The 281,041-nt window shown below is 50.4% G+C and overlaps 7 protein-coding genes and 1 non-coding gene across 15 annotated transcripts; 5 read left to right on the top strand and 3 right to left on the bottom strand.

The window, feature by feature from the left end:
• The first annotated feature begins 17,343 nt into the window (after positions 1-17,343).
• Positions 17,344-23,295, top strand: KLHDC8A (kelch domain containing 8A). The gene is made up of 5 exons (XM_030302846.1): positions 17,344-17,719; positions 20,475-20,639; positions 20,891-21,106; positions 21,709-21,810; positions 22,253-23,295. Exons 1-5 carry the CDS (start codon positions 17,344-17,346, stop codon positions 22,444-22,446), a joined length of 1,053 nt encoding a protein of 350 aa, XP_030158706.1. The 3' UTR covers positions 22,447-23,295.
• Positions 23,296-39,304: 16,009 nt separating this feature from the next.
• On the top strand, positions 39,305-57,740 carry NUAK2 (NUAK family kinase 2). The gene is made up of 7 exons (XM_030302620.1): positions 39,305-39,667; positions 48,744-48,864; positions 51,373-51,524; positions 51,857-51,922; positions 53,817-53,936; positions 54,511-54,643; positions 55,579-57,740. The coding sequence occupies exons 1-7, from the start codon at positions 39,422-39,424 to the stop codon at positions 56,640-56,642; spliced, it is 1,902 nt and encodes a 633-aa protein (XP_030158480.1). The 5' UTR covers positions 39,305-39,421; the 3' UTR covers positions 56,643-57,740.
• Positions 57,741-79,903: 22,163 nt separating this feature from the next.
• Positions 79,904-121,003, bottom strand: TMCC2 (transmembrane and coiled-coil domain family 2). 5 transcript variants are annotated; one of them, XM_030302226.1, is made up of 6 exons: positions 120,365-120,454; positions 109,353-109,589; positions 107,882-108,412; positions 83,412-84,352; positions 82,048-82,183; positions 79,904-81,487 (listed from the first exon to the last, which is right to left on the bottom strand). In XM_030302226.1, exons 3-6 carry the CDS (start codon positions 108,383-108,385, stop codon positions 81,176-81,178), a joined length of 1,893 nt encoding a protein of 630 aa, XP_030158086.1. In that variant the 5' UTR covers positions 108,386-108,412; positions 109,353-109,589; positions 120,365-120,454; the 3' UTR covers positions 79,904-81,175. The 5 variants fall into 5 exon arrangements, with proteins under 5 accessions (XP_030158086.1, XP_030158085.1, XP_030158087.1 ...); XM_030302225.1 differs by lacking the exon at positions 109,353-109,589 and having other exon boundaries at positions 120,365-121,003; XM_030302227.1 differs by lacking the exons at positions 107,882-108,412; positions 109,353-109,589; positions 120,365-120,454 and adding an exon at positions 106,672-106,887.
• A 6,093-nt stretch (positions 121,004-127,096) lies between these two features.
• Positions 127,097-127,203, bottom strand: LOC115505789. Its single transcript, XR_003966145.1, has one exon. It is a non-coding gene; the product is annotated as a U6 spliceosomal RNA (small nuclear RNA).
• A 10,401-nt stretch (positions 127,204-137,604) lies between these two features.
• Positions 137,605-187,466, top strand: DSTYK (dual serine/threonine and tyrosine protein kinase). 3 transcript variants are annotated; one of them, XM_030301935.1, is made up of 13 exons: positions 137,607-138,230; positions 156,076-156,461; positions 167,496-168,165; positions 172,031-172,263; positions 172,667-172,750; positions 173,387-173,563; positions 174,178-174,307; positions 175,495-175,651; positions 176,103-176,235; positions 178,242-178,355; positions 179,773-179,887; positions 182,539-182,673; positions 183,089-187,466. In XM_030301935.1, exons 1-13 carry the CDS (start codon positions 137,963-137,965, stop codon positions 183,274-183,276), a joined length of 2,790 nt encoding a protein of 929 aa, XP_030157795.1. In that variant the 5' UTR covers positions 137,607-137,962; the 3' UTR covers positions 183,277-187,466. The 3 variants fall into 3 exon arrangements, with proteins under 3 accessions (XP_030157799.1, XP_030157798.1, XP_030157795.1); XM_030301938.1 differs by lacking the exon at positions 179,773-179,887 and having other exon boundaries at positions 137,606-138,230; positions 183,089-183,241; XM_030301939.1 differs by lacking the exons at positions 179,773-179,887; positions 182,539-182,673; positions 183,089-187,466 and adding an exon at positions 178,446-178,619 and having other exon boundaries at positions 137,605-138,230.
• Positions 187,467-202,879: 15,413 nt separating this feature from the next.
• Positions 202,880-239,382, top strand: RBBP5 (RB binding protein 5, histone lysine methyltransferase complex subunit). 2 transcript variants are annotated; one of them, XM_030301997.2, is made up of 14 exons: positions 202,880-203,083; positions 213,710-213,735; positions 214,644-214,816; positions 223,073-223,213; positions 224,014-224,176; positions 225,928-226,037; positions 227,070-227,189; positions 227,278-227,431; positions 227,528-227,599; positions 228,217-228,334; positions 228,967-229,036; positions 229,411-229,640; positions 230,722-230,913; positions 237,332-239,382. In XM_030301997.2, exons 1-14 carry the CDS (start codon positions 203,065-203,067, stop codon positions 237,358-237,360), a joined length of 1,617 nt encoding a protein of 538 aa, XP_030157857.1. In that variant the 5' UTR covers positions 202,880-203,064; the 3' UTR covers positions 237,361-239,382. The 2 variants fall into 2 exon arrangements, with proteins under 2 accessions (XP_030157857.1, XP_030157858.1); XM_030301998.2 differs by having other exon boundaries at positions 202,911-203,083; positions 230,722-230,799.
• Positions 239,383-240,447: 1,065 nt separating this feature from the next.
• TMEM81 (transmembrane protein 81) lies at positions 240,448-243,197 on the top strand. The gene has a single exon (XM_030303364.1). It carries the CDS (start codon positions 241,187-241,189, stop codon positions 242,030-242,032), a length of 846 nt encoding a protein of 281 aa, XP_030159224.1. The 5' UTR covers positions 240,448-241,186; the 3' UTR covers positions 242,033-243,197.
• A 3,647-nt stretch (positions 243,198-246,844) lies between these two features.
• On the bottom strand, positions 246,845-279,305 carry CNTN2 (contactin 2). The gene is made up of 23 exons (XM_030302990.1): positions 279,235-279,305; positions 269,920-270,081; positions 265,393-265,537; positions 265,087-265,262; positions 264,833-264,928; positions 264,237-264,446; positions 263,854-263,953; positions 262,220-262,395; positions 261,682-261,818; positions 261,071-261,200; positions 259,109-259,259; positions 258,856-258,983; positions 258,326-258,501; positions 257,662-257,782; positions 257,005-257,163; positions 256,444-256,593; positions 254,119-254,189; positions 253,594-253,828; positions 253,158-253,270; positions 251,942-252,128; positions 251,498-251,610; positions 250,886-251,054; positions 246,845-250,476 (listed from the first exon to the last, which is right to left on the bottom strand). Exons 2-23 carry the CDS (start codon positions 270,002-270,004, stop codon positions 250,367-250,369), a joined length of 3,138 nt encoding a protein of 1,045 aa, XP_030158850.1. The 5' UTR covers positions 270,005-270,081; positions 279,235-279,305; the 3' UTR covers positions 246,845-250,366.
• Between the last annotated feature and the right edge of the window lie 1,736 nt (positions 279,306-281,041).

Below are 281,041 nucleotides of genomic sequence, written 5' to 3'. Positions count from 1 at the left end.
GAGAGGGAGACACAGAATCGGAAACAGGCTCCAGGCTCCGAGCCATCAGCCCAGAGCCTGACGCGGGGCTCGAACTCACGGACCGCGAGATCGTGACCTGGCTGAAGTCGGACGCTTAACCGACTGCGCCACCCAGGCGCCCCAGGTTTGTTGTTTTTTAAAATGTTTGTTTATTTACTTTTGAGAGACAGAGAGAGCAGCAGAGAGAGAGGGAGACAGAGAATCTGAAGCAGGCTCCGCACTGTCAGCACGGAGCCCAACACGGGGCTCAAACTCATGAACCATGAGATCGTGACCTGAGTCCACATCAGACGCCTGACTGACTGAGCCACCCAGGTGCCCCTAAGTCCTGTGTTTTATACCCTCGGGAGCCTAGAAGCTTCCTAAGCACACAGACCATACCGGACCTCTGGTAGACCATTCTTGCTTTGTGCTTGTGAGGTGCCCGTTAGCTATTTGTTAAATGAGAAATATGCGACTCGATTATCCTAAATCAGAGCTACTTTCTCTTTTCATTTTCAGAGTGGGTTTCCCCCCACTTCAATCCTGGAAATCAGTGGCACATGGGCATATGTGGCTTTTAAGAGACTTAATCTGAAATCTTCCAATTTAGGAGAAAAAGGAGAAATGTTCATCTTTTCCTCCCCTGGACAAAGGAACAGAGCTTACGCAAAAGAAAAAAAAAAAAGACTTAACTTTGGCAAACACGTTACAAAAGAATTATTACAGCATTAAACGAAAACGCCTCCATGCGAACAAAGTTCCCGTTTCTCGCGTGTGCAGCAGACAGCTGTATTTCTGAATCTCTTTGAGTAGGTTTGGATTGAAAAGTGGAAAAATGAAATCTCCCGGGCACTATTTGCCAAGGGATTTGCTCCCTTCCTTTGTCTGTTGTGCGAACCCTGGAGTGGCTGAAAGCTACCCATTTTGTCTCTGGGCTCAGGCGGAAGGGAGAAATCTTTTCCAAAAGAGGCCGTGAGATGGCGGGGCTCCCTGAGACAGGATTTGGGGGAGGACAAAGGAATCGTGTGGGCATCTTATGAAGGGTGTCTGGATGGGGGCTCTGTCGTTTGGGAGGCATCTGCTCCCGCCATTTGCACATCTTACGCTAATTCTCCACCGACTGCTGCCTTGCCTCGTGCTCCCTCCTGCCCACTTCGCCCGGCCCTCCCCGCCGTGCCCTCTGATGTCAGGCCCCCTCTTTTACTGCTCTAATTCAATGCCTTCTAATTGGATGCTCTGCCTGGCTAATGGCTTCTACCCAACTACAGGGCTGACATTTACTTACTTGATTTCCACCCCTCCCTGTGCTCTCTGGCCTTCTTTGTGAGCAGAGCTTAAATTAGGCAGGATTTCAGATCCGCACCTTTTTTATATTTCAGCTTGGGCCTCTTTCTTTTGGGAGGGGAGGTGGCTGAGCAGAGAAGAGCCTTGGAAATAGACCCTGGGCTGATCAATCCTGACACCTGCGGATAAAGCCAGCTTTGTGACTTATCTGTATCCCAGCACCCCAGCTGACTCCGGGCTGCCTTCCTTTCTTTGCTTTTTAACCTGGACCCCAGCCTGCTAATTTCAACCGGAACACGCTTTCTTAATTTCATCACCTAATATCAGACCACTGCCAAAAGAGTCGTTTTCATCATCGGAAAGGTTCTGGGCTGAGCACCAGGCCTCCTCGTCCCCAGGATTTCACACGGGGAACTGTCATTTAGGGCTACCGTCCTCTTAATGGCCACCTGTGCTCCACGGTCCCGCCTCTTCCCCTTCTCTTCCCTGCCCCCGGAGGTGAACATCATGCCAGAGCCTCCAAATATTTGCTTAGAACGGATCATCACAAATTGAGTCTCACATTATTCTCAGATTATGGATTGTGGAAGTCATTTATTGATAGGCATCGCCCCACAGGACAAACAGGGATCGGCAAGCTTCCCTTTGGTTTGGGGCCGTTCGGCAGCATGGCACCAATCTCCAGCCTCACCCAAGCAGCTCTCCTTTAGGCAAGCGGTTTGCCTGTGGTCTGTAATCTGTCTCCAGGGATCAGTTTCACTTGATTCTTAATTACATTCTACTTTCCACCCCCTTCAGTCACCTTACACACACACACACACACACACACACACGCACGCACGCACGCACATGCACACCCCTTCTCTTTAATTGGGCCGTAGCGATCTCTCAGGCGTTTCTAATGTGGCACACAGTTCTGATGGACAGCTGTCACCCCGGGCCAACGCTTCATTAGGTGTGACAGCCTGCAGCCAATGGTCACCATGCCACTCTGTTCAGGGGCCAAAGAGCAGCTCAGAGGGGAGTCCGGGAGACAAAGGGGTAGTTATTGCAGAGGGGCCGTGGTGATGACGTGGCTCCTGGGACAGATGTTTAAAGCAAACCAGAGTGCCATTCGCTCTCTCATACGAGGTTATGAAATGAGGAGCCGCGTCACTAACGGCAACTCAGCTACCCAGATGTTGCCTCGGCAGCTGAGAAATTGATGTTCAAGCCACAGGAAACATCCAGAATATTTTGAGTCTCCACAGGCGGCCGGCCCGTCACCTACATCATCAATATGGCCTGTGCATAAGCACCCCCTCCCTAGGCAACCCTTCTCTTCAACTTCTATCATTCACTCTCCTTCCTCTCTTTATGGGGAGAGGGCCACTGCCTAAGAAGAGAGTGAGTATGGGGGTGCCTGGGCGGCTCAGTCGGTCAAGCGTCTGCGTCTTGATCTCAGCTCAGGTCCTGATCTTACAGTTCGTGAGTTCCAGCCCCGTGCCTGGCTCTGCACTGACTGAGTGGTGTCTGCTTGGGATTCTCTCTCTCCCTCTCTCTTTGCCCCTCCCCTGCTCTCTCTCTCTCTCTCTCAAAATACATAAATAAACTTAAAAATAAAAATAAAATGAGGGAGTGAGTATTGCCTGCATTGAAATGTTCATGACTGACAAACCTAGTTACCTAAACTCACGTGAAAATCCGGGTGTCATTTATATACAGTCAAATCCACAGTTGGATGGTTTTTGACAAATGTTTATACCCTTAGAGCCACCCCATCAAGTATGATCTCATAATTAATCCTCACATTTAACTCCCATGAGACAGACTGGTGTTACTATCTCAGTGTTATTGCTGAGGAAACAGGACCAGGAAGACTGAAAACAGCAATAACAATGGCCGTCACTATATGCCGGGCGCTGTTCTAAGGGCATCAGACACATACCCCCTTTAACCCTCTCCGAAACCTCACTGGTCCCATGTTACAGACAAAGAAACTTGCCCCTGGTTTCACAGCTAAAGAGTCGGGGGAGTGGATATCTGGTGTTCGGTTTACATTCTTACCCCAACAGTACCTGCTCAGAGAATACAAAAATGTTCCCCTCGTTAGATCCTCTTTTCCTCCAGAGAGACGATCGCCCTCCCATCCCCCCAGCCTCCCCATCTCCCCAGCCCCCCCCCCCCCACAACTCAAAGTCCTAGAAAGGAGAAGCACATGTAGTGTCAGTCCTGCTCGCCTGCTTTCTCTCTAGTCTAGACGATCTGCTTAACTTCATGGACAGGGGAAGCCAGGCTTAAAAGGCAGCCTTGTTTTTTTTAATCCCTTGAAATACTGGACTTTTCATCTAAGAAACTTCTGTGAGCCATCCCTCCAAGCAAAGTGATCCAAACTGCCCTGAAGGGTTCAGCCTGACCTGGTAGAACGCCTCTGGCCTTGCCAACGATGCTGAGTGTTTCTGAGGGAGGTGCTTACCCTCTCTGAACGCTGATGCCCCATCCAAGCATGGAAAGGCAAAGGTATGCATGGGTGGCTATTTGGGGCACAAAAAGGTCACCCCACCACCGGTGCCTTTTGCCCACAGCCCCCCACCCCCACCCCAGTGGGAGGAAACCTGCCATCAATGGATTAGGGCCAAGGTGGGCCTTTGCCCGGTGCAGAAACGCCCTCCCCACTCTCTCTTGCTTCCATTCTCTCCCATCTGGCAGAGGAGTCCGGCTCCCTAAATCTTCTTTTTGTTGGTTAGTTTCCATGGCAGTTATTGTCTGTGTGTGAGAGCGTGTCCGCCCCCTCACCCTCTCCCCTTCCAGAGCGGGCCCTGGCGGCTCAGGCGCGGCCGCTGGGGAGGCAGGCAAATACGCCAGGGCTCTGGCCAGTGTGCTGGGGTCCTCTCGGCGGGGGGTCAGGCCTCCTGGAGCTCAGGGGTCCCCGAGCCTCCCTCCGTGCGTTTGGGGTGGGGCCCTCTGCCGCCGGGCCCGGCTGTATCCCAGCTCCTTGGCCAGAGACAGCAGCCGTGGACTTGTGAATTGTGGAAGAAGCCCTCAGGACCCTGGGGATCCTAGGAGGAGCCTCGGAGCCAACCCCTGAGGGACCCTCTGCAGCCCCTTCCCCTCCTTTGTCTTTGGCAGATGATCACCTGATATCCTTTTTCCCCCCGGGTCAGGTAAGTTTCATTTCTATCTGTCTGTGCCGAGTGGTGCCTGCCGCTGGGGAGACAGGCAGTGGGCTAACAGGGTGGGGGGGGGGGGACGGCTCGGCCCAGACAGGCTGGCAGGAGATGGGGAGAGTGGGGAGAGGAGAGGGTCTCAAAGCGCCTTTCTTCCTCAGCTGTGCCTCTCCGGCTTTGAAGTTCAGGGCTCCTTTCCAGCCGGTTTTAACCCAGATAGTAAAATGCAAAGATCAGTGTCTAGGGCACAGAATGACTGACATACAGCCAATATCCAGGACTTCTGGCTTCTGGTCTGAATTCAGTTCCGGGTATTCAATATTGACTACATACAAGTCGTCGTGCTTGGCTCTGGAAGAGCAACACGAATGACCCGTGACACGGTTTCTGCTTTTAAATGCTTTCCATCTGGTGGGAATGATAGGACGTCTACACAGATGGGTATGAAGACTCCCAGGTCAGGCACGCTGGGTTCGGTACCCTACTCTGGATGCATGACCTTGGCCAGGTCACTTAGCCCCTCCAGTCTCCGTTTCCTCACCTGTAAAATGTGGATGATAATAGTGCCTGCCTTCCAGGCTAAATTCCACTTGCACACACTCATAAAATTTAGGTCAGTTCATGACAGTAACAACCGCCATACGCTTGTTAACTATTATTACTGTTATAGAAATTATAGGGGCGCCTGGGTGGCTCAGTCGGTTGAGTGTCCGACTCTTGGTTTCAGCTCAGGTCATGATCTCCGGGCGTCACAGTTTCCAGCCCCGTCTCAGGCTCCTCGCTGGCTGTAGGGAGCCTGCTTGGGACTCTCCCTCTCTCTCTCTGCCCCTCCCTCCCTTGATCGCACTTGCTCTGTCTCTCTCAAAATAAATAAATAAACTTAAAAAAAATGTTTTCAATCCTATAAAATGTGTAAAGAATATCGGGGATGGTTATTACCGTGCAAGGCAGTCATTGAGTACTAACACAGTGGCGCTTACAGGAAGTTCTATGGGAACAAGGGAGAGCTTACTGTCACCTGCGGGGATAGGGTGAGGCTCCTGGAGAAGGTGGCATTGAGGCCGAGCCCTGAAGAATGAGTAGGATTTCGACACGCAGGAAGGAAGGTATGCAGCAGAGAAGCACTAAGCCAAGGTGCGGAGGCAGGAAAAGAGAGGCCTCCTGGCCACCAGCTCAGTGAGCACCTTGCCTGGGGCCCAAGCACGGAGCCTGGTCAGAAGCTGGGCGGCACTTTGGACTCCCCAGCAACTTGAGGCCAAGGGCAAGTTAGAGACCCAGGCTGGGAGCCTGAGACCAGGGTCTGGGTCCTGGCTGAGCTCCCACCTGGGCGCTCTGAGGCTCTTCACCTGCTCTGGGTTTTTTTCCTCACCTATGAAAGGGGAATATTGAAACTTGACTTCCCTCCCGATCTTACTTACTATCGTGACTGACCATCGCGTGGGAATATGACATTTTAAATCAGTAGGTAAAATGCAAAGTCCTGTTCTTCAAGGTGAAAGAGAATTCGTGGACCATCTACACGGCTCTGGGGGAAATGCAAAGGACTAAATCTTTTAACGAGGAGGCTTGTGAAAATCATCTAGTACAATGCCTGACTCATAATAGTAGCTGAATGATCTCTTTCATAATTGATTGGTTGGTGGACTCACTCATTCAGTCATTCATTCAGGGTTCTTGGAGTACCCACCGCAGGCTCGGTGATGGGAAAGAGGTGTGCCCAAGACAGGCATGGGTCCTGCCCTGAAATGCTTACAAGCAATTCACGAAACTGGCAACCTGAGGGTGTCCCTGTGCCCCACACTAGCAGCTTCCGTCCCGCTGGCCGTCTTCTGGCTTCTTTCAAGGATTATTGCTGTGAGACAATTGCTGTGGATTATTGCTGTTTTTTTTTTAGGTTGATTTTAGGCTCCCAAGACACTATCCCCATGGGTCTGCAGAACACCTCCTCTCTGCCCTCTGCTGGCGGGGAGTTGTAAGTGCTTCGCAGTAAACAGCTCAACGTCCGTTGCCCCTCCACACCAAGCGTTCTGTCTGCCTTCCATCACCCCTGAGATGAACTGAAGTGCCTTAATATTTAAAAAGGAATGAATCTGTAATTAGCACCTTAACATTATATCAGGGCCATCCCGGAGGCTTTCTATTTAAATGCAAATTGAACCTTCCTGAAGAAAAGCTAATAAGTGATGAAAATAGATAGCAAGAGAGGAGGAAGCAGGCAGGAGGAGGGAGGAGGGGCAGATGTGGAGTCGCCACTGGGGCCACTTTGTTGCTGCCTGTGGACCACACTCCCCTCACCCAGAGACCAGGCGCGGGGCACCTGAGGAGAAGTCCGGGCACCTAAAGCCTGAGTCTCAATTCCCCTCTTTGTTCAGGGGGCAGATCTCCAAACCAGCAGCCACTTGGGTGGGCCCTTCCGGGGCTGCTGGAGGTCATCTCAGAGTCATGGTGGCCTGGAGAGGATACGGGCTTCGGCTACAGCCAGACTGGGGTTTGAATCCAGGATCCTCTTCTGAGTAGCTATAAGATCTTGGCCAATTTCCTAATCCCTCGGAGCCTCCGCGCCTTCACAATGTAAGCGGCTGTTAGTGCTCGTTCCTCTCAAGATTGCTGTAAAGATTATGCGATAAACAGAAAAACGTGCCTGGTATACAGTAGGTGCCTAACAAATGTTAGTTCCCTACCCTTGTCTCGAGATCTTGCTGGACCAATTTAACCGGTCAAGGTGACAAGCAGGTTCTCAAGAAAAAGGTGGCATCCATGCTTTCCCTTCAAATAACCTAGGCGAGGGGTCGGGGAACACCAACACTTTCTGTAAAGGGCCAGATAGTAAATATTTCATGCCTGGTGGGCCATATGCTCTCTGTTGCAACCACTCCACTGCACCGTTGTAGCGGGAAAGCAGCCACAGACACCACACAAGTGAATGAGTGTGGCTGTGTTCCAATATAACTTTATTTATAGACACTGAAATGTGAATTTCATACAACTTTCATGCATCACAAAATATTTTTCTTTGGATTTTTGTCCCCCCTAAACATCTAAAAATGTAAAAACCATTCTTAGATCACTAGCTGTACAAAGACAGGCGGCGAGCTGGGTTTGGTCTGTAAGTAATCGCTCCCCAAAGGTTTGACAAGAGACCTTCACCTGTGATTTTGTGGAGTCTGCACCAGGGGACCTCTCAGAACATAACTCCTAAGGCTGGGGACTAATGGAGAGGGACGGCATCCAAGGAAGCAACGAGCCCTTTCTGGGCCAGGACCACCAAGGACAAAAGGACACATAGGGTCCCTGGTGGTGGTCTCTGTTGGGGTGCCAGCCATTAGGTATCAGGGCACGAGTACAGGTGTCATTCTACTTTTTCCCAGTGATGTCCAGGAAGGAACCAGTAGCTCCTTGGGCACCGAGCCGGCCGACACATTCTCCTGGTGACAGGCCCGAGCCCAGCCCTCGGAGGAGGGGGAATGTGACACCTGAAAGAGATCCAGCCTGGGAGCCTGAGACCAGGGTTCTAGAAGGGGGTTCAAGGGCTCAGACCCTGCTGCTCTCTCCCCAACCAGGAGAGCGGTGAGGTTCCCCGGGCATCTCAGCCCACCCCAGGAGTGCCTGCTGGTAAGGACGGGCAGGCCCTCTGATTCACCCGAGACTTGGCCCGTCTCCCCCCTTTCCTGGGCTCTCTGACATCTGTCCTTAGAGACACACACAGAGCGCTCTTGCAACTAGTCCGCCATGCCTCCCCACCTCCTCTCTGTCTTTAGCACAGAGAACACGGGTCACCACACCAGATGGCAACCTCACCGTTGTGGCAGATTGCCGGGCTCCCGGGAGAGGTGGGGGTTAAAGCAGAGCACTGGAGGCTGTCTGTTCCACAGTCCCCACCCCTCTTCTTTAACATGCCTCCGCCCGGCCCCTTCTCCAGAACCTCTGGGGAGGAGGGCCTGTGTGCGTGCACGTGCTTGTGCACATGCATGTACCTGTGTGCGCGCGCGTGCGTTTGTGATGTGAAGCAACAGGGAAGAAGGGGAAGGGGTGAGGAGAGACTGCGCCAGAGTGAAAGCCACTCTGTACCTCTGTAGAGGCCCCGCCCCTCTTCCCAGCTGGAGGGCAAACTGGACCCTGCCTCTCTGGCACCCATCAAGGGGCCCTTGGAGGTGAGCAGAGGCGTGGTGTGGAGAATGAGGCCTCTCTGTTTTCTTTCTTTATTTTTATTAAAAAAAATTTTTTTTTAACATTTATTTACTTTTGAGAGACAGAGCATGAGCGGCGGAGGGGCTGAGAGAGAGGGAGACATAGAATCCGAAGCAGGCTCCCGGCTCCGAGCTGTCAGCACAGAGCCTGACGCGGGCCTCGAACCCACAAACCGCGAGATCATGACCTGAGCTGAAGTCGGACGCTTAACCGACTGAGCCACCCAGGTGCCCCTGCTCTGTTTTAGAAGCTGCCCTTGGGCCTGGCTAGAAGGGAGAGGCCGAAGAGGGGCAGGGCCTCTGAGGGTGACTGTTCTCACCTCCTGGCTCTCTAGTGTCATCTCACAGCAATCCAGCCTGTGGGCCCCCCACCGCCCCTTCCCAGCCCCATGAAGGAGCCAGAGCCTTGGATCCCATCAGGCTCAGGCAAAATGGTGCTAAGAGGCAGAGAAAGAAGGCGAGGCGGGCCCTGAGAAACCCTCCTCCCAAAGTAAGTGGTAATAACCAAATAGAAGCCAGTCATGTTCCTTAGCAGGTGAGCAGCCTCCATCTGGAAATAAGGGGAGCCTCTAAGGAGTGGCCCTTTTCTCTCCTGGGTGGAAATGGGACAACCACCTCACAGCCCAAGCTTTTGTCCTCCAGATAAGATAGTTTTGCCCCTGGGAGGCCTGGGGGGACTCAGTCGGTTAAGCTTCTGACTCTTGATTCAGGCTCTGGTCATGATCCCCAGGGTGCTTCGCGAGAGACCGAGCCTCCCCTCAGGCTCTGTGCTGATAGTTTGGAGCCTGCTTGGGATTCTCTCTCTCTCTCTCTCTGCTCCTCCCCTGCCCGCTCCCCTGCTCGCTCTCAAAATAAATAAATGAAGGTTTTTTTTAAAAAAAGATAGTTTGGCCAGGATGAGGGACCCCAGCAGGAAGTAAGCAGGAGAGCTTACTTCTGGTTACTTCTGCACCTTACTTCTGCCCCTCTGTTGGCAGAAGGCTGCGATCTATGGGACTGGGGGGAGTGGCTGGCCTGTCAGCAGGACAGCCAGCCCCCCTTACCGCGCCCCTCCCGCGCGCACACGCGCGCCCTTCATGACAGGCAGGCTGGCCCATCTGCTAATCAATTTTCCTTGCTGATTTCCTAGCCGAAGCAGCGGGGCCGGTGTGTAAATCATTCAGAGCCCTCTCTCAGCTCTGCCAGGACATGGAGCTCTTTTTAATTAAGAAGAATGGAGGATGTTGCTGGCTCTGGAAATGGCGATATTAACTTACTAATGGGCATTTAAGGAGCCGTGTTTGAGTGGCTGCTGCCTTCCCAGCCTGCACCCTCCGCCCCTCTGCAGAGCCGCCCAGGCCCCCACAAAGGCTGTGCTGTCCTCTGCATTAGAAGGGTCAGGGTACAAGCACCGTCCTCCCGCCACCTACATTGGCCCCAGGGATCAGCCAGGCTCCCGCCTGGTGACCTGGGACAAAAAGGCACATTTTCGCATTTATTTAAAAAACATTTTTTTATGTTCATTTATTTATTTTTGAGAGAGAGACAGCATGAGCAGGGGAGGGACAGAGAGAGGGAGACACGGAATCTGAAGCAGGCTCTGGGCTCCGATTCAGAGCCCGACGCGGGGCTCGAACCCATGAACCAGGAGATCATGACCTGAGCCGAAGTCAGACGTTTAACCGACTGAGCCACCCAGGTGCCCCCATCTATCTATCTATCTATCTATCTATCTATCTATCTATTTTTAAGATATCTTTTTTTTTAATTTTTTTTTTAACGTTTATTTTTGAGACAGAGAGAGACAGAGCATGAACGGGGGAGGGTCAGAGAGAGGGAGACACAGAATCTGAAACAGGCGCCAGGCTCTGAGCTGTCAGCACAGGGCCCGACGCGGGGCTCGAACTCACGGACCGCGAGATCATGACCTGAGCCGAAGTGGGCCGCTTAACCGACTGAGCCACCCAGGTGCCCCATCTATCTATCTATTTTTAAAGTTCATTTATTTTGAGAGAGAGAAAGAGAGAGAGTGTGTGAGTGCGCATGAGTGGGGGAGGGGCAGAGAGCGAGGGACAGAGAGAATCCCAAGCAGGCCCCCTACTACCAGCCCCAACGTGGGGCTTGAACTCATGAACCATGAGATCATGACCTGAGCCAAAAGCAGGAGCGGAAGGCTTAACCGACTGAGCCACCCAGGCACCCCTCATTTTTGCATTTAGAGGAAAGGCCAGAAGCAGGACAACTTGAACCCTTGAGTCCTCTGCCTCTTGTCCTGGCAGCCTGTGGGAAGGCCACAGGCTCCCCAGAACTGTCAGGACCCAGCAGGAAACATGGGTAGGCCTCCAGTGGGTGCCCAGTGCCCACAAGGAGCCAGCCCGTCAGCAAAAGCTGCAGCTGTTGCAAATGAGCAGCCGAGCCAAGCAAGGGCCCTCACTAAGTCCTGTCTGATGACTGAACCTGGGGTAGCTGGCGGTGCCCGTGAGCGCCGATGGAGCCAGACCCCTGCGTGTGTGCCACTCAGAAGAATGTGAGGATGTCCATTCTGGGGCCTGCTGCTTTGTCACCATGGCTAAGTGACTCTTCCTGTGGGACTTCACACCCCGGATCCCCCTCAGAGTAAAGAACACCCAGCTGGGAGACACCTCAAGCCCGCTGTGCTCTTCCTCTCTCTCCCTTCTAATTTTACAGACTGGTCCAGAGGTGCACGGCCCAGTTGGGGCAAAATGTGGCTGGAACAGAAGTCTCCTGGCTCTTGGTCCCGTGTCTTACCTATTTCCAGTATCTCCCGGGGCAGGTGACGCCACGGCCTCTCCTCCCACCTCATGCTGCTCTTTTCATTTTCTGAGGCTCTTGGGCCTCTGAAGTTCTTCCCTCTTTATAACCCAGATCCTCAGGCTTTATTCCAAGTCCCATTTCCTCTCACGACCTCCTCAGTCAGCACAGGGCAGGGGCCGAGGTCTTTCAGAGAAGGTCTCGCTTGCTCCTGTCCTTCTCATCTCTATGCATGAAACAGCAGAGGAGGGGGCAGCTTCCTGACTCTTCTAAATCATGCAGCTCCTGAGTCTGAAAACCAAGATGATCCCTTCCCCCCATCCCACCATCACATACCTGAGCCGCACTTTCCATCAGATGCACCCCTTAACTGATACCCACTGAGTCCCTCTGGGCCCCACGCCCCGCCCCCCACTCTGCCCTGGGGGAGGAGGGAACAGGGCTGGTGGCTGAAGGAAGGTGGCCGATTCCGCCGCCCATCTAGTCAAGGCTGCAGGGTCAGGAGGAGGCCATTCCTCGGGACCCCAGACTGCCAACCCCACGGGTGGCAGTGCCACGTGAACAGAGGCCGATTATGGTTCTGACTGCCGGCACCTGTGTCACATCATCTCCAGCCGAGTCCTCTGGAGCCCTAAATCCTTCTTCTGGGCTGCTGTTGGGACGGGGCGGGAGGACGCCCCAGGGAGGCTTTTCGGTGTGGGGGAGGAATTTACCCCTCCCTCGGTCTACAGGCAGCCTCAGTTCTGATTGGATGAGCCATCGTCACTTCCACCCCCTAAACACAGCCAGGCTTCTGGTGAGGGATGAGAAGGTGATTCTCTGCAGGAAGGGCGACAGCTGTTCTCCAGATCAGAATGCAATTTAGTTAGTGGGAGAGATTTCGGTGCGCTCAGAGGGTAGAAATCCTGTCCGAGACGTAGGCCCCGACATGGTGGGGCACAGGAGCGTGCGCCCCGGTGAGATGCCTGCTGTGTGAAATGGGCACCTGCTGTCTGGGCTCACCGGTCTGGATACGCAGAAAGTCAGGGTGCAGGAACTTGTCGTCACACAGGGGGGAAAGAAGTCTACTCGTTATAGACTACCTCCTACATGCCCAGCATCTACACCAGGCATCTCTTTCCGCCCGTAACTCTAGAAAGTAGATTTTCTTATTCCCCTTTTCCCAGATGAGGAACTGAGAGTCAGGGGTATAAGTGACTTCTTCACGGTCACACAGCTAGAGGGGTCCGAGCGAGGATTCAGACCCAGTCTGCCTAATGCCAGAATCCACACACTTTCCCCTACCCCATGCCCTGTGAGGCACTGCAGACAAAGAACTAAGGAGAGAAGGTGATCCCGGCCTCCAGGAACTCAAGATGCATCTTTCCAGCCCTCACGGTACCCTGCAGAGGGCGTCCAGGTGCCCCCCCCCCCCCACCGACAGGAAGGTAAACTGTATTTCTGAGGAGGGAGAAGGAGCTGTTCTAGCTTCTAATAACTAAACAGCTCCCCTCTCCTGTCTCCCCAAAATATACCCTGCACCTGGGATTCCCCCAGTCCCTTGTGGCCCTACCTACCTCCTCCATCCATGGTCTGCCACGCCGGGACTCTGCTAGTTAACGGGGACGAAATTGTCCCTACCCACCCTCAGCTTCCCCACGAGCTACCCCAAGGTGGTGACGGCGGGCCCCTGCTGAATACCTAATAAACCCAGTCACTACCGAGTCAAACTGTGCATTGTATTCTGTATAAAAGAGACTGTACTAGATCCTAGGTGCAACTTTAGAAAAAAAAAATACTGAGTGACTCTGGAGCTGAGCACCCCTTCAACAAGTCTGACACAGCAATATCACATAAGAAAGAAAGACTCCACAGTACCAAAGGCTTTATCATTAGAGGCTTTCATCAACTTTCCTTCCCCCGCTTCTCTCCCCTCCCCGTGCCACCTTGTGACCAAGGCAAAGAGTCAAAGCCTTTTTAAGAGAGAAGAGAAACCCAGGACTGATGCGATTGCAAGGTCTCAGAGCAAGAGGGATTTGGGTTTGACGTGAGGAAGAACTCCCCGACAGGGAAATGGCCACCCTGTGGAACGGGGTGGTGAGGAATCAAAGGGGTCACTGGACTCCCCGCCTCTGCTCGGTGCCCCTTCAGGCCCCAGCTGGGTGCACTCTGCCCAGGCATGGAAACCTCCCGTGACTCAGGGAATCTTAAGTGGCGGTTGCTAGGTTACAAGTTTCCTCAATGTGCACTCAATGTAAGGATTAAAGGATGTCACCTGGCTGAGAGGAAGAGCCATGGGGGAAGGAATTGGGGAGATGGAGAGAAGCCAGGACTTCCAGAACAAGCAATCAGGCCACGACCTGAAAGGCATCCTATTCTCAGTACTTTTCCAAGGGTCTGAGTCCCTAGATCCCGTGGTCCTCATGGAGGGCGGTGCTTGCAGAACATGAGCGTTAGGCTGGAAGGGGGCCTATTCTGGGATTGGATTCCAGTCCTTCCCCAGTTATGCTGCCCAGCACACAATATGGCAATGCGCAGAGCCGTTGCCGGAACCCTTTGGGGGCCTGGGCTCCTTCCTTCAGTGTAATTGGACAAGAAGCCGGAAGCCAGGTGACGGTTGAAAAGCTTGGTGTCCTTAGGAATACGCAATTCTTTCATTTGTGATTTAACTGTGTTAAAGTGGAAGAGAGTTAGATTCGGAATTCACAAGCTAGACCCTGGTGTCGGCCCTCGGACGGTCGTAAGTCCGTTACTTCACCTCACTAAGTCTCAGCTGCCTCACCTGTAAAAAGTGGAAACCGATACCTGCCCCCGCCGTCTTTCCCAGGGTTGTTTTAAGATTACGAGAAAAAGGGGCGCCTGGGTGGCGCAGTCGGTTAAGCGTCCGACTTCAGCCAGGTCACGATCTCGCGGTCCGTGAGTTCGAGCCCCGCGTCGGGCTCTGGGCTGATGGCTCAGAGCCTGGAGCCTGTTTCCGATTCTGTGTCTCCCTCTCTCTCTGCCCCTCCCCCGTTCATGCTCTGTCTCTCTCTGTCCCAAAAATAAATAAACGTTGAAAAAAAAAAAAAAAAGATTACGAGAAAATGTGTGAGGACTTAGGTTAGTTCGAGGAGTTCTGCAAACACAACATCATATGGAACTGTGTATAACTGCTTAGTAAGCTGCCCCAGCTGGGGTGGGTGGGGACTCCAGGAGCCTTGCCCCATTGCTTTGGTAAAAGTCTCAGTAGACAAAAGAAGCTGAAGACGGGTCCTCCACGAGACCTTTTGAGGAAGACCTATGGCTTTCAGTCTTCCTACTCACCCTGTGCTGGTCTTCTGAACACAGTTCAAGTTGGGGGTCGAGGATCTATTCCCTATTCCTCTGGGCAGATTGGGATCCTTGGGAAGGAAGAGAAACGGTTGGCGTTTCCTGTAAAACTTCATTAATTCAGACCACATTCTTTTGGAATTTATGAGTTCTTAACTGAATAGAGAAAACAGAACACAACCTTCCTCTGAAGGTTCTAGAGGTGCTTACTTTGTAAGCACAGAGAATTCAAACAAAAAAAGCAGTTCAATTTCTAAGCCAAGAACACAAGATATTAAGATGAGTTGTGACTTCTGTTTCTCACAGGAAGTCATTTCTAAACAAGGGGCAAAAGTTTGTATTTGTTCCGTTTCCCTTTTTCTGCATTTTGTTGATAATAGTTGCTGGCCATGGTCTTAATAACGATTTACCAAGCCCTTGCTATGTGTCAGAAACTGAACTGTTTTACAAACAGTATCTCATTTAATCCTCACAAAAATCTACCAGGAGCCATCCATAGCATGAAACACTACTCAGAAATTAAAAGGAATGACCTACTGGCACATGCAACAACCTGGATGAAACTCCACAGAATTATGTTGGGGGCGGAGGTGGGGTTCCTAGTCAATCCCAAAAGGTTACATACTTTATGATTCTATTTATCTAACTAATCGATTCTTGAAAAGACAAAATGAGGGAAACGGAGAACAGAGTAGTAGTTGCCAGGGGTTGGAGAACAAAAGGTGGGAGGGAAGCAGGTGTGGGTATAAAAAGGCAACACAAAGAATCCTTGTCTTGTGGTGAAAATGTTCTGTACCTTCACTGATCAATTTCCATATCCTGGTTGTGATATTACTGTACTATAAGTTTTGCAAAATGTTACCTTCGAGGGAAACTGGGTAAATGGTTCTATTTCTTCCCCCTGCATGTAAATCTACAATTTATCTCCAAATAAAAAGAGATAAATTCAAATAATATAAGGAAATTGGGGCTCAGGGTGGTAAAACAATTTCAGGGCCAGAATTCAAACTCAGGTGTCAGACTGCCAAACCTGAGCGTTTGGAGACTTGACTCTATTCAAGGGAACCAAGAAGAAGGAGGACCCCATCGGCCTAGAAGTCCATTAGACCAGGGGACCCACGGGTGTCATGGGCTGATGTGTTACCGGGGGTCTACTGTCCTGAAAAGGCTGAGAATGTGGCTTGGAGAAACTATTTGGTAAGCCCTGTGGGTTGGTGCTGAGTGCCAACATTGAACAACCGGGTTTCCCCTTCCCAAGGTGTGTGAAAAAGGGATGAGAGAGTGTGTGGGGGGGGGGGGTCCCCCTATGTGTTTGTCTATGTGGGTGTCTCCAGTTAGGTATCCACATGTCTGTACCTTTGTCAGTTACTCCGTGAATATGTCAGTTTCCGGGTGAGAGAGGGTAGGGTGATGTGCAAGTTCTGCCTACGTGTGTCCAGGTCGGTGTATACGTTATGTTTGGGTGCACCTGGGGCAGGTCTCCCCGGGTCACACCCACATAACTTGTTTCTATGAGGTTAAACCATTTGATAATACCTCCCCCAAAGCAAAGCTGACTATTGAGCCAGCCTGTCACGAACTGGGTCTGTGTACTGTAGATAAACTGGGTAATTGGACTCTCCGCCTCTTCATCCAAAACAAACACTCACAGACCGCCCACCCCCACGCTGGAAGGAGTCTGGTTCCTGTCATCTGGGTACTTGGCTCCAGTGCCCCGCCCCTCTGACCCTGTAGACAAGGTGAGCGTCTCCCCGAGGGGCCCTTCCCCTCCCCCGCGGGCGGACGCTGCCAGCGCTTATGTAAAGAGGTCACGGCCTGCTCCGCCGCCGCCGCCGGGCGCACGCGGCTTCCTGCACAGGTGTGGCGGCTGCGGGCGGGGATGTGCGTGGAGCAGCCTGGCGGGCCTCCTTCTCCCGGGCGGCTCCGCTTCTCCTTCGCGCTGCTCGTTCCTTCTCCTCGTCTGCATGTGTGACAGCGGTGTGCGGGCTGGGGAAGGACAGCGCGCCCTGTCCCCAGCTCCCCGCAGCCCTGGGGGGGCTCCCCGCTCCCGGGTGATGCGCTGTCTGCGCCTCGCCGCCGCGCTCCTCGGGCCTGGCTGTGTAAGTGGCGCGGGGGCGTGGGCGGGAGGGCGCGGGCAGGGGAGCGGGGGCGGGGGGAGAGAGGCGGCGGCGCCCGGAGGTGTTAACTCCTTGTTCCGCCGGGAGGCTGCCGGGCGCCGCGAGCCCCGGAAAGCCCCCGCCCGCCGTGCGCCCCGCGGGTGTCCGAGCCGCCGACCGGGAGGGGCGGGGCACACCGCGCTGCGGGGCGCGATGCCGCCGCGGGGTGGCGCCCTCGGCCGCCTTCCCTTTGAAGTTGGCCAGGACCTGGGAGCCGGGAGCCAGCCCGCCCCGCCGGCGGTGCGAGGAGGCGAGGGCGCGGGGCCCCGACCGCCCTTGATTCGCCCCATCCCTCCCGCAGGGCCAGGCGCGGACGCCGCCGGACCGCGCAGTCTGGAGGGACTGTGAAGCGCTGGCCGGCGTCGGGGCCCTTGCCCCGGGGTCGGGCGGGAGCCGGCGGACGGGAGCCAGATGGAGGCGGCGAGAGGGGGCGCGGAGTAGCGGGCGGCCCCCCGGGCTCGCATCTCCCGCGGCGCCGTGGCGCTCCGCGGGCACTGGGGCGCGGCGGGCGGGGCCCCCGGGGCTGCCATGGAGGTGCCTAACGTCAAGGACTTCCAGTGGAAGCGCCTGGCGCCGCTGCCCAGCCGCCGGGTCTACTGCTCCCTGCTGGAGACCGGGGGGCAGGTCTATGCCATCGGGGGATGTGACGACAACGGCATCCCCATGGACTGCTTTGAGGTCTACTCCCCCGAGGCCGACCAGTGGACCGCCCTGCCCCCCCTGCCCACCGCCCGGGCCGGGGTGGCCGTCACCGCCCTGGGGAAGCGGATCATGGTGATCGGGGGTGTGGGCACCAATCAGCTGCCCCTGAAGGTCGTGGAGATGTACAACATCGATGAGGGCAAGTGGAAGAAGAGGAGCGTGCTGCGTGAGGCCGCCATGGGCATTTCTGTCACGGCCAAAGGCGAGTGGGGCCAGGGCTGAGGGAGGGAAGAGAGAAGGGCGTGGGGGACCACGGGGAGAGGGATGGGAACTAACACTGAAGTTGGGGGCCCACTGGCACAATCCCGATCCCATTTGATCCCTACAATAGACACGGAAACTAGAGACCCACAGGCCTTATTTTACAGATGGGAAAACAGACTCAGTAGGTGAAGTGTCTAGTAATTTCATGTGATGCCAGAACTCCACTCCACCAGCCTCCTGCCAACAAGCTGGGCAGGCCTGGCCAGAGAGGAGAGCTGGAGACTTAGTGCAGGGTCTCCACAGACCTCTTCATTCAGCAGAATGAGGAGCCTCCCACCCATAGCACCTCATCCCCTGAAATCTGCCTTCGAGGGACACCACCTCCAGACACATATTTGGGGTCCTGGGGGTGTTCACTGCATCCCTGTACCATCACTAGGCCCCTCTGGTGGGGCTTTGAGGCCTGATTGCGGGGCCTTTCCCACTACCCTCAACCTCCCCTTCTGCCTCCGAGTCTCAGAGATACTAGTGAATGGAGACTAGAATGTTCCTGAGGGTTGTGCTCCTACAGCACCTCGCCCGGGTTCACAGTTCTCAAGGGGTGTATGCAGGGACCACGAGGTTACTGGATCTTCATTTCACTTTCTCAAAACCCCTCATTCTTTCTCCTTGGGCCTGGTACAGCCCAGAGCGTAGAGCGGGCTCCAAAAGTTCTTTGGCTGAAACACAAAGGGTTTTATGGGAAATGGTCCAACAGGAATTAGAAGACCCCAAGTGCAGCTCAGACAGACAGCCTTGGTGGGATGCAACCTTCCCTCCCTCTCTTGCAAAACCATCCCATTTGCCTGTGGGGTCTACTGTAGATCAGGAGCCAGGATTTCTGGAGGGTCTGCTGTGTCCCTGGCACATTTCCAGGTCCCAGGGAGGAAGGAAAGAGGCAGAAGGTCTGGCCCCTACTTTCAGAAGTCGGAGTCTGATCAATGAAGGTGACCAGTGAGAAACTCTAAGCCTGAATCCCTCAGGGTAGTGGCCAGTGAGGCCTCCACAGGCCATCAGTAAGGATAAGAGCCGGAGGGCCCGTGGGGAAAAAGAGGGAAAGGGTATTCCTTTGTTCCCAGGCTTCAGTAAATGGTGCTGAAAGACAGAACTAACGTTTATTGAATCCTTACCACGGGTGCTTTATATATTTTAGCCCCTTTGATCTTCAAAAACCTATCTGATGAGATAAGTGCTATTATTATCCTCATTTTAAAGAGAAGCAACGTGGGGCCCAAAGAGGTTAAATAATTTGCCCAAGGTCACACAGCTGGTGAGTAATGATGGAGTCTGGGCTCTTAACTGTGGCATTGAATGGGTTCAGGAGTTAGTTTAATAAGCTTTCACATGCCTGTGTGGCAGACACGGAAGCAGAGGCTGGGGTCACAGATGACCAAATTCTCTATTTGGAAGAAACCGACAAGGATTATTTCCATAACGCATGGTGAACAGGGTGAGCAGGTACCTTGGGCGGTACTGAGCCGGTGCTCTCAGCCCCGCTTTGCAGTTCAGGGACACCCAGGCGAACCCGAAGGGATGATTAAGAGCTGACACAGGAGCGGTGGTGTGGCGGGAATGAGGGCTGTCGGCTGGACGTGTGTTTCAGGTGACACAGGGATGGGAGAGGCGGAGCTTGTGTAAGGGAAGTCCTTCTAATATTAGCAGGCCAGTCTCCTGGCCGCAGGCTAAGGTTAGGATTTTTTTTTTTTTTTCCTTTGTTCAGTAAGATTGGAAATAGTACTCAGTAGAAGGAAATAGTAGTCTCCCTGCAATTCCCTTACAGAATAAAGGTCTCCTAGAGCTGGAAGCAGTGAGGACCAGCTACTGGGAGATAGAATCCCAGGCATGGGTGGGTCCCCGGGAAGAAGAGTGGCTTGTGGGCTGGGGGAGGAGGGGAAGCTGTGTCTCTGATAGGCTGCAGGAGGCACTGGGGTGAGGCCCAGGGAAACGCGGGTGCCTCGCTCATCCTCTCTGATGCCCTGTGTCAGGGGTGTGCCTTGAAAGGCTACCTGCAACCACGAGCAATAGAAAAAGGGAGAGAACTCACTTCTCCTCTCAGAGTGCCCGGCTTACTGCCTGGGTTCCTTAAAGGGGCCGCTTTTCTCTCCTCCAAAGCCTCACCCTCATTCACCCCTAACCCTATCCCATCTAGCTCAGGATGTCTTCTGGAGCCCACAAGCCTCCTCATGTGTGAAGGAGGATGGCATTCCCCCATGGGGATGGCAGACAGAGAAAGAATCAGCAGCAGTCCAGGGTCCCACAGGGCCGGCGACAGCAGGGCTGACCTCATTTCCAAAGGCTCCTGCTGGGTCTGGAGAGTTCCAAGCAGGGAGTGCCTAAGGAACAGGCCACTATTGGAGGACATCAGAGGATTACCCCTCCTCTTCGGCATCCCCTCTGGCTGCCCAGGAGGGAGGAGTGTAGAGGGGACAAAACCTGCAAAGGGTTGTCCAGGCCTTGACTCCACCGCAGTCTCTCCGCCACGGGCTGGGCATCGAGGCGTTCAGGCCTGACATGGCTTCAGGCTCAACCATGGCAGAGACTCTCCATGGTTCCGTCAACCTCACCCCGGCACAGCAGCGGTTGGGAACCTGGCCTGGCCTCCGTGCTGGTGTGCGAGGGGTTGATGGGGCCTGGCCTGGTAGGTCATTACTGATGGGCCTGTCTCATAGTGTGTGTGAGCTGAGCCAGGGGTTGTGTGTGGCCTTTCTCCTTAGATTACCGAGTGTATGCGGCAGGCGGGATGGGCCTGGACCTCCGTCCGCACAACCACCTCCAACACTATGACATGCTCAAGGACATGTGGGTGTCACTAGCACCCATGCCCACCCCGAGATATGCTGCCACCTCCTTCCTCCGAGGCTCCAAGATCTATGTGCTAGGTAAGGACAGGTTATCTGTCCCACATCTATCCCTCCTTCTCTCCCTTGGGTCAGTTTCCACAGAAAGTGGTCAGTGTCTGTGTGCTGAGCATCTCCTTGGGGGCAATCACCGATGCCTTACCCCGCAGGGAGCTCCCTGTGTGGTTGGGTAAACGTGGAAAGGGGAAACCCAGCCCCCCGCCCTCAGGGACTTACTCTGGCCCAACCCCCCTGCCCTCCCCCCACCCTCCCAACCCTGGTCTGGCCTCCAGGGGGACGGCAGTCCAAGTATGCAGTCAACGCCTTTGAGGTTTTTGACATCGAGACTCGCTCCTGGACCAAGTTCCCCAACATTCCCTGTAAGCGGGCCTTCTCCAGCTTTGTGACCCTGGATGACCGCTTGTACAGCCTGGGAGGCCTGAGGCAGGGTCGGCTCTACCGGCAGCCCAAGTTCCTCCGGACGATGGACGTGTTCGACATGGAACAAGGTGAGCAGGGCACCAGCCTCTAGCCGCCCACCCCCCTCTGGCTGAGTCCCCATCCCATGTGCCCGCCCAGGCGGCTGATCCAGGGGGGCGAGCCTTTCAGGGGTCCGAACAGCCCTCTCCACTCAGGCCTCCTCTTGGGATCGCATTCTCTCCTCTGGACAGGGCTCCTCTGGGTTGGCTGGTTATTTTTATCAAGGCCTTTCCCATTTTCTCTTCTTACGACATTCAGGCAGGGCCCGGTGAGGGAGGGCTTTTCCAGCTTTTTACCGATGCAGACACAGAAGGATCCCGACTCCCACGCTCACTGCCTCTAGTTAACCTCCTCTCCAGCTCAGAGACCTTGAGAACAGAGGTTAGAACAAGGTGATTGGTTGTAGGGGATTATGGTTCCTTGGACTGTAGCAAGCCTGGGAGAGGGTGTAGAGGCCCCGGAGTGCATCATTTCAAACAGCAGGAGGCGTAGTTTATGCCCTGAGCACAAAGCCTAGATGGGGTGGACGCCCACCCAGGATGTGAGCTCTGGGGACTCAGTGTGTACTTGGCGGGGGAGGTCAGCGTCTCACTCTCTCTAAATTTATCCTGCCGTGATCCACGGCCCGCAGGGGGATGGCTGAAGATGGAACGCTCGTTCTTCCTCAGGAAGCGGCGGGCAGACTTTGTGGCCGGCGCTCTGAGTGGACGGGTCATAGTGGCCGGAGGACTTGGTAAGGATGAGGCTTCCAGGCTGTTACCTGACACCGTGCCCGAGCAGGAGAAGGCACCGGCTGCCTGCGCACTGCCTGCCTACCGCATTCTCCCAAATCGTTCAAAAACCCCTCTTCCCAGCTGGGCTTCACAAACCCATGGGGGCGGATTTTTAGTAAAAGGCAAAAGAGAGGCAGCAGTGACTAGAAACTTCTGGTAAAAGCAGAGGGTGGGGAAAGAAAGCCTTCCTCTCGAGGAGACGGAAGGACGGAGAGAAGGCAGGAGGGGCAAAGTGGCTGTCGGACAAGAGCGAGGGCTCAGGGTAGGGAAGGAGCGTTTCTGCAGCCCAGGAACTAAAGTCCCTTGGCTTCTGCTTGTGGATTCCGGGGGGGGGGTGGGGGGTGGGGGCATGGATTGGGGGCTGGACTTCTTCGTAAGGTCCGGTTCCCTTGGCGCTTTCAGGGAACCAGCCCACTGTCCTGGAGACAGCAGAGGCGCTCCACCCCGGGAGGAACAAGTGGGAGGCCCTCCCCACCATGCCCACGCCCCGCTGCGCCTGCTCCAGCATTGTCGTCAAGAACTGCCTCCTGGCTGTGGGGGGCGTCAACCAGGGTCTGAGCGACGCAGTGGAAGCCCTGTGTGTCTCTGACTCCTAGCTCTCAGCACGGCGCCTGTGCCCCGGACCGGATCAGCCCACTCTCCACAAGAGGAATGGTCTCGTCAAAGCAGTGTGGGCGACTTCCCAGGATGCCAGCTCCTGTCAGCAGCTAGTGGGGTCAGGCCCCGGGGTTCTGAGGGACCTCCCTCCGCCTCCAAACCCTACCCATCCCAGGAAACCATGTGAAGTCCCAGGGACTCAGCCAGCCTCCAGCTGGAGGCCAGCTGAACTCTGAGGAGAGTGCCCCCTTCCTGCTCAGGCCGAGAAAGACACAGGAGTACTGGCTACCTGCCCTTCCTGTGAGTTCCACCTCCCCCCGTGTCCAGGGTAGGGGGTGGGCAGGGCCGAAGACCGCTGCTATCACTGTCCTCTCCCCAGCTCTGAACTAGTTTGAGGGTCCCTCGGGATGGAAAACGGAGAAGGTTCGCAAGGAGTCCCAAACCCCTCGCTTCTCCCTTGGTCTACATCCCTTCCCCATTTGGTGGTCAGCCGTGGGCCTGCCCTAGCCCTCGTCCCCTCAGCAAGAATTGGCCTTGGAGTCAGGTTCACGGGGACTGGTCCAGGTCAGTAGCCTCGGCCAGGAAGGACCCGTGCCTCTCGGGTCCTCGACGGGAACGTGACGATGGGGAAGCAGCAGACGCCCAGCCCAGGCTCTGCTTCCCGCTCCTCCCCTCGCTCACTTTCTCCTTCCGCCACCCTCCCCTCGCCCTTTTGTCACCCGCGGCCCCAGCGCATTTCTGGGCAAAACCTTCTCATGTACACTGTGGCATCCAAATCCACGAAGGATGGATTAACTGCACTCTGGTTAACAGCAGCAGCACAACAATTAAAATCTATATTCCTATTCTCTCGGGTACCTGGTGCATGGGTGGGGTGGGTGGGTGTCTTGATGGGTAGAGGGGACCCCATGAAATAGTCCCTCTGACTGTCTCAGACTAAATAGGGCCCCAGGCGACCAGCTGTTGTGGGTTCCGCCTCCAAAGCACCTCCTGCCCGGTCACCTCACTCCCAGTACAGGGCAGCCCTCCTCAGTGCCTAGTCTCCTCTGTGTTAGGAAGGGCTGACCTCTTCGTGCCTGGCCTCAATTCACTCAGCCGAAGTTCACTTCTGTCTTGCCTGAAGTTGGACGGGGATCGCTCACTGACTTGCCGTGAAGGACGTGCCCCCTCCTGGCTCGTAGAGCGCCTCTTTCTGATTTCCGGTTATTTTGAAAAGCTGTGCCAGCACGGGGACTACAAAGGAAAACCTGCCCCCCCCCCCCACCAAGGGCTGTGGGGGAGTCAGCACTTCCTGTGTGATGGTGTCATTCATTCTAATGAGGCAGGAACAGAGGGAGCCTCCTGGAGGAAGTGACTCTGCCCCTGGGTCTTCGAGGGACAGGGGTGTTTGTCCCTTCCTCAGGCCCCAAGGGTGCTGCCCCCTGCTGGCCCAGCCTTGCCTTCCCACCCTGGCTAGAGGCATCCTGTGGCGGGGGAGGGGGGGGGGTTCCTGGTGAGCGGACTGGGAGGAAGGGTGCCTTCTTATTGCTTCTGGAACCCCGTACTTCGGTTCTGTTAGCTGCTGAAGTAACTGTTAGAAGATCCTGGAGGAACCACAGATCCTGTGAGGGATGGAACAGTATGTTAGGGAAGCCACTCCAAAATCCAGCCCTGGTCTGGTCTTCCCCTTCCACGTTACTTCTGTGCCATCCCCTTCCATTCTCCCTGAGAAGAGGGGTCCCTCCCCACTTTCCAAGAGGAAACCAAAGCCCCGTGTGTGTGTGTGTGTGTGTGTGTGTGTGTGTTGGGGGAGGGGACTTTCCAAGCACACAAAATGGTACCCGATCTGTGCATGGGACTGAAGTATTTTTAAATGGTCGGAACCTCAGGGGTACAGCCAGTCTGAAAAAGGTTCTTCCCGTTATGGGAATGGGGGACTAGCCACTAGAATCTATGAGGGCCGCTAAGAGCTGGAGCTGGTACCTGCTGAGGACTTACGTCTTGGAGGTCCATTTTGGGGTGCTTCACCGAGCTGGGGAAATAGGGAATGTCAGCGGTAAACCCCTTGGTCTGCACCTCATGGTGCCATGGAGGCAGCTCAGGATCTGGGGTGAGATGGCCTGACTCCAGGCCTCCCTCCCCCTCTCCCCCCATAGGCTTTCCTATCACCATCCCTCCCTGGAAAGATCCCTCCCCTCCTCTCATCTTTATTTCCCAATCTGTATAACAAGAGCGATGATGATGCCATCTCACAAGTACTCCAATCCTTAGATCAACTTTACGAGGTAAGCAGTTTCCCATTTTGCAGATGAGAAAACTAAGGCTCGAAGAGGTTATGTAACTTGTCAAAGGTCACAAGCTAGGAAGTGACTGAGCCATGTCTGATTTCAAAACTTGTGACCACAGCACCGCTTTGCCTCAAATGAACTAGCATACAGGGAAGGCGAGGAAATCAGCCGCGCCGCACCATGTAAGGGGTTCCACATGCCAAACCTGGAAAGATGGAGACTCTTTTCCCAAGGAAGGAGTCTGAGGATTAACAAGGAAAGAGTAGAAAGGGCTCCCTAATAAGAAATAAACACAGGGGTGCCTGAGTGGCTCAGTGGGTTAAGCAGTGGACTCTTAAAAAATTTTTTTTAATGTTTATTTTTGAGAGAGAGAGAACACATATGTGTGCACATGGAGGAGGGGCAGAGAGAGAGGGAGACCCAGAATCTGAAGCAGGTTCCAGGCTCTGAGCTGTCAGCACAGAACCTGACGCGGGGCCCGAACTCACAAACTGCCAGATCACGACCCGAGCCAGGGTCGACCGCCTAACCCGCTGAGCCACCCAGGCGCCCCTAAGTGGTGGACTCTTGATTTTGGCTCGCTGTGCAGAGCTTGCTTCGGATCCTCTGTCGCCCTGTTTCTGGCCCTCTCCTGTGCTCGCTGTCTCAGAAATAAACGTTAAAAATCGAAAAAAAAAAAAAAAAAAGAAGAAATGAGCATATTTCTGCATTTATATCCCAGGAAAGCTCCCTTCCAGCTTTTTCGTTCCATTGGCAGTTCCAAAGCATTGTTTGACATTCAACACCCATTACCTAGACGTGAGTTCCCGCCCTCTGGGCAGTTGCAATCTTAGAAGGGAGACAAAGGGACTAAATCTGCATTTCCATTTGATGAGATAAGTGTCGGGCCTTTGCTAGCGCAATCCAGAGGTACCCTACCAGTGGTGACTAGGCAGCAGAGAAGGACTGGGGGTGTCAGGACAGGTTTCCAGAAAATCCCAAACTGCACTTTGAAAGAGGAGAGAGACCAGCCAGGCAGAGGAGGATGACCCCAGGCTTTGAAGCAAGAGAGATGGGCTCAAATCATGACTGTCGTGTGCTGATTGACTATGGATATGTTGTTAACCTCTCCGAGTCTGTTTCCTTATTCGTAAAATGGGCAAAATAATTCCTCGCTAGGAGAAAAAGAGCCCCCCCGCCCCGTAAGTAAAATGATTCGTGTATATTAGGTGAGTAGCTGACTTGTTGTTGTTGTTGTTGAAGGAGAGGTAGGGGCATTCTCAAGCCAGCTGGGAGAAAGGGTCTGGCTTATTTGGGGTACAGCTTGCACATCGTGGAGATTCTAGGGGCCGGAAGTGCAGGCAGGGCAGATCAAGAAAGGCCTCGCGTACCTTGCTAAGGAATTTATCCATATGAGAAACTGGGAGCAGATTAAGGATTTTAAGCAGATGAGCACCACGATCAGATTCGTGGGATATCCCAAGGTCCTCTTCTGAGGAAAATGAAGGAAGTGAAATCACCAAGACACCATCTAAAACGAGAATCCCAGTTGGGGTTGGAGTCCTTGGAAAACATGGGAGCCAAGCTCCCCAGGCCTTCTCTGGAGGAAGGTCCATTTGTTGGGCAACAAGCTCCGGGGGAGGGGGGGTGGTCGGGACCACAAGGAGTAAAGAAGTCTCTCCCCTCCATTGCTTCATTTTCTCCAGATTTTTTTTTTCTAATAATCTCTTACACTTGCGTTGGGCTTTCTGGCTGGCCGAGATCTTACACGGGAGGTGGGGTAGGGTTAGCCATTTCCAACCCCCATATTAAAGAAGAAACGGAGACCCAGAGAACCCCTGTGGCTGACCCATGTGGCACAACTTGTAAGTGAGGGGAGGGAAATTCTAACCCAGCTCAGAGGTGTGCAAGACGCCTCCGAGCTCTACAGTAAGGGGAGTGGCTACAAAGGTCAGTCATCTATCCATGTCCCCAGGTGGCTACAGACTGGACCAAAGCCCTGAGCCAAAGGCCTCCAGCTCCAGAGAACTGGGGTTATCCAACGGATGAGATCAAAGAGGCGGGCACATAAAAGGACCCAGGCAGGTTGGGCAAAATAAAAGCTGCCATTCACATTGGCTTCCTAAGCCTGCCCAAACAAAATGCCATAAACTGGTGGCTGAAAGCAACAGAAATGGATTCTCACAGTTCTAGAAATCTGAAGTCAAGGAAGGGGGCTTCCTCGCCTCTTCCTAGCTCCTCGTGGCTCCAGAAATCCTTGGTGTTCCTTGGCTCGTGGTCACACGACTCCAAGCTCTGCCTCTGTCTCCACGGCCTTCTCTCCTGGGTGTCTGTGTCCACGTTTCTCTCATCTTGTAAGGACACCAGTCACTGGATTAGGGCTGTCCTAATCCAGTATGACCTCGCCTTAACTTGATTACATCTGCAAAGACCCTCTTTCCTAAAAAAGTCACATTCACAGATATCAGGGGTTAGGGGGTCAACATACCGTTTGGGGGGTCCCAGCTCAACTCAGTGGATGTTGTGGATGGACAAGTGAGGCAACAAGAGTCCCCTGAAGACTGAGCTAATCTAGGAAGGCTTCCTGGAGGATCCTGTTGTTATAACTGGCTCTCAAGGGGAGGGAGACTTGCGGTGCCAAGTGCACCCACGAGTGGGGAGTGGTGTGAAAAGAGGTCAGGATGGGGCGCCTGGGTGGCTCGGTCGGTTGAGCATCAGACTTCGGCTCAGGTCATGATCTCACGGTCCGTGAGTTCGAGCCCCGCGTCGGGCTCTGTGCTGACAGCTCAGAGCCTGGAGCCTGTTTCGGATTCTGTGTCTCCCTCTCTCTCTGCCCTCCCCTGTTCATGCTCTGTCTCTCTCTGTCTCAAAGATAAATAAATGTTAAAAAAATTTAAAAAAAAAGAAAAAGAAAAAAGGTCAGGAGGCAACGAGGTGTCTGTGCAGACCTCGAATAGCAGACTGATGCCTCAAGAAGGGTTTGGGGAAGGTCAGCTTAAAGAGTGTGATGTCTCGCTCTACCCACAGTGCAAGGAGTGACAGGGCAGAAGAGATGGCCTCTGGAGAGAGGATGACAGGCCAGCTGGCTGCACGGGCAAAACATCTCCAGTGTCCTGTGTTAACTCATGCCCGGTTGGCATTCTCCATCGTGATATGGCCCTTTGTTTTAATGCTTTACATGATGGGCTGTTTTTCCAAATATCCCAGTTCGGTTGAGCTCCCAGAGAGCTGTGGGCCTGGCTCAAAGGACCCCCAGCACCCATGTTCCCGATGGTGGAAAGCAGAGCACCAAGAAGCCATTGTCTGCAGCCCAGAGGCCCAAGTGCGCCTCTTCCCAAGAGCGAGCTCTTTGTAGGTCACGTGCAGTTGGCATTTCGTATCAGAGGAGTTTCTTGAGACTTCACCCAGCATGCTCTGGGGCAGCCAGCCCCCCAACACACACGCACTTCGTGCTCACAGACCCCTCCCAAATGCCCACTCATGTTTATCTCACACACTCACATACCCCTCACTCTTGCACAGACACCTTTTCCATGCACATTTGTGTATTCACACTCACATGATCATCACCCGTGCTCACACAACTCACACAGCTCACTTTTATGCCTCGTGCTGGCCGCATCTCTTACAGCGTACCTCTCATTTCCACGCGTGGAACACACGTAGACACACTTACCCAGTCACCTCTCACACCTATACGTATATCTGTTCACACACATGTACGTGCTCTCATGCCTCGCACACACTCGCACACTTGGCCCCGGTGCCCAGGCTCAGAATCCTTTTATTTCTTTATTTTTAATTTGTATTTTTTTAATGTTTATTTATTTATTTTGAGAGAGAGAGAGTGCACGAGCTGGGGAGGGGCAGAGAGAGAAGGAGACAGAGGATCCGAAGCAGATTCTGTGCTGTCCGCGCAGGGCCCGATGCGGGGCTCGAACTCACAAACTGGGAGATCGTGACCTGAGCTGCAGTCGGACGCCCAACCCAGGCAGGCGTCCCCTCTCCGAAGCCTTGGATGGTGGAAGGTGAGTTGCTGAAATGTCAGGCCGTCTTCTCCAGGGCCAGGTCCCCTGGGGCTACGGACTGTTCAGGACCTTCCTGAACCTGCGCGGGTTTGGCATAAAGGCTGGAGGGCCTCTTGCGCCCTCATATCCCTGTGAGTTTGGGAAAGACTGGGGTCAGTCTGTTCTACAGATGAGGAAACCGTGACTTCCACAAGTTGTCATGAGCTCCGGAAATGGGGGAACCCGGTCTTTCTCACCTGCCCTCACGGACTCGGCCCCTAGTTCATGGCCAGCACAGAGCCAGCGCTGGATAACCATGCCTTGAGTGAGTTTAGGGGATGGTTCCTTTAGGGGAAGAACTGGGAAGACTTTCCTAGAGGCCCAGTCCCAGTTTCTCATTTAGCCCGACTGGACAGTCCTGACTCCCGAGACATTTTGTTTTGTTTTGTTTTCCTGTGCAAAACCTCCTCCAAAGAGGAAATATTTGGCAGATGATTCAGAGGGTCAGTGGGGTGAGGGGCTGGAGGCGGGAAAGCGTCTGAAGACTTCATGCCTCAGGTGACACCTAGAGTTGATAAGTTTTCTAGGAGGTTCAGAGAGAAGTCTGTCTCCCCCAGCCTCCCTCCACCCTCCACACTGCTGCTGTGGAGACAGGGTGGGTGAGGACGCCCAGGCTTGCAGCTGGTGGCCTACTTGGGCTCTGGCTGAGCCATCCTGGCTCCTCCTCGGGAAGGTGTGGCTGTGCCCTCACGGCTAGGGACTCCTAAGGCCCCACTCACTGTCTCCCAAGGTGGCCTGCCCTGCCCTCCTTTTCTGGAGAAGAGAAGGAGGACTTTGGGGCACCCTCCCTCCCATTCAACAGAAAATGTGCAACTCACATTCTTAAGGGAATTTGTCAAGGAACAGTAATTTACACATCCCTTTCCCAGGCTCCCCTATCCAGATCCAGTGTCCCCATCTATGGGAGAAGGCGACTGGACTGGAGCTGCCCTTCCAACTTGGTCTCTGTTCACCTCAGACCTCTGCTTCCAACACCTGCAGGAAGCGGGCTCAGCCCTGGTGACAAGTGACCACCCCGCCTTCACTCTCCTCATCCACACACCCCACAGGCTGGCCTCTCCCCCATGCCCATGGCCACCATGGGTTCACACGCTCATCCTCCTGCATGAAGACCACATCACAGCCTCCCCCTGTGGCTGTGCTGCCCATCACTCTCCTCCAGCCCACCTGCCACATCGGTGCTAGAGCCCCTGCACTTTCAGAAATCTTTCTTATTGGGGCGCCTGGGTGGCTCAATCAGTTGAATATCTGTCTCCTGATTTCAGTTCCGGTCATAATCTCTTGGTTCGTGGGAATCGAACCCCATGATGGGCTCTGCGCTGACAGCTCCCTCTCTCTCTGCCCCTTCCCTGGTTACACAAGCACACACACTCTCTCTCTCTCAAAATAAATAAATAAAACGTAAAAAAAAATTTTTTTTTAATGTGTATTTATTTTTGAGACAGAGACAGAGCATGAATGGGGGAGGATCAGAGAGAGAGGGAGACACAGAATTGGAAGCAGGCTCCAGGCTCTGAGCTGTCAGCACAGAGCCCGACGCGGGGCTTGAACTCATGGACTGGGAGATCATGACCTGAGCCGAAGTCAAAAGCTCAACCGACTGAGCCACCCAGGCGCCCCTAAAATTTTTTTTAAAAAGAAATCTTTCTCATCCCCAAATCCAGGTGTCCTTACAGAGTTTAACATCCCCTCTCAGCTTCCCCAGCCCTTCGGGTGATTTCCAGCCTCAGTCTGGGCCTCTGAGCCCCTTGACAACAGTCCCACCTTCCTGCCACCCTTGCCTCTGAGCAGGGTTCCTGTCCCTTGTGTACCTTGTGTACCCTTGTGTACCTGAGCAGGGTTCCTGTCCCTTGTGTACCTGGTCAAGGCAGCCACCGTCTCCACACAGCACCCCCATACACAAAACTTTCTAGATTCTTCTCAGGACCATGAAAATGCCATCCACCCTTGGAGGCCCAGAGCATCACAGGGTGCTGGGTACACAGTGTCTAAATGTATAGCAAACAACTGAATAGAATACATGTGTAGCAGACAACTGAGTTGAATGAAGCCAGAAAATCAAAGAGCCCAGAGACAGCACTCTGAGAGTAACCTTTACAATGCTCCCTCTTCCTCTGAGCCCAGCTACAGCCTGTGGCTGGCACAAAGAATCCAGTCCAGGAAATCAGCAGTATTTCAAATCCCCTTGCTTAGGGACTGGGTCCCCTTTCCCTTTGCAGCAGGCTCTGACAGGAGGAGTAGGTCAGGATTAGGCCCTTCGTAAGCTGTGGGTGACAGCCAGCCTAGTAATCCAGGCTTGTGATAACAGCCCCCAGCACCAGACTGTGCTAATGTCGTTCAGGGCCAAGAGAAATGCGGGCTCCTGCCTTCCTTACCAAGGGTCAGGAGCTAATGACCCAGCTCAAGAATGTGCTTTGTTCGGGGTTTGCATTCCAGGATCAGCCCGGGAGGGCCAAGGCTCAGGGTGCCAGTGGGAGCCAGGCACGGGCAGCGAGGTGGCACCGGGCAGACCTTCCCCTTTCCTCCCTCCTGGGCGTACCTCCCATGCCCTAACCTGCCTGGTTCTCTGTGGACCTCCATGAGTGTAGGATGGCAGCTGTGGAGGCAGGACAAGGAGGAAGAACACACTCAGCCCCTTCAAGGGAGCAGCATTTAAATGGAGTATGTAGGAAGAACAAATATCGTTAAAATGTCGATACTACCCAAAGCAATCTACATATTCAATGCAATCCCTATCAAAATAACACCGGCATTCTTCACACAGCAAGAACAAATAATCCTAAAATTTGTATGGAACCAGAAAAGACCCCGAATGGCCAAAGCGATCTTGAAAAAGAAAACCAAAGCAGGAGGCATCACAATCCCAGACTTCAAGCTCCACTACAAAGCTGTAATCATCAAGATAGTACGGTACTGGCACAAGAACAGACACTCAGATCAGTGGAACAGAATAGAGAAACCAGAAATGGACCCACAAACTTATGGCCAACTAATCTTTGACAAAGCGGGAAAGAATATCCAATGGAATAAAGACAGTCTCTTCAGCAAGTGGTGCTGGGAAAACTGGACAGACACATGCAGAAGAATGAACGTGGACCACTTTCTTACACCAGACACAAGAAGAAACTCAAAATGGATGAAAGACCTAAACGTAAGACAGGAAGCCATCAAAATCCTTGAGGAGAAAGCAGGCAAAAACCTCTTCGATCTTGGCCGCAGCAACTTCTTACTCAACACGTCTCTGGAGGCAAGGGAAACAAAAGCCAAAATGAACTACTGGGACCTCATCAAAATACAAAGCTTCTCCACTCACCTGAGGACTTTAAGAGACAAAAACAGATGAACATAAGGGAAGGGAAACAAAAATGATATAAAAACAGGGAGGGGGACAAAAACTTAAGAGACTCTTAAATACGGAGAACAAACAGAGGGTTCCTGGAGGTGTTGTGGGAGGGGGGATTGGCTAAATGGGCAAGGGGCACTAAGGAATCTACTCCTGAAATCATTGTTGCACTAGATGCTTACTAATTTGGATGTAAATTTTAAAAAATAAAAAATAAAATTAATAATAAATAAATAAATAAATGGAGTATGATGTACTCAGCTCGGAGTCACGGGACCTACCACCATAAATGCCCAGCCACCAGGGAGCCTTTAACAGTGTTCAAAGAGCCTCCATGTTCCAGGTCTCCTTCTATCAATTAGAAAATGAGGTGTAATGGGGCGCTCGGGCGGCTCTGTCGGTTAAGCGTCCAACTTTGGCTCAGGTCATGATCTCATGGTTTGTGAGTTCGAGCCCCATGTCGGGCTCTGTGCTGACAGCTCGGAGCCTAGAGCCTGCTTTGGATTTTCTGTCTCCCTCTCTCTCTGCCCCTCCCCTGCTCACGCTCTGTCTCTCTGTGTCTCTCTCTCAAAATAAATAAACATTAAAAAAAAAAAGAAAGAAAGAAAATGAGGTGTAGGGAAACAAAGCACCTGCCCCAGGTCATGTGGCCAGCTAAGGGTAGGGCTAGGTGTAAAATCCCTTTCTCTGACTGCCTTTTTGGGGCTCATGTACCCCTGGCCTCATGTACTTTGACGGCCTCTATACCGCAGGATCCTGTAGCAAAGTTCCTGTCTTCACAGGATCCGTGAAGGATCAATGGTGGATATGAAAAGCGTTGACCCTGTAAAGATGAGGACTTCTTTCTTATGTGCGATAAAAACTTTTACCCCAGTCATAAGCATAGGTGCCTCCCGCCCCACCTGCAACCTCACAGCTATGGGAGATACACAGCTTCAGACACTGAGAACAGCACATAGGAATGAGGGGCAGGAAAAGAGAAGGATCAGTTTGGTTTGCCATTAACAATAGGGTAAGAAGCCGCCCACTCCATCTCCCAACTCTTAGAATATCCCTGTTCTGGTTACAACACCAGCACTGAGAGTGGTTCTCAGGCCCTTCCTCTTCTCCCCCAAGTCAGGATCCCTCCTCTCCTTTCCCCAGCACAGAGCTCCTGCCTTGGGCAGTTTCAATGACCACTTCCTAGCTCTTAGCTTATCTTAACAGTCCTGTGTCCCAGATGAGATCAGCTGTAGCTCAGGGAGTCTGATAAGCCCCTTACTGTCATAGCGCGCGCGCACACACACACACACACGAATCTCTGCCAGAACTGGGGGGGAGGGGACTTGAGAGGACCAGGGCTCAGCAAACCCCCAAGCAGACATAGGAAATCATCAATCTGACAGCTTCACCTCTTGTTTCACCCCCACAGAAAGCCCAGAAGACAAGTATGAGGCACATTTCAGGTCGGGTAAAGTATGACATAGAGAATCAGAGTTTACTGGAGACTCTGGGCAAATCAAGTATTCTCTCTAAGCTGAAGTATGATGGCTAAGACTGCTGTTTCTGCAGTATGGAGGTTCCTCAAAAATTAAAAACAGAACTACCCCACAACCCAGCAATTGCGCTACTAGGGATTTATCCAAGGGATACAGGTGTGCTGTTTTGAAGGGACACATACACCCCCATGTTGATAGCAGCACTATTGACAATAGCCAAAGTATGGAAAGAGCCCAAATGTCCATCGATGGATGAATGGATAAAGAAGATGTGATATATATATATAAATATATATATATATATATATATACACACACACACACACATATATATATATATATATATATATATATACACAATGGAGTATTACTCAGTAATCAAAAAGAATGAAATCTTGCCATTTGCAATTACATGGATGGAACTAGAGGGTATTATGCTAAGCCAAATTAGTCAAATAAAGACAAATATCATATGATTTCACTCATATGAGGAACTTAAGATACAAAACAGATGAATAGAAGGGGAGAGAAGCAAAAATGACAAAAACAAGGAGGGGGACAAAGCATAAGAGACTGTTAAATACAGAGAACAAACTGAGGGTTGCTGGAGGGGTCGTGGGCGGGGGGACGGGCTAAATGGGCAAGGGGCATTAAGGAAGACGCTTGCTGGATGAGCACTGGGTGCTATATGTAGGCGCTAAATCACTAGAACCTACTCTTAAAATCATTTTGCGCTATAGGCTAACTAACTTGGACATAAAAAAAAATAAGTAAATAAATAAATAAATAATTTTTTTTTTTTTTTTTAAAAGGTAAGGGGTGCTGTTTCTGAAGCCAGATCGCCTGGGCTCCAATCTGACTCCATGACTCGCCAGCTTTATGACACCGCAGTTCTTGAATTTCTCTGTCTCAGTTTCCTCATCCGTGTCATGGGGGTAATCACACGTCAGCACCTACTTCACAGAGTTGTGGTGAGGATAGACCCCATTTATGCAGTGGTCAGCGCACAGAGTGTTAGCTATATATAAAAGACAACAGTTCTTGCCCACGGAGTTGCCACGAGATGAGAGATAGTCACAGCCAGTGAGTGGCAGAATCTGGATTGCCAGATTCCTGAGCCAAAACGTCATTCCAGCCCTGGGGGTGGGAAAGGGGGTGGGGCTCCTGAGTGTCTCGTAGTGATGGAATGACCTCCCGGGTGGGCAAAGAAGGGGAATGACGAAGATTTCAAGTGTGTCCTTTCTTAGACATGACAGAGGAGTCACAGCAGAGTCGAAATGGAACTCAGAGCTGGTTTATTCAAATCCCTTTTGAAAGATGAGAAACTTCCTCGAGAGAGAAAGTCCTTGGCCATGACCGCAGTGGATGGGTTGGCGGTTAAAAGAGGAGCTGGAACCCAGGACCCCTGACTCTTCATCTGCATGAGCTCTCCCCGCCACTCCAGGCAGGAGACAGGCAAGCTTTCTGGTGTGGGGACAAGAGCTAGGGTCAAGCCTCTCCCAGGCCTAACCCGTGAATGACATTCCATTTCCCATAAGAATCCAGCAATCCGGGGACGGCTTTCAGTGTTTGCTGCGCACAATCCCCCCAGGCTCCTGGTAAGGCTTACAGAATTTAGACTGTGAGCAGCTCACCATTCCATCGTGTATTTCCAGAGCCCATTTGGGCACCACAAAGCAATGCCACCCTTAGGAACTCTAGCTACGATGCTGGACTGATAGGGTTGGCCTCTCAGCTCTGTTACTCCCGGCTATAGCCTGGTGGTCTTGGACATAACACTGTATCTAAGCCATTCAGAACCAGGGCTGGCTCAATAAATGTTAGATATTCTCATACCTATTATTGTCGTCGCTCAGTACATATTTGTGGAATGAATGAATGAGGGAATGAATGAACGAACAAGTGATTGGCTCATTGCAGGAACAATTACCTAAGCAGAACAAAGCTTGTGGTCACAGCTTTGGGCATCCCATAAAGCTTGCTAGGCTTAGGCTGGTCAGAAGAGAGCAGCATTGAGTCAGGGATCCTAACTTGTCAGCCACTTCCAGAATTTACAACCCTCTCTTTGGACTCTCGCCTCCTGATCTTGGAGGGCCACTTCTAACACACAGTTCCTATCCAGACAGTTCCACCAGCCCCTGAGAGGGGAAGGTCGGCACCTTCAAAGCCAGATTGTCCACTACCTGGGGGTGACTGAGCGCTGTAACCTGTCCTCAGAGCTCCGGGGGAAGAAAATATAATGGTTGGGGTCTCAGGCTGGAAGGGCATGATGAGCTGGGCCCTCCAGCCTGCAGTAGCTCTTTTCCCAAAGAAAAGGAAAGATGGGCTCAGACATCAAAACTGAGATAAAGCCCAAGGGAGGAGATGCTCTAGGGCCTGGGAGTCCCCCTAAAGCTCATCAGATCCAGAGAGTGCTTGGCTGGTCCTTTTCTACTCTCCTTCCCTGCCCTCCCCGCTCCCGCACCCCCTCTCCCCGCCAACACACTCAGTATCTCCTCCAATCATCTACCCTGACCCCATCCCTGAAGGCTGTTCCTCATACTTCTTCCTTCCAGGCCCACCTGACCCCCTGTGAGGCCCTCCCTCAAACCCCTGAGCCAGAGTAAGACCCACGCTTTCAGCCTCACGTGGCACCTTGCACCTTCCCACCATCTGCCTCGGGTTATCCAAGAAATTGTGCATTTATCTTATTTCTTTTACTAAACTGTATACTTCCTGGGAGCAGAGAGCTAATTCTTAGTCACCTCCCCCCCCCCCAAGGCTCATCTTAGATGTGTTTCTTTTTCAAAAGAAATGCTTCACCCCTCATCCCCAAAACATGGCCTTGGTGTCCCTCACCTGCTCTCCCACCAGCACCCTGCCCTCCACACCCCACAGAAGTCCTCACTCTGAGCCACATTAACATCTGCTTTTACTAGTCTAGACTCACACAGACACGCACGCACACAGGTTGTAAAGTGTGTCTGGACTGGCACAGACACTTGTTTCTAATTGCTTGCCCACTGTGGCATCTAGTAGGCCCAAAGAACGGTTTTCCCCAGAGCCCTTCAGACAGTGATCAGTGACAGGATGTGGGGGTAGGTGGATAGGCTTCCCCTTCCCAGGATGGGATGGTGGGGAAGCAGGACTGACATGGCCTAGCTCAGCCCAGCTTTCCAGCCACGTCCGAGCACATGACCCAGGAATGTCCTAAAAATCTGCAGCAGCCGAGGCCCCTGACATAATCAGATTCCCTGTCAGGGAATTCTCACTCTGCTGCGACAGACCAGGTCTCCCTTTAAGGAATCTGAGAGCTGAGTTTCAGCGGTGAAGCTCATTTCCGAGTCGCAAACTGTTCCGGTTCTGTCTGAGTCTGTGTCTGCCTGCTTGGCCTGTCTCTGTGGACAGAGAGCAGCCAGGTCCGCTCATCACTGCTGTCCTGTAGTCCCCCAGGGGCCATCAGGCTGCACCTGGCTGGAACAGGGCAGATCTCTTTTCTCTGGGGTCTTTGATCATGCCTGGCTTGCCCCCTAAAGAGGGATTCACATTCTGGTCAAAGGAAGCTGAAGTGGGGTGGGGAGGGCCCAGGAGGCGCAGGAGATCGACTCCCCACGGCCATGGCCAGTTCAGCGGTGATGGAGGAAGATCAATCATCTATAGATGCTTTCACTTTAGTCTTTGAATCACATTGCATATATGTTCTTTGGTTCATAAGCATCCATTGAGTGCCTTTTGGGGGGCCTAGCCGTGCACTAGCAGTCTTGGGCATACCTGGAAGAATTCATAGGAATCTAGATTAAGCCTGCAAGGGACACTTAGGCTCATCTGTATGATTCTTTCACCTTATTTATGAGGAGATGTTGATTCATCTGGCCGTCTCCCACTCTTCAGGTCTCAGCTTAAAAGGCCCTGTCTCTGAAAGCTGCCTTTGACTGACCTCCTCCTGTCCAGGCTAGGGGCTCCCTCCTGTTATACACCCCAAGGGCATTCCGTTCTTCTCCCGTCTTGAACACATCTTCCTCTGGCTAGGATTTGCTTGTTTATTTCTCACTAGACTGAGAATTCTCTGAGGGCAGAAACCATGTACGCCTTGTCACCATCATGTATATCCATAGGCCCAGCACCTAGTGGGCCCCCTTATTTGTAGAATGACTGATTACTGTGATTAGTAAAAGGTCACAGAACTGGTTGACGTCAGCAGGACTAGAACTCAGGTCTTCCAGTACTCGGCCCTGTTCACCCTCTACTACTACCTGTGCTTCCTCTTAAGAACTCTAAGAGGCCCCAGCTAGCTGGGCCCCCAGGATGGATGGAGATCTCAGGGGACACAGGTCAAGGGAACTGTTACCTGGGCCTTGTTCTCATTTCTCAGATGATTCAGAGCAAGAAGGGAGGCTGGCAGAGGGAAGAATACCAAATTGGCTACCACCTCCCATGGCCCTCCAGATTTGGGGGAAGGGAGGTTGGTTTCCTGCCTAAGTGGATCCTCTCTAGCTACAAAGGATGTATTCTCCATCCCTAACACATACTAGAGAGGATCAAAGGATCAGTGGAAATAGGAAAGTGAGCAGACACTAAATGCAAAATTCAGTCACTGGGGATGTAGTCCTTCTTGATCTTGATCTTGATCTTGATCTTGATGTCCTGAATACACAGCTGGAGACACAATCCTCCTGGGGGTCTGAATCCCAGCTCTATCACACTCTCACCGGCTGGATGGCCTTTGGCAAAATAAGACCCACTTCAAAACTGGGCCCACAAAAAACTGGAGTTAGCGTGAAGACACAAGGGGAAATGTCTCTTTCTCCCTATTACTCTTCGCATCTAGAGGAAGGAGGACAGACTATGGATAGTTTCGTTTCTTTGTAAAGGACAGTGCTCCAGGCCTTAAATACCAAGCCAAATCTCATGACCTACCAACCGTCCTCCTGGCTCTGAAATCACAGAGAGGAAAACTTTGAGGGGACAGCTATACACAGATTTAGGGGACACAAGTGAAATAATAGGATTGTAATGCATTTTTTAATGGATGGGTGTTTCCCTTTGTCTGCTCCAACTCCTTCCAAAACTTCAAAAATTCCTCTACATCTTGAGGGAGCCACTCAACCCTAGAAGCGTTCTTTGATGAAGAGATAGGAACTTTCCAGAACCACGTTTCTGGGATCCAATCAAGGTAGATCTAACTGAAGACAGGTGAAGTGAGAACCCCGGAACAGCTCTCCACTAGCCCTCCCACTTGGCTGGATTCAGTCTCCATCCCTCTCCATTCCCTCTCCCCCCCTTATAGTCTTAAAGAAGTGATCCAGTGACTTCATAGACTTTTGGCTTGAGAGATGCAAAGTACTCAGATGGAGAAATACTTTGGTGACATCTAGAACTGTCAGATTGCCCCTTCGTCACAGAGAACACAGTACAGTGGAAGGACAACAGGTGGCTGTAACTAGGACAGGGTGCCACTCGGAAGCAGGAGCAGTTCCAGGGCCCTTCAAAAGTTCCAGATCCCAGTAGTACCCACTGATGTCCCCTATCCCCGGTGCGTGTCCCTCCGGGGCCCAGGTGGGCGGGGCTCCCTTGACACCTTTCCCGGCCTCGACTGGGGGAGGAGCCGGGGCCGGAGGCCCGGGAGAGCCAATGCGGGACGTCCTGGTCACGCACAGCCGGCGAGCAGGCCAATGGACGCGCGGGGGGGCGTGGCCAGGGCCTCCGGCTCGAAGCGTTTATAACAACTTGGAACGCGGCGACTTGCCGCGCGTTCTGCTGCTGCTGTGAGTTCCCAGCCCTGGTGCGGGACGTGTGCCCCGGGCTCTACCTCTCCCCTCGCAGCACGTTCCCCCTCCGCCCTCGCTCACCATCCGGCCGCCATGGAGCCGTTGGCTTTGCCCCGGCGGCCCGGCCCGGCTCCTTCGGCCGCCACCGCCCCGGCCACCGAGCTTGCCCGGCCCCTGCCCGACAGGCTCATCAAGTCGCCCAAGCCCCAGATGAAGAAGCAGGCAGTGAAGCGGCACCACCACAAGCACAACCTGCGCCACCGCTACGAGTTCCTCGAGACCCTTGGCAAGGGAACTTACGGGAAGGTGAAGAAGGCGCGGGAGAGCTCGGGGCGCTTGGTAAGTGCGGCTCCCTCTCGCGGCGCGGCCGGGCGGGCGGGCTTGGGACTTGTCCGCGGGCGGTGAGGGATGGAGGCTGGGCCAGGGGCTAGTGCCTTCCTCGGGGCGGGGGGATGGCCAGCATTTAGTCTTGGCCATGCTGAGGTTGCGCGCGCGCGCGCGCGTGTGTAGTGGGGGCGGGGGCCTGGGGTATCCATTGCAGATATGTCTGCCCGTGATTGTAGGGACAATGGTCGTAGACCTGGGGATCCCAACACTAGCCAGCATACGATGATTGCCCAGTAAGTGAGGAGGACGGTTGAGGCAGGGTGCCTAGGGATAGTGCCCTGTCTTGAGATGAGAAAACTCCCCAAAGAAGATGAGACTTACGTTGAATTTTACTTGGAGCAGACTGTCCAAAAGAGTGGAATGGGAAGAGGAAGTAGAAGGTGCCAGATCATAGGATGGGTTTAGTAAATGAGTGTGTGGTTGAATGAATGTATGAGGTCCAGTTTCTCAACTCAGTTCTTATAATCTGGCAGCCCAGCATACCGTGGGGTTCTGCACTGGGATGGGTGGGAAGTAAGCTTGACACTTCGGTCCTTTCCAGCTCTAAAATTGACTCAGAGTTTCATTAGGATGCGTTTTTTATTCTGGGAAATGTGAAACAAGGCTCTGGTGCAAAGTCTACTGTGCCCCAAGATACCTTTGGGTGAGAGGCCTTTTCAGAAACCTGTCTAGTTAATTTACGAGAGGGGCGGGTATAGGCAATAGAAATAGTAGTAATCTGTGAGACCTTGAGCAACTTATCTCTATACTCAGTTTCCCCTTCTGCGAAAACAAACAAAACCCCACAGCCTCCCTCACAAGTTGCTATTAGAATTGAATGAGATACAGACGTGAATTTAAATCGATCCTGATACATAGAAACTGCAGTCAGAACTGATACTTATATCCGGAAAGGCAAGCCCTGAAAGGGTAGCAAATTTGCCAAAAGTGAGTTAACAAACTTGCACTTAACATGCATAGGAATCACCTGGAGTGCTTCTTTTAAAATACTTATTCTTTGGTTCCACTTGCAGAGGATTTTATTCCAGAGGTCTAGGACGGGGCCAGATAACTTGCATTTCTAGCAAGGTTTTTAGGGCAGGTGATCTAGGGACTGACTGTTTTGCCACCTTCAAATGGGTACTGGTTATGAGACATGCATGTGTGTGTGTTTGTCTGTGTGTCCGTGGTTTACCCTATTGGCTGTGGGAGCAGTCACCTCCCCAGATTGTTTGCTTTTGCAGCCAGAAACTGGTTTGAAATTCAAGAAGTCATTTCATTGGTGAAGGAGAGTGGATGCTGGAGAAAGGGAGTGGATTATGGCCTCATCAATAGGACCGAGTATGTTTTTCCTGCTAGGGCCTGGCACTGTCCCCAGTTGCCTGCTGCCAGGTTACAGCTATTGGGCAATCATGTACTTCCTGGCTTTCCTTTTCTCTTTCTCTTTCTATAAAGTGTGAGGGCCCGGTGAGGCTCCAGGCTTGAGACCACTGGGCTCAGGCTTTGTCAGGCGCTCAGCTGGAAAATAGCTGCTCGTAGCATGTGCCTCTTGTTGAAAGACAGGCTGGGCTGGGGGACTGGGGTGGCCCAGAAACTGGGAAACTGAGATTGAAGTTGAGATCCCATCAGACTCTTGACCTGGGTCACTGTATGTGCACCTGTGTGTGTGTGTGTGTGTGAGAGAGAGAGAGAGAGAGAGAGAGAGAAAGAGAGAGAGAGAGAGAGATTGATGTCATTGATTCTGGAATGAGATAAACCAGCTTTCAGTTTTCAAACCTCATTGGCTGAAGCAGGGATTCCAGCCCTTATGACATCAGAACAGAGAGAATTCAGAAGGTACTCCCTGGCCTCCCGCAGGGGCCCAAGGTCAGTAGGAACGGGGTCTGCCCTGAACTTCCCTAATCGACAGACCACTTTGTACTTCTACTGGGAATGTGCTCAGGGTCTCCCTCTTCCTTGGAGGAGAGCTGCCTGCTGTGCTAGTGATTTCTGAGTTCTGGAGAGGAGCTGTCTTCCCCACTCCACCCCCATCCCTGCCTCTTCACTGTCCTCCCTTAAGAGAGACTGACCTTGGGGCGCCTGGGTGGCTCAGTCGATTGAGCATCCGACTTTGGCTCAGGTCATGATCTCACAGTTTGTGAGTTCGAGCCCCGCGTGGGGCTCTGTGCTGACAGCTCGGACCCTGGAGCCTGCTTCGGATTCTGGGTCTCCCTCTCTCTCTACCCCTCCCCCACTCATGCTCTCTCTCTCTCTCTCTCTCTCTCTCTCTCAAAAGTAAATAAACATTAAAAAAGAGAGAGAGAGAGACTGACCTGGTGCCTCAGGATCTTCTGTGAGGGAGAAGGACACCGGAATGGCTCAGTTCATTGAACTGAGGCAATTCAACAGAGGCTGTTGGTGGGGACTGGATTCAGAGAAAAGCCTGCTGGGTGACTCCCATCCCAATATTCTCTCTACCTTTCTAGCGTACTTCCCCTTCCCAGCCTACTTAGATGAGATTATCAGGGGCCAGATGGGACCTCCAGAGGAAGGGGTGGGTGGGCAGGACTAATGGCTACTCCAGGAGGGCATCAAAGGAAAAACAAATATTTGCCCTGGATCTTCTAGTCTCTGACCACATTCCTGGTATCCAAATGACATTTCCTCCTGTGACTCTTCCAGTTCCCCTTACCACCCCTCCCCTCAAAAGAAAAACACCTGCTGTGGGTCCCTGGAATGGTAGAGCCTTTGGGGTGATCTGCATGGCAGTCTTCTCTCCAAGGGGTGCCACGAGGAGCATTAGGGGAGTCCAAGTGGATAGCGATCTGGGACAGAGATGCTTCTGTGTCTTCTATATATTGGACTGCTGCAGGGCGTTTCAAAATGTTTGCAAATGACTGGGCTGGTCTGATTCCTTCATTGACAGTTGGGGAAACTGAGGCCCAGAGAGACGATGGGGTTTGTCCTGTGGCTGGTTAATGGCATGCCGGCGACGCGGGCTCCTGACTTGACCACCCCAGGCCATGGATGGCCAACAAGGAGTCTTGGACTTGGAGTTGCCTTGAGCTGAGCCCGGGCTTCCCTCCTTGTGCTTTGTCATTCCAACAGCTAGCCCGGGCCACCTTTCCCAGAGCTCCAGGCGGTGCTGAGGGTGGGAACAGTCACTGGGAGCTAACTCCCACCCCCACACATGCTAACTATGTCGAGGGATCCCGAATGGGTGGACCACTCTACATTCCTGGTTTTTACCTCGTCGGGAAGGCTGGGCAGCTCAGACTCAGACCGTAAGGGCTCCAATTCGGACTCTCTCGCTTACCAGCTATGTGACCTCTCTGCATCTCCGTTTCCTCATCTGCCAATGAAGGAATCAGACCCTGTAGCGGGGATTATAATAATTCCTGCCTCGTGGAGTTCTCAGAAGATTACATGAGATAATGTATGTAAAATGCTCAGCACGGCAGCTGACACACACACAGTGTCATTATCCCAGCCAGGCTGGCTTTGCTTGGCCCTCCCCTCTCCTGGGATACCCCATCCTGGGTCTGTCCTGCCCTGAGCGAGAGAAGGGGTTGTGCTGAGCTTTCCTAAGCCAAACTACTTTGGTCTTTGCTTTGTTCAGAGCCCTCTCCTTTGGCCCCAGCTCCCAGAGGAAGGCTCTGCCTGGCCGGCTGCCAAAGGCCTCTTCTGCGTGACGCTGCCCTCCCAGCTTCTCCTGCACCTCCCTGCTCAGCAGCAGGGAGGGAGGCTCCGGCTGCAGGCGACTCTTGTCCTTGGGCTTTGGCCAAACCACACAAGAGGGCTGAGCAGGGAAGCGCCTTGCCTGGCAACCTGGCAGAGTGGGCAGGAGGGTGGCGAGGAGGGGGCGGGCGCGGCGTGGGGTTCAGGGGAGGCGGCTCAGGCTCCCTTCGTTCCTAGAGCCCTTTCCTGCTCCCTGCCTGGTTCTCTGGCAGGCTTGGTGAGATGGTGAGCCACCCCCAGACCCATCCCCGCTCTGCTCAGGCCGGCCCAGCCCGGCCTAACCTCCCCTCCGTTATCTAAATAGGTCATCCTCCAGCTCCTTGCCCCACCTCCCAGATGGCAGCTGCTCCGTGCAAGGCCAGAGAGGAGTCGAGGATCTTGGCTCCAACTCCTGGTGATAGCCATGACCGGAGATGCCCAGCTTGCATCCTTTCTCCCAGGACCGGGGATCAGCACCTGCACATCTTCTTTTTCTAAGGCCTTTCAGCCATCCTCTCCTACATCCAGATTATTCCTGATCTGGGTTCCTGCAGGGGAGGCGGTGCTTAACCACCGGAGCCCCAACTCGCATGTCCCCAACTCGCATGTCCCCGGCAGGTCTGTGTGTCTCTAAGTGGGACGGGGCTGCTGGTGGCGCTGCACGGGCCCAAGGCAGGGTGCGAGGCATTCCCTTCTCCAGGGGTGGGAAGCAGGGAGCTAGAGGCAGGGCAGGGCACCTGCAGGGAAATTTTGTCTTCTGAGAACTCCGCTTCTGCAGGCAACACTTCCATCTTGCACTGTAATCCCGCCTCGGTGCGTCAGGGAACCTTGGAAGAGTAGTGTGCCTTTTTGGACTTCAGTGTTTGCCATTTGCAAAATGGGGTGGGGGGTGGGGAATAAGTCCTGCTCCCTTCGCAATGTGGGCCAGCATCTGTAGGACTTTTTGCCCAGGCAGATTCACACAGATCTAGCCTAGGGCATCGAAATAAACCCGTTACAACAATCTTTGGCCAGAACCTTCCTGGCATAGTAGCTGGTGACCCATTTCTGAAGAACCTTAGCGGAAAATGCTACAATTTGGAAGGGAGCTTAGAGGTCCTGATGTACCAATTCATGAATGGTTCCTTTCATTCTGGCCTTCGCACAAATCTTTCTCTCTGCCTATAATGCTCTGTTGCCCCTCCCTACCTTACCACCCCCTGCTCCCCCTGGCTTGGCAAACCCCACTCATCCTTTAAGAGCGAAAACAAAGTTTTCTCCCAGAGATGGTTTTCCCTGTTCCCCCAGGCAAAGAAAACTCTTGTCTGCACTCCTGGAGCCCCTGGGCAGGCAGGGACCTCAACTGTCCTGTTCGTCACACTAGACTGGCATGGATTTAATTACCAGTCCTCCCCTTGGGCTGAGGGCCTTGGTTGCAGGGACTATCCATATTTTGTCTAAATCTCTAACACCTAGCATAGCACCAGGCACATAGTAATTTTTAGCAGATGTTTGAGGAATAAATAAATGCCCTTTCAGTTTTCAGATGAGGACATTAAAACTAGCCACACTGTTAACCAGCTCATTTAAGTGACTTGTCTTGAGTTGCGTGGTGCCGTAGGGACAAATAAGGATCAGATACCTGATCTGGCACTCACATTTACATTATCACATAATTGTTGCGCCTGGGTTTCCTGCCCCCTCTGAGTAGGGTGGCGACATAACATGTCATCTAAACTCAGGTACTTTGGGAGTAAAAGGGGCTCTATTAATAATTATACCAGGATGAACCAGGATTATCTCCAGGCATGTGGCCTGCCTACCTCTGGGTGATCCATTCAGCAATTGTTACCCTCCTCCTTGGCTCTAGTTTGTTTTAATTCTAGAGAATGGTTGCTCAACCAACTTGCAGATCAGAACAAAGGTCCCTCAAATTAGTCCTTGTAACTGAGACTGACTCTCCACCCATGGAAGAAGGGCAGAAAATCCTATCTGGGCACTGGTCACATCAGTCAGGGATCAGCCCGATGACTTAGCCAATAACTATTTATTTGTGATTTATGTTCACCAGTAAACAGTTGTTGAATGCTTTCTGGATGCCGAGCTCCTTCTAGGCCTGAGCTGTTGCTGCATCTTCTTTACTATGACAAGCTAGACAGCACATGGCTAGGGGCCTGTCCTGTGGGGCAGGGATAGGTTGGGGAAGAGTGGCCCAGCCCTACCAGGGCAGTGACACATCGCTCTGCTTGGAGGCCTGATGACTTACCTTGTTTCCTTCATAGGAAGTGCTAACCAAGCTGTAGTCTCCTAGGACCTAATGGGGATAACTTGAGGTGGAGGGAGGTGGTGGTGTCACGGGGGTCTTTGACCTGGCCCTCAAGGCCCGAGTGGGCTTGCGGAAGAATGGAACTGTTCACTGAGGATGAACAACTCTGAGTTGGAATCCTAGACTTCCAGAGTTGAAAGAAATGGATCTTGGGGCTCAACTTCTGTGTTCTCTCTCAGAATCACTCAGGGATTCCTACCGCTGCTCAGACCCCTTTTTTTGGGGGGGGACCTCATTTCTTTTAAAAAAGGTTTTTTAATGTTTATTTATTTTTGAGACAATGCAAGAGACGGAGTGAGAGCAGCGGAGGGGCAGACACAGGGAGACACAGAATTGAAATAGGCTCCAGGCTCTGAGCTGTCAGTCCAGAGCCCGACGCGGGGCTCGAACTCACGAACCTTGAGATCATGACCCGAGCCCAAGTCGGACGCTCAACCGACTGAGCCACCCAGGCGCGCCAGGAACCTCATTTCTTTTAGGCTTTATCTTTGTTAGGTCTCTCCCCCCCTAAGCCTGTAATGATTTATCTCCTTGTATAGGTTTGTGTGTACAGTTGTAATATGCCTAGTTCTTACATATATGTGCATCTTAAGCTCTCAACTATTTGTTTCATTACTAGTTGTGTGATTTTTATGTGATTTTTCTTTTACTGTCTATTAACACAATACTTAAGGCCCTTTATCTGAAGAGCTCATACGACTTTTATCTACTGTCTGATTTTTAAAACAAGGAAGTTTAGAAAAGAACTAGTCCGTAAAATCTCCCCTTCAGGGAGAGAAAGGTATGGAGAGAAGGGTGTGCAAGAATGATTCTGCAAGTTGACTCCTCATAGTTGGAGGAGGATTCAGGCCCTCACCTCCCCATCCCCACCCCTCTGTTCAATTCTCAGCCAGAGATTTTTCTGCTTGGCTCATCAGGGTGGTTTGGAGCAGAAGCGGGGGCGGGTCGCAAAGAAAGGCGCTGAGGTGCAGCCCTGTCCCCGGCAGCTGCAGCGGGGGCCTCTCCCGTATCTTGGGGACGAGGCTCCCTGGCGACAGGTCCCTCCTGCTGCCATTGTCCTCCCTGCTCTGCTCCGGGAGGGCACAAGAGCTGGGCCTCCCCTCTTTCAAGGATGCAGCTCCAGGGGAGGAGAGGGGCGGAGGGCACGCCATCCCTGGCCCGTTGCCGGGGTGACCGGGCCTGGCCATTGTGCGCAGCTCCCCTTATGGGATTAAGGCTGTTCCGCATTCTTGTCCGATGGGGAGCGCAGGCCCGCTCGGCCACTGTGCCTGCGAGCCGGAAGCCATTGTCTGCCTCCAGAGCCCTGTGAAAGGGTGGATTAGAGGCCCCTCCCCTGGAGCTTGGTTTCCTTTTTCTCCCTGTCTCCTTTTGAACCTTGAGGGGAGGCGAACCCTCCCGGGAAATTGAATGGGGAGCAGTTTACCTCGGTCTGTGCCTTCAGATTTTTTCACAACGTGTCCACCTCCCCCCCGCCCCCCCGAAAAGGAAGTCCTGAATTTACCATTGGTGTCCTGGGACAGGACTTGTCAGGAGCTGACCAGCCCCGTGACAGCCCTCCCGGGCCCCTGCCCAGCGCCCGAGCCACCACCACTTCCCCCCCACCCTCCCCAACCACGTTTGGACAGCTCATCTCACAGCTTGAGAGCAGGAACGCACCTCACACTTGTTAGTTCAGCCTGTGTGTCACAGAAAAGAAAACCCAGGCCCGGAGCGGGGCGGGACTTGCTCCCTTGGGGACAGCGACAAGAGACAAGAGCCCGGAGGAGGTCTCCCCACCCCCCCACTCCCCTGGCGCTCCCCAGGCCCGAGCCATCTGCACACACGGAAGGGCCCTTGTCCCTCTCCTCTTTCTGTCTCTGCGGCTGCTGAGTGGAACAGAGCAGGGAAAGGACAGAGACTCCTCAGCGGCTAAGAGTCCTGCTTACCAGCGATGGCATCTGGCACTTCTTTCTCCATTTCCTGTTGCCTCCGCCCTTCCTGAACCCACCGCACTTACCAGCCCGAGGGCTGACTCCTTATATGGTGTTTTCACCTTTGCAGCGGAGATAGCCAGGACCAGAGGACGCTGTCTTGTTTGTTTGTTGCTAGGAGAGGGACATTCCTGCCCTCGACTGAAGGGATGGGTGTTTTTTTGATAATTTTGTGTGTGTGTGTGGAAAAATATACAGAACATATAATTTGCAGCTCAGTGACCTGTTAGGCACAATGACAGTGTTGTGCAACCATCAGCATTATCCGTTTCCAAAATCTTTTCATCACCCCAGACAGAAGCTTCGGACACATTAAACAATAAGCTCCCGGCCGCCCCCGCCTCTACCCCGACCTCTGCCATCCCCCACCCTGGTAATCTCTAGTCTACTTGCTGTCCTGTGCGCGTGCCTATTCTGGTTACCTCGTATAAGGAGAATTGAACATTTGCACTTGTGCGTCTGGCTTCTTTCACTTAGCATTATGGTTTCAAAGTTCATTCGTGCTTATGCCCGTTAGTAACTAATATGACTTTGAACAGGTCATTTCACCTCTCTGGGTACCGGTTTTCTCCACCTATATATGAGGACGATGAAACTCTGTGCCTGCCTCTCAGGACTGTTGGGAGGGCCAGTGTACTTACTAATGCAACACACACTTATTCGGTGCCTACTGTGTGCCAGGCACGACGCGTGGCCTCAGGGATCCAGTGCTGAGCAAAACCAGCCCCATCGTAATCATGGCGCCGTATGGTAAATTTGCTTCGTAAATCACAAAGCATGGGCCTTACAGATGCAGGCTGTACTTTCCTTGTTCATCTGTGGACTCTGGGTGAGGTCATTGGCCCCTACGCCTCCCTGCTGTGTAGACTGCACCCGACCCAGGTTTAAACCTTCTCTAGGGAAGGTGCTCTCCAGCCTCTCTGTCACCTGCCCTGGTGAGGGATGGAATGGCTTCCCTGGGTGCACGCTGTGGACTTCTAGCAGCGGCAGGTGGCCAGGGGCAGCACTCCCAGAATATCCACGGATGCCTTTATCTGCCAAAACCTTCTCCTCAGTCTCCTGCATTCTCTGTTCCCAGGTGGCCATCAAGTCAATCCGGAAAGACAGAATCAAAGATGAGCAAGACTTGATGCACATTCGGCGAGAGATTGAGATCATGTCATCACTCAACCACCCCCACATCATTGCCATCCACGAAGGTACAGAAGCAGGGCATTTGAAGCAGTGTGTGTGTGTGTGTGTGTGTGTGTGTGTGTGTAGGAGCAGTCAGAACAGGACACAAAGAAGTGGAAAAGACCCAGATTTTAGAGTTGGACAAAAGGTGGATTTGAAACCCAGCTCTATGACTTTGGGCAACTAATTTAATTAGGCTCTGGGTGGACCTCAGTTCCTCATGTGTAGACCGGGACAGTCCCACCTACATCACAGGGTAGTTGCAAAGATCAAATTAAATGTCACTGTGTACTTAGCTCACGGGAGGAACTCCGTGGACTGTAGGCTTTCTTGTTGTTATTCTTGGGTTTTCCATAATTGAACACTACCTCCCCAACCCGATGAGATCCTTAGCGTCCTGGGGGAGGCTGGAACGAACGGAGAGACCTGCACCTGTCTCGGGTGCGTGGTTGTTATCCTTCACACGTCCCAAGAGCCGGCCTCCTAGAATCTGACCTGGGCTCTGAACCATTCCTGCCATGGGGCCGGCTCCTACCTTTTCTCATCTTTCTTAGCCTCCTCTTGCTCTGACATCAGTGCCGGCTTTCTACTCCATCTGCCCTGCTCCCTGTGACCCAGACAACAAAGTGAGCAAGAGAGAGTGATGAGTAAAAGAGGGGGAGCGCCCTCCCACGCACACCTGTCTGCTTCCAGCCTTTACATAATATCGGTTAGATGAGAAACCAGCCATAACAGTAGCAGCGGGAGGGAGGGAGGGAGGGAGGGAGGGAGGGAAGCCTGCGGCTTTGCCCTCTGTCTGAATATTCCTGGTGGGAAGTAAGACAGAAGTCTCCTCTCTTGGGTTCTGTTCGTGGAAAGACTAAGAGCAGAGCCACCGACACGGCCCCGTGGCCTGAGCCTGTCCCACAGGGATCCCGGGCAAATGGCTGAGGAGGCTAATTGTATCTCTGTGTATTTCCCCCAGGGAAGAGTGGGTAGATGACAGAGTATTGGTTAAGCCAGGTGGAGCTTGGTGATTGGGCAGAGAGAGTGTGTGTGTGTGAATTCTCCCCCACCCCCATACCTCCAGCTACGTCTGGGAACTGAGTCTTGAAGCTTAGGCTGTGGACTTGCCTGCACCTCAGATTCCGCGATCGTAGGGGTGTCACAGTTACTGTGTGACAGGCAGGCCCCTCCACCCCATTCGTCCCCTGCCAGTCTCCGGGAGATGTGAACCAGGGGAAGGCTCCAGTCTTTGGAATCTAGCTGCTCTCCAGGATGTACTCTGGCTGGCTCTTGACCTCCAGTTTCACGACACGAAGATTGTACGCACCCTTACAGACATATGGAGAACCACAGCAGTAGGATCTCATCTAGGTACCGCCCCCCGGCCCCGGGAGATTGGGCCACCATGCGTCAGGTCCACGCACTCATGTGCGAGTGGAAGAAAAGCACAATCCTGCTGGCTCCTGGCCATGTATCCAATAGCCTGGCACCTGGGATCCCTCTTGGGAGAAGCCTGCTCTCTCAGCTCCTTGTCACAGGCTAGACAACAGTGCCTCTGGGGCTGGCTGGGCATGCCAAACTCCTAGGACTCGTTCGACACAAAGATGCAATGTCACGGACATACATGCTCTGACACGTACCCAGCCAAAGGGCCAGTTTGGTGAACCAGTCCTTCCCTACCTTTCCAGGCGGCTAGAGCCAGGGCGAAGCCTGAGTGGCACGTGAGCTTGGGGGAGGCTGATTGCCAGGAAGTCAAAGATGCTGAGGGTAATAGATATCTTATCTCCGCTTTCCATGGTACTGTGTCGTTCACAAGCCACCTTCCTATCCCTTTTTATCCCTCTTCTGATCCTCAAGGCAAACATTATTATGGGAATTATTTTTCAAGTTTATGCGCGAGGATACTGATCGTAACTATGACAGTAGGTACGATTTATCGAGTGCTTGTTTCTATATCAGACCCTACGCCCACCTGCTCAGCCAGCCCCAGAGCTATCACTGACTTTCATCTATTTCTTACCCAGTCCTGTGAGGTTGCCATTATATCCTACTCTTCAGATGAGGAAATTGAGGCACCCTGGTTGAAAAACTGGCCAAAGTCACCCCGCTAATAAGTGATGGGGCCAGGATTCAAACCCCAAACCTGTACTCTTACTGATGTATCTAGAAGAGATTTGCCCGTGGTCATAAGGCCAAACAGTACCAGATTTTGAGGCAGAGAACCTGACTTTTCATTCTCATCCATTGATTCCTGCCTTCCTGGGAAATTTGCAGGGTAGTTTTAAGATTCCTCCAAAGCCTGAACTTCCCAAGAGAAGGAGGCTAAGCCAGTTCCCTTGGCCTTACCTCGTGGTTCCTGGAAGATGGTGGGAGCTTTAGAGGCCCCTTTTCCTGCTCTTACCTGCCACTGTCCCGTCCCGTTGGCAGACATCCCTGGACAAAGGTCCTGTCTGGTTTGGGGCCAGGGAGGCGTGTGTGACCCCCCACTCCTCCAGTGGTGAACAGTGTACTCTGGAGGGACCTCACGTTCCTGCCTTGCTCTGCCCCAGTGTTTGAGAACAGCAGCAAGATTGTGATCGTCATGGAGTACGCCAGCCGGGGCGACCTGTACGACTACATCAGTGAGCGGCAGCGGCTCAGCGAGCAGGACGCCCGCCATTTCTTCCGGCAGATCGTCTCGGCCGTGCACTATTGCCACCAGGTGAGCGACCTCCTGCCGGTTCTCCAGGGCTGGTTTGAGCCAGAGAGATTCCGTGACCCCTCCAGGATCCCGCAGGGAGACAGAAACAGAGGCAAAATTCCATCTGGACTCTGGGCCTCGGGGCTGTTGGCGTCTCTGGCTGACTCCCTCGGGAGTGGAGGGGCCTGGGTCTGTTGCGCCGTGTTCCAGTGAGATGGGTATCCCTCGCCTGCCTGTGCTCCCCCAACTTGGCCCCCTTTGTGTTTACCTCACTTTCCAGGCGAGGCCTTCGTGTCGTCCTGTCCCTCCGTGGCGACCTCTCCCTGACCATCCTTCTGCCCTTTCTCTTTCAGAATGGGGTTGTCCACCGTGATCTCAAGCTGGAGAATATCCTCTTAGATGCCAATGGAAATATTAAGGTGAGCCCCGCTACTTGTTTCCAGCAGCTTCCCTACCCCACCACAGCCTTTCTGCCAAGTGTTTATCTCTAAGTGCTTAGGGGACTCCAGAAGGAGTTGAGCAAAGCTGAGACTTAGATGTTGGTAGCAGTAGAGAACTCAGCCGTCATCCTTTCCAGTACCTCTTTTTATGGATGAAAAACTGAGGCCTCAAGATAAGCGGTGACTTACTCAAGATCCCATGGCAAGGGAGTGGCTGAGCCTGGGCTAGAACCAAAGTCTTCTGACTCCTCAGCCAGTGCTCTTGACGTCCATAAGGCTAACTGGAGTCGAGATCCAGGATCAGCCTTTGCACATAACCTTGGGACTGGCAGGGAGAGAGGGTCACAGCCCGAGTTCTCCCCACCTGCCTGCACGCACACACATGTGCACATGCACACGCACATTAATCTGTCGCAGTTGGGTAGCCCTTTGGTACTTTTCTCCATAGACCACGCATCCCGGCACCAGCTTTCTGCCCCCTGCAGCTTCTGAATTCCCATGCCTGAGTGGTTAAGCTTAGGTCTGAGAGGTTCATGCTGATGAGATAAGCTCAGCTCTCGGGGCTAGAAGGGGGAAATGGCAAGCGCTGACCCCTGCAGGTACCTGGGAGGGCTTTGATCCTGCACTCGGACACTCCTCAGAATCTTCCTGAACCCAGGACACAGTCCCTTCCCTTCCGTGACCCTTGAACTCATGCCCTGAAGCACCCTGGCACTGAGTTCATTCCCCTTACCCAGCCAATTCCTGGAGCCGGGTGGGGCTTTCTTTGATGCTAAGCAGGGGGAGGGGAGCCAGAGCCAGTAAACTCACGTAACCAGACAGGCACGAACCTTCCCATCTGTACCAATCATCTGCGTCTTTATGGGCTTCAAATGGTAACTGCTCGATAAGAGGCCAATAAAACTATAAATGAAGAAGCCAGAGCTTCATAAACAGCCCCTCCCCACCCTGGGCACACATGACCCTCTGCTGGGGGTGAAGAGGCCAGGAGAAGCAGGGCATTGGCCTCTGCTTGTATCTGAGGACAGTTAGGGGAAAGGGTCTCCCTGGGAAGTAAGAAGACGGGCTTGGGGCCTCTCAAGCCCGCAGTATCAGATGGCTCAGGGAGTCCTGGGAGAAGATTCCTTTTCCTGAGCTCTGACCACAGCTCTGATCTTTGTTCTGACTTCGCTCTTGCTTCTTAGCTCTACTGGGCTGACCCCAGGCTCCTGCCACTATGTTCCCACCCGGATCTGGGCAGAGATGAGCCCTCTGTTAGGAAGGGCAGGCCAGGCCTCACGTGGTAGTCACTGATGGGGCTGGCTTGCTTCTGAGGGCCATGGCGTTGGCATGAGAAGTTGATTCTCTCCGTACATCTGGTAGACCCTTCCTTCAGTTAGTAGTTGTCTGTTGAGTCCCATCCATGGGTCACACCTGTGCGAAGAGCTGCAAGAGGGGGAGGGGCAGAAGGAGGTGAGCACGGGGGACATACTGACAGGACAGTATGAGGAGGAAGACTGATGAGCAGGGACTACAGCCAGCCATTGGGCTTTGTGCGAAAAGGAGGTGTCAGGGGAGGTGGGCTTGCCAGGTCAGAAGGACGTTTATAGGCAGGAGAGTGCATCCCTGGAGTGGGGTACAGCATGAGCAAAGGGGCCTGGGGAACATTGAGGACCCTGGAGGCCCCACACACCTAGGCATTCCTCATGGACATGACCTCCGCAAGGCTGTCTCTTGCAGGGCCTGAGCTGTGCTCAGGGGGCAGGGGGCATGGGCACGCTTTCCTCCTGCGAGGGCCGGGGTTTCCCTGGGATCGGGAGAGGGGCAGGCTAAGAGCTGCAGAACAATCCAGGCCTTGGTATGACCCCCACCTGTGTTTGACCCGACCCTACAGATTGCAGACTTTGGGCTCTCCAACCTCTACCGCCAGGGCGAGTTCCTGCAGACGTTCTGTGGGAGCCCCCTGTACGCCTCACCTGAGATCGTCAACGGGAAACCCTACACGGGCCCAGAGGTGAGTCTCTACTCTCCACCCACGGCCTGCCTCGGCACCCCCTGTGGCTCTAGATCCTCTCAGAGGGGTGGGCTAGCTTTCCAGCTTCTTCCCTCCTTCCAGAGCCCAAAGCTCAGCCCCCTACCCTTCAGTGACTTGCCAGGTCCTCACAAGAGCAGTAAAACTGGGACAAGAACTTATGTCTCCTGACCCCTGGTCTGGTTCTGTGCCCCCTCACCCTCCGGGTTCCCGTTCTCTTTCCTGGCACCCACCCAGACGCCCTGGAGAGGCGGGCGCTCTCACAACCACCCCATCCTAGCCCAGAAGGGTGACCTCACCACTGCTCTGGTCTGTGGCTGCCCCTCCCAAGGGCAGGCAATTGACCACACCTTTCCTCACGAACCTCAGTCCCTTCTACAGTGTCACCAGCTTTGCTCCTGGGTACTACTAGAAGGAGGTGGTCCTCAGGTGCCCCAGCCCCTGAGTTCTCCAGCGTGTACCCCTTTCTTCTCTGGTGTCGCCACAAGCCCACCAGCCTGGGGCATGCGGGCATCCTTGCTGACACTCTCCCTGTCTCTCGCCCGCCCTCCCTCAGGTGGACAGCTGGTCCTTGGGTGTCCTTCTGTACATCCTGGTCCATGGCACCATGCCCTTTGATGGGCAGGACCATAAGACGCTGGTGAAACAGATCAGCAACGGGTCCTACAGGGAGCCGCTTAAACCCTCTGGTGAGTGAGAGGCGTGGGTGTTCTCATCCAGGCCCCGTGTGTCCTTCCCTAGCTCCTGAGGCAGGAACCAAGTGGGGGCAGGGAAGGAAAGAAGATGACCCACTGTCGATGGGGGTAGCTCCTCACCACCCCCTCCTGCTGTCGTCTCTCTGCCTCCAGGGTCTGTGACCTCTGAGAAGGAAGGGGTATCTCTTCTCTCCTTTGTGAGATGCTATATCCTATTTGGGAAGGGCTTCTGGTGGTTGAACTTGGACCGTCTTTGCTGCAGTTTCCTCATTTCCACCTGCTTGAGTCCTCATCCTTGGAAGTCTCTTTGTCCTTTCACACCCAGTGGAGAAGGCAGGAAGCAGGGTGTGAGAACCTTGGTTTCCTCTTGAGCACAGTCTCTACCCTCAGGGTCGCATTCAGCCAAGAGAAGGAGAATACACTAACGTACAACAAGGCTAAAGAAGGGGCCAGGGGGCGCCTGGGTGGCTCAGTCGGTTAAGTGTCCGACTTCGGCTCAGGTCATGATCTCACGGTCTGTGAGTTCGAGCCCCGCGTCGGGCTCTGTGCTGACAGCTCAGAGCCTGGAGCCTGCTTTGGATTCTGAGTCTCCCTCTCTCTCTGTCCCTCCCCTGCTCACACACACACACACACACACACACACACACTGTCTCTCTCAAAAATAAACATTAAAAAAAATTTTTTTTAAGAAGGGGCCGGGGTCCTGGGGGGTCGAGGGATGGAAGAAGAAATGGGCAGAGTCAATCCCTGAAAGCTGGAGACTGTGGGGAGTCACGTGGGCTGTGGCGTGTACGGAGCGCAGGTGGGAGTGGACATATCTGACACAGGACTGAGAAGCCTTAGCCCAAATGGGGGTAACCAGTGAGAGGGGCCGCGGGGTGCCCGTTCTCGTGGCTGCCAGCCTGAAGCCCCTGTCTCTTGCCTTCCAGATGCCTGTGGCCTGATCCGGTGGTTGTTGATGGTGAACCCCACCCGCCGAGCCACCCTGGAGGATGTGGCCAGTCACTGGTGGGTCAACTGGGGCTACGCCACCCGCGTGGGGGAGCAGGAGGCTCTGCACGAGGGCGGGCACCCTGGCAGCGACTCTGGCCGGGCCTCCATGGCTGACTGGCTGCGGCGGTCCTCTCGCCCGCTCCTGGAGAATGGGGCCAAGGTCTGCAGCTTCTTCAAGCAGCACGCGCCTGGAGGCGGGAGCATCGCCCCAGGCCTGGAGCGCCAGCATTCGCTCAAGAAGTCCCGCAAAGAGAATGACATGGCCCAGTCTCGCCAGGGGGACCTGGCTGACGATCCCTCTCTCCGCCCCGGCAGGGGCAACCTCAAGCTGCCGAAGGGCATTCTCAAGAAGAAGGCACCAACCTTGTCAGAAGGGGCAAGGGCAGACCCCGAGCCCAGCCTGGGCCCTGCGAGCCCAGGGCAGGCTGCCCCCCTGCTCCCCAAGAAGGGCATCCTCAAGAAGTCTCGGCAGCGGGAATCTGGCTACTACTCCTCTCCGGAACCCAGTGAATCTGGGGAGCTCCTGGACGCCGGCGATGTGTTTGTGAGTGGGGACTCTGAGGAGCAGAAGCCCCCCCAGGCCTCAGGGCTGCCCCTCCATCGCAAAGGCATCCTCAAACACAATGGCAAGTTCTCCCGCACAGCCCTGGAGCTCCCAACCCCCTCCACCTTCGGCTCCTTGGATGAACTGGCCTCCCCTCACCCTCTGGCCCGGGCCAGCCGCCCCTCCGGGGCTATGAGTGAGGACAGCATCCTGTCCTCTGAGTCATTTGACCAGCTGGACTTGCCTGAACGGCTCCCCGAGCCCCTGCTGCGGGGCTGTGTGTCTGTGGACAACCTCATGGGGCTTGAGGAGCCCCCCGCAGAGGGCCCTGGAAGCAGAGGCCTGAGGCGCTGGTGGCAGGACCCCCTGGGGGATAGCTGCTTTTCCCTGACCGACTGCCAGGAGGTGACAGAGGCCTACCGACAGGCACTGGGGGTCTGCTCAAAGCTCAGCTGAGGGTGGGGGGGGGGTGCCGCCCCATCCTGGGTAGGCTCTAAAATGCAGCTGCACCCTGAGGGGAGACCACCACCGCCCCTGCCTCCTAAGACTAGTATCCCGGCCAGGAAGGCTGAGGTGGTTTGCACTTGAGCCCTAGAGAGGGCTGGACGGGAAGTGGGCAAGTCAAGTGCATTGAGGGTTCCAAGTCTTTGGCCCTGTGGAGCAGAGAAGAGAGTAGAGGGGAAGCTAGTAGAGGGAGGAGGGGAAGGCCTGCGGCCGAGAGTCCGGGTTGCCCGCTTCTGGTTCACACAGTAGGGCCACAGACACCAGGAAAGAACACTCTCTCAGTGCCAGTCTCCTTTCTTGCAGTAAGTTTTGTGCGTGGTGACTTCCTGCTAAGGTGGGGATGGAAACTCCTCAGATACAGGTCCCATCCCCATCAACCACTAAAACTGGAATGTGGCGCCCCCGCAATGTGCCTGGGGCGTCCTGGGAATGGTCTCCTGCCGTGTACCCTTCCTTATTTATCTCGACAGTAAGAGAACCCAACCTTTATCTCCTCGAAGGTTTTCTCCTCTTTCCCGTCCTCCAAACCCGGCCCAAGCCTCCTGGAGTCGCTGCTAGGGATCTAAAAGACTCAAAAAGGCTCAGGCTGCTGCTATCGGACTTCATCTCAAGGGGCCCAGATTCCCCTGGACCCCACCGTGGACCTCGAAGACTCTGAACCTCTCTGGCCTCCAAGCTGCTCCTGCTACTGAGAATGGAGTGTCTATTGCTCTGGGCTTTCCAGACCCTGGGATGCCCTTATTTATTTTTATGTGTTCAGCCCTGTGTTTTTAAAAAAGTGAATCTAGCTCTTTTCAATAATGTGAATACTATGTTCTGGGGAAGTCCACTGTGATGCGTAAGTTTTGTGAACAGGGAGATACTTTTGCAGTGATTCCCTACTGATCATGGGGGGAGGGGATCAATCACATGTCCCACTGCACTGTCCGGGAGGGGGTCTCTGGCTCCCTCCCACCATGCCCTGATTTTGTCTACCTGATGGTCCCTCTTCCCTTCCACTGTGGCTAGAAAGAACCCCTGCATTAAAACCAGAACCGTGGTTGGAAGATAGCCTCTGTTGTTCTGTTTGGGCAGGTGGGGTGCAGGCCTTCGAGCCTTCTCTTAACCCACATTTCCCCTGGGCTGTCATAGGCGGGAACTGGGGCACCTGCTTAAAAAAAAGCAAAACACAGGGGCGCCTGGGTGGCTCAGTCGGTTGAGCATCCGACTTCTAACCGACTTCGGCTCAGATCATGATCTCACGGTTCGTGGGATCGAGCCCCGAGTCGGACTCTGTGCTGACAGCTTGGAGCCTGGAGCCTGCTTCGTATTCTGCGTCTCCCTCTCTCTCTTTTCTTCCCCTGCTCTCACTGTCTCTCTCTCAAAAATAAATAATTTTTTTTTAATTAAAAAAAGAAAAAAAAAAACCAAAACGCAACAACAAAGCCCAGCTCTTAGTTCCAAAAGGCTCCCGTGCTGCGGCCGTCCGGGGTTCTAGCCTGTGGAGCACACAGGTGGGAGAGCCCTGGACAGAGGTTCCCACTTTGCTCTTCCTCTTTGACTTCAGCCCTAAGGGAAGGGCTGAATCTGCTGCATCATACAGCCCTGCTCCCACCCCTCCCCCAGCCACCTCTGTCCCCCGCCCCAAGCTTAAAGACCACCCCTCTGCCTTTATTCTCTCCCTCCAGAGAAACCCCCTTTCCTCCAGTGCTGCGCGGCTGCTACCCCTCTGGCCCCCACCGCCAGACTCCGCCGGGATATAAAGAATGCTTGGAATGCCCCCCTCGTAGGCCAGCCCTCTCGGCCCCCTGCGGAGCATTCCCCAAACGCCAGCTCCATTGAGAAACTCCCGGGCTCAGCGGGCCGGGATGAAAGGGAGGATAAGGACAAAGTGCAGGCCGGCAGCCGGCTGGCTCCGGCTCAGGCGGGCTCCCTCCCCCCTGCCCAAGCTGCAGCTGGCATTCGCTGCTCCCGACACCCCCCCTCCCCCGAACATCCCCAGTCCTGGCCGGCTGCATGGCACACCTGTCCTGTTGGGGTAGAGCATCTGGACCTTAGTGTCTCCTCTTTGCATCCGAGGGGGGGCAGGCACAGTCACTGGGTCTGGGCCAGAAGCGGGAGGAGGCAAGGCTACGACCGGGTCAAGATGCGATGCGAGAGCAAACAAGAAGGTGCATAGGCTTACAACGGGGGTGTTTCGGTCTGGCACCCCGGAGGTCCTACCGAGGGCTGGGGCTCTGGGCGAGACCCTGGGTGACACTGGCAAAATAGAAGGGAGCGTCTTTCCCCCTCAAGAAGCATGGAGTTCAGCTATGGAGTTGGCTGTGCTCACTTATTCATTCAATTCTGGAATCCAGCCCTATTGTGTGCTAAGCTCTGTGGAGGACAGAACTGCTGTGCCCCTGGTGCCACACTTAAGATCCCAGCCTCAAGGAGGTTGCAGACTGGCCAGCAAGCTGGCATGCATAAAAATACATAAAATTCAGCAGAAAAATTGTTGTCAGTTCAGCTAAGGTCGACAGGGAGTTTGGATGACGGAAGAGAATTGCAATTAGAGATAATAATTGCGCTACCGTTTATTAAGGACATATATATCAAGCACTTTATGTCTGTTACTTGATGCTCGCGATGGCCTCGTTAACTCAGTGCAAGTTTTATCATTCTCATGTACAGAAGAAATCGAGACTTGAAAACACGAAGTGACTCGCCTAGCTAGCAAGTGGGAACACCAGAACCCAAATCCAGATCTGCGGGATGCCAAATCTTAGCGGGGTTGGGGGCTCATCGAACCTGGATCGGGCTGGGAGGGAGACGGGCAGTGAATGGAACTACAGATACCTATTGAGCATCTATTATATGCCAGGCTCTTTTCCAGGCACAAGGAATCTGGCACTTCCCTCTCCCGAAGTGCCTTCCCCTCACCTCCACAAGCCCCAAAAGGGAACTGAGAAAAAAGGGGGTGAGTGGGAGTGGGGAGAAGCTGAAGTTGGGGGACAGGATGGGAAGGGAGAGGGGAGGCCACAGAGGACGGAAGGCAGGAATGTGGGGGAGGGAGAGGCCACAGTGCCTGCAGCCATGTCCTATCAGCATATCTGGGAAGGGGGGTGGGGTGCCTAGAATTTCTGGGAAGGAGAGGGAACCCAGAGGTGGTTGGTCCTGAGGTCTTTGTCCTCCTTGGGGTCCGTTTGCTCAACCTCTTCTAAGTAGGCACGGTAGGCAGGAGAGGGAGTGGATATGGGGGAAGCCCGCTGGGGAAGAATCTAGGTGGGAGAGAAGGTCTGTTACCACAGCCCCAGAGAGATCAGACTCTGGGCTGCAGATCCCATGCTGCAGGGCCCTTCTCCTCACCTACCAGGGAGCTTCGTATCAAAAACATTCCAGAAAGCAGGCTCGGAGAGATGACGCTGGGCCCCTGGGGCAGAAGGCTGGAGCCCTAGGAATATTTAGTGCCACATCAGCGCTTCCGGAATGTGAATAACTCAGACAACGGACTGGGGAGGGGGGGGGGGCGGGCGTGACGGAGGGGGACGGGGGAGGGGGAGACTCGAAGAGACAGGAGGGGCCTTCTGAAACCGAGACAGAAAAGTCTCCGTCAGAATCCTGTCCCATTCTTAGCCCTTCCTTGAGGCAAGTCCATCCCGGCTGTCCCTGAGTGGAAATCCCCTTTGCTGGGGAGAACCGAGGCTCCTCTGTGTGGAGGGAGGGACACCCCCCTGGCCTGTTAGCCTGTCCCCACCATCAGGACGGCCCCCTCTTCGCTTCTCCTTCAGCTCATGCAGTGGGGCTGCCTTGGGCCCTCCTGGTGGACTCACATGAAGGGGAAATGGCAATTCAGATGGGTGGGGGGCAGTGGTCCCGCTAGAGCCCTCCTTCAGCAATGCCTGTCAGAATCTGAAGACTGACAGCCAGATCACGCCTTGAGGACTGAGGTGGACCCAAGACAAAGGATTAGCTGAAGAGTCTGGACATTTTTAGGCAAGAGAGGGCATTTGGGGGCATCGATTATGGGGAACCACATAATAGAAGACAGGGGTGGTCTTCTGAAAATGTGGACACACTCACAAGCCCGTGGCCCAAAAAGCAGGACCAAGACCAGTGAGGAGGGGCTACCGAGGCACAAAATTCAGTTAGATAAGGCAGTCAGCTGCACAGTGTGTTCGCTCATTCCTTCCAGAAGTATTTACTTGCCCACAACATGCACTGTTTCAGGCTCTGGGGATATGTTCGTGAAGCACATTGACAAAAATCTCTGCTCTCACGGGGCCTTCCATTCTCGTGGAAGAAGAGAGACAAAGCAATAGGTATAATAAATAAGTTGGGGCGCCTGGGTGGCTCAGGTGATTAAGGGTCCAACTTCGGCTCAGGTTACGATCTCACTGTTCATGAGTTCGAGTCCCACGTCAGGTTCTGTGAGGACAGCTCGGAGCCTGGAGCCTGCTTCGGATTCTGCTTCTCCCTCTCTCTCTGTTGCTCCCCCACTCATACTCTGTCTGTCTATCTCTCTCAAGAATAAATAAAGATTAAAAAAAAATTTTAATATGTAAATTATACAGTATGTTCACAAGTCATAAGTATTAGGAGAAGAGGGGTGGAGTACAGGGATGGAGGGAACAGGGAATCAAATTTTAAATGATGAGAGAAAGCCTCCCTGACAAGGTGGCATTTCAACAAATACCTGAAAGGTGGGGAGGGAGCTGACCATGTGAATATTTGGGGGAACAGTGTTTCAGGGGTAGGGAACAGCCAGCACAAAGACCTTCAAGTGGGAGCGGGTCAGGCAAATTCTAGAAGGGCCCGTGAAGCTGGAGCAGAATGAGTGAAGAAGGACAGAGTGGGAGAGATGGGGTCAAGAGAGGTGAGGGAGAGTGAGGGCTCAGATCACATAGGGCCCTGCGAGCCATCATACAAGCTATGGCTTTTTGTTTTTCAGTTTATGTATTTATTTTGAGAGAGAGGCGGGGGCGGGGGGGAGAGGAGGAGGGAAGTGTCAGAGAGAAAAGGAGAGAGAGAATCCCAAGCAGGCTCCACACCGCGCACAAGTTTGTTTGTTTGTTTAAAGAGTAAGCGGGGGAGGGGCAGAGAGGGAGAAAGAATCCCAAACAGAGAGCTGTTAGCAAGGAGCCCACCAAGGGGATGGATCCCTTGAACAGTGAGATCATGACCGGAGCCTAAATCAAGAGTTAGACCACCGACTGAGCCACCCAGGTGCCCCCAAGCTATGATTTTTATTCTGAGTGAAATGGGGGGGCCTATGGGAGGTTCTGAGCAAGGGGAGGGAGTGGCATCATCTGACTTTTTTTTTTTTTTTAAGATCTTCTAGCTGCTGGTTGAGAATAGCTTGGGGTGGGGGGGTGGGCGGGTAGGAGTCAACACCATAATTTTTGGCCTGGAGGGATGAAGGGATGACGTATGCACTAGCTGAGCCGGTAAGAGCCTGCAAGTGGAGGGCTGTAGGGAAGCAAGGGAGCACGAGGACTTCAGTGGAGATAAGAGATAGAAGGAGTCTGAGATTTGGGAGAAAGTTGTGAGTTGGGCGAGAGATAGAGACTTAGGAGTTATTGCTACAAGAAATCTCTGCTTGGGGCACCTGGGTGGCTCAGTCGGTGAAACATCCGAGTTGGACTCTCAGGTCACGATCTCATGGTTTGTGAGTTCGAGCCCTGCGTCAGACTCTCTGCTGTCAGCGTAGAGCCTGCTTTGGATCCTCTGTTTCCCTCTCTCTGCCCCTGCCCCGCTTGTTCACACACACACACACACACACACACTCCACTCTCTCTCTCTCTCAAAAATAAATAAACATTAAAAAAAAAAAAAGAAATCTCTGCTTTGAGTGTAGACTAGACAATCTGTGGAGTCCTGAGTTGTAAAGATTCTAGGATTGTATTGAATCGGAGGGCAGGTCTTTCCACAGCTGATGAGTTGCCGGTGAGCTTGAAAGAGGGTGGTGGGGGTGGGGGGGTGACATGTGTGGTGCTAAGCTGGGGAGGCAGTTTTGCTGGTTAGGGTCAGCTTTCTCCTCCTGAGGAGGACCAAGGGCTTTCTCTTTGGGCTGGGGGAGAAGGTTGGAGGGAAAATGTCCTTCACAGAGCTGAGCCTTCCTGAGACTCAGTTTCCCCATCTGCACAATGAGAGGGCTGTACTCGGAACCGCACATCTTCAAAGGCTTTCACGGGTTTCAGAAGACCCTTGGAAATGTCGCCCTTGGGCCAGGGCCCTGCCTCTGACATTGGCAAAGGGGGTGCAAGTCGCCCTGTACAACCAAGGCCGGAAGAAAGAGCCAGCTCCCTGACTGCCAGCCCCCTTCCTGTGTTTCAGAACTTCCTGCTTCAAATCACAGGGGAGTTTGAGCACAGCCCGCTGAGAGCCAGGGAATCTGTATTTTAACAAGACTTGCAAGTGGCCCGAATCTCACTGGAGTTTGAGAACGTACTCCAGGTGAAGGCCCTTAAACTACCTCGAGGGGGCTGCTGCCTTTAGAGGAATTTCACACCGCTGGGCAGGCAGCTTCTCCCTGGAATACAAACCTTTCTCCCTCATTCGGCCTCCTTCTGGCTCTAAAATTCTCCCCTCACTGGAAGTCCCCATCCTTTTCAATCATCTCTTCCCCTGTCTCTCCTGCCTCCAGTCCTCTCCCAGGGCTAATGCCGCCTCCTCAACGTTACCCTTTCAGTCCCAGCTGAGGTGTTTGGGTCAAACTGGAGGAATGAGTCATCTTAGGGTGGGGGCAGGGGGCTTCAAGTCCATAAATGGGCAAAAGCTCTGATTTCAGCTTTCCGTCCCCAGGAAAGGGCTAGTCTCTCCCTTCTGTCGCCCTCCCCCAGAGGAATTCCCCAGAGAAAAGGAAGGCGTGGGAGTGGGAGGCTGGCTTTGACCAATGGAATTCTAGAAATTGCAGAAGCTTTTTAGGAGATAGGTTCCAGTCTGACTCAGCTTCCCCGATAAACAGACACTGCCGGCCAGGATTTTCCCAGCCCGAGAGGCCAAAACCTCATTTCCGGATGGAAGTGTCCAGCTCTGCCTCAGCACCACCTCCTTCCTAACACATCACTGCTCTCTCCTCACGACGAGAGTGCGAGCTCCCGGCTGCACTGACCTGAGCTTTGCACTGCGGGGCCTCTAGATGCAGCTACCGCCGCAGGACTGGCCACACGCCCCACCTGGAAGCTGGGGGAAAGGGTGCGATGACCTTTCACAGCTCCCTGGCTGGACTCTGAACCACCCTCCTGGCTTGGCCTGCAGTGTCTCTCAGCCTTCCTGATCCCCGGCTGTGATCACTGCTCTGTCCACCAAGCCGGTGGGTCCTCGGTGGGTAGCAACTTCGTACCCGAAGCAGGCCAACCACTAGCACGGATCTTCCCTCTGTTAAGGGACACCACTGTCTCTGCCTGCCGGCCCAGTGCCCAGTCCTCTGGGAATGGAAAGGCCACTGGAGAGGCCAGGTGGGGCCTGAGGAGAGCTGGGTGGCCCGTCAACAGAGCCTCACGTGGCGGCCGAGTCTCTTTTGAGACCTTTTCGCCATTCAGGGGCCGGCTTACGCTTTGCTGCAGAAACCTTGCTTCCAACAGGCGCTGGACAGTCTGGGGCAGACTCACAAGGCTCCGGGAGATGAACAGATACCATCCAAGTGCCAACCCGTTGATTTATAATGAAAAATAATGACTGCTGTCAAACCAACCAGACCCCTGGGTTTGCGGCTGGACACCTTTACTGTGGGCAGCTTCACACAAGGGAGGCCACAGTTCGGCGGGAACGTAACTCAGAGAGCGTGGAAGCTGGGCCAGGAATGCGGAATGGTTTTCACAGCATGCCAGGCTCTCCTCTGCCAGGATACTCTGGCTAATCATGAGCAGGACACCCTTCCCCCCCGCACGGCTCTGGAGAGAACCCCCCCCCCACACACACACACACCTCTAGTGCCACGGAGACAACATCCCCAGCTTAGTGCATCCTTTCTTGAGGCACAGGAGAGCACACTGTCGTTATTTAGAGAGTCACTCATAGTTTACTCCCGCCTATCATGCTGCTGCGGGGATTAAATGAGACAATGCGTCAACACACTCTGTAAGGGATGCCTCATCAAAGAAAACCCAAGGAGTGAGAGTAGGTACTCAATAAATGTTTAATGAAGGGCCTCCGCCTGCTTTCCCAGCCCCAGCCCCTTATAAAGGGGAATCTGATCATTAAATCAGTGAAAACCCATCCCCTAATAAACCCATCAACATGTATTGAGACCTTACTGTTGTTCTAGGTGCCACGGAAAATACAGAAGCAATAAAGGGACGGTCCCCTCCCTCAAGGAATTTCTATATAATAAAGTTGAAGCTATAAACTAGCACCTACAGGATGATCGTGAACAGCACGAGATAAGTGTGCCAAGGGTGTGTGTCTGGCACAGAAAAATCTTAAGATACTCAAGTCCCACTGGGTTTGGTTGTAAGGGAACCACTAGTATGGACGAGGGATAGACCACCAGCTGTTTGGGGTCCGCACTCTTTGGTCACTAGGTTCGTCAGTAAAGGGATAAGTCCTGCTGACTGGGGGCTCCAGGCGCCTCCGTCCTGGGGGCAGGCTCTCACTTGAGGTCACCCAGCTGAGAGGTGAGGGGTCAGATAGCTAGACTCACTCTCAGCTACCTCTCACGGGAAACAACCGGCAGGGTCCCAATGAGCAGATGTACACCCAGGAGGGACAGGGGATAGAGCTGGTCACCTCCCTCCCTTGCCAGCCCTGGTTGGGGGAGGGTGGGGCAGCAAGAGGAGCCTCATCAACCCTGTTCCCAAGGAGCCAGAGTCACCATCAGCCTCATTCATTCTTTTCTCCCTGCCTGGAGGGGTTTCCCTCCTTGGGATGCCTCTCAGAGCCCCAAGCCCTGGCAGAGTTACAGCTCTCTCCCAGCTGAATCAGCTTGCTCCGCTTGTGTCCCATGCCCGCGTGCCTGGAGTCAGCATCTCACTACGTCCAATTTTTCATCCCTAGTGAGGTGAGGGACCCAGCCTCAGCTTCCTCCCACCCGCTTAGCTCAGAAAGAACCAGCTTGGAATCCCATCAGATGATGGGTTCGATGTCACCCCCTCCCCACCCCAAATTAATTTAAGGGGCAAAAGAGTTGGTACTGATCATCACTAAGATCTCTGGTGTTGTTCTAGAGCCCCAGTTCTCACAGTGTGGTCCTGGGAGACCCCTGGGGGTGTTCCCCAAATCCCTTCCAGAGGATACATAAGGTTAAGCGGTTTTACTGATAATATGACAACCCTGTTTACCTTTTCATTCTCATTCTCTAGTAAGTATACAGTGGAATTTTCCGGGGGCTTCAGGGTATATGATATCACAACAGACTGAAAGCTGAAAGAGAAAAATCTGATTTTTTTTTTAATTTTTTTTTTAACGTTTATTTATTTTTGAGACAGAGAGAGGCAGAGCATGAACGGGGGAGGGTCAGAGAGAGAGGGAGACACAGAATCGGAAGCAGGCTCCAGGCTCTGGGCCATCATCAGCCCAGAGCCCGACGCGGGGCTCGAACTCACGGACCGTGAGATCGTGACCTGAGCTGAAGTCGGACGCTTAAACGACTGAGCCACCCAGGCGCCCCGAGAAAAATCTGATTTTATACAACAATGTGAATGTACTTAACACTGTGAACTGCACACTTAAAAATGGTTAAAATGGAAAAGTTTTGGTTATGTATTTTTTACCGCAACTTAATTTTTTTTTTTAATTTTTAAGAAAAGAACCTAGCTCACTTTCATTAAGCCAACATTAAAAAAACATTTGCAAAGGGGCACCTGGGTGTCTCAGTCAAGCATCCGACTCTTGATTTTGGCTCAGGTCATAATCTCACGGTTTGTGGGTTCAAGCCCCGCATCAGAGGCTCTGCACTGACAGCTCAGAACCTGCTTGGGATTCTCTCTCTGCTTTTCTCTCTGCCCCTCCCTGGCTCACCTGTAGGCTCTTTGTCAAAATAAATAAATAAACATTTAATTTCAAAAACAAAAAACAAAAAAAACACTTGTTGGGAGCCTGGTGGCTCAGTCAGTTGAGCATCCGAGTTCGGCTCAGGTCAAGATCTCCGGTTCGTGGGTTCGGGCCCGCGTTGGGGCTCTGTGCTGACAGCTTGGAGCCTGGAGCCTGATTCAGATTCTGTATCTCATTCTCCCTCTGCCCCTCCCCCATTCATACTGTGTGTGTGTGTGTGTGTGTGTGTGTGTGTGAAAAATAAACATTAAAAAAAATTTTTAAAGATCGTTTTCTTAGAAAAAAACACCAAAAATGTAGAACAATGCCTCTCTTCTCACTTTTTTCTGTTTGTTTTGAAAACTAGAGTTTATTTTTATAAACATGTTTCATTTATATAAACACATAATGAGTTTTTACTGTTACTTTTTAACCGTTACCTGAAAAATAAACTAACAACTGTTTTTAGAATTTCTGTTTTAATTTCTAATCTGGTAAACATCAACTCACCCACGTAAAGGCTCTTCGAGTGTCCTCAATAATTTTTATAAATATGAAGTGATCCTGAGGCCAGAACACTTGAAAACTGCTGCTTTCAGAAGAAGGCAGACAGCGGCTAGGGCTGCCACAGAAACTACAGGACGCCCGGTTGCACTTGAATTTCAGATAAACAACAAATAATTTCTTCGTGAGATACTGCCTGGAACATGCTGAACTAAAAAGTTATTTGTTTACCTGAAATTCAAGTTTAAATGAGCCCTCTGCATTTTTATCTGCTAGATCTAGCAACCCTGATGGTAGGGAAAATTTAGGTTAGGTTGAGAAGAATTTGGGCCAGATACTGGGATTCTGACCCAGGAAAGCTGGGAGAATTACCTATTCTGGACAGCTTTAAGAAAAGTGAATGTGTCCCTGGCTTGTGGATGCGCGGGGCCAAGGGTTACAGCCTGAGGGAACAAAGGATCTGCCTGAAGCGGGGCCCCAAGACTCACCCACCCTCCCGGATACCCACCCTCCCGGATACTGAAGCGCAAAATCAGTAGAAAGTGAAAGGTCTCTTAGGTTGTTGTTATTTGAAGAGGGAAGTGACATGCGGGGGGAGTGGGGGGGGGAGGGTGACGGGTGGGTGGGGGCAGGAGAGGATGTCAAAAACAAGAGGCAGTGAGGTCATTCACCTCTCCTCTCCCCGGGAGCTCTGCTAAAAATAGTTGAGCATGAGGTAGAGTCAAGGGCGGTCAGGTGGCTGGGGGGAGGTGAACTGGGTGGGGCTGTGCGGAGGTGAGGCTGGAGAGGCTGGGGCTTCAGGCCAGGTGGCTGGAAGACCTAAGAAGTATATTTGGGGCTGGAAATAAACAGAGACAAAGAGCTGGCCTCAGGAGCAGCCCAGAGAAGGCCCCTTCCCTCGAACTCTAAGAGAACGGAGGGAGGATGGGCCAGTGACAAGTCCCTCCGCCCGTCAGCCTGGGGGAGCTCTAAGAAGCCCTTTCCCTTAAGGGAGGCAGGTGTGCCCCAGAGAGAAGACTGGCGGGGAGGTTCCGGGTCTTTTAAGTTTTCTTTAACACGTAGTAGGCATCTACTGCGTGTCCTTGACATTCTGCCCAGCCCTGAGGATCCTGGATTGAAGAAGACGTGGTTCCTGCCCTCCGGAGCGAGCCTGGAAGTCCAGTGGAGGGGACAAAAGCAGAAAACCAATACGAATTCATGAATTCACTGTGATGAGTTCGTAACTGAAGGTCCAAGCAAACCTGAGCCCCTCCCTCAGCAGCTCCCCAGCCCTGGCTCAGTCCATAGACCTAGGGAGGACAGAGCTGGCTGCCTTCAGGACAATACTGCAGGCTCCAGACCCCTTCTCGGCCCCGGCAGCTTTGCCAATTGTTTGTTTGGAGCAAAGAGAAATAACTCGGTTTGGGAAAGAACATAAAAATGACATTCTCCCTGGAGCCTTCTCTCTCACCCATCACAGCCTAGGAAAAGCAGTTAGATGCTTTTTCAGAGGGTTTGAAAAGACTATCATTGGCTTTTCATTAAGAGCGAAGTGCGTGGGGGAGTGGGGTGGGCCTTTGACCTTGGGGGTTTGGGACCCAGCTTGAAATCTCAGAATGGAGGCAGAAGATACTTCTTCGTTTCTGGTGTCTAGAGCTTATTGAACCACCATGGACTGAGCCCGTACTGCCGGGGGGCCAAGGTGAGATACTGAGTCCAGTGCTCCCACCTGCTAGGAGCACGGTCCTTACGGGCATCAGATAGTGACCAGGCAGTGCCTGAGTGGTTCTAAACACAGGGCCGGGTGGAGGGAGCAAGGCCCTCTGCCAAGGGCCACTGGGGGAAGCTTCTTGAAGGGTGTGAGCTGGGCCTTGCAGGCTGAGGAGTTGTCTGGGTCATGTAAGGGGGTTTTAGGAGGCAAGAATTTCTTGGCAATTTAACACTGACGTCAAATAGTCAAGTCTGGTATCTGTATGTAAACCTCATGCACTCAGATGCACTCTAGCTTGAGCCCCACTTAGCGCCCCCCCCCCGGCACATTTTATTCTCTGGGGTGTGTGCTCCCTGCCAAGTGGGGTGTCTGCACTCACCTGGAGGGAGAGGAGGGGGCCAGGGCCTCTTTCTCTGCCCCCTGGGTTCCTAAGGTTTAGGTTCCAGGCCTGGTTTCTGCCCTTGTCCCTCCCCTCCTACAAGTCACAGCCTGGCGGCCTGAGCCTTCTCTGCCTTTGCCAGGTGGGAGGCCTTCTGGAACCACAGCTCATCACAGAGGCTGGGACGAGGTGTGCCTCTGCAGAGCAGTAGCAGGGGCCCGCTGGTCACGTTCAGGACCCGTCTCCCCAGTAGCCAAGTGTGGCTGTTTCTCTGTTGTGTCTTCCCCACTGGTGGGCAGCCTGCGCTGGGTTTCTCTGAGACGACATGTTGGTAGGAAAGTCCAGTACGGCTCTGCCCAGACTGGCTGTGTGACCTTGAGCAAGTCACTGGATCTCTGTGGGCCTCGACCTCCTATTTGTTCGGTCATAATCCTTACCCTGGGTTTGTCTCAGGCAAAGGATGGGAACCTGCTCTGTGAGCTGTCAGGCACAGCTCTTGGAATGTGCCCTAGGCCCCACAGTCTGTACAGGGAAACTCAGAGTTTGTTTTTCAGACATCAGCTTCCAGACGGAGATCCCTGACCTGGAGTCCGGCGATGGTCTGTAGAAAGACCTGGTGCCGATTTGCAGAATTTAGGAGTAGGTACATTTTTCCGGGTAGAGAAAGCAGTTTTCCATCAGGCCCTCAAGGGGGTCCATGAGTAAAAACCTGTTAAGAGCCACTGCCTGAGGCTTGGGGGTTATCTGCCAGGGAACCCCCTCACAACCAGGCAGACGGAGAGGCTGTCACACCCTTGGAGGCAGCAGTCATGCAGGTCGGGGTGACCTATGCGTACTCATCCAACACGAACGTGGCTAAACAGCCATATGTTTCCAAAAAGTGCCAACGAGGACTCCAAGTTCAATGCAGGCCAGCCAGACAACAGAGCTCCTGAGATTTCCATCGTGCCAGTCTGTGCGGTGACGTTTCAGTACCTCTCTATGCCGACCTGGCCTTGGCCGGAGCCCCATGCCCCATTCTAGACACCGTGTTCCAAGAAGAACTCAAATAAATGGAAATGTTTCCAGAGGATACAGGCCAAACCGTCAAAAGGTTTTAAAACGAATCTTAGGAGGAATAACTGAAAACTGAGGGTATTTGGCTCCGAACAAAGAATTAGAGAATAGATGGGGATTGGAAGTGAACATTAAATTCCTGAAGTGCTGCCTAGTGGATGCTACAGGGGGGCAGATTGCAATTCAGCAAAAGGAAATGCTTTCTAATAGTGAGCTGTCTTTCACGAAGCGGATGGACTGGGATTCCTCACCGCCCCACATATTTGGCCTGCTGGAAGGGAACAAATTGCAGGTAGAGCGTAAGCTCTACCCCAGAAGGAGATGGAAAAATAACAATGACCACTCAGACACTCAGGGACAGTGGGTGATGCCCTGGGGAGGCAGGGGGCGGGAGAGCAGAAGAGAGCAGGTCCTGTGGCCTCTGCTGGCTTTCACAAAGGACTCTGCTGTGGTCAAACCCTTCCATCCGAGGACCCTGATGTAGGGCGCTGCGCGGAGCAGGCTGGGTAAGGAGAGAGGAAGCTGGCAACTGAGGAAGGCTGGTCTCCAGCCCCCTTGGAGGACAACCTGGGCTGTCAAGGGCTGGGCCAAGGGGTGGGGCTGGGAAGATGGCTCATGGGTGAGTCACCCATGGCCATTGTCTGCTCCTGTTCCCTCTGGGGGAGGGTGGCTGGGGGAGACAAAGCCTCTGGCCAGCTAGGCCTGTAAGGACAGGCTCCCTACTCCTGTCTTCACAGCTCTGGGGGCAATCAGAGCTTGGCTCCCTGGCCCTCCTCCCCCAGGAAGGCAGGGCTGCTGAGCTGGCATCGGATGCATGTTGGGAGGAGGATGTCCAGCTCCTTGCTAAGGGCTCGGGGTGGTCACGCAGCGGAGCCAGAGGCACGGCCTGTGGAAGAGGCCACCCTGCCCTGCTTGGCACAGCAGAAGAAGCTGGCAGGTTTGTCCCTGTCTGGTGATCGCACCTGAGCCGGAGAGGCGCTCCCTCCCTGCCGCACCCTTCCTAAACTCCTTCCAAACCTGCTCTCACCTAGCAGGCCTGTCGAGCACCCCACCTCAGGGCCCCAGGGGAGCCTGGGAGAGCGAGGCTAACTCGGGGTCGGTGTCCGCAGCGGCCACCCCTGCCCCTCTCCAGTGCCCGGTCTGGTCCGAGGAGCAGGGCTGGCCTCCCAGCCCAAGTCTGGGCCCCCGATGTCTCCTGGCTTTGGAGGTCACAGAAGCACAGATGACAGACAGGGTTGTTATACATATAGGGAAACTGAGGTCCACGGAGGCAGACACATGTGGCAGTGGGGAGGTGGCGTGTCTCCTGGCTTCCCCGTGGGCCCCGGACCCAAGTCAAAGTGCTCTGGAGCGTAGGGGCAGGGCTAAGAAAGGAGTTCCCCGCGGGGGCAGCAGCAAGGACTTTGGAGCCAGACAGACATGGGTCAGAACCCCGGTTCCTGCCCCCTCCCACCAGCAGGACCCTGAGAGATGCCTGGATCTCACTGAGCCTCAGTTTTCTGGGCGGTGAGACGACAGGAAATATCTGTCTCGCAACGCAAAACGTTCCACATCTTTCATTAACTCTCAGAGCAGCACTGTGAGGGAGGCGCTGTTCTCTCCCGCAGATGAGCAACATGAGAACCAAGGGGGTGCCTCGCCACACCCGGCAGGGGCCCGGGGATCCTGGCAGGCAGTAGACCCGCAACTGCTCCCAGGGCCACGTTCTCGACCACTCTGCCGCACTCTGCTGTCTCCAGGGATGGCTGGGAGAAATGTCGTGGGGGAGTGGACCCTGCCGGGAGCAGGGAGCAGAGTCCCATTCCTGGGAGGGGGAAGATAGAGGACGAGGGGCTTCTCTGGCTGAGGCGCCAGGAGGGTCCAAAACAGAGGCAGCTGAGGGGGGCTGCTCTGAGGCCAGGGACCCACCCTGAGGACCCTCACCTCTGCCTGTGGCCTTGGGTGAGTGGAAGGGGAAGAACTAGAAGTCTCGAAGCACATGAGGGCAAGAGACAGTGAGCTGGGGATTGTGTGCTCACGGTGGCCTCTTGGTGTCCACGAGATGGTGGGGCTGAGGACAAATGCATGCCAAGCTGCTGACCATGCTTTTGCCAGACAGAGGGTCTTGAGGGATGTTTTTACTCTGTACGCCCCTCTATTGTTTGCAGTGTTTACAATGACCGTGCATGATTTGAAGTGTCTTATAAAGGAAGCATAAGACTGGGAGACCAGGGGCGCCTGGGTGGCTCAGTCGGTTGAGCGTCCGACTTCAGGTCAGGTCATGATCTCGCAGTCTGTGAGTTCGAGCCCCGCGTCGGGCTCTGTGCTGACAGCTCAGAGCCTGGAGCCTGTTTCAGATTCTGTGTCTCCCTCTCTCTCTGACCCTCCCCCGTTCATGCTCTGTCTCAATAAATAAGCCTTAAAAAAAAAAATTAAAAAAAAAAAAAGACTGGGAGACCATATGCCAAATGCTAATAGTGGAAGGGACCACCTGTGGTTGGAGTTTCCTTGTTAAATTTTCTACAACAAACATGTATTAATGTTTTTATTTATTTTTTAGAGAGAAAAAGAGAGAGAGAGAGAGAGAATGAGACGGCGAGCAGGGGAGGGGCAGAGAGGGAGACACAGAATCCGAAGCAGGCTCCAGGCTCCGAGCTGGGGCTCGAACCCACAGACCGCGAGATCATGACCTGAGCCGAGGTCGGACGCTCATCCGACTGAGCCACCCAGGTGCTCCTCCAACAAACATGTATTAATGATACTCAGAAAAAAAAATTTTTTTTTAGGTTTATTTATTTATTTTGAGAGGGAGAGTGGGAGAGGGCGAGGGGCAGAGAGAGAGGGAGAGAGAGAGAATCCCAAGCACTGTCAGGGCAGAGCTCGACGCGGGGCTCAAAGCCATGAACCGTGAGATCGTGCCCTGAGCCAAAGTCGGACACTTAGCCGACTGAGCCACCCAGGCGCCTCTAAGAAAAAAAGTTTGACGTGAAATGACATCTGTAACATGTCTCAAGTCGCAAGTTGCACGGTCCAAATACAAACTCCTGCCACGATGGAAATGTTCCCTATCTGGGCCGTGCAACACGGCAGACACCGGCCACACGTGACCGCTCAGCATTTGAAATGGGCCGCCGAGGAAATGAATTTCTGATTTTGTTGAATGTTGACGAATTTAAATTGAGTTCTAAGCAGCCCTGGCTTGTGAGGGTCCAATGAGACCGAATGGCGATGCTGGGTCTGAGGAGTAAGCTCTGTCATCACCCAAGTACGCCTGGGGCGGGCGGGGAGATTTCTCCCCAACCCTCTCTCTCCTGCCTGGCTTCAGAGCTTCCTCTACTCAGGCGGTAGTAGGGGCCCCCTCTGCGACTTTCCGTCTTTGACCGCGTACAGAGCAGTCGGATGTGTGTGTCATGGTGGGTGGGCACCTGCAGGTGAGAGCCTAGGCTCAGCACCGCCTCCCTGTGGCGACCTTGAGCCGTCACCTGCTGTTTCTGGGCCTCAGTCCCCTTATCTGTATAATGGAAGTATTGGCCGGACATTCCACAAAGGCCCACGGCCCTTCACCTAGCTGCCGAGGTCACGGGCTAGGATCACGGGCAGGGCCGGGTGCACTGGCAAGAGGGACTCAAGTAAGTCAGCCAGAAGGACTTGCTGGCCGGAAGGCTTATGAGGTTCTGGGTTGGGTGAAAAATATGTGACAAAGCATGTGTCATCGAGTGAAGAGAGCTTTGCCAATCCACCTCCTCTCCGGGTTACCTGCTCTTCCTTAGCCCCTAATTCCATTTCAGCAGTCACCAAGCTGTATTGTCACTTGTCTGTTTTTGTCGTTCTTTCGGGATAGATTTCGAGATGCTCCAAGAGAAAAAGTCTGCGCGGCTCTCCCCGGCATTCTCCATCTGTCGCACGAAGCAGATATTCATACGGGTTTGATGAACAGGGGAATGAATGGGAATGGTTCCTTTGGACCCCCCCTAGCCTGTCCCCTCTGAGACTGAACATTCCATCACATTCTGGGGCTTAAATAACCCGGCTTTGGGAAAGCATAGAAAAACGTAGAAAGGCAATGAAATTTGTTTAAGTTTTGTCTTCCATTTCTAGCTCTTTGAAAGTGTTTTTTTTCCCCCTCAACTCCCCCCACCCCGCCCCCACCCCTAAATTTATCTTTTTCTGGCAGAGTAAAGAAAGCGTCCAAGGGGATAACCTAATTCATACTAAGATGTGAATGGCTCAAGGCTTTGTTCTTCCTCAGGTTACCTGCCTACTTTTGCACACGAAGAAGCAATGCTTCACCCAACGGTGGGTGTCAGGCTTCGGCAAGCCCAGGTCTGTCCTGGGTCTGCCATTCACCAGCTGTGTCCATGAGTAAGTTCCCCTCATCCTGAGGCTCAGTGTGCTCATCTCTAGGGTTTGCCACACTCTAGGGTTGAGGTGAAGAGAAAATGAATCAGCGCACACAAAAAGCATTTGCTAGCTGTCAAGGTCCTAGACAGAAAAAGGCAATTTCAGTCAAATGGCCATGACTTTGGGCCAGGGTGGGGCTTTCTCCCACCCTCAAATCATACCCGAATAGACCATGGCTGTGCACGGAAGCCACGTCCTTTTTAATCGTACAGCTGCCAAGCAGAGAAGAGAACCCTGGTATCTCTTTCGTCTGTTGCCCCACCCCTGCAGGAGGAAGGATGCCCCATGGAGCCAGCTTGGCTCCTCTCACTGCCCTCCAGACACCTGGGATCCCCCCCCACCCCCGCACCCCTGGACCCCTGTGGTGGTTAGAGCCTGGGCCTGGCTGGCTCGATCGGTAGACACACACCACTTTTGATCTCACGGTCATGAGTTCAAGCCCCAGGCTGGGTGTGGAGCCTACTTTAAAAAAAAAAAAAAAGAAAGAAAAAGAAAAAGAAAAAGAAAGAAAAGAACATGGGTCCCGGACCTCTCGTTGCTCCCTCCGACCCTCTGTCAGCACATGTTCCCACTCACAGACCTCACCCGAGCCAAGCAGGGAGCCTGCCCTTGATTTAGGCTCACGCAGAGACACCTTTCTGGATCTTCCCAGAAACTCAGGAGCCACATGGACCTCTCCATCCTCAGTTCTCCGTTCGTGTGGCTGTGGGGTCACTGAGGCCCCAGAGAGGTTACATGACCTGCATGGTGTCACAGAGCACAGCTGAGTGTTAGTCCCCATGTGTCGCATCAGAAGTTCAGGGGTGAGGGGTCCCTTTCCTCTCTGAAAGATGCCCTCATCCCTGCTCCTTCCCAGTGAAGTGAGTGGACTCAGAAGCCCCTTCCCCAGTATCCCGCCCTCCGAGGTGTGGTCTGGGCAGGACTGATGCCTGAGCCACATATCCCTTTACACCATGGAACGATGTCTTCTGTCCCACCTGCAAGTGAGAGGTGCCCAAAGCACCGTGCTGGAGGAGACTCACCTTTCTTGCCTCTGACCCACACCGCAGTGCTCTGAGAACCCTCCCGAAGCTCTCCATCAGACTGACGCTCTCCCTCCCTGGACCTCCCAACCCCGTCCCCCACTGCAGTGTTTATCTCTGCCTGCTGTGTTTCAGACGTGTGTGTGTGTGTGAGTGCGAGTGTACACGTGTGTAAGGGTGTGCGCACGACGGTGTGTGAGTGTATCCACATATGTGAGCGTGTGTGCGTGCACATCCGTGCGTGAGTGTGCGCGCACGTGCGTCCCCAGTAGTCTGAGCTCCATCAGGGCATGGACCATGTCTTTCTTACTGCTCTAAACCGTGCTTCTTGAATTTAGCAGAGCCAAAGTGGGTTGGTTTGGAGGCCACACACCTGCGCCTGGGGCCGCTAAACTATGACGAGAGCTCTGAGACCCAAAGAAGGAGAGGGATGGGACCTGTCCTCAGGCCCTTTCTCCTAAGCAGCCATGTTGCGCCTGTCAGCTCTACCCATCCTCGGCCTGACCTGCCCCCCCGCCCCCCAGCTGAGAAGATGAGGACGAAGGTCCAGTTGGAGACACATAACAGGTCTGTGTTGGTGACTTATCTCTTTCGTGAGTTCACGCAATGCCCAGTTTCGTGGGAAACCCTCTCCTCCTCACCTCCACCCCGACTCTGGGTGCTTGGGGCTGACCTCAGCCAGAAAATGGGCAAGAAGACCCAATTCCAGGTAAAGTGGGTGCTTTCTCACATGGAGCTAGGGACCCAAGAGGGTGGTACCGAGCAAACTCAGCCTTCCTGCGGGAGACCAAAGAACAGAGCCCCCAGACCAGCCAGAGAGACCCAGATCCGTCCAAAGCATTAACTTCAGGCTCGTCTCCAGTGATCTGGAATGGCCGTAGGAACAACCAAACTAAGGCAACCGGAGCCTTTAGCTGGGAGGTGGATGAACAGCAAAGCCTAGGCACCAGTTTGTGGAATCCCTTCCAGGGACCTTTGGAAACAGCTAACTTGGCAGATGGCTGCCCGGAGGCAGGGGCATGGTGGAGGTGGCCCCTCCATTACCCCCGGGCCCCAGGAGACCTCATCTGGACAGTTGGCCTGCGGAGGGGGGAGTCAAAGGCAGGGATGGGCTGCCGGGGGAGGGACAGCGTTCCCCGGAGGAGCCGCGTGTGGGAGGCCGCGCTGCGTCACCTACCTGGGCTGCCCTTCTGGCTGACTCAGGTCCTGCCTGCAGGTCTGGATGTGCTGGGGCAAGTCCCAGCCTCCACTCCCTCCCCAAATGCCATCCCAGCACACTGGGTGGGGGCCGAGAGCTTTCTCCATTTTTATTTGGAGGTTGGCTACAGCCCTTCAGGCTGAGGGGTCACTGCCAGCCACCTTTACAAGCCCTGCCCAGCCCTGCCCAGTCCTGCCCACAAGGAGGTCAGAACCCTCCCTGCGGCCCCCAGACGGTCCAGCGGCAGCCTTGCAGGTTATCTCCCCTTGGGGAGACCTGGCGGTGGCCTGTGGCAGGCACCCACATCCAACATCTCCTCTGAGCCTCGTGAAAGTCCTGCCACTTGGGCAGCACGAACACCACCGCATTTCAGATAAGGAAACTGAGGCCCACGACCTCACAGGCCTCAAACCTGGGCCTCCTGATGCTGACGCCCGAGCCCATACCTGGCCCACGGGCCGGAGGAAGGAGGGCCCCGCGTGCTCATACACTTATAGGCCCGGGATGGTGGCAGCAGGCCTGGGCCGGGCAGGCAGGCCTCATCCTGTTCTCCCTCAAGCTGGGGCCTGACCCCTTGGGCCTGAGCCGGCTTTGTCTGTAAGACTTAGGTGAAAGGCCTCTGGAATGAAGAAGGTTCTGCGCTCCCGGGAAAGGGGAGCCGTGAGGGCCTCTCTTGGGCTGTCAGGGATCAGAGGCTGACTCCCCAAGTCACCCTCGGCCTGGAAAGTTTCCACAGGCTCTGCCTTACACTTCCCAGGCGGCTTCTTCCACACCCGAACATCCCCTGGGGTCCGGGATGAAGAGTAATCACAACTGCCCTGAGTTAGTCTCTGATCACCTTCCAGGTGCTGTACCGAAGTCTTGGATGTGCAGAATGCCCTCTCTCTCACACCCCAGGCCCGTGAGCCAGAGGTCACTTGCACTCCTACTTGCACGAGGCGCTCCGAGGGCAGCTGGAGGCTTGTCTGAGGTGAGTGGCGGTGCTGGGATTTGAACCCAGGTTGTCAGGCTCTTAATATCGGGATCTGGACCGCACTTAATGGCCCGGCCACTGATGGGGAAATGAAGCCTGCCGCGAGGACCTTCCAGGTGCCCCAGCTACAGTTTCATATTCTCCCGCTCTGTGACCCCAGTTGTCTCCTTCTCCCCACTCCCTTCCCACCTCAGAATCAGCCCAAGAAAACTGGAGCAGCGAGGGTTAAGTCACCTCCCTCTGCCGGTGGTGCTGTCTTGCTGTCGGAGGGCTCTGTGCTCGCCAGGCCTGCACCTGCTCCAGCGGCGTCCTTTCCACTGGCTGGCCCGGAAAGCCAGCTGCGCGCGGGCACTGCGAACACGCTAGCTCCGGGCCAGCCTGGCAGGTGCAGCTGGAGGGCGAAAGCACCGACTCCTAGCCGAGATGCGGGCCTGGGGCCTGCAGGCCAGATCCTCCAGGAAGGAGCCTGCTCCCCAGCACTGTCCCCCCCCCCCCCCCCCCCCCCCCCCCCCGCCCGACAGGCCCTGCTGTCTGAAGGAGGCCGGTCCCCTGCAGGGTGGGCGGCCCTGTGAACCCCGGTGGGAGAAGGAGGCAGGTCCACGGTGGGAGCGATTCCCTCCCTTTTTACAGAGGGAAGAGAGGCTAGACACAAGGAAGTGTCGGTGACCATCGGAGGAACAAAACCCAACTCCCAGCCGGGACAAGGCAGGGCTTTCCTAGCCACCTCCCTGTCGACAGGAGGCCTGTGTAGTTCCATCCTTTCTGCAGATGCCTCTGGCCGGGGCGATCTGCCCCCTCTTCTTGGACTTGCTGCTTCAGTATCAGCAGAGAATGATCCCCTGCCCTCCCTCCCTCTTCCCTCCTCCCTTTCAGTGGGGACTGGGGCTGGCAGCGACATTTGAGAGCCAATGCAGGGAAGGCACCTGACCTTGGGGAGGAATGTGGGAAATGTCTGCAGCCTGGAGCAGCCACCCCCCCCCCCCACACCTGGGGCCCAGGAATGTGGCCCCCACGGGAGGCACGCGCGCGCGCGCGCGTGTGTGTGTGTGTGCGCGGGTGGGGTGCAGGGCCCAGAGTGCTAAAGTGTTGGAGGGCCCCATAAGGTCACCTGCTGAAACTCCTACATGGTCACAGAGGGTGAAGATGAAACTAAAGGCTGCTCTCCTTGAGGCGCCACCATGGCGCTCTCTCTGATCCCCTTAGGGAGTGCTCCCTGACTCCTAGAGCCCCCTCGAGCCCAAGGCCACAGGCACGACTGCAACTTGTGACTTCTCAGACCCGCAGAACCACAGAATGTCAGAGCCCTTTGAAATCAGCAGCTACTGCGTCCATCCCCCATTACAGATGTGGAAACCGAGGCCAGAGAGGCTAAGGGAATTGGCCACAGGTGCACTAACTACGGGCCAGGACCCTGGGGTGGGTGCCTTTCCCACACACCCCCTGCACCCAGCCTCCTCTTCTCACTAGGAAGATTCAGGTGGTACTCACCACCCCCCCCCCCCACCCAAGGTCTTACAGGGTTCCTGCTGGGAATCCAGCGCCTTCTGTGAGTGCCCTTAACTGCCAGGGTTGGGAGCTGCAGCCACAGGGGCAGAGGCTGAGGGCCTGGCCTCCACGCTCAAGGCTTCTGGTGAGCAGGTGATCTGTGCTCTGGCTGCACAGCATGATCAGGCCCCGGTAAGTCCAGCAGATGCCTCTCTTTGGGACTGAACCCCGAGAAAAGGGTAAGGACTCTGCTGCCCTCTCGTGGCCACACCAGGTCTGGCTGCTGCTGTCTGGGTTTGGGGCTGTTTGTCTTCTTCGAGCCCTAGAAAGCAATCTCCCAATCCCCTCCCCCTAGAAAGTGCTCTGGGCAGCCAGAGGGGGTGGTGTCACCTCACTTCCCTATCACGGAGGCCAGAGCTTTGGCTGCACAAAGTAGGACGGGAAGGGTGCACGATGGCTTGTTCAGGGATGGATCCTGAAGGAAGAAGGACTCAGGCCAACAGGGGAGGCCCAGAGTGTTACCCAGAATGCCTGGGTGTGGGGAGAGACCCGGTGGTTTCCACGGGGATGGCCTCATCAACTAACACTAGACAGGATGCTTTGAAAATTTAGAGGATATTTATTTTTCAGGAAGGTCCACCACAGCTGACAGGCACTACCCTCCTCCGCTCTAAGGGATTTCTCTTTTGTTTTTCGAGAAATGCCCTCTCTTCTTGGAAGTGCCTGTGGGAAGGCTGGGATGTGAAGAGAAACCATACACGACACTCCAGAGCCTTAAAAAAATAAAGCAACAAACAACCTCCTCCACACAAATACACACATACAAAATAAACAGATGTATAAAAGAGAGGCTATGCTCCTCCCGTCCTGGCTGAGGGGTGCTTTGGGAGAGTGGGGCTGGGTGGCTTCGCCCCCCTTCCCCTAGCCAGGATTATCCAGAGGCGAAATGGTATGGAAGTGCCCAACAGCCAAGAAGAAGGCCCTGGCTTCCGAGAGAGGACAGGGGCAGGGCCTCTATCTCTCCCTGGAGCTCAGGGGGGACAAGGTACAAAGGAACAAATAAATAAATAAATAAATAGAACCCAACATGCTCCCAGAGGCCTAAGGGCTTAGGCTGAGGCTCGGGGGGCCCCTGGGGCCTGTTTCCCTGAAAAGAGCAGATCCAGTGACAGGCAGAAAGAACAACAGGGAAAACACAAGTCCTAAAGCTGTACTCCACCTGGCCTCCAGAGCCTGCGTCCTTCATATCCCGGGAAGGGCCCAGCCCGGAAGTGAGCCTCAAACCAGCTCTGGAGGAACCAGGGGTGGACCGAGCCTGCCCTCTGGCCCGGCAGGTGCCCAGAGGCTGGGGGGACCTGCCCTCTCTCCCTGGCATTCTCTGAGGCCAGCAGAGCCCCACCCCCCGCTTGCCGTCTGGCCTTCACCCCGACCATCTCCGCAGGAGGGAACTGTGGATGTCTCCAGGTTGGGCTCTTCCCTGGAAGGATGGGGCGTGGCCCTCTCCTGCTCCTCTTCTTGACCCTCCTGACTTGCTGCATCCTGAGTCCGCTGGGAGAAGTCCTTGTGTGACTGTAAATAATCAGAACGGTCCATCCCGGTGTCCTCCTCTGCTCCATTTGGCCACGGATGTCCTCACTGTGCCCGGCCAGGGCTGCGCTCGAGGCTCCCTTCAGGCCAACAGGGAGAAGGCGTCAGACAGAAGCAAGAACGGAGAAGGGGGCAGGAGCTGCTGGAATGGACAGTTTGGGCAAGAGGCCAAACCAGACACACGAACAAGTTCAAGGGACTCGGGAGTCCCCGGGTCCCTCCTGGAGAAGCGTGGCCATCTTGGGGCCGGGGGGAGCACGGGGCAGGGGTGGGCTGGCCGCTCAGCTGGGCAGCAGCACGTGCTCCAGGAGGTAGGTGAGGGAGTCCCAGTGCTTCCAGAGGAGGAAGAGGACGAGGACCAGGAGGGCGGTGCTGGTGATGCGCAGGCGTGTCTTCATGAGGGGCGTGATGAAGCTGGCGATGGTGGACACGAACACCAGCAGCACGGCCATGAGCGCCAGGATCACGTTGATGAACTTGCCCAGCAGAGCCCGTGCGTTGGCGTTCTCCACACCCTCCAGCTGCACGACCTGCTGCTGCTGCTGCTGCAACTCCAGCTTGGTGACGCGGGTCAGGCAGGACTCCACGGCCTCCTGCGGGGGGGAGGGGCGCGTGGGAGCTCAGGGTGGGCTGAACCCTACCCGCCCCTCAGAGAAGGTGCCCGTGCACAGGGCGCCCCCTGCAAAGGCCAGGCGGAGGCGGGGGGGGGGGGGGTACAGGCTGATCGGCTGCAGCTGGGGGCAGTGCTTTACGACGTTTAGTGCTTTACGACATTTAGGGTGGTAGGAGACGGATGTGGTTGATTCGTGTGTGTGTGGGGAGGGGAGAGGGGACACACAGCTGGCCCAATCCCCTGGAACTTCCTCTCCAGGCAGCCTGGAGCCCGCAGATCCCGATTATTCACTGGCAAGGCTGCCATCGCAGAGCTGGGGGCATGGGCGGCCCTCGCCCGTCGGCTCGCACAAATCCAGCCTCGGGCCTGCCCGGCTCCTATCTCCGCCCCGCACTGCCCTCTTCAGCCACGCGCCCACCTGCGCCGCCAGTGGACCCGCCTGTGCCCATCACCCCCCACTTGGTAAAGCCCTCACCCTCCGGCCGCCGACAGCTCTCTCGGCACGTCTGGGGCCTCCCCGGGGCCAGTCTCTGGTCGTACCTGGATGTCCCGAGCCCTTTCGTAGGACTGGTAGGCCACCTTCTCCTCCATGCTGGCCAGCTCCTGCTTCAGGTTGGTCATTTCATTCTGGTGAAGCTCGGTCAGGTCATTGAGCTGTTCTTCCAGCCGCTCGTACCTGGCAGAGGGAGAAGGGGTGACTTCAGTCCTGGCCCCCTGACCTCCCTTCTCTCCCCAGGATCAATTTCGTTCCTCAAAACACGCAACGCGTTCAGTCCCCTTCCAATTTTAACAGCAACGACAACGAAAGCTACTCTTTATACGGTGCTGCTTCCAAGTAGGCATTGTGCCCAGGCTTTACCCACGTTATCTCCCAGGATCCTCACCCCCCCCTCAACCCCACGAGACAAGCACTAGCATCATCCTATTTCACAGATGAGAAGCCTGGGACAGAGAGAGGTTAAGGAACCTGCCTAACGTCCCACAGCTCATGAACAGAGGACTCAGGGATTAAACGCCTTCGGCATGAGCCTGTAAGCCCTGGACTGAGATGCTCTCCTGGTCACCAGGGACACAGCGACACAGCGACACGATCCCTGCTCTGCAGGCACAAAGTATCAAAAGGTGACTCTCATGTGGGGGTAGTTAGTTTTCAGGCAGGGACCCCCCCTCAATTTTCTAACCCTTCTTCATATATATGAAGAAAAAGGAAAAGAGCTAATTAAGGAAAAGCTCGCCGAGAATCCCAGGGAGCAAGTGACAACCAAATGACACAGGAGGGGCACTGAGCAAGAGGGCGCGGAGCAGGTGGGGCGGGGAGGGGCCGGAGACTCCAGCTTCTGCCAAATGTTTAACCTGATGGTGCCAGAGGTTTACATAGTTTGACTTTAGAGGTTTGGACTCGTCAAACCTTCATGAACCCTAGGAGTAGGGATCTGTGTTATTGCCGCGGCACAGACCCGGAGAGCAGCTGTGGGGGCACTAAGTGCTTTGTTCAAGGTAAACAGGAAAGAGCAGAGCTGGGCTTTGAACCCAGGGAGCCTGGCTCGAGAGTCAGTGCCGTTAGTCCTTCCGGAGGAGAGGCCATGTAGCTGGCCGTGTCCCTGCCTCAGTTTCCCCCTTCTGTACACGGACCACATAACCATCAAGCAGGGATGTTCAGAGCTCCTGAGACAGGCAGAGCCTTCTCTCCATCGGCAGGTCAGGCCCCCTAACCCTATCTCCCAGCCGCTCTGACCAGTCTGGAGGAAGGCCTCCCGGGGCCTCTTCTGGCTCCTTCCGGCAGCCTCAGACCCTTCTATGTGCACCTCCACCTGCCTCTGCGAGCCGGAGTCTGAAAGCCGGTGCCCCGCCGCTCCGGCCGAGGCCCGGCCGGGCGGCGGCTGTGCGGGAGGGGTGGCGCCTACCTGTAGCGCTCCTCCTGCAGACACTGGGTCATGTAGGTGTAGTCCCTCTGCAACTGAGCCTTCAGGTCCTCCATCGAGTCCTCCAGGTGGGACTGTCCCTCCTTAATCTCCCGCAGCTCCTCCAGCAGAGCGTCCAGGCTTCCGGGGGCCCCGTACAGCGTGTTCGACTTGGGGCTCCCTAGCGCCCCCGCCGGCCCAGCCCCGGAGTTGCTGCCCGCCCCGGCCGAGCTGGCGCTGGCACTGGAGCACTCGTCATCGCTGCCGTACTTGGGGCTGGACACGAGGGTGGCGCTGCCGCTCAGCGCCCGGGCCGCCTCCTCGGGGGGCCCGTCCTCCAGAGGGTCCTTCAGGTGGGCGATGTTGTCGGCGCTGCCAAACTTGTTGCGGATGAGGCTGGCGAACTCCCGGGGCTTGGACACCACCGCGGTGTGGGTGGCCTGCGAGAGGCCCGAGAGGCTGCCCTTGACGCCCTCGACCACGCCGCCCCCGAAGCCACTGATGCCCGCGCGCACGTTGGCGCCCACGTCCTTCAGGCCCTGCTGCATGTCCCGCAGCACGTCCTTGGGCTGCCGCGAGGGCCCGTTCTGCTCTATCTCCTTCAGGCGCCGGCGGTAGTGCTCCAGCTTCTTGTGCAGCTGGGCGATGGTCTGGGCCGACTTCTGGTTCTTCTTCTCGAACACCTGCTTGATGCGCGACACCTGCTGCTTGTCCGCATTGTTGGCCAGCTTCAGGTACTCGGCCACGTTGTCGTCCCGCGCCTCCTGCTCGATCTTGATCTGCTCGGTGATCTTCAGGATCTTCTGGTGCAGGTGGTCGATGGCAGCCTTGGTCCGCTGAGGGTCGGGGGCCCCGTCCGGCACGTCCAGGCTGACGGGACCGTCGGCATCACCGTGGCCGGGGCCGCCGGGGAGGCTCAGGGCCACAAGGTCTCCCTTGTCAACCTGGGGAAGGAGGCAAGAAAAGCAAGCGTCGGTAAATCGTGACACTGTGGGAGGATACCCTCCTATGTCCGTGGACACCTCTGGCCTTGGTTTCTCTGCCTGGGAGATGGATGCAGGAGGAATAGGAAGCTTCAGGGCAAGAGCCCCCAATAACCACAACCGTAGCAGTATTCCTTTACGGTGGCCATTTTGTGTAAAAGATTTTACTTCTGGGGCGCCTGGGTGGCTCAGTCTGTTAAGCGTCCGACTTCAGCTCGGGTCATGATCTCACGGTTCGTGAGTTCAAGCCCCACGTCGGGCTCTGTGCTGACAGCTCGGAGCCTGGAGCCTGCTTCGGGTTCTGTGTCTCCCTCTCTCTCTGCCCCTCCCCTGCTCGTGCTCTGTCTCTGTCTCTCAAAAATAAATAAACGTTGAAAAAAAATTAAAAAAAAAAAGTTTTTTTTCTAAGTAATGTCTATACCCAACGTGGGCCTCGAACTCCCAGCTCCGAGATCAAGAGTTACACCCTCCACTGACCGAGCCAGCCAAGTGCCCCTACCCATGGCCAGTTTTGAGGGGCTGTCCCAGCTGCGATCCACTTAATCCTCATAACATCCCTAAAATGCAGTCTAGGCAGATCTGCCCCTCCTTTGGCCCAGAGAGTTCAAGCAAGTTGCTCAGGGACACACAGCCACAAAAACACAGAACTTCCAGCCAGAGCTCTTCTTGCTCCGTCACACGGACCAAGTATGCCTGAGGAGAGTCACAAGACTGACTTCTCAGAGACAAGACAAGCTGTCCCTCTGGACTCCACCTCCCCCAAAGGCTCCTGCCTCAAACAGCCCTCTCCCCCAGAGCTGGCCAAAGCCTACACTTTGGCCCTACGTAGGCACAGGAAGCCTCCCCACCCGTCCCACCCCGGCTTTCCTAATGCAGTTCAGCAGGTCCCCTGCCTCTGTGGATACCCCTTCCAGCCCCTCCATCACCTTCCAGCTCTCCTGAGTCGTCAGCAACCTCTTCCGCTTCATGACGGCGGGAGCACCCGGCCCTGCCCGCTCTCCCAGACGCTCTCCCAGACGCGGGAGAGGAGCACAGCCCCACCCACCGTGCTGGCCAGGTCCTGAGGACTCAAGTCCCAGGAGCAAACCCTGGGGGCCAAGGGCAGCAGAGACCAGTCTGGGGGCCTGAAGGTACCAGGGCCTAGCTCAGGAGGGGGCAAATGTGCAGGACGGAGCAGACGGTCCCTTTCCAAGCAGCAGGCAGGTTTCCCAAGCGCATGAGGGTGGCACAAAGGAGAAGAGAAGCCGAGAAAGGTTGGGGGGTCGGGGTGAAAGGAAGGGAAGGTCCCAGGAGATAGGAAAGATGAGAAACCGCGGGGTCAGAAGAAAGCAGGCGGGCCTGGAGTCCTGCTCTCCCAGGGCCACCCCCCCCCACCCCAGCTGCTGGAGGACCTCTCTGTCCACAGCTGAGTCCCCTGTGTCTTATCGCCATGCAAGAACGGAAGCAGCAGGAAATGGCTCAACCCCATGTATTTTTACACACAGCACACCCCAGGACGGCCGGGTCAGATCCTTCGCTCTTCATGTGTGTGGGGCGGGATGAGGTACAGGTGGGGGAAGGGGTTATAAGCGCAAAGCAAGTGGCCCGCTTACCCACACCAGAACTGGAAGCAGCCTGTGCCAATTACAGGCAGAAGTCACTGGACCCGGTTTCTGCCGAGGTGCAAAGTTATTGGAAAACACTAGTGAAAACAACAGTCCTGCCAAAATCAGGAGCTGGGGAGGGGACGGGGGCGGGTGGCTCCTCTGTGGGCTTCCTCTGGGGCCTTTCCAGGTCACAGTTCTGCTGGGGATGCTGGGGACAATGCCGATCCCTTCTCCAATCTCTCCTAAAGTCGGGACTTGCCCCTTACATTGGCTTTGGGTCTCCCTTTGTGTCCCCTGGCCCTCCCTCCAGGGGCACATGTCTTCAGAACCCTGCCTCTGAATTTCTGAACTCGCGTACCAGAAGAGCCAATTCCACAGCCTCCCTTAAGTGATCTGTCCCAAGGTCTGTCACGCCAGTGCGACTTAAAACCCCGTCCTGCAGTTAAACCCCTTCTTCCTGTGCTATGTCCTACAGTGATGAAACCTGTCTCTCCCTGACCCTCAGTATCCCCACCTGAGAAGGGGGATAATGCTATCTACTCTCAGGTCTCTGTGAGGGTTGCACAAGATGATGCCTAGCAAGCACTTAGCCCAGTGTGGGGCATACAGAAGGCACTCATAAATGCTGTCTGGATCCAGGCAGCACAATTCAGGGGGGCAGGGGAATGCAGTTTCATTAAGAAATTACACCAACCAGGGGCACCTGGGTGGCGCAGTTAAGCCTCCGACTTTGCTTGGGTCATGATCTCACAGTTTGGGAGTTCGAGCCCCACGTCGGGTCTGTGCTGACAGCTCGGAGCCCGGAGTCTGCTTCGGATTTTGTGTCTCCCTCTTTCTCTGACCATCCCCAGCTCACGCTCTGTCTCTCGGTCTCTCTCTCTCAAAAGTAAATAAACATTAAAACAAAACAAAACAAAAACAGTGTAGACCGAGGGTCCAAGATTGAAAATTCATTCATAAAAAAAAAGAGATTATCCCTACCAGTGCACTCAATATTGATACTATAGCATAAATATTGAACTACAAAAAATTAAATTCTCTAGGAACACGATTTTTAAGATTAAGCAATCTGGTCCTCTTCTAAGGCTGCTGTGCTTCCAAAGAGGCTCAATTCTCTTTCTCCCTCTTTGGGGGAGAAAAAACATCCGGAAGGTGAGTTTTGGGTCTGAAACATGGCTTGATGCTCGGCCCTCGGCGGTGCTCGGCTGTCTCTATGATGAGCAGAGAACCTGCCGCAAGGACTAGGAGGGGTATGCGAGCAGCTAATGAGACAGGGAAGCCGTGAAAAGTAGAAGTGCTTTGGGACTCCGAGGGACTATAAAATAGCAACTCTCCCCCTACCTTGGCTTTACTCCGGCAGCTTAGTGTCTCTCCTCCCTTGATTTAGAGTCTGTCTAGCTTACAGATGGAAAAGCTGAGTGGAAGCTGGCTGCGAAATCCCCGGGAACGAGAGAACAGACATTCCTGGGAAAACAAGCTGGGGCCTCACGGTGGGCTGGAGTGGCCTGGGGCTGGGCTCCTGGCCCCCTCACCTGCCCCTCTTTCCTGCCCTGGGGCCCAGACTCGAGCCCGGGGGTCCCTCAGCAGGACACCAGCTCCTTGCTGCCCCTCCACTGGCATCTGTCACACCTGGACCCCGCTGGGCGCCTCCAGTCACAGAACACCCCCACCCTGTCCTCCTCCCCCACGGAGGAAGGTGGGGGGTTCTTCATGCCTCCCACCCCAGGACACCCCCCCTCTCCCCATAGCACCAGTGGCCCTTCAGGACTGAACCACGACAGAGTGGCTAAAGGAAAGAATGCCAAGGAGGTGGCAGGCAGAGGCACCAAGAAGGAGAATACTTTAACAAAGGAAGGAGAGTTCAAGCATAAGATGACAAAACTATGAAGGATGGAAAAAGCAGAAGAGGGGAAAGAGATCTGGAAAAAAAAAAAAAAAGCACACACACACAATAACAAACAAAAAAAACACAAGGAAAAGCAATGAGCCTGTGGCATTATTTACGATAGCCAAGATGTGGAAGCTGGCCCAATGTCCGTCCATAGACGAATGGATACAGAAGAGGCAGAGGACGTGCGTAGGGGAATAGTACTCAGCCATAAAAAAGAGTGAAATCTTGCCATTTGCAACTACAGGGATGGAACTAGAGAGTATAAAGCCAGGTGAAACAAGTCAGAGAAAGATAAACACCGCATGATTTCACTCATACGTGAAATTTAAGAAACAAAACAAACAAAGCAAAAAAGAGACAAAAAACACAGACTCCTAAATACAAAGAACAAGCTGGTAGTTGTCAGAGGGGAGGTGGGGGATGGGTGGAACAGGTGAAGGGGATTAAGGGGACACTTATCGTGGGGTGCCTGGGTGGCTCGGTCAGGTAAGAGCCCGACTCTGGATTTCAGCTCAGGTCATGATCTCGCAGTTCATGGGATCGAGCCCCATGTGCTGACAGCGCGGAGCCTGCTTGGGATTCTCTCTCTCCCTCTGCCCCTCCCCTCCTCGCATACATTTTCTCTCCCTCTCTAAAAATAAACAAATAAACTTTAAAAAAAGAGTATGCTTATGATGAGCACTGTATCATGCATAGAATTGTTGAATCATTACCCTGTACACCTGAAACTAACATAACACTGTGTGTTAATTATACTTCTATTAAAAAAAAAAAAAAAACAGCACGGAGACAGGACAGAGAGCCCATGCAATGCAATGGAAAGAGCACCAAATTTGGAGTCAGACACCAATTTAGAACCCTAGCCCTGTCCCTCACTGTCCACGTGCCCTTGGGTATGTCATTAACTTTACTCTATTTTCTCACCCGGAAACGGGAGGGGATTTGACCTACCCCCAAAGGGTTGTCAGGAGAATGAAATAAAACACTAAGTGAAGGCAACAATCGGTACAATCTCAGGGCATACAGCAGGTGCTCAAAAACAAAATTAAGTGACACTTCATATTCACTAGTGTGGCTATAATTTTTAAAAGGAAAATAACAGGGGGTGCCTGGGTGGCTCAGTCGGTTGAGCGTCCGACTTCGGCTCAGGTCACGATCTCACAGCTCGTGAGTTCGAGCCCCGCGTCTGGCTCTGTGCCGACAGCTCGGAGCCTGGAACCTGGAGCCTGCAGCCTGCTTCCAGTTCTGTGTCTTCCTCTCTGCCCCTCCTCCACTCATGCTCTGTCTGTCTCAAAAATAAAATAAAAACATTTAAAAAAAATTATAAAAGGAAAATAACAAGTGTTGGCAAGGATGTAGAAAAACTACCACAGGTATTCATACCTTGCTGGTGGGAATGTAAAGGGGAAGTCCCTGTGGAAAACAGTTTGGGGGGGGGGTCCCTTAGTTTGGGGGATTTGCCGTAGAATTGCCACATGATCTCGCAATTCCACTCCTGGGTATATAGCCAAAGGAATTAAAAACGGGTATTCAGGCACCTGGGTGGCTCAGTCGGTTAAGTGTCCGACTTTGGCTCAAGTCATATCTCACAGTTCATGGGTTCGGGCCCTGCATCGGGCTCTGTGCTGACATCTCAGAGCCTGGAGCCTGCTTCGGATTCTGTGTCTCCCTCTCTCTCTGCCCCTCCCCCACTCACGCTCTGTCTCCCTCTCAAAAACAAACATTTAAAGAAAAAAAATTTTTGAATGGGTGTTCAAACAAGTACGTGTACACATGTATTCATAACAGCACTTTTCACAATAGCCAAAGGGTGGACACAACTCATTTGTCCATCAACCAAAGAATGGGTAAACGAAGTTGGTACATCCATACAGTGGAACATCATTGGGCCATAAAAGGAATGAAGTCCCACCGATACACACGACAACGTGGATGAACTTTGAGAACATCACGCAAAGCAAAAGAAGCCAGATGCAAAAGGTCACGTGCTGAAGGATTCCTTTTATATGAAACGTCCAGAAAGGTTAAAGCCATAGAGACAGAAGGCAGATTAGCGGTGGCCAGGGGCTGGGGGGCAGGGGAGGAGTGGGGAGTGGGGAGTGGCTGCTTAATGGGTCTGGGTTTCTTTTGGGGGTGATGGCAATCTTCTGGAGCCAGACAGAGTGGTGATTACAAAAAGCTGGATGTAGAAGGCCAGGGGTCCTCCCACCTGCTGGTTCCGGCCACCGCTCCAACCAATGTCCTATTACAGGGTTGGTCTGTGGGAGGGTCTCCTGGTCCTTCAAATCACTGTCTCATTTTCAACAGAGCCAGAGCTCTTTCTAACTCACTCCCAATCCCGTGTCCTGAGGCCGGGTACAGATCACTCAACCCCCGGTCAGTGGTGGGTGAAAACTCCCTGGGTCTCCCAGCTGGAGCACGGCAGCGAGTGGGCAACAGAGGCACCATTGCTCCTCTCTCCAAATTGTCACAGAGTTTCACTTGGCCCAGGCCACTCAGCCCTCTGTCCGTGCCCAGCAGCCAGCACCACACCTGGAGCTGCGGCCCCAGCATCATGGCCTTCCCACTCCACTCTCCTAGGTACCTGACCCCAAGATTGATCCCCGTGCGTGGGCCAGGCAAGTTCTTACAAGGAGAATGGTGGAGGGAGGGCCATGCTTCCTTCATGATGCCCTTCCATGCCGGGCAACCAGGGAGGCCATGTCATGCTCTCCGCTCATGGTACCTACCAGCCGGGGCTGAGGTCACAGACCTTGTTCTAAACAGTGACTGAGGTCCAAGAAGTCCTGGTGAATGTTCTGGAAGAGCCAGAGATGGGATGTTGTCTTAAGTGTCCAGGGTCCAACTTTCCCACTTCCCCTCCCTGCTTCCTGCACCCAGAAGCACCCCCTCCACATGGGCTCGCAGAGCCGTGGACTCCCTTCCCTGTCCCCATCCGGCAATTCCGCATGAAGCCGGATTAGGCATGCTGCCAGATTACAGGAGCCCTGGCTCCTGGGGGCCTCCCAGGGCTCCCACCTCCTCCCAGGCCTGAGCTCATGTCCTCTGTTAACCCGGGGCCCTGCCATGGGGGCAATGGCTCCCCGTCTTGCACACCAGCCCAGCCGCCCAGATCCCTGAGGCCGGGAGCACACAGTATACTCTGTAGGGACAGAAAGCATCCAGGCTTTCGTGAAGCTCTGTGCAGGGAGGAGAAGGTACTGGCTGCTGTGAAATGTGGAGCGTGGTGCTATTTCTCGGCAATGGAATAAATTCCACCTGTGCTCCCAGGTTCCCACAAGACTGCAGAGGGCTCCCAGCCTGACGCCCCTCCCCAGGGGACAAGCAGCCCCTTCCTGAACTTACAAAGTACTCCTGTTAGGGTCCCCAGGGCAGGCTGACACAGAAGATGAGGACTTCCTGTCCTAGGTCTCTGCTCAGGAAAGCCAACACGAAGGTCACTCTTAGACAGACAGATACACACACACACACACACACACACACACACACACACACGGAGAGGGGAGGGGAGGAAACAAAGAGTTTTGGAGCTTCTTTGCTTCCCTTTGGGAGAGCAGGGCAGTCCCTGTCATCCTGGGACAGGTGGCCTTCAGGCTCCCTCCCAGGGCGGGGAACAGGAGGGTCTGGGGTCTGGCCAAGCAGGTTGAGATCCACATGGGATGTTGCTCTTGAGCAGGGCCTGGGCTTCCAGCGACTAAGAGCCCAGAAGGCCAAGTGTGATGGAGGCTGTTGGGCCCGCGTGACTCAGCAGAGGTGCTTCTATCTGCTGACTTCTGGCCCCGTGACTCTGATTTGAGCACCCCTCTTGGGATAGAGAACACTCAGATTCACTTTTTCTAATCATCCCCAGAGGGAAAGGCCAGGGCCAGGATGGAAAGGAACATTCATGGCCAGCTAAAATCCTTCTGCCTAAAGAGGCCATTTGACCTTGCGGGGAAGCTGGGAGGAAGGGACCTGAAGTCTCCCACACCAACTAGATATTCCAGCCAGAGCCGGAAAAATGACCCGAAGCCCCGGTCCTGGAGGCAGGGGCTGCCCCCATTCTTCTAGATCAGCAGGCACAGCCTGCCGGGCTGCTGGCTCTTTCTCTTCCTGGTGAGGAGGTGGGGGCAATTTGCGGTTTCTTGTTCGGTCCCAGCTCTGGACACCCCATCACAGCTGACCCATGCCCCCCCACCCCCACGTGGGAAAGGCACAGGGGAGGGGAGAAGGGGAAGGTACCAGCCCACCCAGCGGTTCCTCCGGTGCCAGGGAGCCTAAGCGGCTTTTCTCCGGAGGGCAGGGAGGCAAATGCTTAGGCACTTAATGGAGTACACGTGGGGCAGTATGTATACCCGGGTCTGTTCACGGGGGTCCAGTGGGGTGAAAAACTCCTGCAGCAAGGCCCCAGCCCCTACAAGGGGGATTCGAGAGGTAGGAGCCCGAGGGCCCTGGCTCCTCCCTGCAGCACCCCATCCCTTGTGGCAAGGCATAGGCCCTCAGCGGCCTTACAGAGAGTCCCATGCTGCCACCTGGGATTTCAGAGTGCAGGGCACAGACACCTGAGGAATGCACTCGCTCGCCCTTTCAGACAGCACCTGCGATCTCCAGGCAGATGGGCACCGGGTGGAGGCTTCCATCAGACTCTGCCTGCAGCCAGCAGGTACCCACCCCTTCCCAGACTCGGGCCTCAGGGCTACCCTCTCCTCTCTCTCCCCCAGCCCTCAGCTTCCTGTCCCTGCTGACAGGCCCACCCATAGGTTCTGGCCCAGTCTACACCTTCCGCTCAGCTACCACATTCCCTGCCCTGCTCAGAACGATGCCCTTTTCCACACGAATGTCCTGCACACTCTGCCTCCTCACCCCCACAGGCTCCTGCCTCGGGGCCTCCTCCGTTCTCCACCCTGCAAATTCTCCAAAAGCTCCAGGCGCCCAAGCACTTGGTTCCTTCTGGACTCCCCACTGTCCACCTGGGGTCAGTGCTCACGGGACCCTCACACCCCGCTCTCCCTGTCCAAGTCTTTCTGTAGACAGAAGCGACCACATCCAGGCACACCCCTTCCACTTAATTGCACACCAGCTCCTCTGGCCCCAAGAAGAGTGACGTACGGCCTACTGGTTTCTAGAGGCTTCTGAGCCAGGGTTCACCTGTGCTTCTGCAAAAGACTCCTGCCCCCGCCCCCACCCCCACCCCAGGGGCCCTCCGGGCACTCCTCAGCCTAGACCTGAAGGCCTGGTGTTCGCCCCCTCCACCCTCCCACGGAGTTCTCTGTAATGGAGAGGGGGCTACACCTTGAGAGACCAGAGGGTGAGCCCAGGCCGCCTGGCAAGCAGCACAAATGGCTTTCTCCCATCCCCGCCCAGTAACCTTCTCCCCGTCCACCCACCAGGGGCCTCACCTGTGCGGGTCCCGTTTCCCGAAGCCGTGCCGGTGACGGGGCGCCAGAGGCTTTGAGGCTCCAGCTCTCCAGGGGCTGGGCCAGGCCCCCGGGGTCGCAGTCCCTGGGCAGCACGGGGCTTGCCAAGGGAAGCCGGGGTCTGCGAGCAGGTGTGCCCAAGCTCCCAGGCTCTGCAGCTGCCATCTCCAGCCTGAGGCCCAGCCTGGGGATTAGGGACGGATTGCTCTGGGAGATTTCCCCTGCCCTGGGGCTCACAGGCTGCTCCTTCCCATCTGGGAGGAGACAGGCAGGATCACTGAGCGGGGAGACCCAGCCCTAAAGAGGTGCCCCCGCCACCACCACTCTGCCCAGCCCAAAGCTCAGCTGTCGCCACCATGAGTTCAGCGTGCATGAGGACACCCAGGTGTGACAGGCAGCACCTCCAGCCCCCGTGGGGGGTGCAGCACATGGAGACATGTGTACCTGCATCACTCATCCACCTAGTGCAAGCCCGGAAATGCCTCCCACCATCAGAAGCCCCCCTGACAAACAGAGGCACAGTCCACTGGCTCCCTTCTTCACCTCCTAAAGGAAGTAGGGCTCCTGGCCAGGATGAAAAGGAGGTCTCTGGAGCCTGGAGGGGACTTCTTGTTGGATCCTAACACAGCCAGCTCAGCCTGGAGCACCCTACCTCTCTCCCTTCTGCCCCGCTAAAGCCTCCATCACTCCCAAGCCATGCTCCCTAGCCAAGAACTCCCTGGAGGGATCAGAATTCAGCCAGCATCACCTGGGGGACCCCCGCAGCTCTGAGATATTCTTCCAGAAATCCACTCTCTGCTCAGACACCAATACAGCTCCTTCTCCGCTGGCTTCTGCTGCCTATTCCCCGCTCTCCTCCATGCCCCATCCCCCCCCCCCACTGCCTCCCCCCAGCATGGCCCAGGCATAAACACCCGGGATCAAACACAGATGGCAAACTCACAGCAGTCCTTTCCTCCTTGGACTTCATCTGGACAGTTCTAGCAGGAAATCCTGTGAGTGGCCAGCAGAGGGGGCCAGAGGGCCACAATTGAGGCGAGCAAGCTCTGAGCAGGGGTACAGGAGGGCCAGCAGAGTTGAGGGCCCAGCTCAGTCTCTCAGGGAGGCTTCCCAGGCAGAATCACCAAAGACACGGCTCCTGCACCTACGTGAGCCAGGCGAAGGACTCGGGTTTTAAATACTCAGGGTCCACACGTGGTAGGGTGGTCCCAAGAAGGTGCGAAGAGATAAGAAGGTCCCAGCCATATCTGTGGGGCCCAATGCCAGGGCGTGCAGCCAAAACCAAGAGTAGGAGTCCCCACACCCTGGGCTTGGGGAAACCTTACAAACATTAATGGTGGCCGATGACTTGGGGTTTGTGAGGACAGGAACCTAGCAAAAGCACATCAACAGGTCCCGATTTCTGGGGGCCAGCTCAGCCATGTGCAGCCCGGGACATGAGGGTCAGAGACTACTTCCAGCACCTCCCAACATTTGTTCCTCTCGCACAGTGGTTATGCGCAAACAGGTCTTCGGTCTTACTTCCCCGAGGAAGGCAGGAATCACATCTTAAACACGTCCGAGCCCTTCGCTGGGCCTAGCATGAGAATGACCCTCCCTGGGCTTTCAGAATGATTGAATGACCTATCTCACGGGGCTGTAACAGTCTGTCTATTGCAGCTTTGTCCTAGGCATCCAAACCACAGCCTGGTCTTCTCATACTAAGACACCCCTCCTCTTCCAGAACTAATGACAAGCCTGTAAAATAATATCTAAGACAAAGTATATTGGGACCAAAATTTTTAAAAGCGTGTTTTTGCACTCATTCTTAATGCAGCCTAGATGATAACATTTTGGTTACTTTATTTATTTTTTTAAATTTTTTTTTTAACGTTTATTTATTTTTGAGACAGAGAGAGACAGAGCATGAACGGGGGAGGGGCAGAGAGAGAGGGAGACACAGAATCGGAAACAGGCTCCAGGCTCTGAGCCATCAGCCCAGAGCCTGACGAATATCTTTCTCTTTTAATGACTTCCTTTGTTATTTGATTAAGGTTTATAGTTGTTTAGTTTGATCCTTATCTCCTTATCTTTTGTTTGTCTATTATATGTTTCCCTCCTTACTTTATTGGGAGTATAGTTGACAAAATTGTATATATATATAAAGTATAAAATGAGATGACTTGGTCCACAGATACATTTGGAAATAATTGTCAAAATCAGGTTAATTAACACATTAATCACCTCACATAATTTTTTTTATTAATTTGGAATGCTTAAGATCTATTCTCAGCAAATTTCAACTACACAATACATTATTACTAACTGTAGTCACCATGCTGTACACTAAATCTCCAGGATTTTTTTTTTCTTTCAACGTTTTTTTTTTTTTATTTATTTTTGGGACAGAGAGAGACAGAGCATGAACCGGGGAGGGGCAGAGAGAGAGGGAGACACAGAATCAGAAACAGGCTCCAGGCTCTGAGCCATCAGCCCAGAGCCTGACGCGGGGCTCGAACTCACAGACCGCGAGATCGTGACCTGGCTGAAGTCGGACGCTTAACCGACTGAGCCACCCAGGCGCCTCCATTTTGGTTACTTTAAAATGATCATCCAAAGACTTTTTTTTTTCCTTTTTAATGTTTTTCAATGTTTATTTTTGAGAGAGGGAGAGAGAGAGAGAGTGTGAGCCGGGGAGGGGCAGAGAGAGGGAGACACAGAATCCGAAGCAGGCTCTAGGGTCTGAGTTGTCAGCACAGAGTTTGACGTGGGGGCTCCAACCCACAGACCATGAGATCATGACCTGAGCCGAAGTCGGATGCTTAACTAACTGAGCCACCCAGGCGCCCCAGACTTTACCTTTTTCTAAATCCACGGCAGCTCTTACTGATTTTTTCCTCCCGTATTTCTCATTGTAAAAGTTTCTGGGTTTTTAGAAATATTTTTCTAATGTTGATTTATTTTTGAGAGAGAGCAAGAGTGGGGGAGGGGCAGAGGGAGAGGGAGCGAGAGTCCCAAGCAGGCTCTGGATTGTCAGCGCGCAGCCTGTCGCAGGGCTCCGACTCATGAACTGTGAGATCATGGCTTGAGCCAAAAGCAAGAGTCAGATGCTTAACCGACTGAGCTATCCAGGCATCCCTAAAGATTTTATTTTTAAATAATCTCTACACCCAGCGTGAGACTTGAACTCACCACCCCAAGATCAAGAGCCATACGCTCTACTGACTGGGACAGCCAGGTGTCCCTGCAAGTGTTTTGAACTACTTAAGAAATTTTACTTGGAACACATCCACAACAAATCAAACAAGCCCTAAGTATATACACATATTCTTAATGTTTTCTTTTTCGAGAGAGGGTAAGCAGGGCAGGGGCAGAGAGTGAGGGGGACAGAGGATCCGAAGCGGACCCTGCGCTGACAGGCTGACAGTAGACAGCCCGCTGTGGGGCTCGAATTCACGAACCGTGAGATCATGACCTGAGCTGGAGTTAGAGCCTCAACCGACGGAGCCACGCAGGTGCCCCCCCAAAAGGCGGTCATTTTAAAGCCCTTATTTTTTAAAACGTGTCAAGTCAAATTCAGCATAATATATAGAAGTACTTCAAGAAATGTTGGTGGAATAAATGAAACAAACAAACAGACCTCTCTCCCCCACCTCCCTCCTTTCTAGGCTCCACCAAGCTAAGATGGGTAACCTTTCCTTTCAAGCAGAACAGAAGGTGGCAGTGCCAGCAGGAGACCAGAGGTGGGGAGAGCCCTGGGGCTCTCTCCTGAGCTCTCTCCCTCCCTGGACTTCCCGATCACGAAGGCTCAGAAGCACCAGAAAGAGGTTCCTGCAAGAGCACACTGAACCACCAAGATAACCTTGAGGAGAGCCCCCAGGACACAGGCAGCCGGGGGTCTCCCCGATGGGAGGGTTCGGCTCCTCTCCTCCAGGGACAACCACCCATCAGCACAATAACTAAACAGCAGGAAAAAGAGGGGAGGAGCTAGGGGTGAACCGGTAGTCTGCTAAGAGAAAAGGAACAAACAGGAACCAGGGGGAGGTGTGCCAGGCAGGCCAGGGGGGAGAGAGATCCCTTTCCCTCCAGAGTCTGCTCTTGTCTTTACGTGCATGAAATGTTCCCAGACCTGCCAAGGCCACGGAGCTTCCTGTCCTGCGGGTGGGAAGCACGGAGCCCAAGGCGCCGTGACTTGGGGTGGGAAAGGTTATGTGAGCCCTGGATTTGGGTCTCAGTTCCACAGTTGCTCTGGGACCTCAAGCTCCCACACGCCCTGAGGCTCAGTGTCCCCAAGTGCAATGGGAGGGGGAGTGGAGGGCGGCGGGAGGGAGGGGTGGGGCTGAAAAGCCCTGGCTGAAGGGGGATGTACCACAGGAAGACTCACCTAGGCCAGGCTCTGTGGGGGAGGGCTACCCCTCTCAGTGGCACGGCAGAGGGCCTGCGGTCAGCGGCCTGCCACAGACCCGCACCCTGCCACTCGCTGGCCTCGGCAGGCCCTGCGTGTGCTCCGTCACAGCTGCAGGAGGAGGCACCAGGGCCTACAAAGCAGCAGCCTGGAGGAAGAGGCCTTAAGGAATCAGACCCGCGGCCTCAGGAGGTAGGAGGGGAAGGTGAGAGACTCTCCGTAGCCGAGCCTCAGTTTTCCTGGCTGCAAAATGGCACACATGCTCATGAACTCCCAGGGCTGCGGTGAAGATAAACTGGGAACATGCCTGACACACTGTCGGTTTTACTGAACAAGACGACCAGCACCGAGGCCCCCTCGCCACACGTGTATGTGCACGTACACGCACACACACACCACACGCGACTTGGGAGACTTTGCCTGGGACAGAGAAAGCCACAAAAGTGGCTGCCGAGAGAGTGGCAGGTGGACGCGGAAGGGCTACAGTGAGCAGTAAGGCTGGGGGCTTAGGCAGCACACGAGCCCCAAGGCAACCTCCTTCTGGGAAGAAGAGGGTGCCCCTGAGAGGATGCCACCACGTGTACCTGCTGTTAAGTCCTGGCCGTCCCGCTCCCCTGCCGTCACCCCCTCTGGCCTGGCGGAGACGCAGGTCCCATGTCAGCCAAGGTGGGGCGGCCCCCGTGGCTCGGGCCCACGAGCGCGGGCAGCTGGGCTGGGCCAGGGGTCTGTGGTCGCACTGCCCCCACCCTCCCGGTTAGCCTGAGCCCCGGGGTGACAGATGGAAGAGGACGCTGGAGGGAAGCCTGGATAGTCGCTGGGCTCTGCTCAGTTCAGTCTCCTCTTCCTCTTCTTTGAAGTTTCAGGCCAGGCCCCTTCTTCCCCTAATACTGTCAGTTTCACATTTTTTCTTTTCTTCTTCTCCTCTGGTTATCGTTCTTCAGCTCCTCCCTTTTTTAATCTTCCTACTTACTCTTCTTTCTCTTAGGGGGGAAAAAAAGGCACAAACCACATATTCTGAAGGAGGGGAAACCTGAGAAGCCATCGGCTTTAGAAGCTAAAGACAGCTAAATTTAGCAGCTCAGAATAGAAGGTGAGGCCTTCAAAATCTCACGCTCCAGGTGCGCTGTGAAAATCTCCCAGTTAGCATCCTTCCGTGGCAGGCTGCTGCCTCTCTAATGCTCACCTCTTGCAAATAGGGCTTTGGGAAGCGGTCGGCACTCAGAGTCCTTCCTCCAACACTCATTTGTTGACTCGACCAGAAGATGCATCTTCTTAGAAACTCACGTTTCTCAGCAGAGAGCTTCTTCGTCCTCCCTGCACCACCCCCGCCATGAAAGGCAGGAGGGGAGGAAGATTCATAGTCTGCGGGGTGAACTACAGCAACCAAGTGGGCATGTTTCATAGGAGCAGGTAGAGAGGCTTGGCCCCACGAGCGGATAGAAAAGGCAGACAGAAAAGGCCAGAATGGAGAGAGCTGGGGGGTGACCAGCACGCACACACCAGGCCACCCTCCAGCTGCTTCCAGGGAGGGAGAAGGCCATGTCTCCCACCTGGTGCTTTTCCACCCGGCTGATGCCGTGGACACTCCTACAGGAAGCCCCCTGCGGGCAAAGTCATGAGCCAGACGCTGGGCAGTGGAGAGAACCGCTCATCTTTGGTCTCTTTTAGGAAAATCAAAATGGGTGACAGGTGGATAGAAAAAGATGATTTCAAGCCTTTCATAGCCACTCTGTTTCCTTGGTGGCGGGGGCGCTGGGGACAGGTGTAGGAGAAAGTGACCCAGAGAGGAAGCAGCTTCTTTTTGGGTGGTTTTTAGGAAGAGAGCACCCCCACCCCATACTCTTTGCCGAGAAGAATTTATTTTTTTAATTTTTTTACATTTATTTATTTTTAAGAGAGAGGGACAGACACAGTGCGAGCAGGGGAGGGGCAGAGAGAGAGGGAGGTGCAGTACCCGAAGAAGGCTCCAGGCTCTGAGCTGTTAGCACAGAGCCCGATGTGGGGCTCGAACTCACGAATCGTGAGATCAGGACCCGAGCCGAAGTCGGACGCTTAACTGACTGAGCCATCCAGGCGCCCCTGCCAAGAAGAATTTAGAATGATTCCTTTCTAAAAGCAGAGGGTTGACATGCAGAACTCTTGGGGGTTCCTGCTGACTCCAGGGCTCCTCACTTACATGAGCTGCCCTGATTAAACAAGGAACACAAGCTGCAAAATGCTGTTCGACTGAGTGCCAAAGCCAGCAAGGCTCAAAGGGACACGACCCACAAGTCCGAGGCACATGCCCGCCATGCCACCGGGCCCCTGAGAAGTCAGTACACAGGCATGGGGCCCAGATCATAGCTGGCTCTGAAGCCGCCTGCTCAGGCCGTGAAGAAACCTTATATAATGAAGTTAATATTACAGAGCTTTTCCAGGGCAGGCTTCACCTTTCCGGCCACCCGAAGGAGGTCACAGTATCACTTTGGATCTGTTGAGCGTCTGCTGGGCATGCTTAATTATTCACTAGCTATGGATACTGGCCCAGCTTTGGGGTCCCGGTAGCAGGGTTTCTGCAGAGGTGGAAAAGGATGCAGTGAGAACTCCCCCATCCAGACTTGGGTGAAGGTCAAAGAGGACAAAAGAAGTAGAGGCCTGAGAGCTGGCCTCTGCAGGATGTGGGAAACAGGGGCTGGCAGGGGCCAAGAACAGTCAGACGCCCCAGCGCCTGTCACTGGGGAGAGAAGGGAGGTCGGAGAGGGCTACGGTTTCCAGAAACATCACTCATTGCCTCCAGCCCCCACACTGCAGGGCAGGACAGCCCTTGGCTCCTGGAGCCCAGCAGGAATGCGGCCGGGTGTATGTATTCATCACTGCTTCTGTGTCAGAGCCCTCTGCCCTGTGGCGTATAAACAGAGAAAGCTCAGACTGCCCATGAGAAGAAAGAGGCAGGAGTGGGGATCAGGTTAGCGATACTAGATATCCACTGCCTCATCTGGCACCAGAGGGAACCGAGATCATGTGTCGCAACTCAGGGATGTGGTGGACACAGGGAGGAATGTGCACGGTGGCTGGGGAGCCCTGTGCCAGCTCCCTTGACCCATGCCCACACCACCAGCACTGGCTCCTCGCCGTCTGGAACGGGATGACAGAGAGCTCCTCCTGCTGCTGACTCTTACCGGCTCCGGCGCGGGGCTGATAGCCAAACCTGGAGCACACCTTCCCCTGGGGTGCATCTTATGGGCTCAGGGTCCCAAGGGGAAAGGCTGGGGACTTGAAAGTCTCCCACCTGCATCTGGGCTGGAGTCCTCACGGACTCCAGGGGCTGCAGAGAGCCACAGGGTCTCCCATAAGGTTTTGGCCTGAGCTAGGCCACAAGGGGGGCTGAAAATGCAAGAAACTGGGTCTTGCTAGGTAACTTGGACATGATCTAACTTCACCACCCCGGCCCCTCCCCCCCTCCCCCCCCCCCGCCCCGGGGGGAATTCTGTACTTCCAGAAGCCAGGGCTAATCTGGAGAACAGGGGGCATTTTCTATCTAGAAAGAAAGTCATGGATGTCAGTGGGGAAGATGAATAAAGGCTAATTCTAGAAAAGCCAGGTCCTTCCTGGGACAACTAACTGAGCCCAGGATCCTGCTCTAAAAGAGAAGGCTGTAGCTCATGATCTCTGGGGCCCAAGCTTTAGGTAAGGGGCAGTTTAGCCCCTCTCCTGATTGGACAGGACCCCTAAAAGGCAAGGTGCTTCTCCTGCATATGAGGACCGCAAATCAGACTAAAAGAAGAATTTGATTTGCCAGGTGCTACAAGATATACTGCTGTGGTGGGGCCCAAAGGACCCAGGAAAATAGTCTTCTTTTTTTTTTTTTTTTAACATTTATTCATTCTTAAAATTTTTTTTTTTCAACGTTTATTTATTTCTGGGACAGAGAGAGACAGAGCATGAACGGGGGAGGGGCAGAGAGAGAGGGAGACACAGAATCGGAAACAGGCTCCAGGCTCTGAGCCATCAGCCCAGAGCCCGACGCGGGGCTCGAACTCACGGACCGCGAGATCGTGACCTGGCTGAAGTCGGACGCTTAACCGACTGCGCCACCCAGGCGCCCCAACATTTATTCATTCTTAAGAGGCAGAGAGAGACAGACCCGAGCAGGGGAGGGGCAGAGAGAGGGAGACCCAGAATCCAAAGCAGGCTCCAGGCTCCAAGCGGTCGAAGCTGCTTCTGGGTCAGAGCCCGCTGACACAGCACAGAGCCCGACGCGGGGCTCGAGCTCACGAACCTCGAGATCATGACCTGAGCCAAAGTTGGACGCTTAACCAACTGGGCCACCCAGGCACCCTATGTCTTTAATCATTGAGACAGGAAACAACGGTTCACGACAAATCACAGAGCTGCCCCGTCTTGGCCTGGCGAGTGGCTAGCTGCCTCTGGTTCTCTGTCCACCTAAGGAGCCTTTGCACGCGGAGAGGAAGGGAAAAGACGAGGGGACGAGACGGAACAGAGAAGGCGGCTGTCCTCCCCAGCAATTGGGTAGGAGTTCCGGCTGGCACAGACCCGAGTGTATACATGAATGACTGAACGGGCAGAGTGTCATGTGACTCTGAAGGTAGATGTATTTGTGTGGACAGGCCGAGGAATGCAGCGGGACCCTAGAGCAGGGCCCCTTTGGCCTCTCGTGTAATCTGGCCTGCAAGCTCAGACACACGGGGAAGCCCCCCAGATGCATGGTCTGGCCTCCCCCAGCCGCTGAGGGGTCGGCAGGGCAGCCCCACCCACCTCTGACCCAGCAGGATCTCAGACGTAAATAAACCAGGCTCCTTTGGCACCTGCCAAGATCTGTCTTCTTGGCAAGAGCCTAGGGCTAAGGGTGGCCCCTCGCTTGCCATCCCTCGGAGTAAACAGGGGTGCTTATTTATGCCGGGGCAGAGAAGAAAAAATCTTGTTGTCGAGTAAGTCTGGTAGAGCAGTATACGGAAGAACAGGATGTCCAGAGTCTGCTCTGGTTTAGGTGATGAGCTGAACACCACTGGTTTCCCTGCCTGGAGCCTGGAGATAAGACCTCCTGAGGCCACAGGAAGCATCCAAGCGTGACACGATCTCTCCACTCTCTGCACCTCACCGTGTGCACCCGGCCCTCTCTCCCACCCTGCCTGCCCTGGTTCAGCAGGGGCAGCAGGCTGGCCTGTCAGTAAAAGTCCTGCTACGGAGCACCTACGTGCTGGTCTCCAAAGGCTGTCTAGACACCTTCTGCGAGCTCTAGGCTCCCACCCGCACGCTGTTCCTTGTCCTCAGAGGCCACCAACCACACCACACAGAGGGGGAAGGGCAACCAGAGCAAGGCCAGGAGCCAGCCTGGCAGGGCTGGCCATAAACCCAGTGTTCCTGTATTATCCCCCTCCCGAGACCCTCCAGCTGGGTGCACCTTGCACAAGCCTGGAAGTGGGGAGAAGAACATGGCAGCAGCTTAGGGAAATTTTTGAATAAGACCAAGAGGGAAGCAATGAGCCAATCAGATGTGGAACAAATGAGAAAAAGGGAATATACGCCTCTGATCCCTGCAGGGGCTAATCTGGTCCCTGAAATGCTGGGAGCAGGACACAAAGGCAGGATGGGAAGAGTTACTAGGTTTCTCTGAGAGTACACATTTTCTCAGAACTGCTGCTCGGGAGAGGGAGAGGGAGAGGGAGGGGGAGGGGGAGGGGGAGGGAGAGGGAGGGAGAGGGAGAGAGAGAATAAACACTCATCTGCTGGGGGACACTCAACTCCACTGTTGCTGCACACGTAACCAGTGGTTCCTGCTGCAGCCCCTGGGGCCCGAGTTTCCCAGAGGTTAAGGCTACGTTACATACAGATGGAGAACCCAGATGTCACCTGCATTCTCTGGGCACCTAGGGCCCCAGTGCCCCAACAAATGATGACAATTTTTTTCGCTTTATAGATGTCAGGCAGAGAGAGTAGCTAATTTGCTCAGTGCTATACAAATAGTAGAAAGCAGGATGGTGGGGCGGAGATGGGCATTTGTTTTTGCTTTTTTTTTAAAAAGAAAAAAGTTCATTTATTTATTCTTGAGAGAGAGAGAGAGAACGCATGTGCGCATAAGCAGGGGAGGGGCAGAGAGAGGAGGAGAGAGAGAGTTCCAAGCAGGCTTCATGCTTTCCACACAGAGACTGACGTGGGGCTTGATCTCACGAACCATGAGATCAGGACCTGAGCCAAAATCGAGAGCCCGACGCTTAACCAACTGAGCCACCCAGGTGCCCCCGATTTTGCTTTTAGGGGAAATCATTTAAGGCACAATGTCGAAAACAGCTAACTGGAGGGAACAAATGATAGCCAACAATGTCACCAAGGCTGAGCTGCCTCCCAGGACCATGAGCCCCTATCTGTTCCCCTGCTGTCCTTGGGGCTCCAGGTCCCCTGCTCTCTTCGGGTGGGGGCTGGGCGAGCCTCTCCATGACAGCTGAGGAACTATAGCTGCCTCCAGGCTGTTCCAGTAACTCAACCCCCGCAGGGGCCGCTCTGGTCCGAAAGCCAGCTGGTGAGTTCCAAACAATGGCAAGGGGTGTGGGTAGTGGGGGAGGCTTATGAATTAAAAATAGATGCTAGTAATCACCAGGGAGCTTGCAGAGAGCATGCGGAGCATTGTTTACTAGAGAGAAGAATACCTTCTATTCATGCCCAGACCGGGGTGGAACCACCACAGCTTCTCACACCAACCAATGGCCTCTGGGTCTGGGGGAGTCAGCTGACAGAGCCGGGTTGGCTGGAAGACCCCCTTGCTCCTCAGGAGCTCCCCAGGCCTCGCCTATCTCTGGAGGAACAGCTACAGGGCTGGAAAGCTGTGTCACTGAAGGGGGAACGGCACCCCAGCAATAAAGTCACCCTCTTGGGCCGAGGCAGGTCTGCTCCCTATGGATACTGCATCACATGACCCCTGGTGCTTTCAGTGACCTCACATCTGTTTGGTCTCGCGAACACGCTCGAATGTGGGCTCTAGTCTCCTCTCTGCCATGAAAGTAGCTGGGTGTCCTCAGGCAAGCAGTCTCTTGATTCCTCTAGGACTCGGTCTATTCATCTGGAAAACGGGGATAAGAACACCTGCTCTGGCAACTTCACAGGGAGGTTGGTCAGATCCACTGGGCAATACATATGACAGAGTTGGGGAGAGCTGAAAGTTCTAAATAAGGATATAAGACAGTCATAGGAACAATCATCTCCCCCAGGGCACCGTCCTGCCTGGCAGCTCGCCCAAGAGCGTCCGGCCCCGGTCTTTCACCGGCAGCAAGAGAAGAACCCCGGCTGTCTCGGGGCCAGTGTCTGCACGAGCCACGTGCAAAAGCCTGGGGAGAAGCTTCCCGGCTGACACGCCCACCCCCGCGCCCCCCAGCCCCCTGCGTTCGCGGTCAGCAAACATCAACAACCCTTCACCGGCTTCTCACGGGGCCAGCCACCCGCCCGCTCCGTCTGCTCAGGCAGCCAGAGAACACAAGGTTCACATGCTCCTCTTCATAAAGTAGCTGTGGTACTGGGGACCCTGGCCTGGCAGGACGGTTCTAATTTTATTTTTCAAGTGTCTTCACTGACTCAGCACTGAGAGGTGGGTCCGGCTGCAGCTGCACGCAGAACACCTGTTCACTGTGGCCCGGTAAGCTGCTTCATTCTGCTGGCCCCTCTGGGGTCTCCATTCCACAAGCCCTTTCTGCCAACACATGCAGATCTCACTCTGGGAACACACTCTCCACAGTTGAAACTAGGGCTTGCAAATGGTCCGGTGCCAGCCTTCTAAATCCTATCTTCACGCCGACAACTCCCAACTGTATGCCTCCAGCCTGGATCTCTCCCCAGGACTCCAGACTCATACATCTGACTGCCTACTTGGCATTTCCACGTGCATGTTTAATAGCTGTCTCAAACGTAACAGGTCCAAAACCCAGCTCTGCTTTCTGCCCGCCCCCCCCCCCCCACCCGCCACGGCCCCTGCCAGATATCTGTTCCATTTGCCTTTTTTCCCAACTCCGTGCATGACGATTTCGTCTTTCCAGCTGCCAGGCCAAAAAGCCGTGTGCCGTCTTTGCCTGCTTTCACGCTCCACGTCCGTCAGAGGTGGACGTGGCCCGATCTCCGAAGCAAATCCAGAATCCAGCCACTTCTCCCCACCCTTACCACTCCCATCCAGCTGCAAGCCACCACCGCCCCGTGCCTGGAGTATTTCGACAGCTTCCCGGCTGGACTCCATGTTTACACCCCGGCTCGTAGCCTGTTCACACAGCAGCCAGCCTGGTCTTCTGAAAAGGTATCACTCATCTGTACAAAAACCTTCTAATGACCTCCCATCTCACTTGGGAAAAAAGTCAGAAGCCCCTTTCCTGGCCCATGAGGCCCTAGGTGACCCACAACTCTCCCCACCCATCTTTAAAACTTCAATAAAACCCAAAGTGCCTCAACCCAGTATCTGCTGTCCTGTCTCCCCGCACGGGCAACACACGCTGCCCCCACTTCCACCAGCTCCGCAATCCACTGAAATGGGTTTCTTGCTGGTTACCAATGACCCCCTCTGCGTGTGCTGCCTGCACACACTTCCATACCCAGATAGGACCTGTCACTCCTGCCCCGTTTCACTCTTTTGACTACTCCCTCCTCCTGCTTCAGGATTCTCTCTCTCCATGGTGACTCCTCTGTGTCTGGATGTTCTGTCCCTTTTATTTCACATCTGTCCTCGGCTTTGCACTCACTCGATGCGTGCCCTTCAGGGGTCTCTTCTATACCCATGATTTCAAGCTCAGTGCTGACTTCCAGAGTGCCAGCCCGAGTCCAGACCTCTCGCCCATGAACCCGACTGCCCGCTGGAGCTCTTTAGTCGGACAGCTCCCAAAGGCACCTGCAACTCAACGCGTCCAAAAGTGAACTCATCACTCTCCTTCCACAACCTGCTCCTACTTCCGTGTTTCCTCAACTAGAAGATGCCCCATCCGCGAGGCTGGTAAGCCAGAAACCCTGGAATCATCCTCTCCTCTTTCCTTTTGTCTTCCTATCCACTTTCTCACCTGGCAGTGCTGATTCCAACTTCCAAATGTCTTCCGGATTTGTCTCCTCCTTTCCATCCTCACTGCTGCGGCCCAGACTCCTGAAGCAGCTCCAAAACCGGTTTCCTTGACTCCACTCCTAAACCCCCTTCCTGGTCTATTGTCTACACTGAGATCCAGAGGGACCACTTCCTTCCAGCTTCCTGCCTAACACCCATGGACACCTTCACACTACCTGTGCAGTCTGGCCTCTGCCTACCCGTCGGTCCCCAACACAGCTGGATGCTGTGACCACAGCGAAGGCCAGGAGGACCCCTGCGCCAGCTCGCGGACTTCTGTACATGCTACTCCCTCTCCCCCTACCCCTTCCCCCTAGTTCTTTCCTGGGCTAAACTGTACTCCTTCAAGGCTCAAGTCAATGGCTTCCTCCAGAAGGTCTTTACCAACTCCAATTCCCTCCCCCTGCTCCCAAAGGCCGCACAGCCTCTATCACAGCCTTACCACCTTATTCTGTCCATTGCCCATCTGCCCCCCACCTCTATTCAGTAAGCTCGTGAACACAGTACCTCAGCTTGTTCATTCTTATGGCATTAGCAAGCGTTCAGTGAGCACTTGTCATATGAACAAAGGAGTGAGGACAGAACTTCAGAAAGTGCCGAACTAGCTTTTCTCCTTACCCTTACCCTCTCCTTACCCCTCATGGCTTCCTCTCCTATCTTCTTTGGTTGGTAATAATAATAAAAACGATACTGTGCCAGGCTCCATCCCAGACATTCATACATACGTGAACCCATTCGAACCTAGAGCAACTCTACTGTTATTATCCTCGCTTTCAGCTGGGGAAACTGAGGTACACAGACATTAAGTGACTGACGCAGCTTACTAAGTGCAGAGCCAGGGCTGGCGCCAGCCTGGGTTCTGAACCAACTGCCGGTACTGCTCCTTGATGGCCTGTTTAAGGTAAACAAGCCGGAATTAACATCGGCCTGAGCAAAACCTCATTTTTGAAAACCCCTGAGACAAAGAGAAACGAACCCTTTGGGGATCATCTCTTGCCTTGGGTTTGGTCCAACCCCGCGGACAGTTCTGTGGGCAGCAGGGTGTGGGTACCCACCCGACAGGGCCCCCAGCTCAGCCCCCCGCAGGTCCAGAGGCCCCTCCGCGGATGGCTCTCGCGCCCGAGTGCCTCCCCGCCACACTGAGGCCACGCCCCCCTTGTGCCCCACCTCACCTTATCGCCGCCCTCGGCCTCCTCGGCCAGTAGGTACACGTTGCCCCCGTCAGCCAGCAGCAGGGCGGTGTCGGTGGTGGAGGAGGAGCGGGGGCGGCACTGGTGCTGGTGCAGGATGGCGGCCAGGCTGCTGTCCTGGGGGGCCTTGCGCAGCAGGTGGGGGCTGCCGCGCTGGGGCTCCAGGGAGCTGCTCTTGGTGCGCCGGCTGCCGCCCCCGCCGCCGCCCCCGCCGCTGCCGTGCAGGCTGGCGCCCCGCTTGATCGAGGGCCGGGAGCGGATCTGCTGCAGCACGCGGTTGAAGGCGGTGGGCCGCGCGGGCAGGTCGTGCAGGGACATGGCGTAGGAGACGCGGTGCATCTCCGGGGAGCGCTCCTTCTCGTCCGGGGAGTCATGGTCGGACATGCCCTGCTGCTGCTGCTGCTGGGAATCCTGAGACGTCTGATGCTCCCTCTCCCGAGACCGGCGCCGGCTGTGGAACAGGTGCTTCAGGCCGTGGCCAAACATGGAGCCCTCTGAGAGCTGCTGGATTTTCTTAACGGGGAGAGATGAAGAACCCTCGTGAATGGAAAGCTCTGGAATGCCCAGTTGTTGGGGACAGAGGTGGGGGGGGGTGTGTGCTCTTGGGAGATCACTAGAGCTACTACAGCTGTGAACCTGGAAGATCCCTGCGAATGGCCTGTCATGCCTAAAAGGGCGCCTTGCAGAAAGGTAGCAAGCAACCCTGACCCAGTCTCTATTCCCCAAGAAATGTACCCCCACAGCCCTCCACAGGACATTCGCGATCAACACACGGTTCAGGGTTACCGGTCATGCGATCTTGTGACTAGTCTGAGGCTCACGGGGTTGTATCCTTCTGGATCGATTCCCGCCACCCCTGCCCTCCGGTCTGTCCCTCCTTCTAAGTTCAGTCCTCTTTCGAGCTGCGCTGGCTCTTTTAGACCACCAGGCACCCGTTTCCAAAGATGCCTCCTTGCGGTGCTCTCTGAGAAGATCAGGGTCAGACCATCAGGTTTTACCGTTGTAGAAGACGTTGCTGAATGCTTACCCAACATGTGTTCCCCTTCCTTACCAACCAAATGGCCTGGCCTTCATGCCCCTTGCTAAAAATTCTTATACTTCATCAGACTCCCTTGCAGCTAGGAATGACACGTGACAGCTCTAGCCAATGAAAAGCAAGGTGAGAGTTTCTAGCAGCACTTTTTGCTTTCCTGATAAAGCTCCTGGCCCTTCCTACTTCCTCAGGTCTGGAATGTAGCGGTAATTCCTGGACACATAGCTGCCGTCTTGCAACCACAAGATGACTGGCATGATGGCGAAGGGCCACACACACACACACACACACACACACACACAGACGGGAGAGCCGCGAGCGACAGGTTTGGGAACTTGATGCCAAAGCAGTTCTGAATGCCCATCTTGGGATTCTGGCCACATGAAATAAATAAACCTATCTTTGTCTACAACACCGTACCTATCTTAGCACGCTCTTCTGTTATTTGCAGCCAGTCTCATTCCTGATGTAGTTGGCAATAAAAGAAGTTTTACTGGAGTTTCCAGGTTGGTGGATACATCCATGCCAGGAGGATGGTGTACCCCAGTTCTACCGGGACAGAAGCTCCTGCACTCGGGACCCTTCTGGACCTCGTCCCATGTATATTTCTCCATCTGGCTATTCATCTGTATCCTTTGTAATACCCTTCGTAACGAACTGGTAAACAAAAAATAAATAATAAACATTACTTCTATGGGCATGCCTCACAGTGCAGTCAGTAACGTGACCACTTCTTCAGCATCCCTATTGGAATGAGGTATCTAAGTCAGTGTCTTTCCCCTCAGATTGGAACGGACCAAAGGGGCCCTGGAGCCCAGTGCTGCCCTGGCCCCAGCCTTCCCTCTCAGCTCTGTTGCTCCCCAGGCAGGACTGTTCAGGCCAGAGACGGAGAGCATGCCTGTCAGGGGGCTGGCTTCTTTGGCCAGGCCGAGCCCTAGGCAGAGAGCTTCAGAGCCAAAGGGAGGGCTGGGCCGTGCGGGACCAGGTGAGAAGCCACACTCTGGAACTCCTAAGAAGGAAAATTCGGAACCTGGCCATTTGGGGCTCAGTGAGCCCCAGCAGGTCCCCACTTGGGAGGAACAACCCATAATCTCATGAGCCAGCCTCATTTTTATCTATTTTTAAATATTTATTTTGGGAGAGTGTGAGCATGAGCAGGGGAGGGGCAGAAAAAGAGGCAGAAAGAGAATCCCAAGCAGGCTCCTCGGCGTCAGCACAGAGCCCAAGGCGGGGCTCGAACCCACGATCCGTGAGATCGTGACGTGAGCCGAAGTCAGACGCTCAACCGACTGAGCCACCCAGGTGCCCCTGAGTTTTCTTTTCTTCTTGAAATAAACTCACAGACAGAAAACCTTAGACCATGCAGAAACCAAGAAAAAAAAAAAAAACCCATGTTAGATGTGAATTAGCTGACCTGGCTCTTGTTTTTTTATACCTCAGGATTGTATGTGGAGACAGCTGCACTGACCTCTGGGTGTCAGTAACTAAGCTATCATAAATCTGTGTAAAAGTTCAGGATTTTCAGTTGTGGCCTCATTTGAGTCTCCCCACAATCCTCAAAGTAGGCAGGGCCTTTCCATCACCCATTTTACAGGCCAGATATGTTACATCGGCACAAGTCACCATGGGCTCACGGTTTACAGTTTTCAAGGGGTTTTTTTTTCTTCTACATGATCTCACTTGATTTTCCCGGACACTAATAAAAGCAACAGTAGCAACATCTCCACTTGTAGAAGAGGAAATGAAGGCTACCACCATTGCTTCTCAAGAATTTAATTCTGGGGCAGCCCCGGAGACATTAGGTTACACAGTGTGAGGCTCTCCCACGGGAGTTACTGTCCCCACAGGGCCAGCCTGAGGCAGGGCCAGGAGGCCCCCCTGAATCTGCTCCGGGCAGAGCCAACATGTCCAGGGCAGACGGACAGGGGAGCGCACTCTGCCATCAACTTGGAAGTGGCCAGATCCTGTGGCCTCCAGACCAGGGACGGCCAGGACGCTCCTTCCTCCTGAGGCCCAAGCTGATACCAGACCTCCCTCCAGGCATCATGGATGGGGCCAGCTGGCTCTGGCATTTGCCGAGCTGTTCCTGTCAAACAGTCATTACAAACTGTCCTCCCAGCTTCCCATTCCAGGTCTCTCTGTCCTCTCCCTACCACTCCTGACCCACCTTCTCCAACTCAGAGGCCCATCTTCTGTATCTGCTCAGGTAAAAACAGTTCTCTTCAACAGGCAGAGGTGCTATGGACAGCGGTCACACTGTCTGCTATATTGCCTTGAATCCTAAGATCCTTGGTCAATTTATTTTAAAATCATGCAGCATTTTTTAAAGCGCTCTCCAATCTATGCTGTCATCCTAACCTTAGGAGGGAGAACGGGACAGGTATAGATCAATTGTCTCCATTTTGCAGATTAAAAAAACTGAGGCACAGCACAGTTAAGTGGTTCATCCAAGTTACATGGGCAAGCCCCCCAACTTCTAGTCTAATTTACCCTCACTGGCTCACACACTGATTCTAAGACTAAAGCAGATGTGGTATTTACATGCATTCCAGAACAGTATCAGAGGCAGGATTACAACAAACCTAAAAAGGCCTGGGCCAGGGGGAGTCGGGTCCCCTGAACCGTAATGGCCGATGTGCCCATGCCACATTGTAGGACTTGGGTAAGGGCTTTAACCACAGTGGGCCTTCATTTCCCCTCTTCCCCGTCTGTTCTGAAGGTGAAGGAAAGCCCAGGATGGTGACTGGCTGACCACAGGACCTTTGCTTTAGTAGTACCGAGGAGTCTGCTAAAGTCTATGGTAGGCGTGAGGGGAAAGAACAAAAAAGCAGCCGAAGAATAATGAGACGGGGGTGTTGCTCACTAACAAAGTGCAAGACAAGAGAGCTGGGTGACCCGTGAGCTGGGGTGCTTCTGCATATAGGCGTCCAAGAGGAGATGGTTGAGAAGTTTTGACATAACGTGGTAAGTATTTAAAAAAAAAACAACAAAAAACAAAAAACACAGCTCAGCACATACACATAACCAGCCACAAGTTTTGGAAATGAGGAAAACCATGGTGACTAGCTTGAGGGAACTTGGCCACCAACGCAGCAGAAAGCGCCACCTGTTCTGACTAACAGGTTCCAGCTCCTAAATGTCACTTGCTTTTCCACATTGACTTTTGCTTTTCCCCAGCTGCCAGGAACCATTGTGGTGGCCAAACGAAGCCACGGATTAGGAGGAGAGAGCCGAGATGTTTCAGTCAGGGGTGAGGCATAAACAGAGCTCTCCAGCCCTAGTAGAATGAGCGAGAACTGTCCCAGAACAGCCCGGAGGCCAGCAGTTAGCCAGAAAGGAGAGCTTCCAGGCCGGGGGCTGACACCTGGGGAGGGGGAGGAGAGGGCACTTGCTGTCTCCTCCCCCTGGAACTATTTTTAAGGGCAGAAAGGACCCCCTCTCCTTAGGGTGCTGTCATCCTCTCAGGAAGAAAGCATGAGCTGGATGATTTTTGTAAGATCCTTCCTGAGAAGTTTGTGGTGTCTCAACAGGCTTCATCCGTTTTCCTCCCTGGGTGTGGGTCCCCCAAAGGGGAAGTTTGCTCCAAAATCTGCAAACACAGCTGCATGAGATCAGAAGTAAAATGCTTTAGGGTACAGCGTCTTTGGCACCATCTGGTTAAAAACAGCCCAAAGCGGGGCGCCTGTGGGGCTCAGTCAGTTCAGTGCTGGACTCTTGATTTTCGGCTCAGGTCATGATCTCACAGTTCATGGATTTGAGCCCCGAGTTGGGCTCGGCGTTGACAGTGCGGGGCCTGCTTGGGATTCTCTCTGCCCACCCCCCTCTGCCCTTCCCCTGCCCACGTGCGCGCTCCCTCTCTCCCTCTCAAAGTAAACAAATAAACATTTTTTAAAAATAGCCGAAAGCAGCCTCTGATTCCTACAGGTCCCTGTGTTCTTAACTCCCAGAAAAGCTGGATCTTAACAAGTCATGATAACCGATAGCAAATTATCCCAACCTGGCAGCTGAATGCACATCCCTTCCTCCCACCTGGGTTCAGAACTCCCTCCGCCCCACCACAGCCTCGGGTGCAGGGGGGTGACTGGGTCACCATGAGCCTTAGCAAGCCTAGGTCGCCAACGTTCCTCTATTTATAGGGTCTCTATGGAAACAGGGCCAGCATTAGAGAGCTAATCGCTGTGAAAACCCACAGAGTCGTACTCTCAGGATACAAAGGGGATTGAGGAAGTCTCCAATTGCCCTTAAGAAGCCTTGGGTGGGGGGCCTGGGGCTGGGAGAGGGAACCTTGCCCCAGGTCTGGCACCGACGAGGATAATGACGGAGAGAAGTGAGTAGTTGCCAGTGTTCAGGCCTGTCTGGGGTTTCTGTGAGAAACACAGTGATGAAAGATTTTTGGAATCATTTTTTTCTCCCCCAGCATCACAGCTGACACTTAAAAAAAGGCAGATCTCAACACAGGGGCAAATGACTTCCCCATTCTCAATTTTATTTTAATTCCTCCTTCCTTTATAGCTTAGAGAATTCTGCCTGGTGCCAATGCAAGTCTGGGAAGGCGACCGCCTCCCCTGGGTCTTTAGGCAGAACCGACTCGACATATACCAGCCCGGAAGATTTAAAAGTTGCCCGTGTGGTGCGCCCTCTCTCCGCCTCCTCTCCTCCTACCCACCCTTCACTGCCTGCCCCCTCCATCAAGCCATCCCCCACCAGGTCTCACTGCCCTGCTCTGAATTCCAGAGAGCTCATTATCTGCACCGCTCACCTTGCAATTAATCGTGTGCCTTGTGACACGGCTTCTAGTGCTTTCTCAAACTGTTATCCAACTTTTTACCTGCTTATGGACAGACTCCTCAACGGAGGGCAAGAGTTCTATCATCTATATCTTTGCGTCCCTAATTTTACCTGACAATTGCTGCGTAATCATTTATTTTCTGAGTGGAAACTATCCAAGCCTACAGAACCATCTTAAAAGAGGACTTAATCCTTAGACAATGACCTTCTCCAAAGACATAAAATGCTCAGCCAGGCAGCTTGTGTCCAACCCAGATCCCTCCTGCTACAGTTCAAAGTCTTATCTCAGTGTACCTCATCCCAGTAACGGCCAAGGCTGAACTGGCCTGGAAGGAGATGAACAGGGACCCGGGAGCCTGAACGTGTTTACCGTCTTCACACACAGTTGGGGTCAGGGCTCAGGTGCTCACAGCCAGTGTTGTTTTCCAGGGTGGACATGACTCAGTTAACTTGGCTGGAATAAGGAAGCCTCTAGCCATTCAATTTGAAAAGTAACCTATTATTTTTCTCACACAATCACAAAACATACCTGCTATCCCTCAACAGCTTTGTTCTAACTTCGTAACATGGAGAGAGGCTTACGTGTTTGGCTGATAACGGTGGACCTTGTCCAGTCCTGGCCGCGTTCTAAGAATGCACCCTCCTGGTCTATGAGGATTTCTAAGGCAGGGGCCATCTCTTAGAAGAGGGACGAAAACAGGGAAGAATTTTGAGTTGGCCTCCAAAACTACCACTGAGAAGCCAGCTGAGCTTTTCCCCCAGCTCCCAACACTCACACTTTTTCTTAAAACTTCCACCTAAAATCCAGGTCTTAGGAGATGTTTCAATTCCTTGTTGAGGGAGACAGTCTTGTTAGCATGACTGGCAACGAAGGACAATTGGATCCACAGAAAAAAAGAAGTACATTCGACAAACACTGAGCCTGAGGGACAGTTCCCACTAGAGCCACGAGGGCAGCTGGGAATTTATCTAGAACCCGATATGTGGCAGGAGAACGGAGAGCTCCCTTTGCCATGTGCTTTCCTGTCAGTCACCAATTCCTCCGGAGCCCACATACAGGGCTGCTCTGAATATTACTGGAGGCAAAGAGGGGTGGGGATGGGGCCGTCCTGGGCCTCGGGACCCTCCACCCTCTGCACCTTAGGTGCAGGTGGGGTGAAAACCAGGGAACCTCAGCATTTTTCACACCCCTGCACTATCCCTGACTATTTACAGGGCTGGGAGAACAAGTGTATTCTAGTCAAAAAGGACACTGGCCCCACCAAGCCCTTGGCACTTGCCACTTCACTTCCCCCATTTAGAAAGCCCCTCTCCTTTTTTTTTTTTTTTTAATGTTTTTATTTAGTTTTGAGACAGAGAGAGACAGAGCATGAGCAGGGGAGGGGCAGAGAGAGAGGGAGACACAGAATCCGAAGCAGGCTCCAGGCTCCGAGCGGTTAGCACAGAGCCTGACGCGGGGCTCGAACTCACAGACTGTGAGATCATGACCTGAGCCAAAGTCGGACGCTTAACCGACTGAGCCACTCAGGTGCCCCAACCCCTTTCCTCTTCTTTGGTAATTAACATTCTACCCTCTATTATTTTTTTTATCTTTTATTTTTATTTTAGAGAGAGAGAAAGCACACACAAGCGAGGGAGAGGGGCAGAGGGAGAGAAAGAATTGGAAGCGGGCTCCACGCTCAGTGCGGAGCTCGACACGTGGCTCGATCCCACGACCCTCGGATCACAACCTGAGCTGAAATCAAGAGTCGGATGCTTAACCCACTGAGCCTACCCAGGTGCCCCCTACCCTTTAATATCTTGCTCTAAGCCCACCTCTTCCGATCAACCCCATATGTTTCTGACTCCACTGCATGATGCTTAAAGCACCCTTACACTTATGTGTGCTTTGATGGGTGATTTTCTTGCAAGCATTTCATCCTGTTTGGCTGGGGGCTTACCTGTTGCCAAAGAACTAATTTCCCCTAATTTCCCCCTCCCTTGATCTTACATCTACTGCAATCCTACTTCCCTGATGAAATCTATCCCAGGGGTTCAGCCCCTGCGTGAGACTGAAGGAATCTTCATGCCTGAACATATCACTCCTAAAGCAGAAGTAGGAGAAGGCATGTAGAGCCATACTCTACCGTCAGAACCCTCCACTAGAATCCCAGAGCACACACGCTCCTTCCTGTGAAGTAACTTGTCTTCTCCTCCACTGACGCAGTAGAGAAACTGAAACCCAGAAATCTGATCAAGAGCCATGGCCTTGGGGCGCCTGGGTGGCTCAGTCGGTTGAGCAGCTGACTTCGGCTCAGGTCATGATCTCGCGGTCCGTGGGTTCGAGCCCCGCGTCGGGCTCTGTGCTGACAGCTCAGAGCCTGGAGCCTGTTTCGGATTCTGTGTCTCCCTCTCTCTGACCCTCCCCCATTATGCTCTGTCTCTCTCTGTCTCAAAAATAAATAAACGTTAAAAAAAAAAAAATTAAAAAAAAAAAGAGCCATGGCCTTAAAAAAAAGGGGGTGGGGGAAACAAACAAGGGGTGCCTGTTGGCTGGCTTAGTCAGTAGAGTACACGACTCTTGATCTTGGGGTCGTGAGTTCAAGCCCCACGTTGGATGTAATGCTTACTTAAAAAAGCAAAAAAAAAAAAAAAGTCAAACAAAAAAAAAGAACAGAAAAACAAGCAGGGGCTTCTTGGGAATGTCAATGTTCTCTTTCTCGACTCAGATAGTAGGTAAAGGGGGTGTCTGTTTTGCTGTTGTAAACGATACGTATGCGTTTTCAGACACTTTTCCAGACACGTCTTATTTCACACTTTAGAACAGCGCCTTTCCCACTGAAGGGGTTCGGTATCTGTTGACCCATGATCCCTTCCCCAGTGGACTCTCTATGGGAGGGTTGAAGGAACCCGGGCCATTTGGGAGAGGCTCAAGTACCTGTGAGCGCCAATAAAGGTGGGGAGGCCGCAAGGGGAACCACACAGGATTCGGCCGGGACTTTCGGCCAGCTATGTGGCTTCTAATCGCTTTTTCTCATCTTACTCTGAACAGGCAGGGAGGCTAGTGCATGGGGTGAATGCAAGACCATCAGCTGGAACCCAGATGAATCTAAAGTCAAAAGCACTTCGAGCCAGGACTGTAATAATGGGATTCCAGCGTACCCCCTTTTTTCTTCTGGGAAAAGTATTAACAGTGCCCAGAAATCCCTGGGGAAATTATCCACAGGGGCTTTTGTGAGGGGGAGAGAACGTCAAGGGAAGGCCTCTGGCCCCGCACTTTCAGAGTCTCCCTTTCAGGACAGGCTCAACTGCTCTGGCTGCACAAGGGGAGGGAGAGGTGGCGAGGCTGGTGATTTCCTCCTTGCCATGAGGCTTCTGGAACCCAGGACAGAACCAGCTGACTCTTGTGCTTCGCCACTCATCCCAGGCCTCAGCAACAGCTACCACCCACTGTAGTTTTAACAGGAACGTGTGCCCCGTGTCCCTTTCTGCCGTTTCCTCTGAGCTCCTCCCCACTCCCTTTTCTCACTGGAGCTGGGTTTCCTCCCCGGAGAATTCCAATGTACTTTTTGGTCAGCTAACTCTCTCTGTTGCCGGCCATCCTGGCCTGTCCTCCCGACTGGCAGGGAATCTGATAGTGGCAAAGGACTTGATGATGGTGACAAACGACTCGAGACATGAACTGAAGTGGTTAAATAGGAATCCAAGCCATGAGTGGAGGGAGGGGGCAACGGGACTCTGGATTGTTGGGCTCCTGTTGTAGGGAAGCCACGTCAAGTGTGCTGAGGAGCTAAGAAGGCCCCCAAAGTACCCCCATGAACCTCCTGGGGGGCAATGTCCATTTGCAGGTGGTTTTTCAGTAACAATTACATAATTGCTCCTTTACGATTGCTGTTTAACTATTTTTCCTTCTTTTCATTGGCCCTCCAACCCCGTAATTACAGGTCCCAGGCCCCTGCAGCAGAAACTTACAGCACAGAGTCATATGCTGCACAACACTGAAGGGAGGCCAAAGGAGCCCCTGAAACCTGTAGGTGCCACTAGTTAGGGCACCATTCAGATCTATTTGGCAAAGACTAAAATCCACCCCCCCCCCAACCTCCATGGAGGTGCTTCAGACAAAGAGCCTCCTTTTTTTTTTTTTTTTTTTGCCCCTTTCTCAAGATGATTTCTTCCGATGCATTTAATCTATCACAATGCCTGAAGCTGTCACAAGAAAACAGAAGTGGGACTAAGGGACCTAAAGTCTCCATCTCCAAAGTTTAAAATGAAAACAAAAGCAAGCCAGAACCGCTGGTCGCTCTAGACCAGACACAGGTGTTACAAAAAAAGTTAAACTTGCCCCTGTCTGGTATCACCATCAAATCCAAACAAGTCTGCTTCTAGCCAGTGTTAGAGCCAGTCATGGAATTTTTCCATCATTGGGAAAACTGTGCCACCATTGGTAAACAACTTTTTCCAGCATCGGAGACCAAGTTTGGACACTTCAATCTTCCTATTCCCTTTTCCGAGAAAAAGGCTCAGAAAAGTTGAGTGATTTGCCTGAGAGCACACAGCAAATCAAATTTCGATGGCCCAGTCCTTATCTGGTTCTGAAGTCCCTACCTCGTAAACATGTTTTGATAAAGCAGACAGAGATAAACAGGAAAGGGCTCTGCTCGTCTCCCCATCCTCCTACTGAGCAAGCAGCAGCTATGTTTTCTCCTCCTTGCTGCCAGCCTGGGTCCACATGGCTGTAATCTACCTCAGTGATATGTTTTGGGGAGGGGGCGGTGAGGCTCCTTTTCTCACATCTGATCTCAGTTCTGCTTCAGGGAAGTTCAGGGGTTAATATCAGGTGTAGAGTTGTTGCTGCATCTGCCTGACCAGAACGAGGGTGTCACACACACACACACACACACACACACACACACACACACTAATAAAAATAAAAAAGACAAAGAAGAGAGAGAGATGATAGAGGAGGGTGGAGATGAACGAGCTTTCTTAAGGCAGCATTTTCGACAGAGACAAAGACACCGCAGCCCCCACACCACAACCAGCCCACCCACCTTCCCCCATGTAGGCAAGCGGGGGATATGAATGGGGCTGGCAGTTCCCACTGCTGGCCTGCGCTGGAGAGTGGGGGAGTTTCCAAGGCTGCTTCTCATAAACTCAGGGCAAGGGTCCCATCTGGTCAGAGAATCAGGTTTTGCTGGCCAGACTCCTCTGGATGGGCCCAGAATGAGGCTGAAGTGTGCAGCAGAAGGCTCACCTCCTTCCCACATCAACATTAAGGGCACCCATTTCTGTTCATTATCTCACTTAAAATAGGAACCACACCTCCTGACCACACAGGGTGGGCTCAGAGGTGACAGCTGGGACAGGCGCCAAGGATGCCTCCTCGGGCCTGACGAGAGAACAAACCTCCTGTGCACAGCCTACCCAATGGAGCTCATCTTTAGACAGAAGGCTTGCCCCAAACCTCGGAACAGGGCACCTGCAGAACAAGAGGTCACATTCCCATAACTGCCACAATTTTTTTTTTTTAACTACACACAAGGAGCTAGCTGTCTCCCTTTCTACCCCTCCCCGAGGCACACAGACAGGTAACACACCCAGGTAAGAGCACACTCACCTGCGCTCTGACTTCCTGACTCTGAGCTGCTCAGGCCAAACGAGGAATGTCATTGGCTTATTCTGGTAAGCTCCTTAGTGGCTGCTGCCATAGGATACGGGCTTTATTTAACATAATGGAGTCCTTTTGCTCCCCTAGCCCAGACCTTGCACCCCCTCTGGAGACTATCTCTCCGGAGGCATCAATCTCCAAGGCATCTAAGTTCCTTCCTTGGGCTGACATCTCGCTCAGCCCCGTGGTGAGCCGGCTTGCAAATCCTGAGCCTGGAGTCCCTGTGGCAGCTCCAGCAAAGGCGCATTATTTATCCCCGCTTGTTTTAATTAATATAGAGACATATTCAACATAGCTCGATAATTGTGTCGGCAACCGCAGGCCGGAAAATAAAGGGCTCCCAGCTGCATGTGATCGGCTGTTTCGGATTCTGGTTCTAACTGCCGGCTCAGCATGTGTGCCCCGAGCCAGCCCAAGCACCGCTTGGCCACCTGTCAGTTCTCCACCCTGGGGGTTGGTTCAGCAGGCAGGCAGGGATCTCCAAGCACTAGCTTAACCTCTGGCTCCACCTAACGGCAAGAAATCCACACTCCCCTTTCACAGATGGGCAAACTGAGCTTCATCCAGGAAGGTCCCAAAAGGAGGAAACTAATTCAGCAAAGGAAACGAATGGTCCTCTACTTGGCCTCCCACGCTGCAATTTTCTTCCCCTGCCATCTTACAGGAGGGAAAGTGATGTCAACTTTTTAGTTAGCATCTTGGAATTCTCCAGCCCTTTGTCTGCGAACAGCACTTCACACACATTATTCAAACAATCTCGGGTGGGTGAGTCACTAGAACGTCTGCTGAATAATGAGGAACAAACACAGAGGCCTGAAATGGGGCTGAAAGACGGAGGCACAAATGGTACCTGACGTCCAGCCCGGGGTTCTGGCTGAACATCCTCTCTGACCTTTGCCTGGCTTCCCCATCACTTTCCTCCTGTGAAAGCACTTCAGCGTGGGGCGGGGAGAGCTAAGTCGCCGGCTGGGCTTGCCAGGGGAAGGTCTGCGCTCACCTTTAAATCAGGAGGCTTGCTTCGGGGCCCCGGGTTAGGCGCCGCGGCAGCGCCCGCATCTGAAGTTGGCCCGCCTGCAGAGTTAGCACCCGTGGCCTCCCCAGGCCGGAGGTCCGCGCCCGGCAGGTGGCAAGCGGCATCTTCCAGCCCAGCTCCATCCTCCTCGCCCTGCTGTTGCTGCAGCTCGTCCGATTTGCACCTCTTCATGGTGTATGTGGGTCGGCAAGGGGAATCTGTCCTTCCAAGCGCGCCGTCTTGGGGGAGACCGCACCCCTTCTTGCACTCAGAAAACGAGGCCCGGGGTCTGAATTAGTAACGAGGGAGCGGTCGGCGGGTCACAATTTCTTGAATTGAAAGCTAAATCAGGATGAGGGAGGGGCGAGGACAGGGAGCCTTGGTTACAGCCTGGAATAGTTCATTACGACCTGGGGAGCGGAGGCAGGTCACAGTCGAGGCTGGGCAGCAGGAGTCCTTGGGCAGTCATTGGAGCGGGAGGAGGAAGACGGCCCCCGGCCCCCCAAACTTTCTGCTCCCGGGCGCCGGCTGGGCGGAGGGGAGCCGGGCGGCACGGCGCATCCCTCCCGGCGGGCCGGGCTGCTGGGCGAGGCAGGGCACCGGGCAGCCGGCGGGGCAGGTCTTTGGCTGCCGCCCTCGGCTCGGGCTGCGGCCCCCGGCCCTGCCGCCGGCCCCCGCCCGGCACGGGCCCGCCGCGGAGCCCGCAGCGCGCCCGGCCCCCTCCCCGCCCGCGCGCCCCCCTCCCCGCCCGCCGCGCCGCTTGCTGCAAAGCCGCGGCCGCGGCCCGAGCCAGCGGCGAGCGCGCAACCTACCCCGCCCGCTGCCTCCGCCCGCGAGGGGGAAGGCGAGGCAAGGAGGGAGTGACAGCGGCAACGGGCCAATGGGAAGCCCGGAGGGCCGAGGGGGCGTCGCGCGGCCACGTTTTTAGGGTTGGTTGCACCGCGCGGTCCCCCAGGAGAGGTCTGGAGGGCTCTGCTGCTGCGCTTTGGCATTGCAGAGAGCGGGCTGCGGGGTAGAGGCGGGGCGGCGCGCCACCCAGACGCGGTTGTAGCGGAGCCCGGGGGACCCTCCCCGAAAAGACTCTGCCGGGATTCCCCCCACCCACTCGTTTTATTTGCCAGGGAGGGGGCGAGATAGGGATGTTTATCATCAGTGCATTTTGCTGTAGCTTTGCACGTTACGTGTACACATCTCGTAGGTGAGGAAGACAGTGATCCCCTCTAGCTCACATGGTCAGAAACACAAACCTTATGCCTATGTTACCAGCAGCAAATGCAGAAGGGGGGGTGATCTTCTGCCCCATCATCCCTTCTCCCACTTGAAGTGACTACCTCATACGAGTTTTAGCTTTATGCTCAGAAATTAGAACGTATTTCATTGTTTAACGCAATAATATGTGTGAGCCCCTTGCAAACTGTGGAAAGGCTTTTAAATAAGAAGGCGTGTTAATGGCAGGAAGAGAAGAAAAAGAACGCAATCGCTTTTTCCCATAAATCTCAGCCAAAGTGCGCTACTAATCTGGAGGCAGAAGAGAGTAAATATTGGGGCTACCGAGATACGGAGCCGAGTGATAACAACTCCATCCGAGTGTCTACTGTGTGCTTACTATGGATATGATGCTTTTTGCCCATCCAGCAGCCTAGACCAATGGTTGTTAAGGGATGGTCCTGGGACCAGCAGCACCAGCAGCACCTGGAAACTTGACAGAAATGCAAATTCTTGGAAACCAGCAAGACCTACGGAGTCAAAAATAGTGAGTCCAGAAGTCGGTTTTAATAAGCCCTCCAGGTAATTCTAATGCAAGCGAACAACTGAAACCCATTCATTGGTTTAGATTGTTGCGAAGGGGCCACTGAGTCTGTGAGTCACAGTGATGATCCCTAAAGTGTTTTACAGTTTTCCAATCGCTTTTACACCTATCACGCCATGCTAGCCTCACTTCAGTCCTACCAAGCTATGAGTTTCCTGACTCTGTTCTGTCCTTTTTCCCATTCCAACCACTCATTTTCATGTGTATCCTGGAAGAGCCCAAGTTGTTAAGAATTTACTTCAGTCAGGCAGCTACTTTCTAAACTAGGCAGCTCTGTTTTTAGAAGATAGGAATTTAGGATGGGCTGGGAATGCAGAACCACCCTCTACATCCACTACACGGTATCAGGCACAACGCGGAAAAACAAAGCTTTACTGGTACTCTGCTGTTAGTATTTTCAATGGTGAGGGAAAGACAGAATGCCAGTGAAGAACGAGGCAGGACCAGACAGAACCAGTGGGAGCAGATTCCCCTGGTGCTGAATGTCAGGCAGAATAGTCTACTGCCCTCTACCAGACTCCTGGCTAGCCCTAGAGAAATGCAGAGACCCCTACCAATTGAATCGTGTCCCATTTCTCTCCTAGGTCGAAGTTGGCCTTAACTTTGATTTTTTTTTTTTTTTTAATTATCAGACACACATAGCACGATGGTCAAATTTCCTATTTGTGGCCATATTTAGCGAGGTGTAATGCAGGTCAATAAAAAGCAGCCCTGTGTTTAATGAAATCAGCTAATGCCGTACGTTCCATTTGGGAGAGGCAATGTAGCATGGTGGCTAAGAGCTTAGACTCTGTGGCCAGACTGGTTGGAGGCAAATCCTGGCTCTGCTCTCCGCTCACATGTGACTGGGGGCCAGTTATCTAGACCCTTTATGCCCCAGTTTCCTGATTTGGAAGTGAGGATAATGACAGTACTTATAGGGTGTTGGGTAGTAAATGTAAAGCATTTAGACATTGCCTGGCGCAGAGTGAGGGCCATGGCTATTATCAGAGAGGTCATCCAGTTTCCAAAGCGTTACACATTCCACTCCAATGGTTTAACCTTGGGAGTTCAAATGCTTCTCACCCAGTCCAACTTTCTCTGTGTTCATACTCATAGAACAAATACACTACTGCCAAAGAAATATGGGTGGGAGGTCTGTGTAGAGACCTGTGTTACATACAACAGCCAGTTTGAAGCCGATGGCAAATTTTCAGTAGCCAGAGTAAATTCTTGTGTACCTAAGATAAACAGAACTTGAAAGGAGTTGGATTGAGATTCTTTTGAAAGGATGGATCATTCTTGTGTTCTAGGCTTCTTTGGAAAAATATAGGCACATAGGATGTCTTGATGTTCAAGATAAGACAAAAATGTGCAGATTTGCGATGTAGGAGATTATGTTTGGTATGCAAGAGTAGATTTTCCATTTTTCTTTGACACCGCTGCTTAATTACAAATAATAGATAACATAGTGTCTCAGGAAGAACGCGGGTCTTGGTGTTAGACTGTCCATGTGAGAATTCCAGTTCTGTTACTCCCTGTGTATTCTTGGGCAACCAAATCACTTAACCTCTCTCACCCTTGGTTTTGTCATCTATAAACAGGCGCTAATAAGATCTATTCCCACCTGGTTATCCTAAGGATTAAAAATAGATAATGCACATGAAAACATTCAAAACATAGATGTTCTCAGTAAACCTGAATAAAACAAAAATAATTAACAGATTTATCTAAGCCCCCAGTCTGCCGCATGAAAAAAAAGAATTATCTCACTAACCTTAATGCTTTTTGTGAAAGGAAATCCCAGTTAGGCTAATGAAAGTGGGGGGGGGGGGGTTCTCCTGGTAGTATCATATAGGCTAAACCAGTAAATATATAAACAAGAAGGATAAAGATCAGGGTTATGGAACCCTGCTCCCATGTCAACAGCCAGCTAATTATCTTGATAAACTGATGAAGCTTTAATTATAGAGGATAAGGTGCCAAGATCAACAGGTAAGCATAGAATAAGGTTTTTCTTTTCTTTTTCCAAAAGGCTACTCTTTTTGCCATTAGCAAGGGGCTTGCAGATTATCCAAGGAAATTCTGTTTCCTACTCCATAGGAATTCTTTAAAAAACATTTTAAACATCAAATGGGTAATACTTGTCAGCTGTTTTAAGCTTTAACACATAAGAAGAGCGCTTAGCTTAGGAAGTAAAAGTACTCTCTACTGAGACCAGATATAATAATTTTGATCACTGTATTTTGATACCAACATCATTATAAATATTCCTTTGTTAATGTAATTTTCCTCTCTTCCTTTTAGAGATTTCCACTGCCACTCAATGCTCCCCTGAAAAAAAATTGGGTTCCGTTGGGTTAGGAGAAGTAAACTATGCAAATAATCGTCAGGGAGATTGGCTGGATCGCCGAAGACGTCACAATCCCACCACCTAAATACAGGTTTTTTATTGGCTGTTCTAAGAGGCAGACGGGACCGGGCAGGCTCTGTCTGCATCTCTCGTGAGTTGGAGAAAGCTCTGAGTCTATACCAAATTTTATTGTTTTTTTTTCTTAAAATGTACTCAGAATCATTATCTACATATTGTTACATTCTCCGTGTTATTCCATATGGAAATATGTCTTAAGCAAATATTTTAAGTGACTACTTCCCATTCTATCAAGTGAATATGTCGTAGTTTACTTAACCGCTATCTATCTTATTCTGGGATACTTTGTTGTTTCCATTTTTTTTTTTTTTTTTTTTTTTCCTTTAGAGATAAAACTGTAATTACTATTTTCATTCAAAATTGTATATGTTCTTCCCTCCATAGCATAGAGTCTCTGATACCTAACTGGCTGTTTTAAAAGAGTAGAACCAAACACATTGCCACTCTGCGACCCTGTCTCTCACAGCATTCCCACAACCTGCGTGGGAGATCCCAATGTTCAGCTCATTCCCTGGACTTGTCAATCTCCTGACCTGTGTTACAAAAAGGTGGAAGTTCCTACATCTCATTTTCAGGTAGGATTGCATATTCTTCATTCTGGGTGCTTGTTGCTCCCTAGTAATGAGAGGAAAGTCGCAATAATCATGACTATGAACAGAGGAGGTTTGTGAAGTGTAAACTTAAACCCTGATTGTACTGCTCTGTGTGGACGCCTGGGACTGGTAAAATGGCTGCCTTGTGTCCTTTTCCATCTCTGTAGGGAATCCATACAAACCTCTGCACGAGCTGTTACTTAAAGCTGAAGAGGCCAGCCCTTAAAAAAAAATAAATAAATAAAAATGACAGAAGAGAAAAAAGGGAAAAAGAGAAAATATCAGCTTTGGTCAAAGAGAATCAGTTTATTATTTTACACCTGCAGATAGATATCTATGGCAGTTACATCGATTATTCTACGTGGTACTTTAAGATATGATAGTAAGAGCGAGGAGTTACCATTGAAAGAGAACTCAGGTGTTTGGGCGTTTTGCTAGGAACCTTGCAAACGCTGTCTTAATCCCCACAACCGCTCTGCAAGGTAAATGTTATTCCCACTGTACAGATAAGGAAACAGGCTCAGGGAGATTCTCTCACTTTCATAGGCCTGAAATCTGCCCCCTGCTCTGTCCGACTCTAACCGTAAAAAAGCATCATAGCTCACCCTTCACAGCCCTAATTTTCTGAGCCACTCCTGTGGTAAAGAATTTACCAGTGAGTACCAGTCTACTGTTAAATATATCTGCATTCACTCAAAGAAATTTATGAAACACATTTCAGGTACAAAGGCTTTACAAGATGCTCATGGAAGATAGAGAACGATAAAAGACATTGGCCTCGGCCTTTGGACTTAAAGTCCAGTTGGGAAAATAAAAGGCACAAACAAAACGTGAAACAACGAAAGATTGAAATGGTACTATCTGTCAGCATTCCCGGGGGGAGATGATTAATTAAGAACCTGAGCAAAAGGGAGAGAGAGGTCTCTACAAGGGATTGAAAAGAACTCTGAGGAAGAGGTATTTGCACACATTTATCCATATCATGGGTGTTAAAAGAATACAGGGGCACCTGAGTGGCTCAGTCAGTTAAGTGTCCGACTTCGGCTCAGGTCATGATCTCACAGTTTGTGGGTTCAAGCCCCACATCAGGCTCTGTGCTGACAGCTCAGAGCCTGGAGCCTGCTTTGGATTCTGTGTCTCCTCTCTCTGCCCCTCCCCTGCATGCACTCTGTCTCTCTCTCAAAAATAAACATTAAAAAAATTTTTTAAAGCATACAATGTTACTTTATGATGATTCATTCGGAAATCTTGAAGTAGGTAAAAACTATATAACTCATCTTGTAAATAGAATCATTAAATATTTGGATCTCTTCAGTTTTACGTCTGCATGTTACAGAGTTTTTATGGCATAGTAGTGATGGGAAAAACATTTTTGTCTTTTCATTCTCGGAGACCATAGGCTAGTGATTCTCAAAAAGTATGGTGCATTGGGGTGCCTGGGTGGTTCAGTTGGGTAAGCGTTAGACTTCGGCTCAGGTCACGATCTCGCGATCTCGTGGTTTATGGGTTCCAGCCCCCCATTGGTCTCAGCTGTCAGCACAGAGCCCAATCAGATCCTCTCTGTTCTGCCCCTCCCCTGCTCATGTTTTCTCTCTCTCTCTCTCAAATAAATAAACATTAAAAAAAGAAAATCTTAAAAAAAAAAAAAAAGTATGGTCCATGGATTACCAGCGACAGCAAACACCTCGGAATTTAGTTATGTACGCAGCTCCCCAGGCCCTACACCACATGGACGGAGACAAAATTTCCAGGGGTGTGGAGCTTGAAACGTGCACTTGAAACAAGGCTCTGGGGTGATTCTTACGCACATTGAAGTTTGAGAACCACTGATGTAGGGCAAGACTTGGTGGATCACACGTATTATAATTTTTAATTCAATAAACATGTAGATCTATTTTAAATCAGAAAATCTGGAACGCTTCGCGAATCTGTGCGTCATCCTTGCACAGGGGCCGTGTGAATCTTCCCTGTATCGTTTCAATTGTAGTCTCTGTGCTGCCAAAGGGAGCGCAGTTGATCACATTTTTTGATAGATTTGTGAATTTGTAATATCTGCTGTTTATTGAGCGCTTACTATTTGCCTGTCAAAAACTCTCATTTAGGCTAAAAACAAACTTTGTAGGTGAGTTCGTAACCTCCGTTTCACAGATGGGAAACTGAGGCTCAAAGAGGATGAGAACTTGGCCAAGGTCACCTGACTAGGAAGAGCTAGCCCAACCGGTTCTGCTTGCCTTCAGTGACTATCCCTCTCCCACAATGCCCACTGCACTGTTGTCTAGGCTATGCTATGGCCACCACACTTATTAATAATAGCAACAGCTATCATTTGAGTGCCTTTCATGTGCCATATAATTTCAGCTTAAACCTTTCTGTAAGTTCAAATGGTACTTTGCCAAGTAAGTTGACTACGATGCAGAGAAATTAGTATATCTCTCAAAATTACTGCCCACCCGTTGAAACAGGGCTTTCTTATTCTGGTATGACTTTTTCCCATGTTCACTTCCTCTTGACTGTTTGTAAAATCGTTTTTGGCTCTGTCAGGACTTCCTTTCCTTGGTGTAATATATCCTGACCCTTTGCAGCTAGTTTGGAATGGCAAACCAAGAGTTGAAGTGTAGGCTCTCTTTCTAACAGCTCCCACACTTTTTCCCAGCACAGGAACGGAGAGCTACAGTCTGAATCAAGGGGGAAGTGTCAGTTGCTTGGAAAAAACCTGATCTTGTGACTGCAAAAAGAAAAACACAACTAAATCAAGGAAGCCTTTCCTGGGGAGGGGGAATCACACTACCCCATGTGAGATCTTATTCTGGATTATGTCATAGATCATTTTCAGGGAGTTTCATATGGCCCCAGGGCATCCCCAAGCAGACAGAGGGACAAAGGGCTGTTTTCATTGATGAATCCATCCGGGCTTGCCTTATGCCTCTCACAGGGTGCTGGTGGAGGAAGATAATATTCTCTTTCAAGATGCAATGACTTAGTACAATTCAGTAATATAAATAGCTAAAAATATATAAATGTCTGCACCCTTTCACCCAGTAATACCCTCCTGGAAAATAATTCAAAAGAGGAAAACAAAGCAACAACACAACAGAAAATATATAAAGGAGCATTGTTTATAGCAGTGGAAAACCTGAAAGGACCTACATGCCCAAGATTAGGAAGTGGGTGAATAACAATGGTGTAAGAATGTAATGGAATGTTATGATGCTATTGAAAGAGATATGTATGATAAGTATATAGAAACACAAAAAGCCTTTTTGAAATAACCTAAAATGAAAGCATTAGAATGAAAAATTGTCTTGAGCTAGAATAAGAGCTCCGGAGTCAGGCAAACATGTGTTATTAGCTGTATGGACTTAGACACACTGCTTAACCTGAGTCTCAGTTTCCACATTTAAAGATTATAAAGATATAAAGATAAAGATTAAAGTATCCATCTTTCAGGGCACCTGAGTGGCTTAGCTGGTTAAACATCCGGCTCATGATTTTGGCTCAGGTCATGACCTCACAGTTTGTGGTTTCCAGCCCTGAGTTGGGCTCTGTGCTGATAGCATGGAGCCTGCCTGGGATTCCCTCTCTCTTTGCCCCTCCCATGCTCGTGTGCGCACGCACTCTCTCTCTCTCTCTCAAAATAAATAAACAAAAACTTTAAAAATAAATAAATAAATAAATAAATAAATAAAATCCATCCTTCCAGAGTTATTATAAGAATTAAAGATGATATAAACTATATGGATAAAATTTGGGTAAACCACGGATAAAGATAGGAAGGGAGTGCTAAGAAAGAATTGTAAGTTTTATGCTAGGATCGTGGACTATTGAAAATTTCATCTGAAATGTACTTATTTTTATGATGTCTTAAATGTAATACAATTTTTCTCTTTTCTTTCTCCGTACCCTTTTTTTTTTTTAAAGTTTATTTATTTATTTTGAGAGAGAGAGAGAGATAGCGAGCAAGCAGGAGAGGGGCAGAGAGAGGAGAGAGAGAGAATCCCAAGCAGGTTCCACGCTGTCAGTGCAGAGCCTGATTCGGGGCTTGAACTCACAAACTGTGAGATCATGACCTGAACTGAAACCAAGAGTCAGACGTTTAACCGACTGAGCCATCCAGGCGACCCTCTTCCTCCATGCCCTTAAAAAACTGCATATGCCCTGTGTAGGAAGTGTGTGTACGTCTCATCAGGAAACTTGCCTAAGTGGATTCCTAAGTCCTATTTGGATAAGAGTCCTGATTCCTCTGGAATCAGCTCTAGGAAAATGATGGGAACCTTAAACACTGACATACAGAAAGGTGGCTCAACTAGGTTCCAGGACCTGTTTTCCAAGCACTTAGAGGTTTATGTGACACTTGATAGATACTGGTCTCTGTCTCTACAATTTGGGGGTGGAGAAGGTTCTTGTGACCGGGATGCCTTCATCCACCTTTGCTTCAGAATGCTACTTCCCACCTCCATTAAACCACTTTCTCTGCAGAGCTAGATTCATGAGCCAGGGGGTAGCAGGAGGATGATATGAAAGAAATATTTTCTTTTGGCTAATATATACTGAGGACCCTCTTTGTATGAGGCATTGTGTTCGGCACATATAAACACCTACTAAGCCAGTTGGAATATGTCTAGAACCCAGAAAACCTTCTAGGAAACCTCTATCAGGATAATGTTGACATAGAAAAGGTATTTCATGTGGATTTCCATCTATCTATCTTCATCCAAGATTAGCGGAGAGACACAAGAATAAAAACTTGTGGCGAGGTTTTATTCTGGCCAAGTAAGGAAACTAACCAAAAATAGATTCCACTGGAAGTGTCAGGCAACGGGGTGCAAAAAGGGTGAAAAGCCATTTAGACTTGAAAAAGCAACAGCAATCTTCTAATCTTACTGATGAGAAATGAATTGTAGCAAAACTATGTCTGAGGCTGCTTCTAGTAAGCTTTGGGTCAGTTACTTCAGTTACTCTAAAAAAATTCTGGAAATTTTGCTCTACTTGGCAGTAAAACAAAGATGATTTCTACCCGGGGTTATACCAAATTCTTTTTAATTGATTGTTTTTCTTCCCCATGCTCTACCTCCCAACAGCCAGGGATGCCACTGATGAAATATTCAGCATTGGAATGATATTTGATGTATAATTAAATAGGATACATTTAGCAGTTCAGTTTTATAGACCTTTCATGTTCAAGTTAATAAATCTTCACAGAAGGAATCTCACAAACAAGAGCAAAATATTTTTGGGAATGCTATCCTCCTTGGAAAAATACAGAATCCTGAACGTAATTACTGTATACAGGAAAGAAAACATTTATCGAGCACTTTTATGTGCCAGGCAAGGTACTAAGTGCTTTACACATTATTTAATTTAATCTTCATGACCCTGTGAGATAGGTATTATTAGCTCTGCTATACAGATGAAATAACTGAGGTTCCAAGCAGTTAAGTAATTTGCTTAAGATCACAAAGTATGTATGAGCATATCCAGGGCTGGAACTCAGGTCAGATTCTGACTCTCGTGTTTTTCCTTAAATTTTTACAGGAGTTTATTTCCAAAGCGCTTTCATTTACTATGGCTCATTCCATCCTCCACCAACACAGTGATGTTGAACACAATCATAGGATTCTCTCTTTTAACAAAAGTCACAGAGACAGGGTCAGAACCAAGGCTTACAGCAATCATAACCTCAGTGAATTTCTATTGAGTGCCTTCTATGTGCTGGTTTCTGTATTAAGCATTTTTAATAGTTTTTCCCATTTTAATCTTCATAATCTTTTGAGGTGGGCACTATTATTATCCCATTTGATGGATGAGAAAACCAAGACTCAGAAGGGCCAATCTCTTGCCCAAGTTTATACAGTAGCCAGTCAGGACAAGAATTTAGGTTTGTAATAATGATAACACAATTGATAAAAGCAGTTGCCATTTATTGAGCTCTTCTCCTGTGTTAGATATTGCTTAGAAATTTTTTTTAACCCTACATGCTTTGAGATTTACAATTGGCATTGCTCCTTTAAAAAAAAATATTTTTAAGTAATCTCTATACCCAGTGTGGGACTTGAACTTAAAACCCCGAGACTGAGAGCCACATGTTCTACCTGCTAAACCAGCCAGGTGCCCCTGGCATTACTCTTTTAATGCTCACCATTTTCAGATAAGGAAAGAAGACCGAAAGAAAGTAAGTTAATGTCTCCAAAGCATACAAATGGGAAGGGGTAGAGCTAGGATTTGAATGCAGGTCTCTTTGACTCTTAGACCTATGTCCTTAACCATGAGACTTTGCTCACTCCTGTTCTGTCTCTATACACCCTTGCTACCCAAAGTATGGTCCCCAGACCAGCAGCATTGGCATCCCCTGGGAACTTGTTATAAAGGTGGCACCCCAAGCCATGCCCCAGACCTACTGAATCAGAGATGTATTTTAACAAGATACCTGCATGATTCTTGTGACTGTTAAACTTTGAGAAGCACTGCTCTGCAGCACTGCCAGCATCTCTCACACGCACACACACACACGCACACACGCACACTTGCACACACGCACACACGTACGTGGGTGAGGGGCAGAGAGAGAGAGGGGAACAGAGGTTCCATCTGAAGTGGGCTTGGTGCTGGCAGCAGTGAGTAATCTCTACACCCGACACGAGGCTTGAACTCACAGCCCCAAGATCAAGAGTCCCGTGCTCTACTGACTGAGCCAGGAGGCACCCCCAAAATTCTTGGATTTGTGATTGTGATTTTATGTTGCATAATAGAAAACAGTTATTCTTTCTCTTAGTAAACTCGTTCCTAATTCACACTGCAGAAATAAATGTTACTTTTGGTGTTCTGCAAAAGTGCCTGATTCCCACCTACATTAACATAAGGATCTAGACTCTGGAATCTCAGGGCACCTGGCTGGCTCGGTCAGGAGAGAGCATGCGGCTCTTGATCCCAGGGTCATGAATGTAAGCCCATATTGGGCATGGAGCCTACTTAAAAGAAATAAAAAGTATAAAAATAAATAAATAACATAAAAATACATAAACTTAAAAAAAAAGACTTTGGAATCTCTCTAGAAATCAAATCATCTAACCAAGAGGAACTTGTCTTAGTTCCAAGAGGAACTTGTTCTTACTGGATAGTAGAAACACGAGTGGTTTTATGTTCTCCTTTGTGCTTTCCCGAATATTTAAAAATATCTAGAGTGAACATGCATTCATTCAGCAAATATCACTTAGTAGGAACACCTACTAAGTGACAGGCACTGTTCTAGGTGCTGGAGATAGAGCAGTGAATAAGCCAGAAAAAAATTTGTGTTCTAGATTGGTGGTGGCCAGAGGCAGGGCAGGGGGATGGGGCAATGTAGGTGAAGGGAGTCAAAAGGTATAAACTTCCAACTGTAAAACAAAGAAGTCATGGCGATGTCACCTACAGCATGCTGACTAGAGGTAAAAGTACTGTATTGCATATTTGAAAGTTGCTAAGAGAGTAAGTCCTGAAACTTCTCATCACAAGAAAAAATTCCATAACTAGGTATGGTGATGGATGTTAACCAGACTTATAGTGATGATCATTTTGCAATATACACAAATATTGAATCATTATGTTGTGTACCTGTAACTAATAAATTTCAATGTCAGTTAATTTCAATTGAAAAAATCTTGGGGCGCCTGGGTGGCTCAGTTGGTTAAGCATCTGACTTCGGCTCAGGTCATGATCTCATGGTTAGTGAGTTCAAGCCCTGCATCGGGCTCTTTGCTAACAGCTTGGAGCCTGGAGCCTGCTTCGGATTTTGTGCCTCCCTCTCTCTCTTCCCCTCCCCTCCTTGTGCTCTGTCTCTCTCTTACTCAAAAATAAATAAACATTAAAAAAAAAATCTCAGGGGGTCTGGATGGTTCAGTTGGTTGAGCATCCAACTCTTGGTTTGGGCTCAGGTCATGATCTCACGGTTTGTGGGTTCAAGCCCCGCATCAGGCTCTGCGCTGACAGTGTGGAGCCTGCTTGAGATTCTCCCCCACCCCTCAAAGTAAATAAAGTTAAAAAAAAAAAATCTCTGTCCTGATGTCAGTATCTTTTGGTTTTTCCTCTTGGTATAGTCAGATTCCTTGAAGAACACAAGTCACGTTTCCTCTCTGGAAGGTAAATGTCTGGTAGCCAGAGATCTAGGAATTGAATGGAAGAAGAGGGCTGGGAATCTTAGCATCCGATATCCATAAATCCACTTAATCTCCTTATTTATACGGAGACTCCTATTCAACCATCTCTGGAGAATAAATACTTCAGTCTCCTTTTAGAAGAAGGAGGGCAGCAGTTGAAGAAGGGAGGAGTAACCTGGAGATCTTAAATAGCTTTAAAAATTCTTATTTTGACCCATGCCCAGAGTACACCCTGTAGATGGTCCGCTTTTCTATATCCCCACAGTGGGCGGCACGGGGACCTACTGTGAGTGATCAAGTGTGGAGACTTGAGGGAGTCTGCAGTATAAATCAGGTGGGGTCTCAGTTTGGTTCCATTTTGGATTTAGGATTCAGGTTCTCCAGGTTGGTAACTTAGTTAATGCTTGTGCATCTGCTTTCCAGCTTCTACTTTTCTTTGTTTTTGTTTGTCCTACTGACTCCACTCATTATTGTGGGTTCATGCTTTAAAAATCCCATCACTGGGGAGCCTGGGTGGCTCAGTCGGTTGGGTGTCTGACTTCAGCTCAGGTCATGATCTCGTGGTCTGTGAGTTCGAGCCCCACGTTGGGCTCTGTGCTGACAGCTCAGAGCCTGGAGCCTGTTTCAGATTCTGTGTCTCCTTCTCTCTCTGACCTTCCCCCATTTATGCTCTGTCTCTCTCTGTCTCAAAAATGAATAAACATTAAAAAAAAATTAAAAAAAAATCCCATCACTGGGGCACCTTGGGTGCCTCAGTCAGTTAAGTGTCTGACTCTTGGTTTCAGCTCAGGTCATGCTCTCACAGTTTGTGGGTTGGAGTCCTGTGTCATCTCTGCGCTGACAGCGTGGAGCCTGCTGGGGATCCTCTTTCCCTCTCTGACCCTCCCCAGATTGCTCTCACTCTGTCAAAATAAATAACAAAAATTAAAATAAAAAAAATTAAAAAAATCTCATTACTGTCATTTTAGTGGTGTACTAGGAGAGAACATAAGTGGATCTATGTGTTCATCCTCATTAACTGTTTAACTTTCATCACTTAAAAAAAAATGTTTATTGGGGTGCCTGGGTGGCTCAGTCGGTTGAGCGACCGACTTCGGCTAGGTCATCATCTCACAGGTTGTGAGTTCAAGCCCTGCGTCGGGCTCTGTGCTGACAGCTTGGAGCCTGGAGCCTGCCTCGGATTCTGCGTCTCCCTCTCTCTCTCTGCTCCTCCCCTGCTCACACGCTGTCACTCTCTCAAAAATAAATAAAGTTTTTAAAAAATCTTTATTTATTTTTGAGAGAGGTGGGTGAGTGAGCAAGGGAGGGGCAGGCTCAAACCCAGGAACTGATGAACTCATGAACCCATGAACCATGAGATCATGACCTGAGCAGAAGTTGGATGCTTAAGTGACTAAGCCACCCAGGCGCCCCAACTCAGTTTTAAGGAACATTTTCCTATCTGAACTTGAATCCTCTCTTGACACCATTTAAACTTTCATTCTCTCCCAGTTGTCCTTAGAATTGGATGTTTGAATAAAATACGTACTTTCACATGTAGCTGACTGTGATTTAGGAAGAGTTCATGTTACCCGCATATTTAAGATTTTAAGTAGCAGGAAACAAACAAAATGATCACTTTCCTCAGCAGATCAAAAATAGAGATGAGACATACACATATTCAAATTGTTAAATTATGTATGTTAAATTATGTAGAAACTTTGTGATGGCAGTATTGTTTGTAATACCAAAAAGACTGCCAAAAACCTAAAGGCCTATCAATAGAGGACTTGTTAAATAAAACATACCAATCCATATGGTAGCATATTTATACAGTTAAAAAGAATGGGGCAGATCTGTATATTTTGGTACAGGAGAGCCTGGAAGGGCAGAATAGAGTAAGTATACTGTGCTATCATCTGGGTTTATTTTTTTTTTTAATTTTTTTTAACGTTTATTTATTATTGAGAGACAGAGAGACACAGAATGTGAGCAGGAGAGGGGCAGAGAGAGGAGGAGACACAGAATCCGAAGCAGGCTCCAGGCTCCGAGCTGTCAGCGCAGAGCCCGACGCGGGGCTCGAACTCACAAACTGCGAGATCATGACCTGAGATGAAGTTGGTCACCCGACCAACTGAGCCACCCAGGTGCCCCCGTCTGAGTTTAAAGACACATACCTACACCTCCAAGAGGGCTACCTCCTGGGAGGGGAACTAGGTGACTTGGAGACAGGCTAGAAGAAAGACTTAGTTTTCCCTTGTATAACCTTTGTAGCATTTGAATTTATACTACAGGCTTATATTACTTATTTTTTAAAATTTTAATGTTTATTTATTTTTGAGAGAGAGAGAGAGAGAGAGAGAGGGAGTCGAGGAGGGGCAGAGAGAGGGAGACACAAAATCTGAAGCAGGCTCCAGGCTCTGAGCTGTCAGCACAGGGCCTGCTGCAAGGCTCGAACTCACACACTGTGTGAGATCATGACCTGAGCAGAAGTCGTAAGTTTAACCGACTGAGCCACCGAGGCGCCCCATTCTTTTAAAAATAAAGTACTGACAGGGGCGCCTGGGTGGCTCAGTTGGTTGAGCGTCTGACTCCTGGTTTGGGCTTAGATCATGATCTCACAGTTTCGTGGGTTCAAGCCCCGAGTCAGGCTCTGTACTGGCAGCATGGAGCCTGCTTGAGATTCTCTCTCTCTTCCCCTCTCTGCCCCTCCCCAATTTGCACTGTCTCTGTCTCTCTCAAAATAAATAAACTTAAAAATAAAATAAAATAAACTACTAATGAATAGTTTTTTAAAGAATGAACTCCATGGCCTTTACCTAACATAATGCTCTCCCTCATGACTTCCACCTTTCCAAATGTTACTTCTTTAAGATAGTTATTAATTCCCAAATCCCTTTCTGGACAACTCTAGCCCGAATACTCTCTTATCTGATCTTCTTTGTTAGAAACTATTGTGCGTGGAGGAACGCCTGGGTGGCCCAGCCGGTTGAATGTCTGACTTCAGCTCAGGTCATGATCTCAGAGTATGTGAGTTTCAACCCCGCATAGGGCTCACTGCTCTCAGTGCAGAACCTGCTTTCGATTCTCTGTGCCCCCCTCTCTCTGCCCCTCCCCTGCTCATATTCTCTGTCTCTCAAAAATAAAGAAACATTAAAAAAAAAATGAAATGATTGTATGTGGCAAAATTTTCACACACTGATTTGCTACCTCGCTGCTGCTGCTTCTTTGAAATAGTATCAGCCATCTTGTGTTAAACGTTCCGTTTTGTATTTTCATTTGTGTTTTACTGAGTCTTTTAGAGGTTGCATGGGGGTCTTGCAAAAAATGAGGAGTGGCTGGTGGAGAATATGTAAGTAAATGGGAAGGAGCGCAAAAGAGTCTGAGGCTCTCTCCAGACCTGTAGTCCTTCACACCCACCTACCAAGCAGAGATTCATGTGAACCAGTGACCCCTTTTCATAAAATACTTAAAGCTCCCTCACATTTTAACATTGAATTAACCCAATTATCATGACATCACTCTGCTAAGAGCCCTTGCACTCAAGGGATGAGAGGTTGGGAGACAGAAGCAAACATTTTGAAGCAAGATCAACAAGCCTAGACCCTTATTTCATAGATCCCAAGACAAGACGCTGGAGGCATTCAAACTCAAACTCAAGTCTCCTCTTAAATGCAGTTGAACTACACGATCCAGCAGAGGTCTGGCCTGCGTGAAAGAGGGGAATCTTTGGACAGCAAGAAAGACAGGAAAACTCTGTGCCTGGAGAAGAGGGGAAGAGAAAGCAGGAGGTGAAAAGGAGGTGATTGTGAAGTTTTGTCTCCTCTGTAATTGTGTCCAGGGCTCTGTGGCAGTCTGTGGCAATAAAAGTCTCTATTAGCAGAAGCCAAGTTAAGATAATCAGAACTGGTTTGGAACTGCAAACCTCAACTTCCCCTAACCCAGCCCAGTTCCTTTACTTCCAGAAACCAATGGACTTCGGTTTAAAGCTCTTTAACGACCCTTTCACATCCCCCTTTTCCACACCTGGAGAGAAAGAGGGCGCAATATAAACAAGAACCGTTTCCCTATTTTTAGGGTATTTTCAGTCGATTCTCCACTATCTACTGTATCCGGAAAGTGAGAACCGTTTAGGGTAGCCATGGAGACATCGTTGGCCTCAGTCTTGTTTCCTTCCTTCTCTCTGCTATTGAAATGTTTTGCTCTGATTTCACGAAGACACCCCACTTCTGCTGACGCGGGATTCTGCAGCCTCCTCTCTCTCCTCTCTATGCAGGGCGCGGGAACACGTTTTGAAACGAGGAGAGCGTGTGCGCACAAAAACGGGCGAGGTTCCACCGGGAGTCAGCCCTGTCCACGGTCTCCAGGTTTCGTAGCCCGCCCCCGCCCAGACTACAAATCCCAGGAGATCCCGCGCAGGGCCTGCGCGCTCCAGTGATCCTTCCCTCACTCTCCCGGAGAGTGGAGATAAAGGTTCCGTTGGCGGCGCACTGCGGGTTGGTTTGTTTTCAACGGCGGTGACGGAGGTCGGAAGCCCGGCCGACTGCAGGCGGGGGCGTCAGGGGGTGGATTCCTCCTCCCCGAAGCACTGGGGGGCGGGGAGGAGGGAAGCGGGGCCAGCGGGCCGGGGACCGAGCCGCCAGGACAGAACGGGCCGGGGCGATGGAGGGCGACGGGGTGCCATGGGCGAGCGAGCCCGTCTCGGGTCCCGGCCCGGGCGGCGGCGGAATGATCCGCGAGCTGTGCCGGGGCTTCGGCCGCTACCGCCGCTACCTGGGCCGGCTGCGGCAGAACCTGCGCGAAACCCAGAAGTTCTTCCGCGACATCAAGTGCTCCCACAACCACAGTTGTCCCTCCTCCCCCACGGGCGACGACGGCGGGGCCGAGCGCGGCCCTGCCGGCGACGTCGCCGAGACCGGGCTGCAGGCGGGTAAGGAGGGCAGCCGCGGCGGAGGCAGGGCTGGAGGAGCAAGGCGGTGGGCGGACCGCACCCCTGTCCCTGCAAAACAAGCCGGGAAGGGGCGCAAAGTGGGAGAGGGGCGGCGTGGCCGGGTCTCCGGGCCTGGGCCGGCCGGATCCGCGAGGCCGTGGGCGGGCATCCCCCGGGGCGGGGGTGGGCGAGGGGCGCTCGGAGGCCGGCGAGAGTGCCAGGAGCGCGCTTCGCAACAACCGGCCGTGCGCAGGGGCGGGGAGTGGGGGTGGGAGGGGGTGGGCGGCTGAGGTCGGAGACCCGCCTAGGGATGGAGGAGGTGGACGCCCGGAGGAAGGGCAGCAGGCAGGGTGCCCCAGGAGCCCGAGGAGTCCAGGGAACTGTAGTGGATTGTGTATGTGTATGTGGTGTATGTGTGTGTGCTTACGTGAAATGCTTTTGCACGAAAACTGTGAAGAAGTAAGGAGTGTACTGTAAATGGGGCTGGGGTCGCTAAAGGAAATCCCTATCTGACGTGCCAGGGTGCCTGAGGGGTTGCTCGTGCTTATGTCGAAGAAGTTGGGGAGAGATCGGGTTGTTGTTTGGTCCTGAGACTTCGTGACTTGATTCTCCCTGGGATGTGCTAGAGTCCCTAAAGCACTTAAAATCGTGCAGGGCCTTTGATCTTTCCCAATTTCTTGCTTCCTCTTCAACTGCTTTTTGGTGGCGATCCGGAGGGTTTGTTAAGTAGCGCGTCTAATTAGGAAATAGGTGGGAAGGGAGAAGGGACTGGCATCCCATGTGGACAGGTACCCTGGGGACAGCACAGCAAGTAAGACAGTGGGCTTAATTTAGTGATTCTCAAACTTAAGTGTGTACTCAAACCAAATTAGCCTTAAAAATGTCTCATGCTCTACCCCACAGATGGGGACGGTCTTGTGGGTGGGTCCTGAGAATCTAAACATAAAACGCTGCCGGGATTCTGTTGCAAGTGGTCTACAGACACACCTGTGGAAGCACAAATGTAGATGCTAATAGCGAATTTGAGCATGAGGCTCAGACCAGAATGAATTGTTGAGCTCTTCAGAGTTTGTGTGTTGGGTTCTGTGTTTCCGAAGTTGCCATGTTTCATATCCTCCAGTTGTCTGAGACTCCAGAAATGGCGATGAAAGAAAGTAAGATAATAAGAATCTGATCTGGTCCTAAATAATATTCTTCCACTTAGTGAGCTTGGAAGTAATACAACGGGGAGGAAAGCACGGTAGCTTTTCTGGAGTGGTGGTTTGACATCGTCAGCCCAGAGATTTGCCGTTCTGAAAATGGACCTATAGAGGCTGTCAGAAAATTGGCAAGAAGGGCTAATGTTTTCAGAGATGATCCTCAGAATGTGTACTTTAACCCTCTCCCATAGCAGTGCTTTCCAGCAGCTTTCCTGCTCCCAGGTTTTTCTTAGAGCTTACCTAAAAGAGTCCTCTGTCGCTGTTATTTGATAACAATTGCTTATTTTAGAATCACTACCGAAGGAGACAAAAAAACCATCAGGGAGTAGATTCAGGGAGTAGATTCATCGCAGAGAGATGGAGGTTTTCAAGGCACCTTGACAGGCTCTTGTTTTTATTCTTTAAAAAGCCAAGTTAAGAAAGACAAACGTACCCTTTGAATTTTGCCTCACTGGCTTTTCTAGTTGACTGCACCACGAACTAATCTTTGCGTACTGTATTTTTTTCAAAAAATTTTTAATGTTTATTTATTTCTGAGACAGAGAGAGACAGAACACGAACAGGGGAGGGGCAGAGAGAGAGGGAGACACAGAATCCGAAGCAGGCTCCAGGCTACGAGCTGTCAGCACAGAGCCCGAGGCGGGGCTTGAACTCACAAACTGTGAGATTGTGACCTGAGCCAAAGTCAGTTGCTCAACCGACTGAACCACCCAGGCGCCCCTTTGCATATTGTATTTAACTCTCTTCACCCTCTCTAGTCTATTCATCTGAAACAAAAACCAGGGTAGGGTGCAGATGACTGGACTGGGAATAGTTTGGTTTTGTTCCAGAAAGTGCTCCCATTCCCATCCCTAGGGAGAGTTTTATCTTTGGAGGTGAAAATGAGCATCAGGGAAGATCAGTGAGGCGGCGCCTAACTCTGTATATTTTGGGAATGGCCATTTTCCCAGTTGTTTAGGTAATTGTGTTAGAAAGTAGATTTAAAACCTTACTCCTTAAAAAGACAACTAGCTCTTGTGTCCTCCTTTTACGGACTATCGTTACAAGGTCAAGTCCACTCAGAGACTGTCTCAACTTTCTTTTGTGAATGTTGGTTTCTGAATAGGAACTTGGAATATCAAGAGAAGGAACACTGAACGTTTTTTTTTTTAATTTACTTTATTTTACCCATCCCTCCACCCACCTCCCCTCTGGCAACCACCAGTTCTGTTTCTCTGTCTCTCTCTCTCTCTCTCTCTCTCTCTCTTTTTTTTTTTTTTTGCTTATTTTTTGTTTGTTTGTTTCTTAAATTCCACACATGAGCGAAAGGAACACTCAATTTGTAACTTAACAAACCTCTGGAAGGTTTTAATCATCATTTCAGAGTGGAAGTGTGCTTTTAGTTTGGATGTAGTGTTGTATTTGAGCAACTGAAGATCATCCAGTAACTCTAAATTTTTATTATTTCACTTTTAAATCACAGAGGAGATGGGAAGAATGCCAAAATACTGCTTTCTTATTAATTTTGACAGTTTTGTATTTATTGGGGGGTGGCAGGTTAGAGGGTTATGTAATGGACATGATATTTCAGAAGCTAAAACGTAGGTGGGACTGAACTCTTAAAATAGGAATAGCTTGGCCCATACAGAGCAAACAGAATTGCAAGTGAAATTTCTTTGATTCCATTCCTCCCCTGCTGCCCAAATCATTGGCCTTCTTTTCACTTAAGTCTAGGGGATGAGAGTCCTTTTATCTGTTGACTTTCCTCTGTCAGAGGCTTTAGAAGTAACCACATGAAGGCTTTGAGAACTTCTTTGATAAAAGGCAGAATGGAGTGTCACAAAGTAGCAGGGGGAAATTTTTCGTGTTTTGTGATCCAAAGAGTGCTTTGCTGTTGCAACATATCATAGAGGTATGAATTTTAAGAAATTGGAATGACTCAAATGTGTCTGGTTGGAATGCCCTCTTCTGTGCCGCATTCCTCCCGTCCTGCTTCCGCATCACCGCTGTGCTGTGTCAGTTTCCTCGTTGTCGGAGCCGCTGGTTACAACAGCGGTGCTCGCCTCTAGGGTTGTTGGGAGTTAATGCACGTGTTCAGAACGGTGCCTTGTAAGGTGTTATGTAAGTATTAGCTGTTATTATTCAATAAACATTTAGTACTTACCTCTAGGCTTGTTGGGAGTTAATATATGTTAGTAGTTGTGTTTAGAACAGTGCCTGGCACCTTGCTGTGTATGTGTTCCACAGTAATATTATTCAGTTATTATTCAATAAACATTTAAGTACCTGGGGAACAAAGAATCAGATAAAGAGATTGGCATTGGCCTTAGGTTAGTGGGAATCAGTCTTTCCCTTCTATACTTCTCTCCTGAGAAAGAAAAAAAGAATTGTAATTATTATCATTACGGTGCACCTATTATTTGTTTATGCTGGATGAGGGATGAAAAGGACTAGGAGTCCTGAAGTCAGTCCTCTAGAAAGGTACAGCCTGTCTTCAACCATATACATATGCAACGCCCAAAGCAGAAAAATGGCACAAAGGTAAGGTATGGCTGGATTATAGGCATTTTATGTGAGTTACAGTTCTTAGATTTAAAAAAAAATTTTTTTTTTAACGTTTATACATTCTCAAGAGAGAGAGAGCGCAAGTGGGAGAGGAGCAGAGAGAGAGGGAGTCGCAGAATCCGAAGCAGGCTCCAGGCTCTGGGCTCTGGGCTGTCAGCACGGAGCCTGATACGGGCCTTGAACCCAGGAACCACAAGATCGTGACCTGAGCTGAAGTCGGACGCTTAACTGGCTGAGCCACCCAGGCGCCCCACAGTTCTTAGATTTTTTATAGCTCTTTGCCTTTGGTTAGCAAACAGCTTAGTTTCTTCAACATTCTTCTCCCTCTTTTTTTCACACCTCGTATAAACTCGCTGCCAGTATTTAAAAGAAGAGGAAAAGCACTAGCGTATTTATTTGAAATAGACATTTTTCTTGGACTCCTTAGACAGAAGTTGGTATAGGTAATAAAGTTCACGTGGCAGAGTGACTTCTGGGAAAGAGACAGAAAATTGGGCGAGAGGAGATTCCTTATAGCCTAGTTTCGTGTGGCTGCCTCCTTCGTGGGGCTGAGCGGTGGGGAGGAGTTGGGTTGTGGGGTGAAACAGTGAGAGACGGGGACAGGGGTGTGCTTTCCAGTAGTTTTCCCTGGTCTGTTTTAGAAGAGCTGCCTCAGCTTTTCAGTACATCCTCAGCAGACATGGTGTCGTAATTGTGGTTCTTACTTACTACTTTTATTAGCCCAAGTGTAATGAAAACTTTCACTTTCTCTCACAAGTTTCTTCCTATATGGAGGCATCACATAGTGGTCGAAAAGCAGGTACAAACATTTCCATCAGACCTGGTTTCCTATTGTAGTTCAGCCTCCGATTCACTGTGTGACTTGGGCTTTGAGTCTTGGTTTCTTCATATGTAAAATGGTAGTGATATAATATGGTGTCTATTGGATGAGTCCATCTCTGGGAAATGCCCAGAATAGGCCAGTCTGTAAAGATGGGAAGTATAGTGTGATTGCCAGTGGGTGAGGAGAGAGGAGGATTGAGTGACTGCTAACGGGTATGGGATTTCTTTTTGAAGAATGAAAATGTTCTGCAACTAGATAGTGGTGATGGGTGCACAGCTTTGTGAATATGCTGAAAATACTGAATTATACCCTCTAAAGGGGTGAATTCATACAAATACGTACATACATAAAATGGGAGTGGTAATGTCTACCTCCCAAAGTTGTTGTGACAACTAGAGATAAATACTCTAAAGCACTTAGCACAGTCATATGGTTCGTGTTAAATCTACACGGCTGTTTGTGTGTACGTATGTAGTTTGAGCTGGAGCCGGATTCAACCCCGCGTCTCTACCTACACTCCCAGTCAGTTCTGCTTCTGTGACTCGTCCCTTACTCTTCCGACCTGCCCGTGAGAATATAAAATGCACCCTGGCAGTGGAGAGATTTTGTTCTACATGAGTCATAACCCAGGCTCCGTAGCTTGCCATGGAGCTATAATTGACTTCAGTGGGAGACTTTATCTGATTGAAATTGAGTGTAATGTGACCCTACCTCCTCTAGCCTCATATTCCAGTTTCCAGTCCCTGACATTTAGGGTCCCAGGCTCCAGTTTGCTGATTTTGCTGCCTCCGGTTCCCTGGGGGGAGCCTGGGAAGAAGTGGCTTCTCCCAAACACAGTAACTCTTTGCACCTTTTCCCTTTACAGCCTTTCCCTTCCTAAGTTTCCTTTCCTAGGGTAATCTGTTTCCCATGGCACAGGGCAGCTCACTATTAGAAAGGGTTGGATAATTCTGCCTGCCTTTAAAAGAAAAGACATGATTACCTTCATGATTTGCAATATGTGTAGTTTAGTCTTAACTGTCATTACTGACTTCAGTATACTTAGCTCTTCAGCCTTGCAAGTGGTTTTTTAATGTTTATGTATTTTTGAGAGAGAGAGAGCGTGCACGAGCAAGGCGGGTGGAGGGGGGGGCGGGTTGCTGGTGCAGAGAGAGAGGGAGACACAGAATCGGAAGCAGGCTCCAGGCTCTGAGCTGTCAGCACAGAGCCCGATGCGGGGCTCCAACTCGTGAACCCCGAGAGATCATGACCTGTTGGACCAGTCGGACGCCCAACTGACTGAGCCACCCAAGCGCCCTGCAAGTGTTTTTTTTTTTTTTTTTAATTTTTTTAAACATTTTTATTTATTTTTGAGACAGAGTGAGACAGAGCATGAACGGGGGAGGGGCAGAGAGAGAGGGAGACACAGAATCAGAAGCAGGCTCCAGGCTCTGAGCCATCAGCCCAGAGCCCGACTCGGGGCTCGAACTCACGGACTGCGAGATCGTGACCTGAGCTGAAGTCGGACGCTTAACCGACTGAACCACCCAGGCGCCCCTTTGCAAGTGGTTTTTAAAGAAAGCATGGATTTAAAGAAAAATCCATTCTGGTCTTTAAATTTTGTTTTGCTCTGTCTGCTTTCCCAGCACCTCCTCTTTCTTAATGCTTTTATTCTCTGTCTCACTTCCTGCATTAAATGTACTTCTCAAAAACAATCTTTTGAAAATAAAACCTCAAAACAGATGTTGTCGAAGTAAAGGGGAATATGAATTTCCCCTTGTACCTGTCGCTCAATTCCTGTAGGCTCTGGACATACAGAAAATGTTCTGTTTGCTTCTGGGATTGCTTCAGGTATCTTTGTTTTATCCCGTTCACTAGATTGGGGGGTAAAGACTGTGTTTTATTCATGTTTGTACCCCCTGCAAATCCCGCCATGATGCTTTATATATAACAGGCAAATAAATACCTGTTAAATTCTTTCCCCGGATGGTAGATATTGGAATGCTGCTTTTTCCACTTCAGAAGGGGCATTTCCCACCCCCTCCCTACCCCCCATGAAAGACAGGGATTTTTGTAGATTTGCCCACATTTTACTAGCTGGGCCCCTAGAAAAGAACAATGATGCGTTTGAGACATGACTGATGAGGCTAGGTTGCATTCTGTGCTGATACTCAAATGATTTTCATGCCCCAAAGATGAGTTGCATACAGTCCCAGTACGCCAGAGCTTCACCATGATAAGGGAAGTAGATCCTCAATATTCATTCACTCAACAAATCTTTATTAACGCCTGACTCAGTACTGGGCACAGGACACACAATGGTGAACCACAGACCCACTAATTGATGCTGTTTCAAGCTGACGTTATGCAAGGAAGGATTAGTGTTTCCTCGCATTCCCTCCAGAGGATTTTCTACAAATTGGTTACCTACTTAACTATTAGCTGTCTGTGAGGGCTTGGGCTAAGGCGTATGGGAAGTTGTAAGATTAAACGACATTGACAGAAAAAGGAGTTGAGATGCTTTGCTAATTCTGACAGAGTTCAGGATAATTAGCCCCGACCTGCCTTTGATGGAGGAATTATAATTGTGTTGTTTGTGTGGCTCAAAAGCAGAATGCATTGGGGCGCCTGGGTGGCTCAGTCGGCTGAGCGTCTGACTTTTGATCTCAGCTCAGGTCTTGATCTCAGGGTCATGAGTTCAAGCTCCGCATTAGGCTCTGCGCTGGGCATGAAGCCTACTTAAAACAACAACAACAACAAAAAACAGTGCATTGGCGAAAGTTATCGTTAGAGCGTCTTTTGCCTTCATATCTCTCCTCAGACTTCCTCAGAGGGAAGCCAGCGTGAAGAATACGAGGTACGTGGGTACATGAGGTTCTCTCCACATGTGTCAAGACCTAAGGGGAATTTGCTCCTTAACGTCTCATAGGAAAATAGTTCATCTCTAAGGATGAAGGCTTCTGCTTCTTCTGTGGTCCAGGGAGTCTGATGGTGTTATTCCTAGCAAGGGTACAGAGGGTGAGTCTGTGTGCAAGATGCAGTTTTTCTTTCTGGATTCTCTCAGAGGTCTGACCGGAGTCCCCTGAAGGGTTTCTAGTCTAAGTATAGGCCACCCGATGCTTGAAAATTGATTTAATTCTTTGCCAAAAGGAGAATCGATGTAGCAGCGGTGGAGATATGTGCCCCTTGCTTAGAGCCATCAGTCAGCCTCTCTGGGAAAGTCCCCTTCTAGATGGTACTCCCAAGTCCAAACCCAGACTCTCTGAAGGAAAGTTGGTCAGAGCATGGGGACTCATTAGTATGGCCTGTGGGCCCCTGGCTGAAGTGCCCATCACGTGTGGTGCCTTTTTGTGTCCTCTTTAGCAGGTGGCGTGAATGGTTTGGACGGACTCCCCGGCCTTGTGCCATGCGCTGTGGGAAGCTTTAGACCACAACGCTCTTTGGAGTTGGGCTTTGTAACGTGCTTCCGTTCCCTGGGGTGGTGTTCGCTGGGCAGGAAGATGGGAAATAGGACTTGAGGATTGTTTCGCTTTTCACTTGTCTAACTAGTCCTGCCTCAAAGCTGTCCTGAGGAATGATGATAGGTTATGTACCCGTAAAAGCCTTTGATTAAACACACACACACACACAAAACACACTTGTTTTATTTATTACTTTTTATTTATTTATTTTTTGATTTATTTGTTTATTTTAATTTATGAAATTTATTGTCAGATTGGTTTCCATACGACACCCGGTGCTCATCCCAATTTTTAAATTTATTTTTGAGAGAGAGAGAGACAGAACATGAGCAGGGGAGGGGCAGAGAGAGGGGGAGACACAGAATCCGAAGCAGGCTCCAGGCTCTGAGCTGTCAGCACACAGCCTGATGCGGGGCTCGAACTCACGAACTGTGAGATCATGACCTGAGCTGAAGTCGGACGCTTAACTGAATGAGCCACCCAGGTGCCCCACCTCTTTTTATTTTTTAATGTTTTACTTAGTTTTTGAGAGAGAGAGCGCAAGCTGGGGAGGGGCACAGAGCGAGGAGGGGGATAGAGGATCCAAAGCTGGCTCTGACAGCACAGAGCCGGATGCAGGGCTGGAACTCACGAACCATGAGATCATGACCCGAGCCAAAGTTGGACGCTCAACTGACTGAGCCACCCAGGTGCCCCTCACTTCTTTTTTAAAGGTGCTTTTATCCCTTTTCTTTATTCAAATGTAAAGAAAAAGAACAAAACAGTCCAACTTCAGCTTCATCAGATTAAGAACTTTAGTGCCTTATTTATGCTGGACATATTTTATAGCTTAGTGTTTTTTACTCTTTCCATTCTATATATGGGGAGAGAATTACATTTCCCAGGGTTTTTTTTTTTTTTTTTTTTTTTTTTAAATCAAGCCAAACTTTCCAGAGCAAAGACTAAGGCCCTGTCATAAATGCAGCTAGATTCAAGACTAATTTGAATAAAAGTTCACTCTTCATTTAAATTAGAGGGACAGTATCTGAACCAATATGGAGTTGATTTTTTTAAAGAATATTCTGTACAGCATACCCTAGCCTTAACTTTTAATATTTTGGAGATATGCAGGGGTGAGGAGGAATGTGTGGGGAGGGAGACTGGCCAGGAGGAGAGAAGACATTCTTATTCTTTCAGCATACAACACCCCACTGGGGGATCTCAGTCTCTCCTGATTGAGAAACTGGCCTGCTCGGCTGCCTCTTGTTCCGTGGGCAGAAATGGAGTGGTTCTGTCGCTCCAACTTGGAAGAGAGTTTGTAACTGTGGGACACAAGTGGTTATGGAAGAAGGACACCTGTACTCCAGAAGAGGTGGAGAGGTGGTCCCAACTGCCGAGCAATCAGAAGGGACCCCTGCAGGCAGTGCAAGGTCATGCCTCTTTGTGCGGCTCTTGTTCAGTGAACTGGATGGTTACCCGTAACTTTCAGAGGTGTGTCCTATCCTGGAGCGTCTTTGTCGGTACTGCTTAGTCTTGAGGATTTCGGTTCTAAATCTGATCCTGCACAGCTTACTTAGATTAATGCCTTGAACTCCCCTGACTCAGGGCAAAAGTAAGGGATAGTGAAAAAACCGTTACTGCTTCAATTCTGTTATTACTGTATTTGTGTGTGTGTGTGTGTGTGTGTGTGTTGCCTATTGGGTGGTTGTTGTTGTTGTTGTTGTTTTTCTGGTAAAATTCTGTCTCTCCATCTCCTTCCTGTGAGATCCAGAGCTGGATACAGTTCGCTAGGTATCCTTCTGGCCCATTTAAACAAAATTACCTTGAAATAATTTTAAATTTACATAAATGTTGCCGGAACAGTACAAAGAGCTTCTTGTACCCACTTTGTGCAGATTCCCCAGTTGTTAAAGTATTGCTTTTGTGTTTGCTCATGTTCTCTTTCTCCCTCACTCTCTTTCTCTATTGTATCTACTCTTTGTCTGAACCTTTTGAAAGCAAACTGTAGACAGGTTGTTTTCTCTCCTCTGACACTCCAGTGTGCCATTCTCCCAGCCAAGGACGTGCTTAGCGTGTAACTCCTCAAGTCAGGAAGTTAACTGACTCAGTGCTACCATCCAGCGCTCAGACCTCACCCGCGGTTTGCCAACTGTCCCAAGAACCGCGCTTTTTGTTTCTGATTCAGGATCCTATCCGGGAACACGCGTTGCATTAGTTGTCATGTCCCTTGAGACTCCCTCAACGTGGGACAGTTCCTCGACCTTTCCTTGGCATTTATGTCTTCGACAGGTTTAAAGAGTAGGTTTTATATTCTATAGGATGACCCTCAACCAGGATCTGTTTTGTCCTCGTGACTAGACTCTGGTCCTGAGCTTTTAGCAGGACGGGGCGTGGAAACGATGGAATGTGCATTGCGTCAGGGGTACCTGATGTCAGCCCCCCATATCTGGAGATGTTAAGCTTGGTCACTGGTCACGTTGGTGTCCTCTGGGTCTTTCCACCTTAAAGTCTCCATTTTTCTTTCCCCTTTGTAGTTGGTTAGTCTTTTGCGGGAGGGAGGTGTTCTAAGATTTCGCTGAGAATCTTGTTTCTGAAAACACCTCCCTCCACCGGACCTCAGCATGCACTGACAGCTCCCTCCTGCCTCGGTGCTGGTGTGCGTGTGTGTGTGTGTGTGTGTGTGTGTGTGTGTGGTTTTCACAGTCATCATCCCTTCTGGCCATCATCCCTTCTGTATTTTGTAGTTGGTATTCTTGTAGTAAGGGAGAGTTTTCCTTTTCTTTTTTTGCTTAGCTGTTTATATCAGTGTGGACTTGGACTTGGGAATTTTTTTTCAATAGATTATGATCTCATATCATTTAAGAGATTTTTTGTGCCTAATTGACCCTGATTTGGTCAGTGAACCCCACCCCCTTCCCCCCTCTTGCCCCCCCTCCCCCCTTCCCTTTGAGTTGGTTCCTGTGTCCTTTTGACTCATTCCCACCATGGACTCATTCTTGATGATTACTAGGTGTGGGAGGCTGGCTCCCAAATGACAGAAGCTAAGCCCTCTGTGAAGCTTGGGGTTGGCCTCCTTGGAGGAACTGCTTCCATCTCTGTATCCCATAAATTACAGCTTTAGCTGCCTGCTGCCTGTCCCTTCCCTCCGCAGGGTGACAGCCTCAGGAGCAGTTTTGCCCAGAGGGAAACTTGTCAGCAGGCTGCTAAGTGTGGGCTCTTCATTTCACAGCTCCCAGGGAATATAAGCTTCTGGGGGGATGCCATCTCCCTCTTCCCAGGTGCCAGGACAATCTACTTCTTAAAAATGGTTAGAGTGACACCTGGGTGGCTCAGTCAGTTAACTGTCCGACTTTGGCTCAGGTCATGATCTCATGGCTCATGAGCTCAAGACCCACATCCGGCTCTCTGCTGACAGGTTGGAGCCTGGAGCCTGCTTTGGATGCTGTCTCCACCTCTCTCTGCCCCTCCCCTGGTCATGTACTCAAAAATAAACAAACATGCAAAAAAAAAAAAAAAAAAGAAAAAATCTTGTCAGAGAGACCTCAACGTGGTCTCTAGGTAGGATAACTTACTGACGTTTCTGCCAGCCTGACTTTTCAGCTTTCAACAAGAGCTTTGGCTCCTCGAGAGCATTTCAATCTCTAATCTCCAAAAACCATTTTCTCCAGCCTCAATGTACTTGCACCGTTTGGTCTTGAAGATTCTGAGACCAGACTACCTAGGCGTATGTTTTCCTTAAATTCTCCTGTGTTCCTAATGTCTCCTCTTTAATTCAGAATCCTTTAAATTGAGCTGAAGGTCAGAGCTTGTTTGGGAATGATAAATGAATGTGTCATGACAGAATTCTTTCTCTCCGCTCCTGGAATTTTTGTAGCCCAATACCTTGGCGCTTGTACTAGAATTTATGGTAGTGGAAAACTGTGTAACATTCATTTCTCAACTTAGGATTTGTCCTTTGCTATTGGCACTCGCAGTTCCTAAGAAATAAAAACGCCTCACTGCTTGTTTGTGGAAATGCAGATTTGGATCCGCTGATTGCCTTAGCAGGTTATTAAATCCTCCCATAAAATCCCGTGTATGTCATTCACTTTTGGAGAGGACTATAAGTTCGATGCTGAAAGTGAGGTAAAAACACTTTACCCAGCGGAGGGAGATCCTTGGGTACCAGGAGCAAGGATTGCAGTAATAACTATTGAGACCTGAATGCACTCTAAAGCCCCGCCAACCCCGCCAATTGCAACCTTGGTGGCGATTATATTATTGCAATTGTGAGTTGCAATAATATAAGGTGAAGGTAGAGTCCATTTCGCCTCCTCCATGTAGTGCCTTCCCTACCTTGGCCATGGACTGCCCCTTTCCCTGGCTTTCGTTAACCTCTTGAGTGTATATTAGTGATGGGAATGGAAGACAGGCAAGGAGCGAGTAATGACCTAGATCCCTTGCCATTACCCCAAAAACAATTCAAATAAAGTGTCTATCCTAATGGGTCACTAGAGACGTAAAAAGATCATTAGCATTTCTTCCCTCCAGTTCTCCCTTTTTATCATAGTCCAAAACTGAAACATAAAGGATAATAATCCAAACGGATAAGAGGAGCATGACAAATTTTTCTGAAAAGCACCTACCTTTTCTTTTAGAAAAGGGGCTCTAGAGACCTCCGGAAGAATAACAACTCTCTTTAAAAGCGTGTACCAGCTAGTGGTAATACTGCGTTGTTACTGTTGTTTTTCCCCCACGGGCTTTATTTATTCCTCCCGATTTGGGGCAGTTTTCAGAGAGACTCTGTCAGTCCTCTTTAAATCGGGGTCCTGCAATCACCAAATTGTGTTTGGCCCCAAATTGGGAAAAATGTAATGGGTGTGGGGGAGGAAAAATTTCTCCTCTTTCTGGAGTCTTCAGCCAGGCCTAGGAATTAAACCGATGTTTGATGGGTACACAAGAGAAAAACGCACACATTTTATTACATTTTACATGTACATGAGAGTCCCCACAAGAGCTGAAGGGCCAAAGAAACAGAGCTGAGCATATATAGACTGAATTGGACAAAAAGAAGTAAATTATGAAAACGTGACAAGGCAGAGGAGCTCGGGCTAGAGCAGTTAGTGGTAGATAAGGGTTAGGCTAACAAGGCTTATTTGTACTGATTTTTCTTGGCCTTGACTCCAGGCCTCTGGTGATAAGAACATTGCTTTCCTTCTGGTATAGCGAGTTCATCCTCCAGATGGGGGTTTTATCTCCTGCTTTCAGGAAGAAAAAGGGGAGGTCAGAGCGCCCTTCTTATAGTGCCGTGTGTCAAATGCCTTGGGCTCAAAACACCCTTATGTCAAAGTGGCACATTTGGGGATGGCATATTCCACCATCCGTCACGGTCACTGTCTGTTACCAGGTGTTGAGCTGACCCCCTGAGACCTAGGTCCAGCTCCTGGACCGTCCTGTGTACCATCTCTTGTCTGCTTAGATAAATGGAGAAACGTGGGCTCTGTTTTGTTTTGTTTTTTACGCTACTGGTTCCTCATCTATCAATGGGGATAATAATGGTCCTTGTCTGGTAGAATTGTGGGCGTTAAACATGATGAAGTAAATAAAGAGATGTACTTAGAAAGGGCTTAGTAAGTGTTACTGTGGGGGAGGAAAGTAATTTTTCCTCTGCTCTCGTGGGTTCTTGGCCGAGACACCCCTGAGATAAAAAGACACATAAACAGGAGAAGAACAAACACCTTAAACGTGTATACCTCCCGTGTATACCGTGTATAACGTGTATACCTCCCATGTACGTGGGAGGGAGCAAGGAAAAACTCTCCAAAAAGGCCCACGCCACCACCCTAAACATCATCTCCAGCTACAAAGACGTTGGGGGCAGGGAGGCCGTTCTGGGAGGTCACCGAGAGAAGCACTGTGAACGGGGTAAACGTTTGTTCTGCATTAAGATAAGAGTTTCTAGAGATGTAGACTCATCTCTGTCTTCCTGGTACAGAGAGGGAGCCGCCCTTGCGAATGGAGATTTCCCTCCAATGGCTGTAAATGTAAATGTTTCTTACAAAAGGGTAACTTGTACTCAGTTTTCAGAGAGCTTCACCTGTGTCTGCTGTTTATTTTTAAATAGCCGGCTTAAAATAAATGCCAGAGAGGCATATTTTGGGGTGGTCTATTTTGCTCCCCATTCACTGTCGCAAACAAATAAACCAAATGGGTTGCTGCTGTAGGTCCTCTCCTCGTCCTCCTTCCAGGTGGAAACCTTTGTTTAGAAGGAACCCTAACCAAGACGATCTGTATTTAAGAGGCACCGAGAGAAGAAGTAAGAGCCTTGGCTTGCACTTAAGACAATTTGATTCGAATTTGCCTGCAGCTAGCCTTGGCAGGGTTAATGTGCTCCCGCTGAGAAGTCCTGCTGGTCCCTTCTGGCAGCCCCATATGCAGATGCTGTTATATTAATTACAAAAGAGAACCCGATTAACTCAGAAGTCCTTTAAGTGTCAGTGAGACAGCTGCTCCCGCTCTGAAGCCGGTTTTCTTCCTCCTTCCTTCGCTGCTAAAAATGCACTCTCCATAGATCCTCGGAACCCCTGGCTAGTTTAGTCAACTTTTTGATCTGCAGTTATCTTAGTCCAGGGAGAGCTTGCCTGATTCAATTCACAGATAAAAACAACCAGACCAACCACCCATCCCCCTCAGTGGGTCTTCTTTGACCCGTGAAAACCTGATGGCGCCCTGGAATTTTTGGAGCTGGAAAGGATGTTGGAGATGATGTCATGCAGCTCTTTGAGTTCACAGATGAGATATCCAAGGCCGAGGAAACTCAAGTGAATTGCCAAAGTCACCGAGCTAGTGAGCGGCGGAGCCTGGGATACACTCCTCCCTCCGGAGCCCTTTGCCGAGAGAGGCGGGGAGTGAAATGATCTAGGGTTGACTTTGTTTCTGTCCGTGCCCTTGTTCAAATGTGGTACACCTGTGTCAGCGATCAATGAAAAAGCTAAAGAGTAGTAGCAGAAGCAAAGGGCTTGAATAGTGACGCGTTGAAAAACAGATGGCGAGACCCACATGGAAGATTTTTCTTCAGTCCACTAGTTGCACGGAGAATCCCAGCAGAGTGCCTGGAAACACATATTAGAACTGGGCTCAGCACCAGCCCCCTCTCCCACTGCAATGGTCTATGGTGGTTTGACCCTAGCTGGTTTGTTTCTGGTGGCTGTTTGTGTCACTACAGAGATTGGGGAGGAGGGTGATAATTTGGGTCAGATGATTAACGGGGTGTGTCTCCTGTGGTTTTGGCTGATGGAGCATGTTTTACTGGCTCTCCTATAGTTGGCCCTTTGTCTCAGAGGTTTTGTGATCTCTCCCTCTGGTCCTGAAAAGTGATGAGTTGGTTTTAGTTCAGCCATTTGGTTGGTTTTATCCACTCTCCACGCTCATTTAGGTTTATTTTTTTTATTATGTGTCAACTTTTGTTGTAGGAGTTACAAAGGTTGTCGGTGTGGACTTTCACCTGGACACCTATCTATGAATCCGAGCAGCACTGGGGAAAGAGGAAGGGATAGAAAGTGTGGGTGAGAGGGACTCTAGCTGGCGAATCTATCCTTCTCACGGCTCAGACGGACACCACTGGAGCTAAATTCTGTGAGGTGAACGGGTCGGCCTTATTCTGTTGTCCAGGTCCAGTCTCCATGTTGACATGAAGGTTTTTAGGAATAACAGTTGCCCCTAAACTATTCACCATGCTACTAGACTTTTCTGAGTACTTGCTGGAGCTGCTTACAGCTTTCTGAAGATAATTCTCCCACAATAAATAGATTCTTACACCGAGCAAGCAAGTGCATAAGCCAGAGTACTTAACGAGGAGTCAGTCACTGTGCTGGGTGTTGAGGATACAGAGAAGAATATGGCCCTTCCTGCTTATGATCACTATAAACAGATAACTAGAATTGACCATGATAAGTGTTGTTTAGATAAAACAAGATAGGAAGGGACTCAGGACTAGCCCATTGCTACTTGCTAGGTGGTCACACAAACAATTGACCAAGGCCCCTAAAGACGAGAAAGGTAAAGAAAAAGTCCCTTCCTCTCCCTCCTCTCCCTTCCTCTCCCCCTCCTCTCCTCCTCTTCTCCCCTCCCTTCCCCTCCTCTCCTCTCCCGCGAAGAGAAAAGAAAAGCGGGGAAAAGAAGGGGAAAGCAGAGAGATGCAGCTAGAAGAATAAGAAAGTCCCTCCTCTCCTTCCTTTCCCCTTCTGTCCTCTCTTCTCCCCTTTCCCCTCTTTCCTCTCCCCTTTCTCCTTTCCTTTCCTTTCCTTTCCTTTCCTTTCCTTTCCTTTCCTTTCCTTTCCATTTTTAGGTGATCTCTACACCAGCATGGGGCTCAGACTCACAACCCCAAGATCAAGAGTCACATGCTCTACCGACTGAGCCAGCCAGGCACCCCTTCCCCTTGCTTTTAGATTGTGGATCAAAAAGACTAGACCCCTTGCTGGTATGTTACTCTTGTGCTTGGTAAATACCTTGCACACAATTAGGCACTCTGTCACTACTTTCTTTCTCAAAGCAACCCAGCTCTTTCCCAGGAGAGTAGATTTCCCTGTCTCGGAGTCCCATGTTGCTGATGTACACGTGCAGGCTGGACTTACAGTCAGTCCAGCAGGTGCTGGTCTTAGAGACAGGCATGAAAGGAGGGGCCTAATGAGATGCACAGAGGGGTCTGGGTAAAAGCAGACTTCTTGAAACCTTTTGGTGGTGCCATTTGCGGAAGAGAAGGAGGTTTGAGGATTTGTAATGGGACAGGTACATTCCGAAGTAGAAGTGCTTCTTAAACAAATTAGACCTCCCTTACATGAACAAAGTAAACAGCTCTTGGATGGTTCAACAGCTCATGGTGAGATGACTGAAGCGAATCCCTTTCAGCTGGTACCATACAACATTTCAGTGAAGGTGTGTGTGGCTGCCCAGAGATCAGCCTTCTTACAGCCTAAGAACCCAGGGTCCGGGCCTTTCTGAACAAATGCAGGGGCTGCCTGAATCCTAGGCAGGAGCAGGCACCGGCACCCGAGTCGGGAATGATTGCATTCAGAATCTGAGTGTTTCAGGTTGATGAATTTCTGGTTCCTTTTCCCAGACAGAGGTCTCTCATACTTTAGGAACATAAACCGAAGTCTCGCCATCCATAAACCGAAGGAATGTGATTTGGCCAGGCGATATTGATCTTAACTGAGCACCCGAAGTTTTAAGAGAACAGATGACTTGGCAGCTGGGATGCTGTCACCCGCCATCAGAGAGATGAACTGGAAAAGATTCTGGAGCTTCGGCAAACTTGAATAACATTGTATTTCGATATATGTATATGTAAAGATTAGCTCACACATTTAGTTATAAAGTATGTCATAAATGAGGAAGATAAGCTAACACTGCAGATGGTGGAGACATTTAAAAGGGCCTTACGTTCAAGTGTTCGGTCTTCTGTCACAAAGGTTTTCATTTTCACATGTTCAGGTACAGTTTCTCCTTGGGTTCCCATCCTGATTAGTGTAATCCTTTCTGGCTCTGTCATGTCAGTGATCTTGTGATTGTGGTTGAGTCCTTGTATACTCCTTGACCCTCCACTGGATGTAAAAGGAAGGGGAAGGGATCGGGTCACTGCCACCTTTCTAGGTAGAGACACCTGCTCTGGGGACAAACCACGGAGGGGACTTCTGTTTGATATTTGAGGAGCCTGTTCTGATTGAGATGTTTTCCTGATGTCTTGTCCAACCAAGGGCTTCTGAGATACTTCTTCCCTAGGGCCCGGCCGTCCTGACTGGGTCTCTGTGCGAGTCTCTGTCTACCCCTCCTCACTGTCTCTCTGTACTCTCCTTCTCACCCTCCTCCTCCCCAACCAGGCCAGCTGAGCTGCATTGCCTTTCCAGCTAAGGAAGAGAAGTACCTCCAGCAGATTGTGGACTGCCTGCCCTGCATCTTGATCCTCGGCCAGGACTGTAATGTCAAGTGTCAGCTGTTGAACCTGCTGCTGGGTGTGCGGGTGCTTCCCGCCAGGCTGGGCAGCGAGGAGAACTGTAAGCTTCGGCGCCTCCGCTTCACCTATGGGACTCAGACTCGGGTCAGCCTGGCACTCCCGGGCCAGTACGAACTAGTGCACACGCTGGTTGCTCACCAGGGCAACTGGGAGACCATCCCCGAGGAGGACCTGGAGGTCCAAGAGGACGGTGAGGACGCTGCCCATGTTTTAGCCGAACTGGAGGTGACGATGCACCATGCCCTCTTACAGGTACCCGTCTCGTATTCCTTCAGTTGCGTGCGTGCGTGCGCGCGCGCACGCGCGCGCACACACACACACACACACACACACACACACACCAGCTTTTCCTGTAGTTGAGCTCTCTCAGAAAGTAGTTTGGCCCTCTATAGTCTGGGCTCTGAGCATCAGCCAATAGAGCACATAACCTGGGAAGTTGAAAGCCAAGGCCACAGCAGTGCCCACCCCTGCCTCTGCTACCCTGCTGCAAGCCCCTGCACAATGTACTTATCTCCTTGCCTCCCTGTCTCCTTTTCTGCCACAGAAGGAATGGGCTACTTGCACCTCAGGCTTTCACAGAATAACCATGGTCAGGGCTAGAAATCCTTTTTCATTTCTCAGCTGGAAGGTGTTGCTAGAATCCCTTTCTAAAAGGAACGATAAGGTAATAGATTATTAACGCTCTTATTAGAGCCGAGGCCAAGTGAAGAATCTTGTGAGTTTTTCCATAGACCTGGCCATTATGTACTAAGTGGGACAGGCCACGTCTCCTACTTTCTAAGGAACTCCGGAAACCCGAGAACAGGTCTGGCTCAGTGTAAGGAGATACGGAGATCCTGTCATCTGAAGAACGTCTTTGCTTCTCTTTTGAAGTGAACTCCCGAGAGAGAGCTACACCTCTTGCAGCATCTTCCGACAGATCATATTGACTATCTGGTATTCCTGTCTCCACTTAGGAAGGACTCAGCTCTTGTGCTGGCTTCCTCTGCTACCCTATAGCTAGGACTGGGCTGACTGATTAGACCGAGTGAGGCTCGGCAAAGAAGGTGACTCTGTCAGGGGTCAGGAGTGGGTAAGATGAAAAGAATGCAGACCTGCTCAGAACAGAGAGTCTCTTCACGTTGGTCAGCTGTGCCGGAAAGGAAGGGCTAGTCTAGCTGGACTAGGAAATTTGCTGCTTCTTTCTCGTAGCCTCCTTACCTACCCCTGTTCTAAAACGCCTGATCTTCTAGTCAATGAATGAGTCCTTTGGTTGTGACTATGGCCTCTGAGACTCCAGAAGTAGAAAGTGTCATCTCATTTCCTTCCAGAGACCAGATTTCTTTTATCTTGATAAATGCTAGAGGGGCTGTGTGCACAAGCCAGCGTTTTCTCTGAGCTGAGTTTCGGCAGCGGCTTTCCTCTGTTTTCACACGGAGAGCTCGCGATCCTTAGCTCCAGGGTTGCCGAGAGGGTTCTTGGAGGACCCTGATGGTAGCTCTGATGGTAATCCTTGTTTATTGACGGAGGCTGCTCAGTTGACCCGCGAACCTTCTTCACAGTTCACGAATACTTGAGCCATACACAGTCTTTCTGTGATATACTGGCCTGGTCTGGTTCTTTCAGGTTCCAGTGGCTCAGTGGTTTTCAGACTTTCTCAGAATTTCTTAGAATCTCATTCACTGGGGTCACCTGGCTGGCTCAGTCAATAGAGGATGCTACTCTTGATCTTAGGGTTGTGAGTTTGAGCCTCACATTGAGTGTAGACGTTACTTAAAATATATGTGAAGGATTTCATTCACCATAAGAAATAACATTTTAGGGGCGCCTGGGTGGTTCGGTCAGTTGGGTGTCCGACTTCGGCTCAGGTCATGATCTCGTGGTTCGTGGGTTCCAGCCCTGCATCTGGCTCTGTGCTGACAGATCAGAGCCTGCAGCCTACTTCGGATTCTGTCTCCAGCTGTCTCCCCAGCTTGTGCTCTGTCTCTCTGTCTCTAAAATAAATAAACATTAAAAAAAATAATAAAAAAAAGAAATAACATTTTATATCAAGACCTAGTACATATATATATGTGTGTGTGTATATATATGTATATATGTATACACGTATACATATTGACATAAAATTTCATGAAAGAATACTTTTACTTTTTGCAAAACACACTGTTATCTTCTCCTCTATTTGATTTCATCTAGCAAAAATGATGACAGAAACCTACTAAACTTGATGTTGTGAGGTGCTACATTATGACCTGCAGCTTAAAAAATACCGTTAGATGGCTGGTGTAACTGCTGTCGGCTGGGCCGTGATTCTCTTCCTGTTCTTGTCTTTTATTTTTATTTATTTTTTTAATGTTTATTTTTGAGAGAGAGAGAGAGAGTGAGCAGGGGAGGGGCAGAGGGAGAGGGAGACACAGAATCCGAAGCAGGTTCCAGGCTCTGAGCTGTCAGCACAAAGCCAGATGTGGGGCTCAACTCACAAACCCTTGAGATCATGACCTGAGCTGAAGTCGGACGCTTAACCGACTGAGCCACCCAGGCGCCCCCCTGTTCTTGCCTTTTAAAAAACAATCTGGGAATGTGAGCAAAGCCATGTGCGGGAGAGGCACGTTCTTTGATTGATTTCTCTGGATCCCTTCATCTTATTGGCTTTAATTTTTAATGCTTATTTACTTTTGTGCCATGAATTGAAGTACTTCAAGCGAGCCCCGGACAGGAAAGTGAGAGCTGTTCCCCAGGTGCACGTCTGAGCACTCATCTTCCTGAGAAGAGCCCCCCTTGCCTGCCCCCGAGGTGTGCTGAGAACTCAACTGAGGTACCAGCAGAGGAGGCCACTTGGTTGGGAAGTTGAGCCACCAGATCAGCTTCTCTTTCTGCACGACAGAAATACGGATTTTCTTTCTTGAGGAATATTCTTCACCAGTCTTGAGGAATTCTCTAGGCTCTTGTGCTCTGTTTCATGTGGTTTGTGAGGCTTCCTTAGCCAGTGTTTCTCCGGATCTGCTTTCGTCTCCAGTGGTTTTGATGTAGAAATAGCAACGGACCCCAACGGTTCTAAGTTTGGAACCCCTTGATGCTGTGCCTCAGAGAAGCCTTAGTTGCCTTTGTGGAGCTCCGGCCTGCTCCGCCGCTGTGGTCGGGTTCCTGTCTTCGTTAAATTCATGGGCCTCAGTGCCGGGAGCTTGCTGCCGGGAGCAGTTCACAGCCACCTTGAAGATTTTTGTGCCAGTGAAAAAGATTTTTTTTTTGTTTAGCTCTGGTTATTTTTGGGACCAGTGAGTTAGCTCTAAACAGCCCTTCCATTTGGTTTTGCAGAGGGTGATAAAGAAAGGAAACACTTAGCTCAAGGAAACCAAGATTGAATTAGGGGAAATGAGATGTTCATTTTCAACTGTCAAATTATCAAAGCAGAATTTCCCCCTACCCTTGTATACAATGGTCATTCTTCTAGTATGGTACTTTAAAGCCCTCATAAATTAGCCGTTTTTAGTTTGTTCCAGAATATGCTGACCCACACGGCCCCTTAGTGTTTGGTATTCCCAGCTTTGTAGCTCTGGGTCCCCTGAGATTCCCAGTTCATAATTCAGCAGCAGAGGAACAGAGTCAAGCCGTTAGTTTCTGTAACCTCGTTTAGTGTTAAAACATAGTCCTTTCCAGTTGGCGACATATTTCACCCTTCACCACGCTCACTGGATCTGTCTCCACGTACAGACTCCCCTGCCCCACCCTTCCCCCCTCTCTGGCACGTATACTACCACCTTCTCTTACAAGTCCAGTGGAACATGGGTGTTTGCTTCAGAGTTTCCTCAGTCTGGAGTGTGTGTGTGTATTTTTCTTTTTCTTTTTCTTTTTTTTTTTTTTTTCAACGTTTATTTATTTTTGGGACAGAGAGAGACAGAGCATGAACGGGGGAGGGGCAGAGAGAGAGGGAGACACAGAATCGGAAACAGGCTCCAGGCTCTGAGCCATCAGCCCAGAGCCCGACGCGGGGCTCGAACTCACGGACCGCGAGATCGTGACCTGGCTGAAGTCGGACGCTTAACCGACTGCGCCACCCAGGCGCCCCTGTGTGTGTATTTTTCCTGTGAACATCTATGAGAAAAGGAGTAGAAAGGAGCTGAAGTGATTCAACTTTCTGAGTCTGAGCCGGGACTCCTGCAGCCTGGCTGTGGCGTTTCGCTTACGGTGGCACTTACAGACTGACAGTTATTCTGCTGGCCTGTGTGTCCCCACCCTTTGGATGAATATACATGTCACCTGGCAGCCAGACTGCCACACGCTGACATGGCCATTGGCTCAGGGTGATGTCTGGTAGGGTATCTTTCAGGGAACTGAGGTAGACTAATGTTTCTAGGCAAGCTCTAATGAGTTGCAAGTAAACCTTTTTTTTTTTTTTTCTCACTACTGTTAACTCTAACCAGTTGGAGTCATAAAGTTTTCTCTTTATAACCCTCAGCCAGCAGCTAGCAATGGGCATAATCTATTAAAAAATTTTTTTAATGTTTATTTATTTTTGAGAGAGAGAGTGTGAGCAGGGGAGGGACAGAGAGAGAGAGACACGGAATCTGAAGCAGGCTCCAGGCTCCTAGCAAAATTTAACGTCGAAATTTACGAAAGTGTTGCTGGAAAATCAGCTTCTCTCAAATTTTTGTCTAGTCATTGGCGTTTATGATGGTGCCTTATAAGACTCAACTTGTTGTGTGTTGCTTCCCTTTGGTTAGACACCATATCTTCTCCTGAATGTCTTTAGATGGAAAAATAGCAGTGAATTGGTATAAAGTCACAAAGAAAGCCGGGTGAAGGTCCTGAGGGCAAGAAGATACCTTTTAGGACTAGGAGATAGTATGTTGAATTAGGTTAAAAAATGGCCATTCCAAGGCAAAAGACCCAAAGTTGGGGTTACTATGTATGAGGGGGAGAATGATACTCTAGAGAGAGAATTACAGTAAGGAAACCATGATTTTATGGGGCAAAGAGAAAGGAGAACTAAAGTGTCATGTTAATAAAGGGTATCGGAGGTTCAGGCAGATGCGAAAGTATAAACTCCTTCCAGACTGTGAGCCTGTACTCGTCCTGTTTAGCTTGTCTCGTGCCTTTCCCCTACACACGCTGACATATGTAGTGGGCCGTAGCCATCCAACACGTGTGGCTCTCAGCCAAGAGACCCGCAGACACCTACTGCAGGTTAACGTACCTGGTGAGGGTACGGGTGGTTTAGAGGCAGGTTGGCTTTTTTGTGTTTTTGGGGGTTTTTTTCCATGCTCTTGAAAAAGGAAAAAGAACGGCTTGAGTCTTGAGGCTGTGTTTTCTCAGATCACCACCAGCGCTTCATTTGCGGCCTTCCAGGGTTAGCTCTTAGGGAGAAAATCTGCCGGAGATTATAGTCTTCATCTTCCTCTTTCACCTGTTTTCCAGGATCCCGTCTACCTCTTTCTTCGGCCCGGAGGCTTCCCTCTGTGTTTTCACCAAGAGCTCTGCGTGTTTCACTTTGAGTCGAGGATGGTTGGGGTGGGGATTTCAGAGACTCAGAGGCCGAAAGTACTGTCAGCAGACAGTTGGGGTTATTAAAAATGCTTTTTGACTTCCTTCCTTGGCATCTCAGCTGAGTCCCTGAGGATTGTCTCACGGCAGAGCCTTTGCTTGGTAGGATATACTTTTTAACTCGGGAACTAGGATTGTTAGGATCCCTAAAGTCACCTTGTCCATCCCTTATCCTTCTTTCAGAACTTCCCCAACGTCAGCCCAGACGGTCCCCGACACACAGTGGACCTTCGGTAACTGCTTAAACATGCTCTCTGTAGTCTGTCGGACCTGGATTTACGTGCTGGCTTTGTCAGTTAACTGTGTGGCTGTGCTGGTTCCCTCGTTGGCGAGGCGGGGGGGGGGGGGGGGGGGACAGTCCGTGTCTTTGAGAACTGGTGTGAGGCCTAAATGAGAGGGTGTGTGTCAAGCACTTAGCACAGTGTCTGGCACACCGTCAGTCTGTCCCCTCCTCCCTGGGTGTCCTAATCAGTGTCCTCGAGAAGAGAATTTCCCTCCCCGTCAGTTACCAGTCCTTTCCCTGACAGCCATGTTGGCCCTCCTTCCTCTTGTCCAACCGAAGTCACTCTGGTTCCAGCTTACTTACAGTTATTATCCTGCTCTAGTTAGAGACAAAGCTCTTCATACGTCATTATGAAATACTTCTGTGATGACAGAAGAGAAAGATATTGTTAAAAGGTAAATAATACAAAAGGTAAAGTTACAAAGTTAGAAGTTAAAGGTTTCCCTTCCTTCTTCTCTCTTCCTCTTGCTACTACTTTGCCTCTCTGCTTTGATGAATGTAGTGACAAGACAATAAAGCTTCCGATTCCTGTTGTTTGTTTATTATTTTAGAGAGAGAGAGAGAGAGAGAGAGAGCAAGCCTGAGCAGGAGAGAGGGGCAGAGAGAGAGAGAGAGAGTCTTAAGCAGGCTTCAAGCTCAGGACAGAGCCTGATGTGGGGCTCAGTCCTACAACCCTGGGATCATGACCTGAGCCAAAAACAAGAGTCAGGCGCTCGACTGACTGAGCCACCCAGGTGCCCCCAGATTCCTGCTTTTATCTGTATCTATGGTACTGGATGTTTGGATCACTGTTGAATACGGCTGCAAGGCAGATTGCACAGAGGCTACTCAGTATATCTTCAGCAAGGCATTTTCTATAATGTAGCAAGGATAGAGAGGTATTTTCCTTAATATGTAATTGACATGTAAGAGTGATCGTTCTTGGAACCGTATAAAGATGAAGAGGAATCATCCTGTGTGAAAACAAACAGGAAAAATCTCTCAACAGTCCTGTGAGAATGGTGGGGGAGGAGAACGGATGGTAAAGGTAGGTAGAACACAGGGACTGGGACTGAGGTCGAGGCCGCATTGGTTGCGTACTTCTTTTCTGTGTGATGTGAGCCTGAGGTCAGAACTGTAGAGAAAGCAAAGACATCTGCGACCTACCTGAGTATATGGCTGTCTTCTGTTTGAACCATCAGTTAATATACTCATCCTCGGCCAGAACTGAGTTTCTGTGATGTGCCATGAACCATAGATTAAGGAGTCTTCCCCAGTAAGAGCCAGTGTTCTTAGGAAGTGGTCAGGCTTCTTCAGTGATTGAGCGATTTCTTCTTGGCATTTAAGATAATGTCATTTTACATCAAAGATAAAACCCAAGAGGTCACTTCTGGTGTTTGCAGGGTAGCAACCTCCTTTCTGTTCATTCTCTTAATGTTGCCAAGAAAATTGATGGTGAATATACCAACTTCTGCAGATTCTGTAGATTTGTGCAGAATGCATTCTACAAGAGAAATCTCTTTAGGAATTCACTGTGACTCACAGTGGGAATTATGGGATACTCTTATGATTCCCTGAGATTCTTTTCCCCTGATCGAGTTAGAAGCAAAATGCTCACTTACTCACTGCTTTATTCTTAGAGTAGAGGCAAACAGCAATTGCAGATAAATGTGTGGGATACGGATTGAAAGACAGCAGATTTCACACACGATTACTGAAGAGTAGCGAAGGCATCATTTGTTCATCCATCCATTCCACGTTTGTTTATTGGATGCTCACGAAGCGCCAGGCACTGATTGAGGTGCTGGGAAGGAAGACAGCTTCCACGGAACAGCCCGAGATCAGACCTCCCTCTTACGTGGCCATAATAGGGCCCAGAACAGGTCTGGTTCCTCCTCTCTGTATTAATTATTACTTTTTTCACTCCCTGTCTCCAGGAGACAGTGCTGGCTTCCCTTTTTGTTTATAACTGTCAAGGATGAGTCATCCCTTCACCGTAAGTGTCACAGAATCACATAGCACGTTCTAGACTAGTATGTGCTTCTGCCAGGACGTCAGGCCGCAGCTCTTCTTTGCCTGTCTTCTAGCAGCCACGATGGCGCAGCGAGACCAATGGGACGAGGTTGCTCACTGGGGAATCGAGGAGCAGGAGCACAGTACTTGGTTTCTATCCATTTTCATTTCATACAACATCTGTTTAGGAGTGGACACCTTCTTTCTAGGTGCCAGCGTACCGGGCAGCACCTACCATTAGAAAGCCCAGAATCCATTAAAAAAAAAAAAAAAAAAAAAAAAGGATTTGCACCTCTGAGCACACAAAGTCAGCACTCTCCTAAGAAGGATTTTGGTTGTGCAGATGGACTCCGCGGCTTTCGGTTTTCTTGCATATACAAAATGGACACTTAAAAAAAATTTTCTTTACGTTTCTTATTTTTGAGAGACAGAGAAAGACAAAGAGACAGAGCATGAGCAGGAGAGGGTCAGAGAGAGAGGGAGACACAGAATCCAAAGCAGGCTTCAGGCTCTGAGCTGTCAACCCAGGGCCCGACACAGGGCTTGAACTCACGAACTGTGAGATCATGACCCGAGCTGAAGTCAGACACCTAACCGAGTGAGCCACCCAGGCACCCCCAAAATGGACATTTTAAATAGACATTGATTTTAGAATTTTAAGAAAACCCTTGAAATAAGCAAGCAAAGAAAATTATTCCTGAAAGCTTAGAAGACTTTCTAAAGAACTCCTACTTTAGGCTTTCTTCTCATAATATTCCTATAATAAGTGTGATTGGATTATAGCTCTAAAAATGTATATGTTTAAGAAAGGTTTGCAAGTTTAAAATATTTATTTGAAAACACATATTCACCTATAATTCTCTACCTTATTATAACTTTTCATTCCTTGGGATTCTCTTCTCGTCATTATTAAATTATTATGTATTATAATGCTGGCATTCAGGCAATTATGTCTTCTGCTCTCAGCCTTACAAGTTCTTACCCACTCTTTGAATATGCCCTCACGAAGTGATTCATGCTGTAGCAGTGTGACTCAGGGTAGTGAAAGGGGGTTTGTTTGGAACAGTGGGATGAGTGTCAGACTAGTCTACCAACCAGAAGACATTTCCTGCATTTCGAGGCATAGATGAAACAGCAGATTTCTTTTTGGCCTAGGCTTGGATGGAAAGTAGGTGGATTTTTAGTGTTTGCTCAAATCATAATTGGTGAGATGCTAAAAGCACTTTTAGCTTTAGGGAGTTCACAGCGGCCAGCCAAATAACAGTTATGTGACCCATCTGTGAATTAAACTTACTAGTTATTTACTGGGGAAGATGAGACCTTGTGCTTTTCTGGAGATGGGAGATCTCTCTCTCTCTCTCTCTCTCTCTCTCTCTCTCACACACACACACACACACACACACAGATACACACAGATACACACACACACACACACACACACACACACACAGAGTACAAGAGACAATTGGCTGGCATTTTCTAGTCCTTTCCTACTTAAAAGGTCCCAGGTTTTTATTTAAAAATGTTTTTCATCAAAAATGCCTGCTGCTCAGTCAGGTAAGGAATGAAAACAGAATATCAATCTGAAAGAAAATAAACAACTGCATTATCTTTTACATTTCAAATAAAGTAAATTTGCAACATGTGACAAATGTTAAGGGCACAAATGAGCAGATTCGCGCTGACTTCTTTTATAACTCTGTCAAATGTGCTAGAATTCTGTGGAGGATTGATTTGGAACTGCAGATCCCTGAAGACATCAGGAGTTAGTGTGCCTGCAGCGGTGATATGGGCATGAGTCTCCGGGTTGACCCTTCGGTCTGGGATGCCGGGCAGAGTAGACAGTTTCAAAGATAGAGAAAAGCAGCATGTGCAGTGGATGGAAATGTATGCTCTTAACTGCCTCAGGATCCTCAGGAAAGAAGCAGAGCACAGGGGCACCTGGGTGGCTCAGTCGGTTTAGTGTCTGACTCTTGATTTCGACTCAGGTCATGATCTCAGGGGTCATGAGTTCGAACCCCGATTTGGACTCTGCTGACACTGGAGCCCGCTTGAGATAGTCTCTCTCCCCTCGCCCCTCCCCCACTCGCACGCACGCACATATGTGCTCATGCTGTCTCTTTCTCTCAATATAAATAAATTAAAAAAAAAAAAAGTAGAACACAAAACAAAAACTGTTGGCTAGGAAAGGACCTGTAGACGTTTGTTTCTAAACCAAAGCCCGTGCTTGAAACTCACTTTAAGATCGTGGGTATATCCGTTATGACTGGGTTCAATCACATGTAACAGACAATCTGAAAAACGGGCTTGCTTAAACAAGATAGAGGTTAATTTTTTTTCCCTCGTGAAAGAAGTCTGAAGCTAGGCTGGTGTGGTGGCTCTACGGTCACCCGGGACCCAAGCCCTCTGTTTCTTTTTGCTCCATCATCCTCAGGGCTGGCTTCTACCCTCAGGTTTGCCTTAGGGCTGTGGGCTGACGTCATCTTGCCACTGGCAAGAAGGCTGAGGCCAGAGAGCCTGCTTCCTGGGAGGGTCAAACCCCCTCTAAGGAGTTCTCCCGAAAGCCCCGCCCCGTTATTGGCCACCTTGTCTGTAAAGACCATTGCCTTCCCAATAATGCAGAGGCTAAATACTGGATAGGCAAACCTTAGTCTTGTCGTACCAAGTGATCATGAGAATGAAGGTATTACCAAGACTTAGGTGGCTAAGACTTTGAGATACCTGCAAACTTTTAGAATAGGACAGTAACAATGTTGGCCAAACCTGGTTTTTAGTTTGCTGCTTGAATGACTCAACAATATTGAGGCCCATGTGTTAGGCACTGGAGTTATAATAGCGAACAAGGTGGACATGGTCCCTGCCCTCAAAGGGTTGACAGGCTAATAGGGAAAATGGGTTTTCAAAAAATAAAGTATAAATGTGTTGAACATTAAGGAAAGGAGAAGTAGGGAGTGCTTGGGATTATGTTCGAGGAAGGACTCTCTAGGGCATGACATGAGTACACAGGCAGATTGGAAGCCTGCTTGGGAGTTGGACTGGGAGTTAGCTGGCTCTGAAAGGTTGGGCAAGTGCCATGAGCGAGGACTGGAGTGGGAGGAAAGTTCCAGACAGCCTCACTCCTGAGCTGATAATTTCCACAGCATTTCTTTCTCCTTCCATTATTTGTGTTACTCCTTCATCGGAGGGTATCTATAGGTGTTTCCAAACAACGAGGGAAGCCAGGAACTAAATTCTTTCTTCTGAAGTGGCTAAAGAGACGGCCATCCTTTCTACTGACTGCTTTCTCTCTCTCTAGACAAGTGCCTATCTGCACAGGCTGCACCAGGGAGTGTTGATAATCCAGGAAGGAGTTGGACAAATGATGGGGGCGTACCGAAGTCCCATTGGCCCATCACAGATCTGGACTTTGGTCTCAGTGTGGGACTCAGGGGAGGCAAGGATTGGTTCTGACCCTGAAGTGCTGATATGACCCCCCCCCCTTCCCTTTCTAGGAAGTGGACATTGTGGTAGCACCGTGCCAAGGCCTCCGGCCTGCAGTGGATGTTCTGGGTGACTTGGTGAACGATTTCTTGCCTGTGATAACCTATGCACTCCACAAAGATGAACTCTCTGAGAGGGATGAGCGAGAGCTTCAGGAAATCCGAAAGTATTTCTCCTTTCCCGTATTCTTTTTCAAAGTGCCGAAGCTGGGCTCGGAGATCATTGCCTCCTCTACCAGAAGACTGGAGAACGAAAGGTCACCGCTCCATCACCAGCTGATTGGCCTGGGCTATCTGAGCAGCAGTCACTGTAACTGTGGGGCTCCTGGCCAAGACACTAAAGCTCAGAGCATGTTGGTGGAACAAAGTGAGAAACTGAGACACTTGAGCACGTTTTCTCACCAGGTGCTACAGACTCGCCTGGTGGACGCGGCCAAGGCCCTGAATCTGGTGCACTGCCGCTCCCTTGACATCTTTATTAACCAGGCCTTTGACATGCAGCGGGACCTGCAGATTACTCCCAAACGTCTGGAGTATACTCGAAAAAAGGAAAATGAGTTGTATGAATCGTTGATGAATATTGCCAACCGAAAGCAGGAGGAAATGAAGGACATGATTGTCGAGACACTGAACACCATGAAGGAGGAACTTCTGGATGATGCTGCCAACATGGAATTTAAAGGTAGGTCCTAGAGAGCTGGGCGTGGGCTACTGGGACCAGAGGATTCTTTAACCCTTTGCTAACCAGAAATCGAGCCAATTAATTCTGAGGGCCAAAGGAAACTCAGGAGGATCTTATCTACCCAACCGTCATTAGCAGGAGCCCACCTTAAATCATTTAGCCAGAGTGGCCTCCCTTGTTCTCAGAGGCCTTCCTGGAAGATTCCGCTGTCATTCCTTCCCAGGACTGGCAGTCCAGCTTCTGGTAAGTTCATCCTAATAGTGCTCTTTAATCTCCAGTTTGTGTCTGTATCCCCTTGACCTTGATGGAGCTGGAGAAGAGCTCCAATTGGAGAAGAATGTTAGTGGAGAAGAATTCTGGAGAAGAATGTTACTAAGTCATGCTTTAACCTTGGCTTTAACCTTCGGCATGGCCCATGCTTCCTTATTGGTTCTTTCTGTGTGTGTCGTGATCTCATTTTCTTTCCAGGCTGCTCCCGAAACCCAGCTCAGGAGGATTTCCCAAAGTCCTGTTTTCAGCTTTTCTGGAAGCCCCATTCTTCGTGGATAGCTGTTAAGAAAATTGGGCCACGGTGATTGGTCAGGTCTTTTGGGGCTGATGTTTAGGTGTGGCTGACCTTGTATACTGACTGGTCTGTGGACCTCCCTGCAGGAACATGAGCCCTACCACCTGTTCATTAAAGGGAAGTAGTTTGCAAGTTACACTTTGGGTTCTCAGTCCCGGCTGTACATCCAAATCTGCTGGGAGGCTCTTTGAAAATATAAATGTTCGATACCACTGCAGAGCACTGCAGACCTATTAATCAGAATTCCTTTTCTTTTCTTTTTCTTTCTTTCTTTATTTTTGAGAGAGCAAGCGTACGTGAAAGGGGAAGGGTCAGAGAGAGAGAGGGAGAGAGGATCCAGGGAGGCTCTGTGCTGTCAGCACAGAGACCGACTCAAGGCTCGAACCTATGAAGTGCAGGATCATGACCTGAGTCGAGACAAGAGTCGGACACTTAACTGCCTGAGCCATCCAGGCACCCCAATCAGAATTTCTTATGTGAGAGCTAGCATCAGTTTTTTTTTCTTTTCTTTTCCTTTCTTTTCTTTTTCTTTTTCTTTTTTTTTTTTTTTTCCAGTCTCCCTGCGGATTCTGTACATTGCCATCTTCTTGATGAGGGAACTGAGGCTCAGGCAGGTTAAGTAATTTGCTCCAGGTCACATAGCTACTGAAGAGTAAGGGCAGAATTTGAATCTAACAGTCTTATTTCTGAGTTAATTTCCATGCTTTCCTGCTTCTTAATCTGTTTCTGGCTGCTGCCGCCACCGTCGTTCTCATAACCAGCTCCCAAGGCTCAGCCTGGTCTCCGGCTCTTTGCTTTCCTTTGTCCTGCATCTGGTCTGCCGCCGGGTCCTGACGAGTCTTTGTCCCTGTTTCATATCTACCTTTGCTTTTCTGCTGCCTCTTCTTTAGTCTGCCTGAACTACTGTTACCCGTTGCTCCCCCGGACATCTTTCTCTCCTTTCTCCAGTTCATCTTTCGCGGCTCCCTGTTCCTACAGACTAAGTTTAGACTTATGAGCCTAATGTTAAAGATCTTCCAAAGTCTGACCAACTTTCCTCTTCCTCTTTCCCAATGTGCACCTTCCTGTAATTTCTATTTCAGTTGGTCTCAACTGCTTGCTGTCCTCCATATGCTTCCTTTACTTTTTCTTTGCTCCTGTTCTGCCCTAAACCCAAAATGTCTTTTATTTGTGAATTTCCAAATCCTACCTAGCCTTCAAGGCCTCTTCTAGATAACATTTTCATATCTCTTACAGCAGATAACACAGAGTCTGTGGATGGTACCTCTTCAGAGCCCGAATGAGCGTGCGAATGATGGTATACGGCCGTGTCACGCTTATACAAAGGACATAGGGTTGACTCTAGCAAACACAGGTGCCTTATTTCTTCCAGGTCTTTCTAGTATATGTGCTGCCGAAGCGAGCACTTACAGGTCTTTCTAAAGATGAGCAAAGATACGTCTTTGGTGAATTCCCCCCGTAGGGAGGACTTGCAGTGGAGATGCTAGGAAGGCTTCTGACTCACTGAAACAAAGCTGGCACATCAGTGCCAGTGGCACAGAGCCCTTGGTAAAGGTGGGCAGACCGTGAAATATTTGACTGTATATTAGGTGCCAAGTACACCAAGTTTGGTGCCTGGGAAGCGGTGGTTAGTTCAATAGACGCAGGGGGAACTGGGAGCGTGTAGATCAGATGTCTAGCTCTGTTAACTGCATGATGGATTTGTGAAGCCACTTCCGTACTCGGCTGTGTGTTAGACGAGACTTGCATGGCTACTACTTAACCTTGTTCTAAGTTCTTCCCGGAGACCCTTGATGCAATAAGTAAATTTAGAAGAGGCCAGAAGATTTACCAGCTGGCCTGGGGAACCAGATTTTTGGTACCGTTTTTTTGTTTTGTTTCATTTTGTTTTGTTTTGTTTAAATAAAGGTAATGCAGGTATGCTGGCTATATGGCATACACACTTCAGAAAAGATTTTTGGGGTGCCTGGGTGGCTCAGTCAGTTAAGCGTCTGACTTCGGCCCAGGTCATGATCTCACGGTTCGTGGGTTTGATCCCCATGTCGAGCTGTGTGCTGTCAGCTCGGAGCCTGGAGCCTGCTTCAGATTCTGTCTCTGTCTCTCTGCCCCTCTCCCACTCGTTCTCTCTCTCTCTCTCTCTCTCTGTCCGTCTCTTCCTGTCTCTCTCAAATATAAATAAACATTTGAAAATTGTATTAAAGAAGAACCTTTTTTTTTTTTTTAAAGGTAATACCTACATACATAGAATAGTTAGGTCAAAGGGAATGTAGGTGATTTTGTTGATTTGTTGGTTAGCTTAAAATTCTGATAGATTAAAAACAATTTTTTTTGTTAGATGTTATGGGATCTCCTCCAAAGAGGTAGCACCGATTTAAATTCCCACAGTAGACATGAGAGTGCCTTTTTAGGAGTGGAGTTTTTGCAGGTAACTTGTCTTCTCTTAAGTTCTGTCCTCTGGCTGGCAAAACAGATTTCTGATTCTGGGAGGTAGCTGGATGGTGACAGTGTTCCAGTTTTACTTTTTATTTATCTAGTAATTGATTAGTGCTGAATCCCCGACTCTCGGGTTTTTCCAGGAACTAGGCAGTGTGAAAGGTTACAAAGGCTTGGCAGTCCCTGAGCTTTGGGTTCAAATGCTAGCCGTATTACTTCCTAACCGTACCGTACCCTTCCAGGTGCCGCCTTTGTCCTTTCTTTGAGACTGTCTCCCAACCCGTAAAATGTGACCAGTAATACTCACCTGACCGGGGCGCCTGGGAGGCTCAGGCAGCTGAGTGCCCGACTTCGGCTCAGGTCAAGATCTCACGGTTTGTTGAGTTCTAGCCCCACATCGGGCTCGCTGCTGTCAGCGCAGGGCCCACTTCTGATCATCTGTCTCCCTCTCTCTCTGTCCCTCCCCCTCTCACGCCCTCTCAAAAATAAAACATTAAAAAAAAATACCCACCTGACAAGGTTATTGTGAGGATTAAATTCGATTGCATATATAAAATGCTTAGTATGGTGCCTGTCAAATGGTCTGCACTCAATAAATGATCCTCCTCCTATAAAGGCGACATGAAAGCTGACAAAAATCAATGGGCTCGTTCTAGACACAGTTGCTTTTTCTCAGTATTCTTAGATGCCTAAGTGGTAGAGGATCGCATGGCCCCGGATCATACTGAAGGTGAGAGCTCGTCAGCCAGCCGTGTCTTTTACAGCCATCGTGCTGGTAGCTCCTCGGCTTTGGTTGGGGGAGGCCCTTATTCTCAGTGCCTGCCCCTTCCTCTCACAGCCCACTGGCTTCTTTCTCTGCCTCCATAGATGTCATTGTCCCTGAGAACGGAGAGCCAGTGGGCACCAGAGAAATCAAATGCTGCATCCGACAGATACAGGAGCTCATCATCTCCCGGCTTAATCAGGCGGTGGCGAACAAGCTGATCAGCTCAGTGGATTACCTACGCGAGAGCTTTGTCGGCACCCTGGAACGGTGCCTGCAGAGCCTGGAGAAGTCCCAGGATGTCTCAGTTCACATCACCAGTAATTATCTCAAACAGGTACTCGCAGAATGGCCAAGATACCGTGTCACAGGTGACGCACAAAGCAGACACCACACAGAAACCCGGCCTCAAGTTAGCCCAGAGTTGCCCTTTCACCCCTCTGCCCATCCCCTTTGAGTTATATCGAACTTTTCCGTCACATGAGCACTGCCTGTCGGAGGGGCTTGTGAGCTGCACAGTCGCAGTTCGGGTGATGAGCTAGAAGGTGAAGAGGGAAGGAAAGGGGCCCAGAGAGCCGCAGAACCGATGATGCACCTGTGTCAACTCTGCACTCGTATCGATGGGTATATTTGGGAACCTTGAAACTGGACCCTGCCTTAAGTAAATACTATTTATCACATTTTCTAATCAGTCCCTCTGCTCAGGGCGTATTGACTTTGGTCTGTGTGTTCTCTTCCAGATCTTAAATGCCGCCTACCACGTCGAAGTTACGTTTCACTCAGGGTCCTCGGTTACAAGGATGCTGTGGGAGCAAATCAAACAGGTGGGGCTTGCTTAGAGAAACATCCTCTGGCCCTGGTTGGCTCAGAACCTTAGTCACCCCAATGGCAGCTGATGTCTAGGATCTTCTGTTGGTGTAGGTAGGTAGGTGGCCGTTTGTCCCGATTTGCCTGCCCGGGACAGTTCTGGTTTATGCCAGCTCTGAGGTAATTAGGAACGGAGCCACTTTAACGCTTGAGAATGGTGCGTTTAAATATTTCATGCAGCCCTAAGACTCTCCTCCACTAGCTTCTTCAGATTCCTTTCTCCCCGGCCGAAATGTTTTCTCAGAATCAGGCTTTCCTGCCAGAGGCCATTTGTGTGGTTTCTTTTCTGGAATTTGACGTGGCTCTTATTCCATACTGAGTTCAGAAAGGGAATTCCGGGCGCCCCCGGCGCTGACTGTATGTAGTGAGGGTTTGTGAGCCCATAGACTAGGCCTAGTGTTCTTTGATGCTTTCCTTTGGTCTGAGCCCTGATTATGAGGTAGGTGGAATGGGAGAGGAATCTTGGCCTTCACGTGGCTGCTTTCTTACTAGCCTGCTCCTAACGAGTGGGTAGCCCAGAGGGGAAGGGCGTTGGCTCTTTCTGGTGGCTCCTGTCCCCACCCTTGCATGTTCCTCCTCTCTTCTTCCCACAGATCATCCAGCGTATCACATGGGTGAGCCCACCCGCCATCACACTGGAATGGAAGAGGAAGGTGGCCCAGGAAGCCATCGAGAGCCTCAGTGCCTCTAAATTGGCCAAGAGCATTTGCAGCCAGTTCCGGACCCGACTCAACAGTTCTCACGAGGCTTTTGCAGCCTCCTTGCGGCAGGTGCGTATGTCGGAAGAGAGAGAAGAGCCTTATCTGTCGAGCAATATTTTGCCCACTGCTCTGCGTGTAATTTTTCTAAGATCATCAGTGTATCTTCTTCCTGTACGTTAAAGGATAATGTCATGTTTTAGGAAGTTTCATCAGTACATTTCTCACGTGGAGATTTTTCTAACTCTTGGGAACAGGAAGGGAACTCAGTTAATTTCTCCCCATTTCACTGAGTGAGGAATGAAAATCAAGGGGTAGGAATTTTATTTATTTAGTATTTTAGAAATGAGTCACAGAGGAGGACGACTTTGTAACTTTCACACTGGTTCACAGTTATGTGACGTGCTTGTCCCCTCAGAGTGTGCATGTGTGTGTGTGCGTGTGCACGCGTGCACATGTGTGTACGTGTGTATAGAGGGGAGGGTGTGGAGATGGCGCATCCAGGAGGCAAAGTGGTTATTTATTGAGAGCTCACTGTATGCCAGTGTCGGAGCCGTGTTCTGCCCAGCTTGTGTAACTCTCTCAGTTGTCCTCAGCAGGTAGATATTATTGTCCCCGTATAATAGGTGAGGAAGCTAAACTAGGGACTTGGAAAGTCACGTGTCTTCTTTCTGTTTCTCTTCCAGCTAGAAGCTGGCCACTCAGGTCGGTTGGAGAAAACAGAAGATCTCTGGCTGAAGGTTCGCAAGGATCATGCCCCCCGCCTGGCTCGCCTTTCTCTGGAAAGCCGTTCTTTACAGGATGTCTTGCTACATCGTGAGTCCCTGTCTTTCCCAAGTAAATTGGGAGAAGTTTCTGGATACCTGGCGTTCGCATGTTCTACCTCTAGCGCTGCTTCCTTGCAAAGCTACCTAAGCACCCACTGATGTGTTTTTGAAACCCTAAAGTCTGTTTGGTCCCACTATTTGTTACAGAATCCATTTCTTTTTTTTTTAATTTTTTTTTTTAACGTTTATTTATTTTTGAGACAGAGAGAGACAGAGCATGAATGGGGGAGGGTCAGAGAGAGAGGAAGACACAGAATCCGAAACAGGCTCCAGGCTCTGAGCGGTCAGCACAGAGTCCGACGCGGGGCTCGAACTCACGGACCGCGAGATTGTGACCTGAGCGGAAGTTGGACACTTAACCGACTGAGCCACCCAGGCGCCCCTGGTCCCGCTATTTGTATAGTTCAAGTGACATGACAGGTTTATTTAAATCAAACCAGTTGGGGGCACCTAGGTGGCTCAGTCAGTTAAGTGTCCAGCTTCAGCTCAGGTCATGATCTTGTGGTTCATTGGTTCAAGCCTCGCGTTAGACTCTGTGCTGACAGCTCAGAGCCTGGAGCCTGCTTCAGAGCCTGTGTCTCCCTCTCTCTGTGCCCCTCCCCACCTTTCAAAATAAATAAACAAAAAAAATAAATAAATCAGACCAGTTAGGGTACTTTCTACTAGTTTCCAGTACTGTCAGAATTACAACTTCCTACTTTTAGGTCTGTGTCTAAGAATCCTTTTTTTTTTTCCTTTTTTCTTAAACAAGATACATATTTTCTTCATAGGCAGTCTTTAAGGTTTTATTTTTAAGTAATCTCTACACTCAACGTGGGGCTCGAACCCACAACCCCAAGAGCAAGAGTCAGACGCTCCACTGACCGAGCCGGCCAGGGACCGCACACATCCAAGAATCTTAGGGAGGATGGGGCGCCTGGGTGGCTCAGGTCATGATCTCATGGTCTGTGAGTTCGAGCCCCGCGTCGGGCTCTGTGCTGACAACTCAGAGACTGGAGCCTGTTTTGGATTCTGTGTCTCCCTCTCTCTGACCCTCCCCCGTTCATGCTCTGTCTCTCTCTGTCTCAAAAATAAATAAACGTTAAAAAAAACTTTAAAAAAAAAAAAAGAATCTTAGGGAGGTTGGCCAGCAGGCTCCCATTTCTCCTGCCTCATCCCTGTCTCCGTATTTCATAGGTAAACCTAAACTGGGTCAGGAACTGGGCCGGGGCCAGTACGGTGTGGTGTACCTGTGTGACAACTGGGGAGGACACTTCCCGTGTGCCCTCAAGTCGGTCGTCCCTCCGGATGAGAAGCACTGGAATGACCTGGCTTTGGAGTTTCACTACATGAGGTGGGTTCTCCTGTCGTTCATCCCTGTGGGAAAAGATCCAGAGAAGAAGCCAGAAGCCGACACGACTTTTGTACCAAGAGCTGCAGCGTCCCTGGTCTCTCCATTCCTGTACCCCAGGGTGTCGTGGACAGTGTTTCTGGGTTTGTTCCAGTCACGTGCTCTCTGCCAGGCCTTCAGTGGCTTTGCTTGCCCTCTCCCCGCCATCCTGATTTCTCACAGACTCCGTCTCCCGTTGGACTTCTTCCTTAGTCCTTGCGGCCTGTCCGTCTCTAGATTCTGTGACGCTTCGTCCTCACTGGAGGCCGTTGTCTTTCCCTTTCCTCTGTACCGAGGGCCGTTCCCCCTGGACCTGGACTGAGGGTGGTCTCTGGGGTATCCCTTCCCACGTGGCGGCACGCTGTGCAGGGTGAGACCGGAGCACGGCAGCCGCGGCCTCTCTCCTTCCCACCAGGTCTCTGCCGAAGCACGAGCGCTTGGTGGACCTCCACGGCTCAGTCATCGACTACGGCTACGGCGGCGGCTCCAGCATCGCCGTGCTGCTCATCATGGAGAGGCTGCACCGGGACCTCTACACTGGGCTGAAGGTGAGGCGGGGCGAGGGCGTGACCGCGCAGCCGGAGCCACGGGGTCCTCCCCGGCCTGTCATCCCTCCTTGTCTGTCCGGACCTTCTAGCTTTCACGAGACGTTGTTGGAATAATCAAGCTTGATTACCCCAATCCAGAAAAACCTCACAGACTTCTCAGAGTCTGATTTTCGGCCCAGAACGCTGCCAGTTCGCCACCGTCACCTCTGGTGATGGTGGTACAAACCTAGACTACGCGGAGGAGCAGGAAAGCGTCCTATAACTTTGCTGTTCTTCCTCCTTTTTTCGCTCTCGAGGGATGAGCCAATTTTTGTCGTTTAACCAACCAGTAATTATCAGTGACTCCTTTTTGTCCAAGAGCCTGTATTAAGCACCAGAAGGGGATATCAGGAAGTGCGATTGCCAGGGGCCCCCGGCTGGCTCGGCCAGTGGTGCGTGTGACTCTTGATCTCGGGGTCAGGAGTTAAGCCCCACTTCAGGTGGAGAGCTCACTTAAAAAAAAAAAAGTCTAATTGTCAGAAGCTTCTAAGAGACTTGTAGTCAGTGAGTATGTCATGAGGATTTGAGTTTGGTAAATATACCTTGATGGGTAAAATTTGGTAGAAGGAAGAGGCCACACTAGGGGGAAGGAGGAACGTAATGCCCTCCACCTGAAGGACACTGGTCGTGTTGGAGCAGCTGTCTGGGACTAGGGGAGCGTGATGTGCAAAGACATGTTGAGAACAAATTGTAGAACACCAGAATTAAGAATTTCCACACAGGGGCGCCTGGGTGGCTCAGTTGGTTGAGCGGCCGACTTCAGCTCAGGTCACGATCTCACGGTTCGTGGGTTTGAGCCCCGCGTCGGGCTCTGTGCTGACAGCTCAGAGCCCGGAGCCTGTTTCAGATTCTGTGTCTCCGTCTGTCTATGCCCCTCCCCCACTCATGCTCTGTCTCCCTCTGTCTCAAAAATAAATAAACATTAAAAAAAAATTTTTTTTTAAAAAAGAATTTCCATAGAATTCAAATCGCAGTCTAGACCCTGAAAAGCTGTTGAAAGATTTTGAGCGAAGAGGAGATACGGTCAGTCGGATGCTCAGTTTCCCTCGCCCAAAGCAGTAAGGGAAGTAGAGACGCCCGTTTCTCTGGTCCCTACACTGGGGCTCAGTGGGGCTGGGGGAAGCTAACCCCAGCACATGTGGGTAGGTCCCTTCTCACAGATGCCTCTCATGCCAGTTTATGCGGACGCTTCCGGATATAAGACCGGAATCGCTAGAAATCATTGCAGGAGCCGTGGAAACTCAATAGGGTCGAGAAAATGACTCTCCCGGTGGCTCTCCCTCTTCATTTCAGAGGAGTTAAGCTCAGCACTGTCTGATGCTTTCCCACAAGAGGGCTAGAAAATTGAATCTCAGCTTCTGGATGAGTGATGTAATGTCCTCTGGAATTCAGGGGACCCTAAGTTGGAGGCCCGGTACAAGTAAGATGTGTGAGTTTGATATTTGAATCTGTAAAGCCAAACCTGGGCCAATGAGGCTTACAATGCAGCGGAGGTCATTCTGCCTGAGAAACCTAGAAATACCTTTTTCGTAAAAAATATGTTTTCATTTTCTTACTTAAAAATATTTTTAAGTCATCTCTCTGCCGAACGTGGGGCTCAAACTCACGACTCCGAGACCAGCAGTCACGTGCTCTGCTGACCTAGCCAGCCACGCACCCTGAGACCCGGAAGTACTCTGGGTCTCAAGGGCACTTCCAGAGTTTGTTGGGGGTAGGGGATGGAAATGAACTCATGCGTTCAGTTGTTGGACTGTGCCTCTTGTAGTCCTGTTTGGGGCAACCCCTCAGCCTCCTCCTCCTAACTTCTTTCCTCTTGCCTTCTTCCCATCTACTCTCTGTGCTTGTCCTGTGTGCCCTAGTGCAGGCCGACTCTCAGTGCCCCGCAGAAGGAACTCTTAGTTGGTTTAAGCAAGTTGGACTGAGGAGTTGTCTTGTTAGTGACACGTGAGCCCTTTTGTCTCCCCAAGGCTGGGCTGACGCTGGAGACACGTCTACAGATAGCACTAGATGTGGTGGAAGGAATCCGCTTCCTGCACAGCCAGGGACTTGTCCACCGTGATATCAAGCTAAAAAATGTCCTGGTGAGTAGAGCTGTTTCCCCGAGATAACGCCCTGCCTCCGTGGGTTAAGTGACCTTGGGAGGGTCCGCATGAATGTGAGTTTGATCATAGGAAGAGGCTGCCGGAAGAACAGTGGATTGATGGGATCTCAGACATAATGCTTGGGGAGCGTGAAGCCGCATCATAGACTGAGCGTACGTTGCTTAAGGCTTTTCCTCCGAACACTGTTGAAAAACTTCAAACTTACAGAAGAGAAAAGAGTGGTACAACGACCACATACGGTTCACCCGGATTCATAATCTCTTTCTCCTGGGTTAGTCTCTCTCTGTTCCTCAGTCTCGCACACACGTACGCACACTCTTTGTTCAAGTATATGAAAGTAAGTTGCAGATAACACGTTCCTAAGTACTTGAGCTTGTGTCTCCTAAAAAGGACATTCTTCTGTGTAATTAAAATGCCATTATCACACCAAAGAAATTTAACATCGGTATAATACTGTTAGTTAACATGCAGTCTATATTAACATTTCCCAGTTGTCCTAACTATGTTTAGTTACCCGAATACGGTCATTTGTTTGTGTGTTTGATCCAGGGTTCACTCCAAGGGTCGTACGGCGTACTTTGTTGTCATGTTTTTTATCCTCCTTTAATCTGGAATAGTCTTTCTGCTCTTTTGTGCTTTTGTGACGATGTGTTCGAGGCTTCCAGGTCTTGTTATTGCTTAGGGTTTGATCACAGGTGCTGGATGAGGGCTGAGATGGGTAAATGCACCTTAAAGGTAAGGTGGTCATGTTCCGTTATCTCAATTGTAGAGACTCCTCTGACATATTCTCTTGACACTGTGTTGCATTATCATTGAGGTGTTTCTGGCAACAGGTACATACAGAGAGATGACAGCAGTTTGGGGGGAAGGGAAAGATCGTCCTAAAATCATAGGCCGAAACCTAAGAGGCTTATCTGTAGTCAAATGAGACGTAGATTTATTCTCTTGGGTCTTTGGGAAAGGAAACTGCAGGGAATTCAGGAAACTCTCCTCAGCTCACCAGAGGACCTCAGCCTTCTTACTTAGCAACTTTCTGCCCTGGGGTCTGGAGGTCAGAGAAGAATAATCAGGAACCAAAATCCTTTCCTCCGTGTCCTTCACTTATTCATTCTTCCTAGACTTACTAAGTTCCTGCTATGTGCCAGGCAGTGTGCTAAGCGCTAGGTATACAAAGACGAAAAAGGCAGCCCCTGCCCTTAGGTTGCTTACAGTCTGGGGGGAAGATGGGAATGGGAACGAGTCTGGAGACAGGGAGGCGGGAAGCAGGATTGAGGAAGCGCTACTGGGAAGTAGACACCCGCTTCAGAGCTTGAGTGTGCCCCTGAGCTTGAGTGTGCCCCTGAGCGTTACGTGCAGGGTCAGACGCAGGCTGACTCTTGCCCTGCTTTGTTGGCAGCTGGACAAGCAGAACCGTGCCAAGATCACTGACTTAGGGTTCTGCAAGCCAGAGGCCATGATGTCAGGCAGCATTGTGGGGACACCAATCCATATGGCCCCTGAACTTTTCACAGGTAAGCTGCAGGGCGGGAGTGGGCCTCAGCAGGGCTCCATGCTTTAATGAGTTCTACCTCTTGCTTAAGTAGTATCCACAAGTACTACCGGCCGGTCTGGGGCGGGCAAGGGAGAGCCAGGGGAGGGGAAACCTAAAGACAGGTAGGGGGAAGGTGAGGAGGTGAAGGGGTGAGAAGGAGAAGTGTAACTAGGAGTCACCAAGTCTGCTTTTGGACGTTTCTCTGGGCTATTCGTGCCGCGGTTGCCATAATCAACCAGTTAGTTGATCATAAAGTCCTGATTGAATAACTTCTGTACATCAGGAGTTGGCCCTGATCATCAATGAACTCGCTGATGACAGAGATCTATTAGGAGAGGTTAAATAATTAGGAAGCAGCATCAGACTGTGTGACCAGGTGCTAAATCGGGTGCTACATGATGTGATGCTGGTGTTCAGACAGGTGGTAAGTGAAGGTTGAAATGTTTGACAGTTTTATGGTATGAGATTTGGGGTAGGACTTGAGTCAAGTCCGGAAAAATTGGTATGTGGGCAGGGCATTGCTATTAAGCATGTTCTTGGAGCTAGGCAGTGCGAGTACGGTTTTTCATATATTTTGTTCCATTTAATCCTCACAGCAAGTCTGTGCTGCCGCTGATGCATTTTTGTGCCCATGTCACGGGTAAAGTTAAGTCCAGACTGGTGAACATCAGAAAGCCACCCCACAATGCTGAGCTAGAAATGATGGAGCTGGGATTGGAATCTAGGTCTTTCTGGCTCTAGAATCTAACCAGGTGTCTGGAAGGAGAGAACATTCTGGAGGCTGGGGAAAGGGAAGTATGAGGAAAATTGCCTGACAGGGGACACATCCCTGTGGGGAGTAAAAGCAAACAAGGTTGGAGATGAAACACACCGAGCTTGAAATCCACACCGAGGAAGAAAGTCTCGTTGTGGAAGAAATATTGGAACTTGAGCTTTTGGGGCGCCCACGTGGCTCAGTCTGTTAGGCGTCTGACCTAGGCTCAGGTCATGACCTCACGATTTGCGAGTTCAAGCCCCACAAAGCCTGCTTTGGATCCTCTGTCCCTCTTCTCTCTTCCCCTCCCCACTTGTTCTCTCTCTCTCTGTCTCTCTCAAAAATAATTCTAAAAATTTGAAGAAAAGAACTGTGCAGGCGGGGGATGAGGACACGTTCACGGAAGGTCAGCTTAGCAGCGGAAGGTGGAGGGGCTTTGCGGGGCGAGAACCAAGGCAGGCAGACCAGGGGTTTGGGTCTCCAGGATCAGGCTGGTAGCAGCACTGACACAAAAAAGTCGTGCCGGATTCAGGATCAGTTCACGGGAGGAACGGGTGGGATTTTGTGGTTAACTAGGTGTCGATGGTGAACAGCAAAGGATGACCAGACGAGGACTCGAGAGTTTGAGCCTGAGGGGTTGGGGGGGGAAGGGGTCGTGTCTGTGCCAGGGAAGAGGGGACGGTCCCGGCAGCCCCTTCATCAGCGTGGGGAAGAGTTAAAATGAGCCGTGTATGTGGCCTGCTCTCGTTGGCCTCACACACAGGTCCGGCCCCGGCCCTTCCCTGAGTGATGTGCGTGAGGGCGAGGGTGAGCGGGACCCACGGTGGACTCAGCATACAGTCGTTTTCTTTCTCGAAATTCATTTCTTGGAACATTTCCCCCCCCCCCCCCCCCCATGGTTGTTTTCTTTTGGCTGCTTGGTATTTCACTTCCCTTGATTCTCTGCAGTCCATCCAGTTGCTGTCAGAAGAATCTTTCTAAAATAGGTTCTTCGTGTCACCTCCTGCCCTAAAACCTAAAGGACCTCATGCTGCCCATTGAATCCAGACTTTTCTGTCTTTTAAAAATCTTTATATTCTGAGGTGCCTGGGTGGCTTAGTCGGTTACGTGTCCAATTCTTGATTTAGGCTCAGGTCATGATCTCATGAGTTCGAGCCCTACATTGGGCTCTGTGCTAACAGTGCAGAGCCTGCTTGGGATTCTCTCTCTCTCTCTCTCTCTCTCTCTCTCTCTCTCTCTGTCTCTCTCTTTCTCTGCTCCTCTCCCTTCTCTCTCTCTCTCTCTCTCTCAGAAAGAAAAAAATAAACTAAAAAAATCTTTACATTCTAAGGGCGCCTGGGCGGCTCAGTTGGTTAAGCGTCCTGACTCTCTTGATTTCAGCTCAGGTCATGATCTCACAGTTCGTGAGTTTGAGCCCCCGCATCAGGCTCCTGCATGCCTGCTTGGGACTCTGTCTCTCTCTCTGCCCCTCCCCACCACCCCCCCCAAAAATAAATTAATTATTTTTAAAAAATTTAAAAATCTTTACATCCTGGTTCCAATCTGCTCACCCACCTGTGTTTCCCAAGCTTATTTCCCCAATCCGACCCGTCAGGATGGGTCTTCTTGGCTGTTCAATCAAAATCAGAGGCCTGTCCTCCTTCTCCTCTGTCAGGCTCTGGTCTTGGCCATCCTGGTGTCTCGCATCGCCCTTCCTGTGCTGTGGTTTTGGGTAGAAGATGGGCGTTGTCAGCGGTCCTGCCTACCGGGGTTGCTGTGGGAGATCATGGCTGTTAAAAGCTTTAGACAAAAAGGCGTGATGACCTCTGCAGACCCAGTTATAGGGGCACAGCTGATCTCTCGCCCCGGCTCACTGCCGTCGCCCTTTCTTGCTGTAGGGAAATACGACAACTCCGTCGATGTCTACGCCTTTGGCATCCTCTTCTGGTATATCTGCTCGGGCTCTGTCAAGCTCCCCGAAGCATTTGAGAGGTGTGCCAGCAAGGACCATCTCTGGAACAATGTGCGAAGAGGTAAGAGCCACAAGCCCTACCCTGTCCCGACCCCGCCCCGGCCCCCATCAAGGGGAGACTGAGACCAGGCCCTGCAGCCGGGCCTCCTGTCACCCGCTCCGGCCGTCGCACCGCAGGGCCACGTACCGTCAGGGAATCCGGGGAAGACACCGAGGTCGCCCCTTTGCTTTCAGGTAGCATTGCGCTGAACCATGTCAAGGCTTTTTTTCTTTAAAATTTCCAATTCTTCTACTTCCTATGCCAGTGCGTTCCAGTGTTCTGTCACCGTTACTGTCAGGTTCTAACCTAGGTGTCTGCAGTCGAAGCCAGAACTCCTGAGCCCCACGTGGGCCATCGGTCTGCGAGCCGGTCAGGCCTCGTGGTGGCACTGGCCCCGTCGCTGACTCTGGTCTTCTTTCCACGCGCCCGTCTCCAGGGGCCCGGCCGGAGCGTCTGCCCGTGTTCGATGAGGAGTGCTGGCAGCTGATGGAGGCCTGCTGGGACGGCGACCCTTCCCAGAGGCCCCTCCTGGGCATCGTGCAGCCCATGCTTCGGGGCATCATGGACCGGCTGTGCGCGTCCGCTTCGGAGCAGCCGAACCGGGGACTGGATGACTCTACTTGAAAGCAAAGACCTTTCTCTTTTACTCTGTTTCTTCCCTTCCCCTCACCTGTTGGCCGCGGGAAGAATTGGACGTTTATTCAGAGAGCTCCCGAGGGAACTGCTGCCCGCTGGGCAACTTGAGACCTTCCCAGGCAGAGGCGCCTGCCAGGTAGCGAGGAGCTCGCCGGCCGTCGGGGTGCGTTTAGCGGCTCGCCGATGCCCCACACTATCCCGTCCGCACAAGATCGTGTGGGACACGTAAACACTGAAGAATGCAACGTTCCAGCCCCAGAACTGAAAAGGAGGCAAATGTCAACATCGTCTGCTCACTGCATGTTGCTAAGACAAGTGGGGCACTGCGGTGGCGATAGTACTAAAAATTAGAATTTTTGTAATTTCGGCTCTAGCTAGGAATAGTTTGGTTCTATCCAGTCGTCAGGACCCCTGGAAAATATGAACTTAGTTCTGGGATTGTAAGAACATCGGAACAAAAAAATAACTTCCCGCTACCTGCAGCCGGAGACCTCAGGTCGCAGCAGCCCGAGGCCCCGGTGAGGGAGCTAGAAACGGAGCTGTCTGCTCCTTATGGTGCCAGCGTGTTTACATTGATGGGACCGAATATCCCTGACTTCTGGGGGAGGCTTTCATGGGTTATGTCACCAAGAGGCCGCATAAAGGCAAAAAAAAATGTGTGTGTATGCATATGTGTATATATACATGTGCGATTGGATTTTGAGTTACTGGCAACCCCAGGACCCAATCTCTTTTTCTTCCCTTCATTCTTGACTTTTTCTCCCCCCCTTTGGGTTTCAACATGGGGAAGGTCCAGTTAACATGGTACCTGGGGATGAGTGTCTGAGTAACATTGACCCATGTGGAGTATCTGGTGAGACCTGAGAAGGGGCAGTGATCTGGAAGCCGTGAACTTCCACACAAACCTACTAGAAAGATACCACATTGTTTCTAAAACTTAAAAGAATCAAAAACTCTCGTTTTTGTGTTTGAACCTAACACACTTAAGGTTTTAAACTTGGGTCAGTGAGCTTTTTCACCAAGATCTCTTTCGCAATTCGTCCCTTCTTTTTACCTTGTTTTGAATACAAGGCAAGAAGACAAGCACCAGATGAAAAAGAAGAATGCTCTTTGTAGCTCTGTGTGTGCTCCTCGCCCTGTGTGTTAGCCTCTGGGGCGGTTCCCCCCCCTTGCAGTTGGGACACACACAGTGTGAGCATTTGTCAGGAGGTGTACACAGTAAGAAATTCTGAAGGGGAACAATTTAAATATCGGTGCCTCTCAGATCTTGACTTCGAGCCTCTCTCCACCAAAATGGTCCTCTAGATTTAGAAAACCAGGCGGGTGAAGGAAGAGGCAGTGGAGGTGAGGAGCCTCTGTCGCATCTGCCTAGTCCCCAAGCACTGTGGTCTGTCCCTTGTGCCTGACCTCCAGCTCTGTGAAGCAGGTCCCTGAGTAGATGTGTAAGAAAATGGGCGGACTTGCTGCTGGAATTTTGTAGGGTTGTTTCCGAGAGAATGACCATCTCTTAAACATTAACGGAGTAGAAATGGAATCTAAAGTTCAGTTTTAACTCTTTGGCTATCCCGAGCTCGGATTATGATACGTTTGAGCACAGTAACCCTCTAAGCACTTGGAGCCCTTCAGAAACTCCACATAGTGCTAAAAACTTTTCTACTTGCAAACGATAAAGTGAGACACCCAGTATCTTTGGGTTCTGTGAGCGCCAGCCTTGTGTTGGTAGAACGTTCGGTAGGTCTCTTAACACCTATGTATAGCTTTACTTCTTCAAATCATCACTCCGTTCTTGTCACGTTAACTCGTTTGTCCTTCTGGAAACAATGATGGGGCTTCCAGGAAGCCAGATTTCAAGCTTAAAAAGGAGAGGTGAGTAGTGTCTACCTGCCGGAAAAACAGTCTCAGTGTCTGTTCTGTATGAGATTTCATAAAGGACTTCTGTGCTTCCCTTTTGCAGCCGGTCTTCCTTTACTCTAGCTGGGATCAGGAATCTGCTTCCATGAAGTCCCATTCCTAACATTCTTCCGAAGTCTTAGTTCCCACCCCCATTCACGGGGAGGGAGGGTCGCTTGTCCTCCACCCAGTGTCCCTTGTCAGCTCTCAGACACCAGTTTCCTAGCAGATTTTTTGCCTGAGTGAGGAGGAAGGAGGATGGGAGGGACCAGTGCTAAGTAAGACGGTAGTTGTGTTAACAATTCATTAATAAAAAAAAAAAAAAAAAAGTATTCTGAGGAAAGGTGCAAAATATTCCTGAAAATCTCCAGGCGAGCCAAAGTCCACATATAGATATTTGGAGGTGTTATTTAAACACTCAGCAGGCTGAGTGCAGGAGTGCCTATATATAACACGCTGCATACTTTGCTTTTGTTTTATAACATTGTCCGCTAATTTCGGATCCTTTGTTCCTTGGCACCCGTTGTTACTACGGTGATGGGATGCCATGAAATGTACTGTACTGTATATTACTTGGGAAGACACTAGGTATTCAAAGAAGTCTGGGGGGCACTTGGGCTATAGAGGGCTCGACAAGACCAAAGTCCTAAAGATTTTCCCTCCTAGATTTGGTTGTATGTGCTCCCGAGCGGTGAGGTGAGATTGTGGCTGCGGAGGAGGAAGGACGGGATGGAAGAATGACCCTCACTGTGTTCTGTCCTTCTCATCACTTCATCAGGGCGGTTTACCCCAGCCCGAAAATGATCACCTGGCCATTTTTAATGTGCTTGAAGTCCGGCCCCTTACGTGACTTCAGAACCGAGTGAGGGACCTTCTTGCAGAGCAATCAGAAAAATAGATGAAGCCCGGAGCCCCGGAGTGGCTGCCACTGTGCCCAGGGAGCTGGCAGCGAGGGCAGTCTGGCATGACTTGAGGAATGCTCGCCTGGGTGAGGTTTCCACAGGCACGCGGCTCGCGGGTTGAGCGAGCCTTCCACTTCTCTGGGAAAGAGGGCAGTGTTGGTTCTTTCGGGACCAAAGAGAATCACTTGTGACTCCATCAGTTTCAAGGGAACAGAGCCCAGACAGCAGCTTCTCCTGATTTTTTAACACTAAAGTTCAGGGAAACGTTGAAGGAAAGGCTATTATTAACTACGACAGATGGAAACGGGAACGGTAGAACTCTCCACCAGTCCCTGTCAGCATCTGGATGCATCTTTACCTGAGCTGCCAAAGAGGGGCCAGAAGTCTTTCCCTGATGAGAGAAGAGGTTGGCGTGGCAGGGCTCCAAAGTGATAACTGCACTGCATGACACTTTATTATTATTATTATTATTATTGTTATTGGCTTATTATTTAGCACTGAGAAGCCAGGAGGGATCAGTGATGACAGCAGCCCATGGGGAGTAGAGATTCCCTCTGGCCTTGCTCTGGAGAGAAGGCACGCCTGGTCTCCCATCTGGCTAACCAGGGAGACTCCAGCCAGAGTCCATACTGCTTCAGAGCGGGATAAATGGCCCTTGACGAGTCCTTTGCCAAAAGACTAGATGCTTCTTTGAGTTTTCAAAGCTTCATTTTTGGATTTGCTGGATCAAGTAACCCACTTTTTCTTTAAAACAACAACAAAAAAGTGGATTGCTCCTTCTAACTCCGGGGGGAGTGGTTAGGGCCAGTGCTGCGGCAAAGTGGATAAGGGGGGGGGGTAACCTTCAGAAACTTGTATCGCACTCTCCTTTGGGGGTTGCAAGTAGCACTACTGTTCTTAAAAGGGTTTTATGTTTAACTACATCTGCTTTGTTAACATCCAGTCCAGTTGAGAGGAGCATAGAGACCATGTGAATACCTGGAGTTGGGGGAGGCCACCTGACTCGGAGGGTTGAAAAGAAAATTGGTCTGGATGGCTTGTTGTCTTTTACCTTTATGTAATATTTTTATTTGTTTCAAAAGGACTAATGTCTATTACAGTGTTAATAAAAGCATAACGTACTGAGTGTGTAGAATGAAAGTGCAATAACCAGAGGATGTTACGTTGGCCCAAACCCAGTCCTTCTCCTCTCCCTTCTTGTGCTGCCTCGATCCGGAACATGGCACACAGGACCGCGTTGTGTTTTTACAAGACGTGACTTTGGGTTAAATCTTTGTCCAGTGTAACTTTGAGTGGTCAGGTTTGGTTTTATAGAGTATCCTGTATACTTGTTGGGATGTACAGATACCACATGTGCTGTATAATAAAGATCACATTCACGTTTTAGTTGACATCTACTTGGCTTTGTTTTCCCTTCCCTCCCCAGGTTAGGAAGACGCCCCCTATTCGTTCCGTTTCCACTGGGACCTCGGCAGTCAGAGGCCTTTCGGTGTGCCTTAGCGATGGAACGTCTTACTGCCCCACGCATGTTGCTCTGGACTTCTGGGTGCCTGGCATTATGGCTACCAGAGGGCGGGGCAGGCGGATGGGAGGTAGGACAGCAGAGAAGATGCAGGCGAAGTCGAGTGATAGCAATTCACTTTTCAGAGCCTTTTCCTGGATTCACAGCCTTTTCTCCAGCTTCTTTTCAGCACGAACTTGCAGCGCGCTGAGCCCAGGCATGGGCCTGGCTCCTCTTTATTTCACTGTGAGAGAACGGAATCTATATACTGGTGTTTCTGCATTTGGAATATTTGAATTTTCTTTTTAAAAGGTTAAAAAGATTTTTTTTAAGTTTATTTGAGAGAGAGCAAGAGGGAGAGAGAGTGTGGGAGGGGCAGAGAAAGAATGAGAGCGAGAGCGAGAGCGAGAGCGAGAGAGAGAGAGAGAGAGAGAATCCCAAGTAGGCTCCACGCTGCCAGTGCATAGCCTAACGTGGGACTTGAACCCATGAACCGTGAGATCATGGCCTGAGCCGAAACCAAGAGTCGGATGCTCAACCGACTGAACACCCCCCCCCACCCCTGCCCAGGCGCCCCAGGATATTTGAATTTTTTATTTAGGCTCACCCCACTGTTCAGATCTGCTTACCCAATACACCCCATCATAGACCCCTAGCAGCTGAGTGGCACCACCTGTAGTCACCACGGAATGCCAGCCAGCAGCTTGCGGGTGTGTTTGGTGGGGTTTGGGGTTACCGGATTGCACTTGTGTGGCTGCGTCACTTTTTGCTACAACTGCCTGTGATGTGACAGCAACACGAGTTCGGCCAGGAGGTGGCAGCACACCCTAAAATACAGTTGACGTGTCTGTGATGGACTCTGGGTGCCAGGGTTGGAGCTGAAGTTCAATCTGGATGGTTCTCAGCCAGGCCCTACACAGTAGATGTTTCATGCAGATGAGCCTCTTAGGCTGAAGAAACTTTCCACCAGCTCCAGCCACCCTCACAGTAAATGCCTCCCATCTCATATGTACATACTCTCTGTTCTAGTATAAAGTTCAGCACGACTGAGTTTGCTTCACTTTTTCTCTTGCCATGATTACTCTGCAGAAAACAGCTTGTGTTTTGCGCATTTTTAGAGTGGGCGTGGTTTCCCAACAACACACCCCTCCTCAGGCTTTTTCCCTTGAGTAGGGCTACTGGGGTGGCCTTCCTGGCCCTGTGTTTGGGTGGAGTTCAGAGGGGAGGGAGGGGCCGCCAAGTTTCTGAACATTGTTAAATTCAATTTCACAATTTCTGCCTTCAGCAGGATCCCAAGGAGGCCACAAAGTAATAACTGAACAACCTCCTTTCAAGTGCAGTTATGATTGGCTCTGAACTGGTTGAGGCCTTTTAGGGCCCTCCTAGGGATGGGCTGTTCCTCACTATACCCTAAAGGTAGCATTTCAAATCAGTGGAAAACCAGACTATTTTATAAAACTGGCTATCCACTTGAGAAAAAAAAAAAAAAAACACGCAAAAGAAAAAAAGATCTAAATGTAAAAAAAGAAAACTATAAAGGAACAAGTATTTCTATATGCTAGGCACTATTCTAAATGCTTTACGTATATAAACTCACTTAATCCCCACCACCACAACCCCATTTTACTAATGAGAAAATTAAGGCACAGAGAGATTAACCAGGGTTATGCAACTGATAAATGCCAGAGCTGGGATTTGGACCTAAGGTCCAGCTACAGAATTTCTCCTTCTACAACTAACCACTACACCATGGTGCCTCTGGGGGAAAATGCATGTAAATATGTTCATGTATAGTTTGGGGGCAGGGAGAACTTTCTTGAGTGTGATCAGGAAACTAGCAGCCATAAAGAAAAAACATAGAAATTATAAAGAATGTATATGCAGCCAAAGACACCAAAATCAAAATTTAAGATAAATCACTAATTTGGAGAGAATGATTGCAGTATATAACTGATAATCATTATGTTCATATATTTTTTTTTTTTTTTTGAGAATGCACAGGGGAGGGGCAGAGGGACAGGGCGAGAGAGAATCTTAAGCAGGCTCTACACTCAGTGCATAGCCTGATGTGGAGCTTGATCTCACAACTGTGAGATGATCTGAGCCAAAATCAATAGTTGGATGCTTAACTGAGCAAGCCACCCAGGCACCCGTAAAATGTTCATATTTCTAATACATGAAGAAATCAAGAAATAAAAAAATCTACAAGCAAATTGACTAATGCATTTGTTATTACTGTCATTTAAAAATTTATTTTGTGTGTGTGTGTTTATTTTTGAGAGAGAGGGAGAGAGGGGAGGGGAGGCGTAGAGAGAAAGGGAGACAGAGGATCCAAAGCAGGCTCTGAGCTGTCAACACAGAGCCTGACACGGGGCTTGAACTCACAAACCGTGAGATCCTGACCTGAGCCGAAGTTGGACACAACCGACTGAGCCACCCAGGTGCCTGGGCTAATACATTTTGAAAAAGATGTGCATCCTTGAGGGGCCTGGGTGGCTCAGTCGGTTGAGTGTCTGACTTTGGCTCAGGTCATGATCTCGTGATCCATGAGTTTGAGCCCCGTGTCGGGCTCTGTGCTGACGGCTCGGAGCCTGGAGCCTGCTTCGGATTCTGTGTCTCCCTCTCTCTCTCTCTCTGCCCCTCCCCCGCCTGTGCTCTGTCTCTGTCTCTCTCAAAAACAAATACACATTAAAACAAGTTAAAAAAAAAAGAGTAACTTCGTATGACTCCCTATTTTTGGTAAAAATGCCTTCTGTCTCCCATAATCCCAAATTAAATAGAGATCTAGTCCATCTCTGTCTCTATATGCACAGAAAAAATTTGTGAGGATACATACACATATCAAACTGATAACAGTGGTTTTCCTAGGGAGAGAACTCCAGCTTTACTGTATTGCATTTCTGTTATTGTGTGAACATCTGTTTTTCTTGCAATTTAAGAAAGTGAATGATGAGTACCTGGGTGGCTCTGTCAGTTGAGTGAGCGTCCGACTTCAGCTCAGGTCATAATTTCGTGGCTTGTGAGTTTGAGCCACACGTCGGGCTCGCTGCCGTCAGCCTGTCAGTGCACAGCCCACTTTGGATCCTCTGTCCCCTTCTCTCTGCCCCTCCCCCGCTTGTGCTCTCTCAAAATTAAATAAATACTAAACAGACAAGAAAGAAAAAGAAAAAGAAAGCGAATGAAATGGCTAATTCAAGGGAAAGGAAATAGGTATTGGAAGGATATCACAGGCGCACAGAGAATCGGTGGATAGGCTCCGTGGTAGATCTCCAGGCGACTACCAAGGGCTTCACTCCCTCATGAGGTGACAGGAAGAATGTCCTCACCGGGCTCAGCACAGGCCTCAGGCCCATCTCTTAGCTGTCTTGGCTCGCAGCCCCGTCCTGGCCACATGTGACGAGGAACTCAAGCAAGGGCGCCACACTCTTTGTACCTGGACCGGGAGAAAGATTCAGCAAGCCTGTGGCTGGCCCTCCTCACGCTTTACCCTCCTCACCCTTCCCTTATTCACTCTTTTCCTCTTGTTCACCCCTCTTCTCTCACTCTTGCTCCAAGTGGTCTTCAAGAAGCCAAAGTAGAGGGAGAAGAAAAATCTCCAGGAGAAGGAAAGGTGGCATAGGCTAGCAATCTACTGTATTTCAGTGACTACACCCAAGGGGGGGCTGGCTTCCAGGAGCAGAAACCCTGTGATAGTAGACCTGTTTCATTTGTTTGCGTCTAACATTTATTTATTTATTTTGAGAGAGAGAGAGAGACATGAGGAGGGAGGGACAAAAAGAAAGGGAGAGAGAATCCCAAGTAGGCCGTGTGGGGTCAGCAAAGAGCCCAACACGACCATGAAGTCATGACCTGAGCCAAAACCAAGAGTCAGATGCAACCGACTGAGCCACCCTGGCACCCCGGTGAACCTGTTAAAGAAAAAAAATTTGGGGTGCCTGGGTGGCTCAGTCGGTTAAGCGTCTGATTCTTGGTTTCGGCTCGGGTCATGATCTCGCTGTTTTGTGAGTTCAAGCTGTGCATTGGGCTCTGCACTGGTGGCATGGAGCCTGCTTGGGATTCTCTGTCAACCTCTCTCTCTGCCCCTTCGCACTCGTGCTGTTTCTCTAAAAATAAATAAGTAAATAAAAGATGGGGTGCCTGGGTGGCTCAGTCTGTTGAGCTGCCAACTCTTGATTTCGGCTCAGGTCATGATCTCATGGTTCATGGGTTTGAGCCCCGTGTTGGGCTCCGTGCTGACAGTGCAGAGCCTGTTTAGGATTCTCTCTCTCTCTCCCCCTCTCTGCCCCTCCCCTGTTTGTGCTCTCTCTCTCTCTCTCTCGCTCCCTTCCTCTCAAAACAAATAAATAAAACTTAAAAAAAAAGTCAATTGCTTTCCTATATACCAGCAATAAACAAGTAGAATTTGAAATTAAAAGACATAATACAATTTAAATTAGCATCCCCAAAATTAAATACTAAGGTATAAATCTAACAGGAGTATGTTTAAGATCTCTGTGAGGAAAACCACAAAACTCTGATGAAAGAAATCAGAGTAGAACTAAGTAAGTGGAGAGATATTCATACTGATGGATAGGCAGAGTCAGTATCGTCATGATCAGTTCTTCCCAACTTGCTTTGCAGTTTCAATGCAATCCCAACAAAAATCCTAATAAGTTATTTTGTGGCTAGCCACAAATGAACTGTAACGTTTATATGGAGAGGCAAAAGACCCAGAATAGCTAACACAAGATTGAAGGAAAAGAACAAAGTCAGAGGATTGACATCATGTGACTTACGATAAAGCTCTGATCACAGTTCATGAGTTCAAGCCCCACATCAGGCTCGGCACTGACAGTGCGGAGCCTGCTTGAGATTCTCTCTCTCCCCCTCTCTCTGCCCCTCCTCCACTTGCTCTCTCTCTCTCTCTCTCAAAAATAAATACAATCTTATAAAAGCTACACTAATCAAGACAGTGTAGTATTGGTGAAAGAATATATAGACCCACATAAATACGGTCAGCTGATTTTTGGCAAAGGAGCAAAGGCAATACAGTGGAGAAAGAATGTCTTTTCAACAAGTGGTATTGCATAAACTGGACATCCACATGCAAAGAAAAGAACCTAGGGGCGCCTGGCTGGCTCAGTCAGTAGAGAATGCAACTCTTGATCTCGGGGTTGTGAGTTTCAGCCCCATACTGGGCGTAGAGCTTACTTCAATGAAAATGAATCTAGACACAGACCTTATACCTTTTGTAAAAGTTAACCCCAAATGGATCACAAAATTAAATGTAAAATGCAAAACTACAAAGTTCCTAGAAGTGGGGTACCTGGGTGGCTCAGTCGATTGAGCGTCTGACTCTTGATTTCGGCTCAGGTCATGTCTTGTGGTTCGAGCATCAGGTTCTACATTGACAGTGTGGCGCCTGCTTGGGATTCTCTCTCTCCTTCTCTCTCTGCCCCTCCCTACCTCTGTCTCTCTCTCTCTCAAAATAAATAAAATTTTAAAAACTAAAAAAAAAAAAAAAAAAGTTCCTAGAAGTTAAAATAGGAAAAGTGCAGATGACTTTGCACATGAAGGTCTTTTAGATCCAATACCAGGAATGATCTAAAAAAGAATTGATAAACTAGGCTTTGTCAAAATTAAAATGTGAAAAACTCCGTCAAGAGAATGAAAAGACAAGCCACAGACTGGGAGGAAATGTTTGCAAAAGACAAATCTGGTAAAGGACACCTATCCAAAATATATAAAGAACTCTTAACACTCAACAGAAAACAATCTGATTTAAAAATAGGTAGAAGATCTGAACAGACACCTCACCAAAGAAGATATATAGATGGTAAATGAGCATAGGAAAAGATGCTCCACATAATACGTCATCAGGGAAATGCAAATTAAAACAAGAGATACCACTATGCACCTATTAGATTGGCCAAAATCCAGAAAACTGACAATACCACAAGCTAATGAGGAACTTTTCATTGTTGGTGAGAATGAAAACTGGAAGACAGTTTGGTGGTTTCGTAGAAAACTAAACATATTCTTACCATACAAACCAGTGATCATACTCCTTGGCATTTATCCAAAGGAAGTGAAAAGTATATCCACACAAAAACCTGCACATGAATGTTTTGGGGAGCTTTGTTTCTGATTGCCAAACTTAGAAGCAACCAAGAGCTCCTTCAGTAGGTGAACAGATAAATAAATGTTGCTGGTGCATCCAGGCAATGGAATATTATTTGGTGCTGAAAAGAAATGAGCTGTCACGCCATGAAAAGACAAGGAGGAAACTTAAATGCATTTTGCTAAGTAAAAGAAGCCAATCTGAAGAGGCGACATGTTGGATGATTCCAACTATACGACATTCTCGAAAAGGCAAAAAACAAAACAAAAAACAAACTAACTAAAACCCCCACAAAACTATGGAAACCATAAAAGGATCACTGGATGCCAGGGGTCGGGGGGTATGCAGGATAAGTAGGCACAGCCCAGAGGATTTTTAAGGCAGTGAAATTACACTGTACGACACTATAATGGTGGTTATATGTCATTATGTATTTGTCAAAACCCACAGAATATACAACAAACAGCAAGAGTGAACCGTGATATAAACTAAGAACTTTGGGTGATAATGACATGTCATTGTATGTTCATCAAATGTAACAAACATACCCCTCTGGTGGAGGCCATTGATAATGGGGGGGACTATGCATGTGTGGGGGCCGGTGGTAAAGCTCTGTATCTTCTGCTCAGTACTGCCATCAACCGAAAACTGCCCTAAAACATAAAGTGTATTTGGGGCACCTGGGTGGCTCAGTCGGTTAAGTTCTGACTTCGGCTCAGGTCACACCTCACCGCTTGTGAGTGGGAGCCCTGTATCGGGCTTTGTTGACAGCATGCAGCCTGCTTCAGATTCCGTGTCTCCTTTTCTCTCTCTGTCCCTCCCCTGCTTACGTCCTCTCAAAAATCAATAAACATGAAAAAAAAATGTTAGAAAAATAAAGGCATTCACTCTTGCCTTAAAAAAATATTTAGGGGCACCTGGGTGGCTCAGTTGTTTGAACATCTGACTTCGGCTCAGGTCATGATCTCACAATTCATGGGTTTGAGCCCCTCGTCAGGCTCTGTGCTGACCGCTCGGAGCCTGGAGCCTGCTTCGGATTCTGTGTCTCCCTCTCTCTCTGCCCCTCTCCCACTCACGCTCTGTCTCTCTCAAAAAATAAATTAACATTAAAAATAAATAAATAAATATTTAAACTAGGAATAAAAAAAGAATTGCTAACATTGCTGAAATGATTAACATCATTTTATGATGTTAATGTGATATCAATGGTGAAACCTGATAACGATCCTGTGAAAACTGTATAAACCAATCCCAATTAAAGATGCAAATTCTCTAAAAATTCAGCCATATTTCAAAAGAACAATTAATTACCAAGACAGATTTATTTAAAGAGAGCAAAATTGTCCTCTATCAGGAATTAATCAACATATTACATTATATAAACATATTTGAGAAGTTAATCAACCATTCCCATAAAAACTCTATGTAATGGGAAGCCTAGCCGGCTCCGTCAGTAGACCATGAGACTCTTGATCTCTGGGTCATGAGTTTGAGCTCCACATTGGGTGCAGAGCTTACTTAAAAAAATAAAAATGAAAAAAGTGCTTAGCGTGTTCGTGTGACAAGAAAGTGCCAATGTGGCTGGAGAAGGAGTTTCAGGATATGAGAAGTAGCAGGTCAAATGAGCTGTGTATCATTGCTACATTTCATTCATAGTTCATCACGGGAGTTTATCATTATGTATCCATTCCAGAGTCCAAGTTATTTGGGTTGTTTCCCATGTTTTGTTATTATGAACAACACTGCTATGAACATGCTTGTACATCTCTCTTGATGCAGTTGTGCAACAGTTTTTCCTCCATATATATATAAAAGTAGAATTTCCTGGTCATAATACATACAAAACTTCATTTTCATGACATAATGATAAATTGTTTTCCAATGTGGATGTACCGATTCACACTCTTGAGAGAATTCTCTCACAGGACTTTGGAGTGCTCTTTTTTGCCAACTTTGTGGTTGTAAAATATCTCATTGTGGCTTTAATTTGCATTTTCCTGATTATTGAGGAGATTGAGCATCTTTTTTTTTTTTTAATGTTATTTATTTTGAGAGAGAGAGTGTGAGCGGTGGAGGGGCAGAGAGAGAGGGAAACAGATAATCCCAAGCAGGCCCCATGCTCAGAGGGAGCCTGACGTGGGACTTGATTTCACAACTGTGAGATCATGACCAGAGCCGAAATCAAGAGTCTGCTGCTCAACCGACTGAGCCACCCAGGCACTTTCCTCCAACTTAAACAAACAAAAAAATTGGCTCAAGCTCACAACCCTGAGAATAAGAGTTTCATGAAGATCCTTTTTATATGTTCTTTTGGGTGGTGTCTCCTTTTTTGTTGTTGTTGTTTTGTGTCATCACAGAGCCTGATGTGTGGCTCGATCCCACAAACTGTGAGATCATGACCTGAGCCGAAATCGAGTCAGATGCTTAATCAACTGAGTCACCTAGGATCCCCTCTCCTTTTTTTCTTATTTACTTATTTTTTTAATGTTTATTTATTTTTGAGAGAGAGCAAGCAGGGGAGAGGCAGAGAGAGGGGGACAGAGGATCTGAAGCAGGATCTGTGCTGACAGCAGACAGCCTGATGTGGGGCTCGGAATCATCAACCATGAGATCATGACCTGAGCCAAAGTCAGTCGCTTAACTGATTAAGCCAAACAGACGCCTCACCCTCTCCTATGTAAAAAAAAAAAAAAAAAAAAAAAAAAAAAAAAAATGGATTTGTAGGGCGCTTGGCTGACTGGGTCAGTAGAGCATGTGACTCTAGATCTTGAAGTCATGAGTTCAAGCCTCGCATTGGGCGTGGAGCTTAAAAAAATGGATTCGTATATCTTTATGTATTCTGGACATGAGCCCTTTCAAGTTCTCAGGATGAATAAGCCTCTAAAAGAGAACATCTCAGTTTCTGGGAGCACCACAACAGAAGTCTCCACACCCCCTAGCAGATGAGATGAACACCCTCAGTATTTGGATTCTGGCCTGGGATGAGCTAGACTTTGGATTCTGTTTATAGAATTTACAGAATAGATTCTATTTATCCACTGAGGGTGGAGATATTGGGGAATAAACTCTTCTTCCATCCCACTGTACGGATTTATTGCCAAACAGTACAGTTGCTTTCTTTCCTTGAAGTGCCCAGAGCTTGAAGTCTGACTCGTATAACAAGTCGTCTTAAGTTTCCCTTACAAAAAAGGTAAAATTAGAGGGTATAGAAGGGAAAATGGGTAAATGGGGGGAAAAACTACAGTGAAAATGGCACTAGGGGCTTTAATGTTTTTTAAAGGGCTTGAATTTGAAATTCATCAAGTATATTAGCATCCAGTCCAGTAAAGATGATGAAAATGATTCCACTGGCTTGGAGAGTCACAGAATCGCGAGGAAACCAACTTGCTATCTTCACATAATGTTTTTTATTGTTATTGTTACCTTTTCCTTTAGGCAATGTTTTCCTTTGTTTTTTCAAAGGAGCAACTGTGGGTTTTCTTTATTTAAAGCAACTTTGAATGACAATTTTGGTTTTAGAAATGGTTTTTAAATCTTTTCAGTTTGAAAGTGTTCCCTCCCAACACAAATGGGGTCTGAGCATTCTCGGGGAGTGGAATTACTTAGGACCTCTGTAATCAAAAAATGCTTTGGGACAGCACAAGCAAAAAAGCTTATCTTTTATAAAGGCCCAGGGATATTTCACAGAAGGAGAGGACGTAATGCAGCATGTTCTCGGGAACAAATTGGATGCAGAAAGTGTTATCTTTGACTTGCTTCTGAACCTCTGCTTTATTATTCAATCTGAAGCCAACCAGCATGGTTTCCATCTTTTAGATGCCAACAGCCCTCTCATTCATATCTACTCTCTTCAAGAGATGTGCCACACTATGGGGGCCACATAGTCCTCATTCCAAATTCTTGGGAAAGGAGTCTAACTGGGTTCTGCTTGGGTCAGGGGCTTATCCACAGAGCAATCAACTGTGGCCTGGGGTGAATAGGGTGCATCATGTGAATGAGGCTTCTCTTTCTGCTAACTTACGGTTGACAAGTGGAGGCACACTGAACTTGCTACCTCATTTGTGGGGCGCTGTGCAAAATGGAACATACAGGGCTCCCTTGTTAAAAAATTATCAAGGATTTCAAGGTGCCTGGGTGGCTCGCTGGTTAGTGATCCGACTCTCGGTTTCAGCTCAGGTCATGATCTCACGGTTTCGTGAGTTCGAGCCCCGCATCGGGCTCCATGCTGACAGTGTGGAATCTGCTTGGAATCCTCGGTCTCCCTCTCTCTCTGCCCCTTCCCCACTTGTGCTGTCTTTGTCTCTCTCAAAATAAATAAATAAACTTAAAAAAAAATGAAGGATTTCAAGATGGCAACAGTAGAACATTAAACCAAGGGTGGAGCCCTTCCAAGTGTAGGGCCCTGGGTGACTGTGCAGGTCTCCTGCCAAGAAACTGCTCCATGTTCTGGACCTGGAGGAAGAGCCTCCAAAAGGAATTGTCAAAACTTGGAATCAGTGATGCTTGTTTTTGGAATTCATAACTTAGACGAGTGTTATGTTTTCCACCTTTCCCCCCTACTTCTTTTCCCCTCAGATCCAGTAACTTTATGTGGAATTGCTTCTTGAGTGTGAATAAGTTGGCTTTTTAAGTCTTTTGTCTCTTCCTTTCTATTATTAGGCAATGATCTTCTAGAAGGTTGTACAAAGTGTGCATTTGACTTGGTGAGTCATCTTCATAAGAGCTAATGAAGGAGTTAATGTCCTTTTTTAAAAAAAAAAACTTTTTATATTGAATTATTTGACTTACAGAAAAATTGCAAAAAGTCTTGAGAGTTTTCATATATCCCCCCCATCTTCCCCTAATGTTAACATCTTACATAACTATAGTACAATTATCAGAACCAAAAAGATTAATGTTGCTACAATACTCCTAACTAAAGACCTTTCTTGAATTTGACTAGGTTTTTTGCTACTGTCTTTTTCTTCTGCTAGGCTCCTGACCAGATCCCACATGGCATATAGTTATTTCTTAGTCTCATGCAGTCTTTGAAAGCTCTTTTGACTGTCTTTCCTGATGCTGACTTTTTTGAAGAGTATTGATCAGTTATTCTGTCAAATGTCCTGCAATTTGAGTTTTTCTGATGTTTTCTCTTGATTGGCAGAACACTGCAGGTAATAATGTGTCCTCAATGCATCCTATCAGGTTCATGATGTTGCTTTGTCTTATTACTGGTGATGTTGACATGATTAAGGTGGTTTCTGCCAGGTTTCCCACTGTAAAACTACTATCCTTCCCTTTGTAGTTAATACGTATCCTGCAGGAAATATTCTGAGACTATGCAAATTCTGTTTCTCTTCAAACTTCTCCCTACTTGTTTTAGCACTCATCAATGGAGGTTGTGTGCAATAATTACAGTGTTTAGCTAATGAAGATATTTTCTGCAGTTTTTTTTTTTTGTCTCTAGCCTTGTGGTACCCAACCTAGGGCTCATGCTAGTTGCTTTCTTCCCATTCTTTTTTTTTTTTCCCCATCCTTCTTAGTGTAGCTATGTTTTTGACTTATAATGGGTTCATTTTTTAGTATTTCTTATTCCATTTTGGGCTCTCTCCGCATCCCAGTTGGTTTTAGTTATGTCATTATTTTGGGGGTATGTGAGACACTACCACTGCTCTAAGAGGCACAGCTATATGAACATATACTCTGAGTATCACTACCTCCTCATTCCTGCTACCCCATTTCATTTACTCCCTTTTTCCATCTTTCTCCCACCTATCCTCTACAGGTAGCCACTTGCCTTAGTTTCCGATTTATCTTTCCTGTACTGCATTTCTTTTGCACAAACGAACAGATGTGCTCTGTTTTTTATATTCCTTTCTTTCTCGGGGCAGCATTTGCGCTTTGCATTTTTCACTTAGCAATATGTCTTGGCAACCGCTTTATATCAATTCGTAGAGTTCTTCCTCATGTACTAATTTTTAAAAAAGTTTTTTCATTTATTTTGAGAGAGAGAGAGCAAGGGCAGGGGAGGGGCAGAGAGAGAGGGAAGGAGAGAGGATCTCAAGCAGGCTCCACGCTCAGCATGGAGCTCATCGCAGGGCTCGATCACACGATTGTGAGATCGTGACCTGAGCCCAAATCAAGAGTCAAATGGGTGGGGCGCCTGGGTGGCTCAGTGCGTGGAATGTCCAACTCTTGGTTTTGATTCAGGCCATGATCCCAAGGTCATGGGAGCTAGCCCTGTGTCAGGCTCTGCGCAGGTGTGGAGTCTGCTTAAGATTTTCTCTCTCTCTCTCTCTCTCTCTCTCTCTCTCCCTCTTCCCCTCTACCTGCTCTCGTTCTTTCTCTCTTAAAAAAAAAAGTCAGACTCCTAACCCACTAAGCCACCCCTTCCTCATTTTTTTAATAGCTGCGGAGTACGCTATTGTGTAATGTACCACAAATGTACAAATACTTAGATTGTTTCCAAATTTTTGCAATTACAAATAATACTGCAATAAATCACCTTGTGTATATGCCTTTTTTGTTAATTAATTAATCAATTAAATTTCCTTCTAATCCTTCTTGTCTCCAGGGAACTGAGAGCTGTGTTGATGTTACTATCCATTTCATGTTTTCTTTCTTAGCTCTGCCTATCTTTGAAGTCTGTAATCTCTCACAATAAGCATGGATTGTGGTCGAGTACATTTCTGAGAAAGTCCTCACTCCCTGACTAGGCCAATAATTTGGGGGGCACCCCCAGTCTTATACTACAGTAATGGTTCTCAATCCTGTCTGAACATGATAATCTCTAAGAATCTTCTAAATATATCAATGCCTAAGAATGCTCTAGGCAGATTTTGCAATTAATGCAGAATCTCTGGGTGTGGGACTGAGGCACCTGTATTATTCTGAGGTGCCCCAGAAATTCCAATGTGCAGCTAAGGTTGAGAACCACTGGGTTAAATCCTTGGAATGTTACAAAAATCTCCTGGCCTTCACCATATTCCGTGATTTGATCCTTGCTGACTGGGAGGTGCTCCGCTCAGAAAATTCCTGATTTTTACCTGTAGGAGACGTAAATACCAGCTGGCTTAATTTAGGGAGAATCTGTAAAAGTATTTAATGAGATGGAAGTTCAACCTAGTCAAGAAAAATTTTTTTTTTCTCATATAAAGTCTGAATGACAGCTAAAAGTTGCTTCAAGCCAGGAAGGAAAATTGTTAAATTTCCTTTTCTCCCCTTCAGCATACAAATCTGGGTACCTTCCTTTGTAGTTGGTCTATTAATACACTCCAACTAACACTAGTAAAACAGTCCACCAATTATGCTGTTTTTCATCAAATCAAAGCAACTGTGACTTGTAAAACACAGTTATCTTATGTAGCACTAAGAAAGAAAAAACCCCACTGCTAAATAATTATGAGGTATAATTAAATGTAAGAGATTTTTAAATGTGGCTCCCCACATTTAATATACGCATATTAGAATTGATGAAGTGCGGTCGATCTTTAGCCTAAACCTCTTCTGTGAACTCCAACTCAGTATGGTCACTTGAATTTCTCACAGGCCTAACATGTCCCAGTCTGGACTCCCCATCTATCTTGGCCAAAGCTGTTCCTTTTCCTGCATTGTCTGCTCTGTCAAACGGAGCACCCCCTGCCCCCCCAACTAGAAACACAGAAGTCATGTCAGACTCCTGACCTCCTTTGCTTTCCAAATACAAAAGACCTTTCCATTGTCAGTTCTGTCTCCTACCCCTCTCTTGAACACATTGCCTTCCTCTTTCCCTCTTTCCTGGCTTTGAGTCGGGTCTTCCTTGTCTCTCCACAGGATTACTGCAGTGACCTCCTACCTGCTTTCCACTTCTCGAATCAATCTTACTCCACGATATCCTCGTTTTCCTTCTCAAACATCAATCCGATCATATTATTCTTCACTCAAATTATCCTACAAGACAAATACTCCATTCAAAAGACAAGCAAAGTGAATGAACAGGCCACCCTAGAGAAGAAACTAATACACATTTATGCATGTGAAAAGTTCATCACGAAATAAATGTCACAATGACATCTCCCCGCTTATCCAATTGGCAGAATTTGAGAGAACTGGTAACGAATGATTGTAAGAGTGTCTGCACACTTACTTACCGTTGTTGGCAGTGTAATATTTTACATGGCATTTTGGCAACGTTTTGGATACGAGAAGGAACGCAAACTGCCTAATATCTCTGAGCCTCAATCACTGTATTTGGTCCAATGGGTCTGAGATCTCCCTTAAGGGCCTCAAGGAAGGGAGGTAATTCAGGGGAAAGGGATTTGTAAATAATAATAGCTAAAATTTACTGGGCGCTTGCCGTCTGAAGCGCTTCATCTGTGTCAGCTCATTTAATCTTCACGATAACCCTGTAGGTACTAGCATTATCATCACCCCCAATTTTACATCGAAGAAAACTGAAGCGCAGAGAATAAAACTTTGCCCAAGGGGCGGGGTTAGTAAGGGGTGGAGCTGGGATTATCGGCATTAAATCTACAGAGGGTGATCTAGCTCGAGTCCTGTTTTTACAGTAAGCCTACACCACTCTTTTCCTTCTGATAACCCACAGAACCCATAGTTGAAATTTGTTGATAAAAGAATTTGTTCTTCGTTAGCAACCATCAACTGGCCTTCTCTAATTGCTTTGTGTATCTCACCACAGTCCTGTCGGATAGAGCTCGTGAGAACTCAGCCCACCTCTCATTCCAATTCATTTTCAGTGTCCTGGTCAACGCTGGGTACACGGTAAAGCCTGAGACAGAGGCCTAACAAAAGCTATCGAATATTTCTGTGGGACCAATGGCGTATCTTTACAAATAGGAAGTAATTTTCCCGAGACTGAAACACACACAAACGACCACGCGCCTTGGGGACTATAGCGCCGCTCCACATCCGTGCACCACAGCCGACCTTTCCCGCTTTCCTACATCCGTCGGACTTTGCCCGGAACCTTTCTTGAGGGCATCGGAAGCAGCCGGCCGGGACAACGCGACTGAACACACAACACAGGAAGGACTAGCAGTCTAGTTATATGCCTGAAGTTTCTCGTTCGCCTACATGATTCGGGCGAAAACGGCCGCAAATTACTGCACTTCTTAAAGTACTAAGTGACGATAGCTTTTTCGCCCCTTAGTCAACATCATACTCATGTGATTCCGAGTTAGTTCTTCTTTTTGATTAGGCATATATATGGACAGCTCATTTGAAACGAACAAGGAAGGCGGGGGAAGAAAGCGGAAGCCGCGGGGTCTTCTAAACCAGAAAGTCTCCGGAGCCTGCGCTAAGCTATTTGCGGCGGCCCCCACTTACACGCACATCTCAGAAAGCAGGCGGTGGGGGGAAAAGGCGTCGTTCCTGGAGCTGAGACCAGGCGGCCAGAGTCCTCAGGGATGAACCTCGAGTTGCTGGGTGAGGAGGGCTGTGGTTGCGTTTTAGAAAACCCTTTGGTTTTGGAAAGGAGGGAGCCTGGTCGGGAGGGACTCAGGCTGCAACCTTAGGGACATAGTTCTGCTGTGGATCATTGGGCGCTCCTATTATGGAGCAGCAGCGGGAGGAGGCAGCCCAGCTTCTGCCTGAGCAGAATGCATTGCCTTTCCCGAGGCTACTTTCAGATCAGTTGTGGGGCGGCAGGGACATTTGTGACTTCGATTTGATCACAGGGATCGAAGGTGCTGAAGTAGCCCAGAGCAGGCAGGACCAGAGTTATTGGAAAATCAGCAATCTAAGGATGTGAGGCTTAGGTGAAGCTTTGAAGACTTGCCAGGGGTTTGGGTGCTTGGACAAGTTAGATTGTTTTGTAGAAACACGGGATGCCCAAGGAGAGGAACTTGAAGATCTAGTTGAAGTCTCTTATTCGACAGATGAAAAAAGTCTTAGACAGTAGTGATTGGAGGGCACTAAGTGAGTAAATGGCATAGTTGGCACTGGAATCCAGTTATCTTGGCTTCCCATTTAAGCTCCTTAACTACCAGGGACAGTGTGTAAAACACTGAGAGCTACAGAGGCATTTGTCTTTTGTCACCCTCTCTTTGGGTGATTTTTACCCCTTACTCAAGTTGTTTAAAAACCGTGGGTCCGGGGCGCCTGGGTGGCGCAGTCGGTTAAGCGGCCGACTTCAGCCAGGTCGCGATCTCGCGGTCCGTGAGTTCGAGCCCCGCGTCAGGCTCTGGGCTGACGGCTCAGAGCCTGGAGCCTGCTTCCGATTCTGTGTCTCCCTCTCTCTCTGCCCCTCCCCCGTTCATGCTCTGTCTCTCTCTGTCCCAAAAATAAATAAACGTTGAAAAAAAAAAATTTAAAAAAAAAAAAAAAAAACCGTGGGTCCTTTCTTCTAGGATTTCATTTGGTGTTTAGCATGATAGCCGAGGGATGTCTGAAGTTTTCCAGAAGTCCTAAATGACTTTCTGTAAAGTTCCTGTTAAAAAAAAAAAAAAAAATTCAGGAGCTGTACTGGATGTTTAAAGGGCCCCCAAGATTTTTCAGAAATAGTTTTTACCTTTAAGGAGCTTTTTGTTAAGCAGGGAGATTAAGGTGATTATGTATATAGCCATAATATATTACAGAATGCAGGCAGGCCTTTAAGAGTCATTAAGTCTAAGAACACTTAGAAGAGCAAGTGAATATCTTTGGGGCAGGGGAAGAAAGGTAACCAGGAACAAAGAAACCTCTGGAGGAGTTGGAGTTTTGAGTGGACATTTAAGATTGGTAAAATATTGACAGACTGAAGTGTGAAGATACGTGGAGGAGTGCTTGTTAGGAATGTGCTAAGACATCAGTGAGAGAACACCTAAAGAATGTTCCTGCTTGGCCAGGTTGTGTGTACTGTGAATAAAGAGAAGGCCAAGAGATGGGGTTGCTGCCATCTGTTTTGTGGAAACTCTTGAATGCCCAGCTGAAAAGTCTGTGCTTTTTAAGGAAGGTAGGGCAGATGCATTGAAGGGTTTTTGACCTGGTAAGTAACTTAATCAGAGCTATGCTCTTTCTTTTCTTTTCATTTCTTTCCTTCTTTCTTTCTCTCCTCTCCTTCTCTCCTTCCTTTCCTTTTCTTTTTCTTCCTTCCTTCCTTTCCTCCCTCCCTCCTTCATCTGACAGCAACGTGTTGTTGAGCCTTGGATGGTGTGAAAACAGTTTGGAGGGCCAGAGTAAATGAGTGATAAAGAAGGTCTGAGCTAGGAAATGGAACAAAAAGACAATGAGGAGGTAGAGTTAACAGAATCTGAAAATTGCTTGCATGTGGTGGCGTTGCTGGTGGTGAGGAACAGTCAAGTGAAAATGATGGGAGCCAATGACGGTATTACTGACAAACATTTAAGGAAATTGGGAAGAGACAACATTGAGGGTGGATCTGGGGTTCAGGAAATAGGTTTAGATTTACGAGAGTGATCTGTAATTTTCCTACAGGTGGGCTTATTGAAACCTTGTGAGTAGTTGACAAGACCAAGGGAGAAGGTGGGAGGGGCAGAAAAAGAAAACTGCTGAGGGCAGAATCTTGGACAATGACCTATATTCAGGGGTTATGAGGAGGAATAAATGATAGATTAAGAGTTACATAGTACTTACTATGAGTTCGGCATCTATATTTTTTAAAGATTTATTTATTTTTGACAGAGAGCAAGTGGAGAAGAGGCGGGGGGGGGGGGGGGGATGGAAGATCCAAAGCGGGTTTTGCGCTGACAGCAGAGAGCTTGATATGGGGCTTGAACTCACAAGCTGTGAGATCATGACCTGAGCCGAAGTCGGATGCTCAAACGACTGAGCCACCCAGGTGCCCAGAGCTAGCTAGTTTTGAGTGCTTCCGTATGTTTGTCCTTGTCCAGGTGGAAGAGGATACAGGTTGGTTGGTTTGCTGTCAGAAGCCTGCTGTAGAGCACTTGAGACTGAGAAAGGCCTGTTCTGTATAGTCCTAAGCAGTCCTGCAGCACCTTGAGCAGAAATCAAATGACCATCATTTTAGGAAGGTGTGGGAGGTGGGGTGGAGGCTAAAAGTCGACCCTTGTTTTTAAAAACTTAAGGATGGGGGGCTCCTTGGTTGTTCAGTTGGTTAAACGCCGGACTCTTGATTTTGGCTCAGGTCACGATCTCAGTTTTGTGAGGTCGAGCCCTGCATTGGGCTCTGCGCGCTGACTGTGCAGAGCCTGCTTGGGATTCTCTGTCTCTGTCTCCCTCTCTCTAGCTCTCTGCCCCTCCCCCGCTCATGCTCCCTCTGTGTCACTCAAAATAAATAATAAAATAAAAAAAGTAAAAAAGAAATTTAAGGATGGAGGAAAGGTGTTAGATAGGCTAGTACGTTGAAAGAGATAGCAGAATCACAGTAAAGGTTTTTTTTGAATGATACAGGAGATTCGTGACAGTGAAACTTAGGAGTATTTAGCGTTGGAAGGTTAGACAATTTAAAAGAAGGCTGATCCAGAAGGTACACATTGCTATGGAAGTGACTGAGTTTTAAAGGAGAAAGTTCATGATTGCAGCTAAAAAGCAGAAAGGAACAGAAGTGATGTGACTGTGGGAGCATGCAAAAGAATAGCTGGCCGGATAAAGGAAAGGAATAATGTGTTCTTAATTTGAACAGGCAAGGTACTGATTTTACTTCTGCAGTCACTTAAAAAAAAAAATTTAACGATTTGTTTTTGAGAGGGACAGAGACAGAATGCTAGTGGGTTAGGGGCAGAGAGAGGGAGACACAGTATCCGAAGCAGGCTCCTGGCTCCGAGCTGTCAGCATAGAGCCCGACGTGGGGCTCGAACTCACTGAGCTGTGAGATCATGACCTGAGCTGAAGTCGGACGCTCAACCGACTGAGCCACCCAGGCGCCCCTACTTCTGCAATCACTTTTGAGCCCTTGCTGCATATCAGACAGTATGCACTTGGAGATACAAAGTTAAAATAAGAGTTTTTCAAGCTTATTTTTATAACTCACAGTAAGAAATGTATTTTCTATCACAACCTATCATATATACAAATATATATGTTTTTCAAAATAATATTTTTTTAAAGATTTTTTAAATGTTTATTTTTGAGAGAGAGAGAGAGCACACATGAGAATGAGCGGGGGGGGGGGGGGCAGAGAGAGAGGGGGACAGAGGATCCAAAGCAGGCTCTGCACGCTGACAGCAGTGAGACTAATGTGGGGCTCAAACTTGAACCGCGAGATCATGACCTGAACCGAAGTCTGACGCTCTACTGACTGAGTCAGCCAGGCGCCCCTCTCAAAATTGTGCTTAATCCTTGTCATGCTCAATGTCCTCTTTTATCTTCTGTTCTAAAGTTTTAAAAAACTTGTTGGGTGTCACGAAATTGATTTATCCATTTGTGGTGGATTGAGTCCTACTGTTTGAAAAACATTGAAATAAGATACACCAGGTGGAGTTGTGCACAAAGCAAACTGTATTTGCGGCAAATAAGGAGATCACGGGGAGTGACTTCCAAAGCTACGACTCTGAACAAGGGTGCGTGGCTCCCTCTTTATAGGGTTAGGATGAATGTTTTGGTGGGAAGCCGTATCATCTCATGTAGAGGCGGGCATAAGCCCACGGGGCGCGTTGGGGAAACATACCTGTACACGCACTGCTGTGCAAATGAGGCTTGTGTTCCTCCTTGAGCAGAGATTTTAGTATTACAGTGAGGTAAAGTTGGAGGTCCCTCCGTGGGCCTTCTACACAGGCACTAGTCGGGGGTTCCTCTAACCCGTCTGGGCCCTGTCTCTCGAGGGGTGGTTTCGGTTTCCAGTTGCCTGAGTGAAGAGATCAGCCGGAAAGAAGAACTTAAGGAAAAATGTGGGACGTAGGTTGGTGAGTACAAGCAGGTGGGCAATAAAGGTCAGGTCTTGGGGCCTGGCCGGTGACCGTAGTTGTCACTTAGTAGTGAACGGAGAGGGCCTCATGACAATATGTAAAAGACCTTCGTACAGAGTCTGACACCTGAGCCTTCAGTAAGTGGGAGCTGCTGATGCAGGTTTGAGCTCTTCAAAGAATGGTGAGCCAGCAGGGGCGTAAGTCTAGAAAGCTCATTGAGGTTCTTTAATTTCTTGCTTTTCCAATGAACAAATACAGCACCTACTTACCACAGCAGTGGAGACAGTACAGACATGCATACGGAAAGAACCGTCTTTCTCCCCTTCCCCAAATGGTAACTGTCTAGTGATTATCCTTTTCTAGCTTATTCCTTGCTCATACAGACATTTAAACACATTTGTTAGGGCTTTGTTTCAGCTTTTTTACAGAAATAGAACCTTTTTATACACAGTATTTGAAACTTTTTTCACTTACCACTATAGGATACTATTCCTACTCGTTAGGAGATACTAGATCCGATGGTTTTTAATGCGTTCGTGTAGATACACATTCATGATAAGTAATTTTAATTGTGAAATTTACATGCTTTTTTTAAAAAAAAAAAGTGGTCTTGGGGCGCCTGGGTGGCTCAGTCGGTTGGGCATCCGACTTCGGCTCAGGTCATGATCTCGCGGTCCGTGGGTTCGAGCCCTGCATTGGGCTCTGGGCTGACAGCTCAACAGCCTGGAGCCTATTTTGGATTCTGTGCCTCCCTCTCTCTCTGACCCTCCCCTGCTCATGCTCTGTCTCTCTCTGTCTCAAAAATAAATAAAACGTTAAAAAAAATTAAAAAAAAAAAGTGGTCTTTTTTCCTTGCCTCCTCCTTTTTGTTGATAATCCCACATATTTCCTTCCATATTTTTCTCTATGCTTATATATACTTGTGTGTGTGTGTGGATGCACATGGTAAAAAAACAATGAGATTATATAATGTACACTTTGTGGTTTGCCTTTTTTTCTACTTAGTAACACCAATGCAGATTTCTCTAAGATATTTGTGTAATTTATTAGTATATTTGAATACAGCATATTTTATTCATCCATTACACTATTAATGGGCATTTACCTTATTTCCAGTTTGGGGAGGTTTTCTTTGTTTTTTGGCCACCTAGAAAACAATACTTTAAAATACAATGTACTTTGTCCCATTGTTGTGTTTACATCTGTGGAGATTAGATTTCCGACTGTAGGATTGCTGAGATGAAGACTATATATGTTTTGCTTTTTTTTTTTAATGTTTATTTATTTTTGAGAGAACACGAGCGAGGGAGGGGCAGAGAGAGGGGGGGACTGGATCTGAAATGGGCTCTGCGAAGCGGGCTCAGCGCTGACAGCAGCGAGCCCCATGCAGGGTTCGAACTCACGAACCGTGAGATCATGACCTGAGCCGAAGTCCTGCTCAACTGACCGAACCACCCAGGTGCCCGTGTGTTTTGCTTTTAATAGATGCCGATCCCTTTTCTCAAAGGCTATGACAATTCCCATTTTTGCAAGTAATGTGGAAAAATGTTCCTTTGCCCTCCCCTCCGCCCGCAGGTATTCTCTCTAAATTTTCCTGTCTGATGGATGAAAGTGGTATCTCATTTTTAATTTGGATTTACATTTCTCCAGCTACAGCTGAGTTTGATATGTTTTCCTCTGTTCAGAGGCGTCTGATTTTGTTCTTTTATGACTTGTTTATGCATGCTTTTTTTGTTTTTTTTCCTTATTGTATAAACTTGCTTTATAAGATAGGTAACTTTATAAGATAGGTAAATAACTGACTCCTATCAGTTATTTGCATTGCAAATTTTTGTAAATCTTGACTATGTTGTCACGTAAAATGTTCAATTTTTATTTAATCAAACGAATTTCGCTTTTAGTTTTCCTCACTTGGTTAAGGTCTTCCCTACCCTAGATTATACATGTGGTCTCCTTGATTTTCTTCAGAGATTTTTGTTGTTTAAAAACATTAATTTACCTGAAATTTTCATGTAATGTGAGAGGAATTAACCTTTTTTCCTCCTAACTTCCATCTCCTTCTAGATGAACAGTCACTTGTCATTCCCTGTATGTTAAATAAGTTCTTCACTAAATCGAAATGCCACCTTTATCATATATCAGCGGCTTTACCATACATGTAGATTTTTTTTTTACATTTGTCTTTAATCCATCTAGAATTACATAAAATGTTAATTTTTAGGGAAAGCCATTAAGTTTTCCCATCCCCAAATGGCCTTACCTGAGATTTTATACTTTTCTTCATATGTGTCCTGTGTCTTGCCTTATTACCTTTTCCTTAAATACTAAACATTTTTTTTAATGTTTATTTATTCTTGAGAAAGAGACACAGAGCATGAGTGGGGGAGGGGCAAAGAGAGAGAGGGACACAGAATCCGTAGCAGGCTCCAGGGTCTGAGCTGTCATCACAGAGTCCGATGTGGGGCTTGAACTCACGAGCCGTGAGATCATGACCTGAGCCGAAGTCGGCCGCTCAACCGATTGAGCCACCCAGGCGCCCCTTTCCTTAAATATTTTCTATGTTTTGTAGCCATTGTGAATAGAATTTTTCCTTGTATTTCTGTTTTTGGGTACTAATTTCTAATGTAGAGAAAAGCTATTAATGTTTGAATATTTTTCTTGTGTTAAGCCACCTTACTCTATATTATAAATTAAAAAAAATCTATTTATTTTTAAGTAATCTCTACACCCAGCCTGGGGCTCGAAGTCACCATTCTGAGATCAAGAGTTGCTGGCTCTTTTGAGTGAGCCAACCAGACACCCCTCCCTATTTTCTTACTAATTTAAGCAGTTTTCTTATTTGAGTCTCTTGTGTTTTCTAGGTATTCAATAATAGCAAAAGAGCAATAGTTTTATCCCCTTATTTTCAGTGGTTAAACCAATTATTTCATTTTCTTTGGTTGGAACCACCAAGATGGTGTTAATGGTGATATATCCCTTTCTAATTGCTGATACTAATTGAAATGGTTTTTTTTTTGTTTTTTTTTTTATTTATTTTTGGGACAGAGAGAGACAGAGCATGAACGGGGGAGGGGCAGAGAGAGAGAGGGAGACACAGAATCGGAAACAGGCTCCAGGCTCCGAGCCATCAGCCCAGAGCCTGATGCGGGGCTCGAACTCACGGACCGCGAGATCGTGACCTGGCTGAAGTCGGACGCTTAACCGACTGCGCCACCCAGGCGCCCCTGAAATGGTTTTAATATTGCACCTTTTGGAATGAGAATCGTCCATGTTTTTGATAGATTTTTATCGTTTATTGTAGTCTTCTGTTCCTTTTATTAGAAACGATTACGGAGTTTTAGATGATTTCAGCATCTACTGATAGGATTGTATGGCTGGTATAAACATTCTTCACTAAGGGAGTACATCAGAGTTCATTATGCCATGGAGGTGTTTCGGTGCTGTAGCCCTACCCCTGGTCCATTTCCCCTCTCCTATACCATAATGCCTTCTTAAGTGGTACAGTAACACACTCCAGATGCTTTGTCTTTAGGGTTTGATTATAATTGTAAATGCTGCTAGAAGTTGCGATTCAAGTCTGCAGAATCTAAAGGTGAAATGCTATGTACCATTTATGTTGAGAAAATTGTTGTTTTCTTTTTAGTACTATCACCATGAAGTTTTGGTATCAGTTATGTTGGTTTTATAAAAAACTGATAGATTTTTTTTTCCTGCACGGAAATAGCTTGCGTAACGTGGTAATTATCTGCTGCTTGAGATTTAGGAGAAACTGGTCACAAAATCCTTAAGGGTCTGCTGTGTCCCCCCCCCCCCCCACTTTTAATGGTATGTCTTTAACAGGCTTTCAGTGTGTTCTCTACTTACTGATCCAGTCAAGGATTTTTCTTCTGTAATCAGTTTTGCCAGATTTGGAAATGGTGTGTTTTGCTATAGAAGTCACTCGTGTTTTTTGTATCAAGTGTATTATGAAGTTCAATCTCTGACTGGGGTTTTGTTTCTTTTTGGCATCCACGTCTCTGGGCATCTTTTTCCCTCCTGCATGGTCTTTAAAACCTAAGAAATCTGATCATGACATTAAATGGTAGGTGGTGGCAAGATGGAGCGTATGACAGCGGTCTTGAGCATTCTGTGAGGAAAGGGCCTTGGGCTCCTGTAATCCTGCCTGACAGCCGTCTTGCTCAGGCCCCCCCAACAAAACTGCCCCAGATTAGCCTCATCTTTTTTATATGTCACTTTCTCGTTGTGCTCCTTTAAACTCCTTATTGTTATTCTGTTAACTAGGATGATCCTCAAAGAAGAAAAACCCACCCGAAAAACATAAACCAGAAATACAAGGGGTAGTCTGTCTTGAGAGGTAATCAGACATTAAAATGATCCCTGGATTCTGGACTTTCTCAGAATCTTGTATGTGGTTTTCCCTTATCACAACACAGAAGGTCACACTCTGCTCCTTCCAGAGTACTTCATATTCCCAGATTGTGGTTTTTTGTTTGTGTTGTTTTTAATTTTTGGATAAATACTTTTTTTTGGTTTGTTTCTCACCCATGTGAATATAGATCTTCTATCTTACTGATTTGGAAAGATGTATAGGTTACATTGTTAAAGGAAGCAAGTCCCATCATATGTGTCATGTTTTATTTAAAAAACAGCTGTAAATATATGAATGCTTATACAAATATATGCTTATAGATTTGCTTATACAAATAAGCATATAGAAACATATGGAAACTTGTACCTTGCTGAGTGGGTTGCAGGGAGGAAACTACCATTTTTTAATTACACATTGCTGTATTACTTACACGTATTAGTTTGGTAACTTGAGAAAAGTTCTTTCAAAAACCTCTTGATCTGGTTTCATCATTTCAGTTCACCCTTTTCCTTCGTAATTGAATGCAGTCAGCCACCGTAAATGTGGCTCACATTAGATAATCAAGATAATTGGGGCGCCTGGGTGGCGCAGTCGGTTAAGCGTCCGACTTCAGCCAGGTCACGATCTCGCGGTCCGTGAGTTTGAGCCCCGCGTCAGGCTCTGGGCTGATGGCTCAGAGCCTGGAGCCTGTTTCCGATTCTGTGTCTCCCTCTCTCTCTGCCCCTCCCCCGTTCATGCTCTGTCTCTCTCTGTCCCAAAAATAAATAAACGTTGAAAAAAAAAAATTTTTTTTAGATAATCAAGATAATTACCTTCTGGGGACGTTTACCTTTAGTTTCATCCCTCTCAGTGTTCTTTACTGTAGGGCCTGTGTTTTGATGAGTTTTAATGTTTTCACTCTTTGGTTTTCAATTTTTATAAAGGACAGAATGTAATAGAACTGGTTTCCAAACTTCTTTTTTTCTTTTCTTTGTCAAAGCACTGGGCTTCTTTTTTTAAAAATGAAATCTTACTTGAGTGCCCTGTGAAACAACTTTCATGGACCTGTAGTTCTCAGAGTATACTTTAAAAGCCACCATGATGAAATACTTAGGTAATTGTATAAGTAAATGCCGACAAAGACGGTGTTGCTGTGGATGTGAAAATTCGGAGAAGCAGGCGGTAATCATGCCATCCTCTGTAGCTCGAAACGTTTGTTATTCCCATGTGGATGCAGCATTTCATACAGGAAAAGCATTCAGGGGTATTGGCACCCAAATGTTGTATGCTTAAGAACTTCATATAGAGAATTGCATCTTTAATCAACTACCAGATTATGTTACAACGTAAATGTCATTCTTAGGAAGGTAAATGGTCAGTGCTGGTTGGCTGCTATTAATGAGGCTTTAGAGAGTTCATTGGATAAGAGACGTTTGGCAGACTGGATTTTTTTAAAGTTTGTAGTTAAAAATAACCAGTAAACCCCATTATGTTTATAGGTAACATTTTTATGAAAAATAACGATTTTCTAAAAAAAAAAAAAATAGAATAATAGCATGGTTTTACAATTTTACAAATTGTCTTTAGTGCTTGCCTAAGTAGAAGTTGGCAGAATTCTCGCATCTACTTTTGCATTCACTCTGTTGCAATATCACTGATTGGGGGGCCTCAGGACAAGTCATCTGTAAACGTAAGCGATATTGAGAGTAAAGAGTCAAATGCCATCTTGGTTTGATAATGAAAATAAGTGTGACCCCCTGAAGTCCCTGGCCCGTCCAGGCAGTTCCCTGTCCACGCTTTGCGAACCACTGCATCCACCAGCCCTAAGCGGGGGTGGGGGGGAGGGGTCCCTCCACGTGTTGCACATGCTCCATGAACTCTTTCTTTGCTTTGTTGCAGAGTCCTTTGGGCAGAATTATCCAGAGGTAAGAGTATAGTATTACTGTGAATTTAGGAATATGGTAACTGGCTAGCTTTTGTGTTTGGGTGGAAAATGTAGTTTGATCCCCTCACCCCCCCCCCTTTTTTTTTAGACAGCATTAAGTGTGGTGGTACCTCTTTTGCTATAATAAGGAACTCGGTGCTTTATTTCGAGGAGAGGGGAAATAGGCAGTATTGGTGGAAAACCTCACCATAATGTTGTAAATCTTAAATAGTTCATTTCCCAGTAAATTAAAAAAAAAAATACTTGGAAGGATTTTTCATAAACTGTACCATCACCTGTACCTAGATTTTTTTCTGTGTTTTTCTACTTTGAATCAGTGTTTTTGCGTAGTAATAACGTGTGTGCTCTAAGTGTGCTTTGCACTTTTTTAAATGTAAAAATATTTTGTAATACTTGGAATGCGTTTCAGTATAGTCATTATGGTTTTAGTCATTATTTTAGTCATCATAGTCATTATTTTAAATGGCTTGATAGGAGTATAAAATAATGTATTTGACTTTCCTAATGTTGCACAGGCAGGCTGTTCTAGTGATTTTGTTTTACATTATTTTTCTTGAAATAAATCTCAAGAACTATGATAACTGGGTCAGTACCATGACTCCTGTAATGAATCTTGTTATATTTTGCCTAATTGCCCCTCACAGTGTGCACAGAGTCATTATACTGGTAATGTATGAGATTTATTACATCTGTTTCTAAACATTCTCTGTTAGCTTTTATAAATATTTCCTTGTTCTGTCTAGTTTAATAAGCATAAGAACACATATAGAGATTATTTTGGTATGTGTCGTAATGTAAATTAAACAGAAGTGTCACAGATGAGAGAGAACCTTGAAGAAATAATTTGGATATTATTGTGTATATTCTTGTATTTGTTTTAATTTTTAGGAAGCCGATGGAACTTTGGATTGTATCAGCATGGCCCTGACTTGCACCTTTAACAGGTGGGGCACACTGCTTGCAGTTGGCTGTAACGATGGCCGAATTGTCATCTGGGATTTCTTGACGAGAGGCATCGCTAAAATAATTAGTGCACACATCCATCCTGTCTGTTCTTTATGGTAAGGAATTTTAACATAATATGTGTAATATGAGTTGAGTTAGGGGGACGAATGCCAGCTGTGTAATTGCCAATCTCATTTTACTAGATATTTTAATATTTAGAGTTTTAAGTATTCATTCATTAGTAGTACTGTTTCTCCTAGTGTCTGTAGACCTTGAACCCGTGCTGTCCTCGAAGCACCTTTGTGGGGGAGAGACTCCCTGTACTTGTGGATCCAAATCAGGCCCTGTCTGAGACTATTTCAGGACTGAGATGAGATATTTACAGATGGCGGCTGTAGTCCTGTTTGTGATATTGACTTTTTCTATTTAGAATAGAAAATCTTGGTTAGGAGGGGACCTTGGAAATCCTCTACTGCAGCTTTGTCCAGGTTCTTGAGTTCCAGGAGTTCCACTGATCACTGTCTGTTCCTTCACTGAATTGTAGTTCAGCTTTTCTATCAAATAGATTGAGCTAAAATCTAATATAAATAAATGCCCATTGATTTCTTTCTTCCCCTTGGAGACTACTGTATCTGCTTTGGATGGTTTTGTTGTAGGGCACCTCTTCTAACTGAACTTGGGACCCAAAACAGTACCTCATCAGATCTTTTTTTTTTTTTTTTTTAACGTTTATTTATTTTTGAGACAGAGAGAGACAGAGCATGAACGGGGGAGGGTCAGAGAGAGAGAGGGAGACACAGAATCTGAAACAGGCTCCACGCTCTGAGCTGTCAGCACAGAGCCTGACACGGGGCTTGAACTCAGGAACCACGAGATCGTGACCGAGCCGAAGTCGGACGCTCAACCGACTGAGCCACCCAGGCGCCCCAAGTACCTCATCAGATCTAATGGAACTGTGACATATTTCCTTTTGTGTAAATGGAAGTGGCAGCGACATCGTAAGGCCCTGGATGGTGGGGAGGCCTGAATCCCAGTCTAGGTTTGACGGCCTAATGAACTAGCTTTGGCCAAAACTTGTCTCTACTATGCAGAATGAGAGGACCAGCCTGGATGATCCATTAGAGCTTTTCCATTTCCTTTGCATTTCGTATTTTTCTGTTGTTGTGTTTTTGCAATATTGAAATAAATGCATCTGTTTTTAATAGCTTGATTAAAATCTATATAATTCACATACTATACAATTCACTCAAAATGTACAATTCACTGGTATTCTTTTTCTTTTAAAGTTTATCTGTTTATTTTGAGAGAGAGTGGGTGAATGAGCAGGGGAGGGGCAGAGAGAGAGAATCCCAATCGGGCTCCATGCTGTCACTGCAGAGCCTGATGCAGTACTTGAACTCAAGAACCGTGAGATCCTGACCTGAACTGAAACCGAGTCAAGACGCCCAACTGACTGAGCCACCTGGGCGCCCCCAATTCACTGGTTTTGTATATATTCACAGAGTTGTGCAGCCTCATCCCAATCTTAGCACTCCTACCTGTTAAAAACTATACATATATTTTTATTGTAAAATAATATATAATCATGTAGAACATTACGGAAAATATAGCAAAACAGAAAGAATTAGTGTCTCCCATAGTACTCTGTTACCCAAGTATTACTACTGTAAAGATTTTAGTATGTTTCTGTATATAGTTTTTTTTTAAGTATATTTATTTTGAGAGAGAGGGAGTGTGTGTGCAGGAGTTGGGGAGGGGCAGAAAGAGCAGGAGAGAGAGAGAATCCCTAGCAGGTTCTGTGCTGTCAGCGCAGAGCCTGATGCGGGGCTTGAACCCACAAACCAGGAGATCACTACCTGAGCCAGAATCAAGGGTCAGATGCTTAAGCGACTGAGCCACCCAGGAACCCCACTATATATGGTTTTTAGAGAACAGAATTTGTAATTGTAATGTGTTCTATTTTATATTTTGCTTTTTTCCTCCCTAACCCTGTCCAGACAATTTCCTGCTTACATAGCCTCTAAACACTTTTTTTATGGCTATATATGTTCTCATGGATGAACTGTAATTTATTTAACAATTCTTTGGTTCTCTGCCACATGTTTAGTGAATGTCTTTGTGCATAAGCTTTTTCACTTATATATTCATTCATTCAGCAAACACTGAACATGAATTACGTACCACGTGCAAGTACTGAAGCTTTATGGGTCCTATACAAGAACTGTATTTGAGATTTAGTGGAGGCAAAGGAGGAAATGACCCATGTACTGAGAACAGTGGTCAGGAAAGGCTTCCTAGGTGAGATCATTTCTAACTTCAAACCTGTAAGATACGTAGGTATTTGCCAGTTGTAGTCCAAGCAGAGGATGCTGCACAGGCACAGGTACATCAGCTTCAGACAAGCACAGGACGATGGGGAGCTGTAGGTAGTTCAGGATGGCTGGATTGTGGTGCGGGGGATGGGGTACGGCAAGAGCCAGTAAACAGATCCCCAAAGAGGACTCTGTGTGCCATACTGTGAGTTTGAACTTCACCTTGTAGGTAACTGTGAAGTCATTAAGATATTGTAGGAAAGAAAACGACACGATGAGCTTTTTATTTAAAAAAAAAAAAAATCTCTAAAAAAAATTAAAATGAATTTAAAAGCCTCTATAAAAAAGCACGTGGAGGGGCGCCTGGGTGGCTCAGTCAGCTAAGCGTCCGACTTCAGCTCAGGTCATGATCTCGCAGTCCATGAGTTCGAGCCCCGCGTCGGGCTCTGTGCTGACCACTCAGAGCCTGGAGCCTGTTTCGGATTCTGTGTCTCCCTCTCTCTGACCCTCCCCCGTTCATGCTCTGTCTCTGTCTCAAAAATAAATAAACGTTAAAAAAAATTAAAAAAAAAAAAAAAGCACATGGAAAGGGATGCCTGGGTGGCTTGGTTGATTAAGTGTCTGGCTCTTGATTTCAGCTCAGGTCATGATCCCGTGGTTCATGAGTTCGAGCCCCACATTGGGCCCTGCGCTGACAGTGCGGAGCCTACTTGGGATTCTGTCTCCCTCTCCCTCTGTCCCTCCCCTGCTGGCTCTGTCTTTCTCAAAATGAATAAAAATAAGGTTAAAAAAAAAAAGGAATAAAATAGCCCGTGGAAAAGAGATTGAAGGGGACAGAGAATGAAGATAAGCAAAGCGCAGGGATCCAGGCTAGAGATGATGAGCACAGTTGTGGTAGGACCGGAGCTGAGTGCTGCCGATGGAGAATGGACAGAAATAAGAGTCCTAGTCCTTAGCAGACAACGGAGAATGAGGGAAGTGGGAGATTAAAAGGATCCTCAGATTTCTGGCTTGGATGAAGATAATCATGTGGGGGGGGCGGGGAACGGTAGTTTGACATCATGGTTGCATGTCTCCTATTATTTTATTGCAAATAACTTGTTTTATGAGTACCTTCCTGTGAGATGGTAAGTGCTGTGATTTATGAACCTTGTCTGCCATTTTACTGCTATGTTCCCAGCTTCTGGTTGTTCCCCACCCCCCCCACCCCCCCGCTTCCAATTTTGTAACACCTTGTGGAATTTGGAATTGTAGAATATATTGTTGTTGGGTGTTTTTTTTTTAATGGGAGACCCTCTCTTAGGTTTCACTTGTTTATAGTTTAATTTTAAATTAAAGATTTTTAGTTAATGATTAATTTTAAATTAATTTTAAAAATTGGATCCCCCTCTAACTTAACAGAAATACAAGGTTGCTGTGGGGGGAAAATACAAAAGGGTTTAAAGAAAAAATGGAGGAACTGGCACTCAGTTCTGTAGTCAGATTGTGCTATAAGGCTCACAAGAGCAACAATAAAAGCTGTCCCTTGTTTCTCCCCACGCCAGCCCTCTGTGCTTTCATTTTTTTGTCTATTTCTTCTGATACTTATCTTCATATTTCTAATTAACATGTATCTTTGTCTTGGTTTGTTAATTTCAGAAATTATCCACGGACATGCTGTTACAGTATTTGCCAAGTTTAGCTCACTCTCTTACCCTTCACTGAAATGGGGTGGATCGCTGGTTTTTTTGTTAGGAACCCTCAACAAAAGAGCGTCTTCAAACCTCTTCTTTTTTTATGTTCACGTTCTCTGAAAGGATCCTCTGCTTGTCTTTCTGAGGGGTTAGACTGCAGGTGTTCTAGAGCTGGTGGGAGAGAGTCCTTTTGTATGCAGACTTGCTCTTAATCCCTTTATATTCACTTCCTTATTTTACCCCAGCCTTCCCTGCCCTCTTCAGTCCCAGGTCTGGGAGTACATTCCTCTTGTCTCTGACACAAATAATTGTTAATGGTTTTTGAGCACTCGTCATGTGCTAGTCATTGAGCTAAGAACTGTATATATACTGATCTTAATTCTGTCAACAGTCTTCTGCCGGGTAGATAATATTGCTCCCATGTTATAGGCGAGGAAATTGAAGCTGAGAGGGTGTAGAACTTGACTAAGATCACACAGTCAGAATGTGTAATGTGTAGGCTTCAGGTTAAGTCTGACTGTTGAACCTGCGTTCTTAACCACAGAGGTATATTGCCTGCTAAGTTCCTCGGTAGCAGCGTCTCTTCTTTGCAAAATTTGGATAAATACTGGTTTGGGGTTTCTTTGTCCCTTCTGTTTTCCTTTCTTTTTTGTTTTTTAAATTTTATTTATTTATATATGTACGTATGTATGTCCCTTCTGTTTTTCATTTGTTCCCCCCGCTGCCACCTTCCTGTGGGTTTCTTGAACATTTTTTAGAATTCCACTTTATCTGCAGTAGTCCCCCTTACCTGTGGTTTCCCTTTACGTGGTTTCAGTTACCTGTGGTCAACCGCAGTTAGGAAGCAGATGATTCTTCCTGACATACTGTCAGAAGGGCAGTAGCAACCTAATGCTACATCACAGCGCCTACATCGTTTTCACTTCCTGCCTTCACACAGGCATTTTATCATCTCAGATCATCACAAGAAGAGTGGGTAGAGTACATTAAGAGATTTCAAGAGGGAGAGACCACATTCACGTACTTTGCATTACAGTATATTGTTAAGATGGTTCTATTTTATTATTAGTTATTGTTAATCTCTTACTGTGCCTAATTTATAAATCAGACTTTTTCATGGGTGTGTATGTATAGGAAAGCACAGTATACGTGGCATTCAATACTATTAATGGTTTCAGGCATCCATTGGAGGGTCTTTGTATCTGCCATGGAAAAGAGGGAACCGCTGTAGGGGTGCCTGGGCGGCTCAGTTGGTTAAGCGTCTGACTTTGGCTCAGGTCACGATCTTATGGTTTATGAGTTCAAGCCCCTCATTGGAATCTGTGCTGACAGTGTGGAGCCTGCTTGTGATTCTCTGTCTCTCTCTGCTGCTCCCCTGCTCTTGCTCTCCTCTTTCTCTCTCAAAAATGAATGGATAAACTTTATTAAAAAATAAAAAAGTGGGAACTGCTGCAGGATATTTGTGTAACCTGAGTGGATACTAGGTATTATGTTTTGTACGCCTGATTTATCACCATCCACTGGCTGTTGACATCTTCCCAGTTCAAGTGAAGTGTCGAAACGTTACCTCTGTTTACCCTCTTTCATGTATAATTGTTGTAAATATTTCCTCTGTATGCTTTGAGACCCACATAAGACAGTGTTACAATTTTTGCCGCAAATATCAAAGCTAAAGAGAAAAAAATGGATGTTATAGACCTATATTTTTACTCTCTTCATTGTTCTTTTTCCCTCATGATTGAAGATTCCTTCTTTTACCATTTCCTTTCCATTTAGAGAACTTCCTTGAATCATCCTTTTAGGGTAGATCTTCTGGTGACAAATGTTTTGATTCCCTCTTTGTTCCTGAGGGATATTTTTGCTGGTAATAGAATCTGGGTTGGCAGTATTTTTCTTCCAGCACTTGCAAAATGTGTTCCTTCTACTTTTTTCCAGGGTTTCTGATGAGAAATCTTCTGTCATGTGAATTGTTCCCATAGGTTAAATGTCATTTCTCTCTTGCTGCTTTCAGGATTGTTTTTTCTTTGTCTTTAGGTTTCAGAAGTTTGTCTCTTTGTCTTGGAGTTGATTTCTTTGAGCTCACCCTGTTTGATGTTTGTTTGCTCAGCTTCTTGAATCTGTAGGTTTTATATCTCCTGCCAAATTGAGAAAATGTCAGCCATTATTTCTTTCTTTTTTTTTTTTTAATTTTTTTTAACATTAATTCATTTTTTTTGAGAGAGACAGAGTGAGAGCAGGGGAGGGACAGAGAGAGAGGGAGACGCAGAATCCGAAGCAGGCTTCAGGCTCTGAGCTGTCAGTACAGAACCTGATGTGGGGCTCAAATTCACGAACTGTGAGATCATGACCTGAGCCGAAGTCAGATGTTTAATCGACTGAGCCACCCAAGCGCCCCAGCCATTATTTCTTTAATACTTTGAAGCCCCCTTCTTTCTTCTCTTCTTTTAGGACTCTGATGGTGTGGATAGTAGATCTTTTATTGTAGTTCCACAAATCCCTGAAGCTCTGTTCATTTTTTAGTCTATTTTATCTAATTCAGATTGGCTAATTATTATTCTGTCTTTCAGTTAATGGATTCTTTCCTGTTCTTTCTCTATTGGCTGCTGAACCCATCTATTGGGTTTTTTATTTTAGTTGTGTGTTTCACTTCTAAAATTCCCATTTCAGAGGCACCTGTGTGGCTCAGTCAGTTGAGTGTCCGACTTTGGTCAAGGTCATGAGCTCATGGTTCATGAGTACGAGCCCCACATCGAGCTCGCTGCTGTCAGTACAGAGCCCACTTTGTATCCTCTGTCCTCCTCTCTCTGCCCCTCCCCTACTTGTGTGCATGTGTGTGTGTGTGTGTGTGTGCACGGGTGTGCGTTCGCTCTCTCTCAAAAACAAACAATTTTTTTAAATAAAATAAAAAAAATAAACTTCCCATTTCAGCTCTTCTTCTCTATATCTTTTATTTCTTTGCTGAGACATTCTGGGGTTTTTTTTGTTTGTTTATTTTAAGCATTTTCATAATGGCTTGTTACAACATATTTATGATGACTGTTAAAATTCTTGTCAGATAACTCTAACATGTGCGTCTTCTCTGTGTTAGCATCTGTTGACTGTCTTTTGTCCTTCAAGTTGAGCTGTTTTTTGTTCTTGGGTTGATAGTGATTTTCATTTGAAACTTGAACATTTTGAGTATTGTGTTTTGAGATTGTAGAGGTTATTTAAATCTTGTGTTTTAGCTGGCCGCCTCTGACACTATACCAGCAGAGAAGAGAGGGTGCCATCTTGTTAACTGCCAGATGGGTTAGAAGGCCAGGCTTCTCATCCGGCATCATTATGCTGGGTGGGGTTGGAAGTTCAGCCTCTCCACTGGCCTCCTAGGCTGATTCCATCCTGACTGGGAAGCATAGGAGTGTCTTGTTCCTCCTGTTCCCCATGTGGCCTCCACTTACACTGCAGTGGGAATCCTCATTACAGGCTGGTGGGTATGGAAATCTGGCGGCCCACTGAGCTTTATCTCACACCAACACAGTTAGTGGGGAAGGGTGCCTTGCTATACCCAGGCAAGAGTGGAGGTCTAGATTCTATTTAGACCTCGTTGACTGGGATGGAGATGGGGCTGCAGTTTTTCAAATGGTGATTGCCAGGATAATTATTGCCTAAAACTTTTCTGTCTCTCTGGGCTGTCCTTTCCTGGTTCTTTGGCTCATGAAAGCACGCTCTTCTTGAGGCTTTATTTGTGTGATTCCATTGGCGTTACTGGGTATTGGCTTCTCCATCACTCGGTCTGGGATATATAAGGCAAAATAAAATCCAGGGAACTTTCTGTTGTGGCATTCCTCATATCTTGTAGTCTCTAGCCAGTCTGTCTTTTCTCTTTCGCTGCCTTTCAGAGTCTTTTTGTTTGTTTTATATGTATTGTCCAGGGCGTTTAGCTCTACTTAGCAGGATTCCTTTTTTAGTTATTTTAAATAACAGATACTTATTTTTACTGTTTTGTTTACACTGTGATGGTGCTGTTTCTGAGACAACCTCAGAAAGCTCAGATACTCCCTGCCCTCCCCCAAAGGGGGGAAAATACTTGTTATGTCAACACTTAAGGGCTAGCAAATTGTAGACTCTTCTAAAATATTTGAGTCTTTTATTTCCTGGAGCCACTTGTAGTGTTATCTTGAGCTATTAAGAGCTTTTGTTACTACATATAAAGATGTCATGTAGACGTTCTTATTTATTGCTTAGTTGGGAAAGCTTGTTGTGGATTTGAGTGCGTGTTAAAAAAGGAAATATTTTTGACCCCGGCAGCTAGGGTGGTGTGTGTGACTCTGCATTTTTATCCATGAGAGCGCTACAGTGTACTTTAACTTAGAATATGTGCTAAATTCTTTTTTTTTTCCCCCTCCAGCTGGAGTCGAGATGGTCATAAGCTCGTGAGTGCTTCTACTGATAACATAGTGTCACAGTGGGATGTCCTTTCAGGCGACTGTGACCAGAGGTTTCGGTTCCCTTCACCCATCTTAAAAGTCCAGTACCATCCACGAGATCAGTATGTTAATCTGCGCTGTTCTTTCCTGGGGCAGGGTCTGATTCTGTATGGACTAGCTCCGGGCTCATGACAATTTCAGTTTAAGGTTTTAGGAGGCAAAAGTACACATCTCTTCAAACCTTCTACATAAAATAATGTTTCTGTCTAGGTTGGCTCTCCTGAATAGATTTTAAGGAGAGTGAGTGCTCTATAATTAAAAACTGGCCAATATTAAGACGTTGGAAGCAGGCAGAGGTAGGAATAAGTATAATAACGGGTCCTTGACCTGGAGCTTTCCACGCCTCCTGTCCCTCCCTACCCCTGCCAATTATTTGAATTTCTTTTGACGGAAATAGTTCAGTATTCCAACTACATTTAAGAAAAAGAGTTACCCACCATTCCATTACCCAAACATAACTGTTTTCATTTTTCTGGGTTCTCTGTTAGTCAAGGTCTCTTTAAGTATAAAGCTTGTTATATCGTGCTTTATAGCTCACAAGGCACTTACGTGCGTGCGTATGAGACATACGTAAATGTGTATTTTTACATGGTTTTAGTTTGTTAGTTACTTTGTTGCGTACATATTGCTACTAGTTTGCTACCACTTCATATTTAATTTTAATGATTACATCCTGTTGCTGTATTCAGTTGTTTTTGTTTCCCTGTTATTAGACACTTAGATTTTAGGCCTTTCCGCGTTTTAAATTTGCTTGGGCTGGGAGAGTTGATGAAGGTAGTGACAGGCATCAGGGAAAAGGGCAAGAGAATTAGCCTTCTGATACCAAAGCAACAGCCAATGTACTATTCATATTTTTAAACAGGAACAAGGTTCTCGTGTGTCCCATGAAATCTGCTCCTGTCATGTTGACCCTTTCAGATTCCAAGCATGTTGTTCTGCCGGTAGACGACGACTCCGATTTGAACGTGGTTGCATCTTTTGATAGGCGAGGGGAGTATATCTATACAGGAAATGCAAAAGGAAAGGTAAGCCTGGAAGTTAGTGAAATAAGCATCAGTCGTTCACATTTACTTGTTTTGCTTCCTTTGACGTTTCTTTTATCCCTGGACTACGCGTGTCTCCTGCTGATGGCAAATGTAGCCTGTTTTCCTCTCATGCCTTCATAATAATTTCTGTTCTTTTGATTTAGCGCGGTGAGGGATTAATTCAGCCTTAGGAAGGGGTGGAAGGGCCTTTTGCTGGATGCTAGTAATGAGGGGCTGTTACTCAATTATAAAAGTTAAGAGTCATAGCATAAAGTAGAATACATCTGTTGAAAATGTTTTAATGCCTGGTTCTGTAAATCTTGTATAATTCAGGCCAGCTTAACGTATGGTTTTGTGGAGTAGAAGTCAGGTTTAGCTGGGCTTTCAGGTCCCTTTTAAAAGCTTAGAGTTTGTTGGGGCGCCTGGGTGGCTCAGTCGGTGAAGCGGCTGACTTTGGCTCAGGTCATGATCTCGCGGTCCATGAGTTCAAGCCCCGCGTCGGGCTCTGTGCTGACAGCTCAGAGCCTGGAGCCTGTTTCAGATTCTGTGTCTCCCTCTCTCTGACCCTCCCCCGTTCATGCTCTGTCTCTCTCTGTCTCAAAAATAAATAAATGTTAAAAAAAAATTAAAAAAAAAAATAAAAGCTTAGAGTTTGTAGTTCCATTAGGAAACTTGATTTTTTTTTTTTTAATGTTTGTTTATTTTTGAGAGAGAGAGCGAGCACGGGAGAGGCAGAGAGAGGAAGAGAGAGAGAATCTCAAGCAGGCTCCACACTGTCAGCACAGAGCCCGTTGCGGGGCTCAGACTCATGAACCATGAGATCATGACCTGAGCTGAAGTCAAGAGCTGGACGCTTAACTGACTGAGCCACCCAAGTGCCCCTAGGCAGAGTGTGTGTGTGTGTGTGTGTGTGTGTGTGTGAGAGACAGAGAGAGAGAGAGAGAGAGAGAGAGAGAGAGAGCGCGCGCGCGCGCACGAGAGGGAGATTGATATTGGGGCATATAGGCTAGTATAATTTCATGACTGTCTTAGAACGTGGCCATTTTTGGAAACTGTGGTAAACTACACACAACATAAATTACAACGTAAAACTTACCATCTTAACCATTCTTAAGTGTACAGTTGAGTGATATTAAGGACATTCACGCTACTGTGTACCGATCACCACCATGTATCTCCAGAGCCTTTTTCATCTTGCAGAACTGAAACGCCACTTGTTTACCAAGGACTTCTGTTCCTTGCTCCTTCTCCGGCCCCTGGCAGCCATCACCTACTTTCTGTCCCTCTAGATTTGGCCACGCTAGGTACCTCCTGTACGTGGAATCATACGGCATTTGTCTTTTTGTGCCTGGCTTATATCACTTAACCTGATGGCCTGAAGTTCTATCACTTAGCCTGATGGCCTGACGATTCCTTCATGCACAGCGCAGGCCAGAATTCCCCTCCTTCTTGTGGCTGAATACGGTTCCATCGTATATACGCACCACCTCTTGTGTTCCCACTCGTGTGTTGATGGATACTTTGGTTGCTTCCACCTTTTGACTATTGTGAATAACATAAACATTCTATTTTAAGAAAAGGTTGAGGCACGGTCCTTTATTTGAAGAATTAAAAGGCGGTACCCGTTAATCAGGTTGAATACACGAGAACAGAAATGTTTATATTTCTACCCAGCTTTAGAAATGGAAGCCAGATCTAATTAGTCGAAGTTTCCAGAATACTTAACTTTCTTTTTTCCCTTTCAACTTTAGATTTTGGTCCTAAAAACAGATTCTCAGGATCTTGTTGCTTCCTTCAGAGTAACAACTGGAACAAGCAATACCACAGCTATTAAGTCAATAGAGTTTGCCCGGAAGGGGAGGTGAGACCTTGTCTTTTTAGGGACAGTTTTAAAAGTGAGTAGAATGCAAACATACATTGAGATTCACAGTTTTTGTGTATATTATGCATACATTTTTAAGAAAGTTTACTTAAAAAGTAATCAAACTGTCAGTATCTGGTTCTTAAGTCCATAAAATGTTCCGCATTGAACCAGCAGTCACTTCTTCTTTCTCTGGAGGTTGTCGGGCAGTCCTTTTACAGAAAAGATATCTGGGTGGTATGTGCTTAGACCTACAGTGTCTGGCACATGGTAAGCACTGGGCAAAGTCAGCTCTTCTTATAATCAGAATTGATGTCACAGAATTCACATAGTAATTGAACATACATTCTATTTACATAAAGTCTGTTTACCTTTTTAATGTCAGGTGTTTTTCTGGTAAGTTTGGTTACCCAGCTAGAAGTAGGTAGGTCACAGAAACGACAAGAATCAGGTTGTGAGTGTCAGGAAGAGAGGTGACAGTCCTCCTGTTTTGTGTAGGACCATTCGTGTGTACTTTGAGGACATTGATGTTCAGTATTCTCTTGAATTAAGAAAAGGTTGGTGAAATCTGTAAGAAGGTAGTGAGATAACTTCTAGGTTAGATCTCCAGCGTCACTATAGTAAAAATTTGAACATTTTAAGATGACAGATTTAGTTTATTAACTCATTAGGAAGCATACGTTATGTACAAAACAGGCCAGGAAAATGAAGTATTCACATACATCTATCAGTTGGTGAATTCAGCAAGCTAGTTTCAGTTTAGAGGTCTTGGATTTCAGTCAAACACGGAAGATTAGTTGGTGCACATAGGGTTCAGGGATACACGCAGAGTATACAACATATTTTCACTTCAAATTATATTTTGGTTTGGAAGGTGATAGGTAAATACATAAGTACTCTAGCCTATCACTGAGTCTCTTCTCAGTTTATTAGTTGTCTTATGGTACTGTTCTAAGTAATGGGTAGTAACGGAAAATGTTAACAGAAGCAGATTTCTGACCTTCGGTGTTGATATTTTTATCCTTTCTCTAGTTGCTTTTTAATTAACACAGCAGATCGGATAATCCGGGTTTACGATGGCAGAGAAATCTTAACTTGCGGAAGAGATGGAGAGCCCGAACCTATGCAGAAATTACAGGACTTGGTAAATAGGTACGTCTCACAACCTGGGAGACCACGGGATAGTTCATGACCTGGGCTCAGCTTCTGGTTCTCCTTGGATACTTTCTTTGTCCTTCAGAACCCCGTGGAAGAAATGTTGTTTCTCTGGGGATGGAGAATACATAGTGGCCGGTTCAGCCCGGCAGCACGCCTTGTACATCTGGGAGAAGAGCATTGGCAACCTGGTGAAGATTCTCCATGGCACGAGAGGAGAGCTCCTCTTGGACGTAGCTGTGAGTAAAAGGAGAGGTTGCTGTCGTCACTGACGTGCAACACATCATCTCGGATCCATTCTTAGAGCCGATTTTTCTTTCCTTCCTTAAATTTAGTGGCATCCTGTTCGACCCATCATAGCATCCATTTCAAGTGGAGTGGTATCTATCTGGGCACAAAATCAAGTAGTAAGTCTTTTTCTGGTTTAATTGTTTTGAAGCTAGACACCCTTTCTTTATATCCAAGAACCTTACAGTTAGTAAGCTAAAAATGACCTATTTAATTTCTTTTGCATGTGCTTCTTGTAACTTAATTAAATACAGATGCAGTTTTGCTTTATTTTGGTGGAAGAGATTTAGCCCAAAGCTGATTTACTAGCTCTGTTTTCAGAGAGAAAGCCTGTTGTATTTTTCTGTTTCTCACCTGAGAGAGAGTTCTCTTTTGCTCTTCTTACTTTCAGCTCAGTTAGTTTCTGTTTTACTTCCCGGTTTTATTTTGAATACCTTTACTTTGTAATTCGCATACCCCTAAGAAAATGTTAACGTTTTACCTGATCATTTCATCCTAAGAAGATTAAAGATGACGGTTCTTATGGAAGAACTCTGGTTAATAAGAGAATGTTTAAGATCGAAATACCTTAAGATAATAAAACCTTACAGATACCTGATTTTTATTATCTGCCAGGTTTGATCTCCGAGTTCTGCGTCTCTTACATCCTCCGATCTTTCACTTATATCAGTAACGTGTAGCCCATAGACTGCTGCTGTCTCATGTGGTTAAGTAGTGTATTTTGTCTGTGGCGTAGGAAAATTGGAGTGCGTTTGCCCCAGACTTCAAGGAGTTGGATGAAAATGTAGAATATGAGGAAAGGGAATCAGAGTTTGATATTGAAGATGAAGATAAGAGTGAGCCTGAGCAGACGGGTAAGATTTCTTGACTGCAGTCTCTTTTTCTTTAAGCTCACGCAGTTTTTTGGTTTTTGGTTTTTTAATTTTTTTTAATGTTTTTATTTATTTTTGAGACAGAGAGAGACAGAGCATGAGCAGGGGAGGGGCAGAGAGAGAGGGAGACACAGAATCCAAAGCAGGCTCCAGGCTCTGAGCTGTCAGCACAGAGCCCGACGCAGGGCTCGAACTCACGGACTGTGAGATCGTGACCTGAGCCGAAGTCGGATGCCCAACCGACTGAGCCACCCAGGCGCCCCAAGCTCACACAGTTTTGACAGCGTTTCAAGAGTCTTTCGGTGGTGGGCACTGACGGAGGGCTTCCATGGGCATTTTTCATTCTTCCTAGGGTTCCACAGCACTCCTACCATTTCTGTGTGTGTTTCCTGATTAATTGCACATGGTTAAATGAGGATTTACATGCGGCACCCAGCAGTGCTCGGCATGGGGGTGGAAATTCAGCATATGTTTGTTGAATGATTAAGTATACTGAACTATTTGGTTTTCCTTCTTTGTTTCTCTGGAATTTTAGTGTATGGATATCATTAGGCTGCAAGTAAAAAGCAGTTTTATACTTCTTCTCGTACCTCCACTGTGTTTTTTTCCTGCAGGGGCTGATGCTGCAGAGGATGAGGAAGTGGATGTCACCAGTGTGGACCCTATTGCCGCCTTCTGTAGCAGGTGAGCCGCCTCCGCACGTGAGACCTCAGGGTGCTGCTGCTCCCGCTCCCCCTCCTCCTGGCTGTTCTGTCAGCCTTCGTTCGTTAGTTCAAAATGATAATGTCTTTGGTGTACAAGAAATCCCGTCCCTGTTCCCCTGATAGAGAATCTTAAGAAAAACTGAAATAATTCATTTATGCTGTTTTATTTTCACGACTGATTTTATTATCGGTATAGTCAGATTTCCCTTGACTCCTCTTGGCTTTCTTAAAGTTCCAGATCCATACCTGTTGCTTATGGTTAATATAGGGGATTCTGCCCTAGAGGAAGGGTTCATGGTTTAAGCAACTGTCTCCTCTTTTTTCCAATCCCTTGGCTGATCCTGTTCCAAATAGTGATGAAGAGCTGGAAGATTCAAAGGCTCTATTATATTTACCCATTGCCCCTGAGGTAGAAGATCCGGAAGAAAATCCTTATGGCCCCCCACCGGATGCGGTCCAAACCTCCCTGATGGATGAAGGGGCTAGTTCAGAGAAGAAGAGGCAGTCTTCAGCAGATGGGTCCCAGCCACCTAAGAAGAAACCCAAAACAACCAATATAGAACTTCAAGGAGTACCCAATGATGGTAAGAGCTGCGTCTTGCCCCTGTTGCCGAACAGACGTCCCTGTTTCCTCTCCAGCGCAGTCTGGTCATTTCCTATTTGAGGGATTTTACCTTGAAGGAAATTTCCCATGAGTCTTTCTCTTTTCTTTTCTTTCCTTTCTTTTTCTTTTTAATCGCGCCTTCCAGCTTGGTAATGATTTCATCTTCTTGTGCTTCTCTTTTAAATCAGAGAAATTATGCCTTCTAGTACTTGGCCTAAGTGACAGCTTTCCATCTCCTGACATCTGGCTCAGAGTGCTTCCTTACACCATTCTTCTTTTTCCCTGTGGAGTGGTGTCACTAGGTGGTAAAGTACTAGTCAGGCCTGGATAATCTTTGCATTCTTCCTGCCTACCTTTGCAGTCGGACTCCGGAAGCCTTTATCATCGCCTCTTGGGATAGGACGGGGGATAGGTTGGACGGTGCGTGCGTGTGTTTACTCCCGAATGCCATCCGTTCTCTTCTAGCTAAGCACACACGAGTGACTTGTGCAGCCGTGCGTCTCCCTAGGGTGGAGTATGCCTGCTTGCTCCAGGCAGTGTGGTGTTTGTTGGTCACTGCTGAGTTTTGCATCAACTCTGCAAGTTGTTTCACTGTTTCTGCTTTACAAAGGAGAAACTTTAGGCTTTGAGAGGTCAAGGGGCTTGCCCAAGGTCTCGGGCAGTGGCGTAGTCAGTATTGTTGCCCTGGTCTGTCTGGTTCCAAAGTCCAGTTCCCTTTCTGCTCCCACATGCCGGTGTGCCCGCGTGCATCCCTGGCCTGGCGCATGCGATATGTCGTTAGTGTGTTTTTCAGCTACCTTGCTGGTGTAGAGCTGCCATGGGATGAACCATACAGGCCATCTGTGCTCTTTGGTCAGGCAACTGTTTCCCATTTAGCGGCCACACTCTTCTGTAGTTTTAGAATCAGTGAGAGCAAACTTTCCTCCTTGTATTAATGGATCTGGGACCCGAGAGCAACACTCTTTGCTCCCGGGTAGTCACAGCGTGCGGCGCGTGTCTGGTTGGGGTGCTGGGATGGGCGGCGTGTGGATCCCTTTCCGTGCCTCTCTGTCCTTTTACAGAAGTCCATCCACTACTGGGTGTGAAGGGGGATGGCAAATCCAAGAAGAAGCAAGCAGGCCGGCCTAAAGGATCAAAAGGTAAAGAGAAAGATTCTCCATTTAAACCGAAACTCTACAAAGGGGACAGAGGTTTACCTCTGGAAGGATCAGCGAAGGGTAAAGTGCAGGCGGAGCTCAGCCAGCCGTTGACAGGTAAGGACACACTGGGAGCGCTGTCTGGCTTGCTTCGTGGCCTTGCTTTGTACAGCCCCTGACTCCGTTTAACTGCAGCGTTCTTTCCCTCCTTCTCTCCTTTTCCCAGTGGCAGACATTCTCTGAGTTTCAGGCTGCTGCCAAGGGCAGGCAAAACCAGATTTGGCTTAATTCAGTGGCTCTTAACCTTGGGTCTGTAAATAGGTTTCAGGGGATCTATATTCCCCTGATATTATATGCAAAACATCGTGTGAATATTTTTGTGGGAAAGATGCCCATAGCTTTCATCAGATTCCTGTAGGAATCCGTGAGCCCCGAAAGGGTAAGAACCCCTGGTTTAATTCATTTCTTTGCCTGTGTTTGCTTCCAGGTTTTTGTTTTGTTTTGCCTGAAATGAAAGAGCCAGACAGATAACCAGAAGTGTATAAAGCTTGCTTTATGCAGCCCTAGCTGTTTGTAGCGTTTTGTCTTTCTTTAAACTGTTCACATCCCAGAGGTGGGGGTTCTCTCTCTCTCCGTAGTCCAGAAGCAGTGACAAAGCTGTCAGTAGTCCCGTCACGTTGAGGAAGAAGGTGAGATGGTTTTCCAAATAGGATGAGATTGCCACAAAAGACCGCAACCATATCTGTGTAGCTTCTTGACTCCTAAGCCTTTGAAACTTACTGAGTTTTCTCACTTTGCTTGAGGGAGGAAATTTTTGGGGGGATGGAGAACAGTCTTAATTTCCTGTCAAATACTTGCGAATGCAGGCCAAATGGTCTCTCGTTTGGAAAATAGTAATCAAATTAGAGTCCATTTCTATTCAGACATGACTGGGTTTTGGAAAACGTATGTATGAGCATCGCCTTAGTGTGGGCAGTGCTCTAGATTCCCTGTGGCTAGGTCAGGAGACTCAGAGGCAGGGCTGATAAACTGTCAGTGGTTGTATTCAGATTTTATTCCTCAGGCTTAAAAATTTTTTTTAAAAAATTGTTTTTTAACGTTTATTCATTTTTTGAGAGACAGAGACAGAGGGTGAGTGGGGGAGAGGCAGAGGGAGAGGGAGACACAGAATCCGAAGCGGGCTCCAGGCTCCGAGCTGTCAGCACAGAGCCAGACGCGAGGCTCGAACTCACAAACCGCGAGATCATGACCTGAGCCGAAGTCAGCCGCTTAACTGTCTGGTGCGTCAGGCACCCGCCCCATCCTCTGGCTTTAAAATTTTAACTCCAGCGTGTGACCCCAGCTGTGCTGGCGTGACACGCTACTACAACGTGGAACAGAGTTCCTTGTTTGAGGTACACCTTCAGTCAGTTGATCATGATGAACATGAGTTCTCTTCCGTAGAGAAGCTGAAGCAGACTCAATTACTCACTTTGAGTATTCCACCTCATGCGCTAGATTTAGATGTTCCGTTTTCACAGCCAACGCGTGGCACTGACAGCAGCATTGTTTCCCCAACAGCGCTATTTATGTTGTTCACTGGGGATCAGTTACCACCTCTACATTCAGTCCACTGAAGGCTCTCTCTGTACGTGTTTTAAAATAGCCGGGACGAGTTTCACGGCCATTGCCAACAAAGATTGCAGGCCAGTAATTGATTCATGTAAATACAAACGATCCTTCTATAGCCTAGTTCTTGTACAAGCTGTGGCCACTACAGAAAAACACGGTTTACCTTTAAATAGATTTCTCTGGCCTAACGAGCTGAAATGCTTGAGGCTGATGTAAAATGTGGCCAGACATACAGAGTTAATTGAAATACTCTAGGACATAGTCTCCTAGCTTCTTCAAAACCTGCCAGTAATTAATCATTTGCTTTTTAATAGTCAGTGTATGGCAAATAAACCACTTAAAAGTTTTTGAAAATTCACATTTCCCTTTCTATAATTCAGTGATTTCCACTTTTAATTATAGTTGATCTGATCACTAACAGGTAAATATCCCTGGCCTTTCTTCAGTTGGGTTTCTGTCACAGACCCCGTGAACCACTGTTAGATTTTACAGCATAGAGTACAATGGCAGTGTTGTTTCTCAGATGTACTTGAAAAATGTCTAAACGAGAGTCAAAATCAAATGTCGAAAAGTTTGCTCAGCCATTTTTATTTCCTAAAATTCTCAATAGTTCTCAAAATACTGAATACAGTTTGCAGTGACATTTTCAAGTAGGTGTGTAATACATGCTTCAGTAGTAGAAGTTAGTGTTTCGAAGCTCCTGGCAAGAATGGATACCATTATCTAGAGCCTATTAGAAGTTAATTCCTACTCACTGTGCTGACAAGATTAAATAAGGTAGTGACCTCATTAAAGGCTAGAACTTGTATCTCGGAATAGCGGGGGGCTATAAACCAGACTTTTATTTTCTGCATTATTTTTAGTAGGTGCTCGAGTTGATCAGCCTTAAATAGAGGCAGCTGTTCTAACAGCTTCATCCTTAAAAATTTTTTTTTATGTTTATTTATTTTTGAGAGAGAGACAAGAGCGTGAACAGGGGAGGGGCAGAGAGAGAGGGAGACACGGAATCCGAAGCGGGCTCCAGGCTCTGAGCTGGCAGCACGGAGCCCGATGTGGGGCTCGAACTCGTGAACCTCGAGATCATGACCTGAGCCCAAGTCGGACACTCAACTGTCTGAGCCACCCAGGTGCCCCATTACAGCTTTATCTTTTAGAAGGACTAGAGGGGACTTCCACGCCAGGGGGATGATAGGTCTTTTGACATCACACAGACAGAACAACTGCTCAGATGATGCAAACACTGCACCAGCCTCTCATGACTGTGCAGCTCACACTTCCCCGCGTAAACTACACTTCCTTCCTCCCGTTTTCGCCTTTCTTCTCTGGCCCCGTTCCTTGACTTTTTCCTGAATGGAAATCTCCCAAACCGCAACGGCCAGATGAAACCAGAGAATGCTGAGGAGCAGGATTTAGAAAACCTCAAAGGCGGCCTCTGTGGTTTGCTCCCAAGACTTCCTCAGAAGGCTGCACCCAAATTCACGGACTGGCCGCGGTGTGGTTTGGGTCTTTGTGGAGGCTGCGCATCTGGGGGAGAATGGGGACAACTCCATTAGGCCTCTTGAGTTTCAGGACAGCCTGTTGGATCTTTTGTGTGGGATTCTGAGGTAAAACCTCTTTGGCATTCGAGTTTTGTGTTCTTCCGCGCCTCAGAGATGTTCCATAAAAAGCGATGTGCGGTCATTGTAGATTTTCAGGAGACACTAAGATACGAAACCTGATCCAGATGCCTGAGGTTGAAGCGTCTTCAAAAATCAATTCAGTGGGAGGATTGTATTTGCAGAGCCAAGCTTTGCGGATCTCCCCTCTCCCCCCAGTGCCCTACTTTTGCATCAGAGCCAAATTGTTTGAAAGGATTACAGGTGCAGGCTGTGTTGCTGCTCAAGGTAGATAAATGGCCACTGTTTGTTAAAATGTGCAGTTGACCAGTTACTGATGAAGCTATTCGATAAGCCCTAACTGGTCCTGATAAAGCTGATAGCCTGTTGTGTGTTGCAACAGGAGATTATGCATTTTGAGGGAAGATTAGAAGACACATAGACCTGTATAGGAATGATCTGGCCATCTCGAACTTGGGCCTACAGAAAATTCTTCCCTGTCAAACAGCTCATTGGTGTTAAATAGCTTCAGTGGACCCACATCCGTGAAGACATGCCTTCTGTGATGAATGAGGACCCGTCAGCGAAGCTTACTTAGCGATGGTAGCCCTGAGTGAGCTTTGGACTTTTTGGAAAGACCAGATCCACATCGTCGACGCCATCTCTGTATTCCCCTAAATTACCTTATTAGATTCTCTCCAGAGTACAGCCCTCAGAACAGAAACTTGAGATTGAGCAGAACCACCAGGGTCCTTGTTGCTGTGTGACTGCTCAAAGACTGCCCAAGAACTAGGGCTTCTCGGCAGTAAACAGAATCAGTAGCCAAGTGTGACAGAGTTGTGGCACGTCGCACACATGGTCTAAAGGCCTCTTGTAATGGTGGGCATGAAGAAGTTGGTATGTACCTGGGTCTCGTGGGGGTGGCGAAGGCCAAAGCGAGCATAGGCGCTGCTTCTGGGGGCACACGGGCACCATGTCGATTTCCCTGCGTGTGGCCACACCGCTGTCCCAGACCTCTGAGCCACCTCCTGAATCCGATTGTTTTGAATGCTTGGTAGGGGGTGAGGTTTTTTTTCCCACTTCGTCTCTCTCTCTCTTTTAAGGTTTATTTACTTATTTTTGAGAGAGAGGGAGAATCCCAAGCAGGCTCGTCACTGTCAGTGCAGAGCCTGATACGAGGCTCTATCTCCGGAACCGTGAGATCATGACATGAGCCAAAGTTAAGAGTCAGACGCTTAACCAACTGAGCCACCCAGACTCCCTATCCCACCTCTTCTCTCTCTCTTTTTTTAAATGATCAGTCTTTCAAAGGCTGATATATGAACTCCTGCTAAAATCAGACAGCTACTTGGATATTCTTTCTTATTCTTTGTGATCTTATTAGCGGACTAAGGTAACGTTTGAAAGTTAATATCCAGTTTTTCTTAGACTGCCTTGGCTTTGGCTGACACTGGGAGGTACCGGTGACAGCTGTTCATCATGAGCTCAGTTTCTGTGAATTTTCTGTTCTTGGCAATTCCTTTATGTTGCAGCAAAATAATACAGATCCTTGGGGCAGGTTTTTAAATAGCCTGGAGCTCTTCTCTTGTACTGTTTCTCTATTTTATTTTGCTCATAGTATTATTGCTTGCTGTGGTTTTGGGTTGTTACCTGATACCTCAACAAGCCTTTGTGTGTGGGGTTTTTTTTTTTTTTTAATTTTTTTTTAATGTTTTTATTTATTTTTGACATAGAGAGCATGCACGCGCATGAGCAGGGGAGGGGCAGAGAGAGAGAGAGAGAGAGAGAGAGAGAGAGAGACACACACACACACACACACACACACACACAGAATCCGAAGCAGGCTTCAGGCCCCAAGCTGTCAGCACAGAGCCCGACACGGGGCTCGAACTCACAGACTGTGAGATCATGACCTGAGCCGAAGTCGGACATTCAACCGACTGAGCCACCCAGGCGCCCTGTTTTTTTTTTTTTTTTTTTTTTTTTTTGGTCTGTCCACATAAATGAGGACGGTCCAGAAACATTAACTGACCTCAGATAATCAGTGTAATGTACCTCATTAGTCATCTGGAGTGCCCATTATTAATACTATTGATTTATGATCAAACCAGTTTTTCCTGTCGTGATTAAGGCTTAAAATGTTAATGCTGTGTTCGTTTTTAAATGGCTAAAAGTAGATTGGTCAGGGTACCTATGGGAACAATCAGTGAAGCTGGCCTTAATGTGATAAAGGCATGGTATTGAGTCCTGCGCAGTACATTCTTCTGCTGCAGGCATTTTTTTTTTTTTAAATCAATTCAAGAAGTTTTTACGTTTTATGTTGAGAGATCTGAAAAGTGCCAGATAAACTTTTTATCTTACTGAACTGTATAAAGTTTAAATTTGATTTTTAACAATGTAGCATCCAGGAGAGTTTATATCTCATAATTGCTCGTCTGTTCTGAGGCAGTTGGGGCTATATTTTTATTGCCGGTTTTCATCCGTGCTTGAACTTTTACTTTAAAAATCAGGTTAAAAGCAAAGTTTATAAATGGGTACTTTTCTTTCATAACTTGGACATTATTTTTTAACCATTTTATACCTTCAAATGGCATGTCCTCTCCCCCCCACCCCCCATTCCAGATGACATCTGGGAGGATTTTCTTCACCTTGTTCTCTTCTTACACTTCCTAGTTAATATTTCATAGCAGCCCATTTAAGGATGTCCCTCAGAGGTTGAACAGCTTCTATGGAATAATGGAATAATCAGGGAAGTGTTCGTTTGATTTTACTATTCAGGATTTTATTTATTGATCAGTTGTTGGTGCATAGAAATGCCGACAGTAGGTTTCATTCACGTTTCACCATATTGGGTTCTAAGGTGATGAGAATGTCAGTCAAGGAACAGGGGTGCTTGAACAACGGTCTGTTGCTCATTGTTAACCACTTAGTGACTGATTAGTCTAATATAGGAAAGATTAAAAGGTGTAGCACCCTAGAATTTCCTTTCCTCTACTTACTGCGCGTTTTGGATTGTAAAGCATTTGCTTAACCAGGTTAGAAAACGGTTATTAGCAGCTTAGCAAATGTGTAGAACTCTGATCGCTTTGCTTTTATTCCCCTTTGGGGCAGTACTGAGGAAAGTATTGGGGTGGGGGTTTGGGATTTGGATTTTTTGTTGCTTCAGTAAAGGGTAAATGCGATTCGGAGTCGGTTTTCACTTAAAGGGGGAATTCTTAGCCCACGTGTGCGTGTCAGCCATCATCCTGCATCCGTCAGTACTTATGTGCTTGTAGGCTACCGGGCGAAGTTGATGCTAAAAGAAATCTTTTTGTGTCTAATCTCTTTAGCAGGGGGAGCAATCTCAGAACTGTTATGAAGACCCTTGAAGTTCTTCGTTCTTCCCCCACTTTGCCATCATGTGGCGTCTGGACACTGTGGTCAGTCATTTGAGATTGACTTTAATTTAACACAAAGGCCTCTACCTCCGACCCAGGAGGTGGAAGGAGCGAATCGTATGTTTGAATGAAGAAGTGAATTATGGAAGAAGAGTATACGGCCCTTCCCTTCCAAGCAGAAGTCCAAATAGGCTCTCAGGAATGAGGATTCGTGAAGATATCAAGCAGGAGTTTTGACTCATTCAAGCTTCAATGCTTAGTTCTGTTGCTGGACAAAAGAGACCAGTGTTGCTCCTCTAACTGTTGTACCCAGGATCATTTTGACCTGACATTTCCTGTCTCCTGTTAGCCTTTCATCCTCCATGCATGTCCTCGAGTGACTTTTTCTTATCTGAAGTTTTGCAGCCGGTGTCCTAGAAAAACTTCTGTTGCATATTCTGTCTTCCATTTTTAAACTCCCTCTCTCGCCAGATACCTCCTCTATTTCCATTTTGCGTACAGAGGAGGGGCAGAAAAGAAAGTGCTTGAAAGAGTTCGTTTTCAGAAAGGGAAGAAAGATAAGAAAGGCCCCCTCTTCTTAACATACCCCATTTTGCTCAAGAAGCTGGGCTGGAAGAGGGTCAAGGCTTTTCTTTGTTTTCCTGGCATTGCATGGTTTCCTCCAGTGGTGGTTCATTCTCATTAATCATGGTTTTTGAAAATAGCTAGTCTCATCTATCTGCAGCAAAGAATCATCCGTAGTTCACACTGCTTCGCCTGCACTGGCTTACGGAGAGGGGAACAGACCAAGGGGTCTCTCAGCAAGCTGCGTTTTTATTGGGGTGGGGGATCTATGCAAACGACTAAAGTCAGACCGTCCGAAATCAAAGCAGCAGTGACAACATAGTTCAAATCAAAGATCAAGGAGAAAAAAAATTTTTTTTATCATTGCCTATGGATAGCCGTCCTTCCCATCGGTCATTATGTTTCTCCCTTCTTATATTCCCGCTCCTTCTCCCTGCCACCTGTTGTCAGTCTCTTCCTTTCTGTGAAAGGTTGCTTAGCTTTTTAAGAAAATTTTTTACTTTCTGCTTTTTGCTTTTGCTGTTCTTTGTATAAAAAGTAGCAAATTGGATGGACGCATCCATGAGGTGTTTGAAATTCTCTGTAAACCCAGAGTCCAGAGACCAGGTGTGGAGAGGGCTGGCTGGCCCGGCAGGAGGCGCTTACCCTGGGTGGCCAGCTCCGTGGTTTTCTCAAAGGAGAGTGTCAGCACTGTGCTGCTTGTGAGCTCCACCAGCCACTGGGTGCTTCTGTAGCCGGCCAGACAAGTTGATTATCTTGGATTTTAAGAGAGCAATCAAAGTAGACATACATCAGGAAGAGCCTCTTTCTCCCACTCCATCTTTTAGAACCAGAACATTCAGTAGTTGAAGTAAGAGCGCCCCCTGAGTCAATTGCAAAATGTCTGTAGTTTTAGATGCCACCACTTTTTTCCCCTCAGATGTTTGTGAATTTCATTTTGTATTTCACATCAGACCGGTGGTTGAGATTGGCGAGTGGCTCTTTAGACACGTGTTTTGTTTTGTTGACCTTGTTTCCATTCCATTTCTCTGTGTGCTGTGCACCGTCACAAGCTGTGTGACAACGGAAGGCTCTGCCCCACTTCCTGGACGAAGTAACGTGGTGCCCTCTGCTCGTGCCCTGGGACGTTTATGCCGTGTCCACCTCCTAAGCCGGCTGCTGAGAAAATCAGCTTCAGCCCTGTCAGGTTGTCTCTGGCAGCCGTTCCTAATAATTATTTATGCTTTGGAATTTCTTTCAGCTCCTGGAACTTTGTATCCAGTTTGATTTTTCTCAGTGTGTACAACATATGCATATTCTCTTCTCTTTTGTCATTCCTCCCCCTCCCCCCATTTCGTTTTTTAATGTTCCATAGTTTTGTACAAGATGAGACTTAGCCTTGGGTACTTCTTGCTGAAGCTTTAATGCTTTGTAAATAAAAGCGGATGTTTATTAAAGAACAGGTGTAGATGTTTGTTTGTAGACACTGATCGCTTCCGAAACTCACCAGCCACTTTGATTTGTATGACTGAAAATGCAGTTTACTGTTGCTGATGTTCGATCTTTCTGTGTGGAGATGCAGACCTGGGAGGGGTACGGCGGTGGTCGCGGAGTCTGGAGTTCGGCCTCTAGACGAGATTATAAACAAACAGTTGAAGAAGAGAGTTGGTATTAAATCGCAAAGATTGTCTAGGAATGATCTCTCCAAATTTTTTAACTCTGTAAGTGTGTGTGAGTGCTTGATAGAGGCCGCAGTGCCGGGAGATATTCTGGATGTTACAGAAATGCATGCGAGGGCATTCCCTCCTTCCAGGCATCTTTCTTAAAGCATAAATACCATTGAATTCCTCTTTACTAGACTTAAAAAATCTAGACTAAATAAAACTCATTGAAATAGCTTTCAAACCCATAAAGTCAGTTTAAGTCTTTGATTTGAATCATTGTCAAATCATTGTCAAATTGTCAAATTTTAGCAGTGTCTACCGCTAATTTTTTCTGTCCTGTGACTAAGAACCCATCTTTGACATCATAGCTGTTTCATAGCAACCTTGACCTGAGTGAATGATGAGCTCCTCTGGTCTGTAAAGGGAGTAGGCCAAGAAGCAGGCAGGATTAGGTGTCTTCTTCCCTAGAAGACACCTTCAGGGCCCTTGGGAAGGAAGCATGGTAGAATGGGAGAGAGGAGCCATACTGGGCATATTCCGCCCTCCCCTCCCCCTGCCCTTGCTGATAAACATTTGGATTCTCAAAGGGTGGCTTGGTCCTTGTCTTCATGAATTCTCATTTCTTTCTTTTCTTTTTTATTTTTTTTTAATGTTGGTTTTTTTTTTTTTTTTTGAGAGAGAGACCAAGCACAAGCAGGGGAGGGGCAGAGAGAGAGGGAGACACAGAATCTGAAGCAGGCTCCAGGCTCTGAGCTGTCAGCACAGAGCCCGACACGGGGCTTGAACTCATGAACTGTGAGATCATGACCTGAGCTAAAACTGGAAGCTTAACTGACTGAGCCCCCCGGGCGTCCCCATGAATTCTCATTTCTATTTAAAATTTCTTACACGTGAACAGTGTTTCGCACTTTACAAAGTGTTTTCGTGTACAGTTTATCATTTGATGCCCAAGGTGACCTTCCTGAAGTCGGCAAGGAGGTCTTAATTTACAAAGGAGCAAATAGAAATCGAAATTGAGGAAGGATCAGTCAGCTGCATCCCAGTCCAGAGTTCTTAATCCTTTTTTTACAGAAGGTTTAGGAGACTTTAAAATCAATAATAACTTAATGCAACATAATTTTTTTTTTTTTGACTTGGTATTTGATGTCTTACTTGGTCAGATTTAACTGAGGTTTTGAAGGTCGTTAATTTGGATCCCACACCTTGGAGAGGAGGAGCAGGGGTAAGGAAGAATGTAGCTTCACTACACATTTGACGTCATTTGGAAATTCGCTTCAGCTCCTGAAGTCTCTTCCCGAGAGGGTGGGTTAAAATTCATTACAAGGGCCTGAGAAGAATGGAGACTCGTGAAATAGTCACTAACAAGAGCAAGTAAAGCAGCGAAGTTGGGACTTTTTTTCCTGCCTTGTGGCCTCGCCCCTTCGCAAGGACTGGACTTGTGTTTATTGAGTTGCAGTGTTTCGCTGACAGTGGGTGCTACGCCCTGTCTTGTGACGTTGAACGCTATCTCGTGTCAAAGGAAGTAAGCTGTGATATCATAGAGGATTCACTTGGAACTCTGCGGGGTGCTGGCTGACGGTGATGAGATGCCCACCGAGACATGAAGATTTCAGCTGCTGGTCTCATCCTTGGGAGCCTGGTGTTAGCCTTCTCTCTGCCTTTGGTGGTGGCTTTGTCAAAAACACTGGCCATCCCTAAGAAGCTGCAAGAAGCCGTGGGGAAGGTCGTTGTCAATGCCACAACCTGTACTGTCACCTGTGGCCTTGGCTACAAGGAAGAGACAGTCTGCGAGGTGGGCCCTGATGGTGTGAGAAGAGAGTGTAAATCTCAGCGCTTGGAATGTCTGACCAATTGGATCTGTGGAATGCTCCATTTCACCATTCCCAAAGGGAAGGGATTTGAGCTCAGCTGTCTGAGTTCAGACATCCTGGAGATTGGGCAGGAAGCATTCCGGTTCACCTGGAGACTTGCTCGGGGTATCATCTCTACTGATGATGAGATCTTCAAACCCTTCCGAGCCAGTACCTACTTTGTGAGGTTTCCCTCTGTTCAGGAGTACGACTCTGGGACATACCGGTGTGATGTGCAGCTGTTAAAAAACTTGAGACCTGTCAAGAGACTCTATTTTGGGCTGCGGGTCCTTCCCCCTGACTTGGTGAACCTGAATTTCCATCAATCCCTTACCGAGAATCAGAAGTTAGTTGATAAGGGCCTGGAAGTGAATCTAGACAACCAGTCCGAGCCTCACCGCCCACGGTGGAAGAAGAAGGTGGCTGTAGCCTTGGGAATAGGAGTTGTCGGTGGCGTGGCTGGTGGTGTATTGATGGCCATTGCTCTGGGCTTTGGGCTGAGGGTGGTCTATAGAAGTGCTGGCCTTGAGTCCTTAAAAGCCCTGAAGGACTGGCTGCCCAGGACCCTGGACTGGCTGTTTAGGAAGCCAAGCTAGCTCTTCAAAGGATTGTCTGGCTGAGTGATTGTGGCTCAGCCAGGAGGGAGGGCTTCCACTGCCAAAAGTGAGTGGGGCCCGGGGATAGGGGCAACACCATGGTAGCGTGATGGGCAATGCTCTGCCTCTCCGTGTCCCAGGTGGATCTCTTCCTGATCTTTCCTGCCCACGTGGCACCTGGGAAGCCCGAGTGTAGGCCCCTCCCCTGTCCCCGGGAAGAAGATTCTGTCTTCAAGCTCGCAGTCATTATCTTTCACAATTTGAGGTCTCTCTACCTCCATCCCTTCCTCTGAGTGGTATAATCACATAAAGGATATATTAATAGCTTTTCTAGTGGAAACCTTTTTTTCCTCTTCAATAAAAATAATTCACAGTGGCTGTGTATAGACCTGACCTTCTCTGCTCTTTAGTAAAAATCTCCTGCATATGTGTAAGTTGTCCCATAATCAACCTAGCTCTCCTCTTTCTTAGATTTCTTAGACATTGAGCACATCGCTTTGGAGGACGGCAAATGCCCATGTGTGGCCAAGCCAAGGCGATTAGTAATGGCATCTGACCCGGGTATGTAACAGCCACTCAATACATTGCTCCTTCTCTACGCCCCCGGTGAACCCTCTGTGTTCAGTGTTAAAGACTCCTGGTAAAACGCTGGACCCTTCACCTGGTAGGTTTCCCCTGAACAAGTTCCTTGGCTTGCCTCCTGCTCCTGTTCTTCTAGCTCTTGCAGTGCCCTGACGTGTGTGTTCCTGGAAAGGTCAAGTGTATTGGTTTCTTCCAGCAGCCAAGGCTGTCCAAGGAGGGACTAAGAGCTTCCTACCTCCGTAGGAAATAAATCCTAAGACCCTCAGAGACCATTGAGGCAGTGTGAGGTAATTAGCTGATGGAATTGTTGGGGAAGAGGCTCAGCCACCCCCTGAGCTCATTCTGAGAGAATTAGAGCATTTCTTCTCCTCACTTTTCTCTAGCTGCAGACATGGTAGCAGATACGAAGACTCGGACTAGTGGTTCTCTTCTCTAGCTATGTGTCTGAATCACCTGGATAAACTTTTGAAACATAAGATTCCTGAGCCCCAACCCTGAGGATGCTAACTCAGTTAAAATTATGGCTAATGGCTCATTATTATTCTACTAAAAACAATTTCAGGGGCACCTGGCTGGCTCCGTCGGTAGAGCGTGTGACTCTTGGTCTTGGGGTCATGAGTTTGAGTCCCATGGTTTAGCTTAACTAAAAGAAAAAAGAAACGTTAAAAAATAATTTCCACGCCATAGAAAAGTGGAAAGAAAAGTTTGATGACAACCCATAGATCCTCTGCTTAGATTCACCAACTGTGAATGTTTTGCTACATCTGTCTTTCTGAATAGATGCTGATTTTACCGAACACTTGGAAGTTAGGCACAGACATTGTGCCTTTACTCCTAGATCGTGTATGCATCTGCTAATAAAGATTCTTCTGTACAACTGCAACATCTTCACACCTAAGAAAGTGAACAATTCCCTAATCTTGCGTATGGTTGTTACTTCTCTGTCTTGCCCAACTTCTAAAATCTGATAGCCTTTTAACGTTTGATCCAGGATCAAATGAAGGTCCACATATTACCTTTGGTTGTTTCTCTTAAGTCTAGTTTTACAACAGACCCCCTGGGTTTTTTGTTGCTGTTTTGCATGACGTTGATCTTATTGAAAAGTCTAGCTGGGCCGATTGTCCTGGATAGTGCCCCACAGTCCGGGTTTGTCGTCATTGTCACATGACCGGATTGCGGAGGAATGGAACTTCAACATTTTTTGATGACAGCTCCACACAAATGATGTCCACTGCTCACCACAGGTGCACGGTGTCGGGTGATTCGTTACCTATACGATACGCGTGACGATTTGGTTAAGGTGGTGACTGCCCCGTCTCTCCAAAGGTGTATTTTTTTTTTTTTCCTCTTGTAATCACTTATTTGTGGGACAATACTTTGTGATGATCTGGTTTCCTAAAAGCCATGAACGCCTTGGAATCCATTCACGATCCTTATTACCTGCTGGGAACTGCAGCGTCTTTAATGTGCCCTTGCTGTACTTATGAGGCTGCATTTTTCTACAAAGAAGAGCTACTCTTTATTTTTGAGCTCTCCGTGGATTCTCTTTTTTAGTGCATTATATATAATCCATTAATGTCTCATTTCTGGTGTTTAAATCGTCCCCAGTTTTGGCCAGTGGGAGTCTCTTCGCTTGTCCTTTTATTGTGGTCCCATTTGACTTGGAGCATGTCCTTGCTTTCTAGAACCACAAAATGCCTCAGATCCACATTTGGACTTTGCTTTCTCCGAGGGGCTCTGGTTTCCTTTTGGTGTGGGCAACAGTATTTAGAAGCCAAGGTCTGGTCTGGGTGCTAAAAGCACTCACCGCCACTGGGGGGGTCATTGCTCTTAGGTTCTTTCATTGCCCCAGATACACATAAATCTTAGGAGTTCAGAGCATCTCTGCTTTTCAGAAGCTTTGTAGGTAATTCTGGTGGAGAGCGAACATTGAAGCCCACTGGCGTAGGCCCACGCAAAGTCTACAATTTACTGTAGACTTATTTTGAAAAGATCTTAAATTTTCCGCACCCCCTTTCCCCCATTCTCTCTACCTCAGAGGGAACGGGCTTTGGAAGACCTGGGTTGTGCTTCTGTTTCTGCCGTTGACTGTAGCTGAGCGGGTGGACTGACCCACCTGTGTGTGTGGGGGGGGGGGGGGGCAGGTGCGCGCGGTCCTGCCAATCAAACTGCTGGAAGCCGTGAAGGGCTGGACATGAGTTAGAGAAGGTTTCTAATGAAGCACTTTCGTTTGGCTCTGGACAGTGTGTTCAAGCCCTCGGGAGAGCGCTTGCTATCCTTGGAAAGACCATAAAACAGGATCTTTAATGAACTCCGTGTGATGTTGCTGAGGGGGGAGGAGGGCTCAAGGGGCACGTTGCCCATTTTACAGATGGAGAGCCAGACCCAAGAAGAGTCAAGTGACCCGTCCGGCCCCTGTTGCAAGCCACTAGTCGAGCATGGGATGGAATATTGTGCAGCTCTAGGCTCATGGCCTTCTGTGCTTTGGGCTCTTGAATGTTGACTCAGAGGATGGGAAGGGATTGAACAGGGAAGAGGAAAGGAAAAAACAAACCCCAAACCCCTCCAAGGTGTTATTAAAGACCAGAACTCAGTTCAGTTTACTGAATCCCGTGCATGTAGTCTGCCTCTGGAGGGATGGTCAGGGCCATGCCGACTGACCGAAATTTAGGTTCCAGGCTGGCCGGTGCTCCCAGCAGCCCCTCTGGATGCAGAGTGGAAGAAGGGATTAGCCTATCGCACAGTTGTCCGCGCCGGCCCCTCCTGGGGGCTCAGGGGGCCCTGGGCGCATCGCTAAGCGCGGAGAAGCAGGGCCTCCGCTTGCCCCCGTCTCCCTCTTCTCCGGGGAAGGCGGTGGGGCGCAGTCAGCACGGAGCCCTTCCGCTTTGTATGGAAAGACTCGAACGCGGGGCTGTGCCAGTGGGTCTCTGTGCACGTCTCAGAGCTAATGGAAGCTCGGCAAGTGTTTGTTGAACGCAGGGGAGAATATTGCAGCTGCAGAACGTTGAGTAGGAATTCAGATTTTCTTGGCTGCTGAGAGCAGAGACTGGCGGCAACCTTGCTGGTTGGCGGCCACTATAACCCTGCAGGGAGAAGATTTCCCTTTGGTACCGTTGAGTCTGGAACCGTCAAATGTCTTAGGAATCAGGGAAGCCCGAAGCGATACCGTCATGAGCAGTGTTCGCTGCCCCGTGTTAGGTAAAGCCAGCGCGGCTGGCAAGATGCCTGCTTGCACTCTGCTTAGGCCTGTCTTTTTTTGTTTGTTTGTTTTTAATGTTTATTTATTTTTGAGACAGAGAGAGACAGAGTGCAAGTGGGGGAGGGGCAGAGAGAGAGGGAGACACAGAATCTGAAACAGGCTCCAGGCTCTGAGCTGTCAGCACAGAGCCCGACGCGGGGCTCGAACTCACGAACCGTGAGATCATGGCCTGAGCCGAAGTCGGACGCTTCACCGACTGAGCCACCCAGGCGCCCCTGCTTAGGCCTGTCCTAAAGCCCCTTGGCCCAGTTCCTCCCCCTCCCAGGCCTGCGTGACGCAGGAGGGGCTGTGTCTTGTTCCTTCCTTCGAGCTGACTGTGTGAGGGGGAAGGCATCGGCCACAAGACTGGGTTTCGAGAGCAGGACAGGAGGCGTGCTTCGGCCCGACGATAAAAACACCCACGGCAGGTGCCAGCTGCCTCAGCAGGTTGAGAAATCATCTTTATTTAAGAACTGCCTGCTACCAGAGTCAATAAATAACTACCATTACAAGAAGTACAAGAGAGACAAACGATAGGCCAGTGGAAGTGGTTCCATTTCGACAAAATCGGGGTCAAGTCGGGGGTCCGAAGAAACCCCAGCCCTCGCCCGGCTGTGAGACTAAGCTATGCAGGCCCTGGATGGGGCTGGGTAAGTTGGAGTCTAGGGGCCAAGGCAGGGTGCACCCCAGCGAAGGACACTCGGCTTCCTGGGCCTCGGGGCAAAGTTATCTGACCTATTTTTTCTCCTCCCCAGCTTCCCTTTATTATCCTGCCTTCCTAAAGTCTATGACCCTATATACAGCTACCGGGCACCTCTCTCTATGGAGCTTTTAGAAGTCCCTTAAAAATGCCCACCTCGTCCCTCACGCCACCCCAGGAGCCTCTCTGGCAACCTCATTCATCCCAGGATGAAGCCCAGGGTCGGTCTGACCCGGGGAAATGGGGCACCACACTTGAGCCTCAAAACCAGGTTTGAGGAGAAGTCTAGCCCTCCCACCAACCCAGAGATGCCCAGCCGGCCATCCCACATCTGAGCCAGGAAGAGAAAAGGGAGTCCTCTGGGCAGGGAGGAGATCGAGGGAGTAAAGCATCCTCAGCCAGCTTGGGTTCCTGCCCCGAGGGGACTAGATGGCCCCGGTGCTGTCTTCCACTCTTCCGAGAAAGAGTACCTGAGGTGAGCCTTCCCCCCTGGTGACACGGCTGTCACTACCCCTGCGGGAAGAGGCTGCAGCAAAAAGGGGCTGCAAGACTCCTCCGATGCTGATCTAAACCTCAGCCCTGGAAGGACATCCAGCAGCATGTCCTCACACCCCCAGACTCCACCTCACCTAGACCCCAGGCCAACAGCTGTCAGAATTCCTCCAAGGTCCCTAGAAAAGGAAGAAGCCTCTTGACCACTCACCTTCGGGCCTCATTGCAGAAGCTCTTCCCGGTGTCTAATCTCAGATTTCCTGTTATTTTATCAAAAGGGAAAAAAAAAGCCCCTCCTCATGGCCTTTCTGTTCCGTGGCCCGTCTGTACCATTTGATGGCCTGGCTGGGCCGCGAGACCCATCTGGAGACAGCTCCTGTCCCCCTGAGGGTGAGGTATACGTCGAGACTGTTAGAGCAACGGGGACCGAGTAGCCAAGACCCCGGGGCAAAGGGACCTGTAGGCTGAGCCGAAATATACGCAGGACAGAGAGACACTGTCCCCCTTGGCCCCGAAGCAGTGTCTGCAGACGGGCTCTGTCCCTAGTCCTCAAGGCACTTACTGGCCACTCAGCTGTGGGGTAAAGTACTTGTTTGTGGCCGGCTGTCTCCCTTGTCGCCGCCGCCGAGGCCTGGCGTGTGAGAGGGGAGAGATCCCAAATCGAGTACTGAGCACAGCAGGAGTGAGACGCAGCCCATCGGAGCAGAGAAGATGCAAACGAGAGGCCCCTCGGGCAGGAAGGGGCTCTCTTGCCTGCACGCAAGCTCCCGTATGATAAGCCACCTCAACAGGAGGCTGGTCTATTTGATAAGCTTGCACGTCCTCAGGTCCCCTACTGTCTTACTAAACCTTACTCCGTACTCTGCCTGAGGTCTCGGGTGCAGGAGTCTGCATCTTAGTATACAGCTCTGCTTCTTCCCGACAAGTCTGGTTAGGTTTTCCTGGGCTGGGTTTCCTAGGTTTCCCAGAGGGTCTCCTTTCCTCCCCTTTGCTAACGGGCCTCATTAGAACTAAGACTCTTAGTCATGAGTGCCTTTGGACTCCAGCAAGTTTAGGGACTGCACTCTCCGGCTGTACCCGTGAGGTCCTGGGCCAGACCAGCTCATCCCTCTGGCCCCAGCATCTAGACACCTGTCCTCCTGTTTCCCCTGCCGCAGCCCAAGGCAGTGAGGAAAGACTCAGCTAAACCTGGGAGGAAGGTTTCTTACCCTCGGCGTCCCCCTTCTGATAGAGCTGAGGACAGGCCCGCTCACAGCCACAGGGGACCAGGAAGGGTGCTAGACCGCGTGGGGCCTCCGTGTTCAGAATGTGGTCATTTAGCGGAGCCCGCAGCACCTTGCACGGGGGTGGGGGATATGGACAGGGGCGGGTGAGGAGGGTTTGGTCAACGGCTCCAGGGAGGCAGTCCTGGGCCGGGGGTGGGGTGGCGGGTGTAGCAGTAACCCGGAGAAGTGGTGTCGAGTTGACGTTTTAAAAAAATTGTAGCGGGTAAACATCAACATAAGCCTGCCCAGGAAAAGAGAGCAGGACTTAAAAGTTAAAAACCCATAACAAAATAGAGCTCTAACTGTAAACTACAGAAGCCTGGCTCTGGGGTCCTCGGCGGGCCTATCCCCGACAAGATGCCTGTCCCACTGCTCTATTGTGTGAAGGGCCACCTCTCACAGCACGGGCTCTGGGGCTTCCTGGCTGTGCCACCACTGCTGCCTGGATTCGTGAGATTCCTGTCCTTGCTCTGGTGCCTTTTCTTGGAGCAAGGGGAAGGGCGGCAGAGGGCTGAGGGCCCAGCAGAAGCCAGACTCGCTATCTCCTGGCGTTGGCCCGCGCCTTGGCCTGGGACCCAGCCGTGCCGATCACCCCACCTGAACCTCTTGAAGCAGGATTTTCATAGCCCACTGCCCTTCTTAACCACCTTCTTAACCAGGCAGTAGCCATTCAGCACTGCCCCCTTCGTCGGGATGGACAGCCTGGGTAGGAAGGTCAGACAGGCTGTGTGACCTCGGGAAGTCCCTAACCCCTCTGTTTCCTCATCTGTAAAGTGAGGGGCTTGGGCGAGTTGGGCTCAGAAGCCTCCTCCAGCTCTGATGTCCTGTGACTGGTCATGTACCCAGAGCCCATGCTAGGATGCCCCTAAATTTATTAGCGCCTTTTTCTTCAGAGGAAATGCAAAAGAGTAGTTGGAGGCAGCCTGGGGGACAGGTCCTGCCAGGTGGTCCAGGGTATTCCTGGGAGCAACCAGGGCCACATGTATCCTTTGCCCTTCTCAGAAGACTCTCGGCTCCAGAATACCCAGAACCGATGCGGCCTTACCGTCCCAGGCTTGAGCGAGTCAGTGCTGGAGAGTGGCGGCGGCCTGGGGCCTGCGGACTGGGCTGGAGGAAGTGGATGGACACACAAGTCTTGTCTCCTGTCTCCTGTCCACACCCTCGAGGGGCCGTGCAGGATGGGTCTTGGTGGGGTGGGGGACCTCCCCGAGATAAGCCCTTTAGTCACTCAGCCACCCGTCGTGGCTTCTGTCACTCCGGGGGTGATAGGGTCAGGTTGGCAGTGTTGGCTAAGAGGGCAACGTCACCTGCATTGGGACTGTGCCTTCGGGCCAAGCCTGGTGCCCCTTTCTACCAGGTGTCTCCGCTCCTCAAACCCTTTTGGCTCTTACGCCCGACACTCTGGAATATCATCCCCTAAAGTTCAGGCTCCTGGCCTCGGACTTTGGGGCACTGGTTTTCTGCCACCTGCATAGGTAGCAGGGGCCCCTAGGGAGTCATCAAGGACAGTGTCAGGGTCTAGCCGTGCTGCCCCTCGAGGAAGTAGGGGAGTTTTTGGCCCGGGTTTGGCCCTATCCTTAGGCCGAAGAATGTTGTTGTCTGTGTTTCGTCCTACTGCAGGGCATTTGCGTCCAGTGTTCCCACCGGGCCCCACACCCCGCTGTCAGGGGACAGAGCCCATCTGTGGTACCAGAGCGCCCTCTCCCCCGACGTGCAGACACACATTTCAAACCCCCTTCTTCCCCTGGGCCTGTTGCTTCCATCCAGGTGCCCCAGAGGACCCAGGCATAGGGTTCGGCATCATCATGGAAGTTGCTGCCTGGTGTCTTTTGACTTAAAGAAAAAAAAAAAAAATCCTCGCGCGGGTTCTATCCTGTGGCAGAATATGAAATATCCTACCTCCTATGAAAAGGGCACTGTTTAAAATAGGTATTGAAAACCAGCCGTTCTCAGGCACAGTGTTGAGCCACCTTGGCATCAGGAAGGGACCAGGGCCAGCTGGCTGTGTCCATCAGAGGTGGGTGTCCGGCTGTGGCAGAGAGGGAGGGGCGCCACGATCAGAGCTCCAGGTAGCTTATGAGGACCAGCATTGCCACAGATGGGGAGACGATGGCACCGGGACGCGGGGCCGGGCGGATTGCAGAGTTCTCCACCATCATACTTGTGCCTGAAACCAGCAGGTGGAAGAGTGGGGCTATGTCCAGTGGGCTCGGGGCCGGCCTGCCCCCACCCCACCCTCAGGACAGGATCCAGACCTTTGCTAAGGAGACTCAGGGTGGGCCACTTCAGGGCCCGGAGGTGTTCTCAGACCTATTCCTACAGCATGTTGCTTCTGCGGTCTTCAGACTGGCCCTGCACCCCATGAAAGGAACACCCTCCTCTGTGACCTTCAGGGATGTTGGGGCTGGGGGCCTGGCAAGGACGGTTCTAGCACCCATTACACTTGGTTCCTGCCTACCTTCCCCTTTCCCCCGGGGTTCTGGCTGGGGTTGGTCTGGGTGGGAATGAGTCCTTCATCAGGCATCTAGACGGACCCTGTTACTCCTGGGGGATAAGGTTTGGGGGAGAGACAGCACCTCCATTCCTCACGATGTGGACTTCGGCCGGGATACCGTCCCCTCCAGGTCCCGTGGTCCGAATCTGTACTAGGGCATGGCCGATGTCTTCAGGAACTGCGATTTCTATCCAGTTCTTGCTGGTGAGGTGAAGCGTGGGAGTTGGGTGTAAGTCATTCTGGTAGAGCATCTGTGGGGAGGAGGTTAGCCAGGGGGACTTTACTTACACCCGCTGATTCTTCTCTCTACCCCAGCTCTGGGCACTGGGAGGAGCCCAGCTGGTCCTGGTCCTCGCCTTTCCTGTTTCCCATTGACCAGGGCCTGGCTCTTGAACAAGCTCCTCACTGATGGGAGGAAAGCTTGCGAGCCGCTGAGCCGTCTTTGCAGACTCCCCAGGCTGGAAGGGCCCTCGGACTTCACCTGGTGCGTCAGCACGCCCTTGAACCCTGCCTTCCCGCAGTCACGCCTTCTGCCCCCTCTCTTACGTCTCTGCTAAAGCTCTGCGTGTATTTTGGGGCTCTGACCATCACAAACTCTGCTTATGTCGGACTCAGAGCCCTCTTGCTCTTGTGTCCACTGGAATACAGATGCACCATTCCCTACCGTTCACTGCCTGGCTGATGCCTTCCTTACCTTATAGCCAGTGACCGCAGACTCATTTCGGAGAGGAACCACAGGGTCCCACTTGATACTAAGACTCGAGCTTGAGAAAGTCCAGGAGATGTTGCCAGGAGGCCGCTGTGGAGCTGCCGGAGGAGGCAGAAAGTTGGGAAAGGTTCCAAATGATTCTTCACCAGCCATCCCTTTGCCTTAGCCAGCCTTTTTCTAAGTGTCCGGCCCCAACAGGACTTACACCCAGAACCTTCTATCACAGCTGCCTAAGAAACAAACCACATGAAAATCCAAAGGCTGGAGAAGGGAGAGGTGCTTCAGAGGTCAATGAATTCTACTCTCTCTTTCCGTTTGTCTTGCTGCCTTGTTTCTGTCCAGCCCGGGGTTTGTGGGCTAGAGCATTTGTCTCTTTCGCCGGGGAAAGAGTGGTCCTAGGGCCACCCCCACCCCAGCAGACAGACTCACGGGGCTTCATGGTGGTGGCGTTGGCAGAAGGGCTGGCGGGCCCGGTGCCTGCCCTGTTGTAGGCCCGCACGGTCACATGGTACTTGGTGTTGGGGTGCAGGCCGGTGACTCGGGCACTGGTGTCCAGCCCTGCTGTCCTCACTCGGTCAGCGGCTGCTTCCTTGTCCCCGGCTTTCCAGTAGCGGATCTGAAGGGGGCAGGGGTACCTTAGGGTCAGCAGTCGAGCCCAAAACCTCAGGGTTATCGTGACCCTAGCCCCGGCCACCTACGTTCTGTTCCTCTCCTGCTGACTCTGATCCCTGTGGCTCAGTCTAGGGTCTCAGAACCTGGGCTCTGATCATGAGCTCCAAGGTAGCAGGGACAAGTGTGAGTCGCGGCTGCCTCCTTGGTGCCCAGCAAGAGCCCCGTCCAAGGGAAGCGCCCAACACATGGGAGGAATGAGGCGGTGAGTGGGCCGGGTGATGCGTGGGGATGGGCATGGACTCCACCTAGTGATGGCCCGTGGGAGCCCAACCCCACTTAATTATCTCAGGGAATCTCAGGGGTGGTGGGGGGTACTGTGCTAAAGAGTATGACGTGCAGGGGCGCCTGGGTGGCTCAGTCGGTTAAGCGTCCGACTTCAGCTCAGGTCATGATCTCAAGGTTTGTGAGTTCGAGCCCTGCATCAGGCTCGGTGCTGCAGCAGCACCGGGGTCCCTGCCTGACCCTTCTCCCTTACGCAGTGACATTTCTTGCCCGTCCTTCTTCCCTTCCTGTGGCTCCTTCTTGTTCTCTGTCCACCCCATAAGGTGCCCCAGTGTGGAGTCACTGGGGGCTCAGAGCTCATTCCAGAAACTGCTGGGCCCACAGTGCCCAGGGACGGGGTGACCAGCGGGCACAGAGAGGGGGCCGTGCTATTCTCTGCAGGCTGAGAATGCGAGGCTAGCCGGGCTTTGGCATGAAAGGGGCAGGCCGTGTCCCTTCCAGAACCTTCCATCTCCTCCCCTGGGCTCGCACAGCTTCCAGTGCTCGCTCTAGGCAAGCACTTAACTTCAAGGCCATCCACGGGCCAGTCTTTCGCGCTGGACATCAGCCAGAGGGGCTCGGTTGGCTAAGGCTGCGCGGCCAGGGTGGCATAGGCTGTGTCAGTGAATGAGTGACCCCAGGAGGAATGACCAGTGAGCTGTGAGGGGCCCCCGGCCACCCCTCCCTCCCCAGGCCCCAGGTCAGTGCTCACCTCGTACCCCAGGAGGATGCCATTCATGTCTTGCTGCACGGGTTCCCAGGTCACGTTCATCTCTGAGGATGAGACCCCCTTGGCCCAGACCTTGGTAGGGGCCACCCTGGGCTCTGGGGATCGACACAGAATGGGTTTGGATCCCCCAGGCCTCCCTGTTTCCTACAGAGAATCTGCCAACCGGGACTGCCCTTGCTTAGGGATTTCGAGAGCCCGGGCCCAGGATGAAGCCACGCGGGGGTTCTCACAGCGACCTCCAGGCCCGCTTCTCTTTGCAGAGCCTCCCTCCTCCTCCCAGGCCTGAGGGGGACACGAGGGAGCGAGGGATGAGGCCAGGTGCCTTTCTCCCCCCTGGTGTGGAATCGAGGTGGGGTGTGAGCAGCACGCTCCCTCCCCCCCACCCCACGGCCTGGCAGCTGTGGATGGGGCGGCCCACCTTCCTCAGCAGAGTGCACCAGCGTGGTGAGGCTCTCGGGCCCATCCCCGCGGCGGTTGTAGCTGCGGATCTTGACCTCGAAGGGCGTGTAGGGCTGGACGCTGTCATTGCTGTAGACGAAGTGCCGGGCGTCGGCGCCAGGCACCCGGGCGGTCTGCCAGCTGGTGCTGCCCTGCCTGCGGAAGGACAGCAGGTAGCCGAAGCCGTCTCCGTTCTGGTACTCCCGCGACATGGGCTGGGGGGCGAGAGCGTGTGGCATGGGCGAGGGGCCGCGGCGGGTGCGTTTCCCTGCCCATCCTCCGGCCCCACCCAGCCTTCGCCAAGAGGGGCGGCCCCGGGACTCATGTGCCTTGGCGGTTTTCATCCTGCGGTGGGTGCGAGGGGAAGGGACAGGACGTGGCCTGCTCTGAGTTGGGATTGCACGGTGGCGCTGTCTGGGTCCTCTCTACACGCTGCTCCAATCTGGACATGAATCAGGATGGGTGGGGGGCAGGACTGTCTCTGTCCTCTGTCCCTGCAGCTTACCGTCCAGTTGACGATGAGCTCTCCGGGGGCTCCACCCCCTCCGCTGAGTCCTGAGGGTGCCACTGAGGGGGCTGTCGGGGCCAAGGGACACAGATGTGGCTTGTTAATGGGCAGTGAGGGGGCAGAGGCCCAGAGCCTGTGCCTGTGAAGCAGACTAGGACGGGGACATCCCTATCCCTTCAGATTGGCTCTCATTTTGTCTTCCAACAGGCCCTCTGGATGTGGGCTCTGGAGTCAAGGCAGACCCGACGTCAAATCCCACCTCTGCCACTTACTAGCTGTGTTTCCCTGGGCAATTCACTCAACCTCTCTGAGCCTCTGAATCCCCGCTCCGTAAGATGAGGATAATAGTGTTTCTCTCAAAGGTCTGTAAGAAGAATACAATCAGGACAATGGCGAGCTCGTTTGCCTGTCCACGCTCTGTAAAGTAGATGCTCCATCAGTGATCTGTCTTCTCTCCTGTCAGCTTCAACTAAATAACAGACAACCCCAGTTTGCTTTAAAATAAGGGGAATAAATAACCGAGAACTGCAGTTAAGGCAAACAAATATTTCTTTGGTGGTTGCAAAGTGTCTGATTAGGATTTTGCTTTTCATGGCAGGTTTAATTCCCTAATTGTCCCTAGTATTCATCGTGGCTGATATTAAAATAAGACCCTTTAATCCCTGGATTCTGATGACTGCAGTTCCTGGCCTTGTAAGGGGTGCGTCAACACGCGGCCCCTGTGATCCTGTGAGGTGGGCATAGCACCCTTTTCAAGTGGAAAGACGAAGGCTCAGAGCAATTAAGTGACTTGCCTAAGGTCACACAGCGAATAAGTGGCACGGTTCAAATTTGAACTCAGCTCTTCTGATTTCAAAGCCCATCATCTTTCTTTTGCCTCCTCCTTGTCTTTTGATCACCAACTGGGATACCAGAATGGAGACCGCACCCTACCCTGCATTTGAGTCTCTAAGAAGTTCTATCAAAGAAGGTGCTCCTTCTAGAATTCCTTACTCAAGAGAGGTACCAGTTCAAAATGTTGACTGACTGGACGAGAGTCGGCCTGGGGCACGTGGGAAACCATGTTTAAGGGACACAAAAAGACGCCCTTACTGCATATCCAGGGTGGGAGGCCTGGGTTGGGCGGGCAAGGTCCTGATTCCACGTTGCCAGTCTGAGGACCCCAGGTCTTCTGGACCTTCATCTGTGAACGTCTCAGAGGGTGGGGGATGTGTGCCTCTCCTGGGTTCTCTCCCTTGCCTTCCCCGCTCAGCTGGGTTCTGACACCCACCTGCCTTTCAGGGAGCTTGTGGGAAGATTGTCCATTCCACCTGCTCCCCAAGAAACTGTCTAAAGGACTTAGAGACACTGACTGCTTCCCTACACACACACACACACACACACACACACACACACACACACACCCCTTCCTCATTAACGGATTTCAGCGGCTCATGCACTACTAGGGAGGATATCTGCCCATCACCCCATGGTCCTCAGTTCAAGTTCGGGCTCTGCCAGTGTGACACTTTCCGTCTCCAGACTTTGATTTTTTCGATAAAAAAATACTTAAACCTTTTATTTTGAGATAACTGTAGATTCACATGCAGTTGTAAGGTTGGCCCAATTTTTTTACTTCTATTTTTTTAAAAATGTTTATTTACTTATTTTGAGAGAGAGAGAGAGAGGGAGCAGGGGAGGGGCAGAGGGAGAGGGAGAGAGAGAATCCCAAGCAGGCTCTGTGCTGTCAGCAAAGAGCCCAATGTGGGGCTCAATCCCATGAACTATGAGATCATGACCTGAGCCGAAATCAAGAGTCGGATGCCACCCAGGTGCCCCAGGTTGGCTCCTTTTTTAAAATGAGGGATTTGGGGTGCCTGGGTGGCACAGTCGGTTAAGCACCCACTCTTGATTTGGGCTCAGGTCACGATCTTACGGTTGTGAGATCGAGCCCCACATCGGGTGCTGAACTAGGAGCCTGTTTGGGATTCTCTCCCTCCCTCCCTCCCTCCCTCCCTCCCTCCCTCCCTCTCTCTCTGTGCCTCTCCTCCCTGTCTCTCAAAATAAATAAACATTTTTTAAAAAGTAAAATGCAATGAGGGGTTTGGACTAGAAGGTTCTTGCAGGGCTCACAGGCCCAGGCGATGGCCCAGGGCCGAGTGCGTTGGGCAGTGCAGTCGCCCTGCCTAGCCTCATGTCCCTTTCTCGTCTCTTTTGTTAGAGTCCGAAGCCTGGTGAGGAGAGTTGGAACTCCGCGTGATTGTTGCCCGCCTGGGGCTCTCTAAGGAGGGCTTGGGTCTGTGCCCTGGCATTGCCTGTCTTTGGGACACCTCGGGCTCTGACCTGCTTCCTTGGTCCGGATTTTGCTGGAGGGCCCACTGGGTTCCCCAGTGCCCAGGATGTTGCTGGCTAAGACCCGGAACTCGTAGTCCATCCAGGGTGTGAGGCCCAGCACCTGGGCGGTCTCGGCATTGCCCTCGATGTTGGCGGGATCTGCAAGGCACCCGGAGTCAGTGTGCCCGCTCTCGTTAGTTAGTCTGGATGGAAAGGGCAGGGACTGGGACGACTCACCTCATTGTATTCATGATGGTGCCTGCCATATACCTAGTGCTCAACACCTCTTTTGGAAACAATGGGAAAACTAGTAGACTCCCCTGCCTGGGAGCCTTTGTTGATGCTGGGTGCATCAGTGGGGGCCCCAGTAATGATCTGCCAATGCTCCAAGGGCACAGACTGAGCGCCTCCCTTCTCCAGTTCTCTTCCCCTCTCTTGCCGTCCACGTGACCACCTCCCCCAATGGCCCGGGAGCTCCCTGCAGGCAGAGGACCTCAGATTGTCCCTCTTTGAAGTTCCAGGCTCAGCCAGGCCTCATCAGCACCGACCTAGGTGGAGCCTCACACTTACTGGTCCGAACCTGCTTCCACTTCCCTGCAGGTGGAGTGCGAGCTTGCAGGGTGTACTTGGCAATGGGGCTGTGGTTGTCAAAGCCTCGGCTCCAGCTGAGCTGGACGGTGGTGTCGCCAATGTTCCTCACCACCACACCTCCTGGGGGACCCGGTGGACCTGCCCCAAAGAGAGCACACTGGGTCAGAATTGGGCAGCCTCAAAATTTGAGCCAATCTCCTCCAGGCTGGCTTGGGCTGGTGCAGTACCAAGAGGCGGCAGCAGAGGGCGCAGCAAACACACATGGGGGCAAGGAAGGCCCCCCTCCCTTCCCCGCAGTGCGTTGCAGCGGGGGGGGGGGGGGGGGGGTGTAAGGTCGGAAAAATGTGTTCAAGGCTGGAGGGGCTCACAGAGGCCTTCACATAGAGATGTGTACAGATTTCCCAGCACTGGGCTTTGAGAACTTCTGGCCTCAGCAAAGTCCTTCAGTCTTGGGAAGTGGATTTTTAAAATTCATTTAGGACCTTTCAAGACCACGGGATCAGCTGGAACTTCTCTCAGAAGCCCTTCCCCCCCACAGCTTTTGGGGAGAGGAGGGGAGTTAGGGAGCGAAGGTCGGAATAGCCCAGGTGGCCTCTGAAGGAGTCGGGCTAGGGGCGGGGTGGGAAACGCCATCACCTCGGACCAGGACTGTGGCCTCCTTGGACGCACTGTCCACCACCGTCTGGGCCATGCACGTGTACTTCCCGCCGTGGCGCAGCTGGGCATTCAGGATGGTCAGATCCCCAACCGTCTCCTTCTGCACGTGGGGGACAGGAAGTGGCGGGTGCAGGTCAGGGGAAGGAGCCCTGGCTAGCGCAGCAAGCTGTGAGCCACGAGGCAGGGCTCGGAGTCCCCTGCTCCATTATATCCACGGACCCCCCAACCCCCCCCTCCTGCCCAGGATCTCGGAGTCTCTGCTCGGTGGGTGGAGTCAGCTTCTCCCCACTTAGGACCCCGGGACTAAGCAACAGTTTATAACTGAGGACAGTCAACCATGGTCGGAGTTAATGATGTCACTTGCCCTGGGCTCAGGATAACAGGAACAGTAGTGGGGAGGGAGTCTTGCTGGGCGCCTGGCATTTCAGGTTTGTCCCTAACCCTCTCCTAAAAGCACGGCCTTCGAGTGGAATGCCAGGAACTGCCCGTCTAAGGGAGGGCGGTTCTTCCGAATCTAAGGGTAATGGCATGGCGTTCCTGAGGGAATGGGGAAAGGCTTTGGGGGTGCTCATGGCCAAGGACATCTTGGGTCCTCTGTCCAGAAGGAGGGAGGAGCCATGGGTTGTCTGGCCTCAGGCCTTACCACACTGGCCCTCCGGTAGTGACCCCCAGGCTTATCCACGTCGATGGGGAAGTCATCCAGGGTCCAGATGAAGGTGAGGTCCATGGTGGGGTCGTGGGAGGCGTGGCACTGCAGGGTCAGGCTGTCCCCCAAGTTGACATCAGCACTCGAGGGGGCCAAAGTGATCTTGGTTGCATCTGCCAAACAAAAGAAGGCCCCGGGGTGGATGGGGGAGGAAAGAGGCCCAGGCAGGGGCAGGGGCGCAGGGGGGCAGGGTGAGAGGGTGTGTCCTAAACCCCAGGAGAGAGAAGAGGCAGCATGGCCAACAGGATCTTGACCTCCCAGCAGCCCCACCAGTGTGTGAAAGGGAGGCAGGAGTAGATTCTGGAAGGCGGTGGGGAGGTGGTCCCAAATGAAGTCCAATCCTGGGGTAGCCTCCAAGCCAAACCCAAACCCAGAGGAAGGTGGGAACATAAGAGCAGGGTGTCGAGGAGGGACTGGGACCCTGTGGTGGCTGAGCCACCTACCCTCCTCCAAGCCACACCCCTCACCTCGCACAGACAGAATGCCCGTGCTGTTGGCTTTGCCCATGAAATTCTCAGCAAAGCAGGTGTATTTGCCTTCATCTGACCGACTGATGTTTCTTATGATCAAGGTGCCATCCGGAGTTACGGTCACTCTGCAGCAAGGAGAAAGCAGATCTGGCCAACCTAGGGTCACACTGCAGCCATCACGGGAAGGGGACTCGCCTTTGTGGTGGACGAGGAGGGGCAGGAATTGCTGCGGGTAGAGTGGGGTTTGTACCTGCTGCTGTTGACCAGAATCTCGGTGCCTTTGCTCCAAAGTACCACAGCCTTCGGGGCCGCCCGGGGCTGGCAGGGGATAACGATCTCTCCCCCGCGGGCCGCGGGGATCAGACGCTTTACGGGGTTCAGCCTGAAGTCGGGGGCCAGTGCTAGAAGGAAAGGGGGGTGCCCTGCAGTCACCCAGGGAATCACAGCAGTACCCGTTGCCCTTGATGAAGAGTCAGCTGACTGCATGCTGAGCGTTTTACCTACCCTCCAAGGCCAGTCCAAAATACACCCAGGATCCAGCCCTTCCCGTCACCCCTACCCCCCACTGCCACCACGCTGGTCCAAGCCACCAAGTCCCCTGCCAGACTATTGAAAACCCCCCTAGGAGGTCTTCCTGTTTTTGCACCTTCTTTCTACAATCTCCTGCTCCAGCCAGCAGCCTGGCATGTCTTTTAAGAAACTTAACCATGCACTCAGGATGAAGTCCAACGAGGGCTCACAAATACGACCCTGCCTCTCCCCTCACATCCCACGCCGCTCTCCCTCATTTATCATGCTCCAATCACCTGGGCCATTTTCTGCCCTTTGAGGATGCCAAGATTCTTCCTGCCCCAGGACCTTTGCACTTGCCATACGTTTTGTTTAAAAACCCCTCAGATCTTCACATGGCTGGCTCCTTGTTAACACTCAGGTCACACCCCAAATGCGTGACTTCCTCAAAGAGGTCTCACCTGACCATGCCATCTAATGGGCCCACCTCACTCCTACCACTCTGCTAGATTTTTAAAAAATGTTTATTTATTTTGGAGAGAGAAAGAGAGTAAGGGACGGGCAGAGAGAGGGGAACAGAGGATCCAAGGGGGGCTCTGCGGTGACAGCAGAGAGCCTAACTTGGGGCTCGAACGCACGAAACGTGAGATCATGACCTGAGCTGAAATTGGATACTTTTAACTGACTGAGCCACCCAGGCACCCCTAGGTTTTCTTTATACTGTGTTTTTGATGGCTGTCCAAAATCGTCTTATGTAATTATTCGATTTTGTGATCATCCCTCTGTCTCCACTGGATTGTAAAATGCTTGAGGGCAGAGACCTTATTCATGTTCACTCCTTAGGAGGTGTTGAATAAATACGGTTGCATGAACAAATAAATGAATGAGTCATAGTTAAGCTCACTCCAACTTGATGAGGTAGGTATCATTACATCCATTTTGCAGATGAGAAAACTGAGGCCCCACGAGCTCAAGTCACACAACAAAGAACCCTAGCACCAGCTGGCATCTCCAGGGCACCTGTTATGTGATGGCCAGGTCCTTTCTGCTTTACCTCTCTCTCATTTAGTCCTCTAAACAGCAGTATGAGGGCAGGACTGTTATGGCCCTCATTTTATAAATCAAGAAACTGAGACACAAAGAGATTAAATTGCCAAAGAGATTAAACCAGCTGAAGGGACTGGTTTAAACACACATCAGGTCGACTCGGTTTCCAATGACTTTGCCACCTCTTTTTCACTGCAGCCAACACTTTCCTTAACTGTGCCAGACCTGGAACAAGTAAGAGACTCTGTCTTCTGGAAGCTCTCAATCTAGTGTCTCGTCTCCTTCCTCAAATCCCTGTCTTCTACTCAGATGACACTGGAAAACTAAGGGGAGCCGCCAGCACGTGTTTGTGTGTTTAGAAGTGCCGCAGCTCAGGGGCACCTGGGTGGCTCAGTCAGTTGAGCGTCTGACTCTTGATTTTGGCTCAGGTCATGATCTCACGGTTCATAGAATCAAGCCCTACATCGGGCTCTGCGCTGACAGCATGGGGCCTGCTTGGGATTCTCTCTCTCTCTTCCCGCCCCACCCCCCATCCCCCCAAATAAATAAACTTAAAAAAAAAAACAAAAACAAAAGAAACTGCTGGAACTCAGAACTCCTCTAGCCCCCGCCTATGTGTCCTTGCTGATGTCCCCTGCCTCCCCGGGCCCTGTACCTTGCACGGCCAGCTCCGCGCTGGCGTAGATGGTGCCGTGCTTGTTCTCTGCCACGCACTGGTACATGCCCGAGTCTTCCAGACTCAGCTTGGAGAAGCGCAGGTCCCCAGCCAGCACCTCTACACGGTTCTGTGCAGAAGGGGGCAGAGTAGGGGCATCAGGGCCACTGAAGGACCGGGGTGGAGGGGCAGGTGCAGCAGAGATGCTAGGCCGCCCCTCGCCCGCCGAGGGGCTCACAGGCCCTGTCTCATCTCAGGGCCTCCTGGAATCCTAGGACTGAGATCTGCCAGGCCCCCCTGTATGTCAGCCCACTGAAGCCAGAGGGACGAGATGACCTCCTTGGGACCACACGGTGATTTTGTGACTGGGTTGTGCCTGGATCCAGGTCTCTGGACCCTCTAGTCAGGCCTCCATCCGGTTGACCCGCCTGTGGCCATGCGAATCTGGGAGGGAAAGAAGCACCTGGAGCCGACCACCCAAAGGGCCCTAATTGTCCCAGAGAGGCTGCCAGTGGTGGAGCAGGGTTGTGGGGAGCGGGGAGTCTAGAAGGCGAGGGGACCAGGTGAACAGAGGACGGCGGTTGGTGTGGGGGAAGCCCCAGGGCTCCTACCTGGGAGGCCAGAGGCTCCCCATTCCGCAGCCAGCGCACCGTGGGCCGGGGCTTGCCGGCCGCCGCACAGCCCCAACGGAGGTTGGAACCGATGTCAGCCTCCATGTCTGAGATCACCTTGAGCCACTCGGGCTGAGCTGTGGGGAGCAAGGGAGAGAAAGGCTGGGGGTGAGCTGGGCCGAGCCTCCCTCTCACCGGGGACCAGGATTGCAGGGCTGCAGTTCCGGTGATGGACAGCAGAGGGCGCCATCAGCATCCCGGGAAGGGCTTTAGGGGGTGTGAGAAGCAGGCCGAAGAACGCCCGCACTTTGTGTCTGTGCCAGTGGCTGTTTGAGCAACTTAGATCATTCTAAAGCCTTCCATTGCTTCCCGCAACTCTGCCTGAAGCCCTAGCTTCTTCTCTTCCCACCCCCAGTGCAACCCTAGGGCAAGAAGGCTTAAGCAAGGGGCCACCCAGTCCCCTCCCTGACTTTGGGATCTGCTTCCTCAGGGGTGATAAGAGTGAAGGCGGGGGGGACAGGGGGCCCCAGCCCTGTACCCTGCACGATGATGCGGCCCTGGACGGTGTCGCGGCCCTTGGAGTTCTCCGCCTCACACTCATAGGTGCCCTCGTCCTCGAAGGCGACGCTCGGTATCTGCAGGGTGGGCTCGGCCGTGGCCCACTGGGGGGACAAGGAGCCGTCCACTTTACGCCACTTGATCTGAGGGACAGGGCTGGTGGGGAAGACAGAGCCAGAGCGGGTTTGCTGTGCTAAGTAGACTCCCCTGTGCCTGCAGCTTCTCACACACAGATCCTCCCCTGAGGTGCCGGGCAGGTGGCGGGTGTGGACAAGGGCCTGGGAGGGGACAGAGGGAGAGAGGCAAGGGGGAAGGGAGGGGCCTCTTCCGGACTGGCCTAGAGCACAGGTGGGAAAGTGGCAAGAAGTAGGGCACCTCTCTCCTCTCCTCTCCCCTGCAACGATTGGGACCCCCGTGAACTTGGCCTTCCGTGCGGTCTGTACCCTGAAGCTGGCTTGCTCTCCCCACCCCCACCCTGCACTGGCCACCGTGCCTCTTCTGGGACTGCCCTCCTCAGCGGTGGCCTGTAGCCTGGGATTTGAGGGGGTCCCCTCCCGCCTCTCCCCAACAAGGCCTTGCCTCTGCTTTTCAAGAGGGCCGTGGTCATTAGCAATCTGTAAATACTAAAACGACTGAGTATCAGCGACTCTTAAAGGGTTCAGTTATGAACCTTCCATGTGCTTTAAATATGAATTTTCTGGAAGTCCAATAACTTTTCTCAAAGCAGGGGGCATCCTGGGTAACCACAGGAGATATAAGGGAAGAGGGGACCAATGTACAAATCACATTAATTGTTCTACAGGCATCTATTTGAACACCTCCTATTTGCTTAGCCCCGTTCCAGTGAATCCTTTTTCTAGGAGAGAGGGATTTCTATCACAATTGTTAAAAAGATAACTCTTGGGGCGCCTGGGTGGCTCAGTCGGTTAAGCAGCCGACTTCGGCTCAGGTCACGATCTCGTGGTCCGTGAGTTCGAGCCCCGCATCGGGCTCTGTGCTGACAGCTCAGAGCCCGGAGCCTGTTTCAGATTCTGTGTCTCCCTTTCTGTCTGACCCTCCCCCGTTCATGCTCTGTCTCTCTCTGTCTCAAAAATAAATAAACGTTAAAAAAAAAAATTATAAAAAAAACAAAAAAAAAAGATAACTCTTGGCATCCATAGAACACTTGCTAAATGCCAGGCCCTGTGCTAAGCACTTCACATATAGGTACTACCATTATTACCGTGTACGAATAAGGACACAGAGGCACAGAGAGGTTAAGGGTTTACCCATTGTCTCCCAGCCAGCAAGTGACAGAGCTGGGGGTTGAACCCGGGAGGCCAGGCTGGGGTTCGTACCCAGTGCTACCTGCCTCCGGCCTGGGTGTTGCATAAGCGGCCTGAGCTTGGCAGACATTGCTGGGAGGACCCACTATGTGTCAGGCCCCTGGTGTGCATGACGCCCCACTCAGAGACAGAGTGCTCAGTGAGTGGTGGTCACCACCCACTGGGATCTCTGCTCGACCCTGTGAAGGGTACAAAGAGCCCGCCTGCCCTCTCCCCGGGGTCACCCATGCCCCTGAGGGGCTCTGACACGCTGCGCCCTGGCCTGCTCCCTCCCTCCTCCACCACTCACTTCCCAAAGGCGAAGCACTCCAGGGTGACCTGCTGTCCTACCAGCGCGTAGGTCTCTGCCGGGAACCGGGCCTTGATGCTGGGTGCAAAGAGCCTGGTGTCTGGGGAGAGAGGGAGTTTGCGGATGGGATGCAAATAAGGCGGCCTTGAGGCTCCCGTGCTTAGGGTCTCAGCACAGCTCAGAGCCGACTCCTTCTTGACCTCGGTTCCCCTTGGGGGCCTGGCCAAGGGTCTGAGGCTTTGCAGCCGGGGGACCGAGGGGTCCGGGCCCCAGACCCCAGGCTTCACAAGCCATCCTTCGCCACCTCCAGGGGAGAACCCTCTTTCCCAATATCTGCTGACCCTTTCAGCTCTCTCCTCCCCGCCGTGCCCACCGACCCTGACCTTCAGCAGCCAGGTTGAGTTGAGCGAACTTGCTGAAGACGCTCTTGGTGGAGAAGTCCATGTGGCTGGTGGCCAGGCAGGAGTAGTTGCCCAGGTCTGAGGCGTTGGTCCGGGCAATGTACAGGTTCCCCGTGGTCTGGGACACGAAGTGACGCCCGTCCGTCGGGATGAAGTTGGGGAACTCGTTGAGGAGCCAGCGGTAGGACAGGCCTAAATAAGATGTGGGGGGCAGGGGTTGAGGAAACCGAGGGGCTCTGGGCTGACGGGGCAGCTGTGGGGGGAGGCCCTCAGCATGCTGGGGGGGATCTCTAGACCCAGTCCTGAGAGCCCCGTGCTCGGAGCTGGCGCTGAGGGGAGACCCAGAAGGAAGATGTGACTTTACTCCTGCCCTTGGGGTGCTCCCAGTCTGAAGGAGGAGGCAGGGCACAGAGCTAGCGAATGACAGACTCATTTTGAGTCAGACACAAAATCATTTTGAGTTGGGGACCCAGGGATCGGTGCTTCCAAGGGTCACTCACTGCCTTTTCCTCCCCTGCTGAGTGGTTGAAGCCCCTCTTGTGCCCTCTGTCTAACCTCGGGCCAGGGTCCCGACTCACCTGGGTAGTGGGCAGGTGGGTTACAGGGCAACATCACCCCCCAGCCTTCGTGGGTTTTCACTGGGTCTCTCTCCTCCTTGGAGAACTCCTGCAGAACTGGAGATAAAGACCCGGTGCTCGGGCACCGTCCTCCAAGCCTGGGGGCCTCCCCCAGTCCAGCCTCTGTGGGAAGCAGTCACCTGCCCTTTCTAGACACTTTCCCCAGCTCCCTATTCCCCTCCCCCGGAGCATCCTGGCACCCCCGCGGGTCTCACAGCCGAAGCGGAGCACAGCCTCCCTGCTGACGATGGTGCCCACTGGGTTGGAGGCCAGGCACTGGTAGACGCCGGCGTCCTGTGCCTTGGTGGGGTTCATGATGACCAGGTTGCCCCCTACCAACTGGTGGCGGGAACCTGGCACCAGCTTCATCTCGGTACCATTCATCTTCCACCTGCAAGCAGGGGCAGAGGAGGAGACCACCCTGAGTGGCTGGACCCGGCCTGGTGCCAGGGCTGGTGTGAGGAACAACGTCATGGCTGCCCAGGGCCCCCCCGCTCTGGCGCCCACCGTGGGGGTCTCACCTATAGGTGGCTGGAGGGCTGGCCCGGGCACGGCACGCCAGCGTCACCTTCTCCTCAGTGGATTCCTCCGGGAATAGCAGACCGAGGGGCTGATCTTCAAAGACTGGCCCAAAAGTGGCCGGGGATCCCCGGGCTGAACTCCAAGCTGTAGGTGGGGGAACAGCACCAGAGGCCTGAGGGCCTGGGGCCCAGTAGGGCAGTGCCGTGCAGTAGAACTTTCTGCAATGATGGAAGGTTCCGTTTTCTGCCCTGACCAATACGGTAGCCATCAGCCACCTGCTGTCAAGCCCTTGAAATGTGGCTGGTGCAGCTGAGGAACCCAATTTTAAATTTTACTTAATTTTAATTAATTAAAATTTTTTTTTCAACGTTTATTTATTTTTGGGACAGAGAGAGACAGAGCATGAACGGGGGAGGGGCAGGGAGAGAGGGAGACACAGAATCGGAAACAGGCTCCAGGCTCCGAGCCATCAGCCCAGAGCCTGACGCGGGGCTCGAACTCACGGACCGCGAGATCGTGACCTGGCTGAAGTCGGACGCTTAACCGACTGCGCCACCCAGGCGCCCCTAATTTTAATTAATTAAAACTTGAATTTCAGCTGGTTGGGCAGGTTCCGGCTGGCCAAGTTAGTTGAGTCAATCGCCCATCCTACACTCAGGTATTGAGCACCTGCTGTGTACCTGGCACTGGGCTAGACTGTGTGGCAAAGGTGACTAAGACACAGCTCCTCTTCCTCAAGGGACCTGCAGTCCGGGGACAGAGACACTAAAGGACGGGACAAGGTGGTGAGAACCATAAAAGCAGTGGGAGTTCTAGATGCAGGGGCCCTCAGGGTGGGAGCCGCTGGCCTGCAGGGTGTGAGATGCATGGGAAACCACTGGTTAAGGAGGCGGAGAGAGAATGTGCATCCCTGAAGCGTAATGTCCCTTCCAGCCAGTGATCTGGCTCTTGGCCTCTTATTAGCTGTTACAGACCCCTTCTGAGCCTCAACATCATGACCTGTGAAATGGAAAGAATGTGAACTCACCTCCCAGGGTCTGGAGGACGGTTCAGTCTGGCACAGGGTATGTGCTCTGAAAATGTCTGCTGGACCCAAGCCATGGGGTAGGGGGAGCTTAGGGGGAGAAGGAAGGCTTCATGGTGGTGGAGGGGGTGCAGGTTGCTTTGGGGGCATTTTTCTACGAGTGTGGTGTCATAATTCAAGAAAGAAAGGCCCGGAAAAGGAAATGACTTGTTCATGGCCACAAGGCAAGTCTGTGGCACACGCGGGTCTAGATCCCGGCCTCCTGAATTTGCTGAGCAAATGAAGTTTTCATGCCTGGCCCCTTCCCAGGGCGGATGCCTCTTTCTTTATGCACCAGGGCAGGGACACTGAGGCACAGAGGCCGGTGTTTCACACCTGTCTTCCTTCCCACAGGGGTGGGGAGTGGGCTCTCTTTGCTGACTCATGGGGCCAGCCATGCTTTGCCTTTGTGGTATCAGGCAGGGGCCAGGCCACCCCTAATTGGCTCCTACCCCACAATCCAGCTGATTTCAGGCCCTCCTTGGTGGGTCGTGGGGGCTGGGATCCCCATTAACCAATTAGTGCCTCCTGTCCCAGCGCATCCAGCTGTCAGCCCTGTTCCAGGGGTGGGGGCCGTGCACCCCCGTGCCACAGCTGAGGCCCAGCCCTGGCCCCTGGGGAATGAGGGCAGCTGTTAAGCAGCTCTCAGAATGAGGAAGGAGGCAGGGCTCCCTGAAATGGCACCCCCCTCCCCCTCCCCCTCCCCGCCACCCATCACTATCCCTCCCTGCCGCCCCGGGGCCTTGGAGGCAGCTATGGCGCCCGCAGCATCTCAGTTGGAGAGCCAGGCTTAATCCCAAGTTAATGATGGTGGTGGAGGGGAGGGACCCCTGCCCCAGCTGGGGCTGCCAGGATGGGAGGGAAAGGAGGGGTGACGGGGCAGCTAGGCTGCTGGGAACCACCTTATATAATAGCAGCTTCCAGCAGCTCTGCGGGCATGGCAGGGGGTGGCTGAATGGGCCTGGGGCACACTGATGCTTTAAGACTGGCTTTCTTCCCGAAAAAGCTTTGTCCTCTGCACTCAGCCATGTCCACACCCTCATCCACATATGTACATTTCCACACCTCTCACCTGCACACCCTTCCTCACACGCACACACACATCGCATATACACACGTACCTCTCTAAGCTACTCCAGTAGACAGATACGTGTTCCCATGCGCATCCGGCTACACACGTATATATACGTGCTTATGTATATATATCCATATACCCATAATAATAAAAGCAGGGGCTCTTTATCGAGTGCTTGCTCTGTATCGGATCCCACGCTCCATATTTCTTGCGCATAACCTCTTTACAAGACAGCTATTGCCACTTCCTTATTTAACTAATGTGGAAACTGAGATTTAGGAAAGTTAAATAACTTCTCCAAATCACACAGCGAGAAGGAGCAGATCCATGGATCTGGACCCTGGCCAGCCTCACCCACAGCCAGCCATCCTTAACCACAGTGTCCGTGATTCTTGACCCCGCTTCCCCATCGGAACCATCAGAGGCTCTGGCCCATCCCAGAGGTGCCGAATCACAGCGCGTCGCGGGCACTCGGAAGGGCAGCCGGGGTCGAGAGCCATCACACTTGCTGTGAGGCTTTCCACGCGCCTTCGTCATCCCCCCAGATGTCGCACCCGGTCCACACAACAACCCGCTGACATTGCCACCCTCTGAAACATCCACAAACACAGTCTCGTTCACCCCACACCTTCCTCTGAGGCTGCGCTCACACCCACCCACACAAGGCCACCCCTCCTTGCTGCCCCTGTCCCTCATCCTCTCTGATTTCTCTCTTCTCTGATTCCCTGTTCTGGCAACGCTGCACGCCCCCCCCCCCGCCCGTCCCCCGTGAACATGGGCATCGGGAAGCTTGTAGAAGGGGCCGGATAGATGAGAATGTGGGGGGGCTTCCTCACTGCCTTTCCTTGTCGGGGTGCCAGGGACCCAAGGCTGCTTCTCCAGGGCAGCTTAGCCAGGCGAGCCCAGAGCCGAGACACCTTGCTGGGAGGGCTGAGAACAGGCGATGGGGTGTTCCACTCATGTCTCTGGAGCTCGTGGGTGTGGCAGACCAGGTCCCCTCTCCTTGGGCTTTCCTGCATCTCTGGGTCTGAGAGCCCTGCAGCTGCCCACACCGCCTGCCTCAGATGCCGAGGTCCCGGCACTCTTTCCCGAGGGAGGGCGGTGCTGAGGACCCCAGGCTCCCCTCCACTGCTCTCTCTGGGGTGGCTGTCCCCTGTTCTGCGCAGCCTGGACTCCCCACCCCAGCAGCTCCTCTGGCCTGGTGGGCCCCGGGCACAGGTAGCTAGGCCTGAGAGTGGGGTTGCTGGGAGGCCCCCTCCAGCCTCTGGGTCAGATTTATTTCCTAGCAGCCTCACTGACTTGGGTGCAGGACTGGGAGGCAGGACGGAATGAGAACGTCTGAAAGTGTGCCAGTGGCGTCCTCCCCTGATGAGACAGAGGACCTAGAACGTGCTGGCTGCAGCCTTGCAGGGGGTGTGGGGTGGGGAGTCAGAAGCTGCTACAACTCCGGAAGGGTGGTGGGGGGTGGGTCCTCTTTCTCCCATGGGGGCCTTTAAGGAGAAAAGAAGCATCTATTGATCTGGGCTGGGGGTCAGGACAGAGAGGCCAAGCGGTGGTCTCAGCAGGTCCCTCCGTGCAGCAGCAGGGGGCCAGGGGACCTCCCTCCAGCTCTTGGACAGGCTTGGTCTCTGGTACCTTCTTCTTGGCACACTCTCCAGAGTGGGATCTGGGCCCACACTGCCCTCTTCTGCCAGCCCCCCTCCTCCCCTCTCCCTGCCTTGCAGCACCCTTGGCATGGGATCCTTTGCTTGGGTCCCTTTGGGCAAAAGGCCACCCCCCTGCTGTGCCTCATCTCTCCTCACATCCTGTTCCACACTAGGTCCGTTGGCCAGGCTGCAGCGCGGCCCTGGGGAGCCCTCCTAGAGGTTCGTGGTACTGATCCCCATCTCCTCAAGTCAGAGGATGCTAGAGCAGCAGTGCCATCCAATAGAACTTTCTGTGATGATGGAAACGTTCTGTAATCTGTGCTATCCAATATGTGGCTTGTATAACTGAAGGACTCATTTTAAATTTTAATTTAATCCCAGTCTAATAGTTTCATGTGGCTACCATATTGGACAGCGCGACTCCTCAGAGGCAGCGGCTCCGGGCTGATATCACGGAGATCCAGATGTGCCGTGATCTTGCTGTGTGGGCCCAGGGCAAGCCATTTACCCTCTCTGGATCCTACTTCTTCCACCTACATTATGGCGAGACTCATTCCTTCTAACCTCAGGGGGAAGGTAAGATCCACAAATGGGGACATTTAAGCAAAGGAAGGGGCCTCAGAAATCGAACTGCCGCGGCAACGCAGGGTCAGTAATTTCTGAAGTCATCGCTACAATAATAGCAGTGATATAACGAGATGATCACCCTGCTGGACTTTGGAGCCCAGATGAGGCCTCTTACCTGGAGAGGAGACAAGGGCCACGGTGACTAGCAGCAGCAGCAGCAGGTGTGACTTCCTCCTGGTGGGTGTCCCCATGGTGAGCATTCTGGGCAGAGATGGGGAGCTGAGGAGGGGATCCTCAGCTCGGGGAGGGGAGAGTCCAGCTGGAGGCTGAGAAGGACCTGGGGAGGCAGAGGATGGGGAGGCCTCTGAGTCGCGCCCCTCCTGCCTCCTGGGTCTGCACTGTTTTCACCCCGGGCTGGAATTGCATTCATCCTCCCCAGGGTTGGGGGGGGGGGGAGGGGAGACGGGGGGGGGGGGGGGGAGGGAGGGGGAAGAGGCTTGGCTGTTAGCAAGGAGCTCTTCCCAGACTGAGTGCCTACTACTGGTCCCCTGGGAGTCTGGCTCTGCCCTGTATATGCCCTTCCCCCACCTCCCCTGCAGCCGGCAGGGGTTGGCTCAGGAAGTGAAATCAGTGGCTAATTGGGAGGCGAGAACCCAGCTGCCCCTCACCCCATAAGAGCTCTTGTTGTGGGGTCCGGAAGACAACAGGGCGGGGCCTGGGGGTGGGGGTGGGGAACACCTTCCAGCATTTGGGGCCCAATTTCCCCAGCCCCTGCCCCCTGAGCTGCCTAGGTAGGGGGCGATAAGCCCCTCTGGAGCCTTCTTTGTTTTATTTTTTGAATGTTTTTTAATTTATTTTGAGAGAGAGAGAGAGAGAGAGAGAGAGAGAGAGAGAGAGAGAAAGCTGTCAGCGCAGAGCCTGATGTGGGGCTTGATTACACGAACCATGAGATCATGACCTGAGCCGAAATCAAGAGTCAGACTCAGACTCTTGGCCCGCTGAGCCCCCCCAGACACCCCCTTCCTTGTTTTTCTAGCAGCGACTGGCTCATTCCCACCCTCTCACCTGGGTCCCCGGGTGAGGCACTTATGTTGTGTGTACCATGAAGCCATGACCTTGGCCCCCATCAGCAGTTCTCCCTAACTAGGTGGGCTAATGGGCCCCCACAGGCCTTCTGGGATGAAAGGGTTACTGCAGCTCCCAGAGGGTTAAAACTGTTCCGGGGGGGGGGGGGCACCCAGAGCAAGTCAGAGCTCCCCCTCCATCGGCAGGGGAGATGGGGCCTCATCCTAGGAGGGGCGGGCAGGGCCAGCCTTTCCGTCTGCTCCCCATCTCCAGGCTGACATTCTGAGGTCTGGGTGGGAAGTGTGGAATCTCAGGGGTCTGCTTTCTGGTTATAGAGGGAGACTGGGTCACTGGGCCCCCAGGGCTCCCTGTGAGAGCTGCTCTAGGGAGCGGGTAACCCAGATGCACATTCTACTTCTCTGCCCTGTGGCTTTCTAGAATCCCGAGGAGGAGGAGGAGGAGACTGGGACTAGGGGACAGCCTGGCTGGGGGGATCTTCCACTACCTGGCGGCAAGACCCACACCATCTCTGGGTCCGAGTGTCCTCATCTGTAAAATGGGTGCTCTAAGGTCCCTTGTAGCTCTGAGACTGCAATGCTGCCCGACTGAGAGTGCAGGGTGGCCGCTGGAATGCTGTCCCCTGGATGGGGGTGGGGGGAGGTCGGGGGAAGAAGGCAGGCTACGGGCTCCCGGGGACCAGGGCAAGGTCTGAAGACCAATGCCAAGTTCAGGATCTCTCTGTCTCACTTCTATTCCTTTGGAAAGAAAGGGCTCCCAAACCCTTTTAAACTTCAACATCCGGCCACCCACATCCTTCCTCTGCCTCCTGAACAGCTAGAGCTGTCTCCTGAAGGAGCTGGGGGAGGGGAGAGAGGGAACTGGCCCTGGGGTTGGGGGGGGAGGGTCGTCAGGGAGGCCACGGGCTGAGGGCTGGGTGTCTGTCGGTGGGGGTGGAGGTAGGGAGTGGTGTTTCAACACGTGGCACTCCCTCCTCAGCCCCAACCCCGGCCTCATATCCACTTCCCTTTGTGGGGAAGCCACCGCGTGCCACCTCTCCCCGACCACGCACCCTTCTCTGTCCTTGCCACTTTCACTTCCGGACTTGAACCCAGCAATTCTGCCCTTGCCGGGAAGCCCCTCGGATGCCGCCACGTGCACATGGTTAGATGTCAGCTCTGCTCTTGACTAGACCCTTGGAGCCCACCCGTGGAGCTGTGTCTGCCTCCGATTAGAAGTTTGTGAGCTCCCCCAGGGCAGGCACCGGCTTCTTCATCTCGGTGTCCCCGGTGCCTAGCAAAGTGCCCTGTTACTTGTGTGTCCCGTTCAACTGGTGGAGAACAGCTGGGCTATATCCTCCTGCAGCCAGTGGACGCACGAGGTCGCACAGGCACACTCACACAGAGAGCTCACCAGAGAGCCCATCCCTGTTGCTCCAGTTTTCAGTGCCCCCCCAAGGGCAGGCCCGGGGGCACACCCACACACGCCCTCACACTCTCTCTCATGTGTTCGCTCACACCCTTTCTGTCTCACACACTCTCACATGTGCACACACACTCTGCCTCTTAGTGTCGCATACTGCCTCATACATTTTACACACTTGACACACTCCCACTCCCTTCCCCACACGTCTTCACATACACACTCATGTATCTTTACACACACACACACACACACACACACAGCCTCGGGTCTCTAGGGCCAGCAGGGTGTTTTAGTCATGGAAGAATCTAGAAGTATGGCTCTGGATACTGTACAAACGCAGGGAGCTGTCCTCCTGACGGGGAGCCCCTGGGGCACCGTGAGCCATCGCAGGCTTTGGAATCCACAGGCGGGAGCCAGTGATATTGCTTTGTCTCCTCACAGCTTTGTGAGCCTGGACAAGTTACTCCTGGTGGAAGGGCCGGTTTCTCCACGGAACACTTATTTTACGGGGCTGTTTGGAATGTTCCGTGAGGCAATGGCGCGCCCTGCAGGAAGTCTCTGGCTATTTGGACTTGCCTTGGGGCCACGGTTTGGCTGGGGGAAGGGAGAGAGAATAGGGCTCCAGATCCCTTCCCCACTTAGCCAGAGCAGCTCCTCTGGAATCTGCTTCACCTCCTCGAAGTTCCCTTTAAACAGAGGGTTCTGCAGCTCCAAAAAGTTTGAAAACGCCTGGTGGTGCTCCCGCACCACGTCCTGAAGTCTGGCTCAGAGAAGGTGCTCAATCATTGTTTGCTTCCTGCCCTTTGTCTGCCTGCCAGTCTTGGGAGCTCAGTGAGGGGGCAGGGTGCGGACTCGGGGAGGAGCTTCGGCTCCAGGCGCTTACCCTGAGTGTGCCAGAGCAAAGCAGAAACAGATGACCAGGGAGCTGGGGCTGGGGCTGGAGACTTCGGGGCAGGTGCCCACCAGCAGTGCTGGAGAGAGTGTGAGTGTGTGTGCGCGTGTGTGTGCACGCGCGTGCACACATGTATGTGACGTTTATTTGCATCCATGTGCTGTGTCTGTCTATATGCCCCTGAGTATATGTGTGGTCTGGTCTTTATGTCTCTGTGTATATGCACGTGTCTGTGTCTGTTTATGGGTTATGTCTAGTCTGTGTGTGTGTGTGTGTGTGTGTGTGTGTGTCCCCACCCAGCACAGGGCTTGATGACCCAGTTCCTGCCTTGTTTCTCCGCGATCCACCAGGAGGATCACTCCCCCTGGAGCACTCGTCACCCACAGTGGTCAGAATATGTTATCACTTACCATAGGCATACATCATGAATAACACAATCCCACTGCTCATTGCACAGTTTAGTTTAATCCAGACTTTTATCAGTCACCTTGGGCTAAAGGGCCCTGGGCACCCTCTGGGGACTGAGACCTGTAGGCTCAAGAGACAGGGGTTGGGATCGGTGTGCTCCTGGAGTGGCCTTTGGGGAGCACTAGAGACCAGTCAGCCCAATCAGATGTACCTTGAGCTCCGCTGTGTGCCAAGGCCTTGTGCGAACACACACACACACACACACAGCCTGGGTCACACACACCAGGCACTGTGCTAAGCACTGGTGAGAAAGTAATGAAAACACTGCCTTTTGCAGAACCTTCTGACCCACTAAGTGTGACCCAGTTGTCTCCCTATACCATCTGCCCTATGGCACATTCTAGAATGCCCAGGGTGGAGGGTGCCTTTTTGTCAGGAGCAAGGCAGGAGTGGAGCTATGCCAGGCCCAGAGCCGGCCCTTGGAGCCCTGAGCCAGCCAAGCCTGGCCCAGGCCAGCTGCCCTGGTGCAGGGGTGCAGGCTGGCACCGGCGGGCATGGGCTGGCACAGGCGGGCACAGGCTGTCACCATCAGGGGCTGGTCCCGTGAAGCACCGGCACATGGGGGAATGGACTGCTTGGGGGCTCAGGGGCACAAAGGGTGTGGGTGTGGGGAGACAAAGGGCCTGGGGGACAGTGACAAGAAGGAAGGCTGTGAGTAGGACTCTGGCACATGACAGGGTTTTCTGAGTTGAGGACCCCTGCACAGAACCAGTCAGAAAATGAAATATACACTGTGTCTAAATGCTACACCTTGGGACCCCCAGATCCCTGCCCTGACTCTGCCTCTCTTTCCCCCTGGATAATGGAGGTTTAAGTGTTGAGGGATTTGGCGACTTTTATATGGGTGGTGGTGGGGAAGGGGGAGTTTGGAGCCCAGTTGAGGGCAGAGACTGAGTGACTTATGAGCCAACAAGCACTGCAGAAGCCCTTCAGGTCCCTGCCCTCCTCTGTCCTGCAGCTCAGTACGGTGGTTAACACTGCCAACCGGCCTGACCCTTACTAACCAGTGAAACCCTAGTATTTAACTAACTAGTAGAACCCTAGCTCTAACATTCATTACTTAACCTCTCCAAGCCTCAGTCTTCCTCTGCAAAATGGGCTTAAGCAGGGACCCTTGGGAGGTCAGCAGCATTCCCGGCCCATAGTAAGTACTCAGAAAAGATCGGATCTTACCACGGACAGTCCTCACAGAACCTCTAGCACGGGCTCCAGCACACGTGTCCCTAGACTCTGCCTGAGTCAGACTCGCTCCCACACAGTCATGACATTCGGGCTGGGCTCGCAAGTGTTTAGGACACTGACAGACTCCCACAGTCTCCCTGGGCCGGCGCCCTCTTCCCCTCTGCCCCACAGGGGCAGCAGGCTCAGGGAAGCCCCAGCAAGCAGGCCACCCCAGACGAGGGCACCCAGAGTCACATCCAGATAGCATGTGCTCAGGAGAGTACCTGAGCCGGTGCTCCCAGCTGGTACCTCTCCTCAACCACCCCCAGCTCTTGCCTGCGGGGTCCAGAATGGGAGCGGGACTCTGCCTGGGAAGGGGACTGCCACCTGGGACAGGACCATTGTCCTCCAGGAAGGTCTGAAACACTCCACACCTCTCTGGAGGGACAGGAGTCTGCAGCGACCTGGTGGGGCCACATGCCAGGTGGGTCAGGAGGGCTGTGGTGGGAAAGGCTGGTGCCCTGAGCTGGAGGAGGTCCTTAGGACGGATTTTGGTAGGATAGGGCCTCCTCAGTTCCCAGGGGGGGACAGGGACTGGGTGGGGACAGGGGAGCTGGGTCTCTCCCCAGGCCCCTCTGTGTGCTCCCTCCCTTTCCACCCCTCAGTTTTCTCTGCAGGTTCTTGGTACTAGCAGCTGGTTCTGAGGCCCCAGCCTGTTCCCTCTGGGGAGAGCTGTGACCCCAGGCTAACGTTTGTCTGAGCTTCCCACGATGAGAGTCTGGCCCCCCCGTCCCCCCCCCCCCCCCCCCCGTCCCCTTCATCTGCCACCTGGATTCTCTGGCGCTCCTGCCCTGGCCTTCTCCACCGGAGAGACTCCTCAAAGTGGGGAGTGGACAGAAAGGGGAGCCCTGCGTCCTCCTGGGAGGAGCTCGGGATAAGGGGCAAGCCGTACCCAGACCCAAGTTTTCCCCACTTGCCTGCCAGCGTGGAGTGGGGCAGATTGAGTGAAGGCTTTGGAAGGACCATCCCTTTCTGAGAGGCCAGGAGTAAGGATGAGTGTTTCCACTTGGTTCTAGAGAACCACATTAGGAAGAAATGAGCAGCCCAATCTCCATATGTCCCCCGATCTCTGCAGAGAAGAGACTCACCCCCCACTCCCAGTTCCCTGACACTTTCCTAACTTCTCTGCAGGCTGCTTCAGAGCCAAGCCTGGTGGGGGTGGGTTCAAACCCCTTCCTCCCCACAGGCTAGTTTCCGCTCTGGGCCCTAGATTAACTGTGCCTCCTGGGCTTCGCTGCAGGAAGGCCGCCCTCCAGCCAGAGGCGGGATGGGGGGGCCTAGTGATCTAGGAGGCCGGCAGGCATTGAGAGGATGTGGGCTGGAGCTGGAGGAGACCCAGCCTGTTCCTGTATCCAGATGGGTGGGGGTGGGGGTGGGGTGTGGAGGGATGGGCTGAGGGGGTGCTCATTAGATGAGAAGCGTGCTGAGGTGTGCCTGGGCCTGTCCTGGGATGGAACGTGGTCAGCTTGGGGGGAGGACCTCACATCCTCTCTTTGCATCCTTTGCATCCTCTTTAGGGGAAACTGGAAACATGGGCTCATTTTGTAGCAAGAGAACTCATGAAACCAAAGGAAGAATTTCTTTACTCCAAGATGATTACCCTCAGGGCACAGAACCCATGGAAACTCCCATGAATGTTCCAGGTTAGCAACCCGCTCGCCCTCCCCCCTACCACCGCCTGCTAGGTGAGTGGGGGAGGTTGGTCCAGATTAGGGTGGTTCAGAAAAATGAGAGGTGACTGGTCTGCAGGAGGGAATGAAAAAGAGCCACCCCCCCCCCCCCGTTACCATTTGAAAGAGCATAACCTGGGGCCAGAAGGAATTTACGGGGGCCCTCCAGCCCCACCTCCACCTCCGGTCAGGACTGTCTGACCGTGGACCAGACCCCAGTTCCCAGAGCCTCCTAAGAGTCACTGGAGAGGACATTGCCCTACCTCCTCATGGCTCATCTTCCTGGTTAGGAGGTGCCTTGAGCAGTCTAACTTCAGTCCTTCCTGCTTCACTGGAATATCCTTTGCTCTGGTCCTTCTTTCCCTTTGTGTCACTCACCTCTTGTTCAGCCCCCTGGTTCTGCCCTAGGAATCTCTCCCACCCACTCTAGGATTTAGAGATTGTCTTCGAGATATGCTTTCTCACACCCACTTGGCTTGAGGATGTTTCTGGGGGCGGGGGTAGGACACATACATACCTCCTTCAACCCACTCCAAACGTATTGCTTCCCTCATGGCCTCAGAGTCAGAGAGGATGCCTTGAGGGCACCCCCTTCTGTGTGCTCGCTCCTGAGGACTAAGTTTGGTCAGTCAGAGACCATATATACAAGCATCCCATTGAACACAGAGGCCCATCCTACGTGCGTCTCTAGTTGAACAACAGCTGGCAGAGAAGGTGCTGGAGTGGAGTTGCACAAGTCGTGAAACCTGGCAGGGGCAATGGTGTGGAGGTAGGTTGAGGGCTGAGGCTGGAGGAGTGAACTTGGCCAGGGAAGAGAGTGTGAGGGAAGAGCATGGCCAAGTGGGTAGAAGAAGATCAATGGGAAGTGAGAGAGTGGTGGAGAGAGCAGGGGACCCATCTCCCCTGTGCGCCTGCCTCTGCTTCCCTCACCAGAAGGGCAGGTGAAACTTGGGTGACTTTGATGCCCCCTTCACATCGGTCTCACCTCCCGTCTCCCTCTTGCTGGCTGAGGTCTCCTAACAGATCCCATGGGAAATTAGGAATAACTTTGACCTCGTGGCAAAAACCTTGCTTGAGTGATTTTGCAGCCTGGCTAGAAAGGGGTTAACTGATGAGGCACCCTGGGGAGAGGCTTGGCTGTTGCCTTCTCAGGAGGCAGAACTCCCTCCTCCCAAGGTCAGAGGTTAGGGCACCATTTCCCTGCTCCACCCCCAGGAGTCGGGGTCCCATCAGCCTCTCCCACAGGTGGCCGACTGCTGCCCTTGATCTCCAGTGGCCTCCCTGGTCTCTCTGAGTGGGAATGGGAGGCTAAGTGGACAGAGGGTCTCTCAGGCCAGAGGGTTGGGAGGTGAGGTTGGGGCTGCTGCCCAGAAGGAGATCAGGAGCTCACTGAGGGGATTGGGTTATTTGGGCCTCTCAGACCCGCTCTGAACAGAGGGAAAAGGATGCTGTCTGGGCTGGGAAGGGAGTTGGGGGCAGGGAGGTGTTGGGGGGGGGGGGGTTGGGGGGGTGGTCAGGCTGAAAGGAAGGGCGGTAGGGTCTGACCGGTCACAGAGAGGGGGGAATGTTAAGGGCAGGTACTTTGGGGCCCCGGACAACCTGCTCTTCTCAAGGGGCGACCCCACCTCAGTCTGCCTGGATTCCCACACCCCCAGACAACCTTGACTGACAGCTTTTCCTCCTGGGACGCAGGCTCAGCCCCAGTGGTGTGCAGCTACAGGGTCCCAGCTTTGTCCCCATGTAACACCAGGACTGTCCCCTTCCACAGGCACTGTGTCACCTGCCCCCTTTCTTGTTTCCCATATGTGGGAATCCTTTCTGGAAAAGGCAACAGTATTCAGCCCTGGACACTGGCTGGGGCTGCTTCCCCGACCTCCGATGGGTGGTGTAAGCCCCATGGTGCTGGGCAGGATTGCCCTCTCTTTCCGGCCCCCCTAAACTGAGCCCTCTCTTTCCAGACCCCCTAAACTGAGCTCTCTCCCCTTCTACCCTTTCCCTGAGTGAAAGCCAAACTTGATTCCAACCCTTCCCTCCCACCAGTGAGGAGGAGGGGAGGGATCTGAGGAAAAGAAGATTGGTGTGGGGAGGGGGGGAGGGAAGAAAAGGAATTTCAGCCCCGGTGGTCCAGGCTTCTCACCCTTTGGGATGTGACTTGCCTCGGTTTCTCCTCCCTAAGTCCCCGCTCCTGGACAGGCCTCTGCCCAAACTTGAGTTCCACTCTCCCCGCTCTCTTCCACAGCCTCCCCTTCTAACTGAAGCAACACTTTGCAAAGAGGTCACCCTGCAGAGGCACGCTCAGGGCCACCTCAAGTCTGGGCAGTCAGGCTCCATTTCACCCCGGGACTTCTGGGGGGAAGGCCGGAGTCTGGGGCTTGGCCTCGTGGACTGTCTGGCCCTGGACCCGGGGCCCTGGGCAGGCCCGGGGCCGCTGCCCTCTCCGTAGGCAGGTGTTGCTACAGGCTGAAATTCTTCGACACCGCTGGGGTCCAGCCTCCCGGCCAGGCTCGGCCTGCCAGGGCCCTGTAGGATGCCACCCACGTAGACAGGGTGGAGGGGACCTCCCGTCCAGTGGCCACCAAGGGGCTGGGGTGAGAAGTCAGAGGGGCCCCCCAGCCGGCTGGGGCTCCTGCTCTGCCCCTGCCCCCTCCCAAGTTGCAAGGAATCTGAGCCGCAGCCCCTGCCCCGGGAGCACCGGGAAGCCTCCCCCCCCCACCCCCCCAGGCTGGAGGAGACAAAAGCGGTTGGCACCTACCTGGGGTGGAAGAAGGGTGTTGGCTGGGGCAGGTGGATGCTGCCCGGGGCGGTGAGCCAGAGCCGGGCCGGCCGCCGGCCCCCTGGGCCGCCCTCCTCTCCTCCCCGGTTCGCCTCAGCCGCTCGCTGCTGTCCTGGTGCGGCGGTGGCGGCCGCGGTGGCGGTGGCGGGCGAGGGCGCTTGTGTGTGTGCGCGCCCGGAGCCACTGCAGCATCTCTGCATCAAGATGTGCTCCTCCCTCTCCCAGGCTCCGCTCACTGGCTGGCTCAGGTCCTCAGCCAACGCTCGGGGGCCCTGGAGATGGCTTCCTTCTGCCCCCCTCCCACCCCCTTCCCGTCCCCACCCTTCTGGCTTTACCTCATTTGCTGTCATTTAAGGACCAGGGAGCAAGCCGGGGCGCCCGCGTCTTCCATAATGCATGGGCCGCCTGGCCGCGGGGCGCTGTCTGGCCAGCCGGCCCCTGCCCCCCATCGCTGCCCAGCGCAGAGCTGAAGGGGCCGAGACGGGTGCTGTGGGGAGGGCAGAGAGAGTGGCTCTTGCCCCTCAAACCTTGGACACCCGCGGAGGCCAGCTCTTTGCTTCCCCCAGAAGTCCCTCGCTGGGCCGCGGGAAGACGTCCAAATCAGAAATCTCCAGCTTGCTGTGCGGGGCAAGTGGGGTAGAGGGGATCCTCCTTTGCCCGACCCTATGCCCATCTTTATTGTTCCCCTCGCTTATAAAAGTAACGGGGCTCTGTCAAAATAGCCAAACGTTAGAGGAAATTCAAGAATAGATAGTGAAGGGGCCCCTGGGGGGCTGAGTCGGTTGGGCCGTTCGACTTGGGCTCAGGTCATGATCTCGCAGTTCACGGGTTCGAGCTCCGCGTCTGGCTCTGGGCTGACAGCTCGGAGCCTGGAACCTGCTTCGGATTCTGTCTCCCTGTCTGTCTGCTCCTCCCCTGCTCGTGCTGTCTCTGTGTGTGTCTCTCTCTCTCTCTCTGTCTCAAAAATGAATAAACGTGAGAAAAATTAAAATAGTGAAAGTCCCTTAACAAATCTGAGTTACATGCCCCCAGGCTTATTATTTTCATGTATATAATTACATGGGCTATTAGTATTATTTTATGAAAACGGGATCGCACAATACAGCATGATTTGCAAAATATTTTTAAACTATATAATGGATTTGGGACACCTTTCCACATCAATACTTATGGATCCAGGCCCGTTTGTAACCAACCAGCAGTGTGATGTCACGAAAAGCTCACTGGAATGGGGGGGGGGGGGTCTGAATGTCTGAAGGGTAGTCTGGGCTCTGCTACTGATTGGCTGTGTGTGCTTGGCTAAGTGTCCTGCCCTCTCTGAGCCTCACTGGTAATCTGAAGGGGTTAAAGACGGCCAAGTTTCCTGCCGGCTCCGAGATGCTAGGTGCTCATCCAGGTCAGTGGCACATCTCTTCTGCTCTGTTCTTGTCACGTGGGGGGTGTGCCCAGGAAGGCGGGGGCCTGGAGGTGGAGGGACGGCCATCTGCAGCAGCCTCCAGCGCTGTCAGGCTGTCACTGTTGTCTCACTCGCCCCTCTGCTCCACCTGCTGTCCAGCTCTCATAGGCAAGACCAGGGAGCGGTCCAGATGCTGACACAGCTGGGAGGGCCAGGCCAGCCTCGGACTTTGGGCCGGCCATACCTGTCCAGCCTGGAGCGCAGCTCCGTGTCTTCCGGAGTGGAGGGGGGCCGTGGGGGCTCGGGACAGACCTGGGCTCAATGAGAGGACATAAAATGGGGGAGGTTCTACTGCCCAGACTCCGAGGCCAGAATGCCTGCCCAGGTCCC

This window comes from Lynx canadensis, chromosome F1 (assembly GCF_007474595.2).
Source record: "Lynx canadensis isolate LIC74 chromosome F1, mLynCan4.pri.v2, whole genome shotgun sequence".
Taxonomy (NCBI): Eukaryota; Metazoa; Chordata; class Mammalia; order Carnivora; family Felidae; genus Lynx; species Lynx canadensis.
The sequence above is the reverse complement of the archived record's forward strand: the minus strand, read 5'-3'. Positions and strand labels throughout refer to the sequence as shown.

What these genes read in the sequence shown, in the direction of transcription:
- TMCC2 (XM_030302225.1), bottom strand. Translation starts at nt 120,571, where the DNA reads ATGAAGAGGTGCAAATCGGACGAGCTGCAGCAACAGCAGGGCGAGGAG. An exon ending in AGGCCGAGGGCGGCGATAAG is followed by an intron (nt 84,353 to 107,881) that starts GTGAGGTGGGGC and finishes CTCCTTCCCCAG; the next exon opens with GTTGACAAGGGAGACCTTGT. An exon ending in CTGCAGGAGGAGCGCTACAG is followed by an intron (nt 82,184 to 83,411) that starts GTAGGCGCCACC and finishes TCCCTCTGCCAG; the next exon opens with GTACGAGCGGCTGGAAGAAC.
- DSTYK (XM_030301935.1), top strand. Translation starts at nt 137,963, where the DNA reads ATGGAGGGCGACGGGGTGCCATGGGCGAGCGAGCCCGTCTCGGGTCCC. An exon ending in TGCACCATGCCCTCTTACAG is followed by an intron (nt 156,462 to 167,495) that starts GTACCCGTCTCG and finishes TTCCCTTTCTAG; the next exon opens with GAAGTGGACATTGTGGTAGC. An exon ending in GGCCCCTGAACTTTTCACAG is followed by an intron (nt 179,888 to 182,538) that starts GTAAGCTGCAGG and finishes TTCTTGCTGTAG; the next exon opens with GGAAATACGACAACTCCGTC.
- KLHDC8A (XM_030302846.1), top strand. Translation starts at nt 17,344, where the DNA reads ATGGAGGTGCCTAACGTCAAGGACTTCCAGTGGAAGCGCCTGGCGCCG. An exon ending in CATTTCTGTCACGGCCAAAG is followed by an intron (nt 17,720 to 20,474) that starts GCGAGTGGGGCC and finishes CTTTCTCCTTAG; the next exon opens with ATTACCGAGTGTATGCGGCA. An exon ending in CATAGTGGCCGGAGGACTTG is followed by an intron (nt 21,811 to 22,252) that starts GTAAGGATGAGG and finishes TGGCGCTTTCAG; the next exon opens with GGAACCAGCCCACTGTCCTG.
- CNTN2 (XM_030302990.1), bottom strand. Translation starts at nt 270,004, where the DNA reads ATGCTCACCATGGGGACACCCACCAGGAGGAAGTCACACCTGCTGCTG. An exon ending in ACTCAACCTGGCTGCTGAAG is followed by an intron (nt 263,954 to 264,236) that starts GTCAGGGTCGGT and finishes CTCTCTCCCCAG; the next exon opens with ACACCAGGCTCTTTGCACCC. An exon ending in GGCCACAGTCCTGGTCCGAG is followed by an intron (nt 257,164 to 257,661) that starts GTGATGGCGTTT and finishes TCTTTGGGGCAG; the next exon opens with GTCCACCGGGTCCCCCAGGA.
- NUAK2 (XM_030302620.1), top strand. Translation starts at nt 39,422, where the DNA reads ATGGAGCCGTTGGCTTTGCCCCGGCGGCCCGGCCCGGCTCCTTCGGCC. An exon ending in ATGCCAATGGAAATATTAAG is followed by an intron (nt 51,923 to 53,816) that starts GTGAGCCCCGCT and finishes CCGACCCTACAG; the next exon opens with ATTGCAGACTTTGGGCTCTC. An exon ending in GGAGCCGCTTAAACCCTCTG is followed by an intron (nt 54,644 to 55,578) that starts GTGAGTGAGAGG and finishes CTTGCCTTCCAG; the next exon opens with ATGCCTGTGGCCTGATCCGG.
- RBBP5 (XM_030301997.2), top strand. An exon ending in CATCCTGTCTGTTCTTTATG is followed by an intron (nt 214,817 to 223,072) that starts GTAAGGAATTTT and finishes TTCCCCCTCCAG; the next exon opens with CTGGAGTCGAGATGGTCATA. An exon ending in TTACAGGACTTGGTAAATAG is followed by an intron (nt 227,190 to 227,277) that starts GTACGTCTCACA and finishes TTTGTCCTTCAG; the next exon opens with AACCCCGTGGAAGAAATGTT.
- TMEM81 (XM_030303364.1), top strand. Translation starts at nt 241,187, where the DNA reads ATGAAGATTTCAGCTGCTGGTCTCATCCTTGGGAGCCTGGTGTTAGCC.